Source organism: Pleurodeles waltl, chromosome 7 (assembly GCF_031143425.1).
Source record: "Pleurodeles waltl isolate 20211129_DDA chromosome 7, aPleWal1.hap1.20221129, whole genome shotgun sequence".
Classification (NCBI taxonomy): Eukaryota; Metazoa; Chordata; class Amphibia; order Caudata; family Salamandridae; genus Pleurodeles; species Pleurodeles waltl.
In genome coordinates, this window is record NC_090446.1 from 1,276,108,834 (window position 1) to 1,276,397,191 (window position 288,358).

At 45.0% G+C, this 288,358-nt stretch overlaps 1 protein-coding gene across 5 annotated transcripts; it reads right to left on the bottom strand.

The window, feature by feature from the left end:
* Window positions 1-19,135: 19,135 nt before the first annotated feature.
* Window positions 19,136-201,968, bottom strand: LOC138246167 (sulfotransferase 2B1-like). Of its 5 annotated transcripts, XM_069200479.1 has the most exons (8): window positions 183,486-183,740; window positions 182,950-183,145; window positions 174,831-175,081; window positions 154,387-154,595; window positions 126,231-126,360; window positions 103,088-103,182; window positions 95,834-96,014; window positions 19,136-19,677 (listed from the first exon to the last, which is right to left on the bottom strand). In XM_069200479.1, exons 3-8 carry the CDS (start codon window positions 175,024-175,026, stop codon window positions 19,568-19,570), a joined length of 921 nt encoding a protein of 306 aa, XP_069056580.1. In that variant the 5' UTR covers window positions 175,027-175,081; window positions 182,950-183,145; window positions 183,486-183,740; the 3' UTR covers window positions 19,136-19,567. The 5 variants fall into 5 exon arrangements, with proteins under 5 accessions (XP_069056580.1, XP_069056583.1, XP_069056582.1 ...); XM_069200482.1 differs by lacking the exons at window positions 174,831-175,081; window positions 182,950-183,145; window positions 183,486-183,740 and adding exons at window positions 192,935-193,076; window positions 201,861-201,968; XM_069200481.1 differs by lacking the exon at window positions 182,950-183,145.
* Window positions 201,969-288,358: the final 86,390 nt, after the last annotated feature.

A 288,358-nucleotide genomic window follows, 5' to 3' on the forward strand; every position in this document is an offset into this window, starting at 1 on the left:
ACAGTCTTTACAAATGCAGGTGTGCCCCGCCTCTCCCTTCTCTCAGCCCAGGAAGACTATTCAGTATGCAGATGCACCTCTGTGACACCTCCACCCTCCCTGTGAACAGGCTGTCTGAAATGTATGCACAAAGCCCCAACTGTCACTCTGCCCAGACGTGGATTAGAGTCAAGCTGCAAAACACCAGTGTCATAAGCAAAGATAAATGCGCACTTTCTAGAAGTGGCATTTCTGTGATAGTAATAAAAAATACACCCACACCAGTAAGCAGCATTTATTATCACCATCACAACCATACCAAACACGCCTACGCTACCCCTCATAAATCAGACAATACCCCTTACACATAAGGGCATTTCTAATGCAATCCTATGAGAAGGCAGCACTCACAGCAGTGAGACACCAAGTTAGGCTATTTGTCACTACTAGGACAGGCCATGCAATATGGCACATGTCCTGCCTTTCTACATACATGGCACCCTGCCCATAGGGCTAGCTAGGGCGTACCTTAGGGGTGACTTACATGTAGTAAAAGGGGAGTTCTGGGCCTGGCATGTAAGTTTAGATGCCAGGTCCCTGTGGCAGAAAACTGCGCACACAGGCCCTGCGCTAGCAGGCCTGAGACAGCTTTGAAAGTCTACTTCAGTGGGTGGCGCAAGCAGCGCTGCAGGCCCACTAGTAGTATTTAATTTGCAGGCCCTGGGTATAGAGATACCACTGTACAAGGGACTTATAGGTAAATTAAATATGCCAATTAGGTATAAGCCAATCATACCAACTTTAGATGGGAGAGCACCTGCACTTTAGCACTGGTCAGCAGTGATAAAGTGCTCAGAGTCCTAGAGCCAACAGCAAGAGGTCAGAAAAACCAGGAGGAAGTAGGCAAAAAGACTGGGGATGACCCTACGTAAGGCAAAAAGTCCAACACATACCCTACACGAAGTAACGACAGCCTCACAGTAGCGAAACTAATGCTTAGGGAACTGATACCACATTTTAGGTTTCCGACCTCTTTAGAATCAGATAGGGGAAGTCACTTCAACAATGAAGTAATTAAATTACTGTGTGCAGCATTGAACATTGACCAGAGGTTTCATTGTCGTTACCGCCCTGAAGAATCAGGACTAGTGGAACAGATGAATTTAGTTCTGATGACAATGAGAAACACATCAGTCAGGAAGTCAGTATTGCTGCCCCATGAGATTGCCAGCGGTGCATGCAAATGCACTTGTCAACATTACAGATGATATGGTATTGGACTACTGCAAGGGTCTGGCTGATGTGGTTAGCTCTTTCTCTCAACAGATGGAGGCTACCACACTGCCATCGATCCATGACCCAGGGTACAACCTGAGAACCAGTGACTGTGTTGTGGTCTGGAAACACGTGAGGAAAACGTGTTTGGAGCCTCGCTGGAAAGGACCGTTCCAGGTAGTCCTGACTACTACCACAGCTGTGAAGTGTGCTGGAGTTCCAAACTCGATCCACGCCAGCCACACGAATAAAGTGGCATGTCCTTTGGACAATGAAGAAGAGTTGTTGAGCGCACCAACAACATCAACAAGGCAAGGCTCAGAGCCGGAAAGAGAAGAACGAGAAACTGAAGCTGGATCTGAAATCATTGAGGATGGTTCAGTCACTCCTGTGAGAGACGAAGGAGAAGACCTTCAAGAGGGTGACAGTGAGCCTATCTCAATTGAGGTATCAGGAGAGCCTAGTCAGAGGAGGCTTTCCCAGAAGCAGATGATTTTGAGAGACAAACAGTGCAGTTGCCAGACCCCGAGGGGGAAGGAGTTGAGGCACATCAAAGCCATTGTGATCTGACTCCTCCTGAACCAGTTGCAAGTCCATCAAGAGAAAACACTGCATAGATTTAAGAAGTTTCAAGTTCAACACTGAAAGGAGCATTGTCCAAGGGTCCACTGGAAGGAGATAAGTGGCCGGAATCACAAGCAAAGAGAAAGGAAGCAGTTGTTGAAACACAATTTAGGAATAAGTAAATACAACAAGGAGAGAAGATCTGAGTGAAGGAGAGTTGAATGGTAATCGAAAGTTGAAAAGAAAAAGAATAGCAAGTCGAAGGTACGCAGGTCTTGAATGGGCATATGCAAATACAAGTGAATGGCAGAAAGAATTTTTGTCTTTTTATTTTGATTGACATATTCCAGGTCAATATTTTGGCACTTGAAAAAAGCCAATGAACTGAACTGTTGGGACCAATTTGAGAAAAATAGAAAGAGAAAGAAACTGTTGAAAGTAACCTGAAAAGACTTTGATTTGATAACCTGATCTGACCTTTTTGAAACCTGATTTCGACAAGCTGCTAAGCCGATTTTTGACAAAGGATCCTGGAAGTGAGACTGAAAGCCGTAAATAACTGCTGAAAGAAGATTTTTGTTTTTGCTTTTAGATTCTTGCGGCAATTTTTCTAACTTTCCAATTCTGCTTTCTGATTCTGAAAAGACTTTGATAACGTGATTTGAACTTTTTGAAACCTGATTTTGACAAGATGCTAAACCGATTTTTGACAAAGGATCCTGGAAGTGAGACTGAAAGCTGTAAATAACTGCTGAAAGAAGATTTTTGTTTTTGCTTTTAGATTCTTGCGGCAATTTTTCTAACTTTCCAATTCTGCTTTCTGATTCTTTACAGATCATGAGTAACTTTACTCAGCAGGGTAGGAAGAACAGGTGCTGTAAATACATGAGTATTGGTTTGGCAGTTGTGTGTGGGAAATTGTTTGTGATACTGATTGTGGGTCTGACTGTCCTTGGCAAAAGGGAAGCCAACCATACTGCAGCTTTAGAGACAACTACTGCATTAACTGCAATAGAGAAGTTTAGGTTAGATAAGAAGTATTTGCACGAAGGTAGTAATGCACAAGGGGAACTTTCTTCTAAGGTCTTGTATCGCTTATTGAGTGAGTATGTTGAGACAATGAATGCGAAGAATTGTTTTGTGTGTACGCAGATTCCTTCATCAGTCAAAGAAGGAGTTACTTATCATAGTTTGCCTCTTACTTATGGGATAAGTTGTAGTCTGTTACTAACAAGATTCTATAACCAGGAGTACATACAGTACTTCTATTCCAACCATGATGCATTTGTCCCCATAATTAGGTACCTGAGTAGAGTAGGTAAGGATAATGACGTAATATTAGTTAGAGATTCTTTGAGCCTACATTAACTTTTGGCACAGCTTATGCTCACAGGAATAACCTGACATGCTTTCTTACACCTTTAGAAAAGATCACACAGATGACAGAAGAAAGGTATTGAAGGAGAAATTAGAAAAAGGCTTAGAGGAAAGGACTTACATGAATGATTATGTTTATAGTGTAATTAGGACACAAGGGAAATTAGCTTTAGATGCGCAACATGTAGGGAAGCTTTGTGTATATAGGCCTAAATCTCACAATGAAACTTTATTTGTGGGAACCAGTGAATGTAGACATGTGTTTTTGTTTCAGAGTAAATGGACATTTATGTTGAATGGACAGGATCCAGCGATTCTTGGCACATATTACATATGTGGGCCTGATGCTTGTTACCATCTCCTAAGAGGATGGTATGGCACATGTTACTTGGGGATAGTTTTCCCAAAGATATTTCAGCTCAACGACTTAAGGAAATTTCCGAAAGTGACTGAGTTACTTCACATTAGACAAAGGAGAGAGTCCCCTTATGGGAGATCTATTTGGAGCAATAATACCTTCAGTGGGAGTTGTTCTGAATTCAATAAAGATTCAAAATTGTCTACTATTGTGGATAACATGCTGACAATTTTTTCAGGAGCCATGATCCTGATAGATACTGAATTAGCTGCTGAAAGAGCTATGACTCTTCAGAACCGCCTTGCGTTACACATTCTTTTGGGAAAGGATGGCGGAGTTTGCAAAATGCTTAATTCTAGGCGTTGCTGCTCATTTATTCCTGACAATAGTAAAGATATTAGAAGCTTACTTACTAATCTGACTAAAGAGAGTACTTGTTTGAAAGAATTGAAGAAAACAGGTGTTTAGGAGAAAGCTGACAAAGGGTTTCCTTCTGTGGGAAATTAGCTCAGCAACATTGGGAAAGGGATCTTATTGAAAATAATACAACGGATATTGATTATTGTGATTTGCATAAATAGAATATGGGGAATATGTAAATTGTGTAAAAGAGTTTAATAAAAAAAGTCAAAGAATAATACGAGGAGGGAAGAAAAGAAAAGGGAAAAATTGCTTATGGAGAATTTGAAAAGGGGACAAAGATTTCAAGGGATTGAAATTACAGAATTTTAGCAGATACAAAAATTTGTGAGTGAAGGTTTGGTGTGATGACACATTTAGTCATCAGAGGAGGGGTTGCTAACACTGATTTTATTATTGAAATTATTAATGAATATTCATGTATTTTAAGTGTTGAATCTGTGTAGAAAATGTAATAATATAGAGAAAATAATGCATGCATCTGAGAGTATGACCACATGAGCTCCCTCAGCAAAGCACCTGGCCTGAGTGAGTCCGGAGGGGGAGTCCCCTGCATGCTCTGCGCAAGGGGGGCTCAAGTTGTGTTACGTCACTGTGGGCTGCTGCTCAACAGACTTGGCTAAGGCTACACTTGGGCCATGTTTGGAAGCTGGAGAAGGACATGGATACTGTTAACGCTGATTTTTATTGTTGAAATTATTAATGAATAGTCACGTATTTTGAGTGTTGAATTTGCGTAGAAAATGTAATAATATAGAGAAAATAATGCATGCATCTGAAAGTGTGACCACGTGAGTGGCCGCCAATAGCCACGAAGTGTATATATTAGTGGCTTGTTAACATGACATTTTGAGCTTATGTTTGATTAATGTATTAATACGTCATATTAAGGGTTGTGCATTATGTATTAGCTTTATAAACTGTAGGCCTTAACTTAGCTGGGGTCTTGGCGCTGCTGCACGGCCTTATGTCAAGCTGTATTTCTTAGGCGTTTAATAAAATGTCTGCTTAGAGAATTAAATGGTGATTTTCCACTGTGTTGACCTAATGTGCTTGTAGCTAAAAGTCTTTCTCATGAGAACTGCTTGCTAGGAGACGATGTACTAGCTAACGCAACATTATTTTATGTAATGTATGTAAGACTGACTTTCTCAGGAGAATACAATGGAAACTCTGACTGGAGTATAAGCTGCAACAATATTGTTACCTGACGAGCCGGATGATGAGAACAGTACGAAAGGAGCCAATCATCGACCTGTGAACTGTGTACTAGTAGAAATGTATACTTGAAGTTTTAGTTTTATTGGATGAAGTGTGAACATGTGATCCCTTAACCAATCTAACTTAGCCAGTCTCCACTGAGAAGAAGACACTATTTGCCATTTTCCATTTGCCATACCGCCATTATTTTCTTCACCGTCTTGAGAAGAGACGTGCGTAACTTTATTGCTTAAAGACTTTGCCTTTTCTGAACCTGGATGCTGAATCCTGATGCCTTGCTGACCAGACTGATGTCCTGATGACAAAGACTGTCACAGCTTGCTGATCCAAACTGAGGATAGGTATATTGACTATCATGTTGTTTGCTATGTCTATTTGCAGGTGTTTCTTGGTACCAACCATTATTTTGACAGAGTCATAGTTAGATGTTTTTCCAAATTTGTGTTGCCTAAATTGTTTTGCATGAAGCCCAAACATGCTATTCTAATCTGGTGTTAGTTAGGGTCCTCCCTAATGAAGTTCAATACATGGAATAACATTTGATGTGTTTTCTTTGCTGCATTTAAATGTATGTGACATCGCTTGCGCAGTTGTTCTTGTTAATTTGCACTGTTATTTTAGAATGTATAGTAACTTAAGCTTTGATTAGATTGCAATACTTTTGTCGTTTCGGTCCGCCAGTGTTGTTTCTGTATGTTTATCAATTGATAAATATTCTAACTTTTAAATAAAGGTGTGGTTATTCATGACTGCAAGGTCATGGTGTGTGACAATTACTGACTCCAATTGATTACTAATGTTATTGATTGTTGATCTGCATGTACTGGATATATGGTGGGAACACCTTAAGTGCTGTCAAAAGGTTCATCGATCCATTCGCGTCCCCTTATAAGTTTACTTATTAAGGTCACATGGGCTAACAATACTGCTGCGAAATAGGAGAAATTCACTTACTGTTCTGCACAACCCTTTTCAACAGAGGGAACAGTTCATGCCTGCAGCAAATGGCTGCTGATGATACCCTTCAATTTTTAAAAACCATTGTGATTGTAGCACTTTACAAAGGCCATTAATTGAAAAAATAGCAAGGTATTGTGTCAAGCGAATTTGCAACTTTGCATACAAGTTTGAATGTTTTTCTTTGTTTCAGACTCCACCATGCAAAAAACACAGGTCTATGACAGCATTAATATAATCATTTAATGAATGTACACAGTTAAGCTGCTGCATAAGTCCCCAAGAAAGATTGAAACTAGTTAAATTATTTTCCATCTTGATTGAACCTCACAATATTCTAAAGTCTCAACATGATACGGACATGGTCTGATGGAGAACGGATAACCCAATTAGATTCAAATACAGTATATCTGTTCAGTCTTCTTAAGGAAAACTAAATCTGCCTTGAATCTACTTCAATGTTAATAATAAAAGCTTTCTTTTATGTTGAAACTACTTATGAACGGGGTCAGCTTTAGGGATGGTGCGACCAGTGCAGCAGTACCTGGTGGGGGCCTCAACCGGGTGCTGTGTTTAGAGATAACTGATGGGTTTAAATGAACTTGCTGTGGAGTCCCTTGTGCATCCTCAAGTTTTCAGGTAGCAATAATAATGTGCAGGTAACTCTGGTGATTGATGCTCCTGCTGGAGAGAGATGAAGTTTTGTCTAGTGGCAGTTTTCCCTCATCATAGTATGGTGCAGATGGTTAATATGCCTACTGCAAAGAACGTCTACCATGCAGATCACAGAATTGTATTTTATATGGATAGCTCAGTAGATTACTGCTTTTGTCATAGAGATACTTTTGCTACAGCAGTCTTAAATTGCAATCCTAATATAAAACAGTGATTTATCAACTGGCATCAAGCTGCATAATGTAGGTTAGGACATTACTTTTTTCTCTGTCTTTCATTACTTATTCGTAATGTTGCTAACAGTGATTCAAAAGTACAGCCAACCCCAACTAGCACTTTCAATTAAATGTATGTGAGAGAGGGGCTATGGAAAAATGAGGGGCACAGGTGGAAGGTGGTAGTAGGGAATCCGTGGAGGAGGTCATGAGTGGTGGGGGCTAGGCACAAAATGACTATCGCATGGGCCGCCACCAGCAATAAAGACAGTCCTGCTTATGAATATTTCTCATTGATTTTAGGTGGTTTAGACAAAAAGCCAAGCATTAAGAATATGGTTCAGAGTACCTTCTCCTCTCTTTGTCATTAGATGGACTTCTTGTTTTTTTCTATCTTGCTTCTGTGATTTGTTTACAGTTAATTAGCATTTCAAAACAGGTGCCATTTTTATCACTTACTGTACAGCTACATTGATTTACTAAATGTTGTTTGATGGGGGATGTGACCAGCGTCTGTGCAAGAAAGTGGCTCCCTTCTGAGCTCTGCTAAGCCTGCCACTTCAAAAACTGTTTTTCCTGTCCCTGGACAGAATTCTGCCAAATCTATGGTAAAAATCAGTGCCCTGATGAGAAGGAGCACTCACATTGAGGACATCCATCTTTCTGAGGCCCTGTAGGGCTAATCTCCCTGACGCGCACCTGACGACTGGCACAACTGCTAAAATTGTGGCGTCAGCCTCATGGACAATCGAGATCACTAGCAACTGACTGCTCACCAACACACCATTTATCCCCAGGAGCATGTAACATGAGTGGAAACCACAGGAGACCTGCCAACATCACTGGGCCAACTTGGCAAGCCATTTACTCTTCATTTTACGAGCATGCATGCGGTCAAGCCCACGCAGCCCCCCACACCTGTCACAGAGATCAACCTCGAAGAAGTGTCACACGACCGATACTCCTCCTGGTCTCTCTGTGCCTCCCATCATCATCACCATATTGAGGACTATATTAAAGCCAACTGTCATTCTGGGGGCTCACAGGTGTAATCTCCAAGACATGCATCTGACAACCAGCGCAATGGCTAAAATAGCAACCTCAGCTTTACGGGTGACTCGATTGTTTACATTTTACTGCTCATAAATGCACCTCTTATTCATTGAGACCAGTTAACAAATGTGGAGCCCACAGAAAACCTCCCAACAATGCGAGTTCATTTCATGTGCACTCACGCGGATTGGCCTCTGCAGCCTGCACTGCATGTAACGGGCCCGGCCTTGGGGAGCTGCCAACCAACCTGATGACTCTTGATCTTGCACTGCTCTCACCTGCACCACTATACCCCAGCTGTAAAATCAGTAGCTCCCTCTAATGTACTTTGATGTTGAGCTCAGATATCATCTTTGATGATGCAATGACCAGTTCTCACATAACAATCATTGCATAATTCAGCTTCCCACAGCATTTTAGAATTCACAGGAAGTATAATATGCATACAAAGTCCACCAGAACACACATATCTCATGTGAATTGCACCAGTGCAATTAATATAGTCTCTAAGTAGAAGACCACTCGGATCCCACTCACAAGAGAATCTCTGATAAATGTATCCTGGAGCTCCTACCTAATCTACAACCCTGATCATTAATGATTAAATCTTAATATTTACAAGTTCAATACCTATACCACCCACTCAGCAAACCTGTGCTTGGTCATTCTACAACCATGGCAGACCTAAGAAGAGACCATAAGTGAACCAAAGAGAAAGAAACCAAAACTGGTCTCAAATGCTCAAAACACAACTCTTTACATCCTGATTCTCTTATCAAAGAGAAAGATGAGAATCAATCCACCCTTGAAATGATTCTAAAAAAGTTGAACGATGTCCATGACATTGCCTAGAGCATTAAGATCAACACTGACATACTACAAACAGATGTCACAGCAATCTGGAAAGACCTCAAACAACTCAATTTGAGAGTTACAAAAGCTAAAAATCACCTAAGCATGTCCGAAAACCAACTGGCAGCACAATGCTAACAACTCCATAAGACTGATTATACCATCACTAATCTCAGAAGTGATCTAACCAAATTAGAAGACTGTAAAAGGAGGGGTAATCTCAGAATCTTTGGTCTCCCAGAAAGATCGGAAGACAAGGCCTCTCCTACGATCATGTTTCTAGAAACACATTCCGTTCACTTATAATAAAGACTTTGAAATTGAAAACACACGTAGGGTACCAACATTCAAACCAAAAAACCTGTCCACCCCACGTGCACCGATTTTTTGACTCTTGCACTTCCAGCATTCTGAACCCATCCTATCTCCCATGAAGATGACCTAGGACCTCACTCGGTCAGGACCGCTGCTGCTGTGGTAGTCCGACTGCCACATTAAGACCCTGGCGGTTCGACCGCCAGGGTACCACTATATCCGCCGGGATCGGTAATCCCAGCGGATTGATGGTGGCTGAGATCGCAATCAACCAGGTCGGCGCTGCACGCAGCGCCGCCCTGCTGATTACGAGCTTGTTCTCTGCCAGCCTTTTCATGGCGGCTTTTCTAGCCATGAAAATTTTGGGAGAGAACAGGTGCAGGGGGCCACAGGGGGGCCCCTGCACTGCCCATGCAGAGCAGACAGCAAACATTGTGAGGGTGCTGATGCGCCATGCAGCAACAGCTTTACTGGCAGCTCGATTTCGAGCTGGAGACAATGCTGCCGCCAGTTTCCAGCTTGGCTGACAGGCAGAAACCTTGGTTTCCGCCCGACAGCCTAGCGGCAAACTCATAATGGGTCCAAAGGGGAGGCAGCCAGTGTGGAGGCAACCGTTCCATCTGACATTCAGCGTATGGAAAGACCTGTCCGCCAAACTCCTAATCAGTCCCTTACTCACTTCTCTGGCAAGGCACAAATATCAGCATTTCCCAAGACTACACCACGGATTCCATCATCCAGGGGAAAGGATCCCAAGCCCTTAAAACGACCACTGATAGACAAAGCGATCCAACACTCCTTCATTGCCCCAGCCAAGTTCAAGATTGTTTAGAAAGGAAAAACAAATATATTCTCTGACCACCGTGAACTATGTGTGTTCCTTGATAACGCTACAGAGATCCACATTGAAGACTCCCTAAGTGGCCAGGGCTAAAAAAATAAACTTTTTTTCACTTATTCCACCAGTTATGCATCCTATACTGTTCCTTACTATGTCATATATGCTAATTTAATGTTCATTTTGCTATTACATTGTGTCAGAATGCATTGATGCTTCCAACAAACCGATGTCTTACCCTACATATCTAGTATGCCTACACATGCCCATGCAAGACACACTCAAAACGTCTGACACTATCATGATCCTTAAATATTCCCACACTAGTACCCACAAACACACAACTCCACCACGTCATCACCATGCCACCCATGTAATCATATAATCAATGTTTACCTACAACACTTTGACCTATAAGGATCCAGGACACCTTATGAGCTTGTTCTCTCACAATTATGGCCATATATTCTCTGACATAATTTTGTTTCTGATACTGTTTTAGGAGACTGATGGTATTTCTGTAATAGGTTGCACTAAATCTTCCCTGTTCCAAATTATCACCTAACAGGGCCCTACGCCCATACAAGCTCCCTTACAACTTTAAGTACAGATGTTAGAATGCAGCCTGGTTATTACTGCTGGTCTAAGATATTGCCAATTCTTCAGAAAATCACTGATGATAAGATACATTACGTTTTATATGTTGTCTATGTTCTCTCAGGGCCTTCCATTTACTGGAATGTTACTTTGTACTTGTTGCATTGTGCTTGTGCCCTCCTTTTCTTCTCTTATCCCCTTCGCTGCCAGGTCTTTTCCCCCTCCTGTGCTGAGCCTTTTTTTGGCTATTTGGGGCAGTTCGTGCTTAGGCCCTCAGAACGTTTTGTTCACATAAGCTACCCACGCCAAATTTGTGTCCTTTTTTTCCAACATCCTAGGGATTCTAGAGGTACCCAGACTTTGTGGGTTCCCCTGAAGAAGACCAAGAAATTAGCCAAAATACAGTGAAAATGTTGTTTTAAAAAAAAAAAATGAAAAAAAGGGCTGCAGAAGGCAGCTCGTGGTTTTTTCCCTGAAAATGGCACCAACAAAGGGTTTGAGGTGACAAGATCACCATCTTCCCAGCTTTCAGGAACAGGCAGACTTGAATTGGAAAACTCAAATTTTCAATACAATTTTGACATTTTACTGGGACATACCCCATTTTTACTATTTTGTGTGCTTTCAGCCTCCTTCCAGTTAGTGACCAAAATGGGTGAGAAACCAATACTGGATCCCAGAAAGCTAAACATTTCTGAAAAGTAGACACAATTCTGAATTTAGCCAGGGGTCATATGTGTAGATCCTACAAGTGTTTCCTACAGAAAATAACAGCTGAAATTTAAAAAAAATGAAATTGAGGTGTAAAAAACAGCCATTTTTCTCCACGTTTTACTCTGTAACTTTTTCCTGCGATGTCAGATTTTTGAAAGCAATATACCGTTACGTCAGCTGGACTCTTCTGGTTGCGGGGATATATAGGGCTTGTAGGTTCATCAAGAACTCTAGGTACCCAGAGCCAATAAATGAGCTGCACCTTGCAATGGGTTTTTATTCTATACCGGGAATAAAACAATTCATTTGCTGAAATATAAAAAGTGAAAAATAGGTATCAAGAAAACCTTTGTATTTCCAAAATGGCCACAAGATAAGGTGTTGAGAAGCAGTGGTTATTTGCACATCTCTGAATTCAGGGGTGCCCATACTAGCATGTGAATTACAGTGCATTTCTCAAATAGAATCTTTTTTATACACTGCCTTACATTTGGAAGGAAAAAAATGTAGAGAAAGACAAGGGGCAATAACACTTGTTTTGCTATTCTGTGTTCCCCCAAGCCTCTCGATAAAAATGGTACCTCACTTGTGTGGGTAGGCCTAGCGCCCAAGAAAGGAAATGGCCCAAAACACAACATGGACACATCACTTTTTTTCACAGAAAACAGGTGTTTTTTACAAAGTGCCTACCTGTGGATTTTGGCCTCTAGCTCAGCCGGCACCTGGGGAAACCTAGCAAACCAGTGTATTTTTGAAAACTAGACACCTAGGGGAATCCAAGATGGGGTGACTTGTGGTGCTCTGACCAGGTTCTGTTACCCAGAATCCTTTGCAAACCTCAAAATTTTACCAAAACACACTTTTTCCTCTCATTTCGGTGACAGAAAGTTCTGGATTCTGAGAGGAGCAACAAATTTCCTTCCACCCAGCATTCCCCCAAGTCTCCCGATAAAAATGGTACCTCACTTGTGTGGGTAGGCCTAGCGCCCACAAAAGGAAATGGCCCAAAACACAACGTGGACACATCACATTTTTTCACAGAAAACAGTGCCTACCTGTGGATTTTGGCCTCTAGCTCAGCCGGCACCTGGGGAAACCTAGCAAACCAGGCGCATTTTTTAAAACTAGAAACCTGGAGGAATCCAAGATGGGGTGACTTGTGGGGCTCTGACCAGGTTCTGTTACCCAGAATCCTTTGCAAACATCAAAATTTGGCCAAAAAAACACTTTTTCCTCTCATTTCGGTGACAGAAAGTTCTGGAATCTGAGAGGAGCCACAAATGTCCTTCTACCCAGCGTTCCCCCAAGTCTCCCGATAAAAATGGTACCTCACTTGTGTGGGTAGGCCTAGTGCCCATGAAAGGAAATGGCCCAAAACACAACGTGGACACATCAAATTTTTTCACAGAAAACAGAGGTGTTTTTTGCAAAGTGCCTACCTGTGGATTTTGGCCTCTAGCTCAGCCGGCCCCAGGGGGGGCAGAAAAGGCCTAAAATAAATTTGCCCCCCCCCAAACCTCCAGGGGACCGACCCTTGCCTACGGGGCTGCTCCCCCTGCGTGACATTGGCACAAAAAAAATATCCCTGGTGCCTAGTTGTTTCTGCCCCCCTTAGGAGCAGATTGACCTAAAATCCGCCCGTCTAAGGGGGGCAGAAATGGTATAAATACAATTTGCCCCCCAGGGGAGCGACCCTTGACTAATGGGTCGCTTCTCATCTCTAAAAAAACAAACAAACATAAAAAAAAACCACAAAAAAAAAAATTCGCCCTGGCGCCTAGAGGTTTCTGCCCCCCCTGGGGGCAGATCGGCCTAATAACAATAGGCCGATCTGCTCCCGGGGGGTAGAAATGGCCTAAAATAAATTTGCCCCCCCCCAACCTCCCTGGGGAGTGACCCTTGCCTACGGGGTCGCTCCCCTTGGGGGCACATTGACCTAAAATCCGCCGATCTACCCCCAAGGGTGTTAGAAATGGTCTAAATACAATTTGCCCCCCAGGGGAGCGACCCTTGCCTAATGGGTTGCTCCCCATCTAAAAAAAAAAAAACTAAAAAAAAAAAAACACAAAATAAAAATTTGCCCTGGCGCCTAGAGGTTTCTGCCCCCCCTATGGGCAGATCGGCCTAATAACAATAGGCTAATCTGTCCCCGGGGGGGCAGAAATGGCCTAAAATAAATTTTCCCCCCCAACCCCTGGGAAGCAACCCTTGCCTATGGGGTCGCTCCCCTTGCGATACGGCACAAAAAAAAAGATCCCTGGTGCCTGGTGGTTTCTGCCCCCCTTGGGGGCAGATTGACCTAAAATCGGCCAATCTGCCCCCAAAGTGGGCAGAAATGGCCTAAATACAATTTGCCCCTCCAGGGGAGTGACCCTTGCCTAAGGGGTCGCTCCCCATCTGTAAAACAAACAAAAATAAAAAAATCCCTGGTGCCTAGTGGTTTCTGCCCCCCTTGGGGGCAGATCTGCCTAATTAAAATAGGCTGATCTGCCCCCCAAGGGGCAGAAATGGCCTAAAATAAATTTGCCCCCCAGGGGAACGACCCTTGCCTAAGGGGTCTCTCCCCTTGCGTGAAATTCACGAAAACAAAAAAAAAACTCCCTGGTGTCTAGTGGTTTCTGTCCTCCTTGGGGGCAGATTGGCCTCATAAAAATAGGCCAATGGGGGCAGAAAAGGCCTTTAAAAAAATGCCCCCCCCTGGACCCTTGCCCACGGGGTCGCTCCCTTATGCCAATTTCCTTTTGTAAAAAAACATCCCTGGTGTCTAGTGGGCATTTCAAAAGCCGAATTGCTTTGCAATCCGGCTTTTGAAATGCTCAGAGAGACTTCAAAGGGAAGGAAATACATTTCCTTCCCTTTGACCCCTCTCCGGGCCTCCTCCACATGATCGGAAGAGAAATGCTTTGCATTTCTCTTTTGATCGCGAGGAGGCCTTCTGTGACAATCAGCGTGCGATTGCGCGCTGACGTCACAGGGGGGTGGGTGGGGTCAGGGGTGGAAGGGGAAGGTCTTCCCCTTCATCCCTGCCTTGGGGGGATGGGGGGGAAGCCCACAGAGGGAGCGCTAGCGCTACCTCTGGGCTCTGTGCCCAGGACGTAATGGTTACGTCCTGGGCACACAAGCACTGTGCCTCAGGATGTAACCATTATGTCCTGGGCACAGAAGGGGTTATTGTTCATATTGCTCGTTTGGCTCTTGCAAGTGACACACCTTGCCACACACTCTTCACCTCATCTCGTAGGACTTTTCTCCCATTGAGAGAGCACTTCTTCTACACATGATCCCCACCTCTTTTCCTATCACTTGAGATCTCAGTCCACTGTCTCCATACTATATCATGTGACTCACATGTGCCATCGATGCCCACACTACAATCTGTGGCCACCGATAACAATAACCCCACCCATCCCCATTACATGACAATGGCTGACTCTAACACCACCATGCTCAGTGTGATTTCTCTCAATGCCAAAGGATTCCACCACTCTAGGAAGCAGAAAAAATTCTCTGGTTACTGCCACTCGCTCAAGAGTAATATGGTTTTCTCGAAACAAACAAAAATTGGCTATGAAGAAGCACTCTCCTTCAGCACTGGTTGGGTATCAGATATTGCCTGCACTACTGTAATCTCCCAAAAAAATTAGGTCCTCAGATTGATGTCCAAAAATTCTGACCTGTCAATTATTTCTTCGGAACCACATAGTGATGGTAGATAGTGTCGACAGAAATGTATGCAGTGAATATATATGACCCCACCACAGACGACACTCAATTTTGGGGTGCCCTTTCTGCCAAAATAGCATTCCTTCCCCCGAGGCCTGAATCATTCTTTGTGATGACTTTAACCTACCATTAGATTTTATCCTGGACAGCCATTTGGCCTTCAGATACAAAATACATGGATCCCATAGCACACTTTGCGCCTTAATTTCGGCTCACAAATTAGCATATGTCTGTAGACTTCACAAACCCACTGCTAGTGATTTTACCTTTTTCTCATCCCCACACAACACACTCTCCAGAATTGACTACCTCCTGGTGGACTCCACAGTCCTTCCATACATCACCTCAATATCTAAATGAACCGATCAGAATTTCAGATCATGCAGCCCTCTCAGTACTCCTCCAACCCCTTCCTGCTTCCCCAAAGTCAAAGACCGGGCGCATGAATCTAGAAATCCTTCATACTTCATAATGAACTAAACCAAAATATTCAAACAAACAAAAACTCAGTACCTCTCTGGTTACTCTATGTGATTCCAGGAAATGTTTTTGTAGACTTCAAATAATAAGCCGAAGGTCACGGAAAAATAAACTCATTAAATCATCCCTTGACCAACTAATGACAGAAATAAAATCTGAAAAAAGGACCTATTGACAAACCAATGATCCTTCTACTCTCCTAAACCGACTTAAACATGAATGCAGTTCCATAATCAATAAATGCGCACACCTTTAGGTCCACGCTCAAAAAGGTAAAAAACTGTTTTATCTTAACAAAGCTGGAACGTCCTTAGCAGCTTACCTAAAATTCAAAAGCAATTCTAGTTTGATCCAATCGATTAAAGATGAACATAATAAAATGCAAACTGTATCTGAAATGATACTTAAGGTCTTCCAAAGCTTTTATACCAACCTTTACACCACCTCAGTTGACACACTTATTGAAGCTTGCTCAACTTTCCTGAAGTCTCTTCCAATTAAACAAATATCCAAATATGATAGAACCGTATTAGCGAAACCAATTACCAGTGAGGAGATCTATCAAAGTATCAGAAGTATCTCATCCGGCAAAGCACCAAGTCCAGATGGTTTTCTGATCTGATTTTATAAAACATTTACCTCATTTATATCCAAACTGAAGTTGATTTTCTCCCACTTCGCTACCTCTGGCTCAGTAATAGGGTCAGCCTCCAAAGCCACCATTATAGTTATCCCATAAGAAAGGAAGGATCACTCTGAACTCAAAAGCTTTAGACCCAATTCCCTCATTAACACAGAAGCTAAAATGTATCCAACAATTCTTGGTAACATCCTTACGCTGTTAATTCCAAAACTAGTCCACCTACCCAATCAGGTTTTATCAGGGGATGCTTAGCTAGTAACAATATTCCTCTTTTTTCCCATGTTATTGAAAAAGCCCTCCAGTACGCTTTCTCTACTGGAAGAGGCTATTGACCTGGACACAGAGAAGGCTATTGAACACATTTCCTGGCATATGTCAAGGCTTTTCGCTCAAGACACACCTTTAGGACAAAGTTCATCACAATGACCATGGCTCTATATTCCAACCCCACTGCTAGAATCAGAATCAATGGATCCCTATTGCAAACTTTTATACTCCAACAAAGGCCCCTACAAGGGTGTCCACTCTCCCAGCTGTTGTTTCTACTTGAACTCGACCCATTGCTCTGATGTTAAATGAATCACCAGACATCCCAGGCATTTCCTTTGCTAGCACTTGAAACAAAACAGACACATATGCAGACCTCGTCCTAATATTCACAGAATCTCCAGAACTTGTGATTGATATAATCTTATTCAATATAGATCACTTTTCCAGATTTTCACGATACTCCCTGAATAAAGACAAGACTGAATTTGTCTCTCTGAACATCCACTGTCACCCCTCTATGTCCAGCTCATCTAATTTTCAATGGAAATCTACTATCAAATACCTTGGGATTAGGTTTTTGTAAAGACCTTGCTGAATCGCTGAAGACAGCGCCTTGAGAACCTTACAGGTGAGTAGTGCATTTTACAAATCAGTGATTGATTGATTGATTAATTGAATCTAACTCCATTAAAGAAAATTAAACCCTAAATAAAATAAAAGAATTGCTATCAACTTGGTCACCAAAACACATATCTTGGTGGGGTAGATTTGAGGCCATCAAAAGGATGATTTCACCCCTAATTAACTTTCTTTCAAGCATGTTACCTATCTGACTCTCCTCAGATTTCTTTCTTAAAATTGTTAAAAACTCCCTAAGGGAGAACAAAAAACCCAGAATAAGTATACAAAAACTATTAACGGCTGTGAAAGAAGGAGGTTGCAATTTTCCCAACTAGATCACCTATCAAACTTCCTACCCGTCAGACCAGGGTTCACAATGGTTTGAAATAAACCTATTGAAAAACCTGTCTGAATTAATGTCAAATGCTCCATATGCCACCCCCTCCCACTTCTATCCACACTTACGATGAAGCAATATCAAGACACCCAATCCACCACAATGTTTAAAGACACCATATCTGACATACTTTGTATAGAAACTAAACAAGAAACTAATATCCATCTGTCCTATAGTCATTATGGTACAACAAGAAACTACATATCCTGATCTCTCCAACCATTGGCCCCATCTGGGCAAATAAAGGTATTGCAAGGATCTCAGACCTCTACTGCAACAACACTGAATCGCTTTCATTTGCCTTCCTACAACACAAATGTGGTCTTGCTAACATGGACTTCTATAGCTACCTCCAAATTAAAGCCAAGATTTCTAAGATTGGTCCTATATCTCAATCAACCTTAATAAAGAAAAGCAAATTTCAAAGAGTGGTCAGGTAGCTTCACATTCTTATAAAATACTCTCAAGTCCTAAAAGCTCACCACAGTCTCTCTTAGAACAGAAATGGTCCTCCTACTTCTCCTCGAGAAACCTCACCCCACCTTCTAAGGACACCTGGGTGAAAGTGGAATCACACCTACTTTGCCATAAACTGATCCCTTCCCTAACTCAAACAAAACTCTTTGTTGCACATCTCGCAATCCTGACGCCTGGAAAACTGTTCCGAATGAAACTTAAGGGTGCCAACACATGCTGGGCATGTGACTCATCCCCAGGAACATATTTTCTTCTCCTGCTCTCTTACAATCCTATTGGCGAGACTTCCCCCTACAACTACACAAAATGTTCAAAACAATAATTCTGCTGTCATTTCCACTTATCTTACCCCACCTGGCAGAGCCCCACATGATCTCTCTGATATAGATCTTGTCCTCCTTGACTTTCTTCTTACCATTGCCATCACAGTAATACTGATTGATTGGAAATCTAACAACAGTGTATCTTACCACACATGGTGGGCCTGGATTACCTACTTGAGAAGCACTCATGTAACCCTAGGTGGCGACAAAAGTTGCCCGGTCACATCCCAACGTGTTTGGGAAATATTAGATCATTTAATTCACAATCTGCCTCCCTAATGAGAAATCCCCTTTTTTTCCTCAAGCCACAGGTTTCTCCTATGATAACATCATCCAGATATTACCTCCTTCTCACTGCTTCACATGACACCACCTATTCTCCCTTTCTACCCCCAACATCCCCTGGCCTCTAAATGGTACAACCAAAACATCTCTAAGGAGATTTACAGTATGTTCCTCTGAATGCCATGTCCCCACTAAACATCATTTGATCCCTTTTCATCTAACACTTCATACCTCTATTGCACACCCGGGAACCAATCTCCATCTACAACCCCCAAGTTTAGGTGATAATCATGATACTTTATGTAATCAAATATATACATGTATTTGTGCCATATGGACTGTACATATCCTGATTACACTACCGATTTTACCTCATTGTTTCTTTTTCCCTCCTTTTTCTTCTCCCTCTGGATTTCTTCACTGTATTGTTTTGTTTTTCTATGAACATTTCAATAAAAATAGTTTCAACTTAAAAATGCTGTTTCGTTTAATAAAATGATACTCTGTGGGTCAATAAACTAATGCCTTTACTTGAAAGCACATTTTGTAAGTCATTTTTCAGAAGATATATATTTTTATGGTATTGACAATCCTTTGCAAGGAAATTATTAAGCGTATAAATGTAGTCAGTTTCATGGTTCTGTTTTTGCATCTTTCATAACACAACCAAACAGTTCAAAATTCTTAAGCCCAGAGGTGTTTAAATAAGGTCTAAATGTGCCGGATGCATGTTGAATGTTTAGATATTCATACTAAATAAATTTAAAAACAATCAATCTAAAAGGAAATATTTTTTGCAGAGTCTGTGGTTATTCTGAAGGTCTGCATAAATCTTCATCTATTGGTCCAACTCTGGTTGATTTTGTCAAAGGTAGGAGGGGCCTCGCCTTTTGTAAATTATCAATTGCTATGTTTGCAGGGCACTGCACTCCTGTGTTTTATTCCCAGGGAAACACAGCTGCCAGGTCTTTCATCTTCTCCTGATAGACTTGGTCGAAGTTCTCACTCTGGGCAACTGTAAAGTGGTTCTTCCAGTCCCCAGTGATTCCTGCAAGACATACACAGAGTGGATCAAGTACTATGACAGTCAATAGGAATACAAAAGTGAATCAGTGAAGAAATACAAACAGGGGATTGGTTGAAGCAAATGTGTGCTATACGAAGATTCAAGAGCTATAAGAGCCTACAGCAGTTTACAGTCAAAGAAAAGCAAGGATAAAATTCAACATCGAATACATAAAAAACAAAATTATTGAATAAGTGACTAATAACTAAGGGCCAGATCCATAGTTTGGCGGACAGGATATTCTGCCACATATATTTCAGAGCACTCTTTCCGCCGAATCCTTGGTATGTGACTTTGTTTATAGTGAGAGTGGACCATCATATTTAATATAGCAGTGGTCCCACTGGTTCCGAAGTCCGAAAGCTTACTCAGGTGAGCAGATGGGGTCGAGCATGTTGAGGTAAGGTAACAGACCAAGGGCCAAATGTACGAACACTTTTTCCCATAGACACAGAATGGGGAAAAACCTTTGCTACATCTGGCCCCAAGCTCGCTATTTAGAGAGGATGGTCTGATGTATTGCTTTCTGCCAGTCACTGCCAGGAAAAACCTCACAGTGCCAGACAGGGCAAAAGTAAAAAATAACTACCACACCCTAGGAGAAAACTCAGAGAAAGAGGGTAATTAGCTCCTTTTTTCCAAAAACAACCTCCAACTATTTGCAAAAAAGATCGGTGTGCAGCCGCCTGAGAGACTGTGGCTGCTCACTAAACTTCCAGTGTGTTCACAGGAAACTTGGTGACAGCAGTTCCTCTGAAGGCACAGCCGGCAGTAATCTCTAAAATGCCAAGAGATAGTAATGTCCTCCAGCATCCTGACGGATAGGTCGGCTGCATGCCAAACTCGAAATCCTCCTCTAATGTGTTCTCTTCACAAACATCAACTGGCTGTGTGCATCCTTTAAGAGCCCCTAAAAGAGTTTGCTCATGGGTCGAGAAAAGCAAAGGGATACATTTGTCATCTTACCAACATTGCTTGACCTCCCTAAAATAATGCTCCACTGTCTTCAGAAATATGTTATTTTATTCTCTACACTACATGCTCTTTCAAAGTGATTTATGGAAAGTCGACTTTTATTTCTGGAAGCATACGTTGTCCCTTTAATAGAGTGGCTGTATTATTAGCTGTTATAATTTTGTGCAACAGGGACAAGCATTTCTAAAACTGAAGCATGAAAAAACATCTAATGAAAGAACACAACTGAATGAAAACTGACAACGATACCAACAAGTACATCCTCTGTGAGCTACAAGAGAGAACAACAAAAGTGGCTTGCATGCCTGCAACTCTGAACCCATGTGTTTGTTCTTACACCCAATAGGTAAGCTGCAGTGCTTGGTGTGACTTGCAATAGCATTCTTCGAAGCTCTTTGTGACATGGTGAACTGACTCTTCTATGGGATGTGTGGTTTGTCATCTGTGAATCCAGCCCTGCATAGCCCAGTCAAAAGATCAACCCTGGAGACAGGGCTTAAAAGAGAACAGAAACCGGGGACGGTCGAATGCTGCTCATCACATCTTGGCTTCAGATAACTGTGCATGACCTGCTCCAACCGAACAATGACATGGGCTACAAGGTGTCAGTGGAAAGGAAGGTCTTGTCAGTGGTCTACGTCTGGTGTAGCAAGGGGCAGGGGTGAAATAAGCTTCATGTGGGAGCCATGAACTCTTATCTCATAAAAAAGGAGGAAGGGCTATTTGCTGGAACGCTATGTCTTTTAATACTCTATTTTTAGCAAGAGATACTTTTAGGGGCTAGAAAATGCACCTGAATAGGTAAAAGCCCTTGCACATAGAGGTGAATTCAATATGTAATGGGAGGGTACATTTGCCACAGTCACATAGACATTTCTTATAATAAGCAAAACCTTGAAATACAAAATATCAACAGCTAGACATGAATAGGTTCATAAATGTTCCAGTTTTATCACACGAAACCATATAGTTCAATTACATATTTTAATATATAGGGGGTCATTCTGACCTCGGCGGTAAAAGGCGCTTACCGCCGGTCAGAAGACCGCCATAACACCGCCGCGGTCGCGGTAAACCACCATGGTCATTCTGACCCGCAACTGGCAAACCGCCAAAAACCCGACACCAACAAAAGTCCGCCACACCAAAGGTCAGCGGGAAACTGGCGATGACCAAACCTCCACCGTCACGCCAACAGAAATACGCCCATACCATTCCGACCCACAAATCCCCGCAGCGGTCTTTCAACGGCGGTATTCCATTGGCGGTACACACCGCAGCGCTCAAAATACACACTCCTTTACAAAACACTACCACATTGGACAAATCAAAATATACACACCTGAGACACATACACACACCACTCCCACACACCCAATTAAATATAAAACACACACCCACATCACCCACAAACCCTTACGACCACAATTGCGACTGAAGGACAGAGAGAGACAGCACAGCATAAGGTAGACCATCACACAGAGGCAAATCACATCACCCACACAATTTCCACGCACAAAACACCATACACCACCACACTCACCACACTCTACAACACATACACCACCCCTCACCTCATCCACACCACCCCATGGCACCCCAAAGACACCCCCGGTTCTCTGACGCAGAACTCAGGGTCATGGTGGATGAAATAGTTTGTGTAGAGCCCCAGCTCTTCGGGGCACAGGTGCAGCACACCACCATTGCCAGGAAGATGGAGCTATGGCAAAGAATAGTGGACAGGGTCAACGCTGTGGGACAGCCTCCACGCAATCGGGAGGAAATCAGGAAGCGGTGGAACGACCTACGGGGGAAGGTGCGTTCCATGGTATCAAGGCACAACATCGCGGTACAGCGGACTGGCGGCGGACCCCCACCTACTCCCCCAGAATTCACAGCATGGGAGGAGGAAGTCTTGCACATCCTGCATCCTGAGGGCCTCGCAGGAGTAGGCGGAGGAATGGACTCTGGTAAGGCAAATCTCCACTACTTCATTACCCCATCCCCACCTGCATGCCAAATCATACCCCCACCCTCACCTCCACCCCCATCACACCAACTCCTTGCAAATGGCTCACCATCACATCCCACCCATCCCAATACCTAGCCCTGCATGCGTCCCCAAAGCATGGACACCCATCCCCAAAGCATGCCCACTGCACACACCCATCACCCCCACAAGCCACCGTCACAAAAGCCCCCACAAGGGAATGCCAGCACTGGGGTACACGGGCACCCACCCATTACACGAAATGCCACACACAGAAGCAATAACCATACTCTTATACCCCTGCAGGACCCGAACGCCACCACACCGCCACGGAGGGTCCAGAGATTTCCATCCCACCCCCAGAAGAGGCCCCCAGTGACAACAGCAGCTCTGTCTCCCTGGACCCAGATGACCAGCCCGGCCCATCGGGGACCTCGGGACAGTCGGTTCCCGAAAGACAGCCACAGGCTACACCTGACCTAACCCCCTCTGGTAACACCAGCACAGCTCCCACCCAGCAGGCCAGTGCCTCTGTCTCCAGGACACGTCAATCAGCGGTGTGTCCACCACTTCAGGGCACCCAGGTTGACCCACCACCCCAATTTCAACAGGGACCTGGGGGCAGTGGTAGTGGGCACACCATCCAGGGGACAGAGGCCCAGGGAAACAGGGGAACTGGGAGGGCTGCTGTGCGACAGGGGGGGGGCAGGCCCAGGGAACCGACTCTCCAAGAGGCCCTCTCCTCCATCATGGGAGCATACCACCACTCCCAGGAGACGATGGCTACGGTACTGGCCAGGTTCCAGGAGATCCAGGTACTGCAGGAGGAACAGTACATGGGGTTCAGAGAGGAACTGAGGAACATTAGTTCCGCAATGGGGACCATCGTCGTGGCCCTTAACCAGATAGTCACCACATTGTGGGACAATGTGGCACCACAAAGGGCCCCTGTCACTAGCCTGAACCAGGAACAGCCTACCACCTCCGCCAGCGCTAGTGGACAGGAGGCCCCCACACAACGACAGGCCACCAGAACCCCACCTCTTGCAGAAGAAGAACCACCCCGCAAGCGGAACCTGAGATCTCACAAGAAGACAGAGTAGGATGCCAAGACCCCCGCCAGCAAACGATACCCCCTGATGTCATCCCACTGTCCCACATTGTCACCCTGTCCAACCTTGAACTGCCTCTGCTCCATCCTTCCACAGGCATATGGACAATGCACCTGTGAGACTGAGAACTGGACTCTGCCATGGACATTACTCCACCATCACCCATCACCGTTTTACAATCATGTTCCTAAATGTAGCACTTTAATTAAATCACTTATTGCACTTAAAAAATCTGGAGTCTGCTTGTATTTTGAACAAATGTATTAGACATAACGGTGCAAAAATGTTCAGTTACATTGTGATGACAACATACCACTGTCACACAGCTGTAGTCCATGGGCAAAAAAAAGCAGAGGTCACGCAGTGGGGCCCACAGCTCTGAAAACGGAAGGGAAAGTCACAACTCAGTTAACAGGAACTGGGGGGGAACTCAGACAGTAGAGAGGCAGGAGACTTTAAGTAAATGTAAAATGGCGTGGTTGATTCGTACCTGTGTGCTACTGAAAATACTGTTGTATCACTGTGTCCCTGTTGTCTGTGTCGTCCCCATCGTCTTCCTCCTCTTCACTCTCCACAGGCTCCACAGCTGCTACAACACCACCATCTGGACCATCCTCCTGCAGGAAAGGCACCTGGCGTCGCAAAGCCAGGTTGTGAAGCATACAGCAGGCCACGATGATATGGCACACCTTCTTTGGTGAGTACATTAGGGATCCACCTGTCATATGCAGGCACCTAAACCTGGCCTTCAGGAGGCCGAAGGTTCTTTCTATAATCCTCCTAGTTCGCCCATGGGCCTCATTGTAGCGTTCCTCTGCCCTTGTCCTGGGATTCCTCACTGGGGTAAGTAGCCACGACAGGTTGGGGTAACCAGAGTCACCTATTAGCCACACACGGTGTCTCTGTAGCTGTTCCATCACATAAGGGATGCTGCTATTTCGCATGATGTACGCGTCATGCACTGACCCAGGGAACTTGGCATTTACATGGGAGATGTACTGGTCAGCCAAACAGACCACCTGGACATTCATCGAATGATAACTTTTTCTGTTCCTGTACACCTGCTCACTTCCACTGGGGGGGAACCAAAGCCACACGGGTCCCATCAATGGCACCAATGATGTTGGGGATATGTCCAAGGGCATAGAAATCACCCTTCACTGTAGCCAAATCGCCCACCTCAGGGAAAACAATGTAGCTCCGCATGTATTTCATCAGGGCAGACAACACTCTGGACAAAACCTTAGAAAACATAGGCTGAGACATCCCAGATGATATGGCCACTGTTGTTTGGAATGATCCACTTGCCAAAAAATGGAGTACTGACAGAACCTGCACCAGAGGGGGAATCCCTGTCGGTTGGCGAATGGGGGACATCAGGTCTGGCTCCAGCTGGGCACACAGTTCCTGTATAGTGGCTCGGTCAAGTCTGTATGTCAGTATGACATGTCTTTCTTCCATTGTCGACAGGTCCACCAGCGGTCTGTACACAGGAGGATTCCTCCATCTCCTCGCAAGTCCCAGCGGACGGTGCCTAGGAAGGACAACATGGAGCACAGAGTCAAGCAACCCACAGGTACGTAACCACAGCTTCCACAGTACACGATTCGCTATGCATTGAATGGCATGTATGAGTGGCAATGCAAGGCCTAGGCCTGTGTGACGCAGTAGAAATTAAGGCATGTGGGCCCTTGAAATGGCGGCTGCCTGACCTGTAAAGTGTGACAATGGGATGTGAGGTCAATGCGCTGGCGTGGCACACTGTGGCGGTAGGCGGTCGAAGACCGCGGCGCAAAGCAGCATTGGTTAACATTGAACCCTATGGGTCTCAGGAGCCAATGACGATGTGCGCGGGCGGTCGCAGTACGCACCGCCGCGGTACGCACCGCCGCGGGCGTGACCGCCATTTTCTAACTGCTTAATCACTCGAGACCTGATCATCCACAGGAGAGGACCTATACTGCAAGTGCTGCTGTGACCTCGGTCTGGAAGATACAATGGCTGCTGCGACTGGGGAAAGGGCCCCTGCCTTCACATCTGAGGAATTGGAGAAACTTGATGATGGGGTCCTCCCCCAGTATGCGCTACTCTACGGTCCTCCAGACCAACAGGTAAGTACACAGGGAGCACCTAGTATGGGCTATGCCTGTGTTGAGTGGGGTGGATGTAAGATGGTGGGGAGGGGAGCGAATGAGGAGTGCAACGCACGACAGATGAGAGCATGTGCCACATGGCAAGGTTGGGGAGGGGGGGCCACTCACATCGACCATGCAGAAAAGTGATGATATTTCTTTTTTCACCCTGTACATGTCACATAGGTCAGCGCCCATCAGAAGATCGACATTTGGCGTGCCATCGCCAAGGACGTCCGGGCCCTGGGGGTCCACAACAGACGGGGCACCCACTGCTGCAAGAGGTGGGAGGACATCCGCTGCGGGAGCAGAAAGACTGCCGAGGCTCTGCTGGGGATGGCCTCCCAACCTAGGAGGGGTGCCACACAGCAATTGACCCCCCTGATGTCCCGGATCCTGGTGGTGGCCTACCCCGATTTGGATGGGCGCGTGAGGACATCACAGCAGACACAAGGGGGTGAGTATCAGCACATTCTGCTATATTAGCGCACAGTGGAGGTGTCTGGGTGGGGGAGGAGGGCTGTGGCTATCTCTAGGCCAGGGTGGTTTCTGTAGGCTAGGCCCCTCCGTTTGGCATGGCCCTGTGCCCCCGCCCCCCACCTCTGTAGGGTGCTAAGTACAGCTATCCATGGTCCGGGCTCACCTATGTGTGCATTTGTCGTCCATAGACTTGTAGGCCAAGTCACAATAATTGAGTAGTGTACCCCGGGTGCGCGGCGTATTGCAGGGGGCTTCTGTGTCTGTCCTCTCCGCCAACGGTGCCGCCAATGCATGCACTCAACATGTCTTTCTTTCTTCTCCCCCCCTTTTTTTTGGTTTTCCTGTTCATGTGTGCATTAGCATCATCAGGCGGAGGAGAAGTGGCATCGGCGCACGAGGGAGCTGCATCTCACATGGCCCCGGAGGGCCATGCAACCGACTCCGAGTACATCAGTGAGACGGAGGGCGAGTGGAGCTCCACAACGGGGACCCGTGGAGACGTCAGCGACACCGACAAGTCCTCGGAAGGGAGCTCCCTTGTGGTGGCGGCAACATCCGTGCCCACCGCAACAACAGGTACAGCCGCCACCCAGCGCACCAGCTCCGCCCTCCCAGCAGCCCCTCAGCTTTCGCCCCGTGCCCGCTCGGCCAGGAAGCCGGGCATCTCCTTCGCCCCTGGCACCTCAGGTCCTGCCCCAGTTACCCCTGCTGCCCTCAGTGCGGAGATCATTGACCTCCTCCAGACGCTCATTGTTGGGCAGTCTACCCTTTTGAATGCCATCCAGGGGGTAGAAAGGGAGGTGCATCGGAGCAATGCATACCTGGAGGGCATTCATTCGGGTCAGGCTGCCCATCAGCGATCGTTCAACGCTCTGGCCTCAGCACTGATGGCAGCAATTGTCCCTGTGTCTAGCCTCCCCCCTCCAACTTCCTCAACCCAGTCCCACTCCCCTGTTCCTCTGCCTATCCCAGACACACCTACAGACCAGCCTGCACACACCTCAACACCCAAGGGCAGCTCATCCAGACATAAGTACCACAGATCACACAAGCATTCACCCAAGCAACATCCACATGCAGACATGCCAACAGCCACTGCCTCCTCTGTGTCCCCCTCCTCCTCGTCTCTCTCCTCCCTCCCTGTGACGTCTCCACTCACACCTGCATGCACACCACCATCAGCCAGTACGTCCATCACCACCACACCCACCAGAACAGTCCGCACACGTGCAGTCACCACCCCCACTGCCATTTACACGTCCCCTGTGTCCTCTCCCAGTGTGTCTGTCACCCCTCTTCCAAACCACACAAACGCAGGCAGCCACCCACCCAACAGCCATCCACCTCACGACAGCCTCCAGCACAAGCACCTGCACCCAAAGACACCAGACTTCACTCTCCTACAACCACATCCTCTTCCTCCACTCCCATACCCACTACAACTACCCGTCCCTGTCTTTCTAAATTGATTTTCCTTTCCAACCTTGACCTCTTTCCAACAACTGACCCACCCCCTCCATCTCATAAGACTCCAATCAGCACCTCAGCCACCACAAGCCCTGCACCTACTAGGACCATCGTTCAGGGCTATTGGAGTCCACCAGCTCCTAGGGCAGGAACATCGGCCAGCATCAAGGGGACAGCCAGCCCACCCCCTGGGAAAAGAACCAAAAAAGGGAAGGGCCGGCGCGACAGGCCTGAGACGGCTGCCCCCAAGGACACCACCCTTGCACCGTCACCTGGCCCATCCACAAAGGGAGGCAAGGGCCCCAGAGTTTCTGCCAAGGAGGGCAAGGGCAGCAGGGCGGACAAGTCCGGCAGCAGGCGAGCTGCCCAGGAGGGCCCCACCAGCCCCATCTGGGGTGTGACGGAGGACACCCACGGGCCCAGGACTCCAGCACAGGAGGGCCCCGCAAGCGAAAGGTCGGATGGCGACTGAGCGGGAATTATTGGCCAGATCTGGTTCCCTAGGAACACAAGACAAGCACCGCTGAACTGGGCCCCGACGTGAGAAGCACCGCTGAGCTGGGCCCCGCCGTGACAAGCACCGCTGAACAGGGCCCCGCCGTGAGAAGCACCGCTGAACTGGGCCCCGCCGTGAGAAGCACCGCTGAACTGGGCCCCGCCGTGACAAGCACTGCTGAACTGGGCCCCGCCGTGACAAGCACCGCTGAACAGGGCCCCGCCGTGAGAAGCACCGCTGAACTGGGCCCCGCCTTGACAAGCACCGCTGAACAGGGCCCCGCCAAGACAAGCACCGCTGAACAGGGCCCCGCCGTGAGAAGCACCGCTAAACTGGGCCCTGCCGTGACAAGCACCGCTGAACAGGGCCCCGCCGTGAGAAGCACCGCTGAACTGGGCCCCGCCGTGAGAAGCACCGCTGAACTCGGCCCCGCCGTGACAAGCACCGCTGAACAGGGCCCCGCCGTGACAAGCACCGCTGAACTGGGCCCCGCCGTGAGAAGCACCGCTGAACAGGGCCCCGCCGTGAGAAGCACCGATGAACTGGGCCCCGCCAAGACAAGCACCGCTGAACAGGGCCCGCCGTGAGAAGCACCGCTGAACTGTGCCCCGCCGTGACAAGCACCGCTGAACAGGGCCCCGCCATGAGAAGCACCGCTGAACTGGGCCCCGCCGTGACAAGCACCGCTGAACAGGGTCCGCCAAGACAAGCACCGCTGAACAGGGCCCCGCCGTGAGAAGCACCACTGAACTGGGCCCCGCCGTGAGAAGCACCGCTGAACTGGGCCCCGCCAAGACAAGCACCACTGAACAGGGCCCCGCCGTGAGAAGCACCGCTGAACTGGGCCCCGCCGTGAGAAGCACCGCTGAACTGGGCCCCGCCGTGACAAGCACCGCTGAACAGGGCCCGCCGTGACAAGCACCGCTGAACTGGGCCCCGCCGTGAGAAGCACCGCTGAATAGGGCCCCGCCATGAGAAGCACCGCTGAACAGGACCCCACCAAGACAAGCACCGCTGAACAGGGCCCCGCCGTGAGAAGCACCGCTCCGCTGGGCCCCGCCGTGAGAAGCACCGCTGAACAGGGCCCCACCAAGACAAGCACCGCTGAACAGGGCCCCGCCGTGAGAAGCACCGCTCCGCTGGGCCCTTCCTGTCAAGCACCGCTCCGCTGGGCCCTTCATCTCAAGCACTGCTCCGCTGGGCCCTTCATCTCAAGCACCGCTCCGCTGGGCACCGCCGTCTCTGAACTGCTCCGATGGGCCCTTCATCTCAAGCACCGCTCCGCTGGGCACCGCCGTCTCTGAACTGCTCCGCTGGGCCCTTCCTGTCAAGCACCGCTCCGCTGGGCACCGCCGTCTCTGAACTGCTCCGCTGGGCCCTTCATCTCAAGCACCGCTCCGCTGGGCCCTTCATCTCAAGCACCGGTCCGCTGGGCACCGCCGTCTCTGAACTGCTCCGCTGGGCCCTTCCTGTCAAGCACCGCTCCGCTGGGCACCGCCGTCTCTGAACTGCTCCGCTGGGCCCTTCCTGTCAAGCACCGCTGGCCCATTGGCAGGTCCGGATCTGTGTCGGGCAGGGCTTCACGAAGCACTCTGGCCAACATGCCTCCTCCATAACCAGTGGAGTCTGTAATCCACCTGATGGACTGTGGCTTTGCACTCCCCCGGATGGTACAGTGGGCAATCCACTCACTGTAGAGACTTGGAAAACTGTGGCTTTGCACTCCCCAGGATGGTACAATGGGCAATCCACCCAATGTAGAGACTTGAGAGGCTATGGCTTTGCACTCCCCAGGATGGTACAGTGGGCATGGAGGCCCCTCGTGGATCTGGCGTCGTGGACTCATGTGGCTGAGGTGCCCCCCCTTCCCTTCTCCCTGAGGTGCTTGTGGTTTTAATATCTGATGCCCCAGCAGTGTTCTCTCCAATGGAATCGGGTCTCGTGTGTGGGCTTTGCCCATGTGTTTATGCACATTGGCCCACGAACAATGGAATGTAGCCAATATGTGCCGGACTTTTGGACTATGTATATATTGTTCATGTTGTAATATATTTATTTGATAAATTTCATATTTCACTTAAGTTCAAATATGCTTTAATATACTTCAATTTTAATGAACATTTTATTTTGTCTTTGCATTATTCCAGGGGGCTTGGGGGGTGTCACTCTGACTTGTTGCTCTGCATTGGTGTGTAGGGATTGGGGGGGGGGTGTCGGGTATGTGTGTGCCCGTAACCTTTTCTCCTCCCCCCTCCCCTGTGTCGTAGGTGCAGTACTCACCGTTGTCTTCTGCGCCGGCGTTCGTGCTCCTGGTAGAGGAGCAGGAAGACAATGGCTGGTAGGATGTTTAATTCGGGTTCCATGCTGTCCAGATTCCTCGTGGAGTGTGTATAGGTGAGCGTTTTCCCGTTCGTAGTCTGTTTCCGCCGTGTTTTTATCGGCGGGGCGCCCGCCCCAGAAAAGGTGGCGGATTGGTGGGTCGTGATAGTGTGGGCGGTACATTGTCTGCCGCCTGTCTGTTGGCGGTGACCGCCGCGCTGTTTGTTTGTCCCGCCGTGGCGGTCGGAGTGTTAAAGTGGCGGCCTGTGTTGGCGGTTCCCGCCAGGGTCAGAATTCCATTTTTATTACCGCCTGCCTGTTGGCTGGTTGGCCGCCGCTTTAACACCGACCGCCAGAGTTGGAATGACCCCCATAGTTTGTTTGTGTAGGGTAACAAAAACTCAGGCAACACATGTTTCACCCTTTATTAGTAGGCATGTCTGTGCTGCTGATATTTTGTATTTCAACATTTTGCTTATTTAAAAAAATGTTTATGTCATTTTGGCAAATGGAGTCTCCAGTTATACACCCTTGGCTCACGTAGACTCGGGCAAAATTTACATTTTGTCCCATAACAAAATTATGCACAGCTACCAAGATTACTCCGTTATACCACCATGCAAGATGCATGGAAACAGCGTGATCAGTACAAATAAGAGAGGCAGTCCTTTAACTTAGGTAGTCAACAAACACTTCAAGTTGATTTTATTTTACCTGAGCAGACCTTTCAGATAGCTTTTTAGCTCAAAACATTTGTGCTCAAGAACATCACTTCTTTTAATACTACAGACTAGTAGAAAATCGACACAAATTTACATTTGTAAGTCGAAATGTTCCTCAAGCAAACCATATGGGTAATTTTTTGAGCATTAAACAAATTTTTTCGCAGCATGAAGGAACTGCCGTAGAGACTCGGAGGTAACTGTACATACAGGAGCAACTAACTTTTCTTGTCCTGAAAACTCCTCCCTCTGCTTTGTTCAACTCTTGCTAACTAGGGGTGAGCGCAAAGCTCTCCATCCCCTGCAGTAATCTCTCTTTGGGCTTCTAACCACTCCCATGTCACTTCAGTCACTTTCATTGGTTCGTGGGCTTGCCTTTTAAAATCCGCTTGCTTTCATTCTTGAAAGGCATGCATATGTCATGCCTTTTCCGATGTTTAGCCCACCTACATAGCACCAGTAAACTACTGAAAACATACGAGGCTCCATGTTTTCAGCATGATTTCCGGGCTACTTTGTCCTTTTATTTTCCACGCAGCACGATCGCGCTGGGGTTTATATTGCGCAACGCGCTCTGTTTCTCTGTTTTTAATTTCAGCTCGATCGCATTTCACATAGCACGATCGTGCTTTGTTTTTTAATTTTAATTTGTGTGGCAAGAAACATCCAGTTAGGACTTTACAACGCTAATAGCTATAACTCGAGCAAATGCGAGACCTGTTGCATTGCAAATGCTTGTTTTTTATTTGGCTTTAGGAGGGGAGGCATCACTCTCTTTTTGTCTGCAATCTCTGCTGCATCCATACCCTTGAAATGTTTACTTTTTGGGAAAAATCACGTGAATTCAATGCATAGCTTTGCAAAAGGTTTGTTGTTTGACAGAGGGCAGGCACCACTATTTCTGCTATGTTTTGTTTTATTTTGTTTATTGTTTTGTTAGATGGCCTGGAATTAGGAGTAGGGGCCTTTGTTGGATTACGTTGTTTTAAGAGATACATTTTCCACATTGTCAGGATGGTGGAGGCTTTGGGTTCTAAATACATTTTCTTCATTTCCTCCTGTTTGTGAATTTGTTAAGATTTTTTAATAATTTAATGTGTTGTTGTTTTACTGTTTGGGGTATAGTCTGTAGCAGGCTCTGGGTATATTTTGTATGTATTTTTATATTCTCAGTACTGCTGTGCTATATGTTTTTTTAAATAATTGTAAGGGCTTGTGGATGGCCTTCCATTTAACAAAAATATAGGTAATTTTTATTCTCCTTGTGTCTGCTGGTGGCTAGGAAAGGGTGGCTCCTGGAGTCCAGGTCTATTTAGCCAGACATCTTCCTTTATTATCATCTATCTTCCCATGTGCTACTTCACAATTTTTGCATGTTTGTGTATGTGTATCAAGGTTGATATTCTGTTTTACATGTTTCTGAAACTTTTAATAGCATTTTGGAGAGGTAACTAATTTTGCATTGGGCTGGCTGTGGTTAGGGATTTTTTAAAGAGTAATTAATTTTCTTTTCGGATATTGTTGATTTACTGGTGGTGGATAAAGGGTAGTCCCATGTGTAGACCCAGGCACAGTTTTGTTAAATAAAATATATCAGAGCAATCCTTTCCTTGCAGTGCCGCATGATCTTTGTTGGGGGGAAAGGAGGTGCACCAGGCTGGACAGGGTAGCCACATTCCTTGTTCTCCGTGTTTCCTTGTTTACTTTCAACCAGGAAGTGTTGGCAGACATTTTGTGTCAGTTTGAGCTTAAAAAAAAGCTAAAAAAAAGAAAAAGGGTCAGGGTACTTTTACCTTAAGCCCCTATCCTTAGTCCCCTCTGACACCCCCCAAGGCTTAAAAGCACTTCTTTTTTACATTCACAACAAAATTTGAGTTATTTCAAGTAACTATAACTCGTGCCCTAAGGTAACTTATAACTTGAGTACGTGCCATGCACTGCTATTTACCCCACATATTACAGCACTTATGACATCTTTTATAAGATAATTGATAATATCACTGTAACATTGGCTGTAAAATTATTCATTAAAAAAACTATGCATGGTGGGGGCACAAGAAATAGTTACCACAGGCTACGATTTATATTTACTTGAAATAACTCTTACTATAACAGGTGAATTTCTATGGTTTTGTACCTTAAAATGTGAGCCTAACTATTACGTCCCTGTAACCTTTGGTTTTTTTAAGTGTCCCTGCAATTACAAAGAAATAGGAGATTTTTAGTTTGCTAATAACTTTGGCATCGTTTGGCAAATCTTTGAGAAACTTGCAATAAAAAATATTTCATCCACCTAAGCTCCTCCTTGGAAAATTGTAGGGCGAACACGGGGACTGAGAAAAAGGAGGAAGTCCAAAAATTGATTTTTCCCTTGGTATTTCCTTTAGGAACTTTAGACAATGATACAGCCAAAGCAGATGAAAGAAATGAAAGAAATGACACCGAATGTGGTAGAAAGCTTGGTCTTTACCTAGAAAGCATGCTTTATTGTTATTTGATGTAAATCCATTTAGCTGTTTAAAGTAAATTAAGCTTCAAAATTTAGAGATATCTAGTGACACAGCACTACCAAGGGAGTACCAAATGGCAAATGAATCATTCTGAATTCAGAATGGAATTTGTCATTAATTTAAATATATGGCATTAAATTTAAGAATATTGTTCCCATATTTATTAACAAAAATCCAATCTTAATCTAAATAGGTAAATGTATGTACTTTTTGTGTATTATAAAGTAAAAAACATTATGTATAAAAGTAATTTAAATTAATTTGATATTTTTTTAACAATAAAGTTATATTTATTTCATGTTTACATTAAACAAATGTTAATAAAACACATCAGCATAAAATAATATTTATTTTGTATTTTTTTTATCTATAAACTACAAGTATGTATACTTCTGAAAAATGAAGTAAATGAATATATATTTTTACATGATTTCCTATGAGGGTTCTAGTTGTAGAGTTGTATAACACAATACCAAGAACAACAATGTCATGACACCAGAATAATGTGTTCAAAATATTGTCAACAGAAATGTCTAGGGCAGTGCAGGGGTCCCTCTGCCCAGCACCCTTGTAATGTGCATTGTCTGCTGTGCAGACAGTGCGCATTACGAGGGTGCTGGTGCCCCATGGGGGTGGCAGCATTGCCGCTGGCTCAATTACAAGCCGGCGACAATGCCGCCGCCACTTTCCCACTGGGCTGATGGGCGGAAACCTTGGTTTCTGCCCGTCAGCCCAGCGGGAAAGTCGTAATGGAGCATTTAGGGAGGAAGCCAGTAAGGCAGCAACCTCCCAGTCTGAAGTTCGGTGAACATGTAATGAGGCTCTTTGTATCCAAGCAACTAAAACATGGAGTAAAAAATATTGAGGAACAGAATATCACCAAAATATAAGTATATTGAAATATTCTTATATATTGATTTATATATAATGCATTTAAAATATTAAAGTACAAATTAATAGCATCATTATAAATAAAAATGAATAGTTTTAATTAGTAACGACAATAAATATATATACATTAAAATTAATAAACAAATAAAATAAACTGCAAATAGGAAATTACAATTCTTTTTATAAATAATATAAACATTAATGAGACTAGTACGGAAAATGGTCGATTTTTGAGGGGTTAAATGCATAATTCTGACTAACAGGTAAGTGTTGTAATACAGTTGTAAATTATGGGGAACCTATAATTTAGAGGATTTGTAGTAATAGTTAGAAATTATAGTTCATTAAAAATTGTAGGTCCTTCTCCCCTACTTCTGGAATGGTAGTTTCGGACTGTTGAGAACAGGAGGGTGGATTAGAATGTTGGTGAGGCTGTGAGAGGAAGGTGAACAAGAAGCTGTGTAGAGGGCAGGAAGAATTGAAGCAGTGGAGATGAAAATAAAGTCTGAATTCTGAGAATCGTGCGTTGTATTCGACTTTATATCACTGGCGGCGAGTTGGTGCGTAAGGAGGCACTTTCATCTCTACCCCTTTGGAGGTATTGCTCCAATTATTGTCCTCGTGTCCTCTGCTAAAGACTCTGTAAGTGCTTAACATCTTCTACAATTAAAATATGGAGAATCACTGCACAACCTTCCTTGCTGATATTAACTAATTCTAATACCAGTCTGTAGTGGCTATTTTGTCTTCATTTACCGATTTAGACACACGTGCAGCTTGTTGAATTACCGCTGACTCAGAACAGAAATTTTATACAACAGCAGCAGTATTCAGCGCTACACGACGTGATTGTGGATGTTAACGCATTCTGATATTAAGATACAGCCTAATATAGAAAAGGAGAGCAGAGCAGTTATTCAATTAAGTTAATTTAAGACCGCTTACATCGTGCTCCCACAGTGAAGTACAGCAGCTTTCAAAATCAGCTGTGTGGAAGGAGACGCGCACGTGTAAATTTAATAAATTCCGACTTCTGGCCTGTCGTTAACCTCGCTGACGGGCTCAGCAGGTTTCAAAATCAGCTGTGTGGAAAGAGACGCGCGCACGTGTAAATTTCGTAAATTCCCACTTCTGACCTGTCTTTAACCACGATGACGGGCTCAGCGTGATAAACAAACAAAAAGTAAGCGTGCGGTATACCCAAAATAAATATAGCCGCTGACTAAAATAACGTGCTTCCTCACAGTGAAATTCATCAGCGTTCTGAATAGCTGTGTAAAGTTCGACTTCTGGCCTGTCGTTAACCTCGCTGACAGGCACAGCGTAATAAAAAAACAGAAAGCAGAGAGTGGAGTATACTCAAAATAAATACAAGCGCTGACTGAAACAACGTGTTTCCTCACAGTGAAAATACGTCAGCGTTCTGAACAACTGTGTGGAAAGAGGCGCGTGCTTTTCTAACGAGACATTCCTGTTAACAGTTGCGCTGATAAATATCAGCGCATTCCGCTTTTCGGAAACCTCCCACTGAGTAATTACCCTTGGGGAGGTTTTGAAGCAAGACATTTGTGAAGGCCTTGTGAAAGCTCTAACCAAACTTTCAGTCTTTGGAACTTGTATAGAGGCCTGTCAACGATCGTGCTGACAGGCACAGCTTAACAAATTGCTGCAGCAGATTGTAAGAAACAATGCACAAGTATTGACAGTACGCTGACAGGCAATTTAATATTGTTACATAAAAGCAATTTTAATATTAATTGTAAGAAATTGGAAAATAAATTCATGTGAATTTAAAAAAGGCGTTTATGTTACATAAGAGGTATGGTAGAAAACTGGTAATAATACAGTAGTTATCATATACTCTGTACTAATGAGGAAAATAGTAGTTCTAATGCCAGTTCTTTAATCCTGCATGGATACTTGTACACATGTAAGCATGATTGTTATTTATGGTAAGGCAGGAGGTAAGAGTATTTAATTCATATAGATTGCAACTAAAATTTTATGATAGTATTATTGTATATATAGTGCAACCAATATACGAGAATATGATTGTCCTGGTTGACTGTATTCATATAGTTTGCAACTAAATTGTAACTGTGTCAACTTTTACAATTACTATGGCAGCTGCGGGTATGTCCCAACCAATTCCCTTCTTAAATGAAGTGGGGGAACCTAGGTGGTCATTTCAACCTTGGCGGTCTTTTCACAAGACCGCCGAGGGACCGCCGTGCTGAAGACCGCCAGTGGTGGCGGTTTTCCGCTCGGTGCATTATGACTGCTGGATCCCGTCCCCTCCCGGAGGATCAACGGACCAGGTAAGTTGATCGTCCGTTAGGGGAGGGGGTCGGGGGGTGTTGTGTGTGTGTGCATGCATGGGGGTGTGCGTGTGAGTGTGCTGAGAGGGTGTGTGAGTGCGTGTATGAATGCAGGGGGTGTTGTGTGGCTGAATGTGTGCGCGTGTCTGCCTGTTTGTATGTCTGTGAGTATGTGTGCGTGTATGACTGTGTGTGTGTATGTTGGTATGTATGTTGGCATGTGTGCGGGTATGAGTATCGGGTGTGTCTGTATGCATGTAGGGTGGGGGGGTTTGAAATGTTGGGGGGTTGTGCGTGTTGGGGTGCATGTGTGAATGTTGGGGGGGTGTGAGTGTTGGGGTGCGTGTATGTATTTTGGGGGTGGGGAGGGGTGCGTGTATGAATGTTGGGGGTGAGGAGGGGTGCGTGTATGTATGTTGGGGTTGGGGAGGGGGGTCCTGCCACTTTTGAGGGGGTGTCAGGGGGGTGGGGGCTGTGGGGGGGACTCGGCGGTGGGGGTGGGGGATGGGGGAGACCCCTATCAGTGCCAGGGAAGGAATTCCCTGGCATTGATAGTGCTTACCGCCATGGATTACATGGCGCTTCCCAAGCCCATGAAATCCATGGCGGTAAGCCGGGTCGTGATACCGCCGGCAGTCTTGTGACGGCCGCCGGGCTGGAGACCCAAGTCTCCAGCCCGGCAGTCGTTACCGCCCTGGTGGTCGGATCGGGGAAGTAGGGGATGACCATGGCGGTAACCGCCATGGTCATAATTCCAATTTCTTTACTGCCGGCCTGTTGGCGGTAAGACCGCCTCTTCTCCGCCAACCGCCAGGGTCGTAATGAGGGCCCTAATGTCCCGTGGAAGGAGTGGATACAAATTTTCGAGTCGTATCTAATTGCCATTGGGGGAGATAAATTCAATCCTGTCAGAAAACAACATATTTTACTACACAATCTGGGAACACATGGCAGGAAAATTTATGAATCGCTACCAGACCCGTATGTGCCTGAGGGTCAAGCACAAGAGTAATATGTCACCACATATTTAAAGCTGGAAAAACAGTTTAGCGATAGAATTAATGTAGTACTTGAACTACACAAGTTATTCTCTGGTAGCCAAGGAAAACAAGAAAGTGTAACTAATTATATTGCTGCGTTAAGGGGAATAAGTGCTCTATGTGATTTTGGGGACCTTAATGATTCCCTTATACGAGACCAATTGGTTTGATGCACTAATAATGTCAAAATACAATAGAAACTACCTCAAAGGCAACCTGATTTACAGGAAGCTATCGAAATAGCAAAATCCATTGAACACACGGCTTTATGCTTACAAGAAATCATATCTTTACCTGCAAATGAGCAGATAAATGAAGTTCTAGATAACACAATGGATGAAAAAGTTCTCAAAGTCAAAACTGGTGATAAATTGGTTCAAAAGCATACTAATCCTAGAGCCAATTTAACATGCTTCCATTGTGGAAGTAACAACCATTTGGCCAATTCAATGTTGTGTCAAGCCAAATCAGCAATTTGTAGGAAGTGTAATAAAAGAGGCCACTTTGCTAGGGTGTGCAGGGATATTTCCAGATCTGAAAAAGTTTCTGACAATAAGAGGTCAGAGGACGGTTCTCAGTTAATTAAGAAAATTGTACTACAGGTTAAAACGGATTATCTGTCACAATACCCTGAATGCACAATTTCTATTAACGACAAAGTGACAAAAGTATATGCAGATTCTTGCTCACCATTTACTATCATAAATGCTTCAGATTTCAGCTATGTGGAGAGTGATAATAAAATTAATTTAGTAAGTCCTGACATCAACCCTAAAGGATACAATAAGGATCCTATTCACCTTAAGGGCATGTTTAAAGCTCTCATTTCTTTTAAGGGCCGTACTACAGTGGGTAAGGTTTATGTAGTGGAAGAAGGGTCTAGTTTACTAGGATGGCAGCATCAAAGAGAACTAGGTATAAAACTAGACCCAAACAACCCCAAACAGGTGTTAAGTGTAGACACATCTATTTTAGGCGAACAAATTGTCCAGGAATTCCCTGAATTTTTTTGTGAAAAACTAGGTTTGCGAAAAAAAAATCCAACATAATATCAAATTGAAACCCAAATTCAAACCTGTAATACACAAAAACCAGACCCATCCCGCACCTACTTAAGGATGCAGTTAAGAAAGAACTTGAAAGATTAGAAACTTTAGGGATCATACAGCCGATTGAATGCTCAGAGAGGTTGGCTCCCATTGTTGTCGCTAAAAAAAGTGGTTGCAATGACATTAGGATCTGTGTGGACTTAAGGGACCTAAAAAAAATATTTGGGTGGAGAGACATCCTCTCCCTAGAATCCATGAATTATTAAGCACGATGGGGGAAGCTGCATACTTCTCAGTGCTTGATCTTTCAAGTGCGTATCACCAGGTAGAATTGCATCCAGAATCTAAACTGCTTACAGCATTTACCACTCCTCTGGGCTGGTTTATGTTTAATAGAATGCCTTTTGGGCTTGCGTCAGCAGCTGCTGTATTACGGAAGATCATGCAGCATATTCTGGAAGATGCTAGCAGAACCCTGTTTTCAGGACGATATCCTGATTTATGGAGCCACAGAGGAAGAACACAGTAAAAATCTAAGAAATGTTCTGAACAAATTGAGGACAGCAGGTCTCACTCTAAAGAAAGCGAAATGCCGCATTAGTGTAAGCTCGGTGGAGTATTTAGAACACATAATTTCCAAACATGGGTTCAAACCCAAAACTTCACTAGTGGATGCTATAAAGAAAGCAGAGGCCCCCAAGAATAAAGATTAACTGAGGTCTTTTCTTGGTCTTGCTGAATTCATGGCAAAGTATGTTAGGAACTTTTCTACAATCTCGTTCGACCTCAGGGAATTACTAAAAAAACACATACCTTACAAATGGACAGAACATCATGATTGCGCATTCAAAGAAATCAAAAAAGCCATATTAAAAGCACCTTATCTATGCAATTTTGATCATAAAAGGACTACAGATGCTAGCAAATTAGGTTTAGGTGCGACGTTATCACAAGTAATAGATGGCAAAGAAAGAATTGTGGCATTTGCATCAAGAGCTTTAAGCAAAGCAGAAGCCAATTATTCGGTCATAGAAAGGGAGGCCTTGGCGTGTTACTGGGCTATTAAACATTTCAAATTGTTCTTGTGGGGCACACAATTTGATTTACGTACTGATCATAAACCCCTAGTATATGTCTTTTCCACTAAAGGATCCTTCAACACCACTCCTAGAATTGCTAGATGGATTTTAGGTTTAGAAAATCTTTGTTTCAAAATTGATTATCTACCTGGAATAAAAATACTGCAGCTGACTTTTTGTCCAGAGTCCCATTAAATATTAAGGAGGACTTTGAAATTACTGAACATACTATAATGATGATTAACTTACCTTCAATCAGTAAGGAGGAATGGATGTCTGCATGTCAACTAGATGATACATTATCTCTACTCAAAGCAAAGGCCAAAGAAGGTTGGCCAGCATTTAAGAAGGATGTCGAAGAAATCATTAGCAACTACTGGGAAGTAAGATATGAAATTAATGAGGATGAAAATTTTGTGTTTAGAAATGATAAGATCATACCACCTCGAAGTCTAATACACAAAATCATGACATTGGCCTATGAAGGTCACTTAGGCAGGAGTCTCACAAATTCTAGAGTAAGAGAAAGATTTTGGTTCCCTAACATGGACTACATGATTGAACAGGAGGTTAAAAGGTGCTCCATCTGTGCGCACAGCGACAAGAGTAGAATAGTTCATAAAGCCCCTATATCACCAGTTGAGGTCCCTGATAAACCTTGGGTAAAATTGGCATTAGACATTATTGGTCCTATCAACTTCACTGGAGTATCTAAAAGATTTGCATTAGTAATGATTGACTATCATTCACATTGGATAACCACCAAATTAGTCAATCAAATAACTACTGATTCAGTTGTTAAGTTTCTCAAGAACATATTTGCTATGGAAGGCATTCCAGAAACTCTCATCACGGACAATGGAGTTCAATCAACCTCCTCGGTGATGAAGAACTTCCTGGATTCTATTGGGGTGAAACATCTTACTTCAGCCCTATATTGCCCTAAAGCGAATGGTTTAGCAGAAAGAGCCAATCGCATGCTCATGGAATGTATTCAATTAGCTAGTATCAACCATATAAATATAGAGGATGCGATCAGAGATATGTTACGGGCATACCATGCCACTCCTAATTCAATCACAAAAGTATCCCTATTTGCAGCGTTAAAGGGTAGAAAACCATGCACTAATTTTTTTCCCTACTGGTTAGGTGGGGGAGGAAGAAGTGAATATTCAAGTTCACATAGTAAGCTCAGAGTTTCCACACACCAAGATAAGTATAAGAATAGATATGATAACAAACATGGTGTTAAACAGCAACAGTGGAAAGTTGGTGATCAAGTGTATGTAAAGGAACCATGGAGTGGGGTGAGGGCAGGCATGAAAGACACCAAATTCATGGGTCCTTTTCGTGTTGACAATGTAAAAAACAATGTGGTGGTGTTGGAAAATGGCCAAAGTTGGAGCATGGATGTAATTGTCAAACAACCATTATATGACGAAAAGAAGGATGAAAATCTTGTGGAGAAATCTTCATGGGAAAAGAAATCACAAGACTCATCACGAGGTAATTTCCAAAGAAGATCAAGTCACCGTCAAGTCAAGCCTCCAACATGGCATAAGGACTATAACATCACCACTTGAAGGCACTATCACATGAACGATACCACTGGTAAACCTTCGGGAAATGTTTTCAATGTTTTTGTGGGAAAACACTTTGTATATGTGTTTAGCAATGCAAGATGCTAAATGAAATTTGTTCTATCTTCTTCATCATCATTTGTTAGAGAGGAAGATGTGTTGTAATATAGTTGTAAATTATGGGGAACCTATAATTTAGAGGATTTGTAGTAATAGTTAGAAATTATAGTTTATTAAAAATGGTAGATCCTTCTCCCCTACTTCTGGAATGGTATTTTCAGACTGTTGAGAACAGGAGGGTGTATTAGAATGTTGGTGAGGCTGTGAGAGGAAGGTGAACAAGAAGCTGTGTAGAGGGCAGGAAGAATTGAAGCAGTGGAGATGGAAATAAAGTCTGACTTCTGAGAATCGTGCGTTGTATTCAACTTTATATCAGTAAGCAACATAAGGGAAAGCGCTGAACTCTAGAGAGGTTAAATTTAGTATTTCCACTCCAATCTAAGCAACAATAGTGAAAGTGTTAGACCTTTTCGGGGCCATATTTATTATTCTCAGTTCAACGTACGCAAAATTAGGTAAAGTATTGTACTTTTCGAGTTGTTAGATTAATTATTCCCACTCCAATCTAAGCAACAGTAGGAAAAGGGATGACTTTGAAGGGGTTAGATTTACCATTCTAACTTCCCTAAGCAAAAGTAGGGAAAGTGTTGGATTTTGAAAGGATTAGAAATACTATTCCAACTCCTAATCAGTAGAAAAACGAATTAAATACCTACCAATATGAACAGCATTAAAACATTAACAATGACATTTAATATAAAAGAAACAAATAACATTTAATAATAAATAAAAATGACAGATAGGAAAACACGAAATAATTTAATGAAAATACAGTTCTCTCCCACCTAAGCAAAAGCACCAAAAATCAAATTATTTGTAAATGTATCATTAACCACATTAAAATAGTATTGAAATAAAATAAATGCAATTAAAACAAGTAATCATTTATTATTAAATAATTTGCATAATTAATTATCAAGCAATATTTAATTGACCTACCAAATTACACATTAGTAATTAAACAATAAAATCATTTTAATATGCTTAAATAACTAAAATAATAATTAGCCAATTAAGTAGCCTAATTAAATACAATTACATATTCAATAACATCAAAACTTAATTTATAATAAGAACAAGAACTGCCACTCTGCTGGACTGCCTTCTTGACAGGCAGTGAGAAGGACTGGACCTGAGACTCTCCAACCCAGAACCCAGAGTGACTTCAAGGGCTAGTTAGCTGGCTTCCTGATCTGAAGTCTCAGGAACATATAAGACTTCCAACCTCACTGGTCCTGCACCTGTACTCTGCCATCTGTGAGTCTGCCCTGCCAAGTGGTGCCACCCTAGTCCTGGATCCTTGGAAGTGGGCCTAAGGTGCTTGCTCCAAAGAACCAACACATCCTCGGCTCCGGGGAACAGAACCCACGCATCTCTGCTGTTGGGTGGAACGGAACTGGCCCATCACTGCTACTGCGTGTGTCAGAACAGGCGCAACAGACTTGCATCGTTGCATCCTGAGACAGGCACATCACCTTTGGAACTGCCACTGCACGATGCTTATCTCGGCACAAGCCCCTCACATATCATATCAAAGGCAGCCTTGACGATGATGCCGAACCTCCAAATTGCAAGTACTGCATGGATCGGAAGTAACAAATTGTCTCAACTGCAGCACACATTCTTGACTCGGGTCTTCGCATCACAAGAACTGTTGATAGGATCCTCGATATCGACACATCAGGATCTCACACAGCAGCCTCGCCATATCTTGAAACAGTTGCATTGCCCCGGATGTGCCGCACATATTTGTTTCAGAACCATACAATGCCTTGCAACCAACACTTAAGGTACTTTAGTGGGCTTAACAAGGTCCCTGCAGCTGGCATGTGCGCCTTCACAGTCAGCATGAATGTTTGACTTTGTCCTGGTCCGGTGCAAGCAGATATCCCCAGTTGGCATGTCTTGTTTTCTAAGCTCTGTTTTACAGTTTATTCTTTAAAAATTCATAACTCGAGTTCTACTTATTGGATTTTTGTCATTTCAGTCTTGTTTTATTTATTAAATTAAGTCCTGGTATTCTAACCTGGTGCGGGATCCTTTTTGTGTGGTGTTTTTACTGTTTTACTGTTTGAAGTGTTGCATGAATACTTTACATATTGAATTCAGGTTAAGCCTGACTGCTCTGCGACAAGCTACCAGAGAGTGAGCACAGGTTAATTTGGGGTTTACTTGTGCCATACCCTGATAAGAATTGTGGTTGTCAGGAGTTAACCGCGGCGCCTGCATTGACGATCAGGATATTGTAGTACTTCTGGACTACATATCCCATGACGCCTATCGCAGGAAGAGGTCGCATAAAACCACGCACATCCAGGAAGCGTTGTGCGTTATTCGTTTCCCAGATCAAAGTCGGATGGTCAACGAGGGCTCTTGTTGACGGCGTTCCCGAGGGTGGATTCTCGTTCTGCTTCCAGTGGAGTACTTGTTTTTCTCCTGTTTCCCTCAAGTCTTGGATATTCCCGATATCGTCGGGAGTCTCGAGTTCTTCCATTTGGATCTTCGAAACATGAAGGACAGGTGGTAAGCGGTGAGGCGATCTGGTGCCGGATTCCCTCGCCTTTTTCCCACTATCCTGTTCGACCAGGACACAGTTAATATCCGAGGCTACCATTTGCGTGACTATGACATGAGGCTCAGTGTTTTAACTGAGTTATAGAAAGGAGCCCGAGTTGGGTTTTACCGTCATTTTTTTTCTTCTCTCTCTTCGTATTGTTTCCTCACTATTTTATGTCTATCTTGTACAAGAGTGGGTGTTGAACAACCCATAAGAGATTATCGGTGTTCATCGTTGGCCTGTGGCGTCCATCTATGATTCAGATGGAGCATAGACAGGCGTTGGACTAGTCCTGCCCTCAGGAGATATTGGCAGGTACGGTCGTTGGTGCTTTAGCGAGACATTGCGAGAATAGACAGGCTAATGTGATATTAACGCTGTGTATTCTTCTCCTTACAGATATCCCTTCCCTGCTGTTCCTTCCCCTTCCTTCCCTCACCTGATTACTCCAATGCACTGTGGTTTTTATCAGTGACTTGGTGGTGTCAGGAGGTGAACTCCCATTTGCATCGCACCGAGTCTGAGGAGCATCTACAACGTGACAGAATAACGCACCTACGAATAACGCTCCTCCCGCTCGGTGTGATACAAAGATGGCATCTATGGATGATGTATTACAGGCGTTAGTAGTAGTACAACAAGAGTTGGCTAATTCTAGGGCTGAGGCAGCGGCTTTAAAAGAAAGGGTAGAAAAGCTTACTAGGAATCCCTTCGACGCCTCAGCATCCACACCACAGGTAACCGTGAATGTCTCCCCTCCTATCCCTTTAGCCAGCCCAGAACGGTTTTCGGGGGACCCCAAGAAAATTCAGGCCTTTTTGACTCAGTTGTCTCTACATTTCTCTTGTAAACCCGCGTCTTTTCCCTCTAACCTTTCCAGGGTAGCTTTCGCTATTTCTTATCTCTCTGGAGACGCAGCTAATTGGGCCGTGCCATTAGTCAGGAACGATGACCCCTTGTTATCGGATTGGAATGCCTTTCGGACTGCCTTCGAGAGGGTGTTTGATCATAGAACAACCACTTTTAGTGCTGATAGGGAATTACTGGAGCTGAGGCAGGGGAGGTCTGATCTGGTCACTTATCTTACGACCTTCAATAGACTGGTGGCGGAATCAGGGTGGCCAGAGGAGAAGAGAATGTCTCTCTATTATCAAGGCTTACGAGACGACATGAAGGATATACTCGCTCAAATAGATCCGCAGCCTTCCACTTGAACAGACCTTGTGAATCTTACCCTGAGACTGAACCACAGATTAGCAGAAAGAGGGGTAGAGCGTAGAGCGGGTGATAGGCGACCTGGCATTCCAGAAAGGGAGGTGCGATCTGCTTCTACTCCCAATGAGATAGGTGGGGAGCCTATGGACGTGGGAGCCGTTAGGGCACCCTTGTCAAAGTCTGAGAAGGAGAGTAGGAGGGTACAGGGGTTGTGCATGTATTGCGGCAGGAAGGGTCATTATGTAAGAGAGTGTCCCCTCAAACCTAAAAAGAGATTCTCCTACTCCCCCACTCAAAAGGTGGCGGTTATGTCAGGAAAGACATCTGAGAAAGAGGTTTTGCCCTTTACAGAACCCCAACCGGTGCTACGGTTAACTTCCTTAACCCTTTTTCCACAGGAAGAAAAAGCGTCCCACCTTTTGTTATCAGTAGAGTTGGTGAACAAAGAACGAAAGCATCCAGTATGGGCGATGATAGACTCCGGAGCCACGGGAAATTTCATAGATGCAGGGGTGGTTAGGAGATTGGGACTTCCTAGCATTCAGAGAAAGGACCCCGAAATAGTATTGGCGGTTGATGGTACACCGCTGAAATCTGGGCCCCTCTCAGAACATACGGAGGACATTGGTTTGATCTTCAATGGGGTATCTCCGGAACATAAAGAAAGAATCAGGCTGAATATAATAGAGGCTCCTCAGTACGAAATTATTTTGGGAATGCCTTGGTTAAGAAAACACAATCCTTTTATCGATTGGCAAACCAAGACGGTTAGTTTTTCAGTCCTCGATGTGTGAGAATAGCTGCTTCTTGTACGACGATCCCCCCACGTTAGCGTTGGCTCAAGGGTTACAGTTGGCCACAGTGGTGGAGAAAACAGTGATATTGCCCTCCGTTTATGTCGAGTTCAAGGATGTGTTCGACGAGGGTCAGGCTGAGACATTGCCACCCCATCGTATGTATGATTGCAAGATAGATCTGATCCCTGGAGCTCTCCTTCCTTCTTGTAGGGTTTATGCTCTATCAGACCCAGAAACCAAGCATTTGAGAAAATACTTGGATCACTTCCTGGAGATCGGGTTCATTAGACCGTCTTGTTCTCCGGCAGCCTCTCCACTCTTTTTCATAGCTAAAGCTAATAAAGAGTTGAGAACCTGCATCGATTATCGAATGCTGAACAAGAATACGGTGAGGAATAGATACCCTCTTCCTCTCATCCCAGTGTTATTGGACCAGGTGAAAGAGGCGGTAATCTATACAAGGTTGGACCTGAAGGGAGCTTACCATCTGGTCAGAATCCGCGAAGGGGACGAGTGGAAAACGGCGTTCAAAACCCGTTATGGCCTGTTTGAGTACTTGGTAATGCCGTTCGGGTTGTGTAACGCCCCGGCGGCATTCCAGTATTTTCTGAACGATGTTCTCAAGGAATACATAGACCATTTCGTGATCGTTTACATAGATGACATTCTGGTGTATTCCACATCCCTGGAGCGCCACTTTGACCATGTTTCCTTAGTACTCCAAGCATTGCGACAGCATAGCCTTTTTTGCAAACTGAGCAAATGGGAGTTCCATGTCCGGAAGGTTGAGTTCTTGGGGGTGGATTTAAGCCCCGAGGGGTTTTGCATGTCGACAAGAAAAATACAGGCTGTTCAGGAGTGGCCAGTACCCACTAGTATGAGAGACGTGCAATGCTTCCTTGGGTTTTCTAATTATTACAGAAGATTCATCTCTCATTTTTCCCACATGGTGTCACCTATAACAAGGTTGCTAAGAAAGGGTGTGTCTTTTGTTTGGTCAGAGGAGGCAGAGGAGGCTTTTTGCTTTTTGAAACAGGCCTTCTGCTCCGCATCTATACTTCAACATCCACAGCCAGATGCACCTTTCATCGTTGAGGCAGATGCCTCTGATATAGCGATTGGTGCCGTGTTATCACAACGAAACAAAACCACCGGACAGCTTCATCCTGTTGCGTTCTTATCCAGGAAGCTATCTTCTGCGGAACTTAACTATACGGTGGCAGAAAAGGAACTGCTAGCCATCAAAAAGGCATTTCAGGAATGGCGACACTACCTTTGGGGAGCTCAACACCCAGTCACGGTGTATACTGATCATCGCAATCTGCAGTATATGAAGGAGGCAAGACAACTTACCCAGCGGCAAATGAGGTGGATGCTGTTTTTTTCGGAATATGAGTTTGTGGCGACCTTCCGTCCTGGGGTTGACAATCGCAAGGCAGATTCACTGTCCCGACAAGAGGACGTGAGAACCATAGTTTCAAGACCCGAGGAAGCAATCATCAAACCCGAAAGAGTGCTTTGCGCCCTTCACATCTCCCATTTCCTAGAAAAGGTTTCTAAGCATAAGTCTGCTGCTCAGTGGAAGAAATGGGCAGAACTAAGTCAGGACCGTACCCTTAAGCATGGAATACCGTTGCAATGTAATCGTTTGTATTTGCCAACACAAGAACTCCGAGTGCAAGCCTTCAATTGGTGTCATGATGCGGTAACGGCTGGTCATCCTGGTTACACCAAAACTGCGCAAATTGTTCAACGACATTTCAGGTGGGAAGGTTGGGCTAAAGACGTTGCGGCCTGGGTGGCTCGGTGTGAGATATGTGCACGAGCCAAGGGAGAAAACGCGAAGAGCCAGGGCAGACTGATGCCTTTGCCCACTCCGGATAAGCCATGGCAAACCATTAGCGTGGATTTTGTGGTAGGATTACCAATGGACCAGGGGTACAACGCTATCATGGTGGTAATCGACAGTCTTACCAAGATGGGTCATTTTCTCCCTTGTAAAAATCTGCCTACAGCAAGTCAAACCGCCCACCTACTTTTGTCTCAAGTGGTGCGGTTACACGGTCTACCGAGAACCATTATCTCGGACAGAGGCCCCCAGTTTGTCGCTAGGTTTTGGCGCATGTGGTGTAAGGTTCTGCGTATTGAATCCGCCCTGTCCACCAGCTTCCACCCACAAACCGATGGCCAGACGGAGCGCCTTAACCAAACCCTGAAAAAATATCTGAGGTGCTATGCAAAGGACGCTCAAGAATCCTGGGTTTCGTTGCTATGGCTTGCCGAACTATCATACAACAATGCTTGGCATAGCTCGATACGGGAGTCTGCTTTTCGTGCTAACACGGGTTTCCACGCGGAGATGTTGCCCATAACCATACCTAGGGATGTCACGGATCAACCTACGGTTCATGCTGTGATTAAGAATCTCCAATCCGTGCAAAAGAAGATACGACTCAATCTGGAGAAAGCCAAAGAACAGTATAAGAAATGGGGTGATGAACATCGGCGTGAGGGACCGGCATATCAGCCAGGCGATAGAGTGTGGCTTTCCACGAAGTATATACGCTTCAAGATGCGTAGCGTCTTTCATCCTCGTTACATTGGTCCCTATGTGGTGTTACGCAAGATAAACCCTGTGGCTTATCGTCTCAACTTACCTGCTTCCTTACGGATCCATCCGGTGTTTCATTGCAGCCTTTTGAAACCGGCCCTTTCAGCGACCCGGCAGGCGGTGCCTCCGGTGGTCAGAGATGGGCAGCTGGAATACGAGGTGCGCAGAGTGTTGGATTCCAAACGACGGGGGGGTAAGCTGTGGTACTTGGTTCCGTGGAAGGGGTACAATGCCGAGGATGATTCATGGGAGCCGGAACGCAATGTCCATGCCCCTAGGGCTGTGCGGCTGTTTCATGCCCGTCATCCCTCTAAGCCTGGTCCGAGGAGGCGCTTTGGAGGCGGGCGTACTGTCAGGAGTTAACCGCGGTGCCTGCATTGACGATCGGCATATTGTAGTACTTCTGGACTACATATCCCATGACGCCTATCGCCGGAAGAGGTCGCATAAAACCACGCACATCCAGGAAGCGTTGTGCGTTATTCGTTTCCCAGATCAAAGTCGGATGGTCAACGAGGGCTCTTGTTGACGGCGTTCCCGAGGGTGGATTCTCGTTCTGCTTCCAGTGGAGTACTTGTTTTTCTCCTGTTTCCCTCAAGTATTGGATATTCCCGATATCGTCGGGAGTCTCGAGTTCTTCCATTTGGATCTTCGAAACATGAAGGAGAGGTGGTAAGCGGTGAGGCGATCTGGTGCCGGATTCCCTCGCCTTTTTCCCACTATCCTGTTCGACCAGGACACAGTTAATATCCGAGGCACGGCGTTCCTTTATTTGAACTGTTCGTTACTCATGAACTGTTGTCTTCATAGCTGGAGAACATTTTTATTCTGCTGTGACGCAGTGTTAATGTTTACTTTTGCGGGGATTGAACTGCCGGGACATTTTTGCTTTTCAGTACATGGTGTAGAAAGAATGGGTCATTTCTACCATTTGCGTGACTATGATATGAGGCTCAGTGTTTTAACTGAGTTATAGAAAGGAGCCCGAGTTGGGTTTTACCGTCATTCTTTTTCTTCTCTCTCTTCGTATTGTTTCCTCACTATTTTATGTCTATCTTGTACAAGAGTGGGTGTTCAACAACCCATAAGAGATTATCGGTGTTCATCGTTGGCCTGTGGCGTCCTTCTATGATTCAGATGGAGCATAGACAGGCGTTGGACTAGTCCTGCCCTCAGGAGATATTGGCAGGTACGGTCGTTGGTGCTTTAGCGAGACATTGCGAGAATAGACAGGCTAATGTGATATTAACGCTGTGTATTCTTCTCCTTACAGATATCCCTTCCCTGCTGTTCCTTCCCCTTCCTTCCCTCACCTGATTACTCCAATGCACCGTGGTTTTTATCGGTGACTTGGTGGTGTCAGGAGGTGGACTCCCATTTGCATCGCACCAAGTCTGAGGAGCATCTACAACGTGACAGTGGTTGCTGCTTGACCAGGGCTTACACCGAAGTAAACCAACAATCCAATTTCTCACATAATTTAAAGTCTGACTTCACCAATAGATAGGATTTTAAATTGTGATTCCAGAGACACCGATCATGACATTTCTTCCCATTTGGAAATTATACTCATAAAAATTAATAATAAGGCAATTCCAATGTTATCATATGGGAGAGATATGCCTTGCAGTGGTGAAAATGAATTTAAGTGCTTTTTACTATCAGACATGTAAAACTTAAAAGTGAACGTCCTATTCTTAAAATACATTGTACCCTGCCCACTGGTCTGTCCAGGGCTTAGCCTAGTAGTGACTTATATGTATTAAAAAGAGAGGTTTAGGTCTGGCAAAAGGTTTATTTTGCCATGTCGGAATTGCAGTTTAAACTGCACACACAGGTTCTGCAATGGCAGACCTGACACATATTTACAGGGCTATGTATGCGGGTGACACAATCAGTGCTGCAGGTCCACTAGTAGCATTTAATTTACAGATGCTGGGTACATGTAGTACCAATTTACTAGATATTTATAAGTACATTAAATATGCCAATTATGGATACTCCAATATAACCATGTTTAGAGAAGAAAGCAAAAGCACTTTAGCACTGGATAGCAGTAGTAAAGTGCTAGTAAAGTGCACGGAGTCCTAAGGTCAGCAAAAACGAGACCACCACAAATATGGAGGAGGAAGGTAAAAGGTTTGGGTGTAACCCTGCAGAGAGGGCCAGGTCCAACAACAGGCCAGTATATAGACATGCATCAGGGACACAGGCAGATCTATGGGATTGGTACTGTTCTAGACAATCTCAGGATGCTCAGAAAGCACAGCAAAGAAAGACATTTGAGTAATTCACTCTCCCAATGTATCTTATCCAAAGCATTTGAAATCTCATTTGATAATTCAATGCAGACCTTTATTTTGTATCCATGATAGCAACATGCTTGTTAATCCATCTGTAAAGTCTTCATTGCCTCTTTGTGAGGATCACAAGAAATGATTTAATACCCTGAACTACATTTTTTATTGGTGGTTAGTCCATCACCTTGTTCAACTTCTCCTATTTTTGAGCTGGATATATCTATTTATACAGAATTTTATATAAGCGTAAATGAAACTCTGGATGATATCAGATTGCATTAGACTTTTGCAGCTCAGTCAAATCCAAGTGAGAGTCAGTTACATGAGCTATGCAAATACAGTTTGTGAGCAAAAGATCAAGTTTCCAGAGACATTATATCACAATTCAAGAAAACAAACAGGAACACTGTTCCTAAAAGAAGTAGCCCTTTTAGTCTTAAAGAAAATAACTCAAAGTCCCTTAGAGAAGTTATAAAGGACATTGTAAAATAGAGAATAGTAATATAAATCTAAAGGTATTACCCTAGCAGGTGAAATATCAAGGAGCACATAAATACATTGTAATAGTTAAGCATTCTAATAAACATTGGTAAAGAGTTCCATATTTAGGTGTGTGGCCAAAGGAGGATCAGGTAAAAGAGGATATTTTGTGGAATGTTGTTATCTGTAGTTATCTATTTTTAAATCAGGCCAGAGCCAAGTAATTGAGCATTTTCTGTGCAAGATATTTAGGTGTAAAGCCATGAACGCCAAGCAGATGGTTATATAAAGGCGCTCACCCCACAGCGTGGCTCCATTGGAAGTGGCAGAAGAAGTGCTTCCGCTGCCACCCCAGCCCCTCCCTCAGTGATCTGATGACATCAGCCCATGGACAGCGTGCCAACATCATCAGATGGTGCCGGGAGCGTGCTGAAGCCATTTGCTTCCAGCATGTCTAGGAGAGATGACGCCTGTTCGGTAAGTCCTTCTCCTTAGTGGGGGGGGTATTGGACACCGAACACACACGGGTAAAAAGAAAGAGTTTTTTTTTTCATTTCCCCCTGTGTCTGTCTGTAGAATACTCCTGCTCCACAATCGCAGGTGGGGCTGTAATTGTGGAGCAGGAATCCAGACTGCAATACCACCATGGCTTTTTTGTTGGGGGAGTGGCTCCTTGGCAAGGGTAGCTCCCCATTGGGGGCCAATAATATTTCCATGTTTAAGGCAGGATTCATTTTTTTCAGTAATTTCAAGGCACTTCCCATAGGCAAGGGTCGCTTCCTTTGGTGGACAATATTTTTTTCATGTTTTGGCCCCCAGGGGTTAGTTCAGCCATTCTTGGGCAAGAGTCAGTCAGGGTGGGTGGTAACACTTGAGTCACCTGGGAATAAGGTCATGGACGTGGTAGGGGTTCTGCTTCTGGAGTAAGGTTTGCTTCAATCCGGGAGTGTCATTTTTTTGCCATTGACCCACCTCCTTTCAGGGGAATATCAATTTCTTTTGATTGTAGAGCCAATTGTTTCCTTCGTCTTGGTGGTGAATCCTGTTTCCGGGGACAGCTTTGGCATATCTGTAGTTTGTGAAGTTGTGGTTGGTACGCAAGTCATTTTGTAATCTTTTCATCTAATGTGTATCTTTGGCCTGTTTGTAAAATGTTTTTTGACTGCTGTGCTAATGTTTGAATCTTTAGCTTTTTGTGAGATTATCTTTCAAAGTAATGTATTGATTTGTGCAATTTCTATACTGCCTTGTGATATGTTGAATGTGTTTTTTTCCTTTCCAGTGGGACTTCTTTGGTGCTTGATCCACAGTCTTGCTGTCTCTGGCATGTGAGTGGTAATATATAGGTCATATAAAGGTCTTTTATGTACTTTGTATCGATTACATTTTCCTTCCAGACTACTAAATGCAAATAGTGTAGACTTATTTGTTGCATTACTTTTACTAGCAAGCATTATGGCTGAGTGCAGGTTGACTGCTACTGACCCCGGTTCTGAGACTGACTCTGTATTTTAGGCAAGATTCTGGCAGTGAGTTTTCTGTCTGAGAGTAATCACCTGATGATGAAGCACAGGCCCACTCCAATTTCCTTGTATGAGGGGACTTTAATACGTGAGCAGAGGAATATCCCCCTTCTCCTGCTTATAGAGAACTATGCAGCTCTTAGGACTTCATCAGATGGTATTGGCCCTACTCAATCTAGTGGCCAAATATCTAATTTTTGCCTCAGAGCAGCTAGTCTCCATTTTGGATACTCTTCCTCTCTGCTGGACAGGGCATGCCTTGATAACCTTTCATCTCCATGTAAGCTAATTTAGACTCGCCAAAAAGGTGGATACTATTTCAGTTATGCAGGGCACGGCACAAACTGAGCAGCTCTTTCTGGAAGGGGTTATCTAACCTCTCCACCTCGTTTGCCCCAGAGAGACCATTCATCGTATATTATACAATTAAGGATAAAAAGATTTTGGAACTTCTAGATGCTGAAATTCCCCCTGCAATCAAGGAGAAAGCGAAGCGTACCACCCCTTCACCCCTTGGTACAATTATTCTCTCAAACAATAAAAAGATAGCCTGTAAAAAAGCTGAAAGAAAATGGTATAGATCTTGGACAGAAGATGACACAGCACAGCTAAACTCACCCTTACATGACTCTAAGAAAATGATCAATGGAGCCAAAACAGACTTCTTACAGCCCCTAATAATGCTCAAAGGTTTTTGACATTATGCGGGAGTTATCGAAACCAGATTGTTTGTAAAGGTATTTTACTCCATTTCAGGATCTATGCAATAAGCCTGCAACATGTTTTGAGGAAAAGATAAAGAATATCTTAGAGGACATTAATAAATTCCTTTTCCCTACAAGCCTCCCCATTTCTGAAATAGTTCCCAATAGTAATTTGATCACCGATTATTTTTCTTATGTACCAGATAGCTCACCCAAATTATCCAGCTCCTCGAGTACCCCTAGATGCACTGTGGAGAAATTCAAGTCCATCACTGCTGACTGCTTTCAGTCCCTGGCTAATTCAGTATCTTCAGGGTCTCCCCATGATCCCTTCCCTAAAAAGATTTGGAAAGACCTAGCAGAAGAATCCTTCCCATTACTATGCCAAATCTGTAACCAACCTCTGGATGCTGGCACAGTCCCACATACTTGGAAAAAAGCTATTGTCTCCCCTATTTTTGAAAAAATCATCCTTAAACCTGGCTATCCCTGGCAACTATAGGCCAATTTCTTTGCTGCCTTTCCCAATTAAGTTACTGGAGCGCTACATCAGTAAAATGTTATCTCACTGTTTTGAACATAAGACTCTGCTCAAAAAGGAACAGTTCAGCTTTAGGCCTGGATATGGAACTGGATTGGCCCTCCTCACTGCCATGGATGAGCTTCGAATTGTAGTTGATGGCGCCTTTGACACAGTAAACCACAATATCCTTCTAGAGAGACTCGCCTTAGCCGGAATAAAAGGCAATGCATCAAACTGGATGCAATCCTGTCTGTCAGAGCATTGCTATGCCGTCCCTTTTCCTACTTACTCATCTGCCTTTAAGGATGTTAAGTATGGTGTCCCCTAGGGGTCGGCTCTTATCCCCATTTTGTTGAAATCTTTTTATGAGACCCTTGGTGACCCTTAACATTCACAAAGTTAATTATGCTGATGACACATAGCTAATCCTGTAACTGGACAGCGACCTCCAGGCTTAGAATATGGTCTTTCACAACTGCATGAAGGACATTGCTATCTGGCTGAAAGCTAACTCCTTGAAATATAACAGAGACAAAACTGAGCTTCTGTGCTGCACAGCTAACAAAGTTCATTTTAGTCTTCCAACCAAGTTTTGGCCTCCACCCACTTAGAAAGAGCCTTCCCTTTCAGACTCCATCTGTAACCCAGGGTTGACCTTCGACAGCAAATCATCCCTGGAGGGTCACATTACCAAAGTAGCTGGGACTTGCATTTCACTTTTACGAGGCTTGCAAAAAAACTCCTTCTTATGCTACCTCCATCTGCCACAGTTCTGGTTCTACATTTTGTGGTCCTGAGCAGGCTGGATTATTGTAAAGCACTCCTTTTAGGAGCCCTGACTACTTGCTGCAAAGACTTCATTGAGTTCACGCCGTAGCAGCCAAATTGGCTGTGGACAGACCCAGAAGATCAACCGCTTTGGAAGCACTGAAGGATCTTCACTAGGCTTCTGGTCAGGCAGAGGATAATTTTTAAAGCCCCCTGTATTGTCTTCAAGGCCCTTCAGGACTGTGGCCCGACGCACTTCAGGACAGTTTCCCAAAATATGCACCGGGGAGAGGCCTCCGCTCTTCATCAACCAACCTCGTCTGTATTTCTAACTTTAAGAAGTCTAGCTACAGTGGATGTGCCTTTCTGATGTACGCTGCCCAGCTCTGTAAAGAGCTCCCTGCTTTCCTCACAAACTCAACTGATCTCCTATGCTTTAGAAGGACTTTGAAAATGTTTTTTTTTTGTGCACTTTGATTCTTAATATCACTTCCTCTTCAGTGTTGCAGTTGATTCATGATTGGTTGAATTTGTTGCCAGGATACCTGTTAGGTGACTTTCATGCTCCACAAATGTCTTAAATAAATAAATAAATACATTGTCAGTGTGGAGGAGGTGCCTCTTTTAGAGGAGGACACTGATATGGTGATAGTGTAGAAGAGGAATCTGGACTGCACTCTGGGGATGACAGGCTTCCCATTGGAAGTGCTTAAATGTGGGTTGCCCCAAATATGGTGCATCATGTGTTGCCTGCCTTTAGTGGTCTTGCAGGGTGTAGCGTCAATACTGAAAACTTTTTACCTGAACAGTATTTGAGGGACAACAGTGCCAGACTTAAGCCCTACTCTAGAGCTAGCTGATGGACTCCCACAAGGCTATATGAGCTAAAGAGGTTCTGGGGTTTAATTTTGTTGACTCGATTGCTAAGGAAGCTGTTGCTATTTATATATCACCTACTAGTCCTGACAAGTGCTATATTTCCTGCAACCATGAGTTGTGATTGTCATTTGCTTCTGCTTCAGATGCTGCATTTTGCTGATAATGCATCAATATTGCCACAGGATCATCCAGGTTGTGACCATCTCTTCAAGATTTGGCCTGTCCTTGATCATTTTGTAGATTGCTTTTCAGAGGTCTATGTTCCATGGAAAGAAATAGCAGTGGATGAGTCTTTGGTCCTGTCCAAGGGATTATGGTTTTAAGACAGTACATTCCTCGCAGGAGGGGATGCTATGGAATTATGCTGTCTGAAAGTAGTACTGGCTATGTCTATAATCACAGGGGTGTACACTGGTAGGGATTCTACTATTGACCCTCATGGTTGTCTATCCACTTTTGGAGTCAGTAAAAAAAATGTGTGGGAACTTGGTTGAGGACTATTTAACAAAGGTCACCATTCATTTATATGTAGATAACTTCTACAATGGTGTACAATTGTTCAAGAAATTGTTCAAAGTAATCCACTCAAACCATAAAGGTTACCCAAAAGAGGAGAAAGTGCAGTGTTTTGCATAGTGATAAACTTCTAGCTGTGAAATTTTCAGACCTGAGAGATGTCCACATGCTGACATCCATTCATGATGAAAGTACTTCACCTGTGACTGCAATAAGCACATGGGTGGTGTAGATACAGTAGATCAGACATTAGAGCCTAACACTGCTGTTCATAAATCATACATTTGGAATGAGAAGTTGGCTGTTCATTTGCTTCATTTGGAAACCTTCAATGCTTTTGTTGTATTCAAGGATTGCTCTCCAGATTCAAAGATAACTTTGTTTAGTTTCAGTGATCTGTAACAGGCTGTCTTATTGTAGCTGAGCAGGCAAGTGTTCCTCGAGTTGTAGTGGTGGAGGATGTGGCTAGATTGAAAGATCACCACTTTCCTGATTCAATTTCTCCCACACCCAAAAAACCCTTTACCTGTAGGAGATGTAGTGTCTGTGTCTCAAGAGACATGGGGAAGGAGAGTTGTATCTACTGCCCAAGTGTTCTCCCAATCCTGGGCTATGTGTGCCAACTTGTTTTAAATCGTACCATACACAACTCAAGTATTGGGAGTGAACTGCCTGGTTTGTATTGTTCAATGTTTTTTGTTCAGTTTCACAGTAGGCGGTTATTTGATGTATTTAGTTAGACCTGTTTTGTTTGTAGTCATAGATGATTTTTCACCTCCTTCAAATTGGTTGTGTTTTCTTGTTTGTTAAAAAAAATTTGATGTTGGTGTGGGTAGACTGGCAATTGGCTGGAGTTGTGCATGGACTGCTACTTGGCTGGCAATGTGTGCAGACTGGTGCTTGGCTGGTGGTGTTTGCGCACTGCCTCTTGGCTGGTGGTGTGTAGCCTGGCACTTGGCTGATGTGTGTGAACTGATGTTTGGCTGGTGGTGTGTGTGACTAGCAGTGTGTGGGCTGGTGTTTGACTGCCAGTGTTTGTGTTGTGACCAGCAGCAAGTTTCCAGGCGGTGTGATTGTTGTGTCAAAAATGGCATTTGGCTGGTGGTGTGTGCACCAGCAGTGTGTATGTTGGCCTCCGGCTGGTGGTGTGTGTGAGCTGGCATTTGGCAGTGTTTGAAGTGACTTGCTGCTGGTCACTACACACACATTGGCAGCCAAACGCCATTACACACACTCCATCAGCTGCCAGGATGAGTGATGTCTGTGTCAGTCACGTGGGCGTATAAAAGTGATGGGCAGTTCAATGCTAGTGTGATGTGCTGGGCCTGCGACTGGCAATGTGAATAGTTTAGTGTGTCTCACGCATGGAAGGTGTGTGAATGGCCTATGAAGAGGTTGGTGCCATCATGTGACTTTACAGCTCACGAGCTGTGAGTCATTGGTTCAGGATTCCGAACTTTCAATTATTAAAACTGAATTTCATTTTTGTGAAATCTTTTATTAATAGAATTTACTTTTTAAACTTTTCACTTTCCCGCATGCCAAATCCAACCAGTATGTGCACATATGTGAGGAATAGATGGTTGTACAGTAACATTTGTATTTTCTGTCCTTCTCTGCCAGAGTGTACATTGTTTCTGGGGAAAATCAAACAACTATAGATATTTTTGTAAATTAGACACCAGGGGGAACTAAAGGGTGATTGGTGTTGATCCCTCAAAGTACTGGAATCTGCTTGCATGTCGCCTGTGTGGTTGGGCCTAGTGTTCGCCAAAGAGTGGGATCTAAGATGCAATGTGGCAACATCAACAAAAGGGGTAGCCGTAGGTTTTGGACCTGGGTTCGGCAGCCACACAGGAAAACCTACCAATCCTAGCCATTTATGTAAACTAGACACCCAGGGTAGTACCATGTGGGGTGAATTGTATGGCTCTTGCCATGTTTTCTTACCCAGAAGCCCTTGCAAACTCAAACTTTGCCTAAAATTGCACATTTTCCTTGTATTTCTGCTATGTGAACTTCTGGAATCAATAGTACCCCACAAAATTATTTAAATCCAGCGTTTAACCACTTAGTCCCAAAAAATGCTGCTCTACTTCTGTGTCTGGGCCTAGTGCCCGCAACATGAACGGATCAAACTAATATCAGTGGGAGTCCTCACAAAGGGACACTCATTGATCTGTTCCTGTTGCGGGCACTAGGCCCAGCCACACAAGTGGGCTGGCAATTTTATTTAGATAAAGTGCACAACACTGAGAGAATGTTCCATCTGTTGCTTAGAGTCCGGAGTTGCTGCAGTTCCTTACCACTGGAAGTCACATACTACAAAGAGAGAGACTAGCTTTGGTAGGACCTCCTGATTCAGAAAAATAAGTCTGCTTAAAAGTAAACTAACCTAAGATGATGTCGGTCAAACAAAAGTAACTTCACCTTTCTTCAAGAAAGGCAACATTTCATAACATGGCTTGACTTTGCAGAAAACCCTTATATCATCACCCAACCAAGGTGAACAAGTTACTCTACAACCACTGTGTGGCAGACATATGGTTATTGTAAACTTAGGACCAGATGTAGGTAAGTAAAAGTTTGCGAGTTGCAAATTGCGAGTCATACCGACTCGCAATTTGCAACTCGCAAAACCATATGCAGAAAGGTGTCTCAGACACCTTCTGCGACACGTTATGGGGTCGCAAAGACTCACCTCATTAATATTAATGAGGTGGGTCGCAGTTTGCGACCCCATAGCGAGTCCATGCACTCACAGGGATGGTGGCCTGCTGTAGTCAGCAGACCTCCATGTCTGTGACTGCTTTTTTAATAAAGCAGGTTTTTTTTTCTTTTTGCAGCCCGTTTTCCTTAAAGGAAAACGAGTTGCAAAAAGAAAAACTTCCAAAACCATTTGGTTTCGTTTTTTTCAGAGTAGGCAGTGGTGCTCTGAAAAAACATTTTTTTCGGCTTTCACAAAGGGGAAGGTGTCCCATGGGGACCCCTTCCCTTTTGCGAATGAGTTACCACCCACTTCAAGTGGGCGGTAACTGCGAGTTGGTTTGCGACCGCATTCGCGGTCACAAAGCAACTCAGCATGGCGATGCGGTCACAAATAGGAAGGGAACACCCCTTCCTATTTGCAAGTCGAATCCCCAAATTGCGAGTCGGTACTGATTCGCAATTTGGGGATAAGCATCGCGTTAGGCTGTTTGCATGGCGCAAACTGCGCTTTTCGCAGTTTGCGACATGCAAACAGCTACCTCCATCTGGCCCTTAATTTGAACTGTACAACAACTTTAGCATGATTCAATATAGAAAAAATACATTGTTAGTTTAAAGCTATAAAATGTACAAGATACAGTACAATAATAAGACAATCTAATTTCCAATGTAAAACTCCACCAGATAATTAAAACCATGCAACCACTTCAGCAAGGTAAGGCATAGAAAAATGCATTGTTACTTGAAACCCATAAGACATGAAATACACTACAATAATAAAACAGTTTATGTATGCTTAATTTTGAACTTTATTGACTGAAACATGAATAATAAAAGCTGAGAACACACCTTGGTTTCTGCTGGTTAGCCCAGTGGGAAAGTCATAATGAGGCCAGTGGGGAGGTCATCAGCATTGCGGCGACCACCCCGTTGGGAGTTTGGGAGTTGGGAGTTTGACAGATGAGTTTGACAGATGCGTGTTCCCACTTGCCAAACTCATAATCAGCACTTAAGTTGGGTGCTTGGACTGCCAGACCGCCATGGTGGCGGCTGCCAAAAGACTGCCATATTAAGAATTACACAGGCAGGCCCGCCAAAAGCCAGCCAAAAATCAGACCACCCAAGGACTCTGGAGGGCAAGCAATAGGCAAATAGGCAGTCTGACCACTGGCACTCCAGTCTGTCAACCAACCACCAAAACTGTTACAAGTTGAAAATCACAATGGCAGTCTTGCCATGACAGTCTTACAATGGTGGTACGAATGGTGGTGGTCACCATGGTAACATACAACACCACATTCAATGTATTTGAAAGCAGCACAGCTGACACACATTCACACACTTGACACACCTGCAAACCACACTTTAAAACATACCCCTTCACATACCCAATCTTTTGCATCTCCATGCCAAACATAAGCCAGAGCGCTGCCCAAAGACTTTACCAACCATAGATTAGGCACCCCTCTAACTTGCACTAAGCACATATCCCACACCCTCAACACACCCCCACCACACATATTTGCACCTCTACACTCCATTTACCCCTTCACCTCCTCATTACACAGCTCTTAACCATTGTATTTGTTTTCTTGTTTTCCACCACCATGTCACCACAGAAAAGTCTCCGTTTCACAGATGACGAGTTAAGAGTCATGGTGAATGAAATTATCAAAGTAGAGGCACGACTATTTGGAGCCCAAGTCCAGCAAACTACCTTCGCTCAGAAAATGGAAATGTGGCAAAGGATAGTCAACAGAGTGAATTCTGTAGGCAGCTACCCACTCCAAAAGGACGACATCAGGAAGAGGTGGAATGACCTCAGGTGGAAGGTTCATTCCAATGGCATCCAGGCACCAGCTTGTGGTCCCCCACCTCCTCCCTTACAACTAACATCATGGGAGGAGAAGGTCTTGGCCATCTTGCATCCTGAGGGCTTGACAGGAATACCTGGGGGAGTGGAGTCGGGTAAGTCACAACAACAAAAATGGCACCAAAATATATTGGCATGCATGCTCACTGATCACCTCTTGCCACCTATAATGTCACTCCACTCAAAAGCCAGTGTTCATCTGTCCATAGACCCCTGTCTGGCCTCCAACAGATCAAGTAGACTCACCTGGGGGAACAATATCTTTATATAGTGGTTGTAGCACTACGAGTCCCAGCAGGTACCGTTCTACAATCACTAAAACCAGAAGAGTGTAGCATAATCAAAATTACCTTGTTTGTCAACTCCCCATTACAGTGTACCCAGCTGAGGGGATCTCATCTATATAGTGTGTGGGTAGGACAGGCAATGACAGAAATACTAAGGCCAGGAGGCACAGAGACTCTCACTACACTCAGTCACAACTGTATTCTCTGCTACTATGACCATTCTCCCTCTAATCAGCCATTCAATTGTACTCACCTGAGGGGATCTCACCTGTATAGTGTGAGGGTAGAACAGGCAATGACAGGAATACTAAGGCCAGGAGGCACTGAGACTCTGACTACACCCAGCTACAACTGTGTTCTCTGCTACTATGACCATTATCTCTCTACTCAGCCTTTGACCTGTACTTACCTGACAGGAGGACAGCTCTACAGTGTGTGTTTAGTACATGGAGTGAAATGGTTAATACTCATAGGAGGATCCCTTACTCACACTCCAAGCAACAGTACACTGTACACCTGTCAAAATACCTTTACCTGGAAACCCACTCATGATGTGAACACACCTGGGCGAGTCAAATTGAAAAACTGCATGTAGTACAGGAATTCACATGACTGCTGAGGCCAGGAGGCTCTGTCTACCCAATCCAATTACCCAGTCCACTCTGCATATAGTCAAATATCCCTGTTCGTATACTTGTTATGAAAATCCACTCACCTCAAATTACAGACAATGTGAACTGTGAGTTGTGATAAGAGTAACGGCTGAATAAAATTCTGGGAGGACCAGGCCATGCACCCCAAACACCATGTCACAGTCCATATGATATTGTGCCACATTCCCTGAACCCACAATGAACATGATACACCTGGGAAGGACAAGGGCACAGGTCATGGTACACCCTGTGATGTGACAACACACCCAGATCCATCTAGAGCTGACATGCCAAGATGAAAATAATGAAGACAGGAAGGACAGCTCAAATTGCCTGGAAAGAACTTCCTACACAGATCAAAGCCCCCAAAATATGTCTGCTGCATTGCATTGGCATTAGTCACATCCACAGTGCACTGACCACAGGATGACAACTATCACATATCATCCAAGGTTCTGACAATGTCTGCATGACAAACAAATAGCTTTCAAGATGACTCAAACAACATCCTGCCCAGTCAATGTCCTACCTGCACTGGTGGCAAGACATAAGTCTATTACCAGCCCTCCAACAGCTAAGGATTCCAGACAGTCTGAGGCTACGTCACTGAACAGGAATTGATATGTGGCTACAATGTCAGCTCACTACAAATGACAATGTGTATACCTGTCACATAAGGGAAATCAGCAAATACAATGTGAACATAACCCTATTCCAATGTCACTGTCAACTATTGGAGGTAGATGTCACAATACAACCACTAACATTGTCTCTCCACATCAACAGGTTGTGCTGCCATTGCAACTGATACTGCAACTGCAAACACCACAGAGGAGACTGCCACTACCCCCATGGATGAAGCCTTCAGTGAAACAAACACTCCTGGACTGCTGGACATTGAGGAAGGTTCTGGCCCATACAGGCAACCTGGCCAGACGATACCGGTCAGCCTCAGCCTGACCACATCAACTCCTCCCAGTCCCGTGGACTCAACATCTCAGATAGCCAGTCACCCCTAGACCTGCGTCCCTACTACAGTCTCCAAAATCTTGTGCCCCAGTCCACGTTCCTGAGTAGCTACCCGCCAACCATGATAATGATGGACCTGGAACCAGTGGAAGAGGGCAGGCTGTACCAAGGGCGCAGGCACTGGGGATAGGGTGCATGGAAGGGATGGTGTGGTCCAGCAGCAAGAGGCAGCTGGGGATGCCCCTGGCCCAGATACCATCAGCTAGGTCTAGGGTTCCTACCAACTTTTCAAGGCATGATGAGCTAGGTACTGACTGAACTCAGGGAAATCATTGAGCTACAGACAGATTTCCATCATGAGATGCAGGAACAGTGGGAGGCCCACAACTCCAACATGGCCTTCCTAACAGGGGTGCTGAGCGACATTAACAGTAGCCTGAGCAGGCATAGGCAATAAAATCACACCCCTTCCTTTGGAGCATCCAGAAAAGGCCCTTCATTGGTGCCAGCCACTGGAATGGAGGACCTGTCAGGGGAAGCACCTGCATCAGACACCCCTGCCTCTGTAGTTACGAAGTACCCCCTCATCGATGAGGTGTGGGTGGTAAGACACCAACCACTGCCAGCAACTGACCACTTCCTGATGTCACTCCTTTGTGTACCACACACTCATTCTGTTGACTGTTCCTTAACCACTTTCTATTTTCCAAGGTAGTAGGACACTAGACTCTGGACCCCAAATTTTGTGGCCTCTACTCTATTGATTGCATCCGCCATGAATGGTCCCGTCACCTTAAGATTTTTTTCATCCTGTATCACTATTGATTTTTGTTGTAATGTAAATAAACACCCTCATCACTAAAACATTGCCAACTACCTCTCTTTCTCATCGGTCTGGAATGTTGAATGCTAATCACATGTAATGTATATGCTTAAGACATTTGAAGACAATGGGTGAAGGGAAATGTCTCAGGTAGTGTCATGCTGAGGATGACTAGCAACACAATGTCATCAGTGTCTGGTCACATCAAACATCTTATTGTTCTGTATTGCACATAAGGTGTTAAGAATGTCTGCACAGTCATAAGCAAGAACACCATAGCCATATGGAAACAGGCCAGATATCCTATTTCTACTGTGCACCAGATCACACCAGAAAAGGCCTGTAAGACCTTGTCCCATAGATTAGGCAAAGCAAGTAGGGGATTTTGTCTCAAGTTTGACCCTTATCACATACCAGAACCAGTCCTGCCAACTTAACATACGCCCTGGCACAGACAGAGGGCAGTACACCAGAGCCTGAGCCCAGGCCCTTCCCATAACAATGAGCAAGCACCTGGTGGAATGTCGCAAACCTGTGTCAGTGTTGTGGCACAGGCACACTTGCCTGCCATGAGGAAACGCATTGACAGACACTAATAGGTCACACAGGATCAACGTCAACACAATGTAAAGGTAGAAGGAATGGATTGCACAGGATGACATGCTGCAAGGCCGCATGATCAAACACATGAGATCATTGGACCAACACACCATGGCAAACAGGTCTATTGTGTAGCTCACATTCCTGCTCTATCACTGTCCAGAATCCTGGGCATGGGACTCATATGCCCCAAATCTGTGACAAACAGCACCTGGATCAATCCATGTCCACTTAACAAGTCGGACTAGCCACCTTCCAATGACACAACTCGGAAATGCTCACATGAGGATGGCATGGTGAAGAGACCTGAAAGGAATAAGTGTCATGCATGGAGTTTAGGCAGGTGAAGGGAAACATAATATACAAACCTCATTTAAAACTTCAGTTGTGTCACTGACAGTGCAATGTGACTGCCCCAAACAAAAGAGATTCTCAAGAGAGTCACATCTTCAAGTCTGACGTAGCCAGCAAACCTTGGCTGTATGATGCATAGCATGAGATGCCCTGTAACATGGTGACAGAATTCCCTTCTCAACAAATCCTGACCCTTACAGTACCCCATGCAGTCACAGTACTCACAGAGCATCACATAGTTACACTCAAATGAAGTACTAATTGATGAGATCTGCCCAAATGTCTCCACCTTCATCCTCATCACTGTCATCCTCACTTGGCATTTCAGGAGGCTCACCTGGTGGCACTGACAGGCTCCCCTCATCAGGGATGCATGGGATGTTTTTGCTCAGGGCAAGGTTGTGGAGCATGCAGCAGGCCACAATGATCTTACACACTTTGAATAGAGGAAGGTTCCACCTATCTTGTCAATGCTGCAGAATCTTGCCTTCAGGAGTCCAAAAGCCTGCTCCACTGCACGCCGTGTCCTTGCATGTGCCTCCTTGGAGTGCACTTCCCATGGCGTAGTTGGGTTCCTCACCACTGTCAACAATGAGGGATGGTTTGAATATGCCAAGTCCCCAGTAAGGGAATGTGACATGTGTGCAACCATCAGTCCAAAGCATTATCTCAATAGCAGCAGACATAGCATATAAACACACATGACATATGTTACTTACCAACCAGCCAGGCTATCTCTGGGTACATTTGTGTCACCAGCTGGGGAATAAAACTGTTCCTCATGAGGAAGGCATCATGGACTGAACCCGGGTAACGGGCACAGACTTGGGAAATGTAGAGGTCTGCCAAACAAACTACTTGGACATTGATGGAATGGAAGTTCTTCCTGTTCCAATAGACCTGTTCATTGCAATGCAGTGAAACCAAGGCTACACGGGTACCATCAATGGCTCCCACAACATGTGGGATATGTGCCACACCACAGAACTCTGCCTCCACATGGGCAAAATCCTCACATTGAGGAAACCTATATGCAGGAGTAACAACCAAACTCCTAAAAAAACTGCAAAGAATCCAGAACGCATCCGCCCGCCTCATTCTGGACATCCCACGCCGTGACCATATTTCCCCCCACCTCAGACACCTTCACTGGCTACCAGTATCAAAGAGGATCACCTTCAAACTCCTCATCCACGCACACAAGGCCCTCCACAACACAGGCCCAGCCTACCTCAACGACAGACTCACCTTCCACACCACCACCCGCAATCTTCGCTCCGCCATCCTCGCCCTCGCCTCCATCCCCTGCATCCACCGCACCACCGCCGGAGGAAGATCCTTCTCTCACCTAGCCGCCGGGACCTGGAACTCCCTACCGCTCCACCTTCGCCAGACCCAATACCTCTTGACGTTCAGGAAACGCCTCAAGACATGGCTCTACGACCAGTGCAACACTCACATGACTTGTGCAATGGATGGTGTGCTATTTGGATGATGGACGGCTGGCATCAGATCTGGCTCCAAATGATGACAAAGATCCACAATTGTCTGGCTATCCAAGTGGTAAATTTGGATTACATGTCTGTTGTCCATGGCCTGCAAGTCTGCTAGTTGACAGTACATAGGAGGTTGCTTAATCCTTCTCCACCCAGGGTAACTATGTGGGACAAAAGGAAGACATGGCTGTCATTCATTGTGCCTCTTGCAATTTACATAATACATGTCATATACAAACTGTGACATGATGTGAGTCACTGAAAACATGTTACACGGAACACATCAAGACTAACAATTACACATTTGTAACATGTTACCCCCTTGATTCTCCACATATGTGTACACATCATCTATTTGGACAGCAACTTGCAGCTCTGACCTTCATTCACTGCCCCAAATCCTGGATTGCCCGTGGGGGAGAGGGTGGCGACTGTGCCCCCAATTATGTTGTCATGTGCTGGACCACATACCAGTATGATCACTAAAACAAGTGACCTACATGGCAGGACAAGGCCAGCGCTCAAGATTTGCCAGGGCAACATTTTCCAATTTGTGATGCATCAAAAACAGCATTTAATTACATTGTATGCCTCAAAAATGGCGGCTGAATTACCTTCTCCACTGGACATTAAGAACCGTCCCCGACCGGTGGCGGAAGTCGTTATGGCTGTAAGCGTATGCTACCATGGCATACTTTGCCATAGGATACCATTGCTGCCTGTGGAGGTTTTGAGCCAATGGCAGTGTCTGCCAGCTGTGGCAGTAGAGTATTTGACTGCCATCTTCTGCTGAGTCCCTTACTTGACTCCTGACACTGCTGCCAGCATGACCTCCACTACCTGAACTGCTGTGTACTGCCTCTGGGAGCAATCATGCCTCATCCAACAGGTGATACCGCCCCAGCCTTCTTGCCAGAAGGGGAGCTGGAGAAGCTTGCGGAGGAGTTCCTACCCCTGTAAAAACAGCTCTATGGTGCACCAGAGGAGCAGTTAAGTGCCCCATGTGCACACTTTTCTCTGTACCGCTACTTTTGCTTTAGTTAGCCTAGGCTTAGGCCCAGTTTGTCAGATTGTGTCTCCAAAGCCTTGTAGATGCTGACAGTGTGCATTAATGGTTGAGTTCATGGGCATGGTTCTTTGTCAAGTGACAGGTTTGGAGTCCTGAGACAATGTGGTGAGTGTGTATTGAGTGTTGCCTGACCCAAATTGTGTTGGATGCACATGACTAGGTGAGGTGTCATGACAACCATCGCAGGGCAACTCTTGCCAGAAGATTTTTGTAATGTGTTGTCACATATGATTGCATGACAGCAGGAGGGGTGAATGCATGTTGTATGTGTTGGTTGATTGATATTGGAGCTTTTTCTGTGTTTGCACAGTGATCTCTGGCCACATCTGGCCTTGTTGGATGGTTGTTCTGAAGCCAGGTAATGACTCACTATGCCCCTTAGCTCTACACCCAGACACCCAATGGCAAATGGCTGTAGGCTATGTGATGTGCTGTGATTCATGTGATTTGTCGCATAAGGTGTTTTGTGTAGGTACATCTGCTCAGCCTACAGACACCAGGGCCTGTCTGTTGTTGCTCACAGCAAAAGCCTAAATCTGGGATGGTATTGATTCCCTTTTGCAATGCAAGTAAGTGTGACACTGTGCACACCCTGTATCCCTGCACAGCATGTGATGTTGCCAAATCATGACTCACTGCCAATATGCAGCTTCCTAAGCCTCTGTCTACTGATTATTATGGGAATTACATTGGGGGCAGGGTGGTGATCTGTGACTGATGTGCGGGACATGTGCAATGCATGGCCAGGTTTCTCTTGAGGTACTCTGGGTTTAGTGAACAAACATGTGTGAAAGTGTGTATTGTAATGTTGATGTGACACACAGACCCCCACCCCCTGAAGTAGCTGGTGCCTGCATCTGTATCTGCACATATCCACACATGGACAGGCTTGACTCTTTGTGTGCTCAACATGTCACTCCCTTCATTGTGGTCCAAGCGCAATGGGTCAGTCTTTAGGCTTGCTGTGACCTATAGGGACTGTATGCAGTGGGTGACATTCATAGGTAGTGGATGTTTGTGTGCATTGTTTACTGGGTGGTTTACCTTTCACTTGCCACTTTGTGTGATGTGTTCCATTGTGTTCCTACTCAAGGTCATGTGGCTAACTCATGTCACACAAAAGTCACAGTTGGCCTACCTGGTCCGTGCAGGGCCTGAGCTGGGATGTGTGTAGGGCACCCTATTGGGGAGTGTTTGTAGTCATGTCCCTGTGCCCAGTGACTGCTATGTGCCGCAGGTGGAGGGGATGGTCAAGACAGGATGTTATTTGCTTGGTGCACTGACATGTTTGTAACTTAGCCATTTTGTAAGAGACATGTGGACATAATATGCTGTCTTGTCATTTGCATCCATGCAGGCCAATGCCCATCAGAAGAAGGGGATCTGGGAAGCCATCGCCAAGAAGGTGTAGACTCTTGGGGTCCGCAGCTGGTGGAGCACCCACTGTCGGAAGAGGTGGGGAGACCTGAGACGTAGGGCCCGGAAGATAGTGAAGGCCCAGCTGGGACTGTCCTTCCAACGAAGACAGGGTGCCTGTCGGACTATGACCCCCAACGGCCTGCATTTTGGCGATGGCCAACCCAGAGTTGGATGGGAGTTTGAGGGCAGCACAGCAACCACAAGGGGGTGAGTACAAGACAAATTCATGCTTGACCCTTTGCCAGGTGGTTGAGTGAGGGACTGACTGCTCCCCCTCACAATGTGGGATGTTTCATGTGTCTGGGATCAATTTGGTGTAGATGGACCATGTGTTTCAAACTGGTGTGCTCATCCATTTGGAGCTGTGTCCAAGGACTAAACTGTGGCGTACCCTCAGTCCAAGTGCACAGCAGGGAGCATATATGACTGGGTGTTGGTTTCCACCAACAGATCACTCCTCCCAAATGTCACAGTACAAAGGTAGGTAGGATGTGGCTCACTGTCCTCTACCATGTGCCTGGGGATGTGTAGTTTGATATCGGCAACCCATGGGCATGTTCTCTCCATTGTATGTTGAGTGCTGATGCCTCACAGCAGTTTGTGATGCATAGTTGTTCATCATACATGTGACGTGACTTACATGGCAAAACCTTAGCAGCTGTAGTGAACTACTTCCCCTTGGTAAGTGGGGAATGTGCATTGTCATGGGTGACGTGTCATAAGTGTAGTCAACATTCCTTGTGCCTTTGTGTCTGCATGTGCTACATTGCTACCAGGATACATATCTATGCATTAGACGTAGCCATGTGCTAGACATGCAGATGGGATGATGTCTGGAATCTCTCACATATATGTCCATGGGGCCCTGTTGTCGTTATGGTACATCTGCAATGGCGGTTCTTTTGCTGTGATGCCACAGAATGGACTGTGTCACAGTCATATGTTGTCAGACAGATACATTCATGCCTCATAGTATGTTATTAGTCATGTGTAACTGCAATTGCTATGATGGACATGACAGGTAGGGCCAGGGTGTGGATCTACTTCATGATAATTTTTACCCTTGATGTGGAATGTTGCTTGTAGGTGCACAGCACCTGTGTGTTGATTAAGAATTTTACCCTGACTGTTGGGATGCATCATGGATTAATTTGCAATGATGTTTGCATCACATGTGTATGAGGTCAGGGATTTATTGACAGATGCCATGCTTGCCATGACTGAGATGTGGGTAGTGATATTGCTTCTCATTGTACAACAATTTGGTGTCCTTCTGTAAATGATTGTAATGTCTGTGTCCCTCCTTCCTGCACAGTACAGTTGTCTCCTACAAACACACTCAGAAGTAAACATGGAAATGGGTGTGAGACGTTTGTGGGGCCTATCCTGGGCCTTATAGGACCATTCTTGTGTCCATGTCATTGTCACAGGACACCATCCTAATCAAGGAGGGATAAACTTCTTTGGCCTATATAGATAACAAATAGTCTTGAAATAGGATTTGCAGTGGTTCTTTTTATTCAATTAAGTTATGTCTTTCTATCAAGTCCTGATTATTCCAGTTGATATTCTGTTTTCTGTTCTTATGTTCTCCCCAGGCTCCCTGAGGTTTCAGCTTTGGGTCACTGTCCGGTGGCCAGTGAGAGAAGGAAAAAACAAAAACAAAGAAATCCCTGTCAAGTAAGTGTTTTAAGGTTTCCTTTTCTTTTATTTTCTCTCTCTCTCGCTCTCTCTCTCTCTTTTTTTTCTCTCCTTAAATGCTTTTCTTCTTGTGCATGGATAGATGGATATGTGAACAGTAGAAAGAAGTGTTGAAAGGAAAAACTGGAAAAAAAAGACCTGTAATAATTAATGAAAAGACTCCATATAGTATTCCGTTACTGTACTCACACAAGAACGTAAAGAAACTGCACCTGAGAAATAGTCTACTGTTTCATTACACTTCGTATAACTGATGGGGGGTTTTTCTCTTCTTTTCAAGCATTTTTCTCGTTAGTGCTGACACAACGTGGACAAACACACAACCCCAATAAGGAACACCCAACCAAAGGAAAGATATCACAGTATTGGCCAGATGTAGCAACGGTTTTACGCGTCGCAAACAGCGATTTTCACTGTTTGCGACACGTAAAACCCACATCGCGATGGCCTATTCCCATTTTGCAAGTCGGTAACCTGGTTACTGACTCACAAAACAGGACTGCGAGTCGCAAATAGGAAGGGGTGTTCCCCTTCCTATTTGCGAGTCGCAGCGCGATGCAGGATTGCATTGTGACAGCGAACGCGGTCGCAAAGCAATCGCTGTTACCACCAGTGTCACACTGGTTGTAACACATTCACAAAAGGGAAGCTGTCCCCATGGGACCCCTTCCCCTTTGTGAATGGCATTGAAAACATTTTTTCAGAGCAGGCAGTGGTCCTATGAACCACTGCCTGCTCTGAAAAAATGAAACTGACACGTTTCATTTTTCTTTTGAAATGCATCTTGTTTTCCTTTAAGGAAAACGGGGTGCATTACAAAAAAAAACAACTGCTTTATTTAAAAGCAGTCACAGACATGGTGGTCTGCTGTCTCCAGCAGGCCACCATCCCTGTGAGTGCTGCGAGTTGCCCCTTGCGACTTGCAGATGATGTCAGGGACACCATCCTGCCTCCTGCATTGCGACTCGCAAATTGCGACTCGCTCAGACTCGCAATTTGCGAGTCGCAATGCAGGATTTTCCTACATCTGGCCCTATCTGTTTTGTAGATAGAATCCCTCTTGGTGCGGTGCTCTCTGGTTCCCGTCCCTCCTGACCGATCCCTCCCACCTTTACCAATTAATTTTGTTAGTGGACCGCATACGGGGTCCCCTACCTGCAGGAGCCACGTCCCTCCAAGGATGAGGCTGGTTTCCTCGCTTCCCTCCTCTCGACCAAGGAGCTCGGTCCTCCTCCGTCCTCTCCCCATGGTTCCTGGGATTCCTCTCCTCTCGTCGGCGCTTTCCTCCTCAGCACCCGGCTGTCCTTGTCTTCCTGTTCTTCCTCTCCAGGCAGACCCTCCACGGCTCTTCTTCTTCCGGGTTTTTCAGTAGAACCCTTGATGACGTCAGCACATTGTCGCGTGGTTGCCGGGAATCAGCTGCAGGGCGTACCCCTGGGGAACTCCAAATACGGCCGAACCTCTGTCATACCCCGTGCCCTGGCACAGTCACCTAATCCAGGTATGGCATGTTTGTACCAATGTTATCTGCATTTCCTTAGCAACATCTTTTATTGTTGATACATTACATCAGTGAAAGTTAGATATGTGCATAGGCTTGTGTCTGTGTAATTGGTAGGGTACCTTACAATGAGATCCAGTTGCTGGTTACTGGTTCACTGGGGTGTGCTGCATGTGGCACAGGTTTGGGGTGGAGTGGTCACCTAGTTGTAGTATGGGTAGTGTGACAGCTAGACTTTATCCATGTTATTGTAGTTGTCTGAGACCAAGACGTGCTCATGTGTCATCTTTGTAATTCCAGATGGCATGCATGATTTTGAATTGGCACATGTGGTGCCACTTTGCTGGCACTTCATGTGGAGGCCACTTGACATGATGGTATGTTGTGTCTCTTGGAGTTGTGTTTGAAGTGTTTTCCTATCCATGTTATTACTTTCTTTTGGTAGCATCAGCACTGGCAGGTGAAGAAGATGGGACTGAGATGAGTTGGAAAGCATCTGACAATGGGACCTCCGGTCAAGACACCACTGACACAGATGGACCCAGTGGCTCGGAGGGTGAGTGGAATGCCATGCAGGAGAATGGATCTGCATCGACATACTTGGATTCCTCCTCCAGTGGCCACTCCCTAGTGGTGGCGGACCCACTGTTGACCACTCCCAATACCATCTCTGTCCACCACCTTTCATTCTATCACCGCCCTCCTTGTTGTTCCCCACCCAGTTGACCGTTGCTGCTCACCCAAGAGGGTAGGTGTCTCATTTGCCGCAGACACCTCTGCCCCAGCCCCTGTCAACCCTGCTGCCCTCAGTGAGGAGGCTATTGACCTCCTGAGGCCAATCTCTGTGGTCAGTCCGCCATTGAGAATGCCATCCAGAGACTGGCAACCCAAGTCCAGCAGATCAATTCATTCCTGGAGGGCATTCACTGTGCAATGGTTGGCCTACAGAGATCTTTTCAGGCTCTGACCTCCACACTAACAGGAGCCAGTCACCCCTTGTCTTCCGTCTAACCTCCACCTCCCTCTTCCCAATCCAAAAATACCCCTTCCTCAACCCTCCCAAAGTACCCAGACAGACTTGAAAGCATCTACCTCAACAGACAAGGGTAGCACATACAAACACAAGCACCACAAGACACACCAGCATGCACACAAACAGCATCCACCCACTGTCACAGCAACAGTCATGACTTAACCTGACACCACCCCAACTACCAGCATCACACACACACCGCATCTGGCACACCTACAGACACCGCATCAACAGTCACTGATACAGCCAACACACCCATCCTACCTGCAGACACCACCCCAGCATTCTCTCAGCCATCCACTACATTCACCAAACCCACAGATACCACAAACACAGACACACCTAAATGCAGCGCATCCACCATACCTGCATTCACCACCCCATCAGACAGGTACCCACCCACCATGGCATCCCCCCACACCACCACCCCCTCAGGCAAAAACACAAAAAACGCCCTCACTCACCCACCTAACAGACACCCACCACACAAACATACACCCAAGACATCTACACCTACACGTCAGACAACCACTCCATCAACCTCCAAATCCCAACCCCCTTCTGATTTCCATCCCCGTGTGTCTAAGAAAGTTTTCCTTTGTGACCTTGACCTTACCCCTGTTCACCTCCATACCACCCCTAAAGGACGGTTTCCCTCCTAAAGACCATCCCTTCCACCTCCAAGACCTTCCCTACCCCCTCTGCAAACACCCATGTCCCTCCCCACCAAGAAGAAGCCCTCCCCTCCCCAGAAGGCTCCCTCCTCCCAAGCCCAAACCCAACACCCCTGCCAAGCCAAAACCTCGCCTCACCCACCCTCCAGATCATCCCTGAGGTGCCTGCCTACCCCCTTGATGCCTCTATCTGTGGACGTTACATGGCGGTCAGGAGTTAAGTAGGGGCCCAGCACTGTGCCTTTTGGCCCAAAAACTTTGGACTGGCCTTTTATTTATAAGAAAGCCAACCAGTTGTTGGTTTGTTGGATATATCTTGGTCCTGCATTTCCTTCCCTAGCTTTCTGTTGTTCCTGAGTGGCATGTGTTGTGTGCCTGTAGTTGTGTTTGTTTGGGCTGCTTGCTGCTCCATGTGGTGTTTATTGCAGTATGTGAGTTTGTGAGCAGTGCTGTTGTACCCCAAGGGAAGGGCGTGTGTTTTGTGATGGGTATATGTATGGAGATTGAATTTTGGGGTCATGGCACTGTGTGGTGTTTGTAGTGATATGTATTTCTTTTTGTGTTGTGCGATGTGGGCATGTATGGTGTAGGACTTGTACCCCTGATATGGCTATTGTCTATATGTGGTGTGTGTGTTCTTGATTTTTGTCAGTGCAGACATGGAGTGTGTTGACTTGCGCTAGTATGCTTTGCCTTTGAGTGTGCATGTGTCCATTTAGGTGTGTGTCCCTCGCAGTTGGTTGGTTTAGAGGTATGTCCCACGGAGTGTGAGTTGCGCATGCTTTGCTAACTTGCCTTTCTCTATTGTGTGACTATCCATGACAGTTAGTGTTGGTATTGCTTGTCCCTGAGATCCGACTGGGGCCAATTCCTGTGCGCATGCTGTTTGAGGCCCTGTTCAACATGATATGTGTCCCGGGAGAATCTCCTTTCATGTGTGGTCCTGATGCTCCCATCCCAGCTGTGCCAGTATTGTTGTTGTGGTGCACTTTGTGTCTTTTGTCTATTTGTCTCTGTGTGTATTGTGCATGCCATTGTGCTTCGATTGTGCTAACTGCATGTGTGATGTGTGTGTCGATTGCAGGGTTGTTTGATGGTGGTATTGTGTGTGTTCCATGGCACATGGATGTATATGTGTGTTGTGGCCAGTCCCTAGCCATTGTTGGGTGTGAGTGTGTGGAATGTATTTGTATATGTGCAGTAGTTGTATTGTTGTTGCTGTTTGTGTGAATGCTGTGTGGCCTTCTGTGTCCCTAAGCCTGTGCTGTGCAGCCGTGCATAAATGTGTAGTATTGCCAAGCAGTGTGTGTGAGCTGGCTGAAGTGTGCGTGTTGTGAATGCCTGGGTGTCCGTGTTGCAGCATGTGAGTGCGTGTGTGTCAAAACGTAGGTGTAGCTGCTGCCCATGGCGTCCCCCTATGATGTGTTTGCTAGTGGTACAAGTTTTTTTGTAATATCAATAATACAGGTAGTTGTGTGTACTTACGGTTGCCGTCATCCACATCAGCATTGATTTTGTTGCCTTTCAGCGAGTAGGAGCAGTGGCATGACATTTAGGAATGGCTCCGTGGTGGCTCTGGACGTGTATGGCTGTCTGCAGTTGACTGTCTCCCTTTATACTGTCTGTTTCCGCCTCCTTATACGTGGTGATTGGACAGCCCCGGTCACATTGGCGGTGTGCAACCTTCTAATGGGTCTGGCGGAAACATGGTCTCCCCGGGCCTGTTTGTGCTTCCAAGAGATAGCAGCAGTCTGTGCTGCCTGACTTTGGCAGCGGACCGCTGGCGATCTTCTATTTGCTTGACCACCCAACTCAATACGGTAGTCTGCTCCACCAGCCTGTTAGCAGTCAGACCACCACCGCCAACATGGCAGTCCTCATACCACCAAACTTGTAATCTGCCCAAATGTCTTTTATATTGATGCAGACCAACATGTGTAGAAAACGTTGTAATGTTCCTGCAATTTTCTTTGCTTTTCAACCGATGATAACCTTTATTTAAATCAAGGCGGGGGAAGATCTTTGCACCATTTAACCGTGTTATTGTGTCAGCAATGTGTGGACCTGGATGTTGTTTCTTTCAATTGCCTTGTTTGCCTGACACTGGCCTGCACATATGCATACAGCTCCTTCACTGTCCTTTTTGGGCACTATCACTATGGGAGAAACCCATGGCATTGGACCAGTAGAATGCTCTATAATGTCATGCTTGAGTAACGATATAAGTTCTTTTCCTGCAGCTTCTTGTAAATGATAATCAAGATGTCTAGGTCTCCGGGCAACAGGACGGAGATCCTCATTAATATGCAGCTTTACTTTTATAATGTTGAGCTTTCCTAAATCATGAAATAAAGAAGGGAATTGACTTACTATTTCGTGATGAGCATTCATGTTGTAATTCACAGAAACCAGTCCCATATCAGCAGCTGTGCAGAAACTGAGCAGACAGGCACCTGATGCCGTACTTTGAAGCACATGGATGGGTGCCTGCACCTTCATTTTCTTGTGTTTTATTGTCACTGCAAATTAAAATTGACTTTTTTTGGATGTTGATGTAGCCCATGTACACATTTTGGTTTTCAATGCCATAAACCATGGGAATAGGGATAGTGTTATAAAGTCTCTCACACGCAGTACTTATCTTCAGTTCCAGACTTTATTTTCAGCTCCACTGTTCAGCCTTATACAGCTTTTCCAACCTCTTCCTTCAGCACCTCAGCTTACCCTTCTAATCTCCAGCCCCTTCTCAACATTCTAACACAGCCTCCCATCTCCCATTCCAAGTGTTCCATGTTCCCACTACCACGGGGGGGAAAAGGAACATACCATTCACAGCCCTGTGTTATAATTATTACCTATTACATCTATATGACTATAATTAAATAACAATCTAACATAACAATAAATCTAATACAATGAATAATACACTACACTACTGGTGCTTATTATACCAAGCTAAAGACTATATTACAACACATCTTCCCCTTTATGACAACAGAAAGTTCATTTGTTACATTTGTTACATTTGACACATAAGAAAATATTGTTCCTACAAGGTCCTTTTCCTTGACATCACAGGCCCTTCACCAACCAGAAGGTGTGGAAGTTCATATGAATATGCGTCTTGAGCAATGACAACGGCTTCTCGCATGCGATCTCTTATCTTTTCATCATGAGACACCATCGGAATTTGCCATCTTACTATGCGTTTGGTATTTAACAATCCTGTCCATACTCCAGCACTGGCCATTACTCAACATAACAACATTTTTCTTTATTTTAATTATGTGGAATGGACCTGTAAACTTAGAATCTTTCCTATATGGCTTCACTTGACCCAAGGGTCTACTTACTAAGACTTGATCACCCACCATCCAACTTTGTAGTTTCGCCCCATGTTTACTGTCATATCTCTGTTTGTATTTGTTTTGGTGCATTGTTACCCTTGTACTGTTGTAAGTAACTAACCTTTCGTCTTTATTACCTCCCCCAAGCCAAGGTGGAAAGAATTTGGTGCCTGGTTTCCTCCCACGCAGAGCAGCAAATGGGGAAATCTTAGTAATTAAGTTCGGAGTAGTGTGGTAGGCCCAAAGCATCTCTCTGACTGCACATTCTACATTTACATGGTTAGTACAAGCCAATTGAATGCATTCCTTAATCATGCGGTTGGCCCGTTCCGCCAGGCCATTAGCCCTAGGGCAGTACAGAGCGGTAGTGAGATGTTTAATGCCTACCGAGTCCAGGAATTGCTTCATCACTGTAGATGTTAATTGCACACCGTTGTCTGTGATAAGAGTTTCAGGAATTCCTTCCACAGCAAATATGTCCTTAAGGAATGTTATAACAGAATTTGTGGTAATTTGGTTTACAAATCTCGTGGATATCCAATGGGAATGGTAATCAATTAGGACCAAAGCGAATCTTTTTTGGAGACCAGCATGATTAAGAGGGCCAATAATATCTAAAGCTAGCTTAATCCACGGTTTGTTGGGAACTTGAACTGGAGAGATGGGCGTTTTGCGAACTGTTTTAGATTTATCACTTGCAGCACAGATAGAACATCCCTTAACTTCATTTTCTATTAAGGAATCCATGTTGGGGAACCAGAAACACTCCCTAACTCTGGCTTTGGTGAGACTACGTCCTAAATGGCCCTCATGGGCAAGTTTTATTATTTTTAATCTAAGGCTCTGGGGAGGTACGATTTTATCGTTTCGGAGTACAAAATTATTCTTTTCATTTATTTCCAACCGCACTTCCCAGAAATCCTTAATGATATCTTCCAGATCTCTCCTCACTAACGGCCACCCCTCTCTAGCTTTTTCCTTTAATAAGGATAATGCATCATCCTGTTTATATGCCAACTCCCATTCCTCATTATTAATGGAAGGTAAGTCAACCAACAGTATGGGAAATTCGTTAATTTCCACCTCCTCCTTGATGTTCATAGGGGATCTAGAAAGAAAATCAGCTGCAGAATTCTTATTACCAGGAATGTATTCCACGTTAAAACAAAAATTTTCAAGCCCTAAGATCCATCTGGCTATTCTTGGAGTGCTATTGCTAAATCCCTTGGTGGAGAACACATATACCAGGGGTTTATGATCAGTTTGTAGGGCAAATTGAGTTCCCCAGAGGAAAAACTTGAAATGTTTTATGGCCCAGAAGGCCGCCAGGGCCTCTCTTTCGATGACCGAGTAGTTAGCTTCTGCCTTGCTTAAGGCCTTGGATGCAAAAGCTACTATTCTTTCTCTTCCATCGACAATTTGAGACAAGGTAGCACCCAAACCTAATTTGCTGGCATCGGTTGTGAGAATTGTCCTCCTGTTATGGTCAAAATTGCATAAGTAAGGTGCCTCCACTATGTCTAGTTTGATCTGCTGGAAGGCACTATCGTGTTCATCAGTCCAAATATATGGTACGTGATTTTTTAATAACTCTCTCAGTTTACATGAGATAGATGAAATTTTTTTAACATATTTGGACATGAATTCAGCCAACCCCAGGAATGATCGTAACTCGTCTTTGTTTTTTGGAGGATCAGCTTTTCTCACCGCATCTACCAGGGAGAATTTGGGTTTAAATCCGTCTTTAGAGATAACGTGTCCTAAGTACTCTACTGAACTCACCCCCAACTAACATTTTTCACTTTTTAATGTGAGCCCCGCTGTCTTCAACTTTTGAAGGACCTCTCTTAAATTCTTATTATGTTCTTCTTCCGAGACACCATAAATCAGCACATCATCCTGGAAGCATAACGTATTAGGTAAATCGCCCAGGATGTTATGCATGATTTTCTGAAAGACAGCTGCCGCCGATGCGAGCCCAAAAGGCATTCTGTTGAACATGAATGAGCCAAATGGGGTGGTAAAAGCTGTGAGCCATTTGGACTCGGGATGCAACTCAACCTGATGATATGCGCTTGAAAGATCCAATACTGAAAAGTATGCTGCTTCCCCCATAGTACTAAGGATCTCATTAATTCTAGGAAGGGGGTACCTCTCGACCCATATGTTCCTATTCAAATCCCTCAAGTCCACACACAGCCTGATATCTTTACCATTACTCTTTTTGGCCACCACAATGGGGGCCAACCATTCCGAACACTCAACTGGTTGTATGATTCCTAAATCTTCTAATCTGTTCAATTCTTCTTTGACCGCACTCTTTAGGAGGTGCGGTATCGACCTAGTCTTGTGTGTTACTGGTTTAGCTTTAGGTTTAAGCTTAATCTTGTGCTGGAAATTTTTTAAAAGCCCTAATTTATCAGAAAAAATTTCTGGGAACTCTCGTATAAAGAATTCACTTCCACTAGGGTTCTCAATACATAACACTTGTTCCGGGTTGTTGGGATCAAGTTTTATCCCCAGTTCTTTTTGGTGTTGCCACCCAAGCAAGCTTGAACCATCTTCCACCACGTAGATTTTACCAACGGTGGAGCGGCCTTTAAAGGAAATAATGCCTATGAACATCCCACTCAAGCAAATAGGATCCCTATTATACCCCTTGGGACTGATGTCCGCTTGTGATAGCTCAATTTTACTGCCCTTTTCAATCTCATTTAAATCCCGAGAATTAATAATTGTGAATGGAGAGCATGAATCCGCATATACTCTAGTTGGCCTGTTGTTGATGGTTATGGTGCACTCTGGATATTTATTGGAGTTACCACTATCTGAGTTTATTTGCAAAATAATTTTTCCGATCAACTGGGAAGCATCATCCGATTTTTTGTTGTCTGTAAGTTTAGAAGAGTCCTTGCACACCCTCGCAAAATGCCCCCTTTTGCTGCATTTTCTGCAAATTGCAGATTTGGCTTGGCAATGAATAGAATTAGCCAAGTGATTACTACTGCCACAGCGGTAACAGGTAAAGTTAGATTTTACATTTGCGTGCAGTTGGGGTTGTTTATTCTTGCCTCTGATATTAAGAATTTTATCATCTTTGGGATCACTCGCAATCTCATTTACCAGTTCATCAACAGGAGTGTGTCTGATTTCCTGTAAACAAATCTCCGTGTGCTCTATAGATTTTGCAATTTCAATAGCTTCCTGCAGATCAGGTTGCCTTTGTAACAATTTTTCCTGAATTTTGGTATTATTTGTGCACCGCACTAGTTGGTCTCTGACGAGAGAGTCATTGAGATCCCCGAACTCACACAAAGCGCACAACCCTCTAAGAGCAGCAATATAATTGGTGACACTTTCCTGCTTGCCTTGACAACGAGAGAAAAATTTGTGACGTTCAAGCACCACGTTAATGCGGTCCCCAAATTGCTTCTCAAGTTTTAAACATGTGGATATATACTCATCCTGAACCTGACCTTCGGGATTATTGGGATCTGGGAGAAAATCGTAAATTTTCCTCCCATGGGTTCCTAAATTGTGTAGCAAAATATGTTGTTTTCTCACAGGATTGAATTTGTCCCCCCCTATTGCTATCAGATAGGATTCGAAAATCCTAAACCAATCCTTCCACGGAATGTTAGGTTCCCCTAATTCATTTAAGAAGGGAATTGGTTGCAACATTCCTGCAGCGCCCATTTTTATACCTCTGAAGCAAATACAATATAATTTACCTTTTAAAAAAATTATTTTTTTTTTTTTTTTTTTTTTCCTAGATTAAGTTAGGATAGTCAATTGCCTAGTTACAATATTACATTTGCTATTTGCAGTGTGATTTGCCAAGATATCCTGACAAAAACATGGAACTGGAAATTAGAGAAAAACATTAGCAACAACACAATCCCAACATGCACCTTTAAATTGTATAGCTTACAGTCAATCAGCACCGAAAATTAGAGGAAAATACATTAGCAGCAAGTCAATCCCAGCATACACTTCAAAAATGTAGAACCGTATCACTAGCTGAGTTAAGACAGGTAAGAATCTTCTCCTTCCAACGTTGGTTGTACTTCCGTGAAATCTCCTTCAAAGTGACTTCCCTGTGCTGTGCCTGTCAGCGTGAGCATGTAACAGGCTAGGCCGTTTCTTGAATGCAGCCTTAACTAACTCCCATACGCCTGTACTGAAGAATCCTTGCTCCGAACTGAATGCGCGATCCACCAGAAACGCAATCAGCGTCGTAACGATTTCGATATGCTTGTGGGAAGGGAAGTGACAGGAAAGGGACTTTTGATGTTGTCCGATTGACTGCGCTTCCTCAGAGATGAAAAACTGACACGAGCGCGTGTGGAATGCAGCACTCAAAAAACCGGGGACGGTGAACGAAGTCTTCTTTTACCAGCGCACAATAAACAATATGTACGCTGAGGTGAGGAAGGAATTCTGAAGTTTTGTTTTTAATCGCGCTTCGATGGTGCTGGAATGTGAGCGCTCGTAAACATGTAGACAACCACCCATAAATGCTTTATATACTCGCACACTATAAATGACATGTGGTAATAGTCTACCACATATTTTGCAGTAATTGTCAGTAATCTTGAGTCACTCAAAACGGAGATTTCGTCACACATCCAGCCGGGTAACTTCGTTCGAGAAAATGTGACCTCTCGTGAAATCTTGTTAAATAAGTAGGTAAATCTTAATGAGAATTCACTTCTTGTATGGGTACTTAAAGCGTGAATAAAATTATCACTGGAACAGCCGAAACCAATCAAAAGGGATGGAGATGATAGTGCCCCCTTTCGCACTCCTCGTCGCCAGTGTTATAAAGTCTCTCACACGCAGTACTTATCTTCAGTTCCAGACTTTATTTTCAGCTCCACTGTTCAGCCTTATACAGCTTTTCCAACCTCTTCCTTCAGCACCTCAGCTTACCCTTCTAGTCTCCAGCCCCTTCTCAACATTCTAACACAGCCTCCCATCTCCCATTCCAAGTGTTCCATGTTCCCACTACCACGGGGGCGAAAAGGAACATACCATTCACAGCCCTGTGTTATAATTATTACCTATTACATCTATATGACTATAATTAAATAACAATCTAACATAACAATAAATCTAATACAATGAATAATACACTACACTACTGGTGCTTATTATACCAAGCTAAAGACTATATTACAACAGATAGTTTACTGTATTTCTCTTCAGGCATTGTTATCGATGCACTGATGTCGATAATGAAAGGTATCGAAGAACCAATTATTTTCAATGTAATCATTAGATGCTGCTTGTGTGATTTTGGTGCTTTGGCATGTCGACTTTTCTTTGACTGACATTTTTCTTCACATATAGCCAGTCCAACATGTGCACATTTCTCTGAGGCAAACATCAACAAGACACAATAATCTTACTCACTTTCACCTGATACTTAACCAAATAAATGTTTGCTGATAATTTAGATGAAGATTGCCTTAGTTCATTGTCTATTTGTGGGTGTGCGTTGAGCGTTGCTTCTGGAATGTTCTGGTGGACATTTTGTCTTTGCATCAATCTTGCTGTAATGGTATGAGAGAAGTCATAAAGAAAATGCTGAGAACTGACGAAGACACATACCATCAGATTAAAGAAGCGTTGAATCTCAAATTCAATCCAGTAACAAACAATGATGACAAAAGAGACATTTTCAGTCAAGAACGCCAAAACGTTGGTGAAACCATTGAGCGTTTTGGTGGTGGTGGTTTCAGGAAAGCGGCAGCATAGTAGCTAGTTATGGGAGTGGTTGACATTGAGGTTGTAGGTCTTTCAGATGCTGTCTGCTGGCTACTAGGACATGCGTCACCTGCGCCATCTCTGAGGCCTTGGATCATCCTGGACAGTGTTTGGGACTGTGACTGCCTTCTTCGTCTCCATTGGAGCTCTTTCACCTTAGAAGACCTCTGGATTTCTGTCACCTGCAGCTTTAGTGGTGTGCCATTTCAGGTATTGGACTGCTCAGTAAGCACAACCCCTGCTTCTTCTTGGGTCTCCTTGCCCGGTGCTGGGGTCGTAAAGCTCCACTTATCAAGACTCTGTTCAGTGTAATGAAAGTACGCTTCCTTCTAACTTGTTCTGTGAGCCAGTGCTCCTATATATTTTGATAGTTTTTGACTGCAGCAGTCTTTTAGTGCTTCTCTTCACAGCAAGTTATGATTACCTTTGGCTGCGCGTTGTAAACCTCATTGCATCCACCTTCAACATTAACGTTCCGTATAATGTACAATTTCATCTTGAGTGGCAGCCCGGTGTCTTTATATATGGCCTGACCAGCAGGTTTGCGGCCAATGATGTATTGATTATTTATAATGCTTTCATTGTCTTCAACTGCTTTAGAGCGGCTGGAGCCACACTTTGACTCTAGATGCATGAAGCATTGTTTCTGCTCTTTAACAGAGATACATGTGGCATGCACAAGACGTTTGCTTGGACATTGGCAAACTCACAGGGAGAGTACAATTGTTTTTCCGGTTACTTATCCCCCCAGTGGTTCCCAACCTTTTGATTTCCGTGGACCCCCTCTTTAACATTAATGGAACCCAGGGACCCCCAATGAATCATCATTGGAATCCGGGGACCCCCGCCTGAGTCATTACTGGAAGCTGGGGTCCTAATTGGTCAATATTTGTTAATATTTTTTAATTTTCTTAGCAGTCGCGGACCCCCTGAGAATGCTACGCGGACCCCCAGGGGTCCCCGGACCACAGGTTGGGAACCACTGCCCTATCCTGTCACCAGTTATAGCATCCTGCCCACCCAGGGAACCCACCAATGACTACACCATGCACAAGCTGATTATTATACATCTTTATTCTTCGGCGTGTAACCACAAAGTCAACATTCTCAACCAACCTTCCATTGCATTCTGCTCTAACAACTACATCACAGGGGTCCATTCTGAGCCAAAACAGTTCCATCACAAAACTCACAAGACACTACAGCAACTACATGCAGAAGAACATAGAGCATGACTGTTGGACTTTTTTGCTTATGCAGGGTCATCCCCAATCTTTTTGCCTCCTGCCTCCTATTTTTTCTGACCTGTTGCTGTTGGCTTTTGAGCTCTGAGCACTTTACTACTGCTAAACAGTGCTAAAGTGCATATGCTCTCTGTGTAAATTGTATGTAATTGGTTTATCCATGATTGGCATATTTGATTACTAGTAAGTCCCTAGTAAAGTGCACTAGAGGTGCCAGGGCCTGTAAATCAAATGCTACTAGTGGGCCTGCAGCACTGGTTGTTGGTTGTGCCACCCACATAAGTAGTTCTGTAATCATGTCTCAGACCTGCCATTGCAGTGTCTGTGTGCAGTTTTAACTGTAAGTTCGACTTGGCAAGTGTACCCACTTGCCAGGCCTAAACCTTCCCTTTTCCTACATGTCAGACACCCCTAAGGTAGGCCCTAGGTAGCCCCAAGGGTAGGGTGCAGTGTATGGTTAAGGTAGGACATATAGGGGGTTATTCCAACTTTGGAGGAGGTGGTAAACCGTCCCAAATGTGACAGATTTACCACCAGCCGTATTACGAGTTCCATAGGATATAATGGACTCGTAATACGGCTGGTGGTATATCCGTCACTTTACCGTCACTTTTGGGACGGATTACCACTTCCTCCAAAGTTGGAATAACCCCCATAGTAATGTGTTTTATATGTCCTGACAGTGAAATATTGCTAAATTCGTTTTTCACATTTGCAAGGCCTGTCCCTCTCATAGGTTAACATGGTGGCTACCTTTAAATCTGATTAAAGTGTAGATTCCCTTTGGGAGCGGATGGACATGTGGAGTTTGGGGTCTCTGAGCTCACAATTTAAAAATACATCTTTTAGTAAAGTTGATTTTAAGATTGTGTGTTTGAAAATGCCACTTTTAGAAAGTGAGCATTTTCTTGCTTATACCATTTCTGTGACTCTGCCTGTTTGTGGATTCCCTGTCTGGGTCAGTTTGACAGTTGGGCTGGTTGCACCTCACACTAGACAGTGACACAAAAGGAGCTGGGGTGTAGTCTGCATTTCCTGATGAGCCATCTGTGCCAGAAGGGAGGGGAGGAGTGGTCACTTACACCTGAAAAGGCTGTGCCTGTCCTCACACAATGCAGTCTCCGACCCCCTGGTGAGTGTCTGGGGCCTGGCCTGGGCAAGGCAGGATTTCACATTCAAAAGAGACTTTACTTTGAAGTAGGCCTACTTCAAAGGAGAAATTGGGTATAAGAAGGGCACCCAAAACCACAGACTTTAGAAACACTTCTGGAACCAAGAGGAACCTCTGCCTGGAGAAGAGCTGAATAGCTGAGGAAGAAGAGCTGCCCTGTCTGTGCTTTGTGGAGCTATCCTGCAGTTGCTGCTTCTGCCAGAGTAAGAGGGCAAAGACTGGACTTTGTGTGCCTTCCATCTTGAGAAGAAATCTCAAAGGGCTTGATCTAGAGCTTGCCTCCTGTTGTTTGAAGTCTCAGGGACAGCAAAGACTTCTCTCTGCCAGCACCTGGAGTCTCTGGAGAGACTCCTGCTCTGACAAGTGGTGCCCTATCCAGTCCCTGGGCCCTTGAAAGGAAAGCTGGTGGAAATCCAAGGAAATCGACTTCGGACGACTCTGGACCGACGCCGCTGCTGAATCCGGTGACGCCGCCTGCACCCGACGCCGTGACCTTCGCTGGAACGCTACGCTCTTTGCAGGCCCGACTCCGCTGCAGCCCCGCTGAAGTCCGCGACTCCGTGGAAGTCGCCGCACCACGTCGTGACAGACGCCGCTCGAAGTGCGCAGATTCAACGTTTCGCACAGACGCCGCGATCCCCGACTTCGCGCATTGGGTTGTTTTCATTCTTCACCAAAGGTACTGTACTTGGGGGTCTACGCGACTCCGTGTCCGGCGCCGCTGGTGTCGGCTTGTTGGGAACGACTCCATCACGACGCCGTGTTAACACCTCATCGAAGCATTTTTGTTTCTAAGTGCTATTTTTGAGTTTAATCTTTAAAAATTCATAACTTGACTTGTGTATTTTGGATTTTTGTCGTTTTGGTCTTGTTTTGTTTAGATAAATATTTCCTATTTTTCTAAACTGGTGTTGTGTCATTTTGTAGTGTTTCCATTGAATTACTGTGTGTGTTGGTACAAATACTTTACACCTCGCACTCTGAAGTTAAGCCTACTGCTCTGCCAAGCTACCAAAGGGGTAAGCAGGGGTTAGCTGAGGGTGATTCTCTTTTACCCTGACTAGAGTGAGGGTCCTTGCTTGAACAGGGGGTAACCTGACTGTCAACCAAAGACCCAATTTCTAACAATGACCATAAGCAGAAAAGTCTAATAGAAAATGTTGGAGGCAGCACGTTCTAGTTGGCTGCTGCAAGGGCCCATCCAAGCAGAATCTCACAGCTACTGTCATGGGTGAGTGAATACACTCACTGTATAACCTGCTCTCACCTTTGGGTAGCTTGGCACAGAGCAGTCAGGTTTATCACAGAAGCAATGTGTAAAGCAACAGCACAGCACTTCCCCACCACACCATGCTGACCAGCACAAATGAGGCTGTGTAGATATTTAAAGATTGTGTTCAACATACACATTGTCAACACAGCATGAATATCATGGAAATCTGGGCATAAATCACATTTAACAATAGAGTTCACAATATTCAGCCCAAACTGTGAATAACACCAACCACCATATGTACAAGTGACTAAATTATAGGTTCTCTCCCTGCACCCTTTTGCGGTGCCAAACTTTGTCAGCACAAGACCCACCATATAGTTTACCAACTTTGATATAATCATTTATTTCAGGGTGCACCCCAGTTCCCAATGCTAGCAGCAATATGTAAATTGACAGTTGTACACTACCACATAGTACTGCAGCCTAGGGCCTACTAGTAAATCATAATTGCCAACCACAGGACTTCCCTGGCAGATGAAGGTAACCAGCAACACCCCTGTGCTGCCCTTGCATTCACCTGCACTCACTCCAGCACATCCACTCTGCACCGCCGGCTGTGCCACAGATTGCAGTCGGCTCCTGCACACACACACACTCATACGCATGCACTCTCAGCACCCTAATGTAGTGCCCTGATACCTGGCTAGTGGATGCCACTGTGTTTGTGGGCACCTCAGGTCCCAAACCGCCCTCCACCCACCAACCAGCTTTGGCTTTACCACCCCACCATAAACCATAGATTGCATCAACCTCCACACAGAATACTAGGTCGCTCTCAGCCCTAGAGACAAGATCTGCAACACACAGGAGGGGAGTTACTGGGGCCACCCAGTGGACAACACGGTGATCAGCCCTGCCAGACAGACAGCATTACCAAGTAGTTACTACTTTCTGCACCTCCAGAACAGAGGTGCACTGACGGGGAAAGTTGACTTGAATTGCCCTCAACGATTCCGGTAGCCCACAATGTGTTACTAGGTCTATGCCTCCTTTACAAGGAGACACTGTGTTCAGTGCATGAAGACTTGATTTGCACCAGATGGTTACATTCCCATGTGAAAAGTGCTCAGTGCTGTATCTCCATTAAAATGAGGCACATCATCAGGTCCCTGATGACCTCACTTGGCCTTGACCCTACAATCACTCCCAAAACAATTTCCAATATCGTACCTCCTCAGGAGGAGGCACTAGTCTGGTGCCTGATGACTTGAACCGCACCAGACACTCCTGGATGCTCCCCTCTGCACCCCTTGGAATGAGGTACAACATCTAGCGCTCAATGACTTGAGTCAGTCTAGACCCTCCGGTCACACAAGGAACTTCAGTTCCATACCTCTCTGGAATGAGGAACAGCGTCTGGTGCGTGATGACTTTAGTTGCACCAGGCTCCCCGGTCACAAACTTTGACGCAAGTTCAGCTGTACCATACGAGTCAGTATATAGCACAACTCCAGATGCACCCCCACCTCTGAGGGTCGCAACTTATGAACGGGGCAGAGCACACAATGCACCTGCAACTGAGGAGCACACAAGAGAAATGCAACTCACTCGACAACAGCAGGCCATGCGGGGTCCCGCAATGGGTAATCCTGACCATGCCACAAGGCTCCTCGTGCAGTGGTCCCCACAATGAAGGGCCACTCACCTGAAGTGTGAGCAATACTTGCAGGCCCTGCACCAGGTAACTCTGGTCTCCAGATTCAGTACCTCATCCATGCTCACACCGCTGCTGCCTGGTGGAGTCCAGCAAACGATGTAGGCACAGAGGAGGGCACCACTCTCCATATGGTAGCAGTAGACAATGTAAATCCCTCACAGGAGGTCTTTGATGTACCTGAGACCTCTGCAGAGAACAAAAGGCAGCCAACCTCCCCTTGGGGAGCACACATTGGGCTGCGACACAGCAGCAGACAGTCTTATCAGGCCAGTCACAATACAGGAAGGGTGTGCGGATAACCTCCTCATACAGTTATCCTACTATGCACAACAGATTCCTCTGGCAGTGTGCCCTGTGTAGTCCAGCAACACCGGTCCTACATCGCCATAAATCCAACTTTGTCTTGCTGAAGGATAGTACCCCTAGTTATATTAAAGTGTACCTTTGAAGTTAGGGGTGGTTCAAAGGATTCTCCTTTGAACCACAGATGCCTCTCCTAAATTTCCTACCCATCCGGTCTGAGGACTTGGATCGTAGATCTTTATATTTAGTGGGGCCATTCTCAGGCTCTGAGAGGCCAAGTGTCAGAAACCTCTCGCTGCTATACCAGGCCTCGAACGTCAGGGGTCTTTCGTTTTGGATGCCCAAGTCTGTCGCTTGGGGAATGCACAGATGTGCTCTTCCCCCGCATCCAGTGGAATGGAGTCAATTTTATAAGACACACAAAGCATTTTAGAATCTAGAAATGCCCACATCCAAGGAGTGGCATTTCTAGCGTGTTACTAATAAAACTCCCTTTACCATTAGATGCAGTTTTTCACTCTGAGTCCAAGGATACCAACATCATGAGGATGCTCCTCTGCAATCTTGCAGCCAAACCTAGCAGGACTCTTGTCTCCCATGTTACCTTATGGGCAGAGCAGCTCTCATGGGCAGTGCGAACATGCATGGGTGCACATACGAGCCTGCAGCGGTGGGCTGGACACTTTTGCTACAGCCACCACATGGAAGCAAGTGCACGCAATGCTGGCCTACGCTATCAGGCTCAGCCACTACTTTAGTTAGCTGCATGCAAATGTGCACAACCTGACAGGTGAGGCCAGGAGCAATATCCATGTAGTTAACCACCCGTGCCAGTATACGTACACGGGCTAGCGTCCCTTCCAGGTAGGTGTACAATAGGAAAGTGCCCAGGGCCAGTGTGACCCTCAAGTCCAACTATGCCATACACATTGGATCTAAAGCTACCATCATGCCACCTCTTATCCAGTAGAGGACAAGCATGCGCACTTTCATCCTGCACCTAAAGACCCCTCCTAGGGGATCAGCCCATCCCATGGTGGCAGCTGGCCCTCCTAGGTAGGGGACACCCAGGTGGGGGTCTCCCCTACCAGAACAGAGTACCCTTCATATATCTGCCCTAGGCCTACCACCTGCCCCCGCTTCGGGCCCTCTCGTGAAGACATAAGGCTGGCTTAGGGTTGGCTCCTGCATAATGGCTGGCACCCTGAGCTCAGGCACACTAGTGTCCCCTCCACTGACCCATCGAATTGGCCTACCACATGGTTGATAGGGGTTTCTAGGGGGTGGCACACACAGTGCAATGTCCCCCTAGCAGGGCCATACCCACCCTGGTATGTGGGGTACCTTTTTCACAGGGTCCTCCTTGGTACAGCACCTCAACCATGCCCATAACTGCCCCTACCTAACATAGGTAGGAAAGGCACATCCACTTCTCCACTGCCATAAAGTGGAGAAGTGCCCAGACTCCTAAGGTCACGCATAGTGAGCCAGCAGGACTGGGGGGGGGAAGTTTTAAGAAAATTCCCCAAGGAGTACCATGTCTAGCAGTCATTATAACCCACCTGAGGAGTCAGGTGGCCGGAGCACAGGCAGACCAACAGGAGAGACCTGCACAATCGTTAGGGCAGTCTGTTAGGGTCCAGGAAGGAGATGAAAAAGGACCTGCCTAACCCTTGAACATCCAGAGTGGGTGAGTGAGCAGCAGGATGGGAGGTCAGGGGACAGCTCCCCCAGGAGCAAGCCAGCGGGGGAGTGGAGGGACGGGAGGCAGGGTACTGAAATGGCAATTTGTTAGGGAATTTAGAAGGGGAGGCAGCATACGGCAGGTGGAAAGACTAAGGGCCTCATTTACGAGGCCTCTGGTGCAGACTTGCTGCGCCACCCTGCGCCACCGGGAAAGGGCAGAAATGCACCCTATCTACAAGATACAGGGCATTTCTGTCCTCTCTCCTTGTACTGGTGCACAAATTGCTGCTTAGCACTGACACAGGCACCCTTGCACCAGGTGGGGATGATTGGTTTTACAGAAAGGGACACTGAATGCAGCACACGTAGAAAGAGAAAGAAAAAGAGAGAAATAAAGATATTTCTCCTCGTTGCATCATTCTTACGCCATCCCTGCAGTGGTGTAGGAATCTGATGCATTTCCAGACTTGTAAATCTGTTGCGTGGGAACACTATTAACAACACCCATGGAACTGCCCTTTCATGCAGTGTTATTTGTGAAAGGGATCCATATTTACAAGGCCATGAAAGGTGGCTTTGCGTGGCCTTGTAAATATGGGCTGGAACTGGCACACTGTGCCACCAGAGCCCTTGGTATTCCTCAGCGGGGCAACCATCTCTCTAGTAGTACAGCAAGGGGCCTGTATGAACCTGCTGGGCATTCGAAGTTCGGTCCTGTGCAGCGTCCTCTCTATAGACACCTCGTGAAGCTGAGCACGGGGAGGCAGAGGAGATTAGATAAAACAGTTTCAGTTCTGATATAAAACACCTCTAATATTAAATCGCTGAACAATTAAGGAGTAAAAAGGACCACAGAAGGCACATGATAATTTGTTTCAAACTCTTTACCATTCAAGGATGCCAGGGCTGCATTTTTGTTTTAACACTATTTACTGTCATTTGGGGGTTTCTCGGTTCATGCAAATGTCAAAGCAACACTTTTCCGATAGCACCCCTTTTTAAAACAAAGTGGGCGAAGCCGTTTTTGTTGTTTGGCTAGAAGTGCTATGCAAGGACAAATAATATGAATTAATGTTTCAAATTTATACCTGCAAAGACAGCAGCATTTGGAGTAGTCTTTGTGCGCTGTTCATGCATATCTAAACACTGTAAGAGGGGAACATAAAAATGGGATAAGAATAAAATGCTGTCTCAATGTTTTAGCCAAAGAGCAGGAAAGATAATTAGGAATGTATTTTCATGGAGGTTCCCCCAATATAACATGAATGTTTTTTGTGTTCAAATTCGCAATGTCCTGCGCAAAGGGTGGTGTCTTTGGCGTGTTTTTGGCCATCAGTTTAGAGAAGCCTTAGAAAGTTGGTGTTTCCCATAATAATTTAAAGTGCAATGCTCGAAGTGCAGCATTTAAACTGTTTGGTAAATATCTGGAGTAATCTGTTGAAAGTGCACGGCAGATGGTAGCTTTGAAAGTATGTCACTTGGTGTGTTATATCGAATGAGGGTGGGCAGATGATGGGACTTGAGTTTTATCAATGGCTCCTTCAATTTAAATTCCAGTTTGATTTTCGATTGGCAGGCAGAGTTAGGTGGATGAAAATTCTGCGAAAGCTGCAAGATCGGAATTGAGAAACTTAGGGGTAGATTTAAGAGCCCCTAGTGACATTTTTTTTTACGTTAAGGGGCGCTAAAGTGACATTTTCCCCACACCATATATACAAAGTGGTGCAACTTTGTAAATCCTTGCGCCACATTATGCCTGTGCCAGATGTAATGTATGCAAGGGGGTGTTTCCCTGTTGGGGGGGTGAAAAATGGCACCCACTTTTTTCAGCACTTTTATCGCCTGCTCAGAGCAGGTGTTAAAAGGAGGTATACCATTATTTATGTGAGCCTCTATGTACTCTACAGGAGTAGTGCAAACATTTGGGTGCTGCTCCTGCATAATACATGACTAGCGTAAAAAAAATTACGCTATTGCCCCATAACCTGTGCCATGGTGCACCATATTTTAAATAAGGCGCACACATGGTGGTGGTAGTGGTGTGCTAAGAGCTGCCAGGAAAGTGGCGCTGCACCTGCTGCAGCACCACTTTCCTTAAATCTGCCCCTAGGGACATATTTATAGCAAAGTGGTGCATTGCAGTATAGTACATCACCTTGCTGCTGTGTACTGCATCACCGGGAAAGCTGGCGCACAGTGGGCTGCCTATCGCTAATGCAGGCACCCTTGCACCATGGTGCAAGGGTTCCTGCATTGCATGCAGTATTGCTTTTGTGCAGGAAGAGGCACCTTCGAACACAAAAACAATCTTTAGAGGCATATTACTCTATCTATGTGTGCTGCAGAAGTTGCACCGTTTATTACTAAAAAAATAAAACATCGCCTTTGTAAACTGCTAATTTATTTGCCTTGTATAATTTGTCAAGGGAAGCCAGGCACCTCTGTATCCTTGATGATGCATAATCTAAAATAATCATCAGCGTATTGCAGTGATTGAACAGAATGAGTGTCTAACCGTCCAGGGTGACATCCCTCCACTCTCATGGCATCTGGTAAATCTGCTATAACTGAGAATAACAGAAGTGGCAACACAAATCCCTGCTTTAGTCCTCTGCCTGTCATTATTTTTTCTTCAAATGTGGCCATTATGTGCCAGTTTGACCCTTACCCATCTGTTCCATTTAAAAGAATGGCTTGCCCTAAGTAGGGGTGAGGGACTGTCTCATCTGGCTAATTTGGACCAGTGTATAGCGAGATCTACTCCGTCAAAAGCCATACGTTAGTAAATTAAACAGTAACACATCTAAAGTTTACATTTTAACTTTCACTGTCACAAAAGATAGCATGTATAATGGAAGGACGTTGTGAGATGTGTTACTGTTTCCCCCAAGCACCGTTTGTATGTATGAGATTTTTTAATTCATGCCATGTCTCAAGTTCCCTTCATAGTCTTTTGCATAGTACCTGTCCTCTCTATCCAGGATCAGAACCATTCTATAGGTCTAACATCAGATCACCCTTTTACATTTTGGTTTGAGTATACGGCTTTGCAAAGAGGGGGGATGATTTGGGTTTCAAAAACAATGATAAGGATTGACGAAAGTAAGAGGGCCAAAATTCAGTGTTGGACTCATAAAAAATTGTAAAAACTGCTCTAGGTCCTGGCAAAAAGCAGAGTCGGCGTAAGTTGGAACAAAAGGAGGCGCCACCCAGCTCAATTGTCCACGTATAATGTATCAACATGGCTAGTCCAGCTTTCCTCTGGGGTTGAGTTTCCTGGCTCATTTGAGTGTTGGGAGCCAAGGTTATTTATAAATTATAAATGGACATACTCGCATTATTCTTACCCACTGGGTCAATGTGTGCCCTTTTGCCTTTCAAACCTGCTTCATGTACTAGTTTCTTAAAGCTCTGACCTTTTCCGTTAAGGTGGAGTTTAAAATAGATTTTCTGATTCTTTTTTTTAGGTTCGTGCTTATATCCCATTTCTGTGGTTTCTGGGCCTGATTCACACATGTAAGCTGACACTTTTGTGCAAGTTTACACTTGCTGTAGTAACTTTACTACTTTTTGGTATCCATAGACTACGAGTGTAATAATACTACTAATAATTACTAGTAGTAAAATTACACATTGTTTGTGAATATCAAAAATTAGAAAAGTTACTACAGCAAGTGTAAATTTACACAAAATCTTAAATATACCTTTCTTTTTTGGTATTCACAAACTACAAGTGTACTTTCACTTCTAGTACTAAGTCAAAAGTACAGACAGATACGGCCCATATACCACAAATTAACAACATGAATGCAGGCCTGTATTATATGTCAATGGTGTTTCGATCCTTTACAAACGGAGGATCATCTGTATAAGCCAGAGAAGTTTTTGATCCTTTACAAACGGAGGATCATCTGTATAAGCCAGAGAAGTTAACAGAGTTGTTGAGTACAGGCATTGAGGAACGGAGCTGTGTCAAAGGATGTATTGCTATAATGAGCATGGAACAGTGGCCAGACTTTTTCAGCATCGACCACATAGTAATTCCATGCAGATTTTGTCTCTCTTTATATGTTCTAATTTTTATTTTAAAAACTTTTCTTAACATATACTATTGTTAACATAGGTACCCTTCCCAATCAACAACAGAAATCAAATACATATCTACGACATCTAAACTCGAGCTAAAAAAACTAAACCACTGTTAAACACACCCACTATATTGCTCTTCAAGGCACCTGAACCCTTGTCTGGTGCAAAATGTTACAGATGGAAAGACAAATAGACATCCGTCCACCTGCCCACAAAATACAAGCTTCAAAAACTCACAGTCATAATCAAACATGCTGCACACAACTGAAGCCCAAACAAATAAACTCTACTGAATATAACACTGACATTACCACTAAGGAATAGGACACTATTCAGAATGTTTGCAACTTAGCCAAAGCTCACACGGGCACTGCAGATACTCTGGCACACAAATCTGATGACACAGTTCCCTCTCTGAAATACTGAAGCCTCAAATACTTATTAGAGGTACCATATGTGCAATTACGTTTACTCTGCACAAAAAAGATGCAGAAACTAAGCCTACTCACAAAGGAAACAAAACAACCAAAGAAGCCCACCCCTCTATCAGAATCGCCCCTTTACAACGGAGGATCATCTGTATAAGCCAGAGATGTTAACATAGTTGTTGAATACAAGCATTGAGGAACGGAGCTGTGTCAAAGGATGTACTGCTACAATGAGCATGGAACAGAGTCCAGAATTGGCTTCCATGTGTGATCAGAACAGAACTGCTGGGCCACGATGTGAAAGAATCCTCTCATGGCTGGTCAAAATCGTTTCGTGACCTCTGTATACTTCTGACTTGTGAAACATATATTGCTGTAGTTTGCACATAGATATCAGAATTGTTTCAGCATCGACCACAGTATACTCACCACACTGAAATTGTATACAGATTTTATCTCTCTTTATATCTGTTCTAATTTTTATTTTCAAAACTGTTCTTAACATATACTATTGTTAACATAGGTACCCTTGCTGTAGCATGATGGTAATTGTTCCCAAACCGCCATAAATTGACTTGGCTTGACTCATAACTTCACTCACCCCTATTAATTTGGAAATAAGTTTTCTCGGCTCCAAGAGTTTGAGGCTCAGTAGACTCCTTCGGTTTCGGACACCACATGTGAAATGGGTGACGTATGTTAGAAAACGAGTCTACATTCTGTTAATTACAAATATTGTACCTTGCAAATTTGAGAACATTATTACTGTAAGAATAGGAAATCAATAATGACTTAAAAACAAAAAAGTTCTCATAGTTTCCAACCTTGGATGTTCTGTAATATGATTCTCGTACCTTTTCGCATAAACTTGCTTTTTTCTTGGTCCATGAGGCCTGGTGGTAGGGTGCTGAAATTGGCCATCTTGTTGTCCTTCATGTTTCTAAAGAGGGCATTTTCTACCACCAGATCAATTGTCTTCTCATCCAGCTCTTTCCCCAGGAACTTACATACCTTCACTACACCAGCACGCAAGTCCTTGAGAGAGAGAAAAAAGGGTAAATTGTATCTATTATGACACATTACATACAATTAGCATCCTGATGTGACTACATACAAGTACATTATGGGCCTCATTCTGACCCTGGCGGTCTATGACCGCCAGGGTGGAGGCCGGCTGAAGCACCGCCAACAGGCTGGCGGTGCTTCATTTTGTATTCCGACCGCGGCTGTGAAGCCGCGGTCGCCCAGCCAGGTCCGGCGGTTTTCCACCGGATTTCCCCCGGCTGGGGGAATCCTCCATGGCGGCGCTGCTTGCAGCGCCGCCATGGGGATTCCGACCCCCTTCCCGCCAGCCACAGGATGGCGGGAACGGGTGTCGTGGGGCCCCTGGGGCCCCTGCACTGCCCATGCCGCTGGCATGGGCAGTGCAGGGGCCCCCTAACAGGGCCCCATAAAGATTTTCACTGTCTGCTAAGCAGACAGTGAAAATCGCGACGGGTGTAACTGCACCCGTCGCACCCCTGCAACTCCGCCGGCTCCATTCGGAGCCGGCTTCCTTGTTGCAGGGCCTTTCCCGCTGGGCTGGCGGGCGCTCTTTTGGCGGTCGCCCGCCGGCCCAGCGGGAAAGCCAGAATGGCATCCGCGGTCTTCTGACCGCGGAGCGGCCATTTGGCGGTTCCCACCAGGCGGGCGGCTCCTGCCACCCGCCAGGGTCAGAATGACCCTCTATATCTACTGTTCTCACTAACCTAGACACAGCTTTCTCAACACTGATTAACAATTCCCAACATATACAGCAATATTCTGCAATATCATAGCGATCTATGATTACTACTACTGACTAATAACAAAGCCTACACTGACCTATACAATCCCTCAACTCCCCCAAATTATAATACCTCTGTCATTATGACCCTTATCAAAAGGCAAGTGATCTAAGTATGCTATCAAATTAAGAGCCACTGTTAGTAACACTTCCAAAGTAATCTATAATGAAGTGACCTCATGAAGCACATCCAAAACTTTAAAACATCCTGCCCTTACAGCACAGCCTGAAACTCTAATCTCCTATAAATATACAAGATAATAAATAGAACTAAAAAACAAAACTGCTCTTCTTTATTGAAGACACAGCAGCCTGGTATGTTAATTTACTGAATTTCATCACTGTGGTAGAATGAATCTTTTTATCCCATGGCATTTTTACCTCAGGTAATGAGGGCCATGAATGTGAATTATATACCAGTATATTTAACAATGGCAAAATCATAATGCAATCTATAGACAATAATGTACACCTCTCAACTTCTGTCTCCTAAACACTCAAACACCTTACAAACAATATTACATAGAATACACTGCTACTAACTCACTCACACCTGGCACTCCAAACTCTGAAATCTTTAATTCTGAACATAGACCAAGTCAGCAAACAGAAAAAACACTGACCGGTCAACAACAAAAATCAAACACATATCTACGACATCTAAACTCGAGCTAAAACACCTAAACCACTGTTAAACACACCCACTGTATTGCTCTTCAAGACACCTGAACCCTTGTCTGGTACAAAATGTTACAGTTGGAAAGACAAATAGAGATCCATCAACCCACCCACTAAATACAAGATTTAAAACTCACACTCCCAATCAAAAATGCTGCACACAACTGAAGCCCAAACATGTAAACTCTACTAAATACAACACTGACGTTAACACTAAGGCAATGGACACTATTCAGAATGTTTGCAACTTAGCCAAAGCTTACCCGGGCACTGCAGATACTCTGGCACACAAATCTGATAACACAGTATCTTCGCTGAAAAATTGAAGCCTCAAATACTTATCAGAGGTACCATATATGCACGGATTACTCTGCTGCTTCCATCCAGGTGGTCAGTCCTACGTTTACTCTCCACAAATAAGATGCTGAAACTAAGGCTACTTACAAAGGAAACAAAACAACAAAAGAAGCCCACCCCTCTATCAGAATTGATAACAGAGACTTAAGGTACTACACGGTTCTGATTAAAAAAACAAATCCTTGAAGAGCCTGTATAAGCAAACTCTGATATATAAAACAGGCATACCACTTCAACCACACAAATGTGTCTTCTAAACTGCCAATTTAACATTAACAATACCTTAGACATTACCGATTCTTAACCCAACACCCTTTTCTTAACAGACATGTTAACCCCTTGAGAACACAAAACAGGTCCAAGGACATAGAAAACAGACGCATAGGTGATAAAGCCATTATAAAAGGTGAGCACAATACTTGCACTATACTTATATATCCCTAAACCTCAAAGAGCTCCACTGGCTCCCAATCCACAAATGAACACTCATACAAAGCATTACACACCATTGGGCCCACGTACTTCAACAACTGCATACATTTCCACTAACCTAAGAGACACCTCTGCTCAGCTGGACTCCTACTCGCCCCCTGCATATGCAGAACCAGATCTGACTGTTGTCCCATCTCCTACCTCACTCCTAAAATTTGGAACTACATTCCCCTGCACATCAAAGGCACCTCCTCAGTTTTTGAATTCTGCAACAAACTGAAGATTCCAGCCAAGATGGTGGCAGCAATTCTTCAATGCCCTCTGATAGGAGGGTCCACATAACCAAGAATCTAGTGCCTGACTTTGTGATGGGAGACAGGATGGACAAATGGTTTTAGGCCTTTGAGATTGATTTACAGATGCACAGGGTCCACGGGGACAATTGGCAGTCTGTGGAGGCCCATTCCCAGTGAGGGAAGGGGACACACTACTGGCCCTAGAAGGAAGAGACAGGATGAGAAGGCCCTAAGCAGGAAGTTTGATCTGACCCCTGAGAAATGCAGGCACAAGTTCAGGGACAGTCAGAAGTGTTCCCAATAGAGCTGGGTGGATTGTGTGGGTTCCTTTTGGAAGGCCCTGGATGGTTGGATAAACAGCATTGTTTCAGCGGGTGCTTCATGCGATCTGTAGTCGGCCTGCCCTCCATTGCAGTTGGCCTAAAATTTGGATTTACCCCTATCTAGCACGACCTCAACTAACCTTTCAGCGCTATTGGCTTTAAAGCACTACATTGCAGTTTATTCTTTAAAAATTAATATCTTGAGTTCTACTTATTGGATTTTTGTTGTTTTCATCGTGTTTTACTCAGATAGATATTCTCTAGTTTTCTAAACAAGTGTGGTGTTTTCCACTGTGTCACCGTAATTTAAGTGTTGCACAAATACTTTACACATTGCCTCTTAAGTTAAGCCTGACCGCTCTGTGTCAAGCTACCAGAGGGTTAACACAGATTAATTTAGGGTGTGTACCTGGCTTACCCTGAGAAGGATTGTAGTCCCTATTTGGACAGGGTGCATACCGCTGCCAACTAGAGACCCAGTTTGTAACAAGCCTCATCATCCTTCCTATCCAAAAGAAATCTAGTGGACCTATGCACCAAATCAACTCACTCTAAAGGATCTGCTCTAGACCTTACCACTGCTTAACAAAACCATTTACCAGTTCAAGAACCAATTATCATTGATTTCTCTGATCAACATCTGCATTCCATTCACAACTCCCACTCCGAAAACCCTTTTTGAACAATCTACCCAGGGCAAATTACATGTGTAAGTAATGAAAAACATTTGAAATCATGAGAGATGCTACTCCATCACTCAGTCCCAACCTGTGATATACCCAATTTCTAGTGGAACCCTTAAACCCCTCTCTCATTGATCATAGTTGTTCTTACTCCAAGAATGACATAGAAAACCAATATAGAAAAAACTATGAGAATATCATCCTACAGTACACAGTTATCTACTTTCAGAACAAAATTAAATCATCATAAACCCCAACCAAAACGATTTTTTGATATAATGAAAACTCAAATTAAAGAGGCATCATCGCAAAATATCGCAAACTGAACAACTCTCACTGTAATGAATTAAAAAGAATATTTCAAGACACACATACACACAACATATGCAACATGCCTGGCAAAATCTCAGGTGTTCCATAATAAAATCAAAGCAAAACACACTGTGGGATAGCGTAACTGGATGGATGGAATGCGGAACCAATCAAACATTCACCCCCAGTCACAGATCTGGGTTTAATCCATCCATTATTTTGCTCACCATGCCACCCCAGTTTGAACCCAGCCATATGCAAATCAGTCTTGACCCTGTTCCTCATGGGAACAGTCCAGCCCGAACTGCCAGGCCAGGTTCTCCCTGGACCGGAAACAAGCATCCTGGGACCGGTTTCGGGGTTTCATCCCATATCAGCCAGGCTAGCTTGAATCCAGTGGCACAGTGAGCCCGGGACCCACGTCTGGGCATACCTGGCACACTTAGGGCAGCAAAAGCAAAGCAAAACACAAACGCTGTGGGATAGCGTAACTGGATCCATAATAAAATGACAGTAACATCAACATATAACTATCATGTAAAACCTGGACATATTTTAGCCTTACCTCAAGCTAAATCTATGTAAGAAAATGCCCTTTTTTGAGTGGTCACTACCACTTTTTTGCTAGATTTTGTTGCTGGTTTTTCACTCTGGCCCCTGGAACACTGCTGTCCCCTTCTGTCTCCTTCTAACCCCTAAAACATGGCAAATTGGTAAACACCTGAATGGCATATTTAACATACCTGTGTGTCCCTAGTATATGGTAGAAAAATATGCTCATAGCCTATAAGTTAAAAGCCACTAGGGGACTGCAGCACATATTGTGACACCACTACAATGACAATGCAAAGCATGTCTCCAGGCCTTTCACTGCACACTGGGTGTGTGGTTTTTTAACTCCCAACTCATCTCTCACCGACGAAACTCCATATTGAACACCAACAACTTCCTAAACAATTTCAACAGTGTTTTGGAAAACTATGTCAGCATTCACGTCCCAATTAAAACATACACATTTATGCCATAGCTTTCAGTCCTCCTAGTACTCTGATGACCTTGCTGGCAATAAACGAACCATCTGCTGACAGGGAAGAAAATGGAAGTAAAACAGAACTTCAGATGCCCTCATGATACTGAAGTCTCCCAGTGCAACACACAGACAGCTAATCAGATCACAAAAGTACTATGCCAACATCATCACTAAAGACACCAACAGAAGCAGAACAGATTTCAAGACAAGTAACACCCTACCAGACCCACTTATTTCTTTCTCCACAGAAAACTGAAGTGCTCTTAACCTCTTCTACAACGAAAACTTAGAGAACATTTGGCAACACATGGACAAAATAAAGCCTGTTTCATCTCTTACACCCACCCCTTCCCATTACACCCACCAATAATCATCTCCCATCTCATGCAGATCTGTGTGAGATAATCAATTTCCCAAAGGAACTTCTTAAGAAGATGACGCCTTACCCTTCTTCTTCAATAAAGCTACTTAGGAGGATGCTCTCTCACCCCTTGTTCAACATTGTCAATGCCTCCTTCATTCAAGGCATCTACCCAGAAGCTCTCAAAACAGTCCAAATACTCTCACTCCTAAACGATCCTATTGTAAACCCTGATTACCATGACAACTACTGGCTCTTCCCTTTTGTCAGCAAGATAACGGAAAAAACGGCCTATGTTCAACTCCAAGATGACATTAATATTAACTATTTCAGGCGTGACTAACAGTCTGGCTTTAGATCATGCTGCAGCAGGGGTTCTTCAGCTACCTTTGACATCAACCATCCCACCCTCATATGCACCCTAGAGTTTTGAATAGCATTCACTGGCAATGTCCTTCACTGGTTCTCCTTTTACCTTTCCAACACACATCATTTTGTTCACATGGGCATCTCGAGGTCACAAAAGACCCCTATCATCAGTTGAGTCTATCAGAGCTCCATACAGTCCTCTGTCATCTTCAGCCTCTACATGGAGCTGTTTGGTACTCTACTCATCGACAAGAGCATCATGATTCACCAATATGTCAACTATACACAACTCTACTTGAACGTTTTCTCTGTGTCAGTCATCCACAGCGTCAAACACTGCCTACACATCATCCAGGCATGGACAACCAGTGTTATCTGAAGTTCAAACCAAACAAATAAAAATTCCTGCTACTTTCCAAGAACAACAAGCAAGACACAGTACAGACCTATCTCAATCACACAAACTTTGATGGCTTCTAACCCGAACTTTCACTTGGATTCACCCTGGGCAGCAAATTCCCTCTAAAGGAACACATAGTCAAAAAAACAAAGATAGCCTATTGCAAGCGATGTCTTCCAAAGAAAGTGAAACCGTTTCAAGAAAGTGAGTTCAGATCTGCTGTTCAAGCCCTTGTATCCGCGCACCTAGATGGTGACAAACTCACTGCTCCATGGCGTCCCAGATGCCATATTGGTACCCGGTAAGGGTATTCTAAACACCACAACACATCTCTCATCCAGGGCCTGAAGAAATAGGATCACATCACCTCAATCCTGATGGTACACCATTGGCTGCCCTTGCCGCACTGCACAATCTTGAAAAAGCTGCATCATTCTTAAAGTTATCAGTAAACGCAGCCCCACTTACCACACAAACAAATTCACCTTCTCTTATGGTTCTCAGAATACCCATAGCCAGGACACCATCAGACTGCAGAATAAGAAATGTAAAAAAGAGAAAAACGAGGCAGCTGGACTTTTCCATCTGTGCACCCAGGATTTAGAACACAATCCCCCTATCCATCAGGACCATCACAAATTTATGAAAGAGCTGAAGATGTAGGTCTTTACAGAAAACTACATCGAAATGCATGACCTGTCATAAACCAATTACTTTTTTTTTCACACTGAATGACTGTATGCTTGTCTTTGACCATAGACAGCGTCCTCTGCCTTTTGGCTAGGTTAGTGCTTTAGAAATACCACCTACAGGCATACATGTATACAATTATCATTATTAATATTGTTATTATCAATGCTATTATTATTATTACTTCAGGGGCTCCTGATATGTGGTGGCTCTTTACTAAAAATTGAAAGCCTCTGGTCAAGAAGGTTAAAATTTGCAGACTGCATTTTAAGAAGGGAGGGTAACCACAATGTGCAGTTATTTCTTTTGTACATCACAGAACACCATTAAAGAGCATTGATAATGTAATTACCTGTTGAAGTTCTTCATAGGTAAGGAATAGGAAGTTGGGCTTGTCCTTCAACTTCATCCAGCCTTTGACATGATCAAGCCATGAGCCATAGAGGACTAAGAGACAGAAAAGAAAAAAGGTCAGGTGGGTTCTGCGACATCTAGCCAAGTGAGAATGACTGAATTTTAAATCAGAGTTGTACATTAAGTATTGTTAGGAAATGAGGTGTTTTCATTAAATAAATGAAGAGTTGACCTATTTTACTTTTCCAAGTCCAGCAAAATGTCTTCCATACTTTGTCTAACTTTTTGAATATTGGTAAAATATTAGGAAAACATGAAGCATTTTATTCAATACTAATGAAATATATTTGAATGCACCTCTCATATTGGTTTGACAATCAATACTGAAAATGCAGTAACCAGTAGTTTCCTGTGGCATTTCCCATCTATACCTTCTGACCAGCTTCTTTCCCAGCTATGCCTCCCACCGAGCTCTGATTAGCAACATCATAACAAATAGAGCACAAAGCAGTCCCTGCAGACCTGTAGCAAGTGCCTCTTCTCTACCTTCTTTCTATTGCAAACATGCTGAGTCACAATAACTGAACTACCATGGCGTGGCTACCACTATGTAATTGAGTATGGAAAACTGGTGCAAAATCCTTGAGTGAATACAGACTGAGATACTGTTGCCTCATAAGCCATAAGAATTTGAGTTGCTGGTTGAAGGGGGGTGAAACACTACTCAAGCAGCAATCACAGACCTTCTCAGGTTGAAGTTACAAGCAACCCCCAAATTAATCTGTGCTTAGTCCTTTGGTAGTTTGGCACAGCAGCAGTTAACTTAGAGGCTATTTGCAAATTATTTATGCAGCACTTCAAAACGTAATAAAGTCAAAGCACAACACAAGAAATATCTGCACCAATTTAGCACAATAGAACAATATTTAATAAATAATTTGACACCAAAACAACAAAAATCCAATCAGAAGAACCAGAGAAATACAATTGTAAAAGTTTAAGCAAAAATAGTGCTAAAAAAGTACAAAGCACCACTCTCCACCATCTAGTTGGCCAAGACAAGTTGAAAGTTCAGACTGTGATGGTGTGTGGGCTGGATGCAGGGACCAGGCTAGTCTGAAAGAGTTAACTTCACAATCCAGCAAAAAGGGTTCCATTTGCACTGGAAGAAGCTGTGAGGAGGAGGGAGGCTATCGTCGATTGCTGTCGAAGTAGCGCGCCGAGCAAGCCGGGCTTCAAGGATGATCATCACTGTAGTGCAAAAATCCTGTCAGGTATCGTGGAGCTTCATGCTGCAGTCATCACAAGCTGTTGATGCTGTGGTATGAAGTGCAGATCTTACTCGGCAAGGCATCGCTAGCAGTCGCTGTAGTATGAAGAGTTGGTTCGCCTGAACTTAGCATTGGCAGGGGGGCATGATTGGTGAGATCCTGGCAGGAACAGGCTTGTTAGTGCTTTCAAAGAGCCCAGAAGCTTCAGAGGAGCTCACCTGATGCGACACCAAGGGTCCAGGATCAGAGGGACAGCAATTCTGGGTCAGGGACTCACTCCAGCAGAGGCCAGCAGGGCTCAGGAAGGTTCATTTGATGGTCTAACTTCAGATCCAGGCAGCAGGTAAGTTGGGCAGATGCAGGGAGCCTATGGAGCTTGTTATGTCCCTGTAATTCAAAACAGGAAGTCAGCTGATTAACCCTTGCAGTCACTTCAGCTTGGGATGAAGGGGGCAGGTCTAGTCTTCCTTCTCAGCAATCAGAGTAGCAGGTAGCAGAGTAGCAGGGCAGGAGAGTGGCAGCCCTTCTGGCAACAAAGCAGCACCAAAGTTCTTCTTCTGTAGCATCTTCAGGTCCTGGAGTGTCTTGACAGTTGGGTCTGATGGTCCAATATTTATAACTGGTACCCACTTTGAAGTAGGAGAAGTTTCTAGAGAATTACCTTTGAAGTCTTTGATCTTTCCTGCCTCATCTGTACTGGCTCCAAGCTGGCTATGTGAACAATGTAGTGGTGACAAGTCCTTCATGTGAAGGCAGGGCACAGACTACTAAGTTGTAAGTGAGTCTGAACCAAGCTATGCCCCCCATCCTACCAGGTGGCAGCCCATCCAAGCACACCTATTCCTTCTACTGTGTGACTGTCTGGGAGGAATAAACAAAGTCCAGCTGTTAGCTACACCCAGTCATGTGACATAAGACAGGCTGCAGGCACCAAATAGAAAGGGCAGTTGAAAGTGGCATTTTCAAAATTGTAACTTAAAATACAACTTTATCATCAAAGAGGATTTGTAGTTACAATTTCATAGATACCAAACATGAAATGCTTACCTGTTCCCATTCAAAAGTAAGCACTTATTAAATGTAGTAAGGCAACTCAATGTTTTCCTTTGCAACACGTAGGCCTCACAGTGGTGAAAAATTAATTGAGGAGTTTTTCAGTATCAGGAAATGTAAAACTTAAAAGTTCCTGTCCAACCATTTAATTTAAATACACCCTACCTAGGGTCTACCTCATGGGTGACTACTATTACAGACAATATATTTCTTATCAGTATTCTGACATACAGCCAGTTATGTTTTTAACAGTGCAGTGAGAAGAGTTGAAGCAGATGACTACTCAAGTTAAGAGTTTCAAAAGACACTGTTTGAAGGCATCAGTCCAAATATATGAGGGTTCACTGAGAAATTGTGCAATGTCAAAACATCTTAAGTGCCCTGCTTCAAGGATGAGTACGTGTATTCAAATAGATGAAGGGGAAAGAAAAAAGAAGCGGTGCAGGGACAGAGCAAGAAGAATGAAAACAAATAGTAGAGGAATAAACATACTGTGGAGGACATGTAGGAATGAATGAAAGGAGCCAGTAGAAGTGCATAATAGCAATTCAAAGAGCCAGATGGGCAGAGAATGAACAGAACAGTTTTGGAAATAAGAAAGAAGAAAAACCTCATTATCATGTTACTGTGCTCAGATGAAACTTGGCACATGCATTAATGACGGCATCAGCCAGGACCACAGCTCAGATCAGCAAGGAGCCAGTTATGGAGACACATGAAGGCAGTAAAACAACAACAGACCATGTAGTCTTTGAGGGTGCAGCATGGTGAGGCAAAAGAAGCGAGGGACAAGTGAGCACCATCCTAAAAAGGAACATTTCTAGTGATTGTGTTGTGACATTAATTCATGAGAATGCAGCCATATACTGCAGATCCAAGTTAAAGTGCCATCAGTGGTTAATTTGTGAGAGAATAAGTGCTGGTGCCCAACACTCCGCTTGGAAGCTTGCCACAGGCAGTGGTGTCAGTGCAGTAAGTACTTGGGCTTCAAAATCTTGAATCCGCCACTTGCTTCTTTTATCCACTAGTAGAGACTCCTTACTCCGTTATCTCAATCAGGCTTCTGCTTTCTCCCTTTTTGACAGTCTTTCAGTCTTTATCTTCTGCCATCTTTCAGTTTTGTACCTTTATGGGCAACAAAAGGCTCAAATTAAGCACTGTGCATAGTATGGTCATGTGCTTGTTGATTTGCAAACTGTATATAGTTGATTTGCTGTGGTGCCTGGCCTTGAAGGGAGGTCATTGAATTGCTTCGTAATGAAACTGATTCTTTCATGAAAATGGACTTTGTTTCATCACAAGTTGGCGATGACTTGGCCAGAAACAGGTCAAGAACAACTGAGAAAACGCTAAGAGATCCACACAAATTCAAGGTATAAATTCTCCTCCACTAAATATACAAAAAAACTGATTCCATCCTCTACTAAGGAATCCACAAATCCACCAACACAAAGAGTAGAAGAGTATTTATGCAAAACTTAATTAAATCTTTAAGGCTTTGTGTACCTGACAACGTCAGCCTCCCTAACTGTGGTGTAATGCAAAATGAAAGGGTCCCCATGTTTAAAGTGATGATGGGCCTGAGTCCCCCATATCTCACAAATGTTCATTTTTCTTGGGTTGAATGGACCCCCATTGAAGGATCATGGCCCCTGGAGGGTTTGGTGCCCCCTTGTGTCCAAGGGGCTGCAGGGCTCTGCGTTATGCCCCTAATTACTAATGCATTTGATCTACCTTAATTCTTGCACAGGTCTGCACTTGAGCTCTCTCAGTGCACACTAAGCACGCATAGCCCACCTAGGAATAGTACACCTCGCTGCGAGGAACCTGACTTCAACATTTGCAGACTATCTTTAAAGCTTCTGTCAGCTTCTGTCACTTGTTACTTTCCTTTTGCCATATCATAAAGGGACAAGTGAACTGATAAGCACTCCCACTGCATCACGTCATGCTTTCTTTGGAATGAGCGCTGGAATTAAAACACTGAAGGCACTTAGGGGGTCATTATGACCCCGGCGGTCGGTGTAATAGTGGAGGTATTACCGCCAACAGGCTAGAGGTACATACCTCCACTATTATGACATTGGCAGTTTGGCCAAAGCCAAACCGCCAAGTTAACACACCAACCGCCACGGCGGTAATGACCGCCGGGCTGGAGACTTCAGCCATCACTGGCCACCCATGGCATTTTGACCCCGTCCACCGCAATGGTTTCCGTGGTTTCTGTACTGCCACGGAAACCATGGCGGTAGGCACTATCAGTGCCAGGGAATTCCTTACCTGGCACTGCCAGGGGTCTCTCCCGCCCCTCTCCCCCTTCCCAGAGTCCAAAGATTCAAGATGGCAGAGTCTCATTATAAGATTGGCAGCGAACCCGCCTATCGCCATGGCAACGCTGCCAACATACCATCGATGTGGCTACCAACCGTCTATGGCATTATGACCGTAGCCGGAATTCTGCCAGAAGGCAAGAATGCAAAGGATATTTTAATCTTTGGCTAACAGTAGAGAACAACAGTTAAATATTACATCATTTTTTTTAGTACAATTGAAACCACAGTTTTCACTCTTCAGAAGAAGCAGTGCACATTTTTTAATCAAGAGTTGGAATATCTGGGATATGTGATATCAGATTATGGAGACGGATCAAACTCTTACTTATTTGAGTGCCATAGTTAAAACAGATAGTATAAATGATAAAGGCAAACTCAGGTAATTTATGGGCTTAGTGGAATATTACTTCATGTTTATCGGGGGTTCCCACACAAAACAGAGAATTTGAGGTTGTTGAGGAAAAGGTAATCATTTGAGTTAGGGAAAGAACAACAGAGAACATTTTGTGAGGTTAAAGCAGACATTTGCAAGGCATGTGTTTTGGTTCTCATTCAGATTGGGCTGAAAACCATATTTAAAATGAATGCCATTGTTGTGGGGATTGAGGTGGTGTTAGTGCAGCTGTATGGTAAATCAGAAAAAACTAAAGATTTTCCTTTTCAGTCTTTGTTCAGCTCTGAAAAAGATTAATCTGTGACAGAACAGGAAGCATTAGCTACTATCTGGGCCATAGACTGTTTTAGGATGTATATTTGGGGAAGTTTAACTGAGTTACGAATCAATCACAAACATCTGCTGAAGGTGATTAGCCCGAGAGGCATTAACAAGTACTTGTCCGGTCTGGCAAAATTGGCACCTAAACTGTGGTGTTACAACTATGAGGTTCCAAAACAAGTTTGCTGATTTTTTATCTTGGTTGCCCCACATTTTGGTAAAAGTTGAAGAACTAAAAAACTTATGAGATTTTGGTGAATGTAGCAGATGGCATGGAAGGTTTTGGTCATGCTGTATCTATGGAAGATTGGCTCTCTGCTTTGAAAAAAGACAACACATGACAGGCTGTAATGTCTCTAATACAGAAAATATATAGAACGGAGAGAAACTTATAAAAAAATACCAGGTTGTACCTAAATGTGTTAAGTCTGATCCACTGACACCACAGCTGTTCTGTGTTTTTCCACCAGGGTTTTCTTGACTGGATTTTCCACTCACTGTTCTTCCTGCCAACAGAAGCCCTGCCCACCTCATGACATACTTAATGCAGGCCGTAGCATGACTGCATACACCCATCCATGCCTGGACCATGCCCAGTTCCACAACCGCTGGTCCACCCTCCCCTCAAATATACACCACTCTCTACACCCTGAATCCCAGACTTCACGACAAACACTACTACCATGCCAACCCAAGCTCCACTTTAGGACCATTAGGACCTTCACCTGCCACAGCACACACACCAGCTCACTGACCAGCCCCACCATGAACACACCACAGACACCTCTGAAAAAAAACACCAACTCACATGCACCCTCCTCACCACATGCTCACTATGCAAACATTTTATTGAATTATGAGAACTAATCGCCACCCTCGCACCCAATATCATCTTCGTCACTGAGACCTGGCTCAAGCCCACATCCCCGCAGATATTGCCACAGTGATTTCTGAAGGATATAAAATCATTCACCAGGATCACACCAACAAGCCTGGAGGAGGTAAAGCCATCATCCATGGAGAGACCATACAGTGCACCACCACCACCGACAACACCACCACCCCCATGGAACATCTCAACTTCAAGCTCTGCACGCCTGGAAAAATGCCGAAGTCACACCACTACTCAATAAACTCTCTGCTGACCCAAGTGAATCCAAAAACTACTGACCAATCTCCCTGCTCCCATTTCCAGCAAAGGTACTGGAAAAGATAATCAACAATCAACTCATGACATGCCTGGAGCAAAACCAGCTACTCAACATCTCCGTTTGTACAACGTCTCGCTGTGAAGTTGCTTTAAAAATTGATTATATACTGTTCCATCCCCATAGCTGATAAAATGCTCCACAATTTGGCCCTGTTAACAGAGTCAAAATCAGAGCTTAGGTCCAAGAATGCAAGATACAGCTTCCCCTTTTTTGCCAGAGTATACTTGCCAATTAGAGGGTACAATTTGGCTGCTCCAAATGGAGGCCAGAATGAAAACCAAATTGCAGGCCAGAATGAAAACCAAATTGCAGCTCAGACTGCATTACGTTCGCTGGCTCATGTCCATAGGTGCTCAAACAGTATTCTCCCCATACCTTTGGCAGTGGAGTTGATCAAGGAGATGGGACGATTACAATGTCGATCACCTTTGGAACCTTTTTTAAAAATGGAGACAATAGTAGCGTGGGGCTAAGATTTAGGAGGGCCGGTGGCTGCAAACGGCAGAAAGGACATTAGTCAGAAGTGGAGCCCACAGCTCGATGTTAGCCTTAAAGAGGTTGGAGAGGATCCAGTCCGGGCCAGGGGATTTGCCAACTCGACAACTGCCTAACCCCATCAGGACCTCACTAAGATCTATCTCTGGGCCAGCCAGACACACTACCAATGACTGAGGAGATAAATGATCTAGGGGAGTGTCAACACCAGGACAGTGCGTGCTCTAAGGGCATCTAGAATGCAAAAACCCAACACTTGCAAGATAAAGTAATTTATGCATTGTGATGATATGTTGTTGTTTAACCTTTTGCATTGGAGAATTCCATCCAAAAGATTCATTTTTAAGGTGCTTATAAATACTGTACATTTACAATGTATTGCTGCAGACATTCAGAGTGTGTTAGGGTGTGGTCCCTTTCCAGGGCCTTCTGGAGACTTTCCCTGCAACATGCATTGGCGTGGTTCTAGGCTGGGCCAAGACTCTATAAAAGAGAGTCAGCCCAACTTCCAGTGCTCACTATTCAGAGGTCCCGGTGCAGAGCAGCAGCTTCTTCCTGAGCTCCTGTCCCGACGGCCTATTTGGATTTTCCAGTCTTCTGCATTCATCTCTCATTGGTGATCACTGTTTCCAGGTGGTAAGACGGTGTTTGGACATTTCCCAACACCGTAATTGAGAATCTTCATATTCTTGCTTTTAATTCTTAAATGAATAACAGATTACTTGTGCGCTGCCATTTTTTGACATTTGTATAGTGGTTTGCAAATAGGGAGGACGCGCAATTTATTCCATAAAGATTTGACTTCGTTATTACATTATTGTTCATTGCGCGCTGATATTTCTTGACATTTACATGATATTTTACGAGTTGGCAAGACGTGCAACTCGTTTCATGACCATTTAACTTTGTTGTTCATTGCGCGCCATCTTTTCTTGACATTTACATGGTGGCATTCGAATCAGTGAAACGCGCGATTCACTTCTCGTGTGTAATTCATGCTGTTCATTGTGCGCTATCATTTTCTGGCATTTACATGGTGGCATTCGAATCGGCAACATGCGCGATTCTTTCCTTGAGTGTTTTTTCATGTTGTTCATTGTGTGCTACTATTTCTTGGCATTTGTATGGAGGCATTTGAATCGACAAGACGCGCCATTCTTTCCCTGAGTGCTTTTCATGTTGTTCATTGTGTGCTACTATTTCTTGGCATTTGTATGGTGGCATTTGAATCGGCAAGACGCGCAATTCTTTCCTCGTGTATAAATAATGTAAGTTACTGTGCGCTAACATTCTAAGACATTTTCTTGGTAGCATTTCAAGTTGACACGTCGCATGATTTATTCCTTGAATCTACGTTGTGTGATTTCATGGTGCACAAACCTTTATGGTGTTTAATACTCATATAAAAATCTGCAATGTGCGCAATTTACTTCCAAATGTTTTTTCTGAGATGAACACAAAAATACCAGAATTTTAGATGTAATGCTGTGTGTTCCTGATATGTATTCATAAAAGGAGATTCATATGGTTGTTTAGAAATTGCTCAGAGTGTTTCCTGATTCTCATGCTAAAGAAAGTACTTGAATCTGAAAGTCCTATTTAACTTTTCCTGTTTCCTCCTCAGGTATTCGGTCATCTAAAGCCTAGTCAGTTTTAGGATTATTCCAGGGTTGTTCATGTTTTTTCGGAAAAGACGAAGCTTAGAGTTGTAGCATGGTACTGATTTCATGAGATGTAATTTTGATGTTGTGTTTTAACCTTTTGCTTCCTACAGGTCTCCTTCCCAGCTGTTCCCGTCCTAATCCCCTTTTCCCCACTTGGACTCTCTTAGACTCTGTGATAAATCTAATCAGAGTATTGGAGCTGTCTTGTGGTGGAAGTGTTGGGAACGTGCACGGACCCTGAGGATCTGGTGACTCTGACAGAATAGTGAGCCCACTAATTATTATCCTCCTGGTTTGTGTATGTTCTCAGCATGGCCACACTGGACGAGCTAGTCAAGGCTATCACCCAGCTCCAGTCAGAAGTGGTATCATCAAAGGATTTGACAAATTGTCTAGCTGAGAGGGTGAGTCAGTTACAGAATAAGGTTGAGAAGAAAGAACAAAGTCCCACAGGTGTGTCTTGGCCAGGTACTTCTTCTCAGACTTCTGGAGGTAGTCCGACTAACATTTCCCTCAATGTTCCTTCAGCCATTCCTTTAGGTCCCCCAGAACGCTTCTCAGGTGATCCCTTGAAAGCGCAATCGTTTCTGGTTCAATTGGAACTTCACTTCACCTGCAGACCACATACTTTCCCCGATGCCCAGTCTAAAGTAGCTTTCTTGTTGTCATATCTGTCTGGAGATGCAGCTTCCTGGGCTATTCCTCTTGTGCGTAAAAATAGTCCCCTGTTGTACAACTGGAAAACTTTTGTTCGTGAATTCGAGAGAGTTTTCGATCGTAGAACTGTAACACAGTCAGCAGATCGTGAATTATTAGACTTACGCCAAGGGAATCAAGACTTAGGTGGTCATTCCGACCTAGGCGGGCGGCGGTTGCCGCCCGCCCGTCGGAATCCGCCTGAATACCGCCCCGCGGTCAATTGACCGCGAGGGGTATTCTGACTTTCCCGCTGGGCCGGCGGGCGATCTGATTCAGATCGCCCGCCGGCCCAGCGGGAAAGCGCCTTCCACAAGGAAGCCGGCTCGGAATCGAGCCGGCGGAGTGGAAGGCGTGCGACGGGTGCAGCAGCACCCGTCGCGCTTTTCAGTGTCTGCATCGCAGACACTGAAAAGCCTAGTTGGGCCCTGTTAGGGGGCCCCTGCCGTGCCCATGCCATGGGCATGGGCACGGCAGGGGCCCCCAGGGGCCCCGCGACCCCCCCTACCGCCATCCTGTTCATGGCGGCTTTCCCGCCATGAACAGGATGGCGGTAGGGGGGGTCAGAATCCCCTCGGCGGCGCAGCTCGGAGGATTCTAAGGGTCAGTGGAAAACCGGCGGGAGACCGCCGGTTTTCCCGTTCTGACCGCGGCCAAAGCGCCGCGGTCAGAATGACCAAGGGAGCACCGCCGGCCTGTCGGTGGTGCTCCCGCCCCCGTTGGCCCTGGCGGTAGGGAACCGCCAGGGTCAGAATGAGGGCCTTAGTGTCATATTTAGCCAACTTTAATCGGCTGGTTGCTGAGACATCCTGGCCTGAAGAAAAACAAGCAGACTTGTTTTACAGGGGACTCAAAGAGGAGCTAAAAGACATCTTAGCGCAAATCGACCCACAACCTGCAAACTGTCAAGATTTATTAAACCTTGTCTTGAGGCTTGATCATCGTTTAAATGAACAAAATGGAACGCGTAATAAGACTGAAAAACATTCTTGGCATGCTCATGATAACAAAGACCCAAGAACTCAGAGAGAAAGAACGCCGGAACTGATTGGAAATTGGAACCATCAGGAGACCTTTGACCAAAGACGAAAAGGACCTACGCAGAAATAATGGGCAATGTCTCTATTGTGGGCAGAAAGGTCATTTCGCCAAAGATTGTCCAATCGAAACAAAGAGCAAGCGAGGCCCAGTTCAGAAAGTTGCAACCAATGCATCAGTCGAGTTGGAAAATCTAAAGCACCCAAGTTGCAGAGAAGGGTTGCTCTTGGGTGTCACCGTGGATCCTTCACAATCCAAACATCTAAAATTGGGAATAAGAGTTCAGGTCAAGAAAAAGACCTAATTCAAGAAGGCTCTAGTCGACTCTGGGGCTACCGGAAACTTTGTTGACGCCCAATTGGTTCGTGCATGGGGGATCTCATGTATTGAAAAGAAGACTCCAGAAACCATCCAGGCAGTTGATGGAAAACTCTTGACTGGAGGTCCGATAACTCTTCAGACTGTCCCCTTGACAATAATTTGTGAAGGTAAAAATCAAAGAAAGAAACATAAAGAGGAACTCATTGTTGACGTGATCCATGCTCCCCAGTATGGGATCATCCTTGGCTTGCCATGGTTAACTCATCACGATCCAGAGATTAATTGGGCTGAACGAAAGATCATGTTCTCATCAGTGCTATGTAAAGAACATTGTCTCCAAAGGACTCAAGAATCGGAAGTTCGCCATTCTTACATAGCTACCGCCGCAGAGAAAGAAGTTCAGTTGCCCAAACAGTATTCGTCTTATGAAGATGAATTTGATGAGAAGGAAGCAGAGAACTTACCTCTGCATAGATCTTATGACTGTCAAATTGATCTAGTCCCAGGGGGGATACTTCCCAATTGTCGTTTGTATGCCCTGTCAGAATTTGAAAATCAACATTTACGAAAATACTTGGATAAATTCTTAGAGAATGGTTTCATCCGCTCCTCTAAGTCTCCCACAGCTTCTCCTTTGTTTTTTGTTCCAAAAGCGAACGGAGAGCTTCGAACTTGTATCGACTATAGGGGCTTGAATAAAATCACCATCAAGAACAAATATCCTTTGCCTCTAATTCCGGTTTTACTGGAACAAGTAAAGAAAGCAAAAATCTACACGAAGCTTGATCTTTGAGGTGCTTACCATTTGGTCAGAATGAGAGAGGGTGGCGAATGGAAAACGGCATTCAAAACAAGATATGGCCTTTTTGAATACACCGTCATGCCTTTTGGTCTGTGCAATGCTCCAGCAGCATTTCAATTTTTCTTAAATGACGTTCTTAGAGAGTACCTCGATATCTTTGCCATAGTTTACATTGATGACATTTGATCTACTCAGACAATGAGAATGAACATGTTCAACATGTCAAGAAAATGTTGACAGCCCTTTGAAAACACCATTTATATTGCAAGCTAACCAAGTGTGAGTTTCATGTTACCACAGTTGAGTTTTTAGGGGTTATCCTTACCCCTCAAGGTATGGTGATGGCAGAAAGGAAAGTAAAAGCCGTATCTGAATGGCCCATCCCAAAGACTGTTCGTGATGTACAATGTTTCCTGGGCTTTGCTAATTTTTACCGGAGGTTCATCAATCATTTCTCCCAGACAGTAACTCCAATTACTAAGTTATTAAGAAAGAAAGAAAAATTTGTATGGTCCCCAGAAGCAGATCAAGCCTTTTCAACTTTGAAAGAAGCTTTCTCCACTGCCCCAGTCTTGACTCATCCAGATGCGGATCGACCTTTCATAGTGGAAGCTGATGCTTCAGATGTGGCGATAGGAGCAGTCTTGTCACAACGAAACAAAGACACTGGTCAGCTTCATCCTGTAGCTTACATGTCTCGGAAGTTGAACGAAGCCGAACAGAACTATGTCATTGCTGAAAAAGAGCTTCTGGCGATTCGTGACGCCTTTAAAGAATGGAGACATCATTTGTTGGGAGCTAAATATACTGTCACAGTATATACTGATCATCGCAATCTTCAATTCATGAGTTCTGCCAGACTTTTGACTCCTCGGCAATTACGCTGGATGCTGTTTTTTGCCGAGTTTGATTTTGTGGTAACCTTCCGGCCTGGTAAAGATAATCGCAAAGCTGACGCCTTGTCCCGCCAAGAGTCTACCACATTGCCTGCAGTTCAAACCTCCAGAGCTATCATTGCTCCTGACAAGGTCCTATGTATCATAAAAACAGAAGATTTCTTTGAAGACATCCGCAATTCATTCACTGTTGAAAAATGGCAGGCGTGGGCCCAAGCAGATCCAAAAAGATCAATCAAGCAAGGATTACCCTTTCACAATGCTCGTTTGTTCGTGCCCACTACCAAACTTCGCAAGATAGTGTTTCATTGGTTGCATGTTATACCTACAGCAGGTCACCCTGGTACTCCTAAAATTCTTGAATTAATCCAACGCTATTTATGGTGGCCTACCTTAACAAAGGATGTAAAAACAATGGTAAACAACTGTGAAGTCTGTGCTCGCACTAAAACAAGTCATTCAAAACCGAAAGGGTTGTTACACCCACTCCCAACCCCGAGTCGTCCGTGGGAACACATCTCTTTAGACTTTATTACAGGTCTGCCAGTGGTTCAACAGCATTCAGTAATTCTGGTGGTAGTAGATAGTCTCACAAAATATGGACATTTCATTGCCTGTAAGAAATTACCCACCTCTAGTGAACTGGCAACTATCTTACTGACTAGAGTGGTTCGTTATCATGGACTGCCAAAAGTGATCCTCTCCGATCGGGGATCGCAATTTGCCTCCAACTTCTGGAAGACATGGTGTAAAACACTCCAAGTGACATCTACCCTATCTACTAGCCACCATTCTCAAACAGATGGTCAAACGGAGAGACTAAATCAGACTTTAAAGCAATACCTATGTGCTAATGCTGAAAAAGCACTTAATTCATGGACATCAATGCTCTGGTTAGCTGAGTTAGCCTACAACAACTCCTTCCACACTTCTACTGGGATTACACCCTTCTTTGGTTTGTTTGGCTATCATCCTGACACCTTGCCCATCACAATTACTCAAGAAAGCTCTCTCACTCCAGCTGTGTCAGAAATCATTCAACATTTGCATCAAACTCAGAAATCGATTCAACAACATTTAGAAAAAGCCAAACAAAAATACAAAAAGCATTATGACAAGAAACATTGTGAGGGACCGCAGTATCAACCTGGGGACAAAGTGTGGCTTTCCACAAAACATATAGACTTCAAGACGAAGCACATGTTCAACCCCAAATTTATAGGTCCTTACACTGTTCTTCAGCAAATCAATTCTGTGACCTATAAGCTACAATTGCCAAAATAATTACGGATTCATCCAGTGTTCCACACTTCCCTCTTAAAAAAGGCAGTCCAAAAGGTCCGCCCTCATCCAGCTCCTGTTCTAGTACAGGGGGAAGAAGAATATGAAGTCAAGAAAGTGTTGGACTCTAAACTGAGAGGGCATAACCTATGGTACTTAATCTCATGGAAAGGTTATGGCCCTGAAAGTAATTCATGGGTTTCCGCATCTGATGTTCATGCTCCAGTACTTGTGAGACATTTTCATCGTCTTAATCCAGATAAACCAGGCCCTAGAGCGCGCCTGGGAGAGGGGAGTACTGTCAACACCAGGACAGTGCGCGCTCTACGGGCATCTAGAATGCAAAAACCCAACACTTGCAAGATAAAGTAATTTATGCATTGTGATGATATGTTGTTTAACCTTTTGCATTGCAGAATTCCATCCAAAAGATTCATTTTTAAGGTGCTTATAAATACTGTACATTTACAATGTATTGCTGCAGACATTCAGAGTGTGTTAGGGTGTGGTCCCTTTCCAGGGCCTTCTGGAGACTTTCCCTGCAACATGCCTGGGCGTGGTTCTAGGCTGGGCCAAGACTCTATAAAAGAGAGTCAGCCCAACTTCCAGTGCTCACTATACAGAGGTCCCGGTGCAGAGCAGCAGCTTCTTCCTGAGCTCCTGTCCCGACGGCCTATTTGGATTTTCCAGTCTTCTGCACTCATCTCTCATTGGTGATCACTGTTTCCAGGCGGTAAGACGGTTTTTGGACATTTCCCAACACCGTAATTGAGAATCTTCATATTCTTGCTTTTTATTCTTGAATGAATAACAGATTACTTGTGCGCTGCCATTTTTTGACATTTGTATAGTGGTTTGCAAATAGGGAGGACGCGCAATTTATTCCATAAAGATTTGACTTCGTTATTACATTATTGTTCATTGCGCGCTGATATTTCTTGACATTTACATGATGTTTTACGAGTTGGCATGACGTGCAACTCGTTTCATGAGCATTTAACTTTGTTGTTCATTGCGCGCCATCTTTTCTTGACATTTACATGGTGGCATTCGAATCGGTGAAACGCACGATTCCCTACTCGTGTGTAATTCATGCTGTTCATTGTGCGCTATCATTTTCTGGCATTTACATGGTGGCATTCGAATCGCAACATGCGCGATTCTTTCCTTGAGTGTTTCTTCATGTTGTTCATTGTGTGCTACTATTTCTTGGCATTTGTATGGTGGCATTTGAATCGACAAGACGCACGATTCTTTCCCTGAGTGCTTTTCATGTTGTTCATTGTGTGCTACTATTTCTTGGCATTTGTGTGGTGGCATTTGAATCGGCAAGACACGCAATTCTTTCCTCGTGTATAAATAATGTAAGTTACTGTGCGCTACCATTCTAAGACATTTTCTTAGTAGCATTTCAAGTTGACACGTCGCATGATTTATTCCTTGAATCTACGTTGTGTGATTTCATGGTGCACAAACCTTTATGGTGTTTAATACTCATATAAAAATCTGCAATGTGCGCAGTTTACTTCCAAATGTTTTTTCTGAGATGAACACAAAAATACCAGAATTTTAGATGTAATGCTGTGTGTTCCTGATATGTATTCATAAAAGGAGATTCATATGGTTGTTTAGAAATTGCTCAGAGTGTTTCCTGATTCTCATGCTAAAGAAAGTACTTGAATCTGAAAGTCCTATTTAACTTTTCCTGTTTCCTCCTCAGGTATTCGGTCATCTAAAGCCTAGTCAGTTTTAGGATTATTCCAGGGTTGTTCATGTTTTTTCAGAAAAGACGAAGCTTAGAGTTGTAGCATGGTACTGATTTCATGAGATGTAATTTTGATGTTGTGTTTTAACCTTTTGCTTCCTACAGGTCTCCTTCCCAGCTGTTCCCGTCCTAATCCCCTTTTCCCCACTTGGACTCTCTTAGACTCTGTGATAAATCTAATCAGAGTATTGGAGCTGTCTTGTGGTGGAAGTGTTGGGAACGTGCACGGACCCCGAGGATCTGGTGACTCTGACAGGGAGGCAAAGAGAGACTATCCACTAGCCTCCCCTGATGTAGTCACAGGACCAGCATCAAGATCCAGGCAGGTATCGGCTAGATATCATAAGAAATCAGGCAGTGAGGAAGCTACCAGGCTACTCATAAAAGTGGCTGTTCACTGTTCTTCCTGCCAACAGAAGCCCTGCCCACCACATGACGTACTTAATGCAGGCCGTAGCATGACTGCATACACCCATCCATGCCTGGACCATGCCCATTGCCACAACCGCTGGTCCACCCTCCCCTCAAATATACACCACTCTCTACACCCTGAATCCCAGACTTCACAACAAACACTACTACCACGCCAACCCAAGCTCCACTTTAGGACCATTAGGACCTTCACCTGCCACAGCACACACACCAGCTCACTGACCAGCCCCACCATGAACACACCACAGACACCCCTGAAAAAAAACACCAACTCGCATGCAACCTCCTCACCACATGCTCACTATGCAAACATTTTACTGAATTATGAGAACTCATCACCACACTCGCCCCCAACATCATCTTTGTCACTGAGACCTGGCTCAAGCCCACATCCCCGCAGATATTTCCACAGTGATTCCTGAAGGATATAAAATCATTCACCAGGATCACACCAACAAGCCTGGAGGAGGTAAAGCCATCATCCACGAAGAGACCATACAGTGCACCACCACCACCGACAACACCACCACCCCCATGGAACATCTCAACTTCAAGCTCCACACGCCTGGAAAAATGCCGAAGTCACACCACTACTCAATAAACTCTCTGCTGACCCAAGTGAACCCAAAAACTATTGACCAATCTCCCTGCTCCCATTTCCGGCGAAGGTACTGGTAGCTGATAAAATGTTCCACAATTTGGCTCTGTTAACAGAGTCGAAAGCAGAGCTTAGGTCCAAGAATGCCAGATACAGCTTCCCCTTTTTTGCCAGAGTGTACTTGCCAATTGGCTACAAACGGCAGTAGAGACATTAATCAGAAGTGGAGCCCACAGCTCGATGTTAGCCTTAAACAGATTGGAGAGGATCCAGTCAGGGCCAGGAGATTTGCCAGCTGCACAACTGCCTAACCCCATCAGGACCTCACTAAGATCTATCTCTTGGCCAGCCAGACACACTACCAATGACTGAGGAGATAAATTATCTAGGGGAGGCAAAGAGAGACTATCCACTAGCCTCCCCCTGATGTAGTCACAGGACCAGCATCAAGATCCAAGCAGGTATCAGCTAGACATCATAAGAACTCAGGCAGTGAGGAAGCTACCAGGCTACTCATAAAAGTGGCTGCATGTATTGTCAGTAAAGTCTTAAGCATCCCTTTAGTCTTAACATTTTGGAGAGGGAGTGTATTACGCCCAATGAATACGTTGGCCAGCAAGGAAGCATGCACAGAAAGGGCCAGGAGCCTGTGGTCACCAAGTGGTGAGTCTACAAGACTATAGCCCAATGCCCAGTTTCTCTGAGATTGTGAAAAGAGGATAAAATCTTCCTGGCTACGGTTCCCCTCCCTATAGAGATGGGTAATGCATTGGCTTCAAAGTTAACAAGTCAAAGGAGAAAAATAAGTTATATTTCATAATGACCTGGTTGAATTCATCCCCCAGCAGGCAGTAAACAAAGTGAGTGATCGGATCGCCAGCATCATCAACCAAAACGCAGGCCATAGACGTGGAGAACAGGCAGACTTCAAATTAAAGTCCCCCAAGAGCACCACCACATAGTTCTTCTGTATATCGCTTACACATTCATGAATGTCCCTGTAGGAGATTGGTTCTCTCAATAGTGTGCGAAAATGACGTGCACTGTGCAGAGTCCAAGCAACCCCACCTTGTTACCCAGAGGTAAAAAGTAGACCACCTAATGCTCTGTTTTTGTGGTAGTGTGGGTGAGCAGTTAGGCTTATCTTGAAGATGTGTTATGCATTTGTTGTACTCAGTATTTTTAAGACCAAGATCATCAAAATTGGCTAAGTAATTTTTAAGGTATGATTTTTCAAAGTTTAACAAAAATAGTATTTTGTGTGTAATTGCATACTATATGAATCAATGGGAAAAACGTTAAAAATGCATATAAAATCCGGCAATGCTCTTACAAGTGTAACCTTCTATTTTTAGGTCGAGATTATGGAGGTGTCCTGTGGGCCAGCCAGAGAACTTCTGGCGGGTCCCGATTCAAGCGGGAACAGCGGCTGAAAGTTCTGGAGCTGGTGCAGAACAGAGAAGGGGACCACTTGGAAACACATTGCACAGATGGACTTAAAGGTAAGTCCGGCGGGCCCCTTTGGAGTGTAGAGGCTGCAAGGAGGTAGGGACCCCTTGAGCAAAGCTGGTTTTGATGCAGGGGCCAAAGAGGCAGAGTGCAATGCAGATAGGTCAGCCAAGGGTTGTGCATCAGGGAGTCCTTGGAGCCAAGTGCAGGTCACTTTGAGGGTGGATTGCAGGTCAGCAGGGCCACTCTGCGGGGTAGTTCTTGGGTGTCCTGAAGTCTTTAGACTGGTGCTTGCTTCTGAGTCCGAAGTGGACTTTCCTTCTGGGTGTCCAACATTGAGTTTCCAGTACGCCAGTTGATGGGATGACTCGGGTCCTGAAAGTCGCAGTGCCACCAAACTTGGCACACTGGTAGGCTTTGTCCCTCTGGTCCATTGGGTAGATTTTGGTCAAGCTGCTGTGTCTGGGTCAGTGGTCAGCAGCTAGTTAGTAAACTGACCTTCACTGGTTTCTTGCCTGCAGGGTGCAGGGAGTGATGCCTTCACTCAGAGAGAGGTTCTTGATGATTTTCAGAAGGCTGGTGGTCCTCTGGGGTTTCTTAGAGTCCTTCCATTGTCCAGTCAACCCCTCAGCAGGGATTGTCAACTCCTGGGTGCAGCAGGCAGGGTTTGGCACCTTTTTCTTCTTGCAGCAGGACTTCTGTTCTCGTGCCTCACATCCTTTTTGTCTCTGGTTTTCTAGTGCCCATCGAATCTGATCTGTAGGTCTAGGGATGCCCACTAAATACTACATTTAGTAGGTGTTAGGAAGAGTACCTGGTAGTGGCCAATGGGCCATAGGGTAGCTATACCCACTACGTGACCTCTTCTTTTGGTAAGGGGTCACATGCCTAAGTCTAATTGGCTATTTTCCTACCATCCAGGAAAATGAAATGGAGTGGTCACTTCGCCTGCTACACTTAAGGGGTGGTGCAGACTGGGGATGGCCATTCATCCTTTCATGGCTACATTTTTTCCAGTGGTTTTCCCGCTCAAAGAGGGGGGAAAGCGATTGGGCAGCCAATTGCTGCTAGCATCAAAGTCAGAGATAGCAGCAAAGTCAGAGGTCAGATTTCAAAGGCGGCAAAGTCTTTGAAGCTGACCACAGGTGCAGTGTGCCTACCTGGGGGAGGAGGTGTAACACCTCCACCCAGGAAAGGCTTTGTGTTCTGGCTCCTGAGAGCAGAGGCTCTCACCCCAGGAGTCCAGACTTCTATCTGGTGGTCACAAACAGTTAGGAGCCCACCTGCCTAACATCCCAGCAAATAATCAGCCCCATTGCATCATGATAAATGTAGATCCTCAAAAAAAGAACTCAGTTACTTTTAAATATTTCACCTCTAAATAGGTGCAGCCTTTGCTGTGCATCTCTGGACACATGTGTTTCTGGGTTAATCCCTTCTTCAGCAGAGAACAAATTTGCGGGGTGCTGGAAATGCTGCCATTAATCATCCGGTTTCAATACCTCTTCACTGGCATGCCGGTGCCTGCTCCAGAGCTCGTCAGCCCAGTGGCTCAAGGGAGCCTTTTTAAAGTCACAAACAGTTAGGAGCCCACCTGCCTAACATCCCAGCAAATAATCAGCCCCATTGCATCATGATAAATGTAGTTTCCTCAAAAAACGAACTCAGTTACTTTTAAATATTTCACCTCTAAATAGGTGCAGCCTTTGCTGTGCATCTCTGGACACATGTGTTTCTGGGTTAATCCCTTCTTCAGCAGAGAACAAATTTGCGGGGTGCTGGAAATGCTGCCATTAATCATCTGGTTTCAATACCTCTTCACTGGCATGCCGGTGCCTGCTCCAGAGCTCGTCAGCCCAGTGGCTCAAGGGAGCCTTTTTAAAGTCACAAACAGTTAGGAGCACACCTGCCTAACATCCCAGCAAATAATCAGCCCCATTGCATCATGATAAATATAGTTTCCTCAAAAAACGAACTCAGTTACTTTTAAATATTTCACCTCTAAATAGGTGCAGCCTTTGCTGTGCATCTCTGGACACATGTGTTTCTGGGTTAATCCCTTCTTCAGCAGAGAACAAATTTGCGGGGTGCTGGAAATGCTGCCATTAATCATCCGGTTTCAATACCTCTTCACTGGCATGCCGGTGCCTGCTCCAGAGCTCGTCAGCCCAGTGGCTCAAGGGAGCCTTTTTAAAGTCACAAACAGTTAGGAGCACACCTGCCTAACATCCCAGCAAATAATCAGCCCCATTGCATCATGATAAATGTAGTTTCCTCAAAAAACGAACTCAGTTACTTTTAAATATTTCACCTCTAAATAGGTGCAGCCTTTGCTGTGCATCTCTGGACACATGTGTTTCTGGGTTAATCTCTTCTTCAGCAGAGAACAAATTTGCCGGGTGCTGGAAATGCTGCCATTAATCATCCGGTTTCAATACCTCTTCACTGGCATGCCGGTGCCTGCTCCAGAGCTCGTCAGCCCAGTGGCTCAAGGGAGCCTTTTTAAAGTCACAAACAGTTAGGAGCACACCTGCCTAACATCCCAGCAAATAATCAGCCCCATTGCATCATGATAAATGTAGTTTCCTCAAAAAACGAACTCAGTTACTTTTAAATATTTCACCTCTAAATAGGTGCAGCCTTTGCTGTGCATCTCTGGACACATGTGTTTCTGGGTTAATCCCTTCTTCAGCAGAGAACAAATTTGCGGGGTGCTGGAAATGCTGCCATTAACCCAGAAACACATGTGTCCAGAGATGCACAGCAAAGGCAAAATATTTAAAAGTAACTGAGTTCATTTTTTGAGGAAACTACATTTATCATGATGCAATGGGGCTGATTATTTGCTGGGATGTTAGGCAGGTGTGCTCCTAACTGTTTGTGACTTCTATCTGGTGGTCGCAGGCTGGTAGAAACCAGTCAGCAACCATGCCAGGGTGGTTTTGCAGGGGGCACCTCTGAGGTGCACTCTGGGTACATTTTATGATAAATCCAACACTTGCATCAGTGTGGGTTTATTATTCTGAGTTGTTTGATACCAAACAACCCAGTGTTCAGAGAGGCCATCATGTAGCTGGGGAACTCGTAGTGACCAGTGTCCAGCACATGCATTTGCTTTGGCTCCCTATACACTTACAATTTCTTAAGGTTTTGCAAAGACACAATAGCATATTTGCTCATGCACACATATGCCCTCACATGCATTATAGTGCACCCTGCCTTAGGGCTGCAGGGGCTGCCAGAGGGGTGACTTATCTATAGTGCATGCAGTGTTAGTGGGCATGGCACTCTTGGTGAGTGCCATGTCAAGTTTGCAACTTTTGAAAACACCTTGTATTGCACTTGCAATGGCAGTCTGCATGAGGCTGCTGTGGAGCCTGTCAGAGTAGCACAATTGGGGCTGCAGCTCTTGGGGGCCCTCTTCAGCACCCAGGCACTAGATACCAGGGGTACCATTTACTAGGGACTTACAAGGGTGGTTGAAGTGCCAATACATAGTACAGTTTTGGAGCAAGAGATCTGGCCCTGGGAACCTGTTTAGCAGGGGCCCAGGGCACTTACAGTTTGAAAGCACATCATTTTCCAGGCAAAAAGTCGAGCTACTATATCAAAAGAGGCCCTTTCTCACAGTCCCTTAATAATGACATGGGCCGATCTGCCTTAGAGGTATCAAACACATTATTGTGTATATTAATTAATAGCATCTGATCCACTGCAAAAGTATGAGATGGAAGTGTACAGATATGAGATTTGCCAAGTGACCTGGGCAGGAAATGTAAGGGAAATAAGGGTTATAAGCCCTCCTTTCGCCCTGCCCATAGAACCTGGTAGAGCTGGTGTGAATTAAGTTGTATATCTATCCATGAACATGGGTTCAGTAAGCCACATCTTCAGGCAAATAACCGCATAGCGGATGATTATGAATCACTCCTGCCCTACTTGCTGGCCTGACCCGCAACATTTCATGAAGCAATTGATACAATCTGGTCCTCCTGTTTAGCAAGATCCACAGATGGGGTGCTACTATTAATGATGGCTGAGGGCAGGGTAACTTCTCCATCAGACCTCCCTGGACTAGTCCCCCTTCAAGACCGTACTGATGTTACTGGCTGGGGATCACTTTGTCAATGCGTCGGGCACTGTCTAATTTTAACCTGTCCATTTCACGGGGCAGCAAGGGACATGGTAGCAGGCAGTCAATCCACCTGCTCCAGATGTGAAATGGACGCAAACCCATTAAAGGTAGGAATAATATGACCAGACAGTGATGGAGCACTCGTCTTGAAGTCTATGGCCCTCATTCTGACCTTGGCGGGCGGCGGAGGCCGCCCGCCAAAGTCCCGCCGTCAGGTTACCGTTCCGCGGTCGAAAGACCGCAGCGGTAATTCTGACATTCCCGCTGGGCTGGCGGGCGGCCGCCTTCAGGCCGCCCGCCAGCCCAGCGGGAAAGAGGCTTCCACGATGAAGCCGGCTCGGAATCGAGCCGGCGGAGTGGAAGCTGTGCGACGGGTGCAGTTGCACCCGTCGCGTATTTCACTGTCTGCGCAGCAGGCAGTGAAATACATTTAGGGGCCCTCTTACGGGGGCCCCTGCAGTGCCCATGCCAGTGGCATGGGCACTGCAGGGGCCCCCAGGGGCCCCGCGACCCCCCCTACCGCCATCCGGTTCCCGGCGGGCGGACCGCCGGGAACTGGATGGCGGTAGGGGGGGTCGGAATCCCCTCGGCGGCGCAGCTAGCTGCGCCGCCTTGGAGGATTCCAATGGGCGGCGGTACACTGGCGGGAGACCGCCAGTGTTGCCAGTCCGACCGCGGCTTTACCGCCGCGGTCGGAATGCCCATTGGAGCACCGCCGGCCTGTCGGCGGTGCTCCCGCGGTCCTCCAACCCTGGCGGTCATGGACCGCCAGGGTTGGAATGACCACCTATATGTTTTGTGGAAACCCAAAGGTCGTGATGTTACACGTTGAACAGTTAGTAATGAACCATTAAGAGGAAACCTTGTGGCCTTAAGTCAAGCTATACTAGAAATCTCCTTTGAGTTGGAGGTATCTCATGAGTGATCCCAAGGGCAGAGGGTGTTTTTCTGTACTGGCATATCCTCCTGGAAGTACCAATACTTACAATCAGCGCCGTTCAGGAAGCGATCCAGGAACTGCTCGAAGCTTCCTGGATCATCGTACATGCTGGCCATCTTGGCAAAGTAATATAGCGAAACCAGCATGTCCTTCGGATTCCTCGCAGTGTAAATAACCTGAAAGCAAAAAATTAGAATATAAAACCTGTATGTATCGACCACCCAAAATAATGTTACCTTAAGTAAATCAAAATTATAGCAAATCATGTTTTTATTTGCTTGTAAAATTACACGTATATTCGTGAAAAAGGTGTCAACTAATTACAAAATACTGGTTTATCCAAGAATCATAATCATAAAATATACCAAAAACATTTTAAAGGTGAAAACATTTGGTAACTGTGAACAGCTGAGTTGTAATACCAAGGTGCCCTGAGTGAGCTGGTGAGCAAGCTTAATACATCAGAAGGGTCTGCCCTGGATTGTCCTATTTCCCCAAAACATTAACATGATCTATTTTACAGCACAATTTTCAAACCTGCTTAAAACATACATTTTCCAGGCATTTCTGAAGTAGTACTCATGAAAGAGGTAACATGGAAAATAAGTGAATTTTGTTTGAAGGTGTCACCGTGTTTGAGAAGTATATCTTATGTGGACCCCTTTCCAAAGTCAAAGGAGTACACTACGTAGTGATTAACTTAAAAGCATCATTTTCTGAACAGTTACATTTGACTTTATATGTAAAGTAGGAGATAAATGTATGGGCCCTAGCTTAGTGTTGCACACATAAGCATGATCTATCCAAAGTAAGTGGTACATCCGTCCTGCTCAGTTTACATTCACCCTAATCACAAACAATTGGATTAGCATTTTCTTTAAATTTGACTCTAGGAGCAGAGAGGTGTATCACAGGTTGATACCTACTCAATTGAAAAACATTTCTAAATCATGAAAGAAGTCCCAGATTTTTCTTGCATATCTTTGGATTACAATTCATATAAACAATGGTGCAATCAACTATATCCTCTGGTTTGGATGGTGATAAAGACACTTGTCAAGACTTCTTTCTGCCATGCAAGCTGTTTTATTCAATAAGTACTTTCTTTACATATTGTTGTTTTTTACATGTGGGTTTCATTCTCAAAGCATTATAGGTGGATGATGTCATCAGGGATGTCATAAATGATGTAATAGAACATGTCATGAGTGATGTAATATGTGAGGTAATACACAGTGCATGGCGAGGGTGCAATATAACTGTGCCTGAACACAGAATTTCTGTGTTTTTTTTGTTCAAAATGTGAACAATGTCACTGACATATTCCCCTAACGATAATGTTACTTTAAAAACAAAAACAGATTTTTATCACACACAACTATAATGTTACTTTTTGATTTTTTAAGGGAATTTCTAGTTTTTTTTTTTTAACATTAAGTAATATTTTATTACCATACATAAAGCCAACCCCTGCGGCCAGGCCCTGCTGCAACCCCCCTTCAGGGCCTTATGTTTTTTAAAGAGGAGGTGGCCACTTTGTCTTTCTTCCCTAGCCTCTTTAACCCCATAAGCTCTGAAGACCCCATGTTTTTCTAAGGGTGGGGAGGCAAGTACCCCACTCCCGAGCCTTATAAGGCATTGGGAATCCGATCGACAGGGCTTCTTTTTTTAAAGGGGTGGCCACCCATCCCTGAGCCTCAATAGGCTCAGTGAACCACATTTCACAGGATCCTTATGTATTTTCAAGAGTAGGGGTTCCCAAAGCCTTATTTGGCCCTGGGAACCCCATCCTACAAGGCCTTTTTTATTTTTTCAATGGGAGGGGGCTTGTGGTGCTCTCCTTCCCAAGTCATTCTGGGCCCAGGAAGTCCATCCTGGAGACAAAATATATCAAATTTGGAAGGGGGCTGCATGGCCCCCCTCCTTGAGCATTGTTAGGCCCTGGGAACCCCATCCTCCAGGTCTGTTTTTTGCAATTAAAGAGGAGTGGGGCTGTGCGACCCCCCTCCCTGAGCCTTGTTAGGCCTTGGGGACCTCATCCCCCAGTGCCTCTACTAAAAGTAAAGGAGATGGGGCTGCACAATCCTACTTCCTGAGACGTCTCTGGCCCTGGGAAACCCACCCCAAGTTCATGCATCATTTAAGGTTTGGTATCCTGGTGCCTACCAAAGGCACCCCACATACCTTCATTGGGGACCACATTTTCAAAGCTCCTCCCGCAGGGAGCAGACTTTGTGATTGTTCCAGTGTGGCCATGTTTTAAAAATGCTCCCACCAAGCGGTACCAAACACAGGTTTCTCTGCCCATACCCGTTCGGGCAGGGAACCACTATGTTCCGGGTTTGGGCTTTTTGGGACATGACTAGTGAGCTGGCCCTCGGGAATGGAAGCCCAGTGCCATTAGTGGCTCAGGGATGGGGGCTGTGTGCCCCCCTCCATTTTAATTAGTCTAGCAGCCCTGAGGGTTGTGGTCCCTGTCATGTTTAAGGCTCGGGAGGGGGCAACGTGACCTTTCTCCCCTTTTTTAATTTTAGCACCAGGAGTGGGCTGCCTGGGGCCTGTGATGCTTCTGGGAGGGGGCCGCACACCCCCCTTCCCATTTTCAATAATTTTAGCCCCAAGGTGGGATCCCCAGGGCCTGTGATGGCTCACAAAGGGGGGTCACGAGGGCCCCCACCCCATATTCAATAATTTCAGCTTTAGGAATGGATTCCCCGGGGTGGCTCAGGAAGGAGGGACGTTCATCCCCACGGCCATGTCGTGTTGTATGATGGTGAAAAGGGAACTGACATCAAGTGTCATTAGGAGAAAATCCTCTTGCCATGTAAACATTTCTTACATACCAGACCCATCAGATATCTTGCCCATATGGAGATGATTGTGGAAACGATGACATACTGTATCCTCAACAACATGTTTTTCTTCAGTGGCACGCTATGCAGGCAAGTACCTGTGACTTTGATGGGCACTTGCCTCCCTCCCAGCTTTGCAAATCTTTTCTTGGCTGGTTGAAGGAGCAAGTGCTCAATGAAATAACCATAAGTACTGAGTTAGAACATGTAGTCTTGTGGCTTGGGTACATCGATGACCTATTCATTATTTGGAAATAAGCCACTCATTTTGTTAAAAAAAACTCAAAAACACCACACACCAGTAAAACGAACATAGAATACTTGGATGTCAGGTTGGCGATTGTTCAGAATGAGGCACATACCAGTTTATTTAGAAAACCCACAGCAGGGAACAGTCTTCACCATACCCTCAGCAGTCACTCAGATCCCCTTACGTGGAGTATCCCATAGTGAACTCCTGAGGGGAAGAGGGAACTGTAACACTGATGATACAAACAGAAAGAATGAAAAAGCGATGATGGAGAGATTTAGAGAATGTGGTTATAGACACTGGGTTCTCAATAAAGCAAAAAATAGAATAAAAAACATTGAAAAGGAGCACATTCTATTTGATAACAAGAAGACCACCAACACTTATGTGGTAACTACAATGAGAATAGTGATGACCTATAATAACAATTTAGGTTGATCCAACAAATATTGTCAATAAATTGTGATTCCCCAAGTGTGATCTCATAATTGGTAGCACAATAAGTGACAAACTCAGGTTCACATATCGTAAAGTATGCTCCCTGTGGGATTTGCTGATACACAGCAACATCATTCTTAACTGCATGGCAAGAGAAGGAGCCTTCAAGGTTTCTTTCCTCGTGGTTGCGAAGCCTGTAGGAGTAGCTGTAGTTAAAAGAAATACAACATTCCCAATGGGAATAGCTGCAAAATAACACAGTTCACAGTTTGTTATCTACATTCTTGAATGCCCCTGCCAACTGAGAACCGTGGCCAGTACTCAGGCAGTTAAGAAATGGATTCTCGCTCATCTGATGGCCATTGATAATTGTGACCAATGTTATTCTGTAGTAAGACACTTTAAGGAGACGCACTTCAGTGATCATACTAAACTTATATTTTTTGCCAAGCGCAGGAAAAGAGAATCCAAATACACCAACAGTCCACGAGGTTTGAATCTGGATGGAGAGCTGAAACTACATCTTTAGGAGGACTGATGTTAACAGATGTTGTTTTTTTCTAGGTGAATCTTGTTTCATGATGTGAATATGTTTGGTGTTTTATAATTTTTTCATGTTATGAGTTTGTATTGCAGAAGGAAAGGAAGGGGTTCTCAAGTATGATTTCAGAGACAGCAGAACGTGTTACCCTACCATTTTCATCACTCTCACTGGGGTGGTGTTTTGAGTACAACACAGATAGGATCTGTACTTTTTTAGTTCTTTTTTTTTTTTTTTTTTGACTTATGATATGTGGATGTTGCCTGTGTCTGTCATGGAGCATTGATGTAGAATTTGGGATGACAAGGCAGACCCCAACGACCTCAAAAACTTCCGCCCGATCTCCCTCCTCCCCTTCCCGGCGAAGGTCATCGAGAAGGTCGTCAACGCTCAGCTCACCCACCACCTCGAGGACAATTCCATCCTGGTTCCCTCCCAGTCCGGTTTCAGACGCAACCACAGCACCGAGACTGCTCTCCTCGCCGCCACAGACGACATCAGACAGCAAATGGACAACGGCGAAACATCAGCCCTCATCCTCCTGGACCTCTCCGCAGCCTTCGACACGGTCTGCCACCGCACCCTACTAACACGCCTCCACGAAGCCGGAATACAAGAGAAAGCCCTCAACTGGATCTCCTCTTTCCTCTCCGGCAGAACCCAGAGAGTCCGACTCCCTCCCTTCCGCTCCGAAGCCACCAGCATCATCTGCGGCGTACCCCAAGGCTCCTCCCTAAGCCCGACGCTGTTCAACATCTACATGGCCCCCCTCGCTCAACTGGCCCGTCAGCACAACCTCAACATCCTCTCCTATGCCGGCGACACCCAGCTCATCCTCTCCCTCACCAAAGACCCACACACCGCCAAAGCCAACCTCGACGAGGGAATGAAGTCCATCGCCGAATGGATGAGAAAAAGCCGCCTGAAGTTGAACTCCGACAAGACGGAGGTCCTCATCCTCGGACGTACCCCCTCGGCCTGGGACGACTCCTGATGGCCCACCGCACTGGGACCCCCTCCAACACCAACGAACCACGCACGCAACCTGGGCTTCATCCTCGACTCCGCCCTCCCGATGTCCAAGCAGGTCAACGCAGTTTCTTCCTCCTGCTACAACACCCTCCGCATGCTCCGTAGAATCTACAAATGGATCCCGACGGAAACCAAAAAAACAATGACCCAGACCCTCGTCAGCAGTAGACTAGACTACGGCAACGCACTCTACACAGGCATCCCAGCAAAAGACATCCGCCGCCCCCAACGTATCCAAAACACCTCCACCCGACTGGTCCTTGACGTCCCCCGCCAATGCCACATCTCCCACCACCTGAAAAACCTCCACTGGCTCCCCGTGGACAAGAGGATGACCTTCAAACTCCTCACCCACCCTCACAAGGCACTCCACAACGCCGGACCAAGCTACCTAAACAACAGACTCAACTTCTACGTCCCCTCCCGCCAACTCCGCTCCACCAACCTCGCCCTCGCCATCGTACCCCGCTTCCAAAGCAAGCCCGCCGGCGGCAGATCCATCTCCTGTCTCGCCGCCAAGGCCTGGAACGCCCTCCCGACCTCCCTGCGACAGACCCAGGACCTTCTCAACATGGATGTGTACTTTTCTTTTGACACATTTGCTCTTGCATTTTGCAACTGTATTTTCACATGTCTACCATACAATACAGTTCCTTGTGCTGTTGTAATATTCATTTGAAATGTTTGCAGTGACTGTGGTGATGGTATATGATGTATTAATGATGTTGACAGGATGTTGGCCCTTAGATCATATAACATTTTCATTGTGCAACAGATTTTCCTGTTCATTTGTTTGGGAGCAGGTCTTTGTGTAGAGACTTAGGGGGTCATTCCGACCCTGGCGGTCATGGACCGCCAGGGCCGGGGACCGCGGATGCACCACCAACAGGCTGGCGGTGCATCCAGGCCAATTCTGACCGCAGTGGTAAAGCCGCGGTCAGAAAAGGGAAACCGGCGGTTTCCCGCCGTTTTTCCCCTGGCCTGAGGAATCCTCCATGGCGGCGCTGCAGGCAGCGCCACCATGGGGATTCCGACCCCCTTACCGCCAGCCTGGTTCTGGCGGTTTTGACCGCCAGAACCTGGCTGGCGGTAACGGGTGTCGTGGGGCCCCCTAACAGGGCCCCACCAAGATTTTCAGTGTCTGCATAGCAGACACTGATAATCGCGACGGGTGCAACTGCACCCGTCGCACCCTTTCCACTCCGCCGGCTCCATTCGGAGCCGGCATCCTCGTGGAAGGGGGTTTCCCGCTGGGCGGGCGGGCAGCCTTCTGGCGGTCGCCCGCCAGCCCAGCGGGAAACTCAGAATTACTGCGGCGGTCTTTTGACCGCGCAGCGGTATTCTGACGGCGGAACTTTGGCGGGCGGCCTCCGCCGCCCGCCAAAGTCAGAATGACCCCCTTAATTTGTTCCATATAGTGTCTCTATTACATGCACCCAGAAAGGGGTATATATGTATTTGCCCACCTTCTATGTCTTATGCACTGTTTTATAAACACAGCTTTGCCTGTATTGTGTCGTGAACAAGGCCATTTGTTGGCTGAAACGCATCATGGTGCTGGAGTAAAACTTTCAACAGCAATGTTCTCTTTAGTGAACATCTTTCTTTGTCTCATTTATACATATTATTTAGTAGTTTTGTCACATGGAGAGAAAATAATGATCTTGAATGAACCACTATGAGCTATATAAAGATGTGCCTCAAGGTTACCTTAGTGAAAATGAAAACAATGTGTGCTACAGCTAAAGATTTCTGTGTCAACTACAGATTTTCACTCCGTTTGGATTTCTCTGTTTTTTGTTACACACCCTATAATCTAAATAAATAACCTCAAGTACCATAGAAGGGGAAGAAAAAGAGCTAGTTTTTACAAGGAGAATAGAAAGAGAGCAAAACTGACTGGAGAAGGAGCTAAAAGGAGCAAGTTGTACATAGTTATTTTAGGGCACAAATTAGAGTTTCTTGAGATAACTCTAACTATAACTGCTGAGTTTCTATCATTTTGTGTGCGTAAAACTTCAACCTAACTATAATGTCTCTGTAACCTTGGTTTTTTTCATTGAATTTCAAAGGTTCTTTACATTTCATTTCCTAACTATAACGGCCCTGTAACGTTTGCTTTTTCAATGAATTTATATAGTTTTTGAATGCTTTTTTCTAACTATATTGCCCCTATAACCTGGTTGTGTGAGGGAGTGTGAGTGGTGGTGTGGGTGTGTGAGTGGGAGTGTGTGGTGGGTGTGTGAGTGGGAGTGTGTGGTGGGTGTGTGAGTGCATGTGCAACTGGCTGTGTGGATCTGTGAGTGGGTGTGGGCTTGGCTGTGTGGGTGTGTGCCTAAGTGTCTCATTGGCCATGTGGGTGTGTGAGTGGTTCTCTTGGTCTGTGAGTGCCTGTGTGAGTAGCTGTATGGGTGTGTAAGTGACTGTGTGAATGGCTATGTGGGTCTGTGTGAGGGTGTGTGAGTGGTTTTGTGGATCTGTGAGTGGGTGCGTGAGTTGCTGTATGGGTGTGTGAGTGGTTGTGTGGGTGTGTGAATGGAAGAGTGAGTGGGTCTGCCAGTGGGTGCATGTGTTTTTTTTTAATTGGGTCTGGATCCACAGAACCACCAGAATCCACCAGAATCTGAGAGGATACTGGAGGATCTGAGGGGATCTGCTGATACTCATGTGCTCCCCCAAAATTTTTTTAGATGATTTCTTGCTCATGAGGAGACCCTCACAGACCTCTCCATCAGTCCTGTGGGGTCAGGATACTTCTATCCCAAAACCTTCTATCACTTTTACATTTTATTTTCCCCACTGGCGACTGAGTCCCAATGAACAAAATGGTAGCCGCAACTTTCCTCTCTGGTTGCAGCCAGCCAATCATGGCATTGCTGTTCGTGCATGTGTGAGTCCACCCAGATCAGTGGAGAATCAGTGGTGGATCCGTGTCTCTAGATATGCACAAATCTTTCTTCTTTAATAACTCCAAAACTACTTAACAGATTTACACCAAGTTACAAAAAGAGATATTTTTGGACCGAGAGCTAGCTTTCTGCCAAAATTGGTCTAAATAAGTCAGCCTTTCGGCTGTAGTTGAATCTAAAATCCATATTGCAAATTGCATGGGAAAATGTGTTTTGGGACCCTATGAAAAAAAACAAAGTTAAAGTAACACACACTCACCATGCACAATTTTCTTATCAATGGTTTCATTGCAATTGTTGCAGTGATATTATCAATGATGTCATAGAAGATGTCATGAGTGATGTAATATGTGCTGTAATTATCAGTGCATGGTGATGGCGTGAGTTATAGTTACCTTATTGCATGAATTACAGTTCAGTGAGATAACTATAACTGGTGACTTTCTGTGGTTTTTAGAGTTTAAAACATGATGTTGTTACTGAACATTTCACCTAACTATAAAGTTACTTTAATTTTTGTTTTATTTCAGAAAATTTCTAGGGTTTAGTTAATGTAAACTAATATTTTGTTACAAAATGAAAAGCTTTGATGTTATTTTTAATACTGTTTTAAATTTATCAGTACGAATATATAGAGATACATATTTTCAAATAAATACATTTAAAATATAAAATATTATACAATGCAATATAAAGATTTTTGTTAAGTACGTTACACTGTCTGTAAATGTATATATATATATGTGTGTGTGTATATATATATATATATATACACACATATTTTTAGACATGGTTATATAAATATAAACACACATGTAAGGTTGCATATTTATCTAAGTATATATTTACACATATAGCATGGAATAGTGGAATATATTTAATTTATGTTATGATAATGTTATATATTAAAATATTTAACATTTTCTACTTTAAACATGATCATTTTTTTGTCTATTTTTGGATGATATTAGTGTCAATGATATTTTTCTCCTGATGTTTTTGTACTTACATTTATAAATATAGGCTCACAACATTAAGATAAATGATATTTTTGAAACAATATTTTTGCCAACAATGCTGTGTCAGTGATCCATTTAGACAATGATGTCTAGAAAGTGGTTGCTGTTCAAATAAAGTTAGATTTCTTGTGCTTCAAAACTGAGGCATAACCAAATTTGAGTATCTCATTGGTTATTGTTAACTAATACCCTACAAGTTCCTAATAATCCTGCCACGTGTTATTTATATTTTATCATTCTAGGAGCGGGGAGCAACCTTTGACCCTGCTTCTGCAGGCAGGTCGCTCCCCGCTCCGCCTTCCGCGCCACCTCCATCCCGTTTCCTTTGCTGCCTCCTTTTTCCCGCCGCTGCGCCCCCGAGGCCCCTCCCGCCTCACCCTCCTTCTCACCGTTTCCTTGTTACCTCCTTTTTCCTTTTTTACCGCCGCTGCATCCCCTGCGGCCCCTCCCGCCTCCCCCCTCCTTCTCACCGTTTCCTTGCTGCCTCCTTTTTCCTTTTTTCCGCCGCTGCATCCCCTGCGGCCCCTCCCGCCTCCCCCCTCCTTGTCACCGTTTCCGTTGGGAATTAGCAAAACGCCAAAAAGTGTCAGTTAACATTGATATAGGAACCTCTGTTAGGTAATATTCCTTATATTCTTTTCTGTATGTCCTACATGTTCACTTAGAACGTAATGTTTGCTCACTCACATTTCAACTCCTAGCTAATCATGCAGAATAGCTCAGAAGAACTGTCTCAGACCACAGTCCCCCGGTATCACAACTTACATGGGGACGATACACCACCCTCCAGTCCTGACTTGAAGACTTCAACTCTGTACACTAGAAGACCTAGCCTTAAGAGATGAGACCCACAAAGTCATTCTCCATTACTTTGATGATAATATTGCCACTACATCCTCCAGACTTACTGAATGAGGTGCTTTTAAAAAGGTTATGAGGGGTCACTGTATCCAAACTGTGCAAGGAGTCGCACAGGAACTTATGGCACTTGAGAAATCTCTAGGCCCACTTGAACAGCAAACACTTAAAGATGCCACCAACTACGCTGCACTACAGGAAAGCAGGTTACATCATCTGCAATTGATCAAAACATAGATTTCAAAACTCACCTAGACAAAACACAGAATGAAGCGGTTAAATAGGGCCACTTACTCACCTGGTAAATTAAACATGATTCATCCAAACATCCTATCTCTGCTAGTCGCGTGTTTCCCGACACTACAGCTGGGTTGCAACTGGTTATCCACTCTGCTGTCCTTTCCCACTATCGAGAATTGTAAAGTCCTTTAAGCTAATTAGTCCTGGTGTGTTAGAACTATCCCTGATCAGACAAACCCTCTTATTAATGGATCAGCACAAGAAATGGGAATTAAACTTGGGTCTCCCATTTAACAAAAGGAATGGGACTCATTGTTAACTCATACTCCTAAAATTGCATGTACTGCCAAGGTCAAATATATCCAATTTAACATCTTGCACCTCACCTATCTAACACCCATGATCCTAAGCAAGTTGCACCCTACTGCAAACTCTAACCGCTCTCGCTGCGATACTTCTAGTGCATCAAAACACAAGGGGGGGGGGAAAAAAAGGAGAATTGGGCGGTCCAGTGTACGTTCTCCCAATAGTATGCAAATATAAAGTGGTACACTGTTCCGAATAAGAGGAAAGAAAAGGAGTCCTGAAATTCAGGAGCAATGGTCCTCACACACCTTGGTTGGTGTCATGCTTCATCATCGGACAGCTCCTCGTCAGACCGGCGCTGCAATGTCTGACGGGCACCCCCCGAGGGGGGGCTCTTTGCCGGAGATCTTTTTATATATTCGATGATGCCGTGGGACCTAATATGGATCTGAGAAAAGAACAAATCCACAAGAGAGAGAAAGATAAGGATAAAATTGGCTCAAATCCCTCACTCAATGATTTATTGTTTGCTATTGGGAGATGGTCAAAAATAAAAAAATGTAGGGAGTGGAAACAGAGGTAATGCTCGGACACACACACAAAACATTTAAGAAACGAGGATGGTGGAAATAATCCACTCCTCATTAGTATGCGGTCGACATGTTTCGCGTCTGTGATGGTCCAACAGGATCCAGTGACGCTTCTTCAGGACCTACTAAATCAAGAAATCACTCTCAAAATATCAATATACCTATACTCCTGCTGACTATCGTACACAGTCAAGGCGTCATCAGTCACTTACTGAGGTCAAGCCGGACTGGCTTCTCTTTCCTACTAGTCACCCTAAATCAGGGGAAAACAAGGGCTCAAATTAGCGCTGTAAAAAATCACTCCATCAGTACTAGAGAGTGATAGATTTGTGATGAAGAAAACAAATTGCGGAAGATCCCTTAGACTAATGCTGGACTATAACATGTGGTCCCCCATTCGGTATATATATTGTTTCTTACTAATCAGATTTTCGGTAAGCCAGGCAAGAGGCCAACGTGATCCCATGGAACCTGTTCTTTCAGTAAAGAGGGTAAGCCTCCTTATGTGTTATTAGCATGGCTTGCTTTGCACCCACCTGGTCACTGAGTGTTGCACAGTTTGTCACAATTTGTTTTCTTCATCACAAATCTATCACTCTCTAGTACTGATGGAGTGATTTTTTACAGCGCTAATTTGAGCCCTTGTTTTCCCCTGATTTAGGGTGACTAGTAGGAAAGAGAAGCCAGTCCGGCTTGACCTCAGTAAGTGACTGATGACGCCTTGACTGTGTACGATAGTCAGCAGGAGTATAGGTATATTGATATTTTGAGAGTGATTTCTTGATTTAGTAGGTCCTGAAGAAGCGTCACTGGATCCTGTTGGACCATCACAGACGCGAAACATGTCGACCGCATACTAATGAGGAGTGGATTATTTCCACCATCCTCGTTTCTTAAATGTTTTGTGTGAGTGTCCGAGCATTACCTCTGTTTCCACTCCCTACATTTTTTTATTTTTGACCATCTCCCAATAGCAAACAATAAATCATTGAGTGAGGGATTTGAGCCAATTTTATCCTTATCTTTCTCTCTCTTGTGGATTTGTTCTTTTCTCAGATCCATATTAGGTCCCACGGCATCATCGAATATATAAAAAGATCTCCGGCAAAGAGCCCCCCCTCGGGGGGTGCCCGTCAGACATAGCAGCGCCGGTCTGACGAGGAGCTGTCCGATGATGAAGCATGACACCAACCAAGGTGTGTGAGGACCATTGCTCCTGAATTTCAGGACTCCTTTTCTTTCCTCTTATACTTCTAGTGCAGACATACATATGTTTTGGGAATGTCCGACCGTTGTTGGGTATTGGAGTGACATTACAGCAGATCATGCAGCTGTAATGGGTAGCCCAAGGCTACACAAGCCAGAATGTTACATAATGTAGTGGTGGTGATGTCAATACAAGAATGTAATAGTGATGATGTCAATGCAAGAATGTAGAACGTGGTGGAAAAGTGATGGTTAGAGTTGAGCAGTTGCTTGGAGGAGATGGAACGGTTTGGGCACATAATTAAGGTGTGTGCTTACCTTTAATTGCATAGGATCTTACTACACAAAACTGGTGAAGAGTTGCAGCCAAGCCATGAAGGACAACCCTGCATTGACATGAGACAGGCGAATATTGGCTGGCTACTGGTGGTGGACTCCAGGCGACCAGCGGGCTGTTGTTGGCACACTCCAGGAGGAGATTCTGGAGGAGGAGGTGGTCCTTGGAGGTGGTCCTTGGAGGTGTGCATTTCCCATATGCGTGTTCAGCCGATAGGCAGAGCACTGACATATTTGGACCACGGTTTGTGCGTGCGAAGCCTGCGCACATACTAAGGCCCTCATTACAACCTCGGCGGTCTTCTCAGAAGACTGCTGAGGCACTAGGTGCCAGAATACCACCGGTGCTGCCGGTATTTCTGGCTCCCTATTTTGACTTTTCCGCTGGCCCAGCGGAATAGTCACATCAGCATTGCTGCCGGCTCGTAATAGAGCCAGGGGTAATGCTGGTGTGCAGCGGGTGCATTAGCACCCGTCGCGCACAATGGGGCTATGCCTGGGGGCCCCTGCACTGCCCATGCCAAGTGCATGGGCAGTGCTGGGGCCCCCAGGGGCACCCCAAGTCCCCCTTACTGCCAGCCTTTCCATGGTGGTGCTTACTGCCGTGGCCAGGGTGGCCGTCGGGGACTCATAATCCCCAGGGCAGGGCTGCTTGCTCCGCTGCCCTGGGAATTATGACCACCAGGCAAAAGCCTGGCGGCATAGTGGAGGGGCCGGTGGTATGGCCGTGGCTATTGCACCACGGTCATAATAGCTGGCGGAACACCGCAAGCCTGTTGGCGGTGTTACCACCAGCTTACCACCGCCCGCCAGGTTCCTAATGAGGCCCTAAGTCTTCAGACAGACCTGTGCAGCCCAGACATCAATCAGGCGATTCCTTCAGGATCGGAGCAGTAGGATCCAAGGTGCATGTGCTGACATATGCTGATCTCATCACACATACGTGTGTGAGACACCACGCAATGCTTTTTGTAACTTCTGGCTCCCTATTATGACTTTTCCACTGGGCCAGCGGATGGAAACAGTGGTTCAGTCAGCTGGCCCAGCGGAAAAGTCACATCAACATTGCCGCCGGCTCGTAATAGAGCCGGTGGCAATGTTCATGGGCAGCGGGTGCAGCAGCACCCGTCGCACATTTCACTGCCCGAAATTTGGGCAGTGAACTGCGTGATGGGGCTGTGCCTGGGGGCCCCTGCACTGCCCATGCAAAGGCCATGGGCAGTGCAGGGGCCCCCAGGGGCACCCCAAGTCCCCCTTACCACCAGCCTCTCCATGCGGTGTTTACCGCTATGGACAGAATGGCGGTTGGGGATTATGACCGCCAGGCGGAAGCCTGGCCGTATGTTGGAGGGGCTGGCATTATGGCTGTGTCTAATGCGCCACGGTCATAATAGCTGGCGGAACACTGCCAGCTTACCGCCGGCCGCCAGGGTCGTAAGGAGGCCCTAAGTGTGCCCACCCTAGAACTAGTTACTTTGAACATGACCAATATTACTATCAATCCTCCAAAAGAATTCTAGGAGAACCCCCTGTACATTGGCTGGGATGGAAAGAGTATTTCTTAAATTACTTAGCGATTATTGATTTTGATGACAAATTGTCACCAGAAAGGAAGGAAAATCTATTATTGCACTCACTGGGGCCTGAATGTTAAAGAATTTGTAGCCAACTACCTGAAGATAGGGTGGTGGGGGGTGGAAATGTTTTTCATGAAGCTATTACACAATTGGACAGGTACTTTTCTCCCAAGGTGTGTATTGGTGTGACCAGACACACATTCTTTCACATGAAACAACAAAAAGAAGAAACAATGGATTAATATGTCATGGATTTCAGAAAATGTTCATTAAATTGAAAGGTGAAAGAATTGATACATGATCGGGTAGTAATGCATGCCCACGATTCAACAGTCCAGGAGAAACTATGAAATAATGGTGATGAAGAATTGAAGGATGTGATGTCTATAGTACATACAGCCAAAATGCCAGGAAGGTATGCAAACGCAACAAAGAAAGCAAGAATAATGAAATCTTAGTCTGCGATCATGGCCAAAATATCATTGATAAAGCAATGAACAAATCATACAAAAAACAGAAAGGGGAAAAGCAAAGGGCAATTAAAGATAATTTAAAATGTTACATATGAGACAGCACATCCCATTTAGCTTTTAGCAAGAACTGTCCTGCACTAAAACAAAAATGTAGTGGGTGTGGGGAATTTGGCCACTATGCACGTCTGCAAAATGAGGAGAGAGAAAAGTAACAAAGTAAAATGTATTGAAGTAGAGGGTATGAGAGCATCCAGTGAAGATGAATATGACAACCATGGTGTGTTGCATGTAAAAGAAAAGGTAGTACTAAGGCCCATATTTATACTTTTTTAGTGACGCAAAATCAGCACAAACTTACAAAATACAATTATTTTGTAAGTTTGCGCCGATTTTGTGTCAAAAAACGACGCAAATGCAGTACTAAAAAAGTATAAATATGGGCCTAAGTATCTCAAAGTAAAGTTGTAGAAACAAACCAATGTGTTTCATGAAGGTGGGTGGTTTAGCATCAGATTCGGGATCGCCCTACACAATTGTTAATGAAAAGGCATAGAAGAATAATTTTAAAAAGAAATTAGGATCTTTTGGGGGAAAATCTGAGGTTGCATCAGAAAGCTAAGTGGGTGAGACAATTGACATGATTGTTTACAGAAGTTTGATTTTCAGATTCAAGAACAGGAGAGCATTTGGGAAACTAAATGTAGCAAGGAAGGGTCCATCATTCCTTCGGTGGTTGGATCAAAGGAATTTACATACAGTATTCGATCTCAATAGCTGGGAGAAAGTCTTAGTGGTTGACAATGGAGAAGTAACTGGAAAGGTGATGTTGAAGAGATTTCACAATGTGTTCAATAGGGCAGTTGAAAGGCTAAAACATGTTGAACATAAAATCATTCTTGAGGATAAAGCTATTCTGAAAATCCACAAAGGAAGAAACGTACTAATGACAGTCAGGATGGAAGTTAATGAGGAATTAACACGTTTAGTTGCTGCAGGAATCATAGAGCCAGTAGAATTGGTGGAATGGTTAGCCCTATTACTTGTTGCACGCAAGGCCAATGGTAAGGTGAAGCAGTGCATTGATTTACATGAACTAAATAATAATAATAATAATGACATAATAATATTAGTGGATCAGTTTCTTTTACCAGTGATCAATGAAATGCTGACTATGATGGAAGGCGTGGAAGTTTTTTCTACCCTAAATCTATCTGCTGCTTACCACCAAATTCCTCTTTATCAAGAGAGCAAGAAATACGCAATGTTTGTCACTCAAGTAGGGTGCTTTCAGTTTAAAAGAATGCTTAACATCTGCAGCAGGAGTGTTCCAGTGTCTTATGTTTAATTTGTTTGGAAGAAATAAATGGGGTTCTTTTCTTCCAAAACGACATACTAGTTAGGGGAAGAAAAAAGAAGGAGCATGACAAGAAACTAGATGAAGTATTGAAGGTTTTAGACAACCATGGTCTTACTGTGGAGTATGCCAAATGTAAGTTTGCAGAGGAAAATATAACTTTCCTTGGTCCTGAGATTAGTGAGTGTGGAATTAAACCTAACAAAAGTTTGTTGCATGCTATGGAAGATGCTCCGTGTACACAGAACAAAGAGGACTTAAGTTCATTGTTGGATCTAGTGGAATTCTTTTTGAAAATTTTAAAAAACGTTTCCATGAAAACTTTCCATATAAGGAAGCTCAGTGTAAAGTTCCACTCCACAAACTTCTTCTTTCTTTTTACAAGTTATATTTATTATGGTATGAAGTCACAACACCATCAGCAGACATAGAAACAACTCCTCTTTCTCCTCCTCCAGATCCTTCTCCCCTTCCTCATTCTATTCCACACCTCATCCTACTACCTCATCACATTCTAAGTTCCATAAAGGAGATACTACAATGAATGGTGAAATCTCCACACACCTCCCCCCTTACATTATAAGAACAATTAAATCAAATAGAGAAAAATGAAGATAATACAATCAGCTATGTACAACAATATACAACACTTCAGAAATTTTAGCGATCAAGTTTACAAACATTCCCCAAGTTCCATGTAGATCCATTTTCCAAAATCACCACATTTTTCTTTACACTCAACACTCGTTGAGGAGGATAAAATGTACTTTCTCCTTTAAGAACAATACCTTTCTTCTTTACTGCCACCCAATCTCCCCTTCGTATAATATTAGATTTCACACACATCCTCCTGTTGTAGTATGTGGCACTCTTTTCCTGCATTTTCTCAACCTTTGCCCTTATTGACTCTCTATCAACCACCACCTTCTTGTTGGTCTTCAACCACACCGGACACTCTAGCACACCAGGTTCCCTTCCTTTTAATGATACAAAAGGTGACACTCCCGTTATAGAATGAGGAGTCGTTCGATAGGTCCACATCATTTTTCTCAACTCTCTTTTCCAAGTAAGATGATTCGCCAAAGATAGCTGTATGCTTTCCATGATCAATCGATTTACCCTCTCCACAAGACCATTGGCTTGCGGATGGAAAAGCGCTACACTCTCATGTGTGATCCCAACTTTTCACAAATAATCAGTCATTTCTGATGATATAAATTGCACCCCATTATCAGACACGATGTATTTAGGTATGCCCTCTTCCATGAATACCTCCTCAAAGAACTCTATCACTACGGAAGTTCTCACATCCCCAACCACCTTAGTAATGAACCATTTAGAGTGATAATCCACTAACACCAGGATATATTTACACCCCATTCCCAGACTAGATATAGGTCCAATAAAATCCACAGCCAGTTTCTCCCATGGACCATTAGGGAATTTCACAGGAGCCAGAGGTACATGCCTTACCACCTTGGTCTTGTCACTATTGGCACAAGCCACACAATTTCTTACAGCCTCTTACACTTGTTTGTCCATCTCAGGCCACCAAAATGTTTGCCTCGCTTTTCTTTTCATTGTTCCCCTGCCCAGATGTCCTTGATGGATAATCTCAATAATGTGTTTACGTACACTAACAGGTGGAACAAGTTGGTCCCTTCTTAATAACTTCCCACCGACTATACTTAGTTGATCCCTAAATCTAAAATACTTTACTAAGTCACAATCCTGCTCATCACCATTCTTCCAACCATTAACTACTCTTTCTTTCACAACCTGCATAGTGGGGTCACTCACCTCTGCCTGCTCCCATTCCTGCGCCGTTATAGCCACATCTCCTAAAATAGTGCTCACTACATCCTTTGACTCCTCTCCCAAGAACTCTTCTTCACTTACAGGTGCTCCGCAGGGCATTCTGACCGCAGCGGTTTGGCCGCGGTCAGAAAGGGAAAACCAGCGGTCTCCCGCCGGTTTTCCGCTGCCCTGCTGAATCCTCCATGGCGGCGCAGCTTGCTGTGCCGCCATGGGGATTCAGACACCCCATACCGCCATCCTGTTCCTGGCGGTTCGCCCGCCAGGAACAGGATGGCGGTATGGGGTGTCATGGGGCCCCTGGGGGCCCCTGCAGTGCCCATGCCAATGGCAGGGGCACTGCAGGGGCCCCCGTAAGAGGGCCCCACAAAGAATTTCAGTGTCTGCTCAGCAGACACTGAAATTCGCGACGGGTGCAACTGCACCCGTCGCACCTTCCCACTCCGCCGGCTCCATTCGGAGCCGGCTTCCTCGTGGGAAGGGGTTTCCCGCTGGGCTGGCAGGCGGCCTCCTGGCGGTCGCCCGCCAGCCCAGCGGGAAACACAGAATAACCGCAGCGGTCTTCTGACCGCGGTGCGGTATTCTGGAGGGGGGAACTCTGGCGGGCGGCCTCCGCCGTCCGCCAGAGTTAGAATGACCCCCATAGTCTGCCATAACATTCTTACTACCCTTCACAAATTCCACCGTAAAATTGTAGCTCAAAATTGACAACAACCATTTAGAAATTCGCGGGGTAATACCTCCCTCCAGCCCACGTCCCCCTTTAAAAATGTAGTTAAGTGGCTTGTGATCAGTCTTCAACTTAAAGGGTAAACCCCACAAGTAAAATTTAAAATGGTTTATTCCCCAACAACAAGCTAGGGCCTCTCTCTCTATCACGGAGTATGAAACTTCAGCACCATGCAATCTTCTAGACGCAAATCCAATGACGCGTTCCTCACCTTCCTTAACCTGAGTTAACACAGCACCAACACCTACATTACTAGCATCAGTTGTCAAAAAGGTTTTGGCACACGAATCAAATATTCCCAACGTGGGAACCTTTGAAATATGATCCTTTAGTTCTTGAAAAGAGTACCTACAACTTTCATCCCACTCATACACTATTCCCTTCTTCATAAGTTTCCTTAATGGTTCAACAATCTCAGAAAAGTTCTTAACAAACTTGGAGCAATACTCTGCAAGTCCCAGAAATGACCTCAACTCATCTTTTGAGCCGGGTTCTGGAGCATGTCTGATTGCAGAGACAATGCTCTTCTTTGGCCTAATCCCATGCTCATTTACTGTGTGTCCCAAATATGTTACCTCCCGTTTACGAATCTGACACTTCTCTTTCTTAATTGTCAGACCATTTTTTTTCAACCTATGCATTACTTCATGGAATAAAAGATCATGATCAGATTCATCTTCTCCTATGATCAGTATGTCATCTTGGAAACATAACACACGACTCATGTTCCCAAAAATTCGCTCCATTATCCTTTGGAACACCGCAGAGGCAAGTCCGAAAGGCATCCTCTTATATCTGAAAGCTCCTAGCGGTGTCACGAAGGATGTTAAATGCCGCGACTCCACATGCAAGTTTATTTGGTGATACGCAGAAGACATGTCCAAAACACTAAATGTATTCCCCTTCGCCTTCACTGATAGCATCTCTGTAATGTTTGGAAGGGGTTGTCGGTCAATCCATATGCATTTGTTAAGATCTCTAAGGTCAATACATAAGCGAATCTTCCCATCCTCCTTTGGTGCAATGACGACTGGAGCCAACCATTCAGAAGATTCGATTGGTTCGATAATATCTTCCTTCAATAGTTTCTCTAATTCTCATTTCAATGGCTCCCTCATTAAGTTTGGGACATTTCTTACTTTATGCACAACAGGTGTAGCATTTTTTTTTTGTATAATTTTATGCACAAACCCCTTTAAAAGTCCTAATTCAGAAGAAAAAACCTCAGGATATCTCGCAACTAAACCATGTTCCATGGATTCTGTCACAATACCAATATCCATCTCTTCAGTGAGTGACACAGGTTCCTTTGCATTAGGATTCAAAATTATACCAAGATCTTTCTGATGGCGCCAACCAAGAAGATTTGTACCAGAATCTGTAATATACACCTTCCCCTGAATGATCCTTCCTTTGAATGAAATCATCATGCAGCACATTCCTATGATCTCTATTCTCCTTCCTGCATATCCCACTGCTTTTATATCAGGCATTGATAGATTTTTGCACAAAGAATTTGCCCATTTAGACTCGAACACCTCTTTCGAAATAAGGGTGAATAAGCTTCCTGAATCCACAAGTAATCTAACCGGAACATCATCTAACATAGCTTGGATATGCGGTTTATCAAGTGCCTCAGTGCTCTCCTTTTTGATTCTTTGAAGTGAAATTCCTTCATAATTGTGGGAAACCAATTCTCCATTGACCGTCAAGATTATATCTTCTATATTTTCGCATATGTCTTGTACCTCCTGAACCATCTTGTTATCAGTACCCAATTTGAATTTGCAAACTTTGGCAAAATGCCCTCTCTTTCCACAATTGCGACAAATAGCATTCCTGGCAGCACACATTTTACTGGAAGCGATATGCCCCGGAGCGTCGCATCGATAACATTTTATTACTCTCCACTCCTGTATTTTCCGTTTCTCAACTTTATTCACTCTAACACCATAATCATCTTTATCAGACTTGTTCCATCGCACTGCACCGCAAGGTTCTTCTTTCCTCTTGATTTCTGCTACAATCCCTTGTTCAGCTTGTGTAGATTTTACATCCATTTCTTGCAGCCACACAGCTGCATGCTCCATTCTTTTAGCAATCTGTATTGCCTCTTCCAAGTTCGGATCTCTCATTAATAATTTTTCGCGTATCCTTTTATCATTTGCACACCTCACAAGTTGATCCCTTATTAGGGAATCAAGTAAATGATCAAATTCACAAGATAGACCTAGGCCCCTTAAACTCGCCACATAAGATGCAATGTCCTCGTCCTTCTGCTGCATCCTTGAAAAAAACTTATGACGTTGTAATACCAAATTTGTTTTTGGGATGAATTGTATATCTAACATCTGCATAGACATGTCAAAGACGTTACAAGGCTGACCATCCCCCATTCCTAACGATACTTCTGGTAGATTTTCATATATCCTTCTACCTTCAATACCAAGGTGATGCAATAATATAGCTTGGCATCTAGGAGGGGCATAACGATCACTGCCAATAGCTAACATATAAGTGTTAAAAATTTTCTTCCACTGTTTCCAAGGTATGGGTGGATCACCTGGAGTTGCTAGAAATGGGGGTGGCGCTAATATACTTTGATCACCCATTTTATTTTATTTTTTCTCTTTGTGCACTAAATGTTCGTCATCTTCTCTAATAACATGTAAACTTATTTATAGCAGTTATACATTTATTCTCATAAGTGTAGGTGATAATGAAGAAATATGAATAGTATATCTTCCCTTTCTCAGTGCTCTTCATTCACTGTACTAATGAAATAGTCTCTCTTCAGTTTCTCTTTTTTTTTTTTTTTTTTTTAGTCTTTCTTCAGCTCCATTCAAATCCAGGTAAGATTACTATGCTTGAAACTATTCGATTTTGTAGATTTTCTCTTAGAGGAGCATAGCACACTTTAAATGTTTAAAATGTGCTGCAAGCAATGCGCGTCGGTATTTGTTTACTTTTCGTTTAAATCAAGTAGCACGCGTTAACGCACGTGCAGTCCTCGCGTTTATTTTCCTTTAAATCAGCGCGCGGCATACACAGCCAGTTGATAGAGTGTGAAGCATTCAGCGCGTGCCAACGCGCGCACGGCCCCTTTGAATATTATCTTTCCTTTACCGTTCAGCGCGAGGAAGCTGAATACCAAGAAATTAATCGGCGCGTGCCAACGCGCGCACGGTAATAACGGTAATAAGGAGTTCAAAGAGGGTTTGAGTAATTTGATGGTTAAAGTTTGAAAAAGTCCAAAATTGAAAGTTGAAAAGTAATCCTAATTCACGCAGATTATATAAAATATTATTGTTTTGAGTACCTTTTGTCGAAATTCCCTCGAAGATCAGTATCAGTATGTTCAGATACTCCAGGAGTGAAGGTGTCCCTCAGCCTGTCTCCTGCACAGGCCCTCGTCGCCAATGTAAAGTTCCACTCCACAAACTTCTTCTTTCTTTTTCCAAGTTATCTTCATTATGGTATGAAGTCACAACACCTTCAGCAGACATAGAAACAACTCCTCTTTCTCCTCCTCCAGATCCTTCTCCCCTTCCTCATTCTATTCCACACCTCATCCTACTACCTCATCACATTCTAAGTTCCATAAAGGAGATACTACAATGAATGGTGAAATCTCCACACTCAGCAGACAGTGAAAAGCACGATGGGTGCTGTTGCACCCTACGCCCCGCAACATAGCCGCCGGCTCGATTACGGGCCGATGTCAATGTTGTGGGCTGTTTCCCACTGGGCCAGTGGGCAGAAACTCTGTTTCCCGCATCTGACCCAGCAGGAAACTCGTAATAGTGGCCGCCGGAAGGTCACTGCACTGGCTGTGACCTGACCACGGGAGTTTGGTGGGCGGCCTTTTCTGCCTGCCAAACTCGTAAGGAGGGCCTATTTCTTTATGTCCTCCCACAAACCAGCAAATATGGCACTAGATTTTTGGATCTTGCCTTTCTTTTGGGCCAGTGCTGGCTTACTACGCACTGGAAGGCCTCCTTGCTACTTTGGAAATTCCACTGGCCTGCATTGGTAAGCCACTGGGTTGGAAACAAATTCATCTCTCTGTGGAGAGTGAAGGTATGAGGCTTAAGCCAATGCCCTTTTGCTCATGGCTGGGACTGCTGCATTCAAAGAACAGATCAGTGAATAGGTATCCACCTAATATCCTGCTTCACCCTACCCCTTCATCTCTTTCCTCTTTTTGTCTTTATGATCAAATCACTAGTCCTCCACCACTTTATTACAGCTCATATCCTTCTAGCGTATTACAGTCTGTCATACAGAAGTCTCTGAATTCCTATTAATTTTTACATAGCAAATTGCCTTTCTTATGCTGTCGCTCCTTTGTTTTCTCAAGGCGTTCTCCTCACCTGTAGTCTCTTCCTGCATGGTACCCTTACAATGACCGCTATTAGTAAAGGCGCATTTGATTTTTTTTTATTTATTATGGTTCCTATTTTATTAGTTCTATAACCTGATGCTAATTATATGCACTTATTGAACTGTTGCCATGGTTGTACTGTCTACTGGCTTCTAAATTGCTAGAATTATCTGTCTAACACTGACACAGATGTAATCTGATCATAGTCATATGTCTTTATGTGACACTGTTTTTCTATTATTGAAAATAATAAAAACTAGTTTATAAAAAAACATAGATACATGGACCTCTTCACTTCTGGTTTAACCAAGCATATATTGAAAGAAGTAATTAGAATACTGCATTGCATTTTTCAAGTACATTGGTGTGATTAGGAAAACATAGCTGGATTTTGTGGCCTTAGCCTGATAACATTTTGACAAGGGGTAGAGGGGTTGTCAGTCAGTTAATGCCGAAAATCATGAGGATAGGTGGACAGCAAATTGTAGTTACAGCAGATGCCCCTATTAGACCAGTCCCTACACTGCATACAGACAACATCTTACCAGTACAGTACAGGCCCTTTCTTGGATGTTCCATCCAGTGTGGCATGGGAGGGGCAGCAAGGGGACAGTGTGGGGGCATGGTGATGTGCTAGGGGTATAATCACTGTGGTAGAGCTTTGTGTTGATTAAAAGGCAAATGTACAGGAAGTGGGGGTTTACAACTGCTTACAAACTAGTTTGGGACAATTAGTTTAGGAGTTCAATAGCTGCGTGGGAATGTCGTGGGCTATAACGGTCACAATTTCGACAGCCTGAAGGGAAGGGTTCCTACTCCCCTGACAATGCACATGATTGCAGAATGGTTAGCTGTCTATCCAGACAGAGATGTGAAAAATGTTTTAGAATAGGAGTTTTGTAAAGATCTTGAATTATGATATCAGTGCCCAGGGCATAGAGATGTGCGAATAACTTTAAGTCACCAAAGAAGCATTTGCAAATAGTTAAAATTAAACTGAGAAGAAAGTGAAGTCGGGTTCAATGGAAGGCCCTTTCTACAACTGGGCTTTGGATAATATGATTATATCACAGTTAGAGTTAGTGTATGAGAAGAACGAGGAAGGGTGTAGTTTCAAACATCTCTCATGGCCAGAGGTACAGTTGCTGAATGACTTGATTACACAAGTCGACTCATTGGTGCATTAGGCAATGGTGGACAATGCTATCATAATAATGAAGGATTGTGGTCTTAGGGAAGATGTGACATTAAGGGCCTGATTTTGATGTCAATGGAGGGAATACTCCATCACAAACATGCCAGATATCCTGTCCGCCGTGTTACAATCTCCATAGGATAGAATGGGATCGTTATACGACCAACAGGATATCTGTCATGTTTGTGATGGAGAATTCCCCTCCGCTGACTTCTAAATTAAGCCCTAAGTCTGCTTTGAAGTTGCTGCCAGTTCATCTGCTGCATTGTCCCTTATTGGGCATGCTAGTTGAGGGCATTTCTGTAGATGGTTTTGCCTATGGTGTGTGCAACATCTTGCACAGTATTTGAAATGTTTAGTTTTCTTTTGCTATTGGTTTTTTCTGTCCCACTCAGGTTATATGCAGGTGACACACTATTTGGACAACTTCTTGTTGTGGGTGGCATTGGGGCTGGCGTGGGGGAGCATTGTTGCATTTTGAGGACTTGATGAGGGAGATTGGGTTTACCTTTTATCACCAAAGAAGAAGGGCCTGTGCACAATGGTGACTTTTATGGCCATTGAGTTAGATTCAGAACGGCTGGAGAGAGGCCTACTGGAACAGAGGATGAACAAGATGTTAAAGTTGTTGGGAGCAGTGGGCTTTAGCAGAATGAGGATTGTAACTTATGCAAAGGGGGCATTCACTCATTACAGGGTTGCTAAAAATGGTGCAATGGAATCTACAAGATTCCATTGCGCCATTTCTAGAGTCATTTTTAATGTGTGCTTAAAGCAGGGTTTAAAATGAGGCATCCATTGATTTCAATGGGCCTCTTAACACCATACTGGATTAGCATCATTTTCTTTACACTAATCCAGTATAGAGTTACAATAGTATAAAAACAAATGACACTATAGCCCCTAACATGCGCCATGGTGCCCAATATTGTAAATACAGCGCTACCATGGTGGCATTAGGGGATGCAAGGCGGCCGCAAGAAAAGTGGTGCATCACTTGTGATGCGCCACTTTCTTGTAAATATGGCCCAAAGTGTGCTGAGTATTTAGTAGAAGAAGTCTAACACAGACTATCGAAACGAGGACAATTTGATAAGTTTGCTAGAAAAACAAGAGGAAGCATTGAGGGCCCGATTTACAAGGCCCTTGCACCCCTTAGTGCCACATTTGCAGCAAACGTTTTGCCACAAATGTGACGCTCACATGCCACTACCATAGTTCCATTTTTACAAGATGGCGCAAACTAGGTTTGTGCCACCTTGTAAAGACTTTTGTGGCACATCATGTATAATATATGCATGATGTATACAAAGGGGGCGTTCCCTTGTTAAAGGGTTGCTAAAAATGACTCAGTGGAATCTACTAGATTGTAAATATGGTGCTACCATGGTGGCGTTAGGGGACTCAAGGAGGCCGCAAGAAAAGTGTGCATCACTTGTAATACACCACTTTCTTGTAAATATGGCAGAGTCCCTTAGTGATATGGTGGGTTTTCATAGCTTTAAGGGGTGCAATTTCAAATATTTGGTCACCAAGATGGTAGTATTCTTTCTACTTTTCAGGTATTACTAATGCAATGGTTACTTTTGAGGAGATCTAGGGTTGGGACATAGCATTTTGTTAGTCATTCCTTTAGTACAGGGGCAGCCACAGAGGCAGATAGGTTGGGCTATTCATAGCCAGAGATTTGCGGGATTGGCAGGTGGTGTTGCTGTCAACACTATATAGGACCAGAGAAATTGGAAGATGTTGAGTGTTAATGGTTTTCTCTTGTTCCTATATTTCTGGTACATTGTTGTGGATACTGGCGTGGATTATTGGGAATTTATTTGCTTTCATGAGCTGCAAAGCAGGTAGATACAATGCCTTTCAACACTTTCTTAGACCTTACAGAAGGTGGGTCTCTGTAAAGTAGTGGAGGAAGAGTGGTATGTGGTTGGGTAACTTTCACCTTCACTGGCAGAGCTCTTCCAGGGAAGGGGCTGCCCTGACTTCTTAGTTTAGTTTTGCACCTTGAGGACAATGATTTGGTCCTACTTTTTCGATAGGTTTCATAAAGGCAATGAAGGTTGACATTTTATGGATTACAAGTTTATGGGCTGGTGCTTGTTGTCTATGGATTGAATTGATTCCCAGAAGAGTGTGGAGAAAGGTATGGAGGCTATCTGCTATGTACAGTTTTGGTTTAATGGTTACCATCGATGTGGAGAATCACTTCCTGTTCAGGTCAGATGGGGCTCAACTCTCCTTCCTGGGGAATAAATATTACCAATTAGAGATTAGGAAAACATGTCTGAGGTTTTAGTGGAGAAGTTGTAGATTATTAAGATATTTCTGTTATCCGGACATTTTGGAGCAGGACAAGAAAGCATCCTGTTCAGGGGTTCCCTGGTGGCAGGAGGGATAACCGATCCAGGATAGTTTAGGGTTCAAGTGGGAGCTAATTATGATAAAGGGCAGATGGGTCAACACTTAACAGACTAGTTGCGGAGGCATTTGAGTTTCAAGGGTGTGGCTGAGAGGTTTTGCTTTAGTATTCGTGAAGCAGCTGTGTTTATATTATGCCTATATTATTTTTGTATTGATTTTTACTCACAACAGTAAAGGAAGTAGACTTTTATTTGGGGCTGGAAATCACCCACCTATCTCAAGGAATAATAACCTTAGCTTCTGAGAGTGAACTCCAAAAGTCACTAAATTAACCTGAGCTCAGCCCTCTGGTAGTAATGGCACTGAGCAAAAAGGCTTAAATTATTAGGGCAATATGTACTCTTTTTTATGCAGTGTCAAAACAGTAATAAAATTGAAACACTAAACGATAAAAATCTCACATTAGAAAAATAGAGTACATTTTAATAAACAAAATTACACCAAAACAAAACAATCCAATAATAGAAGATATGAGTTTTCCATTTCTCAAGTAAAATCTGTGCCAAAAAACACTAGACACCAAAGATAGCCTATGGTTCCATGACCTCTTCAATTGAATGGACTTTTAGTAAATATGCAAAGCCAAATTTGAAGGATTATTCTAACTGTTTTTTGTAAAAAGTTACAAATTAAGGTTTATAATCTGTACTTTGATGTTTGTAGGGCCCAGACACAGCCCCAAAAGTGAAAATAGCTTTAGGGGGCTAGACCCAGGAACATGCCAACTTTAATTTTGCATATATTCAGGGACAATCTAATTATACGATTCTGCAGATTTGGTGTTTTTCACATATTTAAGGATTTGTCACAACATCCATTATTGGCTACATAATCTGCAGATGTTAATGCAAAAAATAGTTTCTAGACCAAATGGGTCAAAAGTTACTAAAAAATACAGCAACATGTGTTGCCATGCAGTGGATTTCCTTTCCAAATGTTGACCAGTAATTTTTCTGATGCGTATTGACATATTTGGGTTCTAAGGAGGTGCACCCAATGTCAAAACGTGTTAACAAATGTAAAAATAGTAAAGTAATACGATCAGAAAAGATAGTAATTTTATCACGAAATGTGCCACATTACGCCACATTATTTGCCTTTTCTTGCTGCATAGTTTAGTCAACTCAACCCTGCCACATAATTTTGCTCTCCTGAGCCACATAATTCCTGTGGCCCTGCATATATTCCACTTTTAAATATCGGCACCCTGTTTTGTGAGCAACAAAGTGTACTTAGAGATGATTTATTCATATTTGAAAACAGGGTTTTTTAGGTTGCTGTCATCAAGCTTTACCTGGTAGGCCTGAAGTCATGTGTTACAAGTCAACCCTGTGGTCGGCCCAATACATACTGCAGTTCACAGGAGGGATATAACTTCCAGGCATTAGCTGCATTTCTACATCATATACTAGGACCTATAAGAAAGTTAACTACGTCAATTATGGGTACGACAATTTTACCATGTTTTAGGGATCAGAACACATACACTGGCGCCAGGGGAGCAGTACCAGAGTGTACAGACTTTAATCACCAACAAAACTGGATCCAGAAAAAGGTGAAAAAACGCAGGTGAACATGCACAAATGTGTTACACTGATGTCTTACATTAAAGTAAACTACATAACTATATTGCACAATCTGTCCTGAGGTGAGGGCTCTGTCCTTACCTTGGCCTTGGAGCTGAAGAATGATTTGGGAAAGAGCTGCACAGGCAGGTGGCTGGTAATGAGACGAGGTCTTGGATGTGATTTCAGCTTCGCAAGCGATTCCGTTGTTTCAATCCAGGGTGCACGATCCCAATTCGGAATACTTTTCACTAAGGTTTGGTCTCCTTTCGAATGGATAAGACTTAAAATTTCTATCATCCAGACGGTACCTTCACAAACAACAAAACACAAATGTCTGTTGGTTGGCAGTCAGAGAAAATCTCTATCCCCTTCACCAACCTCCCCTGCCAGAAATAAGAAAACACTGACGTAGTGTAAAGGGTTAAAAACTTGTATTAACAACTGTAATAATATTTCACATAGTGATTATCCAACAGCTTTAAAGGGTATTGCTGAGGCCAGGCAGATTAACTAAACAAGTTAGACATACACTTTAATTAGATTCGGTTTTCAGACCTTGACCTTGTATCCTTAGTAAATATGTGTAGAAATTGAGTAATATGACTAGTGAAACAAGGTAATGTGACTCAATACTGAGATCCTACTACCTATATATTTTACGTAATGCCTAAAGTGCCACCTTGTCGCCACCGTAGAACACTGAGGGGCTTAGAGAAGAATTTGCCAGATAGCGTCACCCTCCAGAAATGTGGTAGTATATCCTGTCCTCAAAACTCCTGGGGGCATATTTACTAACATTTTGTACAGCACATCAAATGAATTTGTTGCTCTGCTTTGAATGAAAGGGATTTGAGCAGAACAGTGTCATATTTTCAAAGATTCTCCTCTCTCCTATTGCCAGAATACTTCTGGCTGCTTAACAACAATACAAGCACTGTTGTGTCATAGCGCAAGGGTGCACGCATTGTGGTCAGGTTAGATTTTGTGCAGGAAGGGGTACCTATAGTTACTTTAGGGTGCAAGTTATAGTTCTTTTGATAACTATTACTAGTGAATGTCAGTGTTTTTTTAGGGTTGAGAACATTACATTGTTACTGAACTTTTCACTTAAATATAAAAAAATATTAATCTTTTTTTTTTCAGTGAATCTATATGTGTGTGTATATATATATATATATATTCACTTAAAAAGCCCAAATCTACAGGGACATTATAGTTAGGTTCTGAATTTACTTGCACAAAACCAGACAAATTCAGCAATAAGAGTTATTTCAAGTAACTATAACACGCAGCCTAAGATAACTATTAATTGCGCCCTCGCCATGCAGAGTTTTTTCCTCATAAATGTTACTGCAAATACTACAGTGACAGTATTAATGCTGTTATCAAAGTTGTTATGAGTGTTGCAATATGTGGAGTATTTAGCAGTGCATGGCCTTCCCCCTATAACGAGGCAGCCCCGTGCCCTGGCAGGCCTTCAGCTGTGCACATTGGAGGTTGGCCTCAGTACCTGGCCAGCCAACACCCATAACCATCCAACCCCATGCTGTGCACGGCCTTTGCCCGTGTGCAGCAGACGTTTGCCCTAGGACCTGTCTCTTTGGGTGCAAGAATAGGCTTGAAGGGGTGTCTCCGGGTGTGAGGGGCTGTGAGAGTGTCTACTGGTTAGTAAGTGCTACCTCATTGAGTGAATTGCCAGTATGGGGAGGGGGGCCTCACAGCTTCCCTCCCAGGCCAATTTCAGCGCCAGGGACCCCACCTGGGCCCACTACAATTTAATGGGGGCTGCAGCCCCCTCCCCGGGCAGATCTTGGTCCTAGGAACCCCTTCTCCGCATGGCCCGTGCTTCATTAAATGGAGATGGGGTCCCTGTGTCCTGGCCTTCACATTTTATTTTTTTGGAGGGGAAAGATTCTGCGCGTCCCCGTCCCTTGCACGATTTTAGCCTCAGGGACCCCATCTCCCGGGGCTCACCCTTAACATTTTCAGATTTTCTTTAGGGTGGGGGACCATGCGACCACTCTCCCCTGGCTGATCTGTGGTCTGGGGACCCCATTCCTGGGGGCTCTGCCTAAACATTTTTTTTTCTGGGGAGGAGTGCTGCGTGGTCCTCCTCTCCCAGCTGATTTTGGCCCCAGGGACCCTATGCCCCAGAGCCTGGCCTTAACATTTTAATGTTTTTTTTTGGGAGGGAGACCCCACATCCCCTCCACCCTGGACTGATCTTGTCCCCGGAGACCCCATCTCCTGGGGCCCGGCCATGTCACCTGGGGGCACCCAGTCAGCACCAATGAGAACCATTGGGGAGCCTGAAGGCCCACATGTTCCCAGCCACCTCCCCAGCATTGCTGTCACAGACAGGGAGCTGCTAAACATGCAGCTCCATGTCTGTGAGAGCAATCACTTCCTCTATTTCCCTGTCCGTATCTCCATGGGCAGGGAAACAGAGGGAACCTCAGCTCCCAGCAAGTGAGAGTTGTTTGACAACTCTCACTTCCTGGCAGCAGAGTGTTTGATCTTACTTTGAAATCAGAACAAATAGCTATGTCCGGGGGTGGTCACCCTGGGACATAGCAGGAGCCGGCCCTGGCGGTTGGCGGTCCCCAGGGCAATTATTGGCTCCATGAGACAGCCCCAGGAGGTGGTGGTCACAGGGGCTGAAGACCCATGATGGACCCCCCTTCATTATTTAAATTCAGGGAGGAGGCAGTACCTTGGGCTGCTTGGGTCACATGGCCATCTGCATTCATTCTTTCTATAGACCTGGGGAGGTGGTGGTCCTTGGGGCTGCGGGGAGGCACTGCCCCCCACATACATTCTGTGTAAATTACGCCCCGGGAATGTGGTGGTCCCCGGGGCATAAAAATGCCCTAGGAGCAGACCCCATGCATCCCTTCCTTAATTTTTCACATACCCCCAAGACCAGGTCCACCTGGGGGCTTTATTAAAACAAGCGCAGGAGACCACGCATTTATTTTTTATTGCAGTGAATTTGCAACATTGCCACTAATTCTCTGCAATTTTTTTTTAAGTGCTTTTTTGCCTTGGAGGGGTCCTTCTTGGAGTACAGCACCAGTGCTAAGTTGTCAGGGTGTCCCTACACCTGGACCCTCTTCTTTCTTTTTTTTTTACACTCCTTTTCTGAGACTCAGCTCAAGCCGAGTCCTAAGATGGCTGGCAACACTTCCTGGTTGATGTGTTGACAGCCAATCAGAGCTATAAATTTCCCTGCATTAGCTTGTTAGTATTTGAGAAATCATCGGGAGGATCCACTGCCCTAGATATACAAATTTGGATTTCCTTTAATTTTTCATAAACCTCTGAACAGATTTACAACAAATAACATAAGCGTAATCTGCCTACCGAAAGCAATTTTTCTGTCAAATTTGATGCAATTCCATCCAGCGGGTCATACTGTATTCGTGTTCAAATCTCCTATGGGGATTGACCTGGGAAAGACGTTTTTGACCCCCCCTTTTTTCTCAGCCCCCACTTGACGGATCACCCTAAATCTTTTTGTGTGCAACAAGAATCTCCGGCACACCTTTTTAAAAAAAATTATTGTGAAGATTTGTCAAACTGCAGCAAAGATATAGGCAAGTCAAAAAAAAAAATCAATTTCTAACTACACCTACCTACTGGTGACCGCCAGTAGGATATATATATATATATATATATATATATATATATATATATATGTATCTTTTCTGAGCACCACTGATGGTCAGGTGCACATGAGCATTTTGCATGCTGCGATCGATGCTTTAATATATATATGTGTGTGTGCGATATGGCATCTTCTATCATATCATTGATGATATTACTGCAACATTTGTAAGGAAATTGTTCATGAGAAAATTGTGCATGGTGGAGGCGCAAGTCATATTTACGTTAGGGCATGAGTTATAATTTCTTGAGATAAGTATAACTGTAAGCAGTGCTTAATTTGTGCTTGTTTTTCCTGGTGCAGAGCACCAGCACTTATTTTTGAGGGGCGCCGCTTAATTTTCTGCCTCAAGCATTTATTGCAAGCAAAAGACACAGTTGGGAAAGACGGAGGAAGAGAAAAATGAAAAAGTGTCACAAAGGGAGCGAGCAGAAAGCTGCAGGAGTGAGCTAAAGGGGCAGGGAGAAGCTGTAAATAGAGTAAAGAGGTCCAAGATGGCTTCAGCATTATGCTGCTTCAGTATCCTGGGGTTGCACATTTAAATGCAACAGCCGCAGGTTTAAGAGGAGGACTTTGGACACCGGCACATTTTTATTTACAAATTAGGCTCTGACTATAAGTACTGAATTTCTATAGTTTTGTCCCTATAACCTTTGGTTTGGTACATTTTTAAGGTTGTTTTTAATTCTATTTCCTAACTATAATGTCCCTGGAACTTTTTCAGTAAATATATATATTTGAGGAAGAACACCCCCAAACCCCTTTTTTTAATTTTCTACTTCTAACCTCTCCTTACCTCCACCTTCCACTGAAACGTAAGATCACCCTCACCTCCCTTTATCTATATCCATCTCTAACCCCTAAAAGGCCCCTCCTTCATTTACCACTAGCTCCCCCTAAACTCTAAAATCAGCCTTACTTCTCTTTTCCTCTATCAAGCTCTTTACCCTAAATTTACACTTATCTTCCTTTCCCTCTACCCACCCCTAAACCCTAACTTTATCCATAATTCTGTTTGCCTCTGCCCACCCCAAACCCTAGAATCACCTTTATCTCCATTCACCTGTACCCACCCATAAGCACTTAAATCACCCTTTCCTCCCTTTACCTCTAAACACCCCTAAATCCTCAATTCAACCGTATCTTCCTTTATCTCTACCAACCCCAAAACCATAAAATCAGCCATACCTCCCTTTACTTCTACCTACTCTAAACCCTAAAATCACCCTTAGCCTCCTTTACCTCTACACACCCCGTAACACTAAAATTACTCCTATCTCCCCTAACTTCTGCCCAACTACTTTTTTTAATGTCATAAAAGTAGGTTATTTTTTTAAAAAGCACCTGTATGGTAAAGTACTCTATAGTAAAGGTTTTGCATTGTAAAGGCTGCTTGATAAAGGCTGTTCTTCACTCATGGGTTACAAAGCCAGGCTTTAAGTACCTTGCAGAACTTGGACTTGGATGTATTCAGGTTGATAGTATTATTATTATTAGTATTATCCCTCCCACATTTACCACACAAATGTATATCTTCTAGTGGGGAGATCTCTGCCCTCGTGTTTGCACAACAATTAGGGGCTGTATTACAAAAGGTGCCACTGCTTTGCATGCCCCCGGGGCACTTTGGTATTACAGAGGGAGCTGCAGATGCTTGTGCAGCCCCTTCTGCAATACAGAAAGCACTGTCTCACATGTAGTGCCAGTGCTATCGATAGAGGGTGTACCTTCATTTGCATTGGGACATGGCCTCATTTAAATGGAGGAATCACTTTGCCTCTGCACACATGCTGTATTAATGACATGGGTGCACAGGCAAGCATGCCCTTAGTAGGCCCACTGAAGTGCTACACAAAAAGGTGGCCCACTGTCAGTGGGTCCTCTGAGGTCAGCGTTTTCAAGAGATGAAAGGGGGCTCCCATGGAACCCACAGGACCGGCCTGCAAAGGGATCTCTGATCCCTTTTGAAAGTGCAGATGGGTTTCCTCCAGCACGGAAAACCATGGAGCAACTTTTAAACAACTGCTCCATATTTCACTTGAATGCTCTGCCCTGGGGGCAGTGTGAGTTTGCCGGGTAGAGCATTCTTCATAATAGGGCACACTTTCCCTGTTTGGAGCCAGCGTACCTACTTAAAGGTGTGCCATGTCGCAAACAGGAAAAGTGCGCCCTATATGTAATAGGGCCCCTGGTATCTTATATATTTTCTCTAAACACCACACAGATTCGCCATTGAGAATATCTTCTTTATCAGTATTAATTAAACACAGTTTTAGAAAATGGCCAATTCTTTTGTATAAGCCACATGAAAATATGCTTGTTGATGTTTAGAACACAACAATTTTTCTTAAATTACCTGCTGCTCTTACTCTTTCACAGTGTTACTTTCTGGTATCTATGGCTACTTCTACTTCTATATGCTCCTACTCATTCCTATTTACTTCTAAATGCACTCCTATTTACGTCCACTCTTGCTCCTACTTGCTCCTCCTTGTACCCCTATGCTTCTTCCTACACCTACCCTTATTCCTACTTTTACACTGAGACTGTCTTCTATTCTTCTTCCTATTTTTATTCCACTTACTCCTACTCTTACTTTTATTGGCGATTTACCTCCTTTTGACTACTGTTACACCTAAATATGCATATGCTTACTCCACTTTACCCCAAGTTTTAATTAAACTCTTAGTCTTACTTCTACATGTTCCAATGTATTCCTAATCTTACCACTACTACTACTACTACTTAATCCTTCTTACTCCTATTTACATACATCCATCCATCTCCATATATTTATCATCTGCCCTCACTAAGCTCATATACATCAACTCACATCTGTTCAGCCATAAAACCCAAAACAAGCATTTATCCATTAACCAACTGTGTGTTGATGCAGCTATGCAATCACACCCTTCCGTCTGTCCACCCATCGACCAAGTGCAGACAGAGCCATTCACCTATTCATTTATCTGTGTAATCAATCACCCAGTCATAGCTAGGTCCATGCCTCAAACCAACCTCCCCTTGTGTTTGGATATGACCATGTGTAGGTAGTCAGTCTATGACTGTGCTTGAGTGTGCATGTGCACCCCTGGGTATTTTCTCTGCTGATATTGGTGCCTGTATATGTGGTGTCTTTTAATGCATCCAAATATTTCACAGAACAAAATATGACTATTAAACAGAATAATGAACACTGCACCTAAAACACCTCAGATTTACTGGCTTTGCCAAAGCTTGTTTGAAATAGAATAGCTGTAACTCAATCAATCAATGAGGATTTTTAGAGCACAGCTAATCACCCATGAGAGTATCCAGACTGCCTAAGCTGCCTTAGAGACTGGGCCAGTGGCGAATGGTATTCATGGGAAGGCCCTGCCACCCTCGCAAGAACATGAAAATAAACACAGGGCATCTGAAAATAAATCACTGCTCTGAGACAGTGTGCTTAATCTCTTGAATGGACTCTATTGAAATTTGCAGATGTCCCACTGTGCAAGTTCCAGCAGGGGGAGGTTTTCTTCAACCTCCAGGAACAATCTACAGCAGTGACATCATAGGAGAGGGAGTGCTGGATTCGAAAGCAAGTGATCGGGTTGAATTTGGGGGCGCGTGAATAGTGGACCTGGGATGAGTTACACAACTCTGTCAACTTCAATGGCTGGGGGTGGGGCATGCCGATAAGGACAAGGAAGGAGTGGGTGGCAACAATTTGTTGATCAACACAGAGGTGCAAGGACGTAGGAGGGGTGCAGAGGCTGCATTCCTCGCAGTAACACATGTTCAGTACTGCATTTGGTTTCACTTTGAAAAAAACATTATTGCACTGAGCACAACCGAGTGCTCTTTATCTCGACCTTAGAGGCCCAGGAGAGGAAGTAACCAGCTGCGGACAACAATTGCACTAGTGGACTAAGAGGTCAATTTGCAGTTAAGCTTCTGCCTGCATCAGGAACATTGTCAACCCCCCCATCCTCCCACTTCAGCAGCTACAGTAGGGTGAGGTTTTTGATGGGCCTCTTCTAGCTCCAGGTCGGCAGACAAAGACTGATAATGAACTTGGGAGGGTGAGTGAAAGGGAGGTTGGGTGGATGGATGAATGAAGTGGTGGATGGATAGATACATGGATGAATGAGTGAAAGAATGGATTTAAGAATGGAAGAGTGAAAGGCAGGGAGGCTGTATGAGTGAAAGGGAGGGTGGATGGATTGATGATGAATGGATATATGGATGATGAGAAAAAGGATGGGTGGTAGAATGAGTGAAAGGATGGATGGATGAGTGGAAGGGTAAATTGATGGATGGATGGAGTGAAAGTTTGAATGAATGGTGTGAAAGTATGGATGGATGAATGAATGGATGTATGCAAAGATGGATGAGAAAACAATGGATGGATGAGTGAAATGCTGGGTAGATGAATGTCTCGATGAAAGGATGGATGGATGAGTGAAGGGGTAAATGGAGGGATGTATGGATGGATGGATATGACGAATGGTGAACGGATGGTTGTAAGGATGGATGGCTTAGTGAAAGGGTGATTAGATGGATGAGCCAAAGTGAGGATGATGGATGAATGGATGGAGTGAAAGGATGAATAGATGAAGTGAAAGGGTGGATGAATGAGCAAAAAGTGGACGGATGATTGAATGTATGAATGGGGTTGGATAAGTGAAAGTATGGATGATTGAGTGGATGGATTGGTTTGATGGATAGGTGTCCCTGGACCAGTGGTGGATCTCCTTTGTGGTCTCCGCAGCTACACTACACCCTCCATGTTTTGGGGTCAATTTTATTGTGTCCAGAGTGAATAATTATTCACTCTTGATATAATAAAAATAAAATGCAGACCCGCTTCGGGTCCAGCAACAAGCCGAGGCAACAACAGCTAGTGACACTGTCTGATTGCTGACACAGGGGCACAAAGGTGCCTGCTCCGGCCGTAAGTCTAATATTGATTTCATGCATATTTTTGACTAGAATAGTCTGTGAAAGTTTGAGAGTTGGCGGTAGTTGTTTGGCCTGCTGCCTCCTGCACCTGAAACTTTTTTCAACATTCAAAAAGGGGAGTCCAAATAATTAGAGAAGCCCAACCCTGTCTATGCTTCAACATGTCCTTTGGAGCTTATCCCTTAGAACGTGTTTACCTTTTGCTAAGACAACATTGTTCGACCATCCCTTGTGATGGAAGATGACCATCCACTACTAAATGTACATCTTTCGAACAGACTTGTCCTTGTGGTGTTTAGGAACAGCCTTTGCCTGCATTGTGTGATATGTCTTTCATTGTTTCTATTTGCATAATTTGACACAGTCATGTTTGGTTTTCGGTCAATTAGGGTACGTCTTGCAGCATTCACTCCTAGTTGTGCTCCTCCATATAGAATGCAAGCCCTTCTGTTCATGTAGCCACTCATAGTGGAAAGATAATGCAGGTTTAGTAGACATTTTTATTGGATCTAGTACTTTGTGTTGCAAAGTTAGTAATTTACAGTATATATCCTGTCAATTGGTTAATTGTTTGCTATGGTCAACATGGGTAAAGCCCTTAGGTTGTGCTGAAGGCTATCACTGGGGTCTAGGTGGAGAGTGCTTCTTTCAGGAGCTGGTTACCCAAGCCCCCTCTCCCCTTCCTGCATCTAGAGGTTGAACCTCAGACCACGTGGAATGCACTTGTGCTGGGTAACTTTGTACTAGATTTGGAAGGGTGAAAGCAAATGTGAATTCTTCACTACACCTTTGACTGAAAGAAGGTAAGAGGAGGTCTGAATGGGCCCATGCCTTGCCAGGCAGGGATGAGCTACTGAACTGCTTCACTGGTGAGGGGCAGGCACGCACATCTCTATTACTTGTGCAAGTTGTTTTTTTATAGTGACCCCGGGTTGGTGGAGGACACAGACATGACTTACTCCTCTGACACTGAGAGGTGGCCTTGGTCTACTAGTTGTCCCCTTGGTGAACAGGCTACTGGACCATGCTTGGAGAGCTAGGGATGGGTGATTTGGCAGCATAGTGAAAAAGCTGTGTGCCTTATCCACCCATAACAGTAAAACTGTCTACAATTAAATTGGTAGGTAGTATTTGTTGTTGGCACCATTCGCCTGGCTCATGATAACCTATATACTCAAGCTGGGTGACCAAAGACCCAAGGCCAGATGCTGCTGCCACTGACTTGAAGTATGGACTCACCAGAGGTCCAAGACAGGGATGGTCATGTACTATGTACCAGACAAATTGGACCTAATACTTGGAGGAATAAAAGATCCATAATTAGCCTTAGGAATAAAATGGACACTACAGCTCAAGATGTGGCACTTCTCAGATCAGACAAACACAGGATTGATAATCGAGTTGTCACTGTTATTTATCAATGGCAACTCTGGCACTCTGGGCCTGATTACAACTTTGGAGGAGGTGTTAATCCGTCCCAAAAGTGACGGTAAAGTGACGGATATACCACCAGCCCTATTACGAGTCCATTATATCCTATGGAACTCGTAATACGGCTGGTGGTATATCCGTCACTTTACCGTCACTTTTAGGACGGATTAACACCTCCTCCAAAGTTGTAATCAGGCCCTTTGTGTCTCGGAGATGTACCAATTTGTCTAAAACCTGCTGAAGCGGGTGCAGTTTCTGGAGCACTCAGCAAAGGGGGCAAAGCGCTGCACCAGGAACAAAAATATCAGTGCGATGGGCATTCCTGATTAGGCAGAGTGATCAACCATGGAATGACTGTGCATGACAGTGGCTTCTAAGGCACTGTCTAAATCCTTTTCAAATGGACCAGTACGCAGATGTGTGTACACCAGCCAAAGTCTGGGTCCAGACCTTGACAGATTCTTTATTTATAGGAAGCGTGATCTCATCTTGTAAAGAACAAGCAGGTGGGTCCACTGCATGTTTGAAATGTGCAACTGGTGATCTTTTCCGACCACCCACTAGTGGTGCAACAACAATGGTCGTCATTCATAGATGCATGGAAGCAGCTTCATGAACCTTTTCAAACTGAAGGTGACTGTGGAGTGTGCTTTGCCCTTTGTCATTGAAAAGTCCATGAAGTGAAACTGAGAAGAGCACTCGGTCCTAGATAATTTCTTCAGGCTGGAGTGCACCTGAGCAACTTGCTAGGTGTAGGAGACAGGCTGTGTGGCCCTGTCAACACCAGAGCAGTACGCGCTCTATTGACGACAAAAAATGCAAAAACCCAGCACTCTCAAAACAAAGTAATTTATGCATTGTGCTGATATGTTGTGTGTTAGAAATGGGGTCTTTGGTTGACAGTCAGATTACCCCCTGTTCAAGCAAGGACCCTCACTCTAGTCAGGGTAAAAGAGAATCACCCTCAGCTAACCCCTGGTAGCTTGGCAGAGCAGTAGGCTTAACTTCAGAGTGCTAGGTGTAAAGTATTTGTATCAACACATACAGTAACTTAATGAAAACACTACAAAATGACACAACACCAGTTTAGAAAAATAGGAAATATTTATCTAAACAAAACAAGACCAAAACGACAAAAATCCAACATACACAAGTCAAGTTATGAATTTTGAAAGATTAAACTAAAAAAATAGCGCTTAGAAACAAAAATGCTTCGATGAGATGTTAACACGGCATCGTGACGGAGTCGTTCCCAACAAGCCGACACCAGCGGCGCCGGACACGGAGTCGTGTAGACCCTCAAGTACATTACCTTTAGTGAAGAGTGAAAACAAGCTGATGCGCAAAGTCGGGGATCACGGCGTCTGTGCGAAACGTTGAATCTGCGCACTTCGAGCGGCGTCGGTCACGACGTGGTACGGCGACTTCCACGGAGTCGCGGACTTCAGCGGGGCTGCAGCGGCATCGGGCCTGCGAAGAGCGTCGTGTTCCAGCGAAGGTTACTGTGTCGGGTGCAGGCGGCGTCACCGGTTTCAGCAGCGGCGTCGGTCCGGAGTCGTCCGAAGTCGATTTCCTTGGATTTCCACCAGCTTTCCTTTCAAGGGCCCAGGGACTGGATAGGGCACCACTTGTCAGAGCAGGAGTCTCTCCAGAGACTCCAGGTGCTGGCAGAGAGAAGTCTTTGCTGTCCCTGAGACTTCAAACAACAGGAGGCAAGCTCTAACTCAAGCCCTTGGAGATTTCTTCACAAGATGGAAGGCACACAAAGTCCAGTCTTTGCCCTCTTACTCTGGCAGAAGCAGCACTGCAGGCAAGCTCAACAAAGCACAGTCACAGGCAGGGCAGCACTTCTTCCTCAGCTATCAGCTCTTCTCCAGGCAGAGGTTCCTCTTGGTTCCAGAAGTGTTTCTAAAGTCTGTAGATTTGGGTGCCCTTCTTATAACCATTTTAGTCTTTGAAGTCACCTTTCTTCAAAGGGGACTCACACCTACTTGTGAAATCCTGCCTTGCCCAGGCAAGGCCTCAGACACACACCAGGGGGTTGGAGTCTGCATTGTCAGAGGCAGGCACAGTCCTTTCAGATGAGTGACCACTCCACCCCTCCCTCCTAGCAGAGATGGCTAATCAGGAAATGCAGGTTACACCCCAGCTCCCTTTGTGTCACTGTCTAGTGTGAGGTGAAAAACAACCCAACTGTCAAACTGACCCAGACAGGGAATCCACAAACAAGGCAGAGTCACAGAATGGTTTAAGCAAGGAAATGCTCATTTTCTAAAAGTGGCATTTTCAAACGCACAATCTCAAAATCAACTTTACTAAAAGATGTATTTTTAAACTGTGAGTTCAGGGACCCCAAACTCCACATGTCCATCTACTCTCTAGGGGAATCTACACTTTAATCATATTTAAAGGTAGCCCCCATATTATCCTATGAGAGAGACAGGCCTTGCAACAGTGAAAAACGAAATTGGCAGTATTTCACTGTCAGGACATGTAAACCACATTACTATATGTCCTACATTATCCATACACTGCACCCTGCCCTTGGGGCTACCTAGGGCCTACCTTAGGGGTGCCTTACATGTAAGAAAAGGGAAGGTTTAGGCCTGGCAAGTGGGTACACTTGCCAAGTCGAATTTACAGTGTAAAAATACACTTACAGACACTGCAGTGGTAGGTCTGAGACATGATTACAGGGTCACTTGTGTGGGTGGCACAACCAGTGCTGCAGGCCCACTAGTAACATTTGATTTACAGGCCCTGGGCACCTCTAGTGCACTTTACTAGGGACTTAACAGTAAAACAAATATGCCAATCATGGAGAACCAGTTACATACATGTTTCAAACAGGAGCACTTGCACTTTAGCACTGGTTAGCAGTGGTAAAGTGCCCAGAGTAATAAAAACAGCAAAATCAGAATCCAGCACACATCAATAACCTGGGGAACAGAGGCAAAAAGTTAAGGGAGACCACGCCAAGGACGAAAAGTCTAACATTGTGGTTTAACCTTTTGCATTGCAGAGTTCAATCCTGAAAACGTATTTTTTATATGCTTACAAATACTGTTCCTTTGCAATGTATTGCTGCAGGTTTTCAGAGTGTGTTAGGGTGTGGCCCCTTTCCAGGGCCTTCCAGAGACTTTCCCTGCAACATGCCTGGGTGTGGTTCTGGGCTGGGCCAAGACTCTATAAAAGAGAGCCAGCCCAACTCCCAGTGCTCACTATTCAGAGGTCCCGGTGCAGAGCAGCACCTTCTTCCTGAGCTCCTGTCCCGGCGGCCTATTTGGATCTTCCAGTCTTCTGCCCTTCATTCTTCGTTGGTGATCATTGTTCCAGGTGGTAAGATGGTGGTTGGACTGTCCCAACACCGTTATTGAGAATTTTCATATTCTTGGTTTAATTCTTAAATGAGTAACAGATTACTTGCGCGCTACCATTTCTTGACATTTATATGGTAGTTTACAAATAGGCAAGACGCGCGATTTGTTTCATAAAGGTTTGACTTTGTTATTCAATGCGTGCTACCATTTCTTGACATTGGCATGGTGGCCTAAGAATCGGCAAGACGCGTAATTCGTTTTATGGTGTTTAAACATTGTTGTCCATTGCGCTACTATTTCTTGACATTTACATGATGTTTTACGAATTGGCAAGACGCGCAACTAGTTTCATGAGGATTTAACTTTGTTGTTCATTGCGCGCTACCATTTCTTGACATTTACATGGTGGCTTAAGAATCGGCAAAAGAAGCGCGATTCGTTTCATTGTACTTTGATCTTGTTATTTATTGTGAGCTGTTATTTCTTGACATTTACATCGTGTTTTACGAATCGGCAAGACGCGCGATTCGATTAATGATGATTTGACTTTGACATTCATTGCGTGCTACCATTTCTTGGTATTTTACATGGTGACACTTGAATCGGCAAGACGCACGATTCTCTCCTAGAGTTTATTTCATGTTGTTTATTGTATGCCACTATTCTAAGATATTTATTATGTAATATTCGAGTTGACAAGTTATGTGATTTGTTTCCTGAATCCATATTGTGTTATTCATGGTGCACAATCCTTTAATGGTGTTTACTATATATATATATATATATATATATACATATATATATATATATATATATATATCTGCAATATGCGCAATTTGTGTTGAAACATTTTAAGAGTACACAGAAGGCCAGAGTTTCTAGATGCAATATTGTAAGGTCCTAGTATACATTCTCAAAACAGGATTTATATGACTGGTTTAAAAGTTAGTCAGAATGTTTTTCTGATTGTCATGTAAAGGAAAGTACTTGAATAAGAAAGTTTTCATTTAATTCATTCTTGATTTCCCTACAGGTATCCCGCCATCTTGAAACTTATTCATTTTAAACTTAACTCTTAGATTGTTCATGTTTTCAGAGTGACTAGGCTTAGAATTATAGTCTAGTATTGATTTCAGGAGATATAATTTTCATATTTTGTGTTCTAACCTTTTTCCTACTACAGGTCTCCTTCCCAGCGGTTCCCTTCCTAATCCCCTCTTCCCTTCTTGGACTCTCTCAGTCTCTGTGATTTATCTATCAGAGTCTTGGAGCTGTTCAGTAGTGGACATGTTCCATCAATCAATAGTTTATTCGGTCCAGATTTGGACCATTTGAGAAGTTAAAAGTAATCATACATACAAAAAAATAAAAGCCATAAACCATTGCATAATAAAAAATAATTAAGACAAAACTCTCAAAATAGTCTCTGGATCTTACCCTATGCAAGATGCTGAATGCTAAAATGATACTAATCAGTTGTTAAAAGCATAAAAACCATTCTAAAACGGGTTTATACATAAAATAAGACATAAAAACTACATACAATAGCTCCTATTAGCAAAAGTTAGAAGTCAACCAGTGGGAAATGATGCCCTAAGTTAATCAGTTCTATTGAATAAGTTGATCAAATAAATTGCATCTTGCCATTTATAAAATTATATATGCTGTGGAGCTATAGGTCGCTTCAGTTGGGGTAACCCACTAGACAGCGTGCTCGGGGATACAGTCTTTTATCCTCGATAGGTCGCACTAATAGTTTTATTTAAAATCCCAGACTAATATAACAGGGTACTACTTCGCTAACTTCTAGACCGTTCTTCAACCGGTGGATTAAGATCTATAGTGATCCTGCTGCGGATTTTCCATGCTGCTGCCAGATATTTAGAAACAGAACTCACTATCAGCATGGAAGTATCATATTTGCATATTCTATATACACTGTTACGGTTTTGTGATAACAGTGTTTTGCACAGAGGGGTAATCCACTTCCCTTGAGGGCATTTGTACAGAGGACAGAAAAATAGGACATGCTCAGAAGTTTCCTTGTATAGATGGCAGTTTATGTATTTGTCAGATAAGGAACTATTAGTCGACCAGCAAGCTGTGAAGCTGTTGACTGCCAATGTTCCATATCTGAACTGAAGTAATAAAGAGCGAGCACGGGCTGGTATAGGGAGATCCAGGAAGCTTTCAGGCAGAGGTTCGTGCTTAACCAGCAGAAACTCTGCTGTCAGCCGACCTAACCCATTTGAGCCGAGAGATTCCTCATAGATCTTTTCCCAATAACGGTCTTTGATCAGGCGTTTAGCGTTACCAGGAATCATCTTGGGATTCTCCCAATAATGGGATAAATTCAGTTTAACCCAAGCCGCTTTCATCTCCCTTAGCCACCGTACTTTTTCCCATCCATAGCGAGGTGGCAATAGTTCTTTAACTGCTGACCTGAAGGGTTCGAGTTCATCCGTTTTCCATAGTCTGACCCAGTACAGAAGTGGTCTTAAGTATGCTGTATCTTGAATACTATTTAGACCCAGGTCCGGTCTTAGGGGGAGCATCGGTGTGCCCTTCCCTAGTCTGGATATGTGTCTAAGGAAATTATTTTCTTTGATTTGAAGAGTGTTCATTTGTCTGTGAGATCCCCAAAGTTCCGCTCCATATAGTGCTGCGGCACGGATTTGGGCTTTATATATTTCAAATATGAGGGTCAGAGGGGGTCTTGTTGCAGCGTTAGCTTTACGTCCTATCACTCCACATCTTTGGCTGATTGTTAATGCCCCTTTCCTTATAGCTGGATCCCAGCTGTCCTTATCAGATAGTCTGAAGCCCAAATAATCGCATTCCATTACCCTCTCCAAAAGAATTGAATCCATCTTTATATTTGCTCTAAGCTTCTTGTTCGGGGCACTGTATATCATGAGTTTAGTTTTCTTAAGATTTATGTCTAACCCGTAATCTCTGCAGAATACACCGAACTGGTTAACCAGATTCTGGATTCCCATGGGTGATTTAGACAGGAGAATAGTGTCATCTGCATAAAGTAAGCATGGAACTTTGGTCCCGGGCAGCTTTGGGGAATCATTAGTGCAATTTGCTAAATACTTAATACAATTATTTATGTATAAAAGAAAAAGGGTTGGGGCCAAAACACACCCCTGTCTGACTCCCCTCTCAATAGCCACTGATTCTGTTAGATCACCATTCTTGCCACTCCTAATTTGAGCTATTCTCGTGTAGTCGGGTGATAAGTTTCAGAAGGCCATGTGGGACACCCATATTGGCTAGAGTCAGCCATAACTGATTTCTAGGGACCAAATCAAACGCGGCTCTAAGATCAATAAAAACTACAAAAAGGTTGCCCCCTCCTACTTCTACAGTCTTCCATTTTATTGTTAAAAATCTTAGCACCTGATCTATGGTACTAACTGCTGGCCTGAACCCTGCTTGCAAATCAGAAATGGCATTGGTTTCCAGAATCCATTCTTCTAGACGGGACAAAATTTGCTTTGCAAAAAGTTTTTGGAAGTTGTCGAGTAGGGAGATTGGGCAGTAGTTAACAGGGTTAGAGGGGTTACCTTTCTTAAAGATGGGAACTATCTCTGCTCCCATCCAGGAGCTCGGGACAGGTGCTCCTGCAGTTACCGCATTGGAAATGAGGTTCAGATATGGGGCCCATATATCTGGGTTTGTCTTGTATAAATCGCCTGGTATTTTATCAAGGCTGGGGGCCTTTCCCCATTTCAATGAAGCGATCGCAGCCTTAGTTTCTGCCAGGGTAAATTCAATTTTGGGGGTCTCAGTAATCATGGTATGGGTCAGTTCCCTGGAAGTAACACCATTGATCCCAGAGTATAATCGGGAAAAATGATCTGTCCACTCTACAGGGAGTATTGAGGCACCAGGCGAACAATTAGGTTCTTCGCTGGCATCAGCCACCAATTTCCAAAATTTCGAGGTGTCATTTATTTTAGCAGACTTCAGGAGGGAGACCCATCTAGATTCATCCCATGTCCTACGGGCTCTACCTTGTTCCTGTTTATAATCTTTCCTGGCTTCCCTTATATGATCTGACTGGCCTCCTCTTAAACCTCTCAGCAGTTTGTGCTATGCTTCCCTGCATGCGGCGTTGAACCATCCTTGCGTTACACTTCTTTTTAACTTCTTTGGCAGACTCTTTGGTAAAAAGATTTTTAAGAGAATTAAAAAAATTGTGTGTGGGCTGCTATAAGCCCACCACTATCTTCTAAAGACTGAGATATACGATCCATATGATCAGCCAACTGCCTGAACGCAGATGCCAAGGTGTCTGTGTCGGTGTTCAGGGATTCCCATCTAACATTTCGTCTATTGTTGGTTAGTGCGAGCTGTTGTTCGTGGGTCTTGGAACAGAAGACTTCAAGTAGGGGTAATAGGTTCCTAAGAGTTAAAATCAATGGTTCGTGGTCACTTTCCTCATGTTCTACAATGTTCATGTCAGCCATATAACCCCACAGACGGATATCAAGCAGAATATAGTCTATCTGGCTCTTCTGTGCCCCGCGCCTGAATGTAGGGTGAAGATTAGGGTCCGAGCGGGAACGACCATTGCAAGCCCGCAGGCCATGTGCCAGTGTAATATCCACAACCTGATGTGTTAATCTATTTATTTTTGGTCTTTTGCTTGATATCAGTTGAGGGATACCCCAGTAGGCGTCTTCATCTTTGTATAGTTCCTGGGCCAGCGAGTAGGGTTCAAAAGTAACATTAAAATCTCCAGCAATAAGAATAAAGTGGGAAGGTGATTTACAAGAAAGAAAGCTGTCCAAAATAGTCAATGTGTCGGACTCGTATTTACTACCCAGGCTCCTATTATAAATATTGATTATTAAAAGTGGTTTCTCACTAAGGGATGGTATTGATAAACCCATTAAATCAGGGCAGCCCAAGTCAATTGTTTCAATCCGACATTTAAAGGAACAGCTGAGCCATATAAGCAGGCCACCTGAGGGTCTCCCTGAATTCACCTTAGTTGCTGGGACCCAGTAACTTTTGTAACCAATTCTGTATTTGGGCTCCAATGCCCATGTTTCTTGGAAAAGGCATATTTTATGTTTGTCTATAAATTTGCCCCATTCAGGGTTGTTCATTTTATTCTCCAACCCTGCAATATTCCAACTAAGGATGGTATCTAGGCCATCTGTTTTGTCATGGGGAGCTTCGGCCACAGGGTTCTCTCTTGCAAATGGGGTACCGTGGGAAGGTTTTATACCCTTTTCAATCGTATCACTACCAGCCATGTTTGGGTTTCCCATTACAGTATTGCCCAAAATATTTCTTGCCCCGTCTAGATCAGGGGGTGGCGTGAGCAGTTCGAGTGTCTGAAATGGTGTCGAATCTCCAAGTTTACTAAGATCTGATAAATCTGTCGCTAAATTGATCTCAATCACCTTGCGCTCCTTATTTGCACCCCCAATACAGATTTCAGAACACTTAGAAAGATCTGACTGAGCAAGTGCGGAAATTGGCGTAGGGTCTCTGGTGTCTACATTAGGGGGTTGTTCGACCTCAGGGTTGCCTTGCCCTATTTCGTGAGTTTCATTATTTCCGACTATAGGGTACTTTTTATCCCAATTGTTTGAACCTTGAGGCTGAAGTGAACTGTACTCAGTGCTGGCTTTTAGTCAATCATTTTCAGAAAGCGAGAGCGAAAAAGGGCTACATCTCGGCTGAGAGTCAGGCAGCATCTGTACCCTGGTGGGACCTCTGGGTGACATTGTTACCCCCTTAGTAGTTGGTACAGCTTTGTGAGGGTAAAAAGCCTGGAGCCTACAAAGTGAGATTACTCCCCCTAGAGGGTTAGAATGACACACATTCAAGGAAAGCTGTTGGACAAGGGAAGGCGCATCGAAGTTAATAACAATACAGTCCCCTGTACCGGGGTTTTTGAGTGGACCCACCCAACCCACCCTCCTCACCATTAATATTGAGGGTATCATATAGAAAGCAAATCTAGCGTATCTATGTAGCCAATGGATGACCTTATTTTTCAGTTCTGTAAATGATTCGGGAATATTAGGCTTAAGCTTAGGAACATTCGTGATAACCAGCACATAGGGGCAAGCTTCCGGTGGTAGGTGTAAAGTTCTCATATTGGTTCCTAGATCCCTAGGCATCGGGTCTGCTGGAGGGTTGGTATGATCCATGTGCAGTTTTGTGCCCATGTTTATGGAAGAAGCAATTTCATCAGTCCGCCTTGGGAAGAGGGGATCACTCTTTGAGTGCCAAGTTTTAGGGGGATTGGCCAGTCTAGCAGTAGGAGCCTTCACTGGTTGATGCGAAGAATCAGGGCAAAGTGATTGAGAATTGTGAACCGTGCTTGATGATAGAGGAGGGCTACTGGCACTGTTGACTGGAGGGCATGGGTGAAAATGTTGTTGCGAATATTGTAAATCCGATGAGGAAGAGGTGATTGGCTGGTTAAGGTTGATGAGAACGTCGAGTTTCTCCTCAATAGCTGATAGGCGAGTTGTTATAGGGTGTAGTTTTTTGGAGAGCTCGTCTTTTATAAAATCTATTATAAAAGCTATGTCTAGGCTGCCGTTATTGGTAGCTTGGGCAGGTGTGCAGTCCTTGGTCCGAGTAGGCACGGCCTGATTGGGGGAATTCAAAACACGGGCCCGTTTATTCTTTAAGTTCACCTCCCCTCGTTTCCTTTTGCCCTTTGAGCTATGCTTTGGGGAGGGTGCAGGTCTATCTGGCATAGGCTGTGTAGTTTCTGAAGAATATATGGCTTTGTCCAGGGGCTCTGTGACGGACATTCGGGTAGTTTGGGTAGTTGGTGGTGGAGTTACCGGGGCAGGCTGGAAAGCTGGTGGGTAAAAAAGTTGTGGTGGGGTTTTCAATGGAGCATCCGTTGGTGGGGGAGCAATTAGACGGCGCTCCACCAATTCAATTTCTTTTTCTAATGCCCCTACCGCTTTTTGGAGGAAGCCATCTAGAGTCTTGTTGTTGCCGGCTTTTTCCAAAGGCATCCCCCCCTTCCGTCTACCCATCTTGTTTTGGTAAGACACTTAGGTCCAGCCCCAAAGTTTGACAGTCTATTTCCGTAGGTGCTCTTCCTCTCCTTTTCCCACCCTATTTTGCTCTACTGGGGCTTCATTTAGAAAAGCTGAGACGCCAGGAGGGCCTAAAGTACTGCTCACCTATATTAGGAAGGTGTCCGGGTGGGTAAAGTATGTTCGGCCGCTGGTCACCAACCTCGGAAGTCAAGATGAAAATGGTATGGCCCAGCCCGGCCTCCTCCGGTCGCTGACGGGCGCAGGACGGGAGCGCTTCCGTAGATTTAAAGGGCTCCTGCCCGAGACAAACTGCTTTCCGCCCCCAGCCGGTGGTGGACATGTTGGGAACATGCACAGACCCCGAGGATCTGGTGACTCTGACAGACCCTCACACACTAACCAAGAAATAAAAGAAAACAGAATGAGAGGAAGCCACAGCTAATGTTGGCACTATGCCCTGAACTGTAATTATGGTCATTGTTTGGGCACCAGATATATTAAGACGGGGGTGTCTTAGAAGATTTAGCCTCAGCTGTACTGCACAGCCACCTGTCAATACAATACAGCAGGCGTGAAATTATGTAAAGATGGCAGACAGGAACTGCAGGTTGGAGAGTGGCAACCCGGGATGATAAAGACTGATAGATGGGTATATTAAGCCTCCAAGGCAGCCTTGTATCCTAGGATACTGTCATGTAAGTCAAAGCGACGTGGCATGAGCATCCAACGGTCTGGCCCTCCTTTCTTCCTCTTCTTTCTTTTTTCTTTCTCTGTGTTTGTCTGTTTTATTTGTTGTCTATTGCATACTTAGCTTGAGGGTTTATTCTTTCATTGCCCCTGCTATGAGGAGCATCCTAGGATGCTGTTGCCCTCTCTCAAGGAAAAATACAAGGTTGATGGGCAATGCATGGCGCTCAGACTCTAGGTTTCTTTCTATTATAATATTATCCCTTGTGTTTATAGATCTGGTGTTATTGCAATGGACATCGATTCACCAAAAGGTATGGGGCTGCGAAAAATTACATCACACGTTTTCTGACCTAAAGGAAGTGATATCACATATGGGGGAATGGTTGTTTTTTATTATTATATTCTTACTTGTATGGATGGTTCACGTTATAGCCATGGGTGTTGATTTTAACAAAATGCCAGGGGTTGCTAAAATGGCATCACAAGCCCTGTTACCTGTGATTACATCACAGAAAGTGGAATCACATAACTTACCCCGGTTCTTTCTATTGTACTTTTTGTTATTATATTCTTGCTTGTGGTTATGGTTCAGGTTTTACTGCTAGGTAGGAATAGGGTATTTTTTATTCGATCAAAGATCATCAATGCAGCTGTGCTGTTTTGTGGAGAGTACTTTGTTTGTGTCTGGTATTATCTGTGTATTCTAAATGGTGATATTAAAGTTTTATGCATTTTAATTTGCCCAATGTAACTCCTAATTGTGGATGTTCTATTTATGTCTTCACATCATGTCTAGTATGAGCCCAGTGGAAACGTAAGTCTAAGAGGGAAAATTTGTGCCTCACACAGTGATCTCTGTAATATGGATTGTCAGCAGGGTGCTTATATTGATAAGGGGAGTGACCCCTTAGGCAAGGGTCGCTCCCCAGGTGCAATTTTTTTATTGGGCCTTTTCTGCCACCCCTGGGGGCAAATCAGCCTATATTAATTAGGCCGATCTGCTGCCAGGGGGGGCAGAAGCCACTAGACACCAGGGATTTTTTGTTTTGGTTTACATTGATAAGGGAAGCGACCCCTTAGGCAAGTGTCGCTCCCCAGAGGGGGGGCAATTGTTTTTAGGCCACTTCTGCCCCCTTTGGGGGCAGATCGGCCTATTTTAATTAGGCCAATCTGCCCCCAATGGGGGCAGAAACCACTAGGCACCAGGGATTTTTTATTTGTTTTATTTTTTACAGATGGGGAGTGACCCCTTAGGAAAGGGTCGCTCCCTTCAGGAGCAAATATATTTTAGGCCATTTCTGCCCACCTTAGGGACAGATTGCCTATTTTTCTTAGGCAAATCTGTCCCTAAGGGAGGCAGAAACCACTAGACAGCTGGGATTTTTTTTTGGAGCCAATTTCACACAAGGGGAGTGACCCCTTAGACAAGGGTCGCCCCTCTGGGGGAAAAATTTATTTTAGGGCATTTCTGACCACCCTTGGGGGAAGATCGGCCTATTTTTGTAAGGCTCATCTGCCTACCAAGGGGGCAGAAAGCCCACCAGACACCAGGGAAGATTTTCTTTTTTTTTAAAGAGGGTGCAGGTATAGCCATACCCTCACCCCCAATAAATGGGGACAAAGATGTCCTGCCCACCGGTGGGCAGATGTGGTAATTACCCCCGATCCACTCACTGTGGTGCAGAAAGCCTACTAGATGCCAGGGAATTTAAAAAAAAATAGTGGGGTGGAGGCTACCAACCAGTATGGGCAGGGTTATGCCCCCACCCCATTTAAAAGGGGTAACAGTCTTTCAGCTCCCCCCCTCACTCAAAGATGTAATCCAACGGCAAGCAAGAGGACATTTGATTATTTTGTGTTTTGGTTTTACATTTGGGCCATGAGTGCTTGTTTATCTCAAAATCGTCCCACTTGGAATGGTGAAGGCTGCACTTTTTTGGACTTTGGGGCGCTGCCATGTAGAAAAATCAGCAAGACCTAGACACATCTGAAAACTAAACATTTGGGTGAGTCCAGGGTGGTGTGCTTTCCATGCACCCCACACCATTTTTTTACCCACAATGCCCTGCAAACCTCCAGCTTTGCTTGAAATCACACATTTTCCCCACATTTTTGTGATGGAACCTTCTGGAGTCTGCAGGAATCCACAAAATTCCTACCACTCAGAAATGTTGCATCTATACCGATAACAATTCTCTCCCCACTTGTCGGCCTAAAAACATTTTTTTCCAAACTGCCCTTTTGGGCCCGCTTTGGTTCCCCCTCGTTTTCGACATGTTTTTTGGCTCTTCCCTGTCATAGGCACTAGGCCCACCTACACAAGTGAGGTATCATTTTTATCGGGAGATTGAGGGGAACGTTGGGTGGTAGGACATTTGTGCCAGTGTGGTAATCCCACACAGAAATGTGTGAAAAATGAGATTTTTTTTGCTAAATTTGAGGTTTGCTGAGGATTCTGGGAAGAAAACACTGGGGAATCCACACCAGTCACACCTCCCTGGACTACCTCAGGTGACTAGGTTTCAGAAATGTCTGGGTTTAGTAGGTTTTCCTAGATGGCTGCTGAGCCCAGGACCAAAAACGCAGGTGCCCCCCCAACAAAAACAGGTAGTTTTATATTTGACAATTTTGATGTGTCCACGTGGTGTTTTGGGGGCATTTCCTGTCGGGGGCACTAGGCCAACCCACACAATTGAGGTACCATTTTTATTGGGAGGCTTGGGGGAATGCTGGGTGGAAGGAAATGTGTGGCTCCTCTCAGATTCCAGAAGTTTCTATCACCGAAATGTGAGGAAAAAGTGTTTTTTGTTGCCAAATTTCGAGGCTTGCAAAGTATTCTGGGTAACAGAACCTGGTGAGAGCCCCACAAGTAACTCCATCTTGGATTCCCCTAGGTGTCTAGTTTTCAAAAATGCACAGGTTCGGTAGGTTTCCCTAGGTGCCGGCTGAGCTAGAGGCCAAAGTCCACAGCTAGGCCCTTTACAAAAAACAGGTCTGTTTTCTTTGGGAAAAGGTGATGTGTCCATGTTGTGTTTTGGGGCATTTCATGTTGCAGGCACTATGCCTACCCACACAAGTGAGATACCATTTTTATCGGGAGACTTGGGGGAATTCTGGGTAGAAGGAAATTCATGCTCCTCTCAGATTCCAGAACTTTCTATCACCAAAACGTGAGGAAAAAGTGTTTTTTATGCCAAATCTTGAGGTTTGCAAAGGATTCTGGGTAACAGAACCTGGTGAAAGCCCCACAAGTCACCCCATTTTGGGTTTCCCTAGGGGTCTAGTTTTAAAAAATGTACAGGTTTGTTAGGTTTCTCTCGGTGCCGGCTGAGCTAGAGGCCAGAATCCACAGCTAGGCACTTTCCAAAAAACACATCAGTTTTCAATGTAAAAATTTGATGTGTCCATGTTGCGTTTTGGGGCGTTTCCTGTTGCGGGCATTAGGCCTACCAATACAAGTGAGGTACTTTTTTTATCGGGAGACTTGGGGAAATGCTGGTTGGAAGGAAATTTGTGGCTCCTCACAGATTCCAGAACTTTTCATCACCAAAATCTGAGGGAAAAGTGTTTTTTTTGCCAAATTTTTCCAAAAAAGAGGTCTGTTTACTTTGGGAAAATGTGATGTGTCCATGTTGTGTTTTGGGACATTTCCTGTCACGGGCACTAGGCCACCCCATGCAATTGAGGTACCATTTTTATTGGGAGACTTGGGGGAATGCTGGGTGGAAGGAAATTTGTGGCTCCTCTCAGATTCCAGAACTTTTTGTTACTGAAATGTGAGGAAAAAGTGTGTTTTTGCCAAATTTTGAGATATGCAAAGGTTTCTGGGTAACATAATCTGGTGAGAACACCACAGGTCACCTCATCCTGGATTCCCCTAGGTGCTTAGTTTTCATAAATGTACAGGTTTTGGTAGGTTTCCCTCAGTGCAAGCTGAGCTACAGGCCAAAATTCACAGCTAAGCACATTCCCAAAAACACATCAGATTTTAATGTAAAAATGTGATGTGTCCATGTTGTGTTTCCTGTTGCGGGCATTAGGCCTACACACACAAGTGAGGTACCATTTTTATCGGGGGACTTGGGGAACACAGAATAGCAGAACAAGTGTTATTGCCCCTTGTCTTTATCTCCATTTTTCCTTCAAAATGTAAGACAGTGTGTAAAAAAGGTGTCTATTTGAGAAATGCCCTTTAATTCACATGATGGTATGGGGACCCCGGAATTCAGTGCAAATAACCACTGCGTCCCAACACCTTATTCTGTGCCAATTTTGGAAATACAAAGGTTTCCTTGATAACTATTTTTCACTCTTTATATTTCACCAAATGAATTGCTGTATACCCAGTATACAATGAAAACCCATTGCAAGATGCAGATCCTTTACTGGCTCTGGATACCTAGAGTTCTTGATGAATCTGCAAGTCCTATATATCCCCGCAACTAGAAGAGTCCAACAGACGTAAAGGTATATTGCTGACATTGCAGGAAAAAGTTACAGAGTAAAACCTGGAGAAAAATGGCTGGATTTTTAACCTCAATTTCAATATTATTTTATTTCAGCTGTTACTTTCTGTAGGAAAACCTTGTAGGATCTACACAAATGGCCCCTTGCTGAATTCAGGATTCTGTTTACTTTTCAGAAATGTTTAGCTGTCTTGGTTCTACCACTGGTTTCACACCCATTTCTGTCACTAACTGGAAGGAGGTTAAAAGCACAGTTAATAGTAAACATGGGGTACCGCAAACCCTTTGTTGATGCCATTTGTAGGGAACAAACACAAACCTTCTTCTGCAGCCCTTTTTCCCATTTTTTTAAACAAAATTGTTGCTGTATTTTGACTAATTTCTTGGTCTCCTCCAGGGGAAGCCACAAACTCTGGGTACCTTTAGAATTCCTAGGATGTTGGAAAAAAAAGGACACAAATTTGTCATCGGCAGCTTATGTGGACAAAAAGCAATGAGGACCTAAGCAAAACCTGCCCCAAATAGCCCAAAAAAGGCTTGGCATGCAGGAAAAAGAGCTGGCAGCGAAGGAGTTAAAGGACGTCCATGAAAACAAGTTGTGTTTTTTACCGCAAATGTTTACAATGAATATCCAAACAGCATAGGTTGTACAGGATGCAGGGACACTTTTATAGTTCACTGTTTACCAAGCAAGCATGTTCCTCGCCACGGATCACTACCCCTGCCATAACCACCCTTAACAATTTATTTTTAACAATAGGACCAACTGATGCATACAGCAGCATAAGCTCTGTAATAAATGAATACATATATCATAGCTAGACTAAATAAATATGGAATTTGAAATTACGTTCCCATCATTTTTCAAAGTGTATGGCTTTTGTATTAGCTTAAAATTCCTGAGAACTTGTAAGGAATGGGTCAGGATGGGGAATGGGAAGATACACTGGCCTCACAATCTCAGCCCTTTGGAGAGCTGCCCTACTGGATAGACGAAACTAACAAGCTCTTATAATAGGCCCTCTCACTCTTGCTACGGAGACATTTCTGGTTCATCAGACATACATAGGTGATGGGAGGGATAAATGGAATAAGTCTTACCACTGGCAAATGATTGGGTTAGCATACTAACCAATAGTTCTTCTTCCTACCAAGCAGTGACAACTCCTCTTAATGGGCTAAGGGACTACACGTCCCTTGTTTTCTGGCCCATTTGTTTTTATTACCCCAAGAGTGAAAAATAATCCATTATTCACTATTGGTATAATAAAAATGCTGACCTCCCGTCGGTCTAGCAGCAGTCTCTTTTTGGTGGCTGGCACAGATGCACAAAGGTCCTTGCACCAGCCGTCTGAGAGAGGTTACCAGGGCTAGAGAATTCCCATCCCTGGCTTTGGGGCCTTGGCATGCCTCTGTGCATGCCTCTGTGTCTCCCCCATTTGTGATGTGCTAAGTGTCACTGCTAAAGGTAGACTTAGGCGCTGCAGTCTTAAGCCCTGAGGTGCCCGTGGCTACACGCTGAACAGCCTGTCACACCACCCTCTCCCAGAGTTTTGAAAAGGTGCTGTGAAAATGCAGATATTAAAACCTGGTCCCTGCAACTGCGCAGGTTCATTGTTTCAATTCATGCCCCAGCGCCAGAAACTGAAAGGAGCAAGTGTCTGATTTGGACCTGCAGCAAAGTACCTTACGTACGAGTGAGTGAAAGTGGGAGAATCAGTAGAGGGAGCGAGTGAGTGAGAATGAGTGATAGGAAGAATGAGTAATAGCAAAACGAATGATAGGAAGAATGACAGTGAGTGTTTCTGAGTGGGAACAACCGTGAGTGTCACTGTGAGGTATAATGACAGTGAATGTAATTATGAGAGAGAAAAGCAGTGAAGACTACTGTGTGTAAGACTGAGTGCCAATCTGAGTGGCAATTAGTGAGAATGATTGAAAGTAGATATGTCAATGAGATTGAATGAATCAGAGTAAGATTGATTGACTGACAATGATTGAAAATGAGTGGGACTAAGCGAGACTGACTGAGAATGAGGCTGAGTTAGTGAGTGAGTCTGAGTGGGCCACAGTCTGAGTGAACCAGAAAATGAGTGAGACTGAGTGAGTCTGACAATGAGTGAAACTGAGTGACTCTGAATAAGTGGGCGTAAGTGGAAACAAGTGATTAGGGGAGTCAGAGAGAGACTGAGCGATAGGTGAATCAGAGGGAGATTGTTTGAGTGAGAATGAGTGAGGCTTAGTGAGAATGAATGAGAATGAGTGAGACAGAATTAGACTGAGTGAGACTAAGTCAGTGTAAGAATACAAATTACACTGAGTGCGACTGAGTGAGCCCTACCCCATAAACCCAATGTGAAGTCATGCTTGCACACTGAAATTCAAGCCCAAAATTATGCCCGCCACTGCCAGCATGCCAGCTGTGTTTGAAATAAGCCATATGCAAATCAGTCTTGACCCTGCTCCATTAGAAACAGACCATCCTGAACTGCCAGGTAAGGCCCTCCCTGAACCAGAACACAAGCAAACCAAGACCGGTTTCACCCTAATTGGGGTTCATCAGTCAGGTGTAGCTTTGTTCCACTGGCACAGTGAGCAAAGGGCCCAAGTCTAGGCATACCCTTGCAACTTGAGACGATACATCAAATGCACAAAGGTGATTGGAGGAATGCTTGTAAAAGGTCTTACCACTGGCAATAGCTTGGGGTAGCATTCCGACCCATTGTTCTTTTACCCATCGTACCACCTCAGTTTGAACTAGGACATATGCAAATCAGTCTTGACCCTGCTCCACTACAAACAGTCTAGCTTGAACTGTCAGGCCAAGCCTTTCCTGAACTGAACCATAGCAATCTATGAACAGTTTCATCCTGATTGAAGCTCATCAGTCGGGTGTAGCTAGGTTTCAGTGGAACAGTAAGCAGGGCACCCACAGCTGAGCATACCCTTGCCACTTAGGATGGCACATCAAACACACAAAAAGGTCAGGTGTCATGGTGGGCACAAGAACAATGCTTTGGAATGGTGTACCGAATGGTCGCCAGTAGTTTTCACTGAATTTTTACTATAGTATATGTGGAAGGCTCGGCGGTACAAAGGACTCGAACCCGTGTTATGGGTGGAAAAAAGGGGGTGTTTATTTGGTTCTGTATGAATATTGAACAGTCCGTACAAATTGTCCTTAGTGTTGGAGTAGTTTTCTGTAGGGTCTTCTTGATTTAATGTTCTGTCTTGTTCCTTCTCTTCTAGGTTGTGGTGGGCTCCTGGTCACGCCTTTTCCTCTCTGTCTCTCTCTCTCCCTCTCTCTCGCGGGGATCCCGGAAAAGGAAGAAGACATGAACAGGACAACCGGTAAGTGGCGGTGTGTGTGGGGTCTTGGGTTAGGTTAGTAAGAGTGAGGGAGAGTGAATGGGAAAAAATACTGAGGCCAGTGGGTTAGGGGGTGCAGGTATAGAGCTATACCCTTGTGAGGCTGTGACAGGGGGATTTAGGGTTGAGTGGTGCCACCCAGCTTCTGGTGCTCAGCCCCGCCTGTCCCATTTTCGTGCTCCGTCCCCGGTGCCTCTTTTCTACCCAGCCCCTCCCTTTTATTCCCCTTGGGGCTGCTCTCGGTATACAGCTGTCCCTTCAACAGGGACCGTACCTTGTTAAGCCACGACCCTCCTGGGTTGTGGCGGGACTTGTCTCTTTCTTTCGCGGCTCTCTCCTCTCTCACTGCTCTCTCTCCTCTCGCGGCTCCTTCCTCCTCCCTCGCGGCTCTCTCCTCTTCCGCGGCTCTCTCCTCTTCCCTCGCGGCTCTCTCCTCTTCCCTTGCGGCTCTCTCCTCTCTCGCGGCTCCTTCCTCCTCCCTCGCGGCTCTCTCCTCTTCCGCGGCTCCTCCTTCCTCTCTCGCGGCTCTCTCCTCTCTCGCCTTGACGTTTTCGACCCAGAAATCCGGTGTCGGTCGTGCGTCCGGCCTCCACGCGTCTCCATGGAGACGCGTAAGGGAATCGGACGAGGTACGCGAAAGGTGCCATTCCGACGATGTTGTAGACGAGGACGATGAGACCCGTCTACAGTATACCTACAGGCTTTAAATATATTTTGGAAATTTAGTCATTTGGTCTCCACTGATGTACTTGTCCTTTTCTGAAAATACACACACATTTTGAAGTAAAAGCTTGCTATTCCTGGCAAGTAATCTATTTTTCTCCAAACAAAATGTTCTGAAATGCACCTTGTGTCTTCAAGTATTAGCTTTTTCTTTAAAAACACCCTTTCTCAGATTCTAGTCTTTCCTTTCTTGAGACTTTGATAATTTATTCTTGCCCTTTTGAAGGAGAGCTTTCATTTACTACTGCCCAAGCAAGCAGAAGTACTGCTGCATAGTCCCATGTGCTTCCTTATGTATTTGTACAGGCCACAAGAAGCAGCTCCATGTCAGGTTTTTCAATTGCATTCTGACACACAAGTGGCAGGCACCAGCAGTAGATAACTTACTCATGCAATGCATGTATTTTTTTAGGCTGCTTATTTATAGCATTTACTCTGAATTTGTGGTAGAGCTCACAAACAGTGCATCATAAGTGCTCTTTGAAAGTTCAAGGCAAAAACTACCTCTATTTAGGGTAATTTAGAAGCAAGTATAATATATATATATATATATATATAACACAGAAATAAATTACTACATGCCAGTGTCTGCAACCACTGCTACCCTAGTTTGTGTCTCTGTTGCCTGAAGGCCAGCTGCCCATACAACCCAATGAGTGTACTTCTCTGGTCTTGCACAGGGATAAGGGAACACAAGCAACAAACTTGCTACCTGCTGACTATCATTCATGGTGACCACAGAAGGCAACACACAATCACAGTTGGGTGCAGAAACACAGAAGACACGCTGCTGTGTCAACTTTCTATGTCTCCCGAGTTGTTAGAAAAACATGTGGATAACTGTCAACGAGAGTTGTTTCATAACTGGCAGCCGAAGGACGGGGGGATCCACAACCATCCTCTCAAACCACTCTCAAAACCCTATTTACACCAGAGAGAAATCTCTTCTCATGAATCAGAAATGCAGATTCTACAGTCTTCGAGTGTCCAAGCATTGATATAGAAGGGCATCCTGAATAAACGTCTCAGATATTTGGATGGAATTCTCCTATAAACGCGTGAACTCCTAACTAAGCGGAGGAAGGGTCGGGCAAGGGATTATCCCCCCCCACCACCACAACCATGTGTGGTCTGTAAGGCACGCTGAGTGGAAAGGTGGATCCCCACTTGATTAGACTGGTACAGTGCACAAGATGACACCACATACGTGGTTTGCAGAAGGTACCTACACTGCCTATTCTAATGACGTATACGTGGGTGATGGAGAAAAACTGGAACATCAGCATGGATGCAAGCAGTTCAACCTTAGTATTATTATTATTATTATTATTATTATTATTTTTATTATTATTATTATTATCTTACTAATAGGCCGATGTTAGGATGACTCGATAGATGCTTTCTGTTTAATTGTTACTCTTTTTATGTTCGTTTTTTTATCTAAAATCTCAAATATGTTAAAAAATAAAATTGTCTTTAGACTTCAACTAGTCTTTCTGAAAAATGTATTTTTGATTGTCACGGCAATCAGTCAATGCCTATGTTGTTCCTCATATGAATTTAGCTGATTAACTTTCCTTGCATACATTACTTGTTAACAGAACTCTTGGACTATTTTTTTTCATTAGTTCTTACAATCATGGACAGCCCTGTGTTGTTTAAAAGTTCTAATAAGCTACATTAATAATTGTCCAGAAGTGCTCTCAAGTCACCCACCCCTGAATGAACCATATCTAAAGTTGCAGTTGTTACTTGGAGTACATCCATTTACCAAGCACTATAGTCAATGGTGTATGGTTTTGCAAGTGCACTAGTTTAATTTGTTTTTTTTAGCACTACCTACCACGTCACGTTTACTTCAAAGCACTGAACATATCGAATTACAAGTCTCTTACGATGGTGTAGTAACAGTCTAATCAACAGCGAGGTATGGCCCCGGGTGTGTGTCTGCCGATGTGATCTCTTTCAGAAATATCAGCAGCTGCAGGAGTTTATTCCACTCTTTGCTGGAAGGTAATCAGTGAAACTGTCCATCCTTGAGGCCCATACCGCATTTATATGAGGCTGTTTCGCCATTGTGAACTATCTCGACACATCCACAAAGGGGGTCTCTGCAAGATGCAGTACTGGTCCAAAAGCTATTTCATTTTTTTCAATCAGACAAGTAACTGTGTGTGGGATGTAGGAATGTGATAGTCTTGTGGGGGAGACTGTGGCATAGAATTAGAACATTGGGAGAATTCGGGCAATGACAGTTGGCCAGGAGCAGTGGCTGTTCATGGAGCTAGCTAGCACCACTCCTGACCGTTTGAAGTATCTTTTTGGTAATAAAGAAATAAGTTTACCTATACACACCCGTTGTGTGTCTCTTCATAACAATGGCGACAAGGATGGGATCCAGAGGGGTGTTGGCAGAAGTGGTGGTCTCTGTTGATTCCAGCACGGTGCTGTTGGACACTGCAGCAGTTGAGGTTCCACTGCTACTGCTGTGCTGGAAATTGTGTGTTGGAGTGGATACGTTGCAGGGCCAGCAGTGAAACTGAAAGTGTGCGGCAGCTAGAGTCATCACTTTATCTTGAGCAGTGGCTGGAGTTCATCCGAGTAACTTGTCCAGAGGTCTGGAGGCGGCCCTAGGAGAAGGAGTCAGAATGGGCCTTGTTATGTGATGCAGTGGCAGCTTCTTTGTGACGTATTTTGGTATGAGCTGCCATTTTGCCTGGGTTCAGCGTGGTTACGTTCATTGTTGCTGGGCAATGGTAGAGGGGTTGCTGTTGCCGGAGTCCAGTGCTGAGTTATCATTGCTATGCAACAGGAAGTCACAATGAAGCAATTTGCAGTGTAATTGTGATGCGGTTCGCCTCATACAGCATTGTTGTATAGCTATTTTAGCCATGTTTTAGCCACGTTATTTTAGCTAATCAGGCCTGCTGCTGTGCACTTTAACCCAATTGCATTTTATTCGGCATTGCTTTAATTTTCTAGCAATAGCTACATTTGCAGTGCTGATTTATTTTCTTTATCTTAAAGCATCACATTCTTAGTAGGACATGCAGTTCACAATGTGCTTTCTCCAAGGCTACAGTCAGATAGGGTTGCCGACAAACGTGGTATGCTGTGTCTCCAACATTCACAGAAAAACACACACTTATACGTGGGGACAATTTCTTAGAATGTTGGCTGTTTCAGTATAAAACACCTCTTCATCCAAGACACTTTCAAAGGGAGATTCCAGCCAGATGACAACGACTATACGTTGAGTGCTGTAAGTTCGCTGCAGCTACCGGCTTAGAAGACCGAGCCCTGATCCATATGGGGTCTGTGTCTTTTAGACTTCAGGCTTCTTCGTCAGGTATGAGGGATAATTCTCTCCCAGGGGAAAACCCGAAGGGCAGGTTAGGCTTAGTATGCTGTGCTCATACTTAGCGTACGTGAGGAGTTGCAGATCCACTCCCCTGTTTAGACAGCATGGTAGGACTGTTTTTGTGTTTTACACTTTTAGTCACATGCCTGCTCCTATTGTTTTTCATCATCCTCGTTATTGCTATGTGTATGCTCTTATCTACGATGCAGATATTTTAATAAATGCTTATTGAAATATATTCTGCCTCAGTTGCCTTTGCCTGATTGAGATCTTGGCAAGTGAGAGAAAGGGATGAGATCTGATGTACCACGATTTCCTGCGGAGCCTATCTTGTCATGAGCCCGGATGCCACAATCATCTCAGTCAGAGATGGGGCGCTGCTAGCTAGCCAGAATCCCCGGATTAGACTGGTGTGGAATTGTACTCAGTACCCACAACCCAGGCGATCCCACTGCCCAGATTCAGTAGCCTCATTACCATAATGGGAACCTATGCAACAGCAGCAGAGTAATTTATTGCTGTTTGTCTCTTGCTGTCAAGTAAGCGGCAGCGTGTGCAGTCTTCCCTTGTTGCTAGGGCAAGCAACATTTAAATTTGTGTGCCAAATCACACTGCAATCAGGGCTGCGGCGGTGAATGGTGATTGTTAGCTATGGTCATCAGGGGAATTATCATTGAGGGTGGCAGTTGAAGTTGCAAGAATTATTGAGATGACAGAAAAATGTATACAGGTGGTAAGAAAGGAGAACAAGAGTGATGATGTTGTATGTGTTGTTGGTAGTGAAAAAAAGAATAAGGAGAGTGAAAACATTTGAGATGTGATGCATCCAAGTGGACCAAACAGCGAGAATGGACCGAATAGTAATCCTAAAGGGATGTCATGCTACATGTGCGGATCCAGTAATCGTCTGGCTAATTCTAAAACATGTAACTAAGGTGGGCAGTACATCCAAGAAAAAAGTCCGTCGGGTATGTAAGAGTATTGGGAGGAAAGTTAATTATGTTGTTGAAGATGCAGGTGATGATGAGTATAGTATTCAAGGTGTGGTTTTGAGCATTCAGAAGGAAGGTAGTGGGAAGAAAGGAGTAAGATTATCCAGCAGTCTACTGAATATCAAAGGCATGCAAATTGAGGCCATGGTGGATTTATGTGCATGGTACACCATATTGGGTAAGAAATTGTTTGAACAGTTGTGGCCGGGAAGGGATTTGGATGCCACTATTGTAAAACCCATTAGTTATTCTGGCCAAAGGGTTCCAATGGTGAGAGTAATGCAAGCTGAATTAGAATGTGCTCCAGGAAATGTTCAGGAGAAGTGTATGTGGCTGAGAATTTTGGGCTAGCCTCACATCCCGGAGCTTGATCGCAAAGGGGACCCGAGTGCGAACCCACCTGTGTTTTCTGTTAGCAACTAACAAAATGTGCCCAATACGAGTAATATGGAGTAAGCAAAGTTGAAAGAAGAATTTCCTAGTGTGATTGGAAAGCGTTCAGGCAAAATTAAATGTTTTGAGCATTAAATTATCTTTTGTAAGAATGCTGTGTCTGCACAGCAGAAAATTAGAAATGTGCCTTTGAATTATAGAATGAAATTGAAGGGCATTCTGCGTGATTTATGTCAGACAGATATTATTGAACCTACTGAGAGCTCAGACTGGGTATCCACGGTCATGATTTCACTCAAAACCAATGGGGATTTGAGACTGTGTGTGGTCCTAAGATGTCTTAATGAGGCCATTTGGGTGGATGTATTTCCATTGCCAAATCTGCAGGAATTATTGTCATCCATTGGAGAGGGTACAGAATTTACAATAATTACTTTGGCCTGTGCATATCACCAAATTCAGTTAGATTGTGGCTCAACCAATTGATGGAATTTTTCAATACATGAGCATGCCATTTGGTCTGGCAAGTGCTTCTGCTGTCTTTCAGAGGGAAATGTCTAGGATCCAATGAGGGATGGCAGGAGCAAAAGTATTTCTGGATGATATCTTGATATTTGGGAAGGACAAAGATGAGCATGATGGGAATTTGAGAAAATTGTTAAATGTTCCTATGAAAAAAGGTCTGTCTGTAAAAGGAGATAAATTTGATTTTGGGAAACAGCAGGTGGAATATTTGGGTCATGTAATATCAAAGGAAGGTATATATCCTAAATCAGCCACGTAGAAGCCTTTGTCAATGCTCCAGAAATCAAATGTAAGGAACAGTTGCTATACTTTCTAGGGCTGATGGAATTGTATTCTCGATTTGTGGAGAATTATGCAACCAAGGTAGAGAATCTACTATCATTGTTAAAACAAATGTGGCATTTTGTTGTAGTCAGAAAGAAAATGAGTTTGCTCCAATCAAGAATTAGGTATTATGTGCACCATGTTTGAAATTGTGTGTGATGGGGCGATTTGCATAATATCAGTGGATGAAAGTGGATACGGTGTTGGTGCAGTACTATCACAAAAAAAGGATGGTGCTGAGTGAGTGGCTGAATATGCATCTCATACTTTAACACAAGCAGAAAGGCATTACTTCGTAATAGAAAAGGAGTTATTGGCTGCCACATGGGCTGTGTAACATTTCAAGATGTATGTGTGGGGGAGAAAATGTAAATTTTGTATGAATCATATGCCTTTGGTAAACATTTTAAAGCTATGAGGTGGAAAAATCTCATACCACGGTTAAAAGGCTTAGCTTCAAAATTGCAAATGTGCCGTCATGATACTGTACATGTTCCAGGCCAAGATAATTGTTTTGTTGATGGGTTGTCATCTTTACCAATGGAAGCATGCAATAGTCATGAAATAGATGCGAGCGTTTGTGATGTAGAATTCACTAATGATGATGTAATCTGTGGCAGAAGAATATACATGGAAAATAATCTGGACTTGTCTGAGGTGAAATGGATGCAGGAGATGGAAAAAGATGTGGTACTTGTTGGCCATAAAAAGATTTAATTTCTAAAGGATTTTCCATTGGAGCGTCAATTGCAAGACAAATGTAGTATGTTATGGTAAGTGAAGTAGGAATTATTTATGTGCAATTATATCATTTTGAGATGAGATACAATTGCCCCTCTGATTTGGAGATAGAGAGTATTGTCAAGTTAGGATACCAGGGCCATGGAGGGGTGAATAATCAAAGAAACATTTTTGGTGGCCAGGACTAGATGATATGGTGGATTGATGGGTAAGGGAGTGCAGTGTGTGTAGGTCAAGCCATAAGGTGGTTATACCTGTGGTGGTGCCTTTACAGACTAGAATTGCCAGATGGACAAGGGCAGAAATTAGCTATTGATTTCATGGGGCCTTTTGCTGCATTATCATCCAAGAAGGAATATGGGATTGTATGTATTGACTTCTATTCCAATGTCCAGAGGAATGTAAAGTTGGTAATGTTACTACAGAAGTGGTTATTGATTTCCTGGAGGAAATTTTTCTCTACAGAAGGTGCTGCAGAAACATTGGTATCAGATAACAGGATGCAGTCCTTTTTGAAAATGTGTGGCATCAACCATGTGAGGGTGTCTTTATACCATCTCAAAGGAAATGGCCAGGTTGAGCACTTTAATAGAGTTCTTATGGAGGCTTTACACTTGGTGATAAAGTTGGGGTTACCTTAGAAGAAAGCTCTTCAAAGTATGTTGTTATTGTACAGGATTACATCTCATTCACTGACTGGTAGAGTACTCTTTAAAGTGTTTGAGGGAAGAAAGCCTTCTTCAAAACGTGTACCTTGGTGGTTGATTAATAAAAAAGAAGAAAATTGAAGGTTGAGGGTTGATCCCCAGATGAGAAAAAAAAGTGGAAGGTTATCAGGCGCACGTTAACACCAGGTATAACAACAATAGGAGGATGCCTGGTACATCTGTTGGTCAGTATGTGCATGTGAGAAAACCTGGATTTGTTCAAAAGAATGTATCTTGTTGATCTGGTCCGTTAAGGATTGCAAAGGTTTTTGAAAGTGCTGTCAAAGTTGAGAATGGAAGAGTGTAGAATTTGTGTCATGTGTTTTTGCAGTGGTGTTGTTACAAGCAGTATAAACAAGCGTGGTGCGCATGATGGAGTAAATTGGTATTTATAACGTTTGTTCATAATTCCTTTGGACTCTTAGAATATTCATTTTATGCTTGTTATGTTAGTAATTGCTCGCATATAATTTTTGTGTCTTTCCCAAAGGGGGTTATGAGCATGTAAAATGTTATGCATGGTATTTGGTTGCTTTTTAATTATCTGTTATTGAGGGGAATATTTTTGAACTGCATTCCCTCGTAGATGGTGTAAATTTTAACAAATTATAGAGAATTGTCCCATTGATATTGCTCAGAATTTGGCACACTATATGATGCAGCATTTCTATGAAAAAACAGAATTGGGTATTGCATACAGCAGTAATGGTTTTGCAAGTCTATCGATTGGACCAAGTTCAGTGCCCTTTTAAAATGTCATGGATCTTTCACATCATAATGTTGTGTCCATGAAGTAATTCTATTGATTTGCATGCTTTTGTGCCTCTACAGTAATGAGATGTAAAGGCTAGGCATACGAAACGGCTATATTTACGGAACACTATGCTACAATATGATGATGTGCACCATGCTGTGAATCCTGGAGCCAAACTTAAGGAGATTTGGCATAGGGCATCACAGCCAGTCACTTTGTTGCGCTGCCATATGCCATTCCCCCTGCTCTCACTCTTTTTCGGCAGCCTAGCTTCAATACCTTGGTGCAAAACCATGGTGCAAGGCTGCCTATGTTGTTGGCAGGATTGTTTTTGTGCAGGAAGGGACACCTTTCTACACAGAAACAATCCATAGTGGCATTTTTCTGTTTCTATGTGTGCTGCACAATGCAGCACACATGGAAAGAGGAACAAATTAGGAGAAATACAATTATTTCTCCTTGTTACGCCTGCTCTGGGGATGCATAACGTTTTGGCCCATCCCCATGCTTACACCCTCTCGTAAATCTGGGGATGTGTCAAAATCCATGGATGTTGCGTGGGGAAAACCATGTCAATGCCCTTGGAATGCCTCCCTGGAGCAGTGTAATGCAACACAGTGACTTGCGCTGCCTTGCCTTATTCCATATGTATGGGGCCATTCAAAATGATCGGTATGAGTTTTTAGTCTGGCTGCTGGGGCACCAAAAATAGTGACGCTCCAGCAGAGCACAGACCTTATATATATGCCCCCTCCCTGTTTTTTACATTGACACATACAGTATTACCAAAGTATTCTGCACTATACAGTGCTGATGAAAAGGCATTAGAATAGACTGGAAGGTTGCATTTTAAGCTACTGCATTCAAAAGCTAAACCTGAGAACAAAATATAGGAGTTAAAGAGCCCACTGTGGGGCACATTGTATGATATTGTATTGCAGTATGAATGCTACAGAACTGTACCCAGTGTGCAGCAGGACCAAAGTTAATTCTGTGGAGGCAACAGTAATACAGGAGTATGGGAATATTGCTGCCAATTGCCAAGAGAAGGCGATGCCATTGAGAATTGAGGCATTGATATGTCTGGGCCTCCTCTTGTTTGGAAAAGACTTTGGTCAGAGACACATCGACAGCCCTTCAGGTACTGACAAGGACATACAGAAGTAGTTACTAGGGCATGGAACGAGAGGAGCAGAGATTTACCTGATTTTGGATATGTGACATTGAAGACATCATCGTCCAACACTTGAAACTCATTCTCCACGTGCATGAGATCCTCTTTTTTGTGTGAGACTGGGCAGAAGCAGACATCTTTGTACTTGAAGTATGCATTCTCCATTTCAATCTATATGAGATCAGGAACATAGACAGGAATGAGTAGCCTTAAAATGGCTGCAAAGTAGAGCAGCATTTTATCTGCTTTGCACCCCACAACCCCTCTTCTCCCCCGCAAAAGAAGGTTATAATTCCATGCAATAATGTTTTCTGATTTAATCCTCAGTTTTCTGTTGATAAAGCTACAACAACATATTCTACTGAACACAATGCCATGATTTACTCACTCATAATTGTTTTAAAACTGTCAAAAGGGAATTTCAATGTTATTGCATGGTCATGGATTGACAAACTCAGTGAAGTGATCTATTCATGTGTATTTGTTCTGGTGGTCTGAGAGATGCTTGTAATTCTGCAAGCAGTCCTGTATCCCTGTATGAGTAAAGCTTATACTGCTGGTGGCTGTATTGTATTTGTTATGTGTGAATGAAAAGACTTGCACCACTTCTGCTGTCTGTACTGTTTCAGGTTTGTGCATTTATGTTAGACCTGGCATCTTTAGCATGGTTTTCTCCCTAACTTTTTGCCCTCATTTTGCTGTTTTTGTTTTAGCTGCCTTTCGGACTCTGAGCACTTTACCACTATTAACAAGTGCTAAAGTACGTGTACTTTCTCCTTAAAACATGATAAAACTGGCTTGTACCAAATTGGCATACTTAATTTACTTGTACGTCCTCAGTAAAGTGGCACTACCTGTGCTCAGGGTCTGTAAATTAAAAGCTACTAGGCCCAAACCTTCCTTTTTAATACATGTATATATAAAGGCTCTGAACAACCCAGAGCGCTGGGTACTGTGTATTTAAAAAGTTGGAAATCTACTTTCAGTTTTAAATCTTACGTTGTTTTTCACTATAGCAAGGCCCACCTCTCCCATAAGATAACATTAGAGTTACCTTTTTATATTTAATAAGCTGCAACTTCCAAATGGGAACAGGTACCTCTTCCATGGTGGTGTCTTTTAATTGTAATGAAAAATACTAACTTATAGTGAAGTCGGATTTAGAACTACAATGTTGAAAATGCCACTTTTGGAAAGATAGCATTTTTCTGCATTTGATGCCCAGTCACATGACTGGGTGTAGTTGACTGTTGGGCTTTGTATTTGTCTCCCTAGACAAGCACAGACAATAGGGAGCATAGGTGTACCTGGATGGGCCATCACTGGCAGGATGGGAGGGAGGAGCTGTACACAGCCCCACTTACACTTGAAAGTTATGTGTTCTGCCTCCACACAAACTGTTGTACACCTTCTGTAGTTAGGCTGGGGCTAGGGCAAGGAAGACAGGGAACGTATGCACTTCAAAGGCATGGCTCTAGAAGCTTCTCCCCACTTCAAAGGGACAACTGGGTATAAATAATGGACCCAACTAAAGCACCAACTCTTCAGTACACTTCTGGACCTATGGATTCTCTGCAAGGAAGAAGGACTCTCGTGCTGCTGTAGCTAGTGCCACTTTGCTTGACTACTGCTCTGAAGAAAGTTCTGCCCATGTTGTGCTGACCTGCTGACCTCTTCCCTGGGGGGAAGAACTGGACTCATCTGTTGAACCCAGGGCCCCAAAGTGACTCCAAGGGCTAGTTAGATGGCCTCCTGAATAGAGCCTCGAGGACAGAAGGCTCCAGCATCCTTAAACCCAGCGCCGGGACTCTGCCGTCTGTGACTCTACCCTGCCAAATGGTGCCACCCCAGTGCTTGGAAGTGGGCCTAAGGTGCTTTGTCATCCTCCGTGGATCCAGTGGAACGTATGCAGCTCTTCTGCTATGAAGCACAACCCCAAGCAGAACCAGCGCATCCCCAGTCCTGGGGGACTGGGCCCATCGCAAAAAAACACATTGCCTCAGCAGCCCACAACCTATTAGAGACCGCAGCTACACAAGGTATCCTCAACACAGGCCCTCGCATCCCTCATCAACAGCAACTCGATTATGACCCCAGAGTCCTCATCGCAGCGTCACACCACCTCAGAACCGACACATCACCCTGACTTCAAGACATATCTTTGATACTGGACTTCACTTCGCAAGCCCTTGTCGACAGGATCCTCAAAGACGATGCAGTACTTTGCATTGCAACTACCCACACTTGAGAACATATGCATTGCTTTAGCTGTGCAACGCATCTTCGACACAAACCCTCCCAATGCTCAACAAACCAGGATTTAGGGTACTTTGTTAATTGGGCCTAACTGGATCCTTATAGCCAGTTCATGCCTCTATGCAGGTGGCCTGAACTTGTGACTTTGTCACGGTCCAGCTCAACCAATATTTACAGTTGGCGCTTTGAGTTTTTTGGTGCTATTGTCCCTAAAATCTTTTAAATTGGATATCTCTGGTTCTAGTAATTGGAGTATTGTTTTGGTCTTGTTCTATTTATTAAAGAAGGCTATTTTCTTCTAAATCAGTATGGTATCCTTCTTGAGTGGTCTTTTTCACTTAAATACTGTTTGAAGTGTTGCAGGGGAACTTTACACATTGCCTCTGAGTTAAGCCTGACTGCTCTGTCTGAAGATACCAGAGGGTTGAGCACAGGTTAATTTAGGGTTGGCTTGTGCCTCACCCTAACAAGGATTGTGGGATTGTGGTTGCGGTTTGACCAGGGCTCACACCCCAGCCAACCAACAACTCAATTTCTTACAATTATTAATTCTTGCAATATCAGTGACCATGCTGTATTGAGCATATGTTTAGTAGAGAAGTGTGCACTGTTGATTGATGTGCTGCACTTATTCTGTGTGCCACAAGGAAGCCTGTATTGCTGTTGTCTGTGCAGTTTCTATTGTACTCATGTATCTGTTTATGTGTGTGTGTGTGTGTGTGTGTTTGTGCAAAGTATTCACTTCTCCTCTACCTGTGTGTGTGGGTGTGTGGGTGTGTGTGTGTGTGTGAGAGAGACACAGAGAGAAAAAGAGGGACACAGGAAAGTCTGCCCTCCTGCTGCTGCTTTTGTGGTACCTGTTATTTTTAGGCATGGGTATCTTGCACTCTATGCATGAAGGAGGCTTGCACGGCTGATGACTCTACTTTACATGCTATGTGCATGTGTGTATGTGTGTGTGTGTGTGAGAGAGAGAGAAAGAAAGGTAAGCTTTTCTTCTGTTGCTTGTGCATTGTATGTGTTGGCATCTTGCACTCTATGCATGAGGGAGACTTGCACTGCTGATGACTGTGCTGTACATGTTATGTGCATGTGTGTGTGAGTGAGTGAGCGAGAGAGAGAGAGAGAGAGAGAGAGAGAGAGAGAAGAAAGTTTGCTTTGTGTTGCTTGTACATTGTAGGTGTGGGTCTCTTGCACTGCAATTGTCTTTGAAAAACCTGTCCTCTGTGCGCAAGGGAGGCTTGCACTGCTGCTGGCTGTTGTGCTCACATTGTGCATGTGTGTGTGAGTGGGTGTGTGCGAAGATGGAAGGTAGAATGCACTACTTCTACCCCTGTTGCACCTCTTCTGTGCTTCTGATCGGTTTCCAATTCTGCTGTATCTTCTTCTATTTCTGTCCTGTGTCTTGCACTGCTGCCTCCAGTGCTTTTCTGTCAGTTTGTGTGAGGCCTGAACTGCAAGTTTTTTTGTGTTTGTGTATTTATTTTTATATATTAACAATATTTTTTGAGTGCAGACCTAGCCATATGGGCAGCAGAGAATTTTACATGGGACGGTGGGCATATACGATTGTGTATAGGCAAAACAGCATGAGTCTCAACTTGGAGCAAAAAAGACCAATGTATTCGGTGAGTTGAGGTTTGCCAGTTTATCTCAGATAGAAAGGCTTAGTTTTGTTCTGGTGTTACGTCTTTAGGTCTTTTTTGGAATGGGAGTAGGTTGGCGTTGGGTCTTAAATTTTCTGGTACACTTTTTCATTATCTTGGTGCTAGACAGGAACACCTTATTAGATGATTTTAGTCCTTATGGATGTGGGAATTTACAGGAGACGTTTTGTTTGTCTATTGTCAATTGTCATTTTTTTCCTCCCACCCTTCTTAGATTTTTCTTTTGGTAGGTAGGAAGGTGGACCGAAATGACCTGATTTGTGTGTGGTGTGTATTTGATATGAGCCATTTTGAAAGTGAGTCTGGCTTGGAGAAGGAGCGGATAGAGGTCTCTCAGGACGAGGGAGATATGATCTGAATTATTTGCTCTTCAAAGGAGTCAAGCAGTTGTTTACTAGATGCCTTTGAGGTGGCATTGAGTGGACTTAGTAATACCAGCAGTGTTTACCATAAGAGTATGCGGAGGAAATTTTGAATACACTGGTTGCCATACAATGATGTACCTATATATGATCAGTTTGTTTCATTCTTTTAGGCTGACGTTTCTATGTTTATACTGTGTACTTTATGCATTATCTATCTGAAACATCAATAAAAAGCCAACATTGTGTACCCATTGTCCATATGGGAGAGCAACAGAGCTTGTACTATTGTCCTGAAGTCAATGAGATGGGTGTAAGCTTCAAGTTTCCTGAGCAGATGCAGTTGGAATGATGCAGTTTTCACCAGAGTTTGGTTTTGATCAATGATGAAGCCTAGTAATTTTATACATGAGACAAGAGATGTTAAAGAGAGTTTTTATCAGGGGAGGAGTCACCTGGCCAGAAAAAGAGTGTCAGATTGCAACGAATAAAATTATGAAAAGCGTTGTTGCAAAGGGAAAGAAAGCGCATTAACGATGAAATCTAATTTTGCCTGGAGCTCTGAAAATCCTTGCACTGTGGAAGCTTGTATTAAACCTCTGTTCCAATTAACGGTGTGATTATTAATAAACTGCTCTTTTTTAGTCTCTACAGTCCACAAGCAAGAGACTCACAGACAGTCAAATCTAAGTTGCTGGTATGACACCGGGTGACCATCAGTGAATCCTGTGTAATTTCAGTTTATTTTGATAAGTATGGGTCTGCTTATTCCTGCCACCTTAGTGCTGTTGGCTGAAAACGCACGAAAGAATGCATGAAAGTCAATAACATGACCAGTCATTTTTTTGAATGGTTACTGATGGCACAACCTGGCACAAGGTAGGCTGCCAAAATTGCAAGAATGTCTTCGAAGATAAATGCATCAGTTGAGCATAGATATCAGATGTTCCTTTTAAGAAAGCTGAACCAGTCTCATCAAAAATATAGAAGCGTATTTACTAACAATTTATTCAACACAGTGCAGCAAACAAAGTTGCTTCTCTGCTTTCTGTAAATGGGAAAGAGCTGAAAAGCAGCATATATACTGAGATATGGCTCTCTTCAGCTCTCTGCCTTTGCTGGCGTACTTGAGGCTGCCTAGTGCAAATTCAGGCATCCTGCTGCACTGGTGCCTGTATTACAGGCAGGATTGCGTTACAGGCAGGATTGAGCAAGAAACTGCATAAAACAACCCTAGGACACAATTTCCTCTTTCTATGTGTGAGGATAAACATATTTCTCCTTGTTATGCCTCTCTGTGATAAGCATGCTATCTCAAGGTTACTGCCTTTAGTAAATCTGGAATTGAATCATAGTCCATGAGTGGATGCACAGGAACATCCATGCACCACCCGTGGAACACTTACAACAACGAAATGTAATGCAATACAGCATAAGCTGATGCATTGGGTTACATTTCTTTTACAAAGCCTCACAAGGTGGAGCAACCTGCCTCTTGCATGGTTTTGTCATTCCCATAAAAGATTTGCGTAGCCTTGCGACGACTTGCGTTGTGCAATGACAACACAAGTATTTCAGAAATCTGGGCCATAATTTGCAATATTATAAAATGTAAATGAAACACTTGTGGAAGCGGGGGGCAAGCGAAGCGGATGCAAAGATTTTGTTATTGAGGTTCACCATGGAAGACCTGGTATAATCAGAGCAGTTGCAGACTGACTCCTGATGTAGGTTTTAGACAACTCTAAATCTAGGCCACTGGCACAGTCCAGATATGAGGTAGGCCTTCATAGCAAAGATTTAATAAAGATGGCTTACATCTGTGTGGTGGGGCACCAGTGATGACTTGTGCAGGAGCACTTCAGATTGAGAGGATAGTTATAATTGCTACCTGGAGGGCCATCACTTTTTACACAGAGGTGTCCAGCACATATCTAGGAGGCCTGGCTGTGTAAGTGAGTGGCATTTATGTTTATTATATGTAACTATGTCCTGGGAGACCTATACAATACAGAGGTGTAGCCATATGATCAATGTAGCAGGCATGAAAGAAAAGCACGGTAATGTAAGACATGCTATGACATGTTTAGTTTCCAGTCTTTTGCCTCCACCTTTTCTGGAGCCTCCTAAGGGGCCGTCCCAGAAGAAGAGAGCATTGATGGCCATAACAATTAAAATGAGCACTGGAAGTGTTAAGTTAACACACAGTCTCTGACACATTTGTAGGGTGACTGGTGTCTCAAGTAGTTGAAGAAGTGGGGCAGAACTGTTTTACCACCTATTACACTGGTACATGGTTGCTTGAGAAATGACGTATTAAGTCATGCTCTTGGCTGGAAATATAGCGCTATTCATTCAGATGTCTAAAGTAGCTTAACATAAAGCAATAACATGTACGAAGCAATCTAACAACACAATTAAAACACAGCAGGGCACATCACAACAAAAGTAAAAACAGAACCCTACAAGACAACAGCATTACAAGAAAACAAAATAACATTGAGTATTTCACAAAAAACAGCTGCACACATAATAACAGAACACGTCACCCACACAACAAAAATGCCTCACAACAAATATGCTTAATTCTTCTTGTCACGTGAACACAACTAAATTCCTCTTCATAATACAGTTGTAAAAGGTGATTGGAGCAAACACTCCCTAATCGTACCTCCAAGGACACGAAATAGCGCCAGTCAGAAATGTCTGTGATCCTGCCCACAGTATCTACACTGGTCTGACTTTGGACCCTCTTCCAGGAAAGGCGAGTTCACTGTAGCTCGTGCTCGCTACCTTCACACAGGTCACGCCGGCATTAGAAAGAAAAGGGTCGGTTAGAAAGAGTGATAAGAAACGAGCCGCGGATATGGAAGAATGTGGGTCAAATAGAGAAATGACAGAGAAACTGGCGACAGAACGAGAAGAGAGGCATAGAAGCAAAGAGCTAGTGAGTCAGAGAAAGAGAGGGGCAGATAGAGAGGGAGTGGACGAAAGGAAGAAGGTAGAGAGAGCAATAGCCATGAAAAGCGAGAGAAAGAGAGAGAGAGAAAGAAAAAGATATACAAAGACAAGAGGAAGGAAAGGACTGTGGGAGAGAGATCGACGGGGAGAGTGAGTAAAAGACAGAGGCATATTTGAGACGCTATGGCGCCACCTTTGTGCCGCCATAGCGTCATTTTCTTTATGCTAAGGTAGCCCTAAACCCATATTACAGAGTGACGCAATGCATGCATTGTGTCACTTTGTAACCCCTTGCTCTACATTATGCCTGTGCCATGCATAATGTATGCAAGGGGGCGTTCCAACACTAGGAGGCCCTCAAAAATGGTGCAGTGAAACTTAAAAGATTTCACTGCGTCATTTTTGGTGTCATTTTTAACACCTACTCAGTAACCCATGGGTCTCCTTGCACTTTGCTGCACTAGTGACAACATTTTTGACGCTAGTGTAGTAAAGCGACACAATAGCGTCAACATTTTTGACCATATTGTGGTAACGACCGCCATGGTGCTCCATATTATAAATGTGGCGCAACCACGGTGTCGTTTGGTTCTGGTAGGGGGTGCGCAAAAAAATTGGCGCTTCATAGCTGATGCACCACTTTTTCCTAAATATGGGCCTAAGAGTAAATGGTCGAAGTAGAATTAGAAAGAATGCCCGCACTAAGGTGATCCTTGTGTTTGCTGTGGTTGTGGTAGGAGGAGTGGTAGTGTGTTGAGGTGGTGGCATGGTGGGGGTGTGTTTGGTAGTGGTGCCGAGTACAACCGCAAGCAATGGGGCTTTGATCAAATGGGTGGCTCGGCGTGTTGATGAGGCAGAGGGAAACAGCACTGAGTGGCAAGGGAGGAGCTAGTGGTGGAGGCTTCCTTCATTAACAATTTCCAGATTTTTCGTAACAAAAGTATACAAGGACCAATTTTAACAAACATTCTGTACATTCTGTGCCATGGGGAAGTATTTGTACCAAGTTTTTCAAAGCATGGTCGCCGTCTTCAAATGGTACAGAGCAGCTCTAATTGAAACATTCATCAATTGCAAATAGGAGACTCTGAGTGAGTAATCGGATGATTGTCAGGTCGCAGGGCTGGACTGGGAACCAAAAGCAGCTCTGACGAAAATGGGCAAACCAACCCGATTCCCTTCTTTCCCTATCTTGATCTTTCCGTCCAGGATGTTCCCCCTTCTAATTGCCAGTAGGAGCTGAAACTTAATTTCTTTGTGTTAGCTTATTGGAAGGTGGTGTTAAATTAAATCTTGCCACTAATGCTGAAGTAATGTTTCCCCAGGGATTTGCATTACGAATTTTATTGCCAAAAAATCCCTGGTAAAATACCAGTACATGCGGATTTTGGAGTGTAGATCACTGCAACCTGCATGTTATGCCCGATATAAAGGGTAGGACTTATAACACTGTATAATCATCTCACCCTTCAAATTCACAGCATCATCAGGCTGGATATTCGCATGAGTAGTTTGTTTTTGGTTCATCTTCCTAGAACTGTATGCAGAGGGGCGTTTCTCCTAGCTCAGAAACCGACAAGGTCTGAGGAGTGCTGCTTACACTGACAAGGCAGAAAACAAAAGACACAGCCTGGCACAAGCCCTCCGTAATGTTAAGAAAAACCGACTTTACCCCGTGATAACTGCTCTTCTAAGCTAAGCACACTCACCTCCTGCTTCTCGAAATGCGAATCTGGATTTGAAAGTTCCGCTGAGGCGGTCCTGGTTAAATCAACGTCGAGGGCACACTGCCAGGGTTATGGGACGAGCCGTGCGCTTCTCTCAGAGATTCTTTAACATACCAAATGCATTTAGCTGAGACAAACAGTGGGTGGGACTGTTTGAGCAGTCATGGACTTTCTCACAGCGACAGATTTATGGACTGGAGATCAGAGGTGAACAACCTTTGGAATTAGAAGAGCTATTGTTAGAAATGGGGTCTTTGGTTGACAGTCAGGTTACCCCCTGTTCAAGCAAGGACCCTCACTCTAGACAGGGTAAACGAGAATGGCCCTCAGCTAACCCCTGCTTACCCCCTTGGTAGCTTGGCAGAGCAGTAGGCTTAACTTCAGAGTGCTAGGTGTAAAGTATGTGTACCAACACACACAGTAACTTAATGAAAACACTACAAAATGACACAACACAGGTATTATTCTAAACAAAACAAGACCAAAACGACAAAAATCCACAATACACAAGTCAAGTTATCAATAAAAATGCAAAAAGAGTTTTTAAGTAGTTTTAAACACACACTAACACTGAAAATGTACCTTAGCTGGGTCAAAAATAACCCCGCACAGGTGAGTGTGTGTCAAAAAGGGCTTGCAATGTGCCGATTCCACTCACGTGCTGGACCTTGCGTCATTTCTCCATTCATCGGATCGGGCGCGATGTTTCTTCTCTCCGCAGGAGAGCGATGCGTTGATCCAGTCAGCACTCTCGGGTCCGGGCAGGCCTTGCGTTGTTTTTATATGCCCAGCGGTACTTGTGTCGGAAATCCAGCCACATGATGATCCAAAAACCACGCAGCGCAGGTTGCGATCTCCCAGCATCCGTCAGCGATGCTGCGTGTCGTTTCTCCTGCTCCGTGCGTCGATTCTTCGGTCGCGTTTCCGGCGAGTGTTGATTTTCTGCCGTGGAGCTGGCGGCACGTAATTTCTTCAGCCACAGATCGGAGGTGCGTCAATCGTTTCCCCCGCACGGCACTCTGCGCGTGGATTTCTTCCTCTTAGGCTGCCAGCTTCTCTTTGCAGGGTCCCAGGAACTGGATGGGCAACACAGGACAGAGTAGGAGTCTCTCCAGGGACTCCAGGTGCTGGCAGAGAGAGGTCTTTGCTGTCCCTGAGACTTCAAACAACAGGAGGCAAGCCACAAATCAGGTTCTTGGAGAGTTCTTCTCAAGATGGAAGGCACACAAAGTCCAGTCTTTGCCCTCTTACTCTGGCAGAAGCAGCAACTGCAGGATAGCTCCACAAAGCACAGTCACAGGCAGGGCAGCTCTTCTTCCTTCTTCCTCCTCAGCTCTTCAGCTCTTCTCCAGGCAGAGGTTCCTCTTGTTTCCAGAAGTGTTTCTAAAGTCTGTGGTTTTGGGTGCCCTTCTTATATCCAATTTCTCCTTTGAAGTAGACTTACTTCAAAGTAAAGTCTCTTTTGAATGTGAAATTCAGATACCTTCAGCACAGGTGCTGTGCACATGGCAGCCTTCAGGGCATTAAAAGAGTTCTGGCAAGCCTCTGTCCAGATCACTTTCCTGGGTTGCTTTGTAGAAGTCAACTCAGTCAAGGGGGTAACAATGGTACCATATCCCTTAACAAACTTCTTGTAATATCCTGTGAGACCTAAAAAGGCTCTCACTTCATTCTGGGTCTTGGGAGGCTCCCAAGCCAGAATTTTGTCAATTTAGGCTGTAGGGGTGCCACCTGGCCACTCCCCACCTGGTGTCCTAAGTACAGCACAGAACCCTGCCCTATTTGGCACTTTCTCACCTTAATGGTGAGGCCTGCCTTCTGCAGGGCCTCCAACACTCTCCAGAGGTATTGCAGGTGTTCCTTCCATGTGGAACTGAAAACAGCAATGTCATCCAGGTAGGCGGCACTGAACTCATCCAGCCCAGCCAACACCTGGTTGACCAACCTCTGAAAGGTGGCAGGGGCATTCTTCATCGCAAATGGCATCACTTTAAGTTGAAAGTGTCCATCTGGGGTAGAGAATGCTGACCTCTCCTTGGCCCTCTCAGTTAAGGCAATCTGCCAATACCCAGATGTTAAAACAAAAGTACTGAGGTACTTGGCAGCGCCAAACCGGTCAATGAGCTCATCAGCTCGGGGGATGGGGTGTGCGTCAGTCTTGCTGACCGCATTGAGTCCCCGGTAGTGCACACAGAACCTAAGTTCTGGAGTGGCACCAGGTGCAGCAGCCTTTGTGACCAATACCACTGGGCTGGTCCAAGGACTGCTGGAGTGCTAAATAACCCCTAGGGCAAGCATTTTGGATACCTCATCCTTAATGCATGCCCTGACCATGTCAGTCACCCTGTAAACCTTCTGTTTAATGGGTGTACTGTCCCCAGTGTCCACATCATGTGTGCACAAGTGTGTGACTCCTGGGATCAGGGAAAACAGTGAGGAAAACTGTCCCAATACGTGGCAACAGTTGTGCGGTTGAATCTCTTAACCAGACAATTACTTTGGGGGTGGTAAGGAGTGGTGAACTTGTAGGTTACCACACACTCCTTCCACAGAGACTTCATATACATGGATATGAAGTTGGTACCCCTATCAGATACCACTTCCTTGGGGAAACCCATGCGGGTAAAAAAAAACATCAAAGCACAACCCACCGCAGGGGAAGTGATTGATCTCAAAGGAATGGCTTCTGGGTACCGGGTGGCATGGTCCACCAAGACCAAGATAAACCTGTTGTCCATGGCTGTCTTGGGATCCAGAGGCCCCACAATGTAAATGCCTACCCTCTCAAAGGGTGTACTGACAACAGGCAAATGTTGGAGGGGATCCTTACATTCCCTCCCACTCTTGCGACTTGCCTGGCAAGTCTGAAAACACCTGCAATGTGGATCTGAGTGCCTGTGCATTAGGGGCCAGTAAAAGTGGGTGACAAGCTTCTCAAAGGTCTTGTCCTGCCCCAAATGTCCAGCTAAAGGCACATCATGTGCCAAACCCAGTAGGAAGGCCCTGAAGCACTGGGGTACCACCAGCACACAGGCTGACCCAGACTCAGTAACCTTAGGCTTGGTATGCAGGAGGTTATCCTCCCAATAAATCAGGTGTGATCCTGGCTCCTTGCCAGCCACCTTGTCTGCAGCCTGCTGCTGCAAACCTTCCAAAGTAGGGCATGTCTTCTGTGCTGCACAGAATGCTTCCCTGGTGGGTCCTCTTTTCTGCTGCCACTGCGACAGCTCAGGGACCTCCCCTAGTTCAGCCACCGGTTCCCCTGTAGGCTCTGGGGCATCACCCTCAGGCTCCGCCTCCTCCCTGACTGTGGGAACTTCTGGGGCTGGTTTCCCGCACCCCCTGCCCTTCCTCTTCTTGGCGGTCCCCTGGGCCACTGTTTCAGGCTCCAGGAGCTCTTGATTACCTTGACGGGCTGCCATTGACCCGGTGGATATGCATATCCACCCATGCAGACCCAACATCTCTAAGTGAGACCTATGTTCCACCTCCTTCCAAGGGGAATCCTCCAGGTCATTGCCTAGCAAACAATCAACAGGCATGGTTGGACTCAACTACCTTCAAGGAACCTGAGACCTCCCCCCCATTCAAAGGGAACCTGCGCCACTCTGCACAGGCGCTCTGAGTTGTCCACTGCAACTACTTGGTGAAGTACCCGGGAATCAATCTGCTCTTCAGACACCAGCTGACTTCTCACTGCAGTCACGCTGGCTCCTGTGTCTCTCAGAGCCTCCACCCTCTGTCCATTAATGGTCACCCACTACCTGTACTTCTTAGTGTTCTCAGGCACGATGGTTCTCTGGACCATCTCACTGTCCCCTAGTGAGAGAAGGGTCATCTCAGCTGGTTCCCACCCCTGAAACCAACTCCTCCCCAAGCGCTACACTAGCCAAACCCTAGGACGGCGCACCAGTAGGTGCCGGTGTACTTTTGGGGCATTTAGGGTCCCCCCCACCTGGTCACATGCATAGCACTTACGTGTGGGACCACCTGCCACTGGCTTCCCTTTGGAGAACCATGGCTTCTGTTATGTTTTAGTTAACGTGAGTCCTTTGGTATTGCCATGATAATTGCCTGGCAATAGAATTCTTTAGAATCCTTGTACTGAGGATTCTACGGAGAACGGTTGGAGATCGGGAGAAAAGGAGACATTGAGGAAAGGTTGCTGGTTATGCTGTTGTGAGTGGATGTAATAAAAAGACTTTGAACAAGAAAGAAGTGTCTCCGTGTCAAGTGGCGACGAGTTACCTGCATTCACCCTTCATCGGATCCACGCGACTTTGGTGAAAGTCGAGCTATGCACATTTGGATTACTTGTATTTACAGTTTTTCCAGGGCCTTGTGTGGAGTAACAGCTGATCGTGGCAGCTGATTGTGAACAACGCGCCTTGTTGAAGGAGTGGCAGCTGATCGTGGCAGCTGAAGGTGAATAACGCGCCTTGTTGAATATGCGCATTACTTTAAAAACAAACAACGTGTTTTACTGAACACGTGCGCACTTCCTTAAGCCTTTTGCCTTGTTGGATATGCGCCTTCCTTTTAAAATAAACAACGTGTTTTACTGAACACGCACGCACCTCCTTAAGCCTTTTGCGGCAGCAGCTGGCTGTGGTGTGGAGTAGCAGCTGATCCTGGCAGCTGACTGTGAACGGCGCGCTTTGTTGAGTGTGTGCATTCTTTTGGAAACAGACAACGTGTTTTGCCAGACACGTACACCTCCTTGAGTTTTTTTTTTTGCGGCTGCAGCTGACTGTGGGCAATGCGCATTCTAACTACTAGATATGTGCGCATCCCCGTGGGTTTTGTGGCTGCTTGAGTGTTACCGGCTTTTGGGAATGGCAGTTGAGCAACACACATTTCTTTAGAAACCGGTGACATGCTATACTGAACACACGCGCACCTCGTGCAGCTTTTCAGATCTTCTACGGCTATTTTCTACATTTCTGACTGTTGCTGCCACACGCATAAATACTGTTTACATGTTCAACAGCATAACCTTACTGTATCCTGGTGAATCCTGGTCTCACAGACACTGAAGGAACATACGTTTTTTTTTTTACAGGAAGTTCCTTTAGTACAGGAAGTGAATATAGACTAGTGGGCACATTCAGGAAGTACAACGAAGGAATCTTTTATCAGACAGTTTTATCTACATTTTATTTTTCCTTATCATTAACAATGACTCATCAGCCTCTCCTCAGCATGTCTCAGCCTCCACAATTCTTATCTGAACGGGGTGAGCCAATTCTTCCATGGAAAAAATGGATAAACTTATTTGATTCATACTTAATTGGTATTCGTGGAGAGAAATTTTCCCCTGCAAGAAAACAAGGCATTCTTTTACACAATTTAGGAGTTGAGGGACGGAATATTTATGACTTGATTTGAGAACTGTTGGTACAGCCGAAGGTGAACCTAGAGATGTTTATGAAATGTCACTCGTGATGCTCAAAAAACATTTTGGTGGTCGCATAAATGTTGTCATAGAAAGACATACGTTTTTCATGAGAGTGCAAGCTAAAGATGAAAGGGTTGGTAATTACATTGCTTCACTCAAGACGTTGGCTCAAACATGTGACTTTGCTGAACTCACGGACTCCTTAATACGTGACCAACTTGTGCGTTGTACTAACAACCCTAGAGTCCAAGAAAAACTACTAGCTAAGAACCCAAACTTGCAGGAAGCACAGATTATCGCTGAGAGCATGGAACATGCCATCTTATGGGCCCAGCAGATGAAGGGTGCGTGTCCCAGTCATGGCATCCATGCTGAATCTGCATTTCCGGGTTCATCTTGTGATTATGTTCAGGAATGTGACTTTGTGCAGAAAGTGTCCAGTAAAGCAAAAATTAGTAATGATACCCTGGAGAAGGGCAACGTCAGATGTTACAAGTGTGGCAATGTTGGCCATTTGGCTAATAACCCGAAATGCTTTGCTAGAAATGTAAATTGCAGGAATTGTGGGAAAAGGGGGCATTTGGCGAAAGTTTGCAAAAGTTCAAAAGTGAATATAATCAGTGAGTCAACAAGCGCACAACAGATGATTTTGCATGTTGATTATACCAATCAACAGTGCAGCAAAGTTAAGCTAGTCATGCCAAAATGTGATATTGGTATTGATGGGAAAACTGTCCCAGTACTTGTTGATTCAGGATCCCCGTTTACGCTAATTGGGGGACAAGAATTGGGAAAGGATCTTTGCAGGTGAAAAGATTGAACTAAGTCCACCTGGCATCGATCCTATTGGATATGGTGGACAGAAAATTGATCTTATTGGATACTCTGTGATGGCGATAGAATTCAAAGGGCGTGAAACAGTTGGAAAGGTTTACGTAGCAAAACGGGGCAACAATCTGTTGGGGTGGCGCCATAAAAGAGATTTAGGAATCGTTTTGAACCCGAATACTCCTGACCAAGTTCTTTCTGTTTCTAATTTCGGTGATGATGAGGAAATTGTAAGCAATTTCCCAGAGGTCTTCAATGACGGGCTTGGACTACTGAAAAATGTCAAACATAAAGTCATTTTAAAATCCAATGCCAGTCCGGCTGTATTCAAAGTGAGGAAGGTGCCCCACCTGATGTTGCAGCCTTTGCAAGATGAGCTTGACAGATTACTAGGGTTGGGTGTTATAGAAGAAATTGAAGCCTCAGAATGGTTAGCACCCATAGTTTTGGTTCCCAAAGATAATGGGAAAAAAATCAGATTATGTGCTGACCTTAGAGGTCTCAATCAATGCATTTGGGTAGACTGCCAGCCGTTGCCTAATATCAATGAGACTTTGACCATGTTAACTGGGGCCAATGTATTCATTGTTTTGGACCTCTCGACAGCATATAATCAGATCCTGCTCGATGAAGGTTCAAGGCATCTTACCTCTTTTGTTACTCCTTTGGGGGAATTCAGATATGTTAGAATGCCTTTTGGTTTGGCTTCTGGTGCTGCTTGTTTTCAGAGAATTATGAAGGAGGTACTCAAAGGTCTTGATTCTGTCTTGTTTTTCCAGGACGACATTCTTGTTTATGGCAAAGACACTGACAAGCATGATATTATGCTTAAAGCTGTTCTTGTGAGGTTGAGAGAAAATGGGTTGACTGTGAAGAAGGAGAAATGTAAGTTTAGAGTCGGAACTGTTTCTTTTCTTGGTCACACTATCTCTGGAGATGGTATCAAACCAAAATTAGAGTTAGCAAAATCGATTATGTCAGTACCAATACCTGTAGACAAAGATCAAGTACGATCGTTTCTTGGTCTTGCAGAATACTACTCTAAATTTGTCAAGAATTTTGCGAGAATTGTTTAACCATTAAGAATGATCCTGAAGAAGGGTGTGAAGTATGAGTGGACCCCATAGTGTGAGGAGGCATTTAATGCAGTGAAAAATGACATAGGAAAGATGCACACCTTAGGCCATTTTGATGTTAGGCGTAAAACATTCTTATCCACTGATGCTAGCTTGAAAGGCCTTGGTGCAGTTCTCTCGCAACATGTGGATGGAGAAGAAAGAGTAGTGGCGTTTGCATCACGTTCTCTTAAAAGTCAAGAAGAACGGTATTCGGTCATTGAGCGTGAAGCATTGGCCTGCACCTGGGCTATAAATCATTTAAAATATTACTTATGGGGTTTACCATTTGTACTCAGGAGTGATCACAAACCCTTAGTACAGATGTTCACCTCCTGAAACATTGAGAGTACAACACCACGTATCAAGCGTTGGGTGGAGAGCTTGTTAGACTTGAATTATTTGGTGGAGTATTATCCTGGAAAGAAGAATATTCCTGCTGATTTCCTGTCTAAATTACCAGTGATTGGTTGCAGTTTTGATGAGCAAGTTCCTGTGTTGTGGATCGAGGAATCTGCTCTAGACAAGGTGGAATGGGATGGAGAATGTAGTAAGGACCCGGTTTTAAAATTGGTCATGGAATATGTCATTCAAGGTTGGCCATGTTTGAGTGATTGTCATGAAGATACCAAAGTCTTTTGGAATGTTAGGGATGAGTTGAGTATCATTGATGGCAATTTGTTCAGGAATAATAGGTTAATTCCTCCTTTTAGTTTACGTGAGAAGCTGATTAATTTATGTCACAAGGGACATCTAGGTAGGAATCTCACAAAAGCTAGTATCAGAGAGTGTTATTGGTGGCCGGGTTTAGATAAACAAGTAGAGGTTGTTGTGAAGGACTGTTTACAATGTGCTGGAAATGATAAATCCAGGGTAGTTCGGACTGCTCCTTTATCTCCAGTTTCTATTCCTGATGAACCATGGGTCAAGTTGGGTTTTGATTTGGTGGGACCTTTTGAAATGTTACCATACAATGAAAGATTTGTTGTTGTCCTTGTTGATTACACTTCCAAATGGGTCACTGCTAGTTGTGTACACTCTGTTACCACCAGAACTTTGATAGATTTTTTGACTGATGTGTTTGCCTGTGAAGGAATTCCTAGAGTGATAGTGACTGATAATGGTGTTCAGTTCACGTCCTCAGAAATGAAGGACTTTCTTAAGAATTTGGCAATCTCTCATTTTCGCACTGCACCCCAAGCTAACAAGTTGGTTGAGAAAATGAATCATTTGGTGAAGGCAAGTGTTCAAGTAGCTCTGGAAAACAGAGTGCCATTAAAAACTGTGTTGAGGGAGAAGGTGTGGGCCCACAGGAATGCACCAAATGCTGTTACTGGAATGTCTCTGTTTCGTATTTTAAAGGGCAGATTAGCAGGCTCAAAGCTGAATCCCTCGTGGTTGCATCCTAAAACTCAAGTTAGAGCAAAGTGTAATGACTTAAAGAATATTCAGGCTAGAGTTATTGCGAAAACAAAGTATAAGAAGCGATTTGATGAGAGGCGTTGTGTGAGTCAGAAGAGTTGGTGTGAAGGTGATTTGGTGTTTATTAAGAAACCTGTGTGGTGTCCTAAAGGAGAATCTAAATATATTGGACCGAAGAAGATTATAGAAGTGAAGAAGAATGTTGTTGTTCTAGAAGGTGGCGAAGTTTGGAGCATGTCTCGACTAGCTAAGTGTTCCAAGTTGTTGGATGAACATGATGCTGTTTTGCCTGATGTAGGTGTGAATGTAGGAGTAAGAAGGAGTGGAAGGAGCTGCATATATCCTAGACACCTCAGGGATTTTGTGAGTTAAAGTTATATTTTAGTTAAGCTTTAAGAACTGTGATTAAAACTTTAATGTACAGTTGTTCTGTAAGTCTTATATTATGTTTGCTTGTTATGTAAATGTATATAGTTATGTTATCAGATGGTTATAATTTTTTTTTATTTATTAAAGGGGGAGATGTGTTATGTTTTAGTTAACGTGAGTCCTTTGGTATTGCCATGGTAATTGCCTGGCAATAGAATTCTTTAGAATCCTTGTCCTGAGGATTCTACGGGGAACGGTTGGAGATCGGGAGAAAAGGAGACATTGAGGAAAGGTTGCTGGTTATGCTGTTGTGGGTGGATGTAATAAAAAGACTTTGAACAAGAAAGAAGTGTCTCCATGTCAACTTCTTTTCACTGGGAGGTCGGGAAACCTTACCCTGGGAATCAGTTTGGGGCCCTTTAGAGAATTCCCCCTGTTTACCCTTACCCCTCCCTTTCTTCTGAGAGGGACCCTGCCCACCCTTGGCGTGGTCTCCCCCATACCTCTCCTGGACCCTGGTGCTCTCCCAGCGGTCCGCTTCCTGTGCAAGCTTCCTGGGCTCAATCAGCTTGCTGTCAATCCGGTGCTGGTGCAGCTCTGAAAACATAAACTGTACAAGTGCTCCCAAGCAATCATATTGTAAAGCCCCTCATACGTCGTTATCCTACTGCCCTTCACCCAACCTTCCAGTGACCTGCAATAAGAGTCAACACATTCCAACCATGTTTGGGATTCCTTCTTCTTGTAGGACCTAAACTTATCCTTGTACTGCTCAGGGGTAAGACCATACCTTGTAAGCAAGGCATCCTTCATGCTAGATTAGGTGAGACTCTGAGCATCCCCTAAGGCTGTCAGTATATCCCTCTTCTCTACCTCAAAGTGCTTCCACAGACCCACCCCCCAATGAACTTCAGGGACCATATTTATGTGGAGAGCAGACTCATACCCCTTGAACCACAAGTATATGTTATCCTCCCTCTTGTAATCCTTCACAACGTCTTTAGGAATGTACAGCCTCCTCTCAGACTGCACTGTAGGATTGCTGCCACCATCTCTACTGGACTGGCTTCTATGATCCATCTCTCTCAAGCTAAGCTCATGAGCCATCGCTAACTTCATCTCCTCAAGGGCTAGTCTTCTCTGCTCCAATTGGGACTCCCTTCCTGCCTGTCTGTCTTGTAAATCCTCAGGTGTCAGACCCTTAGATGCGACACTGCTACCTGCCCTGGAGACCTTCTCCCTGGACATAACAGGCCCACCTACAATACCATTGTGTACAAAACACTCCTCCTCCTCATCTCCCTCATCCTCTGAGTGCCCTTCAGTGCTCTTGACTGTCACCCAGGCCCTCAGCGCCTTTTGCAGCTCCTCCTCCCTGGATGAGCTCTTAATGGGACAGTCAAAACATTTACAGAACTGCTTCAACTGAGCCTTGGTATAACTCTCCAATTTCTCAAGGTCAAAGTCAGCTCCAACTGATGCATTGACAGCTTGGGACATGGTGAAGATTCAAAAACAAATTCAAAGTTCCAAATGCAGAAAAAACAAGTTCCCAAATGAAGTTCCAAAGAAAGTCAATCAAGGAATCAGCGGAAAAAAATGGAAGTAGAACAAAAACAGTCCCAAAGAGAAAAAATATAAAGATCACCAAACAAGTAGTTTTTGGTCACGTAGTGGTTTGAACTCAAATGTTAGTGTACACTTAATTACTGTATGTCAAGTACAAATACAAGTCCAAATCCCAACCGCTGATCACCAATGTTAGAAATGGGGTCTTTGATTGACAGTCAGGTTATCCCCTGTTCAAGCAAGGATCCTCACTCTAGTCTGCGTAAAAGAGAATCACCCTCAGCTAACACCTGCTTACCCCCTTGGTAGCTTGGCAAAGCAGTAGGCTTAACGTCAGAGTGCTAGGAGTAAAGTATTTCTACCAACACACAGTAACTTCATGCAAACACTACAAAATGACACAACACTGGTTTAAAAAAACTAGGAAATAATATTCTAAACAAAACAAGACCGAAACAACAAAAATCGACAATACACAAGTCAAGTTATCAATAAAAATGCAAAAAGAGTCTTTAAGTAGTTTTAAACACACACTAACACTGTTGGCGTGAAAATGTACCTTGGGTGCGTCAAAAATAACCCTGCACGGGTGAGTGTGTGTCAAAAAGGGCTTGCAATGCGTTGATTCCACTCACGAACTGGACCTTGCGTTGTTTCTCTGTTCATTGGGTCGGGTGCGACGTTTCTTCTCTCCGCAGGAGAGCGATGCGTCGATCCAGTCAGCACTCTCGGGTCCGGGCAGGCCTTGCATTGTTTTTACACGCCCAGCAGTACTTGCGTCGGAAATCCAGCCGCACGATGATCCAAAAACCACACAGCGCAGGTTGTGATCTTCCAGACTCCGTCAGCAATGCTGCACGTCGTTTCTCCAGCTCCATGTGTCGATTCTTCGGTCACGTTTCTGGCGAGCGTCAATTTTCAGCCGCAGAGCTGGCTGCGCGTCGTTTCTTCAGCCGCAGATCGGAGTTACGTCGATCTTTTCCCCGCACAGCGCTCTGTGCGTGGATTGCCTCTGCTTAGGCTGCCAGCTTCTCCTTTCAGGGTCCCAGGAACTGGATGGGCACCACAGGAAAAAGTAGGAGTCTCTCCAGAGACTCCAGGTGCTGGCAGAGAGAAGTCTTTGCTGTCCCTGAGACTTCAAACAACAGGAGGCAAGCTCTAAATCAAGCCCTTGGAGAGTTCGTCTCAAGACAGAAGGCACTCAAAGTTCAGACTTTGCTCTCTTACTCTGGGAGAAGCAGCAACTGCAGGATAGCTCCACAAAGCACAGTCACAGGCAGGGCAGCTCTTCTTCCTAAGCTCTTCAGCTCTTCTCTGGGCAGAGGTTCCTCTTGTTTCCAGAAGTGTTGCTAAAGTCTGTGGTTTTGGGTGCCCTTCTTATACCCAATTTCTCCTTTGAAGTAGTTCTACTTCAAAGTAAAGTCTCTTTTGAATGTGAAATCCTGCCTTGCCCAGGCCAGGCCCCAGACACTCACAAGGGGGTTGGAGACTGCATTGTGTGAGGGCAGGCACAGCCCTTTCAGGTGTGAGTGACCACTCCTCCCCTCCCTCCTAGCACAGATGGCTCATCAGAATATGCAGGCTACACCCCATCTCCCTTTGTGTCACTGTCTAGTGTGAGGCGCAACCAGCCCAACTGTCAAATCGACCCAGACAGGGAACCCACAAACAGGCAGAGTCACAGAAATGGTATAAGTAAGAAAATGCTCACTTTCTAAAAGTGGCATTTTCAAACATACAATTTTAAAATCAACTTTACTAAAAGATATTTTTAAATTGTGAGCTCAGAGACCCCAAACTCCACATGTCCATCCGCTCCCAAAGGGAATCTACACTTTAATCCGATTTAAAGGTAGCCCCCATGTTAACCTGTGAGAGGGACAGGCCTTGCAACAGTGAAAAACAAATTTAGCAATATTTCACTGTCAGGACATATAAAACACATCACTATGGGGGTTATTCTAACTTTGGAGGAGTGTTAATCCGTCCCAAAAGTGATGGTAAAGTGACGGATATACCACCAGCCGTAATACGAGTTCCATAGGATATAATGGACTCGTAATACGGCTGGTGGTAAATCCGTCACTTTTCTGTCACTTTTGGGACGGATTAACACCTCCTCCAAAGTTAGAATAACCCCCTATATGTCCTACCTTAACCATACACTGCACCCTACCCTTGAGGCAACATAGGGCCTACCTTAGGGTTGTCTGACATGGAAGAAAATGGAAGGTTTAGGCCTGGCAAGTGGGTACACTTGCCAAGTTGAATTTACAGTTAAAACTGCACACACAGACACTGAAGTGTCAGGTCTGAGACATGATTATATAGCTACGTATGTGGGTGGCACAACCACTGCTGCAGGTCCACTACTAGCATTTGATTTACAGACCCTGGCACCTCCAGTGCACTTTACTAGGGACTTACTAGTGAATCAAATATGCCAATTATGGCTAAGCCAATTACATACACATTTTGTAAAGGAGCACTTGTACTTTAGCACTGGGTAGCAGTGGTAAAGTGTCCAGAGTAATAAAAACAGTAAAATCAGAGTCCAGCACACATCAACAACCTGGGGAACAGAGGCAAACAGTTAAGTGAGATCACGCCAAGGATGAAAAGTCTAACAGCTATGAAATCGAAGAGCATACAGTTTATTGTGCCTTTAACTAGAGTTTTAAAAGCGAGTTACTCACAGGGCCTGATTATGAGTTGCTTATATTGCGACTTTGGCATAAACAAGTGTTTACAATCAGATTAACCAACCCAATCCTGATCAGGCCCTTAACAGGGGAAATGTGCACAGTATTTACAGTATCATCCAGAATTTGTTGTGTTAAACTCCAAAATCTGCATGTTATTCCCCAATAACTCATAATAGGTGTTATTTATCGCACCCCATAAATAACAAACTCCAGGGTATCGTTATTTATCAGATGCAATAAATAGCACCTTTACTTGTAAACACACACGGATGCTGGAAGTAGGAGTTAGTGAGAAGGAGTGCTTCAGGCCCGCTCCCCCAAATAACCATGTTGAAGTGCAGAAGGTGAATAAGCAATAAAGAGGCTTATGAACAATGTACCAATCTGGCTGGTGTACAGGGACAGTGAAAGGAAAGGCTGTAGGATGTAATTTTTTACCTAATGCACAACTACATCTAAATAAACTTAAGGAAAGTGCAAATGAAGCACATATTTTGTAATTATGGAGTGTGAGGGAAACAAAGATTTTAAAAGGATACAAAAATTGATCAAGACACTTTACTTGTTGTTGCATAAATGATAAATATTCTCTGAAATAAAATGTCCACACATAATTTTGTGCTATGTAGTTTTATCATTGAAACTGCATATCTGTGCAAATTCAGTGGTCATTTTAATCGAATGCTTGCCATCTGTAAATGACAGTACATTACCACCTAATACATTAGTAATATATTTGTGGCAGCATGCTCCAAAATGCACCACCGTCCACACCCTTACAACTCTCCTGCTTAAGGGACATCTCTTATTTGCTACATTTATTCTTTGTGTGATGCTTGGATTTTCCATGGCCCCTATGACTTTAGTGGCATGGCACTGATGGCAGCACTCTTGCTATGAAAAGTGTTTCACACTAAATTAGTGCAACCTCAAGAGAGGGTGTGCAAGAAGCCACACTGCCATCCCATTATATACAGTGGGTCAGAGTCACAAAGAGTTTGCAGTGATTTACTCATACTACATGAATCATGTAGTACTCCTGATTTGTTCCTGAGTGACAGGAGTAAGCTTGGAGACTGTATGAACCTAGCTCTATATAGTGCACTACAATGAAGTACATTGTGCAGAGAGTCCAGTGAATCCCCAAAGGTTTGTAGAGGGATAAATAGATAGGTCTATTTACCTTTTTCTGGCAGTTTTGGCAAGCAGCTAGGCTTATTAAGGAGTCTTGTTAAGCATTTGCTGTACTCTCAGAGGCAATAAATGAAACCCACAGTCACAGACCAAATCCAAGACCAATTTAGAAAAATAACAGTTCCTTTTATATATGCTTTGAACCAAAGAGCTTCGTTATAAGGTAAGCATTTTTGAATAAAAAGTACTTTGCTGTTTCAAAAATCGACACAGTGCAATTTTCAGAGTCTTCAATGTTAGCCTGTTAGACCTGACAGCCTTAGAGTGGTCACTCCCAACTATTTGCCTGCCTCCCTCCACTTTGTTGACACCGTTTTTGCTGGTTTTAGGACTGCGCACTTTCCCACTGCTAACCAGTGCTAAAGTGCATTAGCTCTCTCCCTTAAAACATGGTAACGTTGGTTCATACCCAATTGGCATATTTAATCTACTTGTAAGTCCCTAGTAAAGTGCACTTTAAGGGACTTTAGATTGAATGCTACTAGTGGGCCTATGGCACTGGTTGTGCCACCCACATAAATAGCACCTTAGACATGTCTCAGACCTGCCATTGCAATGCCTGTGTGTGCAGTTTCACTGCCACTTCGACTTGGCATTTAAAAGTCCTTGCCAAGCCTTAAACTCCCCTTTTTCTACATATAAGTCCCCCCAAAGGTAGGCCCTAGGTAACTTATAGGACAGGGTGCTGAGTAGGTAAAAGGCAGGACATATACCTGTGTGTTTTATATGTCCTGGTAGTCGAAAACTCCTAAGTTCGTTTTACACTGCAGTGAGGTCTGCTCCCTTCATTGGCTAACATTAGGGCTACCCTCATATCCTGTTTGAGTGGTAGATTTTGAACAGAAAGGGGTAGACAGGTCATATTAAATATGGCCAGAATGGTAATACAAACTCCTGTTGACTGGTGAGATGGGATTTTATATTACTCTTTTAGAAATGCCACTTATATAAAGTGACCATTTCTCTGCACTTAAAATCCATCTGTGCCTCACAGCCTGTCTCCAATCCACGTCTGGGTTGGGCTGGTTGACAACTCTCTTGTGCATTTCACCCAGAGAACCACAAATACACAGGATGCTCAGTCCCACTTGCACACATCTGCATACTGAATGGGTCTTCCTGGGCTGCAAGGGTGGAGGGGCTTGACACTTACATTTCAAAGGCTAGTGGCTGTCCTCACACAAAGGACTGCCACACCTCTTACTGGGACCGTGGCAGACAGACCTGTACTGAGAGGGGACCTTGTGCACTTCAAAACCACTCTTTGAAGTCTCCCCCATTTCAAATTCACTTTTGGGTATATAAACTGGGTCCCTGACCCTACCAACTCAGAAACTTCCTGGGACAGACACTCTAAGCCAGATCCTGTAACCTGCCAAGAGGAGCTGCCTGGCTGTCCAAAGGACTCACCTGGACTGCTTTGCTGTGAAGGACTGCTGCCTTGCTGCCCTCTCGCTCTGCTGAGAAGTGCTCTCCAAGGGCTTAAATTGAGCTTGCCTCCTGTTTCCTGAAGTCTCAGGGCCAAAAGGACTTCTTCTCTTCCAAGGAACTCCTTGTGCGTTGAAAATTTCCACACAGCCTTCCGGAATCGCTGCACAGCCTGCCTAGCAATGAAAAAATCACTGCATTGCCACTCCACAACAATGCAGCCCGGCTCCCCGAGAGGAGATTGATGCAGTGTCAGCATTGCAACAGGAACTTCGATGCACAGCCCCCAGGATCGACGCATTGCCAAGCCGGAACGATGCAGCCCGACTTTCTGCACATAGCCCATCGGATCAAAGCAGGACCTGTGACTTCACCCAGCACGCCCAGGATTTCCACGCATTGTCCCTGGGTGTCAAAAGACCCCGCATCGCAAGGACTATTCAAGCCTGCGTTCCAGAATTCGACTCAAAGCTCTTGCCGCGTCAAAAAGAATCGACGCATCATCTGTGTGCGCCCAGAAATCCACTGCACACCTGCCTCTTTCCATGCAATGCCTCCTCTGCGGTCTTCGTGGGTGTAATTTTGACGCATACCTTGTACTTTGTGCACACAAGAAACAATTGCTGATTTTTAAAGACTTAAGACTTTTCTTATCATTTCAAAAGTGATATTTCAACTTGTACCTATCAAATTTTGATCGTTTTGACCTTATTTCACTCAGATAAATATCTTATATTTTTCTAAACCTGTGTGGTGTATTTTTGTGGTGTTTTCACTGTGTTATTGCATGATTTATTGCACAAATACTTTACACATTGCCTTCTAAGTTAAGCCTGACTGCTCACTGCCAAGCTGCCAGAGGGTGGACACAGGATAATTTGGAGTGTGTGTGACTTACCCTGAATAGGATTCTGGTCCCTGCTTGGACAAGGATGTATACCTCTGCCAACTAGAGACCCCATGTCAAATAGAGCCTATGGAAGGAAAACAACAATTCAGTTTCTCAGGTGAGTACACAACTTACAAATCCAGTCTTCAGGGTTTCAGTTTAGCACCAGGCAAGGCTCAGGTTGATTCCAAGTGTCCACCCACAGCGGCACAGCGGCAGCTGGATGCCAAGGTCAAAGTCAGAGTTGGTGTCCAATGTTAGTCATTGGAGACTGGGGGGACTGATGATGCATTGCTCCCAGGTAAGTACAGGCGGTGTCAGAGGCTGGTCTCTGGGGGTTGAGGCAAGACCCAGTGGGGGGGGGGGTCACAAGGCAGCACCAAACTTACACCCTCAGCAGCTGGGCGGCTGGGTGCAGTGTGCCAACACAGAATTGTGCGCCCAATGCTATCCAATGGAGACAGGGGTATCCACTGCAGTGCTGCTTACAGGTAAGTAGAGCGGGTCAGGGGGATGATCTCCATGGCTTGAAGCAAAGATAGGGATGCCACAACGCAGCACCAAACTTACACCCTCATTGGCAGTGGGGTGGCCGAGTTCAGAGTGCCAACACAGCCTCGGGCTCCCAATTATAGTCCATGCAGGTTCTGGCCAGGGGGCTGGGAGAGGTCAACCCACAGCTGCTCAAGTAAGTTAAGATGCCAGAGGTAGTAGGGACACCAACGGTCTAGCTCCCCAAGGCCAAGGGGCTCCGGGTGCAGGGGTGTCTTTTAGCATCAGAAACAGCTTACCGCGCAGGTCGCGGTCAGGAAGAGACCTCGGATTTAGGTTGCAGGCATTGCTGTATAGTCTGGCAGGGGTCAGTCCATGATGGACTCTGGGTCAGAAGCACTGGGGAACCTTAACTTGACTGGTGGGACACTTGGACTCGGGCCATGGGCATCGGCTGCAAAGGTGCTTCCAGACGGCTGTATTGGAGTTCCTCAGGCAGACTTCTGTTTTGTCCAGGTCTTCTTAGGTTAACAGGAATCTGATTCTGGAGTTCAGGGGTGCCACCTGAATACTGAATTTAGGGGCATTGCAGGGAGTACCAGGTGGTAGCCAATGGGCTACTCGCCTTTAGGGTGACTACACTCTTCCTATGACCACTTCCTTTGGGAAGTGGCATAGCTCTAACCCTATTGGTCTAATTCCTTCCATGAAAGACAAAGGAATTTAAAAAGTAATACCCATTTCAGCTTTTTCACCCTAGTTGTGGGATTAGTATGAAGTGAGCACTCCTCCTAATTTACCAAATTTTCTCACCAGTCCTGCCACCAAAAGTGGGGTCAGGAACTGGGGGTCCGCTCTTCCACTATTTCGAGGGGCCTGGGTCACATTTCAAAGGTGCAACGCCTTTGAAGCTCAACACCCTAGAATGTCCATCCTGCCTGGGAGAGGAGGTCACACATCTGCCCAGAGCAGGCCTTTGTTCTGAGCTCTCAAGAGCATTGGCCCTCACCTCAGGGGGCCAGAAATCTGTCTAAAGTGGCTGCATTGGTGCTGACCAGTCAGTGCCCACTCTAGGAGTTGGTAGGTTTCAAGGAAATACACATTTAAGGTGCCTTCTGAGTGCATGTATTAATACATCCATCACTGGATTCAGTGAGGGTTTATTAAAAAGAGAGTTTTGATACCAAACATCCTTATTGTCAGTGAAGCCAACATGTAGCTGTGCAACTCATAATGACCAGTGTCCAGCACATGTACTTGAAAAAGCTGCACTATTCACTTACTATGTCTGAGAATTGACTAGGACATAGCAAATGCATATCTGCTGATGCAAGTATTCCCTCACATGTAATCTAAAGCACCCTGCCTTGCTCTGGAAGGCCTGCCAGAGAGGTGACTTACATATATTGCATGCAGGGTGCACATGACAGGACACACAGGCTGTGTGTCATGTTTTCATTTCAGGTCTGCACCAAGACACGCAACCTGTGAAGGCAGCACTATGTGCACTTAGGTTAGAGGGTTCCTGAGGGTGACATAATCTGTGCTGCAGCCTTCAGGAGCCTTTCTTTAATACCCCATGCTCTAGGTACCAGGGGTACAATTTACTAGGGACTTACAGTGGCAACTAAAGGTTTCCCAATTGGGAAAAATTGCTGTGCAGTTTTAGGGAAAAAGATCTTGCACTGGGGACCTTCTTCACAGGGACACAGGGCACTGTCAGAGGAAATAGCACCAGAAACCAGGAGAAAAGTGTGTAGAGGTGGGGAGGTTACCATGTGAAAAGAGGCACTTTCCTACAGAGGCAAATACTGGAACTAAGGAGTATGTCATCAGTATTATAAGTACTATGCGAATAACTACATATCAGTCATAAGTACTAGAAGAAAAATCACATCTACACGTCAGTACTATAAGAATAATCACATCTACACATAGCAAAATATTTGTGAACCAAGCAATGGTGAGTCACTATTATTTGGGGCTTTAATAATTTGCATGAAAGAGAGCATTTGATACTGGGATAGTTGAGCCATACCTTCTATATTTTGTTTCCTACCACATGGGTCCAGCTTGTCTAATCCAATTCCAATTCATTAAACATAAATTTGCATGAGGAGATACAATCAGCTCCCCCATTGCCATTACTACTCTCCTATTCACAGTGGACCAACAGCTTATGTCTGTGGGCCAGATAAGCCATCAATCATTGCCACCCACATCTTGAGAAAGACATAATAGGATATTTGCCTTTTCTGCATGGTCACACTAGATATTTCGCCTTTTTTAGGGTCCTATTTTTGCTAGGCTTAAAACTCTACTAAACAAGAGTAAAGTGCTAGCGATCCCTCTTAAACATGGCTAAATTGAATTATCCCTGATTTACATATTTAACTTCCCTATAAGTCCCTCATGTATCATGTAGAAAATGCACCAGAGACTGGGAAGATAAATGTCACTTTTGGACTGCAGTATCTATTATACCATCCATAGGGGAGTCCTGTAAAACATGGCTTCAGGCCTACCATGTGCACCCTGACTGCACCAGCTTAAAACCTTGCTGTCAAACGTATCAAAAATAATCCTTTTTGACAAGTTGGAAACCCTGCTTTTAAACATTAATAAGCCACCCCTAAGTACATCTTGTCACCCACAAGTTAGGGTCCCTGATATCAGTGTAACATTTGCAAAATTAAGGCTGGCATGTCCTTCCTATGACTTGCCCCCAAGAGCTAATTTCACTAGTGGTGCTGTAGCTGAATCCTAAAAAAATGACACATTATAAACTTTAATCTGCAACTTTCAACAGGAAACAACTACAAAAGTCTTCCAAGAAAATATTTTTTTATATTTATTAAAAGTTCTGTTGATGTGCACGACAATATGGTATCTTTGGATACAAACAATACATTTTCATACTCAAACTAAAGCGCATTGCCACTGTTAGATATCCCCATTGTGAACTCTCCGTTGACCCCAGCACAAAGCTATTTGGTCAGGCAGATCTGCAACCCAGGCTTAAAGGTTAATAACTAACAGGTCATGGGTGGGATAACATTAAGCCAACAGCCAAACACGCACAGGACAACTTATATTAAGATCCCACAGCAGCTATCTTACAATAGTCCCAGGAGGTTGACCTCAATAAAGCATACATGGCCACAGGGACACAGGTATTCCAAAACATCATAAAGATAGATTCCACATTTAGTTAGGAACACCTAGCCAATCAAGACACAACACACACAGCACATAAGGTGACCACACGCCCCTCAGGCCAGACATCTGGACAAGTACTTGCTAGCCCACATTGTGTCCACACCTGGTCGAGGCACCCTGCATTCTCGCTCTCTGGAATTCATATTCATGACTTTACAACAACTGTTATAGTTTTATGGTCCTTGAGAATGGATAAAATGTGTTCCAAACTGACACACTCCGAGAGACAGCCCTCGGAGCTGATTCTGTAGCTGCTCTCCCGGCCATAATGTTTGATTAAACAAACTGTTTCCTGCTCTGCCAGATGCCTCTTGTATTTTGGTTTTTGAGGTAAAATCTCCTGTAAAGCACCATTTTGGTAAGCCAGATAGGAGAGATTGGCATCTCAGACCCGACTGCAGCTGAAGGTATTGAACCCCACCAAGACGGATTCACATTTGCGTAACAAGGATGCTGAGTAGACGCCGCAATTGACTGAAAGCTCTGCTGAATCCTTAGGGTGAAGATCCATCCTGAAGCCACTGTCAAAAGGCAAAGAGACCACATCTGCTCCTTAGTCCTAGCATTTGACGTGTGGCAAATTAGGAAACATAACCCGTGAGGAGTCACCTTTTCAATAGCATCAGGAAGGGTGAAAATTGTGTTCTTGTTTCAGTTGTTTTATATTGTATTGGTTGCTCACCGCTTGGACTCCTGGGAGTAATAAAGTGGAACGCATAGGCTCTGGGTGTGACATACAGCTGACATCTGTGTTTTAAGAGGTGTGTATTTGCTGGATTGCCGGGCGATATACAGTGGTACACTTAGGGGGTCATTACGACTCCCTGCCGGACGCGGTGACCGCGCGCCTGGCGGGAGCCGCCAAAATACCGTACCGCGGTCGCAAGACCGCGGCGGGTATTTTGAGTTTTCCCCTGGGCTGGCGGGCGGCCTTCAAAAGGCCGCCCGCCAGCCCAGGGGAAAACAACCTTCCCACCATGAAGCCGGCTCGTAATCGAGCCGGCGGAGTGGGAAGGTGCGACGGGTGCTACTGCACCCGTCGCGTATTTCACTGTCTGCTATGCAGACAGTGAAATACAAGCGGGGCCCTCTTACGGGGGCCCCTGCAGTGCCCATGCCATTGGCATGGGCACTGCAGGGGCCCCCAGGGGCCCCGCGACACCCCCTACCGCCATCCTGTTCCTGGCGGGCGAACCGCCAGGAACAGGATGGCGGTAGGGGGTGTCAGAATCCCCAAGGCGGCGCAGCATGCTGCGCCGCCTTGGAGGATTCTGACGGGCAGCGGAAAACCGGCGGGAGACCGCCGGTTTTCCTGCACTGACCGCGGCCAAAGCGCCGCGGTCAGAATGCCCTAAGGGGCACCGCCAGGCTGTCGGCGGTGCTCCCGCCAACCGCGAGCCTGGCGGTCACAGACCGCCAGGCTCATAATGAGGGCCTTAGTCCCTAAGTGTGTTAAACAGGGTGATCACTTGGACTGCTGGGCATCATGTGGTCGGTACACATAGGCTCTGGGTATTACATAGGGCCCACATCTCAATCTTAGGCTAAGCTGGTTATTGTAGCACTAGTGGTTTATTAACACTGCTAGTGTCTGAAAGAAGTGAAGCAGAGTGTTCGCTTACACTGCTGAGCACCACGCAGTCGGCACCCATAGGCTCTGGGTGTGATATAGGGCCCCCATCTCAATCTTATTAGGTTAAAGAGATTATCTCAGCACTATTGAATTCTTAGCACTGCTGGTGTCTGAAAGAAGCGAGAGGAGTGTTCACTTGCATTGCTGGGTATTACGAAGAGGGTACGCAGGACCCCTGGGTGTGACATAGGGTGTAATTCCAATGTTAGGGACCTAGAATGATTGGAATCCTGGAGATAAGTCATATCTTATGTTTTTACCAAGAAAGGGTATATAATCAGTTAAGTAAGTCCCTCTTTTCTCTGCGCAAACCCTTTCCCCTGAGGTGGTATCAACACTATTATTGTGCTCCCCTAGTTCCCACACAGCACAGAGCTTCCTTTAGTCATGGAATAACATGTGCTAGGAGTGTGCAGGGCTAAAGCTTAGCAAACGAGCCATTCCTCTGATTTCTTTTTTATGGGCCTAGTCTGCTAACCCCTCTGCCAGTTACAATAATGTTGTTTTGACATTGTGATGCTGGTAGATCAATGTGACTGTGTTTGTTGTAAATGTTTAATATTGTGTTTTTCCCAATATTTAATGTATAAGGAAGAGGATAGGTAATTCACACAAAATTGTTGTTTGATGCCAAAGTGAGGCTCACTATTTTATAAACACATTCCTAATGTTGTACAATTGCATTTTTCCTAGGACTGTAAATCTTCATGCGTTTGTTTGTTAGGTGTTTATTTTGATGTATCTGTGAATAACTTTAATAGTACCAAGCTCACTGAATCCCCATCTGTATCTATCCTCCCCCACCAGATTAGAGTCAGTAAACTTGTAAATATTTCCCACTATCGGAGTAGATCCAGTAATGCCTGTACATGTTCCCTGCCACTGGAGGCTTTTTTGGTTTTTAATCTAAAAAAATACAACAGCTAACGGTTTAGGAGAAAGAAATCTTATAAAAAGGGAAAGATAGGACATGGGTAAGTAGTTACCCTAAAGACGTAAAAGTAGAACAGTAACAAAAACACTTCAGGAAAGAGAGTGTACCCATGTCCCACCATGGAGACCCCTCTTGAGCACATGAAAAGTATGTTCCCTACTCAAAAATACTGAGCAAATTCTGCCATGAATTGTACACACATACCAAGGCACACACATACCCTTGGCCTAAAGAAGGAACTATTAACACCAACATAATTGAGCAAACTAAAACATATATACAGGCAAAGTATACAGGACAGAAGAAGGTCAAACGGGAAGCATTATTGGGACTATGGGCTGTCTTTGAGGAGGTCCAGGCCAATAACCTCTGCCCACCTTCAGCAAATAAGGCATCTGCACTTCCCCTGCCATATGTAAGTATGGAATTTCTGTCCCTGATTCCTGTTATCCTCACATTGGGATACACTAATCTGCCCATCAAGGGAGCCCAAGGGCCCCCACTGGACAACAGGCGACCAGATCGAGGCAGAGAGGACTAAAGGACCAGCAGGCCCTGACACTCCCTACACCCTACCTGTCCAGCATAGGACACCCCAAAGCTAGACTCCCCATGGTCGAAGGACTAAGCCCAGTGGCCCAGTGGACAGGCACCTCAATTGGGTGCGAGGAGGTAACCCGAGTAAAAGGGAAGTTCGTAGCAATCTTAGACAGTGAGATCGCTAGTGAGAGTGAGGAAAGAGGACCCAGTCCTCCGAGGTCTGGCAGAGGGGAGGGAGCCTAAGGGTACGCCCAGGCAGTCGAGGAAACCACCAAGAATTAATTCAAAGATAGGTCTCAAATTAGAAGGACAGCGCACAGTTCTGAGCGAAGGAAGCAGTCTAGATGGGAATCAGAGGAAAGGCCCTTACTGAGGAGGAAAAGAACTCGCACTGTAGAAGCACAAGGACAGAGTAAAGCAGGGCACTCTCCACCTGAGGAGGGTAGGAATAGATACACAGCCCGAGTTGCAGAAGAATCCGGGTTGGAATCAGAAGGCAAGCTTCCAACTGGAGTCCATACATCCCAAGAGTGCCAGCGAAGGAGTGGAGCTGATCAGGAGATTAGGGACCAAGGCAACCTGGTGGAACACAACTCAGACACAGAAGAACCAAATGGTGCCTTTGCATATGCACGAGAGGAGCAGCAATGAGGACGTCTACTAACCTCCCAGAATGCATAAGGTTGGTGAATTAACCCCTAGGCACATAGTGGCTCAATACAAAGGCAGAATGTTTGCACAACCCTTAAATGCAAGAGTGTCTGAGGAGATGGGAGCACTATGTTGAAGGAAAATCATTGGGGTTGCCCAAAATGTGAATATATCCACTAGTGCAGAAGGGTACATCAGGGGCCATCTATGTCATGGGTCCAGATGGACAAGGAAGGGTTGAGGGCTAAACTGCGACCATTGTTGGATGGGGCCGGGAAATGGATCTTGTGCTTCGAGAAGAACACCCCGGGGAAAACCCTAGCCATAGGTGACTTGAGAGCATGTGAGTAGCATTATTGGTGAGGAAACCAAAATGGTGTTCATCCATGTTTGCATCCCAAAGGTCACGCTGACCAACTCAGAGCACGACGGCCACATTTAATTCATATAGGCACTGGATATGGATGCCCTGAGGAAAATATTCTCCAACTGCCCTGATGTAGTAGGGTTGAAGGCTGAAACCATGAAACAGGGGGAAGGCATCAAAGATTTCCTCATCAAACACCTGCCTCTCTGCCCAAATGGAATTGAGTAGTTGAGGAAGTGACTGAGCACCCATGCCTTATATTCCAAAGCATGGCCCACAAGATACCATAGATTGATGTTAAATTGCTTGAATGATACATTCACAAACTTCGGGGTCCTAGGAAATCTTAGGCCCTCTTTGCAAGTTGGCTGATAATCTTCAATGTTTGAAAACTATCAATTTGAATTATGGGTTTTGTGGCATTAATCACTTCAGGGATATATAGTGAATGTGAAACACACTGCATCCCTGATGCAGGAGAAAATACCTGGTAAATGCTAGGCCAAGCAGATTTTGGTGAAGGAAGAATGTTTATTTGCGTTCTTGAGGAAAATCTCATAATAGATGCTATTTATTGTGCATGATAAACAACATATCCTACAATATCACTAACTGTCAGCTGCAGAAAATATTACATCTAATATCTGCCATTTCGTAATGAGGATGTCATGTTTCATTTAAAAAAACAAAAACAAAAAAAACACTAATGTGCTATAAAACTATCAGGCATCATACAGGATGAACACTCACTCCAGAGACTTTGGATTTAATTTTTTTTAAAGTGTAAAAGTCTGCTCAGAGATTTCCACTCCTGCTTGAACATACTTTTGTAAAGTTTCCCTTTTTAAGGATTCACAAACCTTTCCAAAGGTAGGACTGGAATACTGCATACTCAAAGGCTTCCAAGCATACTGCTGCGAAAATCATGTTTGGACTTACTCACACAGCACAATTCTGCATTGAAGTAAGGTAGTGTTACTGTGCAGCTCCTTGCCTTTTTTTGCTTCTTTCTCCACATTAAAATACAAATGTTCTCCCTTGGAGTAATGCCTATGTCTACAGTTCTGCCCTTGACTAGCATAAATCTCTGACCATTTACAAAGTCAGAAAGGATCGCACAGGAGTTTGTGAATGGTCACAAAATAATGTGTTTGTAGGCATACTCAAACATTCAAGGTAAACCTAGGTCTTGAACTACTCACTCCTTCCCTCTTACATGTGAATTACCCCAGCATTTTATTACACAAATGTGGGGTCATTTATTCAAATATGGGGCACTACTAAGTAAAATTAGATTGATCTATGCATGCAAAGTCATCTTGTGAATGACTCACACGCTTAGGTCTAACAATTTGCACATGTGACATATTTTTACATGTTGAAATGCTTTTACAACTAGTGCCCTTCAAGTTCTGGCCTGATGGAGGTGTGTGTAGGAAATATAAATTTTGATTTTTCACCCTTTTGCCAGGCCCTATTTTCTGGCTGTAGAACTGTAGAACTGCCTGTGCTCCCCCTTTTAACATGGTGGAATTGTCACACTCCTAATTGGCATATTTACCTTGCCTATAAGTCCCTAGTATGTGGTACAAACTGTAACCAGGCTCTGGAACTTAAATGCCACTAGTGGACTGCAGCACCTATTGTGCCATTCAGAACAGTGGCAGCGAAAACCTGGCTACAAGCCTACAATTGTAACCTAACTGGAGCAGCTTAAAAACAGCCATTCAACTTGACATCCTTTTGGCAAACCGAAACATTCTTTGCAAATAATAATCACTCACCCCTAAGTAGATTTGGCTGCCCACCAGACAGGGTGTGTGGTATTTAGAAGTAGGATATGTATAAATGTAATATTAACATATTGTTGCAGTGGCTAGCACTAAAAATCAATTTTCGCTGTAATAAGGCTGGCTGGTACATAGACAAACACTAGGAAGCAGTATTAAATATTAATAATGCTACCCCAGGGTAGAGACCAGCCAGAAATATGACTGAACAACTCTTTTTATTGCTTATCAAAAGTCACATTTAAAGGTGAAGGCAGAGTTTGATAGATATTAGAAAGGGACTATGTTTTTGTATTGGCCTCCAATTTTACTCCTCTGAAAGAACAATCCCTGAATGAGGTGTGAAAACTGCTTCAAGAGCACAGACAAAGGTGTTGGTATGGGGAGGTATTTTTTTTTCTGGTAGGATGAACATTTGGGATGTGCCCATGATCTTAATTTACTTCAAAGGGACCTCATCTGTCACAGAAGATGTCAGCTCACACCTGGACCCGCCATTTCTTTTGTTTCACCTGCCAGGCAGGTACCAGACCCAGTGAGAGGGGAACGGACCCCAGAAATTGTTTGGAGTGACCACAGAGGGAGGATTGCTCAATACCTTGGCCACACCTAGCCCTGCATAAAGGGCAAAGGGTTTCACCTTCTTCGTTTAGGCAGAGACAGGCACTGTGGGATTATTTGCACTAGGACAATCAGGAACTGCTATAAAAGTAGGTAGGGTTTATGGCTAGGAACCTTTACATCATTGGTTAGGGAGGAGCCATGAGTCACCCTCACCCACAGGCTAAAGTCAAGGATAAACGTTGCCTCCCTGGCACCCTTTTCAGAACATTACTGAACCTGAGGACGATCAGAAGAGGATTTAACCTACTGTTTGAGACCTGAGGGGAGCCTAGGTAGGCTGGTCCCACTCCCCCTGTACCCAAGACAAAGAAGTAGACACATGTTACACAAGCCATTTTCTGAAACTGCCTAGCTGACTAGTTCCTACTGGACCTGCTCTGGACCCTGCTGTTGGCCTCTGCTGGACAGACCCCAAAGTGCTATTCTTGAGGCTTGGATCCCTTGACTGTGTCTGTCTGGAAGTCTCCTACCACCCCTGAAAGCCTTGGACATAGAAACATTTTGGCTCCAAAACCTTCCTGAGATCCAGAACAGCTCTGCTCAACCAATCCAACCAATGCGCGTTGCTGTTGGGCTGAAGATTCAGATTTCCCCCTCTTTGAGGCTTTTCTCGACAGCATGTAATCTGCAGCAGAAGGCAGTATCTGTCCTTGTGGAGCCATCTTCAGCTGCAGCCTGTAGCCCTGATCCATTGGAGAAACCAGAGATACATAAAAGTGCCTGGGTGAAAGCACTACATTTATTCTGGGTGTAATTTTCTCCTGATTTGCGCTCTCCCAACAGAAACCAACAGCTTCATTTGGACCAGTCACCAACATACCTCAAGGAGCCCTCCTTTCTGAAAACAACGGACTTCCATTTTTGAGACTAAGGCCCATATTTATACCTTTTTAGCACCGCATTTGCGTCATTTTTTGACACAAAACCGGCGCAAACGTACAAAATATAATTGTATTTTGTAAGTTTGTGCTGCTTTTGCATAAGAGTATAAATATGGGCCTAAGTCTACCGGTAAATCTTCCATCAGGGGTCAAACCGGATCCCTGTATCCAATCTGTGCGCCATCGTGGTCGTCCTCAAATTTTCCCTATGCCCCCACACCCATTTGACAGCAGTTCAAGTTTAATAATGTTTTTAGTGCTATTTGTATTTAAAGCTGAAAAAATAATATCTCTAGTTCACCTTATCAGATCTTTGTTGTTTTGGTTTCATTGTATTTGTCATTTTCATTTCTCCTAATTTGGTTTGGGACTTTTATTGTGCTGTGTTTGATTTTATTACTGTTTAGGTATTGCATAAATATTTTACACACTGTCTCTAAGATAAGCCTTTCTCCTCTGTGCCATAGCTAGTAAGCAGTTGAGCTTAGGATACTTTTGACTTTTTGCTTCACCCTGTCAAGGTTTATTTTACACCTTAAGGAGTCACTCCCCTTAACGAATAACCACATTTTTTACAGTGTGCTTTAATTGTCTCACACAAAAAGTGTCCTCTATCCTCTGCAGATGAACTGAGTGCAGTTGATGCTATCTCATTACTTGGATCATATAGTGGTAAATGTATGTCACATCTGCCTGATATTAATATCTATAAGCGTGTGCACACTTCCGCTCCCACAGTGCCTGTCTCTGCAACAGTTAGTTCTCCGGCAGCATGCAGAGCAATGACAAAGCTGTGAGCGAGGCAGTGAGTGATGCAGACTCAGCTACCCTTGTCTACACTGTGAGTGGTGAATGGGAAGGTGGGGGGATGTTAACCTTTCTGTCACACAGGCGCTGTGTTGTGGAGTTTCTGATATGCACTGAACATAAGTGAACAGGTAAGTAAGAAAGGGATGGCTCTACTTGGCTTTTCTTGTTAAGAAGTAGGGTTGATGCTTCCATAAGCCTGAGCAAGCCAGCACCTTTAAGGGATCACCTAGTTGTGTCACCATATTGCTGAAGCATGCCCAAATACAGCCCTTTTGCATTGTAAGAGTATCTCTCCAGAAAGTAAAATGTTATTTGCCTAGAGCACTAAACGTCCATGCGCCATTTTTGTTTGGAATGAGTCAAGCAAAAACATTCATTCTGCGCTCCCCTCCCCAATTAAAGATATCCCCTCACTTCTTTTCATCAGGGCTATTTTTAACACATACTAACATTATAATGTTTTGCACTTGCTGCACACGTGATGAGGTATATTGCTTCTGCTTTGTAATTTGCCAATACCTCTTTGAGAAACCTGACCTTGGGCATCACTCCCAAAATTTTGTCAGGTTTCATGTCGGATTCTTTGGCCCAAATTACGTTCTCAGGGTTATATTCGGATCCCTGGGCAAAAACCTGTTTGCACAGGGTTCGAATTTTTAGGTTGTGTGATAATTTCCACACCCTTGTAATTTTACCTGATAGAGTGTGGCAGGTAAAATCTGTCAAAAAAAAGTCAGTAAAAAACAAACATGGGGAATTCGGTGTGTTAAATACTGATTAGCCAGGGACAATGAAACAAAGAGATGCTGCCTCTACGGAATTACATTTCATGAAAGGCGGGCACCAAACAACCACAACTGGCCCAGGTACAAATGAAGCGACAAAGAAGAAAGTAGGTGTGGTAGCAGAAGTGGAAGAATCACCCTAGAGTTTTGTGTTTCTTAGAAGACTGTGAGAACAGCATCAGCCAAGACATACAGCATGTTACAATGGTTTGGCCCACTTCAGTCACTGGCTAACTTCAATGTGAGTAAGGGCATCCTGCCCTTTCACTAGGAACACATCCACATACAAAATAGTTCCCTTCAGTGCTAGGGAGTACTTTGGCAACATGTTCCTTTGTGTGACCAAAAAATAGCTTTGTTTTTAGCAAATGTTTTTTTTAGACGTAAAAGGACCAGGCATCTTCTCCAAAAATAAAGTTTTGCACAACCCATGACAGAACAAAACAAGCATTGACAAACTCAAAAGACTGGTAGTCAGCAGCAAACCTATTGGCTTTACCAATGCCTGTTTTGGTTTAGTTTTGCAGGCATGTGGACTTGTGGCACTGGAAGGATATTCAGACACCCTATGGGCCTTATTACGAGTTCAGCAGACGGTTTAGGCTGCCCTTCGAACTTCCGACTGGGAGGTTGCTGCTATGTGGCTATCCCCCACCGGGTCCATTATGTGTTTCTTGCTAGGTCAGCGGGCAGAAACCTGAGTTTCTGACCACTGGCTAAGCGGGAAACAGCCTACAGCATTGTCTCCAGCTCATAATCAAGCCAGCAGCAATGCTGTAGGATGCAGGGTGCACCAGCACCCTCGCAATGTTCACTGACTGCAGATTAGGACCACCACAACTGCCAGACCGCCAGGATCAGAGATCTGCTGGTCCCATCGCGGCCCGACCACCATGGTCCTAATATGGCACTCGGACCGCCGCATTGGCAGCAGTCCGACCTCCATGCGCGAGTCTTGTGGTCAAGTGACCGCCAGACTGATAATGAGGCCCTATGTCTTTATGTCCATAAAATATGGCGGAAATCAGCTCACCCCAGTCTACTTATTTAATTTTCAAATGAGACCACAATAATTTGGCAAAGGAAATGCAACATGGCATGAAAGTAAAATGTCACACCCGGGCTGCAGCGTATATTTATGCCTCTCACATGTATGACTGCAAAGGACTTACATCATGCTTGAACAGCTGCACCCTTTAAACACTGAAAAAGCACATGCCAAAAGAAGCCCTTTTTGCATGTTGAACATCATACTTTTAAACATTTGCTAAGTCACTTCTTGGTGAGCCTTGTAGTCTGCAAGACAAAGCTCTTACTTATAAAAGTGAGACATGGTAAATAATAAATAATCAATCATTATACATGTAAAGCGCACTACATACCCGCGAGGGTCTCAAGGTGCGGGGGTGCTGTTACTGCTCGAAGAGCCAGGTCTTGAGGTGTCTTCTGAAGGTGCGCAGGTCTTGGATCTTTCTTAGGTTGGTCGGGAGGGTGTTCCATGTCTTGGCGGCGAGGTAGGAGAAGGATCTGCCGCCGGAGGATTTTCGTTGGATGCAGGGGATGGGGGCGAGGTTGGAGGAGCGGAGCTGTCGGGTGGGGGTGTAGAAGCTGAGTCTGTTGTTCAGGTAGGCTGGTCCGGTGTTGTGGAGTGCTTTGTGTGCGTGGGTGAGGAGTTTGAAGGTGATCCTCTTGTCGACGGGGAGCCAGTGAAGGTTTCACAGGTGGGGGGTGATGTGGTTGCAGTGGGGTATGTCGAGGATAAGTCAGGCGGAGGCGTTTTGGATGATTTGGAGGCGTTGCAGGTGCTTGGACGGGATACCTGCGTAGAGTACGTTGCCGTAGTCGAGCCTGCTACTGACAAGGGCCTGTGTCACTGTTTTTCTTGTTTCAGTTGGGATCCACTTGTAGATCCTGCGGAGGGTGTTGTAGCAGGAGGAGGAGATGGCATTGGCCTGTTTTGACATGGAGAGGGATGAGTCGAGGATGAAGCCAAGGTTGCGTACGTGGTCGGTTGGTGTCAGTGGGGTCCCCAGCGAGGTTGGTCACCACGAGTCGTCCCAGGCGGAGGGGGTGGGCCCTAGGATGAGGACCTCCGTCTTGTCCGAGTTCAGTACGGCTGCCTTTCATCCAGTCGGTGACAGCCTTCATAACCTCGTGAAGGTTGGTTTTGGCAGTATGTGGGTCCTTAGTGAGGGAGAAGATGAGTTGGGTGTCGTCGGCGTAGGAGATGATGTTGAGGTTGTGTTGGCGGGCCACTTGTGCGAGGGGGGCCATGTAAATATTGAACAGCGTCAGGCTGAGGGATGAACCCTGGGGTACGCCGCAGATGATGTTGGTGGCATCGGATTGGAAGGGAGGGAGGCGGAATCTCTGGGTTCTGCCGAAGAGGAAGGATGTGGTCCAGTTGAGGGATTTCTCTTGGATCCAAGCTTTGTGGAGGTGGATTTTCAGAGTGTGGTGGCAGACCGTGTCGAAGGCGGCTGACAGGTCTAGGAGGATGAAGGCTGAAGTTTCTCCATTGTCGAGTTGGCTTCTGATGTCATCTGTGGTGGCGAGAAGGGCGGTCTCAGTGCTATGGTTCCGTCTGAATCCGGACTGGGAGGGGTCAAGGATGTTGTTGTCTTAGAGGTAGCGGGTCAGTTGTGTGTTGACGATTTTCTCGATGACCTTCGCCAGGAATGGGAGCAGGGAGATGGGCCGGAAATTCTTGAGGTCCTTGGGGTCCGCCTTTGTTTTTTTAGAAGGGTGCTGATTTCGGCGTGCTTCCAGCTTTCCGGGAATCTTGCTGTTTCGAAGGAGATGTTGATGACCTTCCGTAGATGGGGTGCGATGGCTGTGTCTGCTTTGTTGTATATGTGGTGTGGGCACTGGTCTGACGGTGACCCTGAGTCAATGGAATTCATGGTCTTGCATGTCTCATCGTCGTTGACGTTGGTCCATGAGGTCAGGCGGTTGGTTCGGGTGGAGTTCGTGGAGGACGAGATTGCCGTGGTTGGGGTGTTGAAGCTGTTGTGGATGTCAGTGATCTTCCGGTGGAAAGCGGTGGCTAGTGCGTTCTTGGGAGGGTGGGATGTCATTGACGGTGGCGCTGGGGTTGGGGTTGGAGAGTTCCTTCATGATGTTGAAGAGTTCTTTGTTGTTGTGTGCCTTGTTTTCCAGGTGGGTTTTGAAGGAGGATCTCTTGGCGAGCCTGAGGAGTTGGTGATGTCTGCGTGTGGCGTCCTTGAGTGCTGTGTGGCTGTCGGGTGTGCATTTGTGGAGCCATTTCTTCTTGAGATTCCGGCCATTGCGCTTGGAGGCTTGGAGGTCGTTGGTGAACCAGGTGGCTTTCTTGCTGGTTTGGTTGTTGGGGGGCTTTTTGAGTGGTGCGAGGTGGTTGGCGGTCTCTGGGCTAGGGAGTTGGTCAGCTGATCTTCTGTGACTTTGCTCCAGCATAAATAAGAACAGTTTTTACCTACAGTGACTAGCCAGAAAGTGTTGGTTTCACCATAGAAGCTGCTTCAGTTTTCCATAAGATCTTTGTATGATTAAAAGTCACCTTTTTTCAAATTGCGTCAGGAAAGTGCTTCAAAGTTTGTTCCAAATGTAATTTTAATATTTATCAAAACTCTGTTTCAATAGTGAATGTTAATTTTTGGTAAATAGAAAGGTGACCTCAGATATTAAAACCTACTTTGTGCCATCTGCTAGTATTTACTTATTTGAGATCTACTGGGTCTCTCGTTTGACAGTGTATGTAGATATAGAGATAAACCTTTCTGTTCATTTACCTCTTTCCAATTATATTCTGCACTACAATCCACATAGGTGATACTTGTAGAGCTTGAACCTAACCAGAATGAGGCCTATTGTGGTATATGATCGCAGCACAAATACCATCACAAAATAATTGAGTAAGGAGCAGGTTTTAAGTAACGGGGTAAACCCTTCTGTTCCCAAACAGATGAGGTACTTCTAGGAGCAGGAAGGCAGAGGTCAAGAGTAATCACTGGCCTAGAATGTGAGAGCCTCAAGGGGATAGCAATATTGATGGCATCATTAAGGCCTGGCCCTTCTCACTTGGTTACTGAGAAAGGTTTTTGAATGTGGATCCACTCAAAACTTTCTGTCTCGACACCAGGTCAAATTAGAAAAATATGGCCGACACCACCTGCAGTCTTGCCCTCTGAACTTTACCTTCTCAGAACATTATGTTCAAAATTTCTTTTTAAGTCAGAACATAGGGGTCAACTGGGCCAAATTCACTCTTTGTATCTGATCCATGCTCTATCGAGGTCGGCCATATTTTTCTACTTTGAACTGGTGGCGAGAGAGTAAATATCCACAGTTGGTGCTTTGAATTAATAAGCACTTGTTTTTCCTTCAAAATTTAAAAAAATCATAACCCTCGTTCTACTAAGGGGATTTTTGTTGTTTTGGTGTCAAATAATTTACAGAAATTTACTCTATTTTTCAGAATTGGTGTGGTGTTTTCTTATCACGTTTTCACTTTATTACTGTGTGTGTACTGCATAAATGTTTATTCACTGCCTCTAAGTTAAGCTTGACTGCTTTGCTCCAAGCTACAAGAGGGCTAAATACAGGTTCATTTAGTGACTTTTACAGGGATTCTGGTTGTTGCTTGAACAGGGTGAACCTCCTACTCAACCGACAACCTAATTTCACACATTCAACCGCAACCATTGACTTTCAATTGGTGCTTTGTGTAATCTTGGCACTTTTTGACTAACAACTTTAAAACACATATCTTTAGTTCCAGTTCCCTTGATATTTCTTTAGTTTTTAGATCACTAAATATTTCTCCTTTTAGCTAAATTTGTTTTAATGTTGGTTTTCTGATTTTAATATTGGTTTGGTACTGGTTACTTAGCATAGTTTTCTGTATGGAACATCTGCTGCTTTAGGCTATAGGTATCAGTACTTCAGTCATGGATTTATCAATTAAGCTGTACTTTGGCCTAGCAAAAGATTGTATCATTATTGTGATGTGGTACCCTCTCTCATATTATGTATACAAAATGTCATACAGCATACATCATGCCAAGAATTTAGTCCTTCTTTGACCTAAATTGGATGAAGTTTAAAATTGGGTGGAGTCTCACAAATGGGTGCCCCTTTACTCTACACTGGGAGTATATGTAACACCTTAAACGTCACAGCCCTAAATGATATGAACAGGTTTGTATGACCTAACTTAGGGCCAGATGTAGCAAAATTTTGCGAGTCACAAATGGCCCGATTCGCAATTTGAGACACCGCAAAATCAGAAATGGGATGCAAAAATCCCATTTCCGAAGTGCAAATTACGATGCGAGCCATTACCGACTCGCAAAAATAGCGACCCACAAATAGGAAGTCGCAATTTGCGAGTCGCAAACCATATGAAAAAGCCACTCGCAAACTGCGACAAGTCGCAAAAAGCCCATTTTGCACACCCAAATTACCACTAAGTCAGAGCAGGTGGTAACCAGAACCAAAGTATAAAAGGAGACCCCGAAGGCATCAGGGTTACTCAAAATGGCTGAAATATATGTGATAGCAAGGAGGAGGAGAGTCCACACTGCCCAGCAGAGGAGGAGGAGGAGCCAGAGACAGGAGAGGATATTCAGAACCAGGCAGACACTTTTCCAACAAACTGAGGAGGAGATTGATGACAAATACAGACTCAGCAGTGCAGCAATATTAGAATTAATTGAACTACTCAATCTGCAGCTTCAACGCCACACTATGCGTGGCAGCGCCATCCCGACACATGTGCAAGTGCTATGCTCACTGCACCTCTTGGCCTCAGGTAGCTATCAGGGGGTGATTGCAGTGGCAGGTGGGGTATCCCAAAGTGCACTCACGGTTCTTCAGATGTTTCCTAGATGCCATACTCACACACATGTCCAGAAACATATACCTACCCAGGAATGAGGCAGAAATCAACAGCACCAAGTTGGACTTCTACAGAATTGCTAACTTCCCTCATGTAACAGGGTGTGTGGAGGGGACACATATACAAATTTGCCCTCCTGCAAATTCGGAATATCTGTTCCGCAATAGGAAATGTACCCACTCACTGAACATCCAGGTGGTATGTGACACCCATAATGTCATCACTGACATTGTAGCCAAATTTCCAGGGAGTACACATGACTCATACATATTCAGGCACAGTGGGATACACCAACGCCTAAAAAGTGGGGAGTTTGGAGAAGGAGATCTATTAGGTATTGCTGACTACACCCTGAAGCCATACACACAGGTCACTGTAGAAACCATCCATGCCCTGCTAACATTGCTTATGTTTGCCAAACAGGTGACAGTGCATATACGCTAAGACCATGGATACTTACCCCGTTCCTAACACCTGGCAATGAAAATGAGAGGCGATATAACAGTGCACATCGGCAGACCAGAAATGTCATTGAGAGAACCTTTGGACTGTTAAAGGCAAGATTCAGATGCCTCCACAGAAGTGGAGGTGCGCTCCAGTATGCCCCAATAACAGCATTCAAGATAGTTGGTGCATGCGCAATACTACACAACATTGCCACCAGACGTGGGCTACATCTCACCCCTGAAGACCCAGATTCGGACAATGAGGAGCAAGAGCTACCACATCGCCGGCCTGGAGATAGAAGCATTGCAAATCAATGCAGACAGAAAGACTTAGAGCCACATTAAGAGTTTGGAGGTTAACAGACCGCCATGACGGTGGCGGAGGTCCAACCGGTAGGGTTGGCAGTCAGACCACCGTATTATGATGCATTAGGTTGCATAGACCAAAGACCGATGCAGTCCTGCCAGCACCCCCAGGCAGCACAGACCACCACAGTGCTGAGATAGGCCAATGAGGCCGTAGGAGCCAGTGGTTCTGCTCAACCGACAACCTAATTTCACACATTCAACCGCAACCATTGACTTTCAATTGGTGCTTTGTGTAATCTTGGCACTTTTTGACTAACAACTTTAAAACACATATCTTTAGTTCCAGTTCCCTTGATATTTCTTTAGTTTTTAGATCACTAAATATTTCTCCTTTTAGCTAAATTTGTTTTAATGTTGGTTTTCTGATTTTAATATTGGTTTGGTACTGGTTACTTAGCATAGTTTTCTGTATGGAACATCTGCTGCTTTAGGCTATAGGTATCAGTACTTCAGTCATGGATTTATCAATTAAGCTGTACTTTGGCCTAGCAAAAGATTGTATCATTATTGTGATGTGGTACCCTCTCTCATATTATGTATACAAAATGTCATACAGCATACATCATGCCAAGAATTTAGTCCTTCTTTGACCTAAATTGGATGAAGTTTAAAATTGGGTGGAGTCTCACAAATGGGTGCCCCTTTACTCTACACTGGGAGTATATGTAACACCTTAAACGTCACAGCCCTAAATGATATGAACAGGTTTGTATGACCTAACTTAGGGCCAGATGTAGCAAAATTTTGCGAGTCACAAATGGCCCGATTCGCAATTTGAGACACCGCAAAATCAGAAATGGGATGCAAAAATCCCATTTCCGAAGTGCAAATTACGATGCGAGCCATTACCGACTCGCAAAAATAGCGACCCACAAATAGGAAGTCGCAATTTGCGAGTCGCAAACCATATGAAAAAGCCACTCGCAAACTGCGACAAGTCGCAAAAAGCCCATTTTGCACACCCAAATTACCACTAAGTCAGAGCAGGTGGTAACCAGAACCAAAGTATAAAAGGAGACCCCGAAGGCATCAGGGTTACTCAAAATGGCTGAAATATATGTGATAGCAAGGAGGAGGAGAGTCCACACTGCCCAGCAGAGGAGGAGGAGGAGCCAGAGACAGGAGAGGATATTCAGAACCAGGCAGACACTTTTCCAACAAACTGAGGAGGAGATTGATGACAAATACAGACTCAGCAGTGCAGCAATATTAGAATTAATTGAACTACTCAATCTGCAGCTTCAACGCCACACTATGCGTGGCAGCGCCATCCCGACACATGTGCAAGTGCTATGCTCACTGCACCTCTTGGCCTCAGGTAGCTATCAGGGGGTGATTGCAGTGGCAGGTGGGGTATCCCAAAGTGCACTCACGGTTCTTCAGATGTTTCCTAGATGCCATACTCACACACATGTCCAGAAACATATACCTACCCAGGAATGAGGCAGAAATCAACAGCACCAAGTTGGACTTCTACAGAATTGCTAACTTCCCTCATGTAACAGGGTGTGTGGAGGGGACACATATACAAATTTGCCCTCCTGCAAATTCGGAATATCTGTTCCGCAATAGGAAATGTACCCACTCACTGAACATCCAGGTGGTATGTGACACCCATAATGTCATCACTGACATTGTAGCCAAATTTCCAGGGAGTACACATGACTCATACATATTCAGGCACAGTGGGATACACCAACGCCTAAAAAGTGGGGAGTTTGGAGAAGGAGATCTATTAGGTATTGCTGACTACACCCTGAAGCCATACACACAGGTCACTGTAGAAACCATCCATGCCCTGCTAACATTGCTTATGTTTGCCAAACAGGTGACAGTGCATATACGCTAAGACCATGGATACTTACCCCGTTCCTAACACCTGGCAATGAAAATGAGAGGCGATATAACAGTGCACATCGGCAGACCAGAAATGTCATTGAGAGAACCTTTGGACTGTTAAAGGCAAGATTCAGATGCCTCCACAGAAGTGGAGGTGCGCTCCAGTATGCCCCAATAACAGCATTCAAGATAGTTGGTGCATGCGCAATACTACACAACATTGCCACCAGACGTGGGCTACATCTCACCCCTGAAGACCCAGATTCGGACAATGAGGAGCAAGAGCTACCACATCACCGGCCTGGAGATAGAAGCATTGCAAATCAATGCAGACAGAAAGACTTAGAGCCACATTAAGAGTTTGGAGGTTAACAGACCGCCATGACGGTGGCGGAGGTCCAACCGGTAGGGTTGGCAGTCAGACCACCGTATTATGATGCATTAGGTTGCATAGACCAAAGACCGATGCAGTCCTGCCAGCACCCCCAGGCAGCACAGACCACCACAGTGCTGAGATAGGCCAATGAGGCCGTAGGAGCCAGTGGTTCTGCTGGACAGATTATGATGTTGACTTCCGCTAACGTGACTGTGTCAGTCCAATAATGTCCCAGCTGGTGTAAAATGAGGCAGAAAAGGAAGGAACACACCTACGGGCATCCTCACACGTCCTGTGCTGCCATGGAGCCAATCACACACATTCTGCCACTGCTGCTGCTCACAGATGAAACCCAAAATCCACGCCTCCGTGCTCACAACCGACGATAAGACCACACATCTACCTGTGTCCCCAATCTCAGCAACAGATCACCGTTCTGCCATCCACCTGCTATTTGGGTTACGCTACATGGACACTTTCTTGTGTCCTGGGTTGTAGTCATTCACAATGAATGACCCATACACAGCCACATGACCCCCCATTTGGGCCGGTCACTGACACTGCACTGCCATACTCCACAAAAACACATGTCTGCTCATCCCAATTTCAGCGACAGTGAAGTATACAGAACATTGTGTTACACAATAACACCACACATTGCTCACATGCCATGGACTGTCATGACATTGAAGACACATATGTACGGTTGTGGCATTTAACTCAAACACATCTTCTATGAAACATCCCTGTGATGGACCCACACATAACACTCACATTGCAACACACTGGAAGGTCAATGGGATGCACAATATTTTGTGACAAAAATATCGAAACCTCACCATGTAAACAGTACCTGCACAATAGGGATGTTGGCATCGGGGCACTCCAGGAAGGATGCTGCCCTGGGACAAATTTCACTTTGCACATGCCCATCAAACACCATTTGCACAGGAACTGTTCCTTTATGTATCTCAGGAACAACCAATAGTAAAACCAAGTGAAATACCTATTTGCCAAATTTGTAAGTGCAAGCCAAGAAAGCAAGTACAACAGCAACAACATGGGTCACACATGTAGATCAAGTAGCCGAAGGCATACACATGAAAATGGACACATGGTCCAATCAAATGTGAAGGAAGGTAGCACAATTGAACACCCTCCATATGTGGACAAACAAAACTCTAGCTTGCACATATCAGATGAATGTCCAATCTACATCGGGGGGACAAATTTAACACAATACATGCTGACAATGGCCAAGCCAAGATGAAATACTTCATATCAAACAAAACACAATGCAATGACACCCTAATTGGGTTCCCACACACATATCCATACGGTGAACATCTACCCTCGTCTTGGGTGATACCAGCGCTGCCCACAAAGTCAAATCTTGCCAACCACAGCAAATGGATCATCAATCAGAGTGAAACACTCACAACTGTACCCAAACAACACACTTCAGTATAACAATAAGTTAGAAAAGTAGCAGCAGGACAAATATGTACACAAAAACACCTTGGGTATATTTAGAAATCAAAGGCTGTTGGCCAGTCCATATGTAAGTTCAAGCACTGTACTGTACACCAGCTTGACTCTGATCACTGCCAGATATCCTTCACAGGAAGGGGCATCAAGTGGGTATGCAGGCACCTCATGGATCATTTTTCAGTAGGGTGGGTTTGGATTTGGGATGGGTGGCTTGGGGTTTGGGAGGGGTGGGCTTTTTCTTAGGAGGGGTGGCCTTTTTCTTTGGGGTGGGAGGAGTGTGCCTGCTTGCAGGGGGAGGGGGTGTGATGGGAGGACTTGGATGTGGAAGGGATAGGTTGGGATGTGGGTGGTGTTCTCTTGGTTTTGGGAGGGGTTGGTGTCACTGAGGTAAGGGCAAGGTCAAAAAGGAAAATGTATTTGGGAAAAAGGCTAGGGCCTGCAAAAGGGGGTATGGGTTGGGAGGTTAAGGGAGTGCTTGTCTTGTCTCTGGGTGTTGCTGCTAGTTTGTGCATGTCTGCTGAATGTTTGGGTGTGGGTGGTGTCTGTTGTTTCTGTGAGTGTGGGTGTCTGTATTTCTGGGGGAGCAATGGATGTGTGTTTGGGTGTTGGGGTTGTGTCTAGGGGTGTGGTGGATGTGGTGACTGTGTGTGTGGGTATTGGGGTGATGTCTGGGGGTATGGTGGATCTGGTGGCTGTGTCAGTGGGTGTTGGGGTGTTGTCTGTGGGTATGACAGTTGTGATGTGCGTTGGGGTGTTTTCTGTGGAAATATTGGTTGTTGTGGTGTGTATGAGTAACTGTTGAGTGCTTGCGTGCTGGTGTGTCTTGTGCTGCTTATGTGTTTTGAGGTGGGTGCATGTGGATGTGTCTGTGTGCTTGGGACAGGTAGGGGAATAGGTAAATTGGATGGAAAAGAGGTAGGTGGTGGTGGAGGGTTGTGGGGAGTGAATGGCTGCCTCAGTGAGGAGGCCAGAGCCTGAAACAATCTCTTTAGGCCAGACATTGCACTACGAATGCCTTCAAGGCACCCAACCATCTGCTGGAGGTGTCTGCCCTGCACCTGGATGGGATTCAAAATGGCAGTCTGACCCACAGAGATACTCATCAGGTGGTCAATAGCCTTCTCACTCAGGACAGCAGGTGTAATGGGGTAAGTGGATGAGGTGACTGGGGCAAGGGAGATGCCCACCCTCTTGGGTGAGCAGGCATGGCCAACAGGGTGGGGAGCAACAAGAACTGTCTGGGGGGTAGTAGATAAGGATAGAACAGGAGCAGATCCTGATGGGTCCACCACCATTAGGGAGTGGCCACTGGAGGAAGAATCTGAAGATGACAACGTGGATCCTGTGTCCTCTGGGGCACTCCCCTCACCTCCAGGCCACTGGATCCCCCAATGTCGGTTGTCTCATGACAATGCTTCCCCTCTTGGTTCCAACCCTTTGCCTGGGATGATGCTGAAATTGCAAAGGCAAATACAGTCACTACATGTGCCTGATCACACTTGAACAACACCTGTGATTCACAAACATTATCAAGCTCCAGCAAAGTGTCTCCAACATTTGCCACACCATATGCATGCATGCTACATGAACTGTCAACAGTTGCCCACAGGAAATTAAAAAACATAGACAACTCCAATTGCATGGGTGGAGTTGTGCAATCACAGTACCCATTGACCAAGTCGAAGACCTCATCACCTTTAATGGTTTGCATCATGTAGCATCCCTCAGTTACCTTTCATCACACATTAGTAGGTCAATGCCAAGTTAAATTCCACAGATCCCACATAAGGTCAGGCATACAGCTATTCTTCATTTACCCAATGCCACATCATGAAGAAATGATGGTCAAATAATCCAGCCATGTTGCTAAAAGAATTCCAGTAGCTGGAAGAAGGTGACATGCTAACACCTATATCACACTGTCTAAAATAATCAACAATGATCACTTCACAATATGTACATTTTCTAAATGGACTCCTGGAGGTTGCACTAATGTTGCTGTAGGAGGCTGTCCTTCTATCTAGTATGCAAAGCTAGGCACACTTTGCAGGTGGTCCAGGCAACCACATGTTTGTTTTTAAGGGTAAAAACTATATCACCTAATGCTCTAATTTTTATGGTAACTTGGTTGAGCACTTAGGCCAATCCTGGGGAAGTGCAAAGCATTTGTTGTACTAACAGTATCAATCTTGCAAATTACATACTCAAAGGATTAACTCAAGACCAATTTATGAAAATACTTCAGATTTTTATATACATTTTAAGACATAGATCATCAGATTTGGGTAAGTGCTTTTTGAGAAATTAATTTTTGAAGTTTAATAAAAAATAGTCTTTTCATAGGTAATTAAGCACCATATGAATCAATGGAGGATCGCCTTTAAAAATACATATAAAATTGTACAGTTGGTTTATCAAATTCTTCAATTGCAGGTTGGTTGAGGTTGTTGGTTAGCACACTGTGGCTCCTGGTGTCGGTGGGAGCAGTGGGAGAAGTTTATGCAGGGCCACTGTAGGGGGGACCACTTGTTAAGGCCCAGTTCACTGCAGGGCCGGCGGGCAGAAATGCTGTTTCCACCCGCCGACCCTGTGGTGAACTCTTAAAAGGACAGGCGGTGTTCAGACCACAATGGCAGTCTACCGGCAGTTTGAGTTTGGTGGGCGACCTCCACCTCCCACCAAACTCAGAATGAGGGCCTCAGTCTGCAATAACAGTGCTGGGTGCATCTCGATGCATGGCCCTAGAGGGTGGCACTAAGGTCTCCCCTTAGTACCCCATACCCTAGGTACCTAAGTATCATTTAGTAGGTTTTTATAGTGGCAGTTAAAAGTGTTGCCAATTACCTTTGCAATTTTTAGGGAAAGAACACTTGCACTGGGAATCTGGTTAGCAGGTTCCCAGTGCACTCCAGTCCAAGATGCATCCAGAAACCAGGCAAAAAGTGAGGGGATACTGCAACACAGTGACATTTTCCAACTGTTGCCCAGATAGATAATGCATCTTGCACAGAATGTACACTGGAGACAAGTTGGGCAAAATGTCAGGGAGATATGTCTATAATATCACACCACAATGAATCAGGTAGGCCCAGGGAAATCACCTCTCTTGATTGGTACTCCAGACAAAGCCACACTTTGATTGCATCACTAGAAGCCAAGAGTCTATTGAATGTTGTGGAGGCCCAGGGATTCTCAAGTACCTGTAGAAGACACATATTATGTTGCGCAATGGGAATGTATGTCACTGTCTCTTTTGTCATGCAAACACAGATTTCCTTGGATGAATGGTTGAACAGAACCACACAGGATTCTCACATTACTGTAAGTCACTCCCTGATGCATGTCAACAGTTAGGCAATGAACCCTAAGCACTTTGCTAAATGATTCAACATCAATGGCATGAAAATGCACATTGAGAGTAAAAACTGTATTCCTACCTGTCATGTCCTTCGTTGTTTCTGCAATTGTACATGCCAAATTACATGGAATGACAGATGAGGGTATGTATGAGCCACCAATAAATTGTGACACACTGCTGTCTGTGGTACTACATGAACTGTAGCCCCAGTACAGAAGTCCAATTCAAAAACACATGTTGGCATGCACACATATGTGAGGGAATCAGACATCATCCCATGAAGACAGGTAGACCAGGCATGAAGGAGCAGTTAAAATGGTAGGGCAGACATAAAAGGCACACATGCTAACATGTAGGCACAAGGAATGATGGCAACAGTGATGTTACCAAAAGTATGGCATTGGACATTCACTGCTACCAATGGAAAGTTTTGATCTGTGTAATGGATGCCCTGTCGCATGTATGATGGCCACCTTCACATGACAGACAGTATTGAGACACCAGCACGCATGACACACTGAAGACAAGTGGCCTATGGGGGACAGATCCCTATATATTCACTTGAGCAGACACATGGCTGAGTGCAGTGATCCATTACTTCATGTTGTTTGGGCTGACACACTGAAGTCAAGTGGACTGTTGGGTACAAAAGACAAACACAACAACAAACAATGTGACCTGATTAATCAATGTACTCAGCCATGAGTTGGCCCTGGAGAGTTATTGGTTGTGGACTGTACTCTGTTGTGTTCTAGGTCACTGGGCCAATAGGCAAGGTACATCAGCATGCACCAACATCCACACCTATGCAAACAATTACTCATCTTGTGTGTCACACCTGGCCAATCTCTATTAGTCAGTGGGAGATGGTAGACTCTAACACATCAATTTGGCAATGTAACAGGCAGACAATATGCACAGGACTCACCCCCTCAAAGGACCATCAAGCTCAGGGTAGGTCACCACCAAAATGCGGGCCATTAGGGGAGCCAGGTTCCAACATGTACCCCACCCACGTTGGGAGGACAGCCCCAGCTGGACCTCAGCGATCTTCCACGCCCAGCATCTCAGGTTCTCCCACCTCTTCCGATAGAGGGCAATCTGCCGGCTTTGGACCCCAGGGTCCGCACCTTCTGGGCGATGGCTGTACATATGCTTGTCTTCTGATGGGTGTTGACCTGTATGGATGCAAGAGACAAATCCAAAGGTTACAATTCAATTTATTTGGCCAAATGGTTGTGTCACACACATTTCAGAAACACCAAGCACAGCATTTTTGTGATTGTCAACACACCACAATATAAAGCACACATGCTAATAAGTACAGGGGCATGACTACACACTTTTGGAGTCATCTGCAGACTAACACACTGCACGTGGCCTACACTGACTAAGTACGCCTACTGACATTATGTAGCCCAGACAACATGTACTCTGATGTGAGTGCTGATTAAAAACAACACCCCATTGTGGCATTCTGAAGGCTAAACTTTTTGGGCGTGACTGGACAGACACATTTACATCCAGTCACATTGACCCAATGCATAAAGTCCCTACAGGCAATTACCATATTACAGACTTCACCCTAACACTTAAGTGACAATGAGAGGGGTGCTATGGATGGCACAGAAAGTTTCTTCCCTGTGCATGTGTGGACATCTGGACTACCCAATGTAAACTCAAACCACTTCAGGGTTGGTTTGTGTGGCATGTACTTGTAGCACATAACTCACCTTTTACCACATGTACCAATCCTACTTGGGGGGGGCATCTAACAGACTAAGGTATGTTTGGTCTGTTTGTTTGCATGTAATCAAGCTAATGAGTCACATGTCATGCCCTCCCCAGAATCAACCAACAATCTGCAATGTTGGTTTTTCACTGTCACTTGTGCAATACGCCTGTACTGGACACATATGACTCATGTAAAGGTGACAAAGGAGCTGAGGGAGTAAGGGACCTGTCATATGTCAATGACACACTGACAATGAGGCAAAATGCATATATGGACTAGTTCAGGTAGTTACCTCAGTACCCATTCCTAATGTAGTCAATAGACAAAGGCCTCCAGGCCAAGTCTTGCCACTAGAGACTCATTTTGGCTACATGCCAGGCTTTGCAGGTTTGCAGGGAGTGGGCCTAGTGCCACAGTTGGTTGTACGTTGGAACAATGCAGGCATTTACCACGCCTGCTTTAACAACGCATCCCGAACCACAAATGCATTTCTAACACATTCCTTTACCACGCAAGCCACTAAAACGACGACTTGGGTTGGGGAAAGCGCTGAACTTTGGAATGGCATAATTTATTATTCCAACTCCAGTCTGCGCCACAGTAGGGAAAGTGTTGGACTTAAAATCCAACATCAGTCCAACAATGCTTTCCCTAAGGCAAGTCATTGTAATGACTTGCGTGGTTAAGAAACAGATTGTAAAAACTCATTTATGGTTCGGGCCGCGTTGTAAATGCACAGCGTGGTTCAAGCCACATAGTTGAGGCTGTTTCCCGCCACAGTTGCATAGCCACAGTAACTCTACCCCAACCTGGCCTATGTCCCATACTAGGAGATACATTTGACAGGCCCTGGTCTCTGCAGGCTGAGTATATAGAACCTATATAGAACCTAGACATAGATATTTCCATCTCTCGCATGCATGACAGGACATCAAGTGTCCATCCTCTTTGTGGGTTGTGGCTTGTGTGGCACTCTGAAGGGCCCAGCAAGTTTCATATGGTTCTCATACAACTTTGGCAAGGCCAGATGTAGGCTGAGTGATCTGTGGCACTATACACATTGATAACAGGACCCTCACATGACTCAAACAGTATACATACAGAGCTCATGCTCTGATGCACGTATGTAATTTGACATTATAAACCATCATATCCAAAGATGTGTTATTGTATGGCTGTAAATCTCCTTGCCTCGATATATGAATGCAACACAAGGAGGATCTAGGCCTATTACACATCACACATCACACAACACAATGTTGATGTGAAATACATAGAGTACTTTTCTCCACTACCTGCAACATGTACATTCTATTTATGGCATACAAAATGTGACAACAGGCACCCAAAAAGCCTAACTGACACACAGAGGCACTCTGTAGCCTATGAAGAAGGAAAGGGTGGTGTTGAACAGAGTCAAATGTGCCTATGAGGTTCTTACCTGCTCTTCTTGTGAGCCATAGAGCTGCCCATACAGGGAAAAGACCTCCTCAGTGAGCCTCTCTAGCTCCTCAGGGGAGAAGGCACGGGTCCTTTCACCTACTTGGCCTGGCACGATTGCTCCCAGAGGTGGCATACAGCAGCTGAAGTAGTGGAGGTGTTGATGGCAGCAGTGGCAGGAGTCAAGGTATTGAATTTGCAAAATGCTGCGTACTTGTACACCACTTATGAGGACATCACCGCCAATGGCCACAGCCACTGGCCCACGCACATCACAGACAACAACGTTAGCCTATGGCTGCGTCTGGTGCAGTTGGAACTGCCCACTGCATGGTCAGCTTCTGCCGGAGGCCGTGGGTGGTTCCTAATGTCCAGTGAAGTAGGCCAGGCGTCCGCCATCTTGGCAGTTGGAAATACAATATTGGGCCCTGATAAATGCGTCATAACACCAGTATATATGTCGGATCATCATAAACATTCTGAAGCAGCCTTGCTGTGTAGGTTATGCTACACAGTCACCAGTGTAGTGTGTTGCTGGGCACAGATGGCATATGACGGTGGCAGTGCCAAAGTGTTATACACAATATATACAAAGGTGTGGTTAAAAAGATTAATGATCTTCGAAGAGACCCCTTCAATCCAGGTGACTAGAAGTCACTATTCATTTTAATAATAATCCACATCTAATTATGTTGACGTTTTGACCCAGAATATTAGAACAAATCGATAATAATAATAATAATTAATAATTTGTATATATTGTATATAACACTTGGCGCTTTATTTATCACATTATTCACTTTCACTGTGCTGTCACATTGGAGTTCGACTACTAGTTTTAATGCATAATCAATATGGAACTGTTTGTTGAATAAAAGGTATAAATAATAAGATAAATTCATTGAGACAAAAAGATTTAAGAAATTATTGAATTATTGCTGTGGAAGTCAAGGGCTACACTGCTTATGATGAAAAGCATGTGTTTACAAAAATAGTCCTTTAAAGATGAATTTTTATTATAAAACCTGCAGGCAAGGTATTCTGTTATGTGGATTTCCACAGATTCCATAGTAGACAAGGATTTGATGTTGGTGATCTCCCAAACTAACCGTGGGGACTGAAGGTATACACTACAATAACTTTTAACACCTAAGACAGAGGAGGAGGTTAAGCCACCATACTTCCTCCCTATTCCCATGCACTCAGTCACACCAGGTAAGGTTGCTCGTAGACTTCACAGACTGTTGCCTAGAGTGGGTAAACTAGTCTGTGTCCCAAATAGGGATGCAACAGGGTGACTGTCCTAGCATGCACTACAATAATCCTTGTTAGGCTTTCTTAGGAGAAATAGGTGGTCATTACAACCCTGTTGGTCGGTGTTAAAGCTGCGGTAAGACCACCAACAGGCCGGCGGTAAAAAATTAGCAATTACGACCGTGGTGGAAACCGCCAACAAAGACAGCCACTTTAACACTCCGACCGCCACGGCAGTACAAACAAATAGCTTGGCGGTCCCTGCCAACAGACAGGCGGAGGACAATGTACCGCCCACACTATCACCACCTACCAATCCGCCACCTTTTCCGGGGCGGATTCACCGTGGACAAAAATATGGTGGAAACAGGACTTCGAAGGGAAAACGCTCACCTCTACACACACCACGAGGAATACAGACGCCATGGAACCCGAGCTCCACATCCTGCCAGCCCTCATCTTCTTGCTCCTCTACCAGGAGCACGAACGCCGGTGGCGAAGACAACGGTGAGTACTGCACCTACGACACAGGGGAGGGGGGAGGGAAAAAACAGGGACACACACAGAGCACCCCCACCCCCACCCTCACCCACTACAACACACACACTAATACAGCATGATACATCACAGTTACACCCCCCCCCAAACCCCCGGAAGAATGTAAAGACAAAAGCAAATGAGTGTAACCATTGTAATCTATTAAAATCCAGGACGCAAAAATATATATACACTAAGAATAGTAGTCCAGGTAGTGCTCCATTGAAGTCCGTGGAACACTGGGCCCACACGGCATGGGCGAGGCCCACACTCAATCCCCGAACATGACGGAGAGAACACTGCAGGGGCATCAGATAGCAATACAGCAGGCACCTCAGGGGGAAGGGAAAGGGGGGGCACCTCAGCCGGTTGAGTGCACAACACCAAATCCACGAGGGGGCCACATGCCCACTGTTCAATCCTGGGGAGTGCAAAGCCACAGTCTCTCAAGTCTCTACAGTGGGTGGGTTGCCCACTGTGCAATCCTGGGGAGTGCAAAGCCACAGTCTCTCAAGTCTCTACAGTGCGTGGGTTTCCCACCGCTGCATCCTGGGGAGTGCAAAGTCACAGTCTCACAAGTCTCTACAGTGGGTGGGTTGCCCACTGCTTCATCCTGGGGAGTGCAAAGCCACAGTCTCTCAAATCTCTACAGTGGGTGGGTTGCCCACTGCTGCATCCTGGGGAGTGCAAAGCCACGGCCTCTCAGGTGGATGCCTTTCTCCACTGGTTCTGGAGGGGGCCTTGTGCCCAGAGTGCTTCTTCCTGCCAAGGACAAAGGTAGTGGATGTATCTCTCCACTGGTTCTGGAGGGGGGCTTGTGCCCAGAGTGCTTCTTCCTGCCAAGGACTGAGGTAGTGGATGCATCTCTCCACTGGTTCTGGAGGGGGCATGGTGCCCAGAGTGCTCCACGTGCAGTGTGGGCCGTACAATTCCCTCACCTGAATGTGCGTGCCACGAGATTGGCGAGGTTCAGGTAGCATGATACGCCAAGGAGGCAGCAACGTACCCCACACTGCTGCGGCTGCACCTTCCACCTGCAGGTGCAAACAGTGATGGATGTCATGCCCCATGGAAGCTGCCCAGGGTCCAGGCACTCTCCTCCAGCCTCAGGTGACTGACCACTGAGGATGGTAGCCATGTGAGCGGTGGTGCCTGTGTCCGAGGACGCTGCGGGGCCGGTGGCGGTGCTTGCGGCGGTGTCTGTGGCGGCAGTCCTGGCGGCGGTGCATGGGTCAGCACCTGCTGAGGGACACAGCAGGACGTCTCCTGCAGCCTTAGATGGCTGCCCACTGGGGAAGAGGCTGGGGACTGTCGCTGAGGCTGTAGACGTGCCAGGGGCAGTGCAGGTGGCGGTGCTTGCGGCGGTGTCTGTCGCGGCGGTGCTTGCGGCCGTGTCTGTGACTGCTGTGCTGGCAGCAGTGCATGGGTCAGCACCTGCTGAGGGACACAGCAGGACGTCTCTTGCAGCCGCGAATGGATGCCCACTGGGGAAGAGGCTGGGGACTGTCGCTGAGGCTGTAGACGTGCCGGGGGCGGTGCAGGTGGCGGTTGTGGTGGCGGGCAGCTAGCGGTGTTCGCCGCCATACAGGTTGGCGTGGTCGTGGACAGAAATTGTGACACTGGTCCCTCAGTCAGTGCCACCCTGCCTTCTCCTGACCTGCTCTTCTGCTTTTGGGCCTTCCCCAGCTTTGATGGTGCTGCAGTTGTCTTGCCACTATCCCCTTTGGTTTTTGCTGAACCCTTGGTGGCTGGTAGTTTCGGCTTCTCCCTCCAGGATGTGGACACCTTTTTCACCTTGGCAGGTGGCGGAATGTCCTTGCCCTCACTACGTGGCACACTGACAGCCCTGATGGGTGGCGCACTTGATGACCCTGCAGTTGCTGCCACCACTGTACCTGGGGATGTGTTGGCTGAGGTGCTGGGCTGGGACCTGGAAAGACTGGCCCTAAGGGAAGGACAGGGGGGGAGGTGTAGGAAAGAGGTCAATGTTAGCCAGGAAGAGTTTTTTAGACACACTGGGACAGGAAGATTGAGGGGGTTTGGGAGCGGAGGTGGAGGTATTGGTTGTAGGAGGTGTACGTCTGCTGAATTTGGGGTAAGGTGCATGGCCGGAGGCTGTTGTAAGGTGATTGGCTGTTGGGTGGGTGTGTGCCTGACACACTGGGAGAGGACACAGGGGATGTGTGAATGGTAGTGGGGTGGTGAGTGCACGTGAGCGGTGTGGGCTGATGGGCGTGCTGGTGATGGAGGTAGTGGCTGAGGATGTAGTGCATGCTGGTGTGAGTGGAGACGAGACAGGGAGGGAGGAGGAGGACGTGGAAGAGGGGGACACAGTGGAGGCAGTGGATGTTGGTGTGTCCACATGGGTCTGGTGCTTGTGTGAGTGCCTGTGGGATGTGTGTTGCTTATGTTTGCCATGTCCACTCTTGTGTGTTGATGAGTGTGCATGCTGGTCTGATGGTGTGCTTGGGATAGGCTGAGGTACAGGGGATTGGGTCTGGGTGGAGGAAGTTGGAGGGGGAGGCTGGACACAGGGACAATGGCTGCCATCAGTGCTGAGGCCAGAGCCTGAAATGCTCTCTGTTGGGCTGCCTGCCCAGAATGAATGCCCTCCAGGTATGCATTTGCTTGTTGCAAATGCCTCTCGACACCCTGGATGTCATTCACAATGGTAGATTGCCAAACAGTGAGGGATCTCAGGAGGTCAATAGCCTCCTCACTGAGGGCAGCAGGGCTGACTGGGGCAGGGCCTGAGGTTCCTGGGGCGAAGGAGATGCTCACCCTCCTGGGTGAGCGGGCATGGGACACACGCTGAGGGGCTGCTGGGAGGGCAGTGCTGGTAGGAGGGGTGGCGGCTGTATCTGTTGATGCGGTGGGCACAGAGGTACCCGCCACTGCAAGGGAGCTCCCATCAGAGGAGGAGTCGCTGTCACTGCTCCTATCCCCACCGTGGAGCTCCCATCGCCCTCCGTCCCACTGGTGGCTTCAGACTCCGTTGCTTCGCCCTCCATGGCGAAGTGGGTTGCAGCTCCCTCCTGCTCCGGTGCCAATGCTCCTCCGCCTGATGATGCTATTGCACTCAAGAACAGGGAGACCACAAAAAGGGGGGGAGATACAGAAGAAAGACATGTTCAGTGCATGCGACACCACCAACGTTGGCGGACACAACACACAGGGAGCAGCCCTCTGCACTATGCCATGCACTGACAGTTCCTAGAAATTTCAGCTGACCATGGGGTACGAGGCCTAAGATCAATTGCTGCACACCTGAAAGTCACAGGAGCCTGACTAGGTGTAGATGGCTCTTACCACTGGTGGGTTTGGGGTGCCACATGGCCTGCCTCACAAGGGACCTGGCCTACCAAGTTCGCCCTGGCCTAGGGGAACCCACTTAACACCTCCCCCACCCAGACACCTCGTAATGCGCGCTGAGTCTGCTGAATGAGAGTGTACTCACCCCCTTGTACCTGCTGTGATGCCCTCAAGTGCTCCTCCAACTCCGGATAGGCCACCGCCAGGATCCGGAACATCAGGGCGGTCATGATGCGACGGGCACCCCTCCCACGTTGGGAGGCCATCCCCAGCTGGGCCTCCGCCGTCTTCTTGCTCCAGCGGCGCAGGTCCTCCCATATTTTACGTGGGTGGGCCTGGGTGCTCCATCTGTGCTAGACCCCCAGGGTCCGGACGTACTTGGCGATGGCACGCCAAATACCCTTCTTCTGGTGGGCGCTGATCTAGAGGAATGGTACAGGGGGAAATTAAATTCATTACCCGTCCGGACTGTCATACTCATTGTCCCCCAGTTCCCACCCGTGCCCTGATGCACATACACTCCCCATCTGCACATGCAGGTCTCAGCCCCTCCCCCATGTATCTTCCATCCACACCACTCAAAACAGGCATTGCCCATGCAGCATGCTCACAGTGTACTCACCTGTTTGTCTGGAGGACTGTACAGTTGTGTGTACTGGGGAAGGACCCCATCCACTAGTTTCTCCAACTCCTCTGAAGTGAAGGCAGGGTCCCTTTCCCCAGACACACCGGCCATCGTCGCTTCCAGACACAGGTCACAGCAACACTTGCAGTGTAGGTCCTCTCCTGTTGAAGGTCAGGTATCAAGTGAGTGAACAGACAGAAAATGGCAGTCACGTCCCCGGCGGTGCGAACCGTCACCACCGGCGTACATCGTCATTGGCTCCTGGGACCCATAGGGCCCAATGTTAACCAATGCAGAATTGCGCTGCGGTCTTCGATAGCCCACCGCAACGGTGTACAACGCCAGCGCAGTTACCTCATATCCCCTTGTCCCACCTTACGGCAGCTGCCATTTCAAGAGGCCACATGGGATGGATGCTAACTACATCACACCTATCTAGGCCGGGAATATAGACAGATACCAGCAAATTGCGGATTAATAACATTTCTGCAAATAACACATTGTGATACCTCAGTGTTGGATGACTCTCTGCTCGCTGTTTTCCTCCATAGGGCACGTCTGCTGGGGCAGGTGATGAGATGGTGGCATCCTCCGGTGTATAGACCCCTGGTGGACCTGTCGACAATGGAAGAGAGACACATCCTATTCACATACAGACTTGATCGTGCAACAATCCAGGAACTGTGTGCCCAGTTGGAGCCAGACCTGATTTCAGCTACCCGCCATCCCACAGGAATCCCCCCTCTAGTGCAGATCCTGTCTGTACTTCCTTTCCTGGCCAGTTGGTCTTTTCAAACAACAGTGGCCATGGCATCAGGGATGTCCCAGCCAATGTTCTCTAACGTGTTGTCCAGAGTGTTGTCTGCCCTGCTGAAACACATGTGCAGCTACATCGTGTTCCCTCAGGTGGAGGATTTACCCACAGTGAAAGGAGAGTTTTATGCCCTGGGACATATCCCCAACATCATTGGTGCCTTTGATGGTACCCATGTGGCATTTGTACCCCCCTGCAGGAATGAACAGGTGTATAGAAACCGGAAGAGCTACCATTCGATGAATGTGCAGATGGTGTTTGGCAGACCAGTACATCTCCCATGTGAATGCCAAGTATCCTGGCTCTGTGCATGAAGCTTACATTGTGAAGAATAGCAGCATCCCTTATGTGATGGGGCAACTCCAGAGGCACCGTGTGTGGCTAATAGGTGAGGCCAAGGTCCAAATACAGTTGACTTAGGTGTCTGGGTATGGGGCTGTCCCTAAGGAATAGTGTGTGTCTAACATTTGCAGGTGACTCTGGTTACCCCAACCTGTCATGGCTACTGACCCCAGTGAGGAATTCCAGGACAAGGGCAGAGGAAGGTTACAATGAGGCACATGGGCAAACTAGGAGGGTGATCGAACGCACCTTTGGCCTCCTGAAGGCCAGATTCTGGTGCCTACATCTGACAGGTGGCTCCCTATACTACTCACTGAAGAAGGTGCGTCAGATCATCGTGGCCTGCTGTATGCCATGCCATTTTCACTCAGTGTATGGAACCTGATTTGTCACTTTGACTTTCCATTTCACAGATCTGGGTCCCACTTTGTGCCCTCTGCTATGTTTACTGCTGGCCTACAGCTGTGTTACATTGGTATGTGAACACGTAAATTGACATTGCTATATTCCATAGTTATTGCAATTACACATTTGTGAAAGCACAGACTGACTCCAGATTGTTTTTTGATTGAAGTGTGTTTATTCCTGTGCAAATAGGTAGAGGGGCTTGTAAAATGGGCTGGGGTGAGGGTGGAGGAATGTCCATGGCAGAGTCCAGTCTATTTGTTTCACAGGTGCATTGTCCAAAGGGGCATAGGAAGTGGAGCAATGGCAGTTTAGGGATGGACAGGGTGACATAGTGGGACATAAGGGTGACATTCAGGGGGGTCTCATTTCCTGGTTGGGGTCTTGGCAATGTTCTCTGTCTTGTTCCTGGATCTCAGAGACCATTTGCGGGGTGGTTCTCCATCTGCAGGGGGTGGGTTGCTGGTGGCCTGTTGTTCCTGTGGTGGTGCCTCCTGTCCACTAGCGCCGGCGGAGGTGGAGGGCTGTTCATACTCCAGGCTAGTGTCAGGGGCCCCTTGTTGTGCCACTGTTTCCCTCCTGGTGTTGAGAAGGTCTGCCAGCACCCCTGCAATGGTGACCAGGGTGGTGTTAATGGACTTCAAGTCTTCCCTGATCCCAAGGTAGTGTTCCTCCTGCAGCCGCTGGGTCTCCTGAAACTTGGCCAGTACCGTTGCCATTGTCTCCTGGGAATGATGGTAAGCGCCCATGATGTTGTAGAGTGCCTCATGGAGAGTAGGTTCCCTGGGCCTGTCCTCCCCTCTCGCACAGCAGTCCTCCCAGCTTCCCTGTTATCCTGTGCCTCTGTCCCCTGAACCGTGTGCCCCCTGCCACTGCCCCCAGGTCCCTGATCGTCCTGTGTTAGTGGGGTTGCCTGGGTTCCCTGTGGTGGTGGTGTTGGAAAATGGGTTATTGGTAGGGCAGGTAGGTACCTACACTTAGAAATAGGCCACTAACCTCCACTAAGGTCCAGTTAGGCCTCAGTAAATTAACCCCAGCTCAACCCTTGGTCGCTTGGCAATGAGCGTCAAAGCTTAACTTAGGAGACAGAGCGTAAAGCATTCAAATATGACAAAACAGTAATTAAATAAAACACAGGAAACAGTTTAAAAATCCAAAACCAATTTAAAACAATTGATTATATTTTTATCTTTAAAATGACACCAAAACGAATAAAATCGGATAAGGGGAACCGGAGATATGAATTTTTAAAGATTTTTTTTTTTTTAGCACCTAGAAACAAAAAGCCACAATCAGGTCATCTGGTTGCACCTCGACCGGGGCAAAGTCAAAGTTTAAGGCCGACCGCGATGGAGGCCTCGGTTAAAAGTTTACCTTCACACTTAGGGGGTCATTCTGACTCCCGCCGGCCGCGGTAACCGCGGTGCCGGCGGGAGCCGCCAGAATACCGCTGCGCGGTCAGAAGACCGCGGCGGTTATTCTGTGTTTCCCGCTGGGCGGGCGGGCGACCGCCAGAAGGCCGCCCGCCCGCCCAGCGGGAAACCCCTTTCCACGAGGATGCCGGCTCCGAATGGAGCCGGCGGAGTGGAAAGGGGGCGACGGGTGCAGTTGCACCCGTCGCGAATTTCAGTGTCTGCTAAGCAGACACTGAAATTCTCAGTGGGGCCCTGTTACGGGGGCCCCTGCAGTGCCTGGTTTCCCGCCGGTTTCCCGCTGCCCCTGTGAATCCTCCATGGCGGCGCTGCAAGCAGCGCCGCCATGGGGATTCCGACCCCCTTCCCGCCAGCCTGGTTCTGGCGGTTTTCACCGCCAGAACCAGGCTGGCGGGAACGGGTGTCGTGGGGCCCCCTAACAGGGCCCCACATTGATTTTCAGTGTCTGCCAAGCAGACACTGAAAATCGCGACGAGTGCCACTGCACCCGTCGCACGCCTTCAACTCCGCCGGCTCCATTCGGAGCCGGCTTCCTCGTTGAAGGCGCTTTCCCGCTGGGCCGGCGGGCGGCCTTCTGGCGGTCGTCCGCCGGCCCAGCGGGAAAGCCAGAATGGTCGCCGCGGTCATTTGACCGCGGTGCGGTCATTCGGCGGCTCCCGCCGGGCGTGCGGTTACCGCTGCCGCCAGGAGTCGGAATGACCCCCAAGTCTCTTTTTCGAGGTGACCGGGGTAAACCTGGATCTTGATCTGACGTCCCTGGAGCCCTGCTCGGATACGCTGGCTGGAAGGCCCTGTCAACTTTTTACTTTCAGACTTAGGCCCTCATTCCGACCCTGGCGGTTTAAAACCGCCATGGTGGAGGGCAACGGAAGCACCGCCAACAGGCTGGCGGTGCTTCCAGGGCTATTCTGACCGCGGCGGTAAAGCTGCGGTCAGAAAAGGGGAACCGGCGGATTCCCGCCGGTTTTCCCCTGGCCCACGGAATCCTCCATGGCAATGGGGATTCCGACCCCCTTCCCGCCAGCCTGTTCCTGGCGGTAAAACCCGCCAGGAACAGGATGGCGGGAACGGGTGTCGTGGGGCCCCTGTGGGCCCCTGCACTGCCCATGCCACTGGCATGGGCAGTGCAGGGGCCCCCTAACAGGGCCCCACCATGATTTTCACTGTCTGCTATGCAGACAATGAAAATCGTGACGGGTGCTACTGCACCTGTCGCACCCCTGCAACTCCGCCGGCTCCATTCGGAGCCGGCTTCCTCGTTGCAGGGGCTTTCCCGCTGGGCCGGCGGGCGATCTTCTGGAGATCGCCCGCCGGCCCAGCGGAAAGTCAAAATGACCCCCACGGTCATTTGACCGCGGTGCGGTCTTAGGGCGGTTTCCGCCGCCCGCCGGACTCGGAATGAGCCCCTTAGTCTCTTTTTCTGAGATTTTCTTTACACTGACGAACCAGCAAATCAGGCCGGGTCACGGTTGAGGCAAGCCGGCTAGAGTTGCCACGGCGGGTCGGTCCCTCTATGGAGCTTTTTCACAAAAGTTCTCCAAACTTCTGGGGCTTCTCCCAGATGTCCTTTTAAGGTTCTTTTGAGGTCCACAGCTCACCCCAAGGGTCCAGAAGTTCTGAGATGGTCCTTGGGGGTGCGGACTACAACTCCCAGAATGCACCTGGCGCAAACTCATTTTGGGCCACTGGGCAGTGGCCAGCTGGTTGATTTCTTCAGGAGTTGGTGCAGGGGACTCTGGATAGCAATTTTTCACCTGTAGCAAACAGGGAGTCCCTCATTGAACCAGTTGAAGCCAGGGAAAGTCCTTCTTGTGGTGAAGCCCAAGTGTGCAGATGGTGCAGTCCTTCTGAGTGCAGGTTCCAGGTGCAGGCCAGGGGTCCAGCAGGGCAGTCCTTCTTCTCCTTTGGTTCTTTCTTGTTGGAATCTGATGGGGATCTGAGGTGTGGGTGCTGGTCTGCCAGTTTTATCCTTGCTCCTGCGTGAAAAGCAGAGGGGTCCTGGTTCTCCAATCAGGTGCAGGGTCCTTCCCCTTGTGATGACCACTTCCTGGGAAGTGTGGCAAAAATCAATCCCAGGAGGCAACATCCTCCAAAAATCCATCATGGCTGAATCTGATTTTTGGAGGTTACATCTGGCTGAGCCCACCCACTGGTGTGGCTAAAAATCATAAACACACCCCTCTTCTGCCCTCTCCTAATCTAATCAAGGGGTCACCTAGTTGTCTGGGGTTGCAGTATGTGGGGGTGTTGCTGGTTGCTCCAATGTCCTTCTCTGCCTTTGAAGACCAGTTTAGCAGCCCTCCCCCTTCCTGCCTCACCATCTGCTGAGGGGAGATTCCCTCCCACAGGCACATTCCTTTGTGTGAAGCCAGGCCACTTCATGCCTCATCTAGGTAGCCTGGCCAGGCTGCTAGAGGCTGGCCAATCAGAGCACAGCAGCAAAAACAGTGCAGGGCTGAAATTGGCAACTTTTCAGGTAAAGTTTAAAACTCTTTACCTGAACAAGTTATATGAAATCCAACAACTGGAAGTTGTGTGATTTATTACAACAATTAATTTGATACCAAACTCTTGGTATGCATCATTTAAGGAGACTTTAAAAATTAAAATAAAGTCTCCCCATTCTACCCTATGATGGCCATTTACTACAATGAGGGAAAAACGAATTTGGCTGTTTTTACCTCACCAGGGCTTATAAAACTATTTGTATAAGGTCCCTGCTTATAGTTACATGGCACCCAGCCCCAGGGACACATAGGGCACACCTTAGGGGTGACTTATATGTACAAATAAAGTAGTTTAAGACTTTGGAACTACTTTTAATTCCAAAGTCGAATTTGCATATAACTTTAATTTAAAAGCAGCCAGCAAGGCAGGCCTGCCTTTAAAATGACACTGGGCACCTCCGCAGTGCACCTATGGGTGCACTACCTATGTTGTGGTCCCTAAACCTACATGCCCTACCATATACTAGGGACTCATAGGTAGGTTAACTTAGCCAATTATAATTAGCCTAATTTGCATATCTATTTTACACAGAGCACAGGCCCTGGGACTGGTTAGCAGTACCCAGGGCACCATCAGAGTCAGGAAAACACCAACAAAAAGTGGAAAATGGGGGCAAAAAGTTAGGGGGCCTCTGCAATCAGCCCTGTTTTGTCACAGGTGGACACACTGCTGATTGACGTGTCCTGGGGACAGAGGGATGGGCCCGCTGGGTGGGTGCTGTGGTGGTGTTTCCTGAGGGGGGAGGTTCAGTGATGGTTTGTGACTGTGGCAGGGGAACCGACTGTCCCGAGGTCCCAGATGGGCTGGGCTGGTCATCTTTATCCAGGCGTGCAGAGCTGCTGTCATCACTGTGGGCCTCTTCTGTGTGGCGACTGGATATGTCTGGCACCTCCTGTCCGGTGACGTTGGGTAGGGGTCCTGTTGGGGGTGTAAATGCATAATTATTGTATCTGTGTGTGCCATTGTGTGCAATGGGTGAGTGACCCTCTACTCACGTGCTTGCATTATTGGCTTGGTCCTTGTGTGATTGGTGATTTTGGGGCATGGGTGAGTCTCTGTACTGGACATGCTTGGGTGATGGGTGTCCATGCATTGGTGTTACATGCTGGGCTTGGTTTTTGGATGTGTGGGTTGTGTTGGTGGGGTATCTGTGGGTTGTTGAGGTGATGGGTGTGAGGGTAAGGGTGGGAGTATGTGATGGCATGCAGGTGGTTGTGGGGGTATAAGGTAGTAAAGATTTTCCTTACCAGAGGCCAGACCCCAGGAGGGCAGAAGCCTGTCTGTGGGTTGGCAGCAGCGGTAGCTGCAGTGAAAACCCCATGGAGCTAGTTTGGCAGTACCCGGGGTCCATGCTGGAGCCCCGGGGATGCATGGGATTGGCACCCCAATACCAGATTTGGCACGAGGGGACAATTCCATGATCTTAGACAGGTTACATGGCTATATTCGGGATTACCATTGTGAAGCTACGTATAGGTATTGACCTATATGTAGTGCACACGTGTAATGGTGTCCCCGCACTCACAAAGTCTGGGGAAATTGCACTGGACAATGAGGGGGTTCCTTGACTAGTGCCAGGGTGCCCTCACACTTAGTAACTTTGCACCTAACCTTCACTAGTGAGGGTTAGACATATAGGTGACTTATAAGTTACTTAAGTGCAGTGTAAATTGGCTGTGAAATAACGTGGACGTTATTTCCCTAAGGCTGCAGTGGCAGTCCTGTGTAATATTGGTCTGAGCTCCCTATTGTTGGCAAAAGAAAGGCTGCAGTCCATAGGGATCTCCTGGAACCACAATACCCTGGGTACCTAGATACCATATACTATGGAATTATAAGGGTGTTCCAGTGTGCCAATCAGAGTTGGGAAAAATGGTCACTAGCCTGCAGTGACAATTTTAGAAGCAGAGAGAGCATAAGCACTAAGGTTCTGATTAGCAGAGCCTCAGTGATACAGTTAGGCACCACACAGGAAACACATATAGGCCACAAACTATGAGCACTGGGGCCCTGGCTAGCAGGGTCCCAGTGAGACATACAAAACACACTGACAAATAGGGTTTTCACTATGAGCACTGGGGCCCTGGCTAGCAGGATCCCAGTGAGACAGTAAATACATCCTGACATATACTCACAAACAGGCCGAAAGTGGAGGTAACAAGGCTAGAAAGAGGCTACCTTCCTACACTTCTCACCCAAGAATGTCTGCCAAATAGTAGTGGCATGCTGCATGTTGCACAACTTGGCCCTCATACGCCCGCCTTTTCTGCAGGAGGAGGAGACTGGAGATGCCCTTGTGGCAGCAGTGGACCCTGAGGACAGTGAGGATGAGGAGGTAGAGGATGAGGATGTGGACAACAGAACATCTGTGATACGTCAGTACTTCCAATGACACACAGGTGAGACAGTGCAACTTTACATGTCTATGACTATTGTTGTATTCTGTGTGGCATTGCCATGCTGGCACTACCCACTTCTTTACACTACTTTCTGTTACATCTGGGTATTCATTTTGCAGATGTTAGTGATATGACACATTCTCCTGGTGTGATCACAACAGCCAGCTACAGGTCATTAATTCTATGCTCATTCTATGTACAGGTCATTGGAATGGCTGTAGCTGTTTCAATCCATACAAATTTCCAATACATGAAATACTAGTAGTCGAGTTTTGTCCAAAGGTGTTTATTGTAGTTCTAAATTATAGAGGGGAAAGTGCAATTGAATGGGATGATGATGGAGGAAAGTCCAAGGTATTGTTCGAGTCTTTTTGTAGCATTGGTGCATTGTCCATGGGGACAAAGGAAGGGGAGCAATGGCAGTTCAAGGTGGACAAGGTGACTGAGTGGTACACAAAGAGAGTCTAATTTTCTGGTGGTGGTCTTGGCAAGTGTCTCTGGCTTCTGTCTGGATCACAGGGAACATTTGCGGGGTGGTTCACCTTCTGCAGGGGGAGGGGTGCTGGTGGCCTGTTGGTCCTGTGGCTGGGCTGCCGGGCCACTAGCGGCAGTGGAAGTGGAGGGCTGTTCAGATGACTGGCTAGTGGTAGGGGCCCGCAGGTGTGACACTGCCTCCCTCATGATGTTGTCTATGTCTGGCAGTACCCCTTCTAGGGAGACCAGGGTGTTGTTAATGGCCTGCAAGGCCTCCCTGATCCCCTGATACTGTCCCTCCTACAGCCGCCTGTTCTCTTGCATGTTGTCTAGGATCTGGCCCTTTGTGTCCTGGGAATGTTGGTAGGCTCCCAAGATCACTGAGAGTGCCTCCTGGAGAGTTGGTTCCCTGGTCCTGTCCTCCCCCTGGCGCACAGAAGTCCTCCTAGTGTCCCTGTTGGCCTGTGCCTCTGTCCCCTGAATGGTGTGCCCACTGCCACTGACCCCAGGTCCCTGATTGTCTTGTGTGCGAGGTGTGGCCTGCGGTCCCTGTACAGGTGGGCACACTGTTGATTGACGTGTCCTGAGGACAGAGGTTTGGGGATGCTGGGAGAGTGCTGTGGTGGTGGTTCCTGATGGGGGAGTCTCTGTGGTGGTTTGTGACTGGGCTTCGGTGACCGACTGTCCAATGGTCCCTGATGGGCCAGGTAGATCATCCAGATCCTGAAGTCCAGAGTTACTGTCATCACTGTGGGCCTCTTCTGTTGGGGGACTGGATAGTGGGGGCACCTCCTCTCCAGTGACATTGGCTGGGGTACCTGTGGGGATGTAAACGATGTATTATGCTTCAGGTGTCTGACATTTGTACTTCTGTAGCTTCCCCTATATGGTTGTTGTTCCCCTGCCAGATTTTGCTTGTGTATGTTGGTGTATAGTGGGTATGCTAGTTTCCCTATGCTGTGCATGCTTTGGCGATGGGTGTCCATGCAAGGCTGGGATAGGTGTCCATGCATTGGTACAGCATGCAGGGCTTGGCATTTGGATTACTGCGATGTGATGGTGGAGTGTGTGGGATGGAGTGGAGTGATGGGAGTGAGGGTGAGGGTGTGAGATGGCATGCAGGTATGGGTGTTGATAAGTAGTAAATGTTGACTTACCAGTGTCCAGTCCTCCTCGAACTCTGGCGAGTCCCTCAGGATGCAGTATTGCCAAGACTTGCTCATCCCATGCAGTGAGTTGTGGGGGAGGAGGTGGGGGTCCACCGCCAGTCCTCTGAATAGCAAGCTGGTGTCTTGCTGCAATGAAACGTACCTTCCCCCGTAGGTCGTTCTACCACTTTCTGATGTCGTCCCTTGTTCTTGGGTGCTGCCCCACGGCGTTGACCCTGTCCACAATTCTCCGCCATAGCTCCATCTTCCTTGCTATTGATATCTGCTGCACCTCTGCTCCAAATAGCTGTGGATCTAGCCTCACAAGTTCCTCCACCATGACCCTTAACTCCTCCCCATGAAACAGAGGTGCCTTTGTGGTGCCATGGGTGTTAAGTGATGTGTGTTGGTGAGGGTGTGTTGGGTAATGTGTTGGGGTGTATGATGTGGAGTGCGTGAGGGGTGTATGGGTGTGAGTGGTGTGTGTGTCTAGTTGTCGCAGTGGTCTTGGTGTCAATCTTGTGGCAATAATTTATTTGTCAAGGGTTGTTGGTAATGTGGGTGTGTGTTTTATAGTGGTGTGCGTATGTGGGTGTGGTGTGTGTATGAGTGTCAGGTGTGTGTTGTTTGAATTGGCCAATGTGTTATTGTTTTGTCTGTGGGTGTCCATTGTGAGCGCGGCGGAATGTACCGCCAATCGTTTACCGCCGATGAATGTCCACTGTGGTGATTCGTGGGTCATAATGTAATGGGCGTTGTTATGTTGGCATAACGGTATGGGTTTTGGGGCCGCCACTTTTGCACTGACCTTTGGGCTGGTGGATTTGTGCATGTGGCTGTATTCTGTCGGACTGGTGTGTGTGTGTGTCATAATATGGTGAACGGATATTCGCCAGCGCGGCGGTAAGTTGGCTGCCGTCAACACGGCAGTAAGTGGTATTTACCGCCAATGTCATAATGAGGGTCCATATGTCAAGGGCAGTCGTAAAAGCATTTCAGGCTGAATTTAGATCATTTTTCAGTAACTTTATTAATTCACTCTTCTTTGACCTTAAGAAATCCATTGTTTTGCTGTATGTCCCTTCTTTCAACAAAAACACTAACAAGAGTATCAAATCCATGTTTTATGCAATCAGCAGTTTGAAAGTACCATTATGGCATAACTTCTGTCATTTTTGCATGACATTTCGAAAAGCTGTTATGTGATGTGTCTAAAGAGTTAGGTCCCAATTTAGAGTTTGGTGCACAGTGTAAACTGCTACAAACGTGCTAGAGTACCCTGACTCTCAAACCCTTGAAACGCCTGCTCAATTATGAATAGGGCAAACCATCATCTTTCCAACCGTGGTGCTCTTGCCGTTTCTGCTATTGGAACATTAACTCAAATGGCCTAAAAATGTAGGGGTCATGAAAGTAAGGACTTCAGACTGCCGGCCCTATTTACAGTAGACAGTCAGATCTATATTATTTTGCCGCCATTGCCAGTCGCCAGGCAAAAAGACAGTTACATTACCCCCACTCCCTGAGAGAAAGCTCCCAGGGTATGGTGGGCATTAGTAATTGTGCTTTTCAAGTAGAAACTCCAAATTTCGAAGTTTGTTTTAGGAAAACAAAAAAGTTTAGTGCACTGGCATGTAAGAGACCACAGCTGTGCACCAAACTTATGGTGCCTTCAGAGGAACTGCTGTGACCGCGGTTCCTCTGAAGACACAGATGTCACCACTGGGCTGGCAGTGATCTCTAAAACATAGTTTATCAACGTGGTAGCATCCTTTGTGTCAGAGATAAACAGTATAGTTGACAGCATTTCTTTTTTCAGAACAAAATTTTATTCATTTTCAATATCAGCTGTTCCATCACACAGTGTAATAATCATGTAGAGACACATCCAGATCGTAGTTGATTATGCATTCTATATGATAGGACTACAGGTGTGTGCATCATACAACAATGATGTTGAATGATGTTGAACAGCAATCCCTCATCTCATCCAACCAGCACCCTACCCAGCTTCCAACTATTAGTCATGTGAGTTAAGACACATGGTTTGCATCTGATATTGAGCTCCTCTGTAGTAACATTCCCTGCTTGGGAGGCTGACCTATATATTCACCATCAAAACATATCAATCCAGCCAGGCATCATTGAGGAAGAGGCATATATGAACCTTATAGGACAAAATAAGTGGAAGCCACAGGTGTGTAACTCAAACTTGCATCCAGCATCTCACAAGGTACTCTATTTGCTCTACCACAGTCGGCCCTATAACTCAATCTGTTCCCTAAGCGCTTCCACCAGTGAGTCCCACTCCAGAGGTATTGGTTTCCTCCTCAGCCCTCTTTACTCTTCTCTTCTGAGGGCCGCATTTTCAGCCTTGCTCCAAAGAAACACCTTCCATGAGAGGAGAGTTGGGGAATGGGGAGACTTCCAGCGCTTAGTCAGCTGACACTTTGCCAAAAGCAGAGCCAAGTCCATGAAGTGAATAAGTACTTTAGAGGCATGTTTCCTAGGGTACAGTCCCAGGAGGAAATAATCGGGTGACAATTCTACTGGTTCATCTGCGATCTCTGTCAGAGTGGCTCCTATTGCAGTCCAGAACTGTGTGAGGGACGGAAATGTCCAAAGCATATGGAGAAGGTCGGCATCATCTGTGTGGCACCGAAGACAGTGTGCCGCGGTAGTGTGGTAGAGCCTATTGAGTCTATGTGGAGTGAGTTATGCCCAGTGACAGAGGTAAAACTGCATCAGCTTAAACCGAGTGTTGCCAGACACTATCTTGGCATATTGTAATAGTAAAGACCATTCTTTGACAGTAAAGTCTCTGCCTATATCAGTTACCCACACAGCTTTTAACGTGTCCAATGATATGTGGAGCTGTGCCCAGATCCTGCAATATATCCATCTTACAAGATGTCTACTGTGTCCCATTGTGTGAAGAGCCTGGAGGGTTTCATGTGTTTCCAGTTCAGTACCCCGTGGTGCCCAATAAGTGTGAACATATGATAGTATTTTAGCATGTGTCAAAAGGAGAGTCTCCGATAAACCATGCAGTTGCAAAAAATCTGAATGTGGGAGTAGCATGCCATCTTCGAACAAGTCCCCTAAAGTAAGTGGACGCCCCTGTTCCCAAACCCTGAGCATAGCCACTGTGATAGTTCCCAAAGGGATAGGGAGCCCGCATAGTGGTATGTTAGGCGCATAGGTAGTTGTGTACCGTGTAGTTAGTTTCCAATAGGCCAATGCCATGAGTAGTTGCAAAGTAGCCCCAAGTGGCAATATAGGTGAGCCAGGACAAAGCAGCTGTTGAATAAAACCCCTCCTCCATATCGCTTCTGTACAGTTTATCTCATCTAAATTATGGCCAGCTAGCCAGTAGGCCAGCCATTGCAATTTGCCCGCAATACAATAGGCCTTTTAAATCTGGCGCGCCCAAGCCTCCCAAGTCCCGAGGATGCAACTGTAGTTTCGTCAATCCGACTTTGCAGCAACCTTTCCCCCATATGAGGTCTATCAATAAAGAATTCAATGTACAAAATACACAAGGTGGTACTATAAGTGGCAGGTTCACAAAATGGTATAAGACCTGTGGTAGCATTACCATCTTCAACAGGGTCATACAGAAACAAAGGAGGCAATAGTGACTCTATTTAGATGAACATTTTTCAAATTCCCAATTTTAAATGTATATGATTGTGGTGCTCCTACACTATAGAACATCTGTTGCCAACATGTACATACTGGAATCCCATGGCCAAACCAGTTAAGCGCAAAGCGAAGAAATAGTGGAGCACACCATAATTCAGATACTGAATATCTGACTCTGGCAAAACATTTTTACATTCAAATAAATCATTAGATCAAATGTACAGATATACAGGGGAATGCAATAGAAAGTCAACAACAAAAACATCTGAGTGTACATTAAAAAAGTATTATAATCCCAATTAATAAATACAATCATGACATATGTATCATATTTTATTTGTAGATATATACATTCATAAATACATAATCTATGCCAAATATAAACAGTTTAAAAAAATCTCAAATCTTACCCAATTGGTTTCCAAGAAAACTGTATCTCAAGCATTCTTACACAATAAATTCTCAGCCAATAGATGTAAGCTTCAGCCGATGTGTTTCGTCCTATCTCTGGACTTTTTCAAGGCTGACAAGATAATACCACAAGAGGATGATATTAAGCCCCTTCTTCCATGTATCTGATATATCTCAATTAATTACGAAAATAATAACATTAAAATCACCAAATATAAAAGACACACAATACTGTCTAAAACATAAAAACCCAGTGTTCCACAAGACATCATTACTTTAAACATTCATAAAACAGACATACACAAAGAGAAAAAGGGCTCCCATATACATATACCCATGCAATATAAAGAACTCAAACTTAAAAGAGAAAACCATGTGAAATCTGTAATCCATTCAGTGAGAGTGAAATCCAAAATAGTTGAAAGAACCTAAAGTCTCATGCAGCAAAACAATCCTTTAAACCAAAAATACCTTGTTTTCATTCCAATTTGTGTCATACATCCAAAGACGCAAGAACTCTTAATTTCCTCCAAATTATTTGCACCAGGATCCCAAAACAACATGAATCCAATTGTATATTTCCATAAAGAAACTTTAGGGTTTAGAGGCGATATGCCCTATAAGCATTTGAAAGTCACGCATTTTAACATGATAAGGGGCAGAAAAATTCCAGTCTGCACCAGAAGACAAAATATAAGAAGTACTACAAATGTCAGTAGTTGTTTACCTGGTAAACTTCAATAATTATTATCCCAACAAATCAAAATATTGTCAGTCAACCCAATTGTATGAGTCAAATTAGGATTGATCCAATCAAAAATATATTTGATATCTTCAGACACAATATTCAAATAATTGCTGCATGTCAGGGTCATTTTTACATTATCACGTTATTTATACAAACAATCTGTCCTCAACTAACCAATCTCTATCAATGGGGAAAGCTAATAGATGGGCCTCCAACACTTTTATGCTATAGGTGATTCTATTTCTGCACTTTATCTAGTATTTTGTTGGACACTAATGGTGCTTTCCTTGGATCTTTAGATGTATTTACCTTTATTAAGCATTGGTTTTATAGATTTTGATCTTGGGCACTTTATCTGTGTTTTTTCTTAATTAAGTCACTTGAGTTGGTCTGGTTGCAAATCTGACATGATTCGAGCCTTCCCCCTATGCAAAGAATTGTAATGAATAATTTTGATGTTTCTTTGATAGGCAGATTACAAGATGTACGTATGCCAATTATACTGAATCACAAAGTCCTGATGAAGGTGTATTTATATTTTTCTTCACTCACCGAAACGCGCGTCGGCTTGTAAATTGGCATGTCTTGAACATTGGCATGAAGTGTTTGAAATTGGCAAATTTGAAGCCCTGACCAGGATTGGCTACCATCAGGCCTGTAACACGAGAATTTGAACCAAGAAATTATAACCTAGAATTGGCTGTTATTATGTTGAATTTTATACAATCCAAACTACAATGCATAATTGTAGCATCAAAGCAGTAACTTTATTGTGCTGTTTAAATATCCTCTCATGTATGAGGCGGTTGTAAATTTGTATGTATACTATTTTGTGATTTTGTTGGTTCTGTGTTATTTGTTTATTTTTGCGTATTTACTGGTATGTTATTTATGTTTTCATATATGTATGTTTCATTTAGGTTAGGGGTTGTATTATATTTTTTTGGTTGATTCTATGTTGATTATATTATGTGCGAACTGAATGTTTAATTAGCTATAATAAATATCTAAATTGAAATATATTGTATGTTGTATATTTGAATTTAAGATTTCCATTCCTATGTTTGCTATGTTAATGGAGAGTAAACTACGTTATACTCATAGTATTGCTTCCCTTTGTGTTACTCTCTGGATCTAGCTCAGGGACCCTGTTTAGATACGATCACTAGCGTTATTAGCCAACATTCTTCAGTTCACAAATAATGATAACGCGTCCAGTCCTTATAAACTACCTGTACCTGGACACGTTGGAGGTCGGTGAACCTTTTAGCCGAGTTGGGCTCTCCTCATCCTTGAATAGTCGGGTCACTTAAATCAATAATCAATAACTGTTGTACACGATAGCCAATACTCAATTAATAGATCGAAATAACACATTAGGAATCAATAACAGTTGGTATTTCGACGCACCATGACCTTTCAGTCATGAATAACCACACCGGTTTATTAAAAGTTAGTGAATTTATTTCCCTATATTAACAAAGCTAGCACAATGCATATAAGTCTCAAAACCAAATGATATACGTATACACACATTACTAGCTGTCCATAACGGTGGAAGAAACGCAATCTACGCAAAATCTGAATAATGATATATTTGGTTATGGCAATACAAATCACTAATATAAGCAACTGAATTTGACTAATTTCATACATCGGTCAGCATGACAAGATTTCAATTCAACATGGTGCATCAAGTTCGTACCTCGACTAACCTCTAATTAGCATTGGAATGTGGGGCTTCATGCAAAATGAATTTAGTCAACACAAATTTGGAAAACTTCTAACTTGGGCCCTATCAAAATAGCAGTTGGTACCTAAAAGGAAAAACACAATGCATAATACAATTATCCTTTCATAATTACCAATTACAATCAGCATTCAAGAAAGTCTTCGTCCTTCAGGTACTGGTTCGATCAGAATGGGGCAGAATTTCAAGGGGGCAAAGTTAAGGGCACATTTCCTTGCAGCAGCAAGGAGAATGGGGCAAAGTTACTGCATGGGCAAGACGGGGCAATTTAAAGTTAAAGTCTCTAGGGTGAGAATTCTCAAAGTCTCTTTCTCTGGAATAGAGACAAGGGCATCAAGATGTCGTCTAAGATGGCGTCTGGCATTTGGCTTCAAAGATGGCATCAAGGAAAATGGCTGACTTCTCTTTGTCCAGTGGGTTTAAGTAAGAAACATTCCAAATTCTTCAGGGTCTTCCATTGGAGGGTTCATAGGATGGCTTCAATTTGACCAATGGAAAGTGTCTTTCTCCTAGTACTCATTTATGCATTCATTGTCCTTGGAGCCTTGGAACACAAGTTGCAACATGGCTTGCCAATTATTTTGGTATCTGTACCCTCATTGTCCGCACCTGCAGAGACTGACCTTGCTTCAAAGGGGATGAAACTGGCCTAGTACGAAACCTGGGAGATAAGTGTATTAGTCATCTCTACTGGAAAAATACAACTTTAAGCAAGAATATATGTTGCATTAGTTCAAGGAAAAGCCACACACTTAGAATTTGAGATCAGCCAACTAGGCCAAAGCCTCCACTAAATTTAGGCTAAGCACATACAGTTTCAAATAAGAAAATCATGGCACACATTTGCAATTATGACGGATTACTACATTTTTTTTTCATTTCTCCATGATTAATAAAGCACGTTTATAATATTGGCGAACTACTCCGAGGGCACAATTTCCCTTGTGCATTATTTTCTTTTCTAAAATCACACTGCATTATACGATTTTGGTTACATGATATTTGAATATATGTTGGACCCTCTTTTTCTGCGTCATCAATAATAAAACGTGCTCTCTGACATTATTACCTATATCGCCTAACCTCTGTTCAGGACCCCACAGCGTTTTCTAATCATGTATGCAACCTAAGTTCAATCCGGAGAGTCCATTTAAAAGACACCGTATCCAATCAAGGCACAGATCATATGTTCTCACCTAGGTAAAAAATATAAGCGTTACCAGTTGCGAGTGCGAAAGCCATATTAGAGCAGGCAAGAATCATTTGGAAAAGATATGTCAGTTCATTTGTCTGATTTGAAAAATGCACATAGACAGAAGCCCGTTGGTACTTATAAAACACAAAGAATATATAATGCACAAAACAAATGTGTGCCCCACGTGTTGGTGCACTAACATTTTCCCAACATTCTTCAATTAAAGAGAAATGCGCTCAATGGCGTTATTACCTGTATCACCTAGCCTCTGTTCAAGGTACCACCGCATTTTCCATAAGTCTAAACAAACCTAAGTTCAATCCAACGAGTCCATTTGGAAAACAGCATGTCCAATCAGGGCACAATTCATAGTTCTTACTTAAGTGAAAGATTCGGGCGCTGTCAATATCGAGTGTGGTGGCCACATTGAAACTGACAGAAATCGTTTAAAAGTAATCTATCTATTCGAATACCTCGTTTGTTGTGTACCTTCCTCCATGTGGTGAATAATTCCTATTGTACATATTGAAACAACGTGTACCTCAAATTTGGAAAAGGAATGGACACTCATTCAATTATATAAAAAACAATAAACATACATGCCCATCTTCCTTCATGATCAGTGGAAACATCGGAACATAGATCCTCCACATTAGACTTATGCACATTGAACCTTATGACTAAGGCCCTTATTATAGCATTGGCGGCAAATGCCGCCTACTGCCGTCCACCAAACTACGACGGTAGCCGGAATTCCACCAGATGGCTGGCGGAATTCCAGCTACAGTCATGGTGGTAGATGGCAATAAGGTGTCGCTGTGCCAGCAAAACGCCACTTACCATATCATGAGCCATGATACGGCTTGGCAGTGTTCTGCTGGCAGACGCTGCTGCTGGCAGCAGCGCCGTGTCCCGTCTCCTGTCGGAGGACCCCCTGCAAGCAGGCAAGTTGGGTTCTCCAACAGGGGAGGGCGTGAGGGGTGTTGAGTGTGTGGGGGGGTGCACATGACTGTGTTTGTGTGTGTGCATGCGGGTGTGAGGCATGTGTAATGCGTGTGTGCATGAATGGGTGTTAGTGTATGTGTATGTTGTGTTGTGTGATTACGTGTGTGCTAGTATGTATGTGTCTGAGTGTTGCTGTGTGTGTGTATGAATGTATGCATGTATGGGTGAATGTGGGTATGCATGTGTGTATGCATGTGTTTTGCTGTGTGTGTATGTGTCTTTATGTTGGGGGGGATGGGAGGGTAGGTGCGGACTCTGGGGAGGGGGCAGGGGAGACCCCTATCAGTGCAATGGAAGGAATTCCCTGGCACTAATAGTGTCTATCGCAATGGTTTTTGTGGTGGTACAGAAGCCAAAGAAACCATGGCGGTGGGGGGGCATAATGCCATGGGTGGCCCAGTCATGGCCGCCGGGCTGGAGACTTTAGTCTCTAGCCCGGCAGTCGTTACAGCCGTGGCGATTGGTGTGTTAAATTGGCGGTTTGGCGTTGGCCAAACCGTCAATGTCATAATAGTGGTGGAATGTACAGCCTGTTGGCTGTACTACCGCCACTATTACACCGACTACCGAGTCGTAATGACCCCCTAAGTCTATTCCTGTTAGTAATGTCACCCATACAGCACATTCCAAAAACCTTCAGTAATCTTTTCTATAAACGCAGGTTAGATTAATCCTACCACGTAACTACTCGCCATTGTCAGAACCATACCAACAAACTGATTTTCATAATGCCACTTTCGTTCAACAGTTCTCATTTGAATCACCTTATATTTAGTCCTGATTACAACTCACAAAATACAGAGAAAGAATATATTTAAGTAAAAAATGTTCACCTGTGTGTTAGTAGCTAATAAGAATTCCTATTTGTAAACACATGAGAAGGTCCATTATACCTCATATCTTAAGGTCATAATGGCCTTTTTTTGAGAGAACACTGAGTCAGGCAGTATAAAATCTTAGTCATAGACAATAAACTGTACGATAGTCACATACTAGAGATACTCATTGTTAAACCTAAGAGATTGGCAGTTATTTGATATTAATTCACATATTCCATTATTTCCAGAAGTAATTAGATTATTCCAAACCTTTCAGGTTAATAACAAATGTCAATTTATTGGCCATGTTTCATACTTATTTGTCTCCATTCCTTAATCACATCATCATTGCAAAGTATATATCCGCTGTATGATATGTCCATATATTACTCACCCTCTATTGTATATACAGTCATAAAAAGTGATACAGCTCATCATATATATTAATCCCCAGTTCTGTAGTTTTTGATCTGATTATCCACCTTGCCTCATTTCTTCTCAACTCCATCATTCTATTCCCACCTCTAGGATTTACAGGAGTTTGGCTAATACCCATGTATTTGATCACTGGAATCTCTGAAGCAGGATGTACGTTGATAATATGCCGTACCAAGGGGAAGGAGAAATCATGGTTCCTTACTGAGTGCATATGCTCCTAAATTCTGTCTTTGAGGGGTCTGATGGTACTACCCACATAGATCTGACCACATTCACATACTAATTCGTACACAACATATTTAGTGTTGGAATTAATGAATGTCTCAATTTTATATGTATTGCTCCAATTGAAGCTAAAATTGAGCGTTCTATGTAAAGCTATGTTGCACATGTTACAGTGGCTGCATTTATAAAATCCACTAGGTTTTTTGGAGAGCCAAGACTCTCCTTAATCGGGGGCAAATAACCGTTGCAAACCAGATTTCTAATGATTTTTCCCCTCTTGTGAATCAGTTTGGGTTTGGACGGTATTAACTGCGATAAGATGCAATTAGTCCTTAAAATACTCCAATGTTTACATACGATTTTGTAAATATCTTGGCTGTTGTGACTGAAGGGGGTACAGAAACAAACAGATTTCTGCAATGATTTTGTTTTAGATTTATTTTGTTTTTTCAATAAAGAAGTTCTAGATATTTGGTTGATCTTTTTTCTGGCTGCCCCTATGGTTTGTTTTGAATAACCTCTTTGTAAAAACCATTTTTCCAATAGATCCAATTCAATCTCACGTTTCAGTTTCATTGCAGTTCCTTTTCATTCTAATCATCTCGCCAAAAAGAATAGCTGATATCTGAGTCTTGGGATGGGCACTATTTGCATGTAATAAAGCATTACATGCAGTTGGTTTGCGATACACTTTTGTATGAACTGAATTTCCCTTAATAAATAGCTCCAAATTAAAAAAATATAGGTATTCTTTGCTATACTCATACGTCGTCTGTATATTGAAATTATTAGTGTTGATATAATTACAAAATTCCAGCAGTAACAATTCCGATGCCGTCCAGATCATCAGTATATCATCAATATATCTCCCCCAAAAGAAAATATGTTCAGTCATATGTAGGGGACCTTTTTGCCAGATATATGTTCCCTCAAATCAGCCCATATGCAGGTTGGCATACGATGGTGAAAATCATGAACCCATTGCTACTCCTTGGGCTTGCCGAAACCATTCACCCTCATGTGTAAATACATTATTCTCCAATGTGAAATCAATCATCTGTAACAACATGTCCATGTGTTCTAAATGTGATGCTGATCTATTGGAAAGAAAGTGGCGCACAGCTTCCAAACCTCTAATTTTGGGTATGCATGCATATAGGGATGTCACATCCATTGTTACCCAAGTCATCTCTGGCACCCATGCTATATCTTCCAATTTCCTGAGGACATCCTTCATGTCTTGTAATTAAGAGGGTACATTTCTGACAATTGGCTGTAAATAACTATCAACATATTCAGAGAGTTTTTCAGTGGGTGCACCTATCTCTGATATAATGGGTCTACCAGGAGGTGACGTGTTGTTCTTATGTATCTTAGGTAATATATATAAACATGGTGCTTTAGGAATGTGTTTAATATATTTACATTCTAAGTCAGAAATTAAACATTGTTTCTGCCACATTTGTAGTAGAGTCCCTAAATTTGACAATTTGATTTATCGGATTTTCTTTCACCGTTATGTACGATGTAATAGCCACCAATTGTTGATAGATTTCTTTGATGTACTCCAATCTATTCAAGATGACTACATTGCCCCCTTATCTGCTTCCTTGACAACTATTTCCTGATTGTCACATAGCTCCTTTAGGGACAGTTTCTCTTTTTTGGTTATGTTATGTGACATATGGGATCTACCCTTTTTTGATCTTCACATCCAGTTTATTAAGATCCTCCTTAACCAACTTTCCAAAAGTATCTATCACATTATCATTGGACAAAATAGGTATGAAAACAGATTTCCGTATCAGTCTGTTGGCGCATCGGTCCTTGGTAAGTAAACGTACAAGGGGATGCGTATAGGTTGATGAACCTTTTGATTCGTATGGGGTGTTCTTACCATAGTTTCGATACAGAATCAGAAAACTATACAAAATAGTCAGTAAACATTAGTCAATTCAACAATCAATGGAGTCAATAATTTTCACACACTATGACTTTTCAGCCATGAATAACCACACCGTTAGGTATACGTTTAGTAAGTTTATTCCCTATTCGTTAACAGTACTAAGTCATGAATTTTTAATCATCAAATCTTAATCAACCCAACTCTAATAATACTTGTTAACCAGCAAGTCACAGAAGACATGACCTAATCAAAGCTTGAATCAGAAGACATTGTAAGGCATCAACATATAACGTTAATAAAGCCCAATTCAAGAAAATAATAACATCCATAAAGTTGAGCCAGATAGTCCGTCAAACCATTTGTCCCTGTAAATTGTCAATCGTCATGTGAGTAGCCTCAACTAACTCAAATTAGCATCAGCCTGTGGGGCTTCATGCAAAACAATTTAGAATACAAATTTGGAAACCATCTACCTAAAGAAAGTACTAAGTCAGCGCAGTTGGTCCCCAGAAATAAAAGGCATGAAAATGCAATTCAGTCATTGTCATATCTACCTATCCTCAGTATGGTTCAGCAAGCAGAATCAGTCTTCGTCTTCAGGTCATCAGTCGATCAGCAACGCATCAGGCTCTCAGCCAGAGAGTATGAGCCCAATGACAGAATCTCAAATCGCTTCTTCTCAATATCGCAGTTCTTAATGGGGTAAAATCTAATCTGTCTGTGTCCTCCTCTGTCACGTTGTTATATCGAAGTTTCCCAAACCATCCCTCAATTTCCAATTAGGTCAATTAATCATACGTTATTACTCTACCCAATAAAGTCCCTTTACCAAATCTACGAATTCTAATATTTCACAGTTCACATGTCGTTGATTGGTCAGCTTTAGAATGTTCTCATCACCCGACTCGTCAGGTATCAAAATTGTTGTATCTTCGTCTCCAGTCAGTGTCTTCATTGTTCTCATCCTGGGAAAGTACATCTCATGCATGTTACACATTATTAGTTACATTGCTAGAAACATCATCTTCTGACCATCGGTTCTCACAGAAAAACTTATACTAAGCATTTTATTAAAACAATGAGCATTTCACATTAGTTCACTCTGGCAGGATTTTTCATTAAATGCTAGGAAATACAGCTTCTGCATGAGGCCTGGCAAAACTAGGCCAAGACACTTGCTAAGTTAAGGCCTACAATTAATAAGCAAAAACATAATTCATAACCCTTAATACGACATACTACTACATTAATCTAATACATTTTCAATATTTAATATAGATTAATCATTAATTAGTACATTTCAGGAACACTGGTGGCCAATCTCCGAGGTCACAATTTCAAAAGTGCACATTATTTTCTCCATTATTCATTTTTCTAAATCGGTCATTTTCCAAAATACATAAACATTCATGAAAAATTTCTAATTAAGACATCTGTGTTAGCGAGTCCACTATCAAGAGTAAGATCTTGTCTGATTCTTAAGTTTTCCAACAATTGTTGCCTATCAAAATCATTGTTATCTATATGCTCCAAAGAGAGTAAGGTATGAATGTCCTCAATATCCTTTATTGTATAGCTACTAGGTAACAATTGTTGTTTTTTGCCCCGTCCAGAAAAATATTTTTTTAAGCTTTAACTGTAGCAAAAATGTAAACAAATCTATCTGGACTTGTGTCATATTATCAATATACAGTCAGATAAATTTACAATGGAAATATAGTTCTCTTGATTAACATTACCATTTGCATTTCTGTCCTGCAGACATATTGTTTTTAGTTGATTTGAGTCTTGTTCTTGGCAGCCCTGGTTTGCACCCCTGTAGCTAGATTCCCCTCGATGTTTCCTTTTCCTTTTTCCCCCTACGTGTTCTCTTTTTTGTTTTGGAACAGTCTGATGGGAAACATTTCTTTGATTTCCTAGTCGGTACCTTTTGGCCTCTCGTAAAAAATTCGTAGAGGCCATTTGATCACTATTTCTGGTTAAACTTGAATTATCACTTACTTGTCCATCTTCACCAGGGTCACCCTTCTGGCCACTGAAAGGGGTAGTGTAATCCATAGCCGACCTGGGATGGGAGGGATGTAATTGCCCGATTTAGATTCCCGTCTAACAGATCTGCTTTATTCCGGTACACGTGAATACCAAGATAACAGAAGGAGACTGGGGCCGTTACAATGGTCATGGGCCCAAATGGAATCGTAGGTTCCGACCAGGCATCCTGGAATGAATATGCTTATGACTTATCAGGATTCATTTGGAGCCCAGAGAGGAGCCCAAATCGAGTTAAAATCTGCACCGGCTTCTCCGTGCCCTGCTACAGATCCCTGTAATAGAGTATCATATCATCCGCATATAAGGAGCAAGCATGTGGGTGTTGAAATTGAATGCAATTCCCCAATCCACCACTCTGCGGCGAAGGTTCTGTGCCAGGGGCTCCAAACAAGAGCGTAGGCAAAGGACAGCCTACGCGGTGTATGGGGTAAAAAGTGGCTATATGCACGTCTGCCTTGGCCCTGGCAATTGGGGCTATGTACAGGAGTCCCCCCCACCGTATAAATTCAGGAGAAATTCCAAAGGCTTCCAGAGATACCCACAGATACTGCCAGCTGAGAGTATGAAATGCCTGCCGCATATCTAAGGAGATGCAACCGACATATGGGTATTTGTGCTTTGACTCATTCATTAACTTAAATAGCCGGCAGATATTCATGGATGTAACGCGGTGTGGGACGAAGTCACATTGGTTCGTGTGGAGCAGCCGCGGGAGTAATTGGAGCAGTCTACGCGCCAAAACTTTACTGAGGAGTTTATATTCAGTATTTAATATAGACAGGGGCCTATAGGATGACATCTGTGTGGGAGGTCAATCCGGTTTGAGAAACGAAGTCACTACTGCTTCACGAGTTGTAGCTGGAAGCACTCCTTCCGCAAGGAACCTCTTATATAATTTCTCTAGGTGAGGACGCAAGCACTTAGGGAATTTGGCATAAAACTCCACCAGCAATCCATCGGAGCCAGGGGTTTTATTGCACGCCATCTCTTTTAATGCCTCACCAATCTTGGTAGTTGTGATTGAGGCTCATAGCATCTCCTTTTCTAGTGTTGAACATCTGTGGGAGCGGATGGCAGTGCAGAAACATATGTAGGGAATGTTGGTCTACAGGTGGCGGCTCTGTGTACAAATCCACATAGCATGGATGGAAGGCCTCGTTAATGGCAGTTTGGCTAGTTAGGAAACCCAGCTGAGGGGATTGTATCATTGAAATAGGTGTGGGAGACTGTTGTAGTCTGATTAGCTTAGCAAAGAGGGCACCCAGTTTGTCTGCCTCCACATACATCTTCTGGGTGTATGATCTGTAATCTACAACACGCAATCGTTCTAGAAGTTCCGCGTGTCAGATCCAGGCCTCTTGCAATCGCTCTGTTTTGTTGTTGTCCAATATCACCTCGCTTTCTAGCGACCCCAACTCGTCTTCTAGCTGTGTGAGGTTGGATACTACTTCAGTCCGGGCTCCCACCGTCATAGATATAGATGTATCACGTCTAATTACTTTGATGGCCTCCCATTCAATCAGTGGGGATGTGGTTGTGTCAGTATTTTCTGAAAAATATGTGTCTATGGTAGTAACTAATGTCTCTCTAAAGACCTGGGCCCTTATTATGAACTTGGCAGCAATCACCGCCGACCACTGTGCAGTCAGTGAGCAAAAGACCTCCAGTGGCGGTGAACTGCACACCGCTGTATAATGATGCCAAAAAGGCATACCTCCAAAATCCCACAACCTCCACCCACCGCCAGGGAAACAACAGCAGAAAGGCAGTACACCCTACCCCGCCACTGCCATGAAGACAAAACCTCCGCCCACCAAAAAATAATGCAAAAATCAGCTTGGCGGACAGTGCATGTCGAACGATCATTGGCGGTACAGACCACCACGGCCAGCAATGGGACCCGCCAACAGCAAATGCACACATTGGCAAGTTTGAAACCACACACCTGACACACATCCACAACACTATAAAACACACACATAGACACCCCACAATCCTTTGCAATGCCAATAGCACCACAGATATTGACAACACAACATGCATACACTGAACACACCATCACACAAGTCACACCCACAAATATACCACCAAAACACATACATTGCTCAACCACCATCACACGCCTCACATCCAACCACACAACAGCACCCTCACCATTACACCAACAACATACCACCCAGAACACACACCATGGCACCCCCTAAGCACTCCCGCTTCACAGACAGGGAGCTAAGGACTATGGTGGACGAAATACTCAGGGTCGAGCCACAGGTGCAGCAGACACCGTGGCCAGGAACATGGAGCTATGGCAGACAACTGTATACAAAGTTGCCTCCAGAAGCCCCACCCAGGATACCACTGACACCCCTACCACTCAGCCACCAACATCAGCTCTGGCCAAACCACCCCACACCAATGTCACTAGGCCACGGACTGGCTGCCCAAATGTACAGAGGCCAGAGTCTCCACCCACCAACAGCTATGTGGGTTCCATCAACAGCACATATCACATGGGGGATATTAGCAAAAGCATAGAATACAGATTTAATGGTGGTGAGATCAGCCCTTTGGGGAAACTGGACATAACTTTGCAAGTGTAGAACAAATACATCCAGGAAATTGGACAGGATGTGGCTTAACATTGGCTGAGATACCCCTACAGCCATGCCCACTGTTACCTGAAATGAGCCTGTGGCAACAAAATGGAGCACAGATAGCACCTACACAGTTATCAGTATGGCATGCTGATTTTGATTGGCCGGCTTCAGAACAGGATCCATTACTGCACAGAGGTCAAGGATTGTAGCTCAATTAAATCGGTAAGTTATGATGATGTGACGTTCCTCCATGGTGGCCAGATCTACCAGGGGTCTGTAAACAAATGGGGCTCTCCATTGCCACATGGGCCTGTACCTATGGGTGATGAAGGAACACATTTTGAATATTGACATACACTTGCATTACATGGTGTCACTATACTTTTCTACAATGTGACATGTAGGTAACGCACACAAACACAAAGAATGAGGTAGACCATCAGGCTAATGTGTGCTCAGGTGTCCCAGTCATAATGGCATCACAGTGTAGACACACTTTCAACCATGATTACATGTGGGGATCCGAGAATCATGTCAGTAATCGACGAAGGGGAGAGAGAATGGGGCCATGGATGAGTCCCCTGGCCAAGCTATGCGGACATAGTGAAAGCAAAATGTCAGCCAGGTATTGTAGTGTGGAAGTGACTTAATTCCACTGGTGTCCGTCGTCATGGCCGATAGGCAGTGTTCACCTCTGTGCACCTGATCATTGGATTACATGGTTATCAACGGGGAACCTGTGCCAATCAGGATCGTGGCCGGCAGTGACAGTGCACACCGCCACGGTATCTACCGCCATTTTGACAGACCCTTGACACTTGACTCCTGAATTACGTTAAGGGTAGAACTCTACTGCATGTGCTGCTGTGTCCTGACTCCTGTCCTGAGATGGCGCGTGTGACAGGGGAACGGGCCCTGGCCTTCGCTGCAGAGGAGCTTCAGAAGCTGGTGGACGGGGTCCTACCCCTGTATGCGAAGTTGTATGGGCAACCAGAGGAGCGGGTGAGTTGCTATCTGTCCTCTTTAGATGTGTGTGATTGTGGCGGATGCCTGTATGCGTTTTTGTTCACTGTGTAAATGCTCAGCTGTAGTGTGTCTGGCACTTTCTGCTTGTTATTTGTTCATTTGCAAGTCTCCATGGGCCATGTCAGTATGAACGGGCATGGCATTGGTGTATGGGGCACCCACAATGATGTCTGTTTCTCTACTCTGTGTGTCCCATGCAGGTCAGCGCCCATCAGAAGAGGGGCCTGTGACAAGCCATTGCCAAGGAAGTGTGGACTCTGGGGGTCTGCAACCAGTGGAGCACCCACTGCAGCAAGCGGTGGGAGGACCTGAGGTGCTGGGCCAGGAAGAACAGAGAGGCCAAGCTGGGCAAGGCCTCCCACTGAGGAAGGGGTGCCTGTCGGACCCTAACCCCCCCAATGGCCCGCATTCTGGTGGTGGCCTATCTGGATTTGGATGGGCACTTGAAGGCAGCACAGCAGCCACAAGGGGGTGAGTACCAACACTGTTGTGATACCATTATGATGAGTGTGGTTGGGTGCTTTGGGGTGCATGTATTGCAGTGCCAGGCACATAGACAGTTGTGTCCCTGCAGTCCTGCCCCCCTTCGCGTCTGTGGGATAGTGTCATAGTTTTGGCAGGGTCTTTAGGCCGGTGAGGGGTCCCGTTTTAGTAATATGGTATTAATTGTGGCCTCATGAACTTGTAGATTTATTAGCTTGGCATAGTCTCTCAAGGGTTCACTTCACAAAGTGTATCAGAGTTGTGGTTCAGGATGGTAATGTAGTGTATTCTGGGGTCATGCCTACTAGTCAGGGGCACATTCATAACATGTGTTGTGTCTGCTGAGGGTTAGTGCCTGAGCTGGGTGGGAGTGTCTGTGTCCCAAAATGTACATATTTCCAGGATTTTACATACTTATTTCTTGTTTGGTTTCCCCACCCCTGTGCTCTTGTGTCCCTGTGTACATTAGCATCATCTGCCATAGGAGCTGAGGCACCAGTGAGTGGGGATGCAGCAGCCCACAGTTCCAAGGAGGCAGAGTCAACCAACGCCAAGAGGACCAGTGGGTTGGAGGGTGAGGGGAGTACCACGGGGAGGCAACTACCACTGGAGGTAGTGACTCTGATACCTCCTCCGATGGCAGCTCCCTGGTGGTCGCGGACCCTACTGGGCCCATCCATTCTTTGTCACCTTCCACCACCCCCATACCATTACCGCCCTCCCAGTTGCTCCCCACCAAGTTGCCCCTGCCCACTCAGCCAGGAGGCTTAGCGTCTCCTTTGCCCCAGGCACCTCATCCCCAGCCCCAGTCAGCCCTGCTGCCCTCATGGAGGAGGCTATTGACCTCCTGAGATCCATCTCTGTAGGGCAAACAACCATTGTGAATGCCATCCAGGGTTTGGCAGCCCAGAAGCAGCAATCTAACGCATTCCTGTAGGGCATTCACAGTGCCATGTCTTGCCTACAGAGATCTTTTCAGGCTCTGACCTCCTCTTTGACGGCAGCCAGTATCCCTGGTCTTTCCGTCCCCCCTTCCAACACCTTTACCCCTTCCAGCACCCCACTCCCTTCACCCATCCCAAGCACACCTACAGACAGCCATGCACACAGATCAACACACAAGAAGCACACCGAAAAACACAAGCACCACACTTCCCCCCACAGGCATGCACACACGCAACATACAGAAGCACACACAACAACATCCACCTCCGCCACTGTGTCACCCTCCCCCTCCTCCCTATCTGTCACCTCACCATGCACACCCACATGCACTGCAGGTCCCCTCCAACTGCACCTAAGAAGCTTTTCCTCTCCTGTGTTGACCTGTTTGAACCCACTGGCCCACACTGTCTTGTCCCTAAATGTTTCCCATGCCATAGCCCAGTCCACTCCTTCCTCTTCTAAGTCCACCCCTGTCCACCCTTCCCATTCCTGTGCCCCTTCCCCAGGGAGAAAGAAGCCCCCTGTTGCCCCAGGTCCCTCTGCCACCCTCCGGTCCAGGTCCACGCTCCCTCCTTCTAAGGCAAGCTCAAACCCTCTCCACCTCCATCTCCTAAACCTAAACCCAAAACTCCCCCTTCAAGACCTGAGTCCCCACCCCTGCCACCCCCTGCCCCTGTTCTCTGAGGTGCCTGGCTGCCCCACTAATGCCCCTTCCCAGTGGAGTTTCCTTTACCTTCGTAGGGGGGTCAAGTTTGGGCAACATTTGCCCCTCCGGGACATTACAATGGACTGGCCTTATTTGGACATTCCTGTTCTTTGTTGCAATTAAATTTGAGTGTCCAGCAGTGCTGTTGGCACAATATTGTCCTGTTTTGCAGTCTTTCACTGTGGGGGTGTGGTGTGCACAGGTGTGTGCACTGGTGCAGGTATTTGTTGGCTTGTGTCTGGTAAGTACATCTTGTTATGGTATGTATGGCTTGAGATGGTGGGAGGGGTTGGGAGTGTGTTGCGGGGTGGGTGGGGTGGTTGTGTAACTGTGTCCTTTCTTCCCATGTGTACTAGGCTGTGATACTTACCATCATCGTCTTCGTCATCAGTCATGGTCCTGGAGGAATATGGCAAGGAGAAGCACTAGGATTATTTCCAACTCTCGTTCCATGTCTGGGTCTGCGTGTTCTGTGTACCTCTGGTGAGTGTTTCCCTTTCTATGGGTTGTTTCCACCACACTTTGCCTAGCGGTGGTTCCCACCGCGGAACTGATGGCGGTGTGGTGTTTCACTATTTGGTGGGCGGGTAGGGCCTCTCCGGTGGCCTGAGGACGGCCTCCTCTGTCGTCGGCGGACTACAAAAATGGCGGTATGTAGATGGACTGCTACTTGTTTCTCATTAGCTTCATTATTTGGCGGTCCGGACCGCCAGCCTGTTGGCAGTAGTTACCGTCACCGCCGGCGGTGCAGTGTTTGCCGCCATTTTCATAATGACCACCCTGGTCTTCCAAGAGTGTAGGCTGCAGACTCCACATAGGTATCGGGGTGGGTACCCTTCCCCAGGTTAGTTAAATCTCTAGCAGATTATGGTCAGACAGTGTCTTGCCTAAGTATGTAGCATAAGTTGTGTGGGGTTCCAAGCTAGTAGTACATAAGAGTCGGTCTAAACGGGAATGGAGCACATGTGGGTAGGAGTAAAAGGACTATTCCCTCGCATTCACGTTACAGTGCCGCCAGACATCTACTAAGTCCCACCCCTGAACCCATTGTCACAGTATTCTGCCCTGTTTAACTGGTGTGGCACTAGGGAGGGGCGGGTGCGAGAGGTCGAGGTGTACATCTAGTACAGCATTCGAGTCGCCACCTAATACCCATGGGAGATGAGCCCATTCTGCTAGCACGTTAGACAAGCGTGTATAAAAAGCGTCTTGTTCCTGGTGTGGAGCATAAAAACAGCCCAGTACCATCTGTTCCCCATCCAGAAGTCCCTTGAGTAGGACATAGCTACCTTGTGAGTCAACTTTAGTATCATGGGCAGAAAACAGAATTCCCACCCTTATCCAAGTGGCTGATCCTCTTGCATACGCTGAGAAGGAGGTGTGGAAAAATTGACCCCACCACCTGCACTTTTAGGGCTTTTGGTGTAGTGAGATGGGATTCTTGTAGGAAGGCAGGATGAACGTGACATCTGTGCAATTGCGCTAACTCCCTGTGATGTTAATGAAGTGCCCACAGGCCTCTATTATTCCAAGTGATTACACTGTATAATTTAGCAATTGAAGTCATTGTTCTGGATGTAGAAGGTATAACTGCCAGCCGCATGAACCTACTGCATTCCCCATGTGTATCAGTGATGACGGAGGCATACGAAGAACAAGTAACCACCCTGCCCAATGTGCAGTCCTGTGGAAACAACTATGCTCGACCAACTTAACTAACATAACCAATTGTAAAAACAGAAAGAGTAAGGCTTACGCTAGTGGTGTGCGATGGCTCCAATGCCAATCCATACATTTGTACTTCACGCATACCATCTCAATCTGGTCCAGATCCAGGTCATATCAGTAACAGGTCACTTGTTCATCTATCCCCTAAGCCCGCACACAATATAAGGTTATTACATACATATGCGGATATGACAATTTAAGAATAGGAGATAATCATAGACTCATCATAGAGGTATCAAAGCAGCAGACCAATTTGATGCTCAATGATCTGGAGAGGCGCTCCAGTGGCGTCCACAGTATCTGTGTAGTGTGGTCGAGGAGCAGCGCAGACAGTTTTCTTTCGTCACAGATCGTGAGCGGTCTGCAGTGTGATAGATAGGAACAATGTCACACTGGCTTCAGTCTCAGTGTCGGGGTCTCCACCTATGGACGATTCCATTCTAGATCTGCTGTTGAGATCTCGCAAATTAGTTGCAAGTTGGATGGCTTCCAGCTGGCTCTTACGTGCCTGCCTTGGGGATAGGCCCACCGTCACGTACAATGTCTTGAGTGGCCTTGCATCTATCCCTCCATCCTGGAGGCCATAGTTTTATTTCTCCCCATCTTATCAAGGGATTGTCAGCCTAAGGTCTGACGGTTGTACCTGCCGTTCTAAATGATCACTCCCAGCAGGTGTGCGTGGAATCCGTTACCCCAGCTCTGTGCACGGTGACACAAAATGGGCCTTTGTGGCCCCACAATTCCCTCAGGTCTCCAATGGACTGGTCACATTGGGCCCGGCCCGGCTCTCCGAAGTGGGTTAGTATTGCAGCTGCAGGCTAACAATGCCAGCTGCCAGTCATTCCTCTACTCCGTGTCTCCACGCTGGGACGAAACTAGTGCCAGTCTTCAGGGCAGTCTGTCATGTGACCCCCCCCAGTTGCGGCCTCTGCTCTTAGCCACCAGGTCTCTCCAAGTAGCAGCTTAGGCACCTTGATGTATGATTGGACTGTCAAGGGCTTTCTCAGGAGCTTCAGTGCCTTGCTCCCAGCGCACTCATTTAGTGTTTCACCTGGGGGGGCAATACTGGGATCTGCACAATACACGGGCCCTTCCGCTGCCATTGTATCAGATGCAGGCCTCACAGGGTCCACGCCACCCATTAGGTCCAGGCAGGCCCCATCTACCAGTCCTGCCAGGCTTCAGCCAGTACCCGGCATTCTCACTTGCTTGCTCGCACAGGGGCAGGCCCCACTGCTCCCCAAGAGTACCAACAGGCTGCAGATTTCCATGCCTGGAGAGGGGGTTTGCATCCCTAGTGCTGTCCTGCTCCTGCTTACACACAGCTAGGCGCACTCCCTGGGACATGCAGCCATCGGGCACCGCCCTCAGCATATAGCATAGTCTCGTCTTCACCCGCCTCGACCTCACCAGCCCGATCCCGGCGTGCTCACCTTCTATGCTGCAGGGCGGCCCCACAGTGGTCAGGAACAGGGGATGTCAGGTGGGGAGGAGGCCCCGCACAGGCTGGCTCCATCTTCTCACAGCCAGATGCAGACCAGGCACAGTGTGGCCGCTGGGCACAGCCCCCAGCCCATTTCAGATCTCGCCCGCCCTGGCCGGAGCAGCCCACACCCAGCGCATCTTCATTTTAGGCTCAGCAGTGTTGGGCCTCTCAGCAGGTGGGAACAGGAGATGTCGGGTGGGAAGTAGGCCTCACCGACAGCCGCCTCCATCAGTCTCAGCCCATGTACGGGTGCTGTCGACTCACTCCACTACCACACAGCGCCCAAGCCCCTCTCCGGTCCTGCACGGTGAACTGTGCAGGTTGGTAACGGCGTAGGGGGCAGATCACAAGTAGATGGTGGGACTGGGATCCAGAGCTGTCAAGTCATGCGTCCACCATGTTGGGCGCCGGTCCACGCCCCGTTGAAAGCACTTCAAAGGAATTTTGACACAGAGTCCTTACTGTATGTTTGACGTACACCAAAACTTCAATAGCCTGTAACTGAGTTCTGTAATATTTCTTTCCATTGAGAGGAAGGAATTTGCATGATTAGAGAAGCACTCCAATACATTAGGTGGGAGCAGATGTGGGCAAAAGTGGTGGGAAAGGTGGGGGAAAAAAGGGTAAATTAAAGTGAAGGTACATCTCGAGCTAATTGCTGTTACAACTCTTTTTAAAACAAACTTTGAACAGTTGCTGGATATTAATGAAAATATTGTGCTGTGTATGTAAGGAGAATCTTTGTCAGTCCAAAGTGCATTTTTGGCAATTTTGGAAATAATTTACAGTTCATTTGCTCCACTGGTGCCTGATTGGAATGGAGGGTGGAGGAGGGTGATGAGGATGGTGGTAGAGGGAAGGAGAGGAAATTGTATGGAGGGGGGAAGCCAACTAACGGGGCCAAGCAGCATTGCAGCCCATTCCTAAGGCAACTCTACCAGTCTAATTTTACAGCCTGTAAAATCAGCTCCATTCTTCCTGCACCTGGTTAATCTGAGTGCAGAAACAGTGGTCCTCTCATAGTTGAGCAAAGTTGTATTTTACATGGGAATTCAACTACACTCAACTTGTAATTATATCCAAAGGCACTTAGATATGCTAACCAGAGAGGGCATGGCCTGACATGAAAGAAGATGGCCACCTGAGCTTTCGCTCCATCTCCTCAATGCTCTACAAAGTGAGACAACTGAAACCCAGCCACCTAATTCTTTTGGGATAGCTACACTGGAGTGAATAATGAATTTCTAAGAATTATATTGCTTAACATGAAAGGCCTACACCACCCTGTCAAATACACATACAAATTCAAATGCAATATATTGCTCCTCCAGGAATCTAAGCTCTCCTCGGCTGACATCCATTTCTTTAATGTTAATTGGTTCTGGGAGAACATTGGCTCTCCTGCACACAACAAAAAGAAAGGGGCCCTTACTGTTATCACTAAACAGGTGAAGATCCCAGTACTCAACACATCCCATGATCAGAATGGG

What these genes read in the sequence shown, in the direction of transcription:
- LOC138246167 (XM_069200481.1), bottom strand. Translation starts at nt 175,026, where the DNA reads ATGTCCACCACCGGCTGGGGGCGGAAAGCAGTTTGTCTCGGGCAGGAG. An exon ending in TCTTCAGCTCCAAGGCCAAG is followed by an intron (nt 126,361 to 154,386) that starts GTAAGGACAGAG and finishes TTTTGCTTTCAG; the next exon opens with GTTATTTACACTGCGAGGAA. An exon ending in AAGCAAGTTTATGCGAAAAG is followed by an intron (nt 19,678 to 95,833) that starts GTACGAGAATCA and finishes TATGTCTTGCAG; the next exon opens with GAATCACTGGGGACTGGAAG.